This window comes from Zootoca vivipara, chromosome 10, assembly GCF_963506605.1.
Source record: "Zootoca vivipara chromosome 10, rZooViv1.1, whole genome shotgun sequence".
Taxonomy (NCBI): Eukaryota; Metazoa; Chordata; class Lepidosauria; order Squamata; family Lacertidae; genus Zootoca; species Zootoca vivipara.
The window spans coordinates 22368012-22656369 of record NC_083285.1 but is presented as its reverse complement, the minus strand read 5'-3'; the positions used below and the strand labels follow the sequence as shown (position 1 = coordinate 22656369).

At 41.8% G+C, this 288358-nt stretch overlaps 1 protein-coding gene across 1 annotated transcript; it reads right to left on the bottom strand.

Moving 5' to 3' along the window:
- Positions 1–70938: 70938 nt before the first annotated feature.
- Positions 70939–283783, bottom strand: PDZRN4 (PDZ domain containing ring finger 4). Its single transcript, XM_060279601.1, has 10 exons — positions 283103–283783; positions 277167–277253; positions 274473–274565; positions 110018–110271; positions 108793–108895; positions 93124–93222; positions 90447–90509; positions 82748–82849; positions 79764–79880; positions 70939–73185 (listed from the first exon to the last, which is right to left on the bottom strand). The coding sequence occupies exons 1-10, from the start codon at positions 283754–283756 to the stop codon at positions 71659–71661; spliced, it is 3099 nt and encodes a 1032-aa protein (XP_060135584.1). The 5' UTR covers positions 283757–283783; the 3' UTR covers positions 70939–71658.
- Positions 283784–288358: the final 4575 nt, after the last annotated feature.

Genomic DNA, 288358 nt, shown 5'->3' with positions numbered 1-288358 from the left:
GCAACACTTTTATTAAAAACACACAATCTGCGCTGGAAAATATAGCACTATTAAAACAGTTGGACTGATTATTAACATAAACAATAGCAATGTATAACTGTGTGCATGTAGGCCATTTGCTAATCTGGTCATCTATTGTATTATTGCTAGATAATCTTTGAAAAAAATAAATTGTTAACCTAACACAGCTCAAAAGGATGTTGGGTTTTTCCGGCCCTTTGTTTCTATGTCTGTCTGTCTTACTTTGTATTCCAATAGCACAATCTCAGGAATATCCATGACACATTGTTCTGATAATTAAAAGCTATTTCTTGTCCCCAACCGATCCATTTCACTGTGAGTGTGTTAACATGAAACATTACCCAGCTCTGAGGTCTGGATATTGATTACTTCCAACTGTACATCTGCTAATATGGTTTTTTTGTAGAATAGATAAATGTGTTTACCCCAACACAAAGAAACACACACACACATATATATCCTACTTTCATAGCCAAGAGATATATGAGAGGAAGAGGATGAGATCTACAGGAGGTTTAATTGTCCCATTCCACTTATTTCTTTACCGCCTCCTTTGAATCAACAAGTTCCAAGTCAAAACCCTTTGCCATTGTTTTTATGAAGGGCAAATTTTTGTTTGGAAGTAAAACAAACAGCAACACTTTTAATTAAAAAACAAACTTTAAAAACAAAAACGGAACTACTGAAAGATAATAATCCGATGGAGAAGCTGATATTGCTATTTTTCTGGTTGTTAAAAGAGTTTATATTACATTAAACTGACTCCAAGGGGTTTAATTTTCCAGTGCTTTTACAACCACCAACCTTTCTTATTGAGAAGGTCAATAGGCACAATATGAAGTCTTGTAAATCACAGCCTCACTATGCCTGTAATATCTAATGTGACCCTATTCACACATCTTAAAAATTATAAAGCCCAGCAAATGCAGTATATCAAACAAATTGTGAGGGACAGGGGATATCGCGAAGTCCCTCCCCTCCTGAGTTCAAGCCCGTCCCCGAGCAAAGGGGAAAGCAGGGAGAGTTCCGATTCCAGTGGGGAAGCAGGAAGTCGTGTCCGAGGCTCAGGCAAGGTAGAGGAGCCAGGGTCCCAGGTGGGACAGGAAGGGGCAAGCAAGGGGGGAAGACCCATCCCTCCAACTCCAGAATTACGCAGGAAGAGGAGGGGCAAGAGGATGGGTCTGCCAAAGCTTTTGTGTTGGAGAAAGACGCGCCAAAAGCCATTAGGAGGTTCTGAAACCGACTGACAACATCGCTCCGTGTAAATAGCAATGACTTGAGCACTGTAAATACGCAGCACCAATAAAAGAATAAAATGCAGAGCTGCGTAGCGTCGTTACTCTGAAGTAGTCCACTCCGGCCACTGTGACAGCAACCTCCTAATCATTTTTGGGCTACTTCGGAGTTGCCGGGATGAGCGTGTCCGAGGCGGAGAAGTGGCGGCAGATCGCTGAGCAAGCCCAGCTAGAACTGCAACAGCTGTCGCTGCAGGCGCAGGGAGAATTGAAGGCAGCTAAAGAGGAGACTAAGAAGGTCCAGGACGACCGGCTACAACTTGCGGAACAGGTGAGAGAGCTCCAGGAAAAAGAGCAGCATTTAAGGGCGGTGGCGGTAGACCTCCAAAACAAGCTGGATGCAGAGAAAAACAAGGCGGGAGGGGCTCCCCAAGTCCAAGTGCTGCCAGGAAGGAGAGCAGGGACCCTTGTAAGCAAGTTCAATGGAGACCCGAAGGAGTTTCAGGGCTTTGAGACTGAGATCGTGTATGCTCTTGAGCTGCACCAGAATGAGTTCCCCGATGATGAGCACAGAGTAGCGTTTATTGTGGAACATCTCACCGGAGCAGCCAGGGAGTGGCTAAGACCATTAATCGCAACCAAGAATCCTTGCATGAAAAATGTCCAACAATTTCTAGAAGGTTTGAGGACGATGTATTCGTCCGATAGTCATTTGGACCAGACTAAGGAGGAACTGCATAATTTACGCCAAGGAAATATGACAGTTCGCGCATATTGGGCGAAATTCACCATGCTGGTGCACAGACTGGGGTGGGTTTTGGATTCGCCTCCCATGCAAGCTGCGTTTTACTTGGGTTTGAGCGAGGAGGTGAAGGATGACCTCTCGAGAGGTCCAAAGCCCAGTACTATGGATCAGCTGAGCAAAGCAGCTCTGGCGGTGGGGGTGAGGCAGGAATCCCGGTGGAACGACAAGCAAGCGACGCGCGCAAAGCGGGCTTGGTTCCCACGGTCGCAGGAGAAGCCACTCCCTCAACAACCCTTTCAGGCCACGCCTGGAGCCAGCCAGGACCAGGAGCCCATGCAGATTGATAGCGCGCGCGCGCGGGCTTTTCAAACCCCAGCGGCGCCAAGACGCAAGGAGGGAAGGGGCGGGAATTGCTTTCTCTGCAACTCACCCCAGCATCTCGTCAGAGACTGCCCACATCGCAGGGAGTGGCAAGGAAAGGCGGGAACGGTGGTGCCCTCCCCCACTGACGCAGCACCACAGCAGGGAAACGGGAAAGCCTGGCTGCAGGAGACAAGGGGCAGCAGCCAGGCACAGTCAGCAGACAACAGCCCCAGCCCGCCCACCCGCACAGAGAGGTGCAGAGCCAGCCCACCCCTCCCAGAGCAGGAGTGGTTCTAGAAGTGACGCTAACGCTCCCAAATGGCTATCCCCTGACGGTCCTCGCCTTAATTGACAGTGGGGCGTCCGCCAACTTCTTCTCGAGAAGCTTTGCAGAAGAGCACCAAATCCAGCTTTTGCAGTTGGATTTTCCTCTGCACGTAGCAACCATTGACGGCAGGGAGCTGCTGGGAGGGGCCATCACACATCAAACCCCCCCCATGAGAATGACGGTGGGAAGGCACTCAGAGACACTGGCGTTCAACGTCACCACCATCTCAGACCCCCCCATCGTCTTGGGCATGAGCTGGCTGGCGCGCCACGACCCCTCCATAAGTTGGCATCAGAGATGCATCACTTTTGGATCGGACTTTTGCCTGGAACATTGCATGCAGCACCAACCAGGGGAGGGGCCTCCGATAGCCACGGTGGCCACCATGCACGTCAAAGGTGGTGAGGCGATACCCAAGCCGTACTGGGACCTGCAGGAGGTCTTCAGCGAAGCGGAGTCCGACCACCTACCCCCACACAGGTCTTTTGACTGCCAGATCAACCTGGTGCCAGGGGCAACTATACCCCCAGCCAAGCTGTACGCCATGTCAGACCAGGAGCTGGAGGATCTGCGCGCTTTCATCGACAAGAACCTCAAGCGGGGGTTCATAAGGGAAAGCAAGGCAGCAGGGGGCAGCCCGGTCTTCTGGGTGGACAAGAAAGACACGCAACAGCGCCGTCTTGTGGTGGACTTTAGACGGCTGAATTCGGTGACAGAGCCCGTGGCTTTCCCCATGCCCAGAGTGGATGATCTCCTGACAGCGGCACGCAGGGGCAAGATTTTCACCAAGCTGGACCTAAGGGGGGCGTACAACTTGATCAGGATCCGGGAAGGAGATGAATGGAAAACCACGATGTTCACGCCTCTGGGCTCTTTTGAATATCTGGTGATGCCCTTCGGTTTGCAAGGGGGCTCAGCATGCTTCCAGGCCTTCATGCACCACGTCCTGGGGTCCCTCCTCTTCAGGAAATGCTTGGTCTTCCTAGATGACATCCTTATCTACTCGAATGACCCAGTGCAGCATGTGAAAGATGTCAGAGAGGTGTTGCAACGCCTGAAGGAGAACCACCTGTATGTGAAGCTGGAGAAGTGCAAGTTTCACACCAAGGAGGTGGACTTCCTGGGCTACAAGCTGTCAGACAAGGGGCTGGCGATGGACAAGGACAAGGTGCAGGCCATCCTGGACTGGCACAGCCCCAGGACGCGCAAAGATGCCCAACGCCTACTAGGCTTCGCTAACTTCTACAGGAAGTTCATCAAGAACTTCTCTCGCGTTACGGCTCCCATCACGGACTGCCTGAGAGGCAAGCAGAAGTTCAAGTGGACACCAGAGGCGCAAGCAGCGTTCGAAAGCCTCAAGAGAGTGTTCGCCTCAGACCAAAACCTGTTCCATGTGGTGCAGGACGCGCCCCTACGCATTGAGACAGATGCTTCTGAAAAAGCTGTGGGCGCAATTTTGTTGCAACTGGACGCCAACAGGGAGTGGAGACCCTGTGCCTTCTTCTCCAGGAAGCTGACACAGCCTGAACGCAACTACACAGTGTTTGATAGGGAACTTCTTGCGATCTACGCTGCGTTCCAGCACTGGCGACACTTCCTGGTGGGCGCGAAGCACCCCATCCAGGTGTGCACAGACCACAAGAACCTGGAGTTCTGGAGAACTGCCAGGGTGCTCAACCAGCGGCAGATACGGTGGGCAGAGTTCTTCTCGAACTTCAACTTCTCCATCCACTACATCCCGGGGGAGCAGAATGTCAGGGCGGATGCCCTCTCCCGCAAGCCAGAGTACATGGAGGAGGAGGCGCCACCAGCCCCAAGGCACATTTTCCCCCCGTCGGCATGGTCCTGCGGAGCAGCAGTGGTGAGCGAGGCAGAACTCACAGCACTGACGGCAGCGGATGAATTTGCCAACCGCATCTTCAGAGAACTGAGAGGGGGGAGGGAGCAGGCAAAAGACTTTGCAGAACGCAGAGGGCTGCTTTTCTACAAGGGTGCGCTGTACCTACCCACCACCCAGCTTCGACGTACGGTCCTCAAGCAGATGCACGACAACCCTACAGCGGGGCATTTTGGAAGGGACAAAACCGCTCACCTAGTCATGAGACACTTCTGGTGGCCAGGGGTGCGGGAAGATGTTCGAGACTATGTAAGGGGCTGTACCACCTGCCAGCGGGCGAAGGTGGTCAGAGCAGCGCCACCAGGGTTGCTGGAGCCCTTAGCCACACCACACAGGCCGTGGGAAGTGGTGTCCATGGACTTCATCACAGATCTGCCTTCGTCCAGGGGTAAGACTGCAGTGTTGGTGGTGGTGGACCTTATGTCCAAAATGTGTCACTTTATACCGTGTGCCAGGGCAGTCTCGGCAGAAGAGACAGCCAAACTGTTTGTTGATCACATTTTCAGACTGCATGGATTACCTTTAAGGGTTATTTCGGATCGTGGCCGCCAATTTGTTTCCAGGTTCTGGCGGCGGCTCATGAACCTCCTGCAGGTGGAGGTCAGCTTGTCGACGGCTAGACACCCGCAGACCAACGGACAAGCGGAGAGGGTCAACGCCATTCTGCAGCAGTACCTGAGATGCTACGTCAGCCAGCGGCAAACGGACTGGGTGGATCGCTTGCCACTAGCAGAATTTGCCTACAACAATGCAGTGCACGTCTCCACAGGGGTGTCGCCCTTTAAGGCCAATTACGGGCGCGACCTCAGATCTTTCCCAGAGAGGGAGAGGGAGGAGGAGGAGGAGGAGGGCCCACAGGCTGAGGATTGGGCAGAGGAACTGGAGACGGTGCACCAGCAGCTCAGAGAACACTTGGAGAGGGCCAAGGAAGCGTACAAAAAGGGGGCAGATCGCCACAGGCGACAAGGGGAGGTCATCAGGGTGGGGGACAAGGTGTGGTTGTCCTCGGAGGGCCTTCCCACCAGAGGGAGGTGCAAAAAGCTGGCACCCAAAAGGCTGGGCCCCTTCACGGTCACGCAACAGGTAAACCCGGTGGCATACAGGCTGGCACTGCCAGAGGACATGAGGGTGCATCCAGTGTTTCATAGATCGCTGCTGTCGCCGTACAGGGAAAGCAGCAGGCTCCGAGACAGCGAACAAACCCCCGAGGGAGGGGGGGAGAGGGAAGGCAGGGAGCAACTCAATGAGGCCACGGCCATCCTGGATTCAAGGTGGGGGGTGGGGGGACTGGAGTACCTCATGGCATGGGAGGATGCTCCACCGTCCCAGAATGAATGGGTCCCAGCCACTCAGATACAGGAGGAATTCTTGGTGGAAGAATTTCACGCCCTCTTTCCCCACAGACCCAAGCCCTGGCACATGGAAAGGGAGGGGGAGGAGGAGGAGGCACGGGAGAGCAGCTCACCATGGCGCTGGGAAGCGGAGTTTGAGGAACCAGAGGATGAGGTATGGGTGTCACCGAGATCCACCCAGTCAGAGGAAGGAGCAGATTGGCAGAACGTTTTTACCCCCACCAGCTCTGACGCCACGGACTTTTTGGGATTCCCGTCAGCCCAGGCGGAAGGGGGGGGCTCGCAGGACTGGGGGGAGGTATTCACACCAACGGGCTCGGAGAGCACTGAGTTCTTAGGCTTCCAGTCGTCACCGACACATGGGGGGGGCCTGGGGAGGGGTGAAGGAGAGCTTGGGAGGGGGGTGGATGTGAGGGACAGGGGATATCGCGAAGTCCCTCCCCTCCTGAGTTCAAGCCCGTCCCCGAGCAAAGGGGAAAGCAGGGAGAGTTCCGATTCCAGTGGGGAAGCAGGAAGTCGTGTCCGAGGCTCAGGCAAGGTAGAGGAGCCAGGGTCCCAGGTGGGACAGGAAGGGGCAAGCAAGGGGGGAAGACCCATCCCTCCAACTCCAGAATTACGCAGGAAGAGGAGGGGCAAGAGGATGGGTCTGCCAAAGCTTTTGTGTTGGAGAAAGACGCGCCAAAAGCCATTAGGAGGTTCTGAAACCGACTGACAACATCGCTCCGTGTAAATAGCAATGACTTGAGCACTGTAAATACGCAGCACCAATAAAAGAATAAAATGCAGAGCTGCGTAGCGTCGTTACTCTGAAGTAGTCCACTCCGGCCACTGTGACACAAATAAATCAGGTGCCATAAATATAGGCTTCCTTTTAGTTCTAGACAGAATAATTCGCCCACATTTCCCATGTTTGAAATTGTTTTTCAGCTTCTCCAGCAAGTCTCCTCCTTGGTATTCAGAAAGCAGACCTCCTGCATTTAATCTTTTAAAACACTTAATAGGACCAAAGCTGTCTGAAAGCAGTTTCTTTTAAAGAAATGACCTCACTTAAGTCCTTAATGAGTACAAACATGAAAGAAATGAAACAATTATGTTGCAATCATTCTTAATATTTGATTTTAAATGTTATCATTTGAAACTGTGGTATCCATCGAAAGGATTAGAGTAATGGCAATTAAAGTGCAAGGGTGACCTAATTTTCTATTCCACTGTCTCAGGTATAATATTTTATGTGTTACATTTATAAGAGATTCTTTGCATGCAGACACCAAGCGATACAAGAACACCAGCCTTTTTATGTGGATCAGTTCAGGGAATTAACTCCCCCCCCCTCTGCCATTTGTTTGAGCCACAGCTGCTGCCACCTGTGTTGTAAATCTTCTGTTATAGTATTCAGGGTAAACTTCATACTTGGCTGAACAAAATCAGACAATATAAGAGCTTGCTAACATTCTAAAAAATACATTGGTGAGGGACCTAGTACAAGGCCACACATCCCCGTGGTTTTTTTTTTTGGTTTTTTTTGGTGGCGGTACAGAATCTGCTAGAAGGCCTGTGGCCATTTTCTAGCGCTAATGATGTGTTTCATGGAATATATTTCCCCGTCTCTCAGCCAAGCTTTAGTGCCTTACAGTAGAGAACCAGAACAAACAATATTGAAATAAATAAGGTTTGACTTGCTAATTTGGCTTAAGGATGAGTTTGATAGTTCTATGACTATTTTAGGAGAACTTATTCCACTGAGGTATGATATTTGTTTTATATGCCTAAAGTTCCCAGATTAAAACTTTGTTACCCTCTCTTAAGGGCTGGTCCCTTCTATTTTCCCCACTCCTTATCAGATCCACCCACCCGTTTTTCTGCTCCCCTGACCTACTGGTCTTTCTGCAAACAAATATTACCCTTTCTCAAATATTACCCTCTTTCTCCATTTTCCTATCCCAAATAGTTTCTTCCTTCGTTATTCTTTGGCCCACAGGTGGTGATGGAAATGAGCACATTCTTCTGATACCAAAACTACACACCTCTGAATGCAGCTTTGGATAAGCGATGGGATGTAATACAGAGGGTATTTCCCCATCTCTTCCTCCACTATTGATGATGATAATAATAATAATAATAATAATAATAATAATAATAATAATCTATTCATACGCCGCCATACCCGTCAACTCCCGGACTGAAAAATCCGGGATCAGCAGCGGCGCAGCACCGGAAGTCACTTCTACGCATGTCCAGACATGCATAGAAGCGACTTCTGGTGCCGGCGCTGCCCGATTTCTGGTGCCCAGACATGGCCAGAGCGGCACCGGAAGTCACTTCTATGCATGTCTGGTTGCGTAGAAGTGACTTCCGGTGCCACTTTGCCCGATTTTTGAAAATCCAGGGGAATTACAGGATATTTCACCGTTTGGGACAACAGCAGGAAACAGCTTTAAAAACGGGGGTTTCCCGCGAAAAACGGGAGACTTGGCAGGTATGTACCCCTCCCAATCTGGCTGAGTTTCCCCAGCCACTCTGAGCAACTTCCAACAGAACAGAACATTAAAATAAATAATCTATTAAACATTAAAAGCTTCCCTAAACAAAAGCTCTTCAAAAGAGCTCAGGAGTCCAGCCCCTTGTGTGGAAGGGGAAATTTCAGTATGTGTATGACTATTTATTTATTTCATAAATTTATCTACCTTTTGATTGCTTAACCTCCCCGCTCCCTCCCCCCGGCCAAGCAACGCCTCCTAAAATCCACTCTTCTACACAACTTATTAAAGACTCAGGAGCCATGAGCTCTTTTATATCAAGCCATCATATGTACAAAGTCATACTCCAGCCTATTCATAAGGGACAGGGCTGAGAAACTTCCATCAGCCCCAGCTAACCATCGCCATGGGTCAAGAATCATGGGAATAGCAGTCCAGCAACAACTGAAGAACCACAGGTTCCTCAACTCTGTTTTGTGGCATGTGCTCTGCAGTCAAAAACAGATGTGAGTTACGAACTACCAGCAGCACTTCCACTTCAGTTAGATTCAGGCTCTATTCAGAAGGCACTTTATTCTGTCTTCCTGTTTCCCTACCTGTTGATTTCCGCACTATGTGATCTTTCACATGACATAAACACCACTTCTGGAAGTGTAATGGAACAGAGCAGAAGGTTAGTGCTAATTTCCATGTTACTTGTTCCCAGAAAAGAAATCTGTTTGCAACTCCGTGAACTTGGTTTCCATGCAATCTCAGATCTCAGGACTGATCAGACCCAGTGGACCCTTAAGGCCCTTAACTTTATTAGCTGTGGCCAGGCTGTTAGTCTTCAAGTTTTAACATGTAACAAACAAACAAACAAACAAACACCCTCCTGACTGTGCTGTCTGCTGGAGGCACAGCCAGCGTTTATGCCTGGCTGGCAGACCCTATGGCGGGCGATTCTGCCAGTCCCTGCTGCTGTCCGGCACCAATGCTGACTGCGACGATCGGCCTCTGCCTTTCGCCTTTACTTCTTCAAACCTCTCAAATTAAAATAAGTACTAACAGGGGTTTATGAGGTAAAATAAAAACCTCCCACGCTTCCCTTTAGTCTTACAACACCCCCCTATAACTCTTGGGGTTTTAGAATAATTTGAGATTAGTATTTCCAGCATGTACGTGGCCAGGTACCTTAATGAACCCAGGGCTATAAGTGAGACAGTTCCTTGTGTACACAGATAAGGGGTTCACTCCACTAGAAACTCCCCTACTGAAAAGCTTTCCTCCTTCCTGAGGTAACTTTGTCACAACCCAGAACCTGTCTCCTTCCTGTCCCCTCCTCCTGGTGCACTCTCAGACACAAACTAACCCTTCTAGTTCTGAAGGCTGTTTTGTCTTTAAAAAGAGTATTCCCACCAAATGAGTTTCAGGATACCTTTGCTGGAAAAAAATATCACAGACGATGGTTTGTATAACACATTTATTGTATTATTTCTTGATGGTTGCTTTCGGGTTTTATTAGTACAAACTTAGTTTCATTGGCATTGTTCCTAATAAGCAAATATCAGATAACCTAACAAATACCACATCTACTCTAATACACCCTCCTCCCAACCTCCCAACTCCCACATCAAATCCCTCTCAACTGACATAATGGTTGCCCTTTCTATTTAAACCCTTGGCAGGTCACACCTCCCATTGAATGTTGCTGTCAGTTAACCAGGAGTCTGGGTTAACCCTTCGATAGGTCGGTTGCGAAACAAAAATATAACAGAACAGTTTCAAATTCGTCACACTGACATTGGCCAACCACGAGGGCTGATAGCTCTCCTCCTTCATTCCCCAGAAACCACACCGGGAAATCACCACCACTTTCTGAGTTATAGTAAGCAGTCTTGACATGTAAAAAAAAAAAATTGTAACTATAGCATCCTGCTTTGCTTTACTGTACAGTAAAGGATGAATCCATAGCTAAATTTTGGAACAAATTATTATTTTATTACAATAGCAACCTAAGCCTAATGGATCACACAATATTTTTGAATGCTTTCATATGAAAAGCCAAGAATAATAAATAAGCTTATAAAATTCTATTTATCTCATCTGACTATATGAACTATGAAGGTAACTTCCAAAATGCTTCTCTTTTCAAATCCTTAGGAGCATGTTTTCCTTTGCTGCATTTTTGCATAGATATACCTCATAAATATGATTGCAATTTTCTCTCTGATACACTTTCAATTTACTATTTATATTGGCCATATATTGAATATCAGTGTCACATCAACTACAGAGTGACTGGATAAAGAAGGGCATAGAAGTAGCCATTATTTTCATTTTTTAATTTGCTTTCCCCCGCCATGAAATTTTATAAGCTTAATATTCTTTTAAATTATCCTTTCTGCACCCATACATGAGGGATATGTATCTGACTTTGAATGACATTTGCAGTTTAGAAACACACAAGCTGGTATCTAAAATTCCCAGCTCCTGAGGGAACCCAGAGAAAAAGCAATATTCCCACAATGGGAAAGGAACACATTTAGTAAGGTTAATTAGATAATTCCTAAAAATGCTTACCTGCCTGGGCTGACCTACCATCTCTGCCATCCCTAGGCAATGACTAGAAGGATAATGTTAAAATAATTTTGTTGCTTAGAAAATGCTGTATTGGCTGACAGTAATTGTCTTTAGGAACAATCCTCAGAAGTTTAATCAAAGTGTCAGATGCCAAAGTATTATTGGTACACTCACAAATATACTACAACATAAGCTTTCATGGACTACAGTCTGCTTAATTAAAAGCATGAAGTGTTATCTCAAGTTGCGACTGGGAGTGGGAATTGTAAACTTCAAGGAAAATGGAATGCTGAATTTCTGTATTTCATTTCCCTCTGACTTCCCCATTTAAATAAGCAGCTAGTAAATACGGGGAGAATAACCACAATACTGTATTAATGACCACCCAGCATTTAAAAAACAAAGCCATACACCAGAGCCAGATTTAGGGCAGTATGATTGGTTCCGCCGCACTGGGTGCCAAGTGTAGGGGGCACCGCAGGGTGTCGCAACTATGACATAGTGAATTAAGCAGAACGGAGGGCGAGAGATGGGTGTGTGTGTGTGTGTGCGTGTGTCAAATGTTGGTCTCGAACAGGGTGATGCTGAAATTTTGAAAGACCAAAGTCTGCCCCCTGCTTGTAAGTATCTCCAATGAGTTCAATAGGACAGAATTCTAAGTAGAAGTGCAGCCTTATTTTATTGAGCTGAGGTGTAGAACCACATTTTAAAATCACCTCACGAGGAGATGTGAAAATGAGAGGCTGTTCAAACATGAAGTTGGTGCTTCTCTACACAGCCACTATGAGGAGAAGGCAGCCTCAAGCCCAAAAGGGTGAGGGAGGAAAGTTGCCAATGGGGGGCAGGTGAAAGAGAACATTTTCTAAAGTCCCCTAAACCATTTTCACAAGGGACAGATTTGTCATTACACATTCGCCGTATGCAAATTGAATGGAAGGAAATGGCAAGCGGAATATCAGTTTTTAAAATGCATATTTTTTTTGGGGGGGGAGGGGTTAATTCTCTAGTCTAGATTAAAACACTCAGATGTAATACACCCCAGTATGCCCATAGTGTCATTTTGTGAGATTGTCTTCAGCTTTACCCGGAATCTTAACAAAAAAAAAAGAGAGAAAGAACAGTGTCAGGTTATTTGTTATGCTTCAAAATCCCTTGGGATAGAAAGATTGGGAGGGAGATAAAAGTGTGCTGGGGATACCACTGAAGACCTACTTCAGACACTTACTGGCTCATCAATCCTTTTGTGTGGTGGAGGAAACAAGTGCCTCCTTCTACCACATACCTAAATTACATGTCATACAGACCCTTCATAAAGCAACTTATCAGTATGAAGCCCTAATTTGCACAAAAGAAGAAGGGAGGGAGATTGTGACAGGGAGCACATACACACAGAGCTTTTTTTCTAGCTAAAGGGGGGGGGTCGAATTTGTAATTATTTCAAACAAGTAGATTCCAATAAGGCATTGAAATGTGGCTGGCATATATGAAAGAAATAGCCAATTATCTCAAAGGTATGTGGTACGAGGGAACAAAAGCTGTGAAATTTGCATCTTTCAGGCTCCTTGTTTATACAGCTGTAAGCAAAAGACAGATGTGCAAAGGAAAGGTTGTTTTCTCTGAGGATCAGAAAATATAACACGGTAAACCTCACCTGTGTTTTATGGCTGGCTTTCTGGGGAAACAGGCAAAGGGGTCTTTAAAAATGTAGGCCACAGATCTTAAAGGTTCTGAAAGTCATTATATTTTAGTAGGACCAAATATGCTGTGGAATTTAAGGTTCCCAGCCGTCCTTCATTCTACACGGATGTCCCTTTTTGCCAAGTCATGACATCTCCACAGAATATAACAAATGTCCCTTATTACCACACTCCCAAGTTCCAGGGCAGCTTATTAAAATTTTGTCACCCTCTAGAGTGAAATTCAAGCAGGCTCCCTTATGTGAAAAAAGCACTAGCAGCTCAGACGTGAAATGGATTGTTTCATATTTTGCTAGCAAGGTTAGATTTCTGAACGACTTGAACCCAACTGAACAGCATCTTGCACTTTGCAGCTGAAGAGACCTTACTTTTTCCTAAGGAGTTAAGCAGCTCTTATCTTGATATTTCAATATGCAGATATAAAAAAACATAATACACACCCTGCTGAGGACCAAAACTCATCAGTGGGATGAACTCTTAGTCATCAACAACTGGAGCCAATCTGGAAAATCATGAGAGTTGGTGTGAATGCTCAGGCTTGACAACATCAGGGAAATTCCTAACATGTTCTGGTTTTGGGGTGTAAAAATGGGTTTCTTTTTAAAAAAATGGTGGGTTTCTTTAAAAAAGCTCAACAACTTTGCAGGTGTCAGTAATTTTACTTTTTGAAATGTGGCAACCCTATGAATGCTTATCTTTGGCTGCTTTGAATGATGATATGTGCCTGTAGCCACATAAAATAATAATAATAATAATAATAATAATAATAATAATAATAATAATAATTTATTATTTATACCCTGCCCATCTGGCCGGGTTCCCCCAGCCACTCTGGGTGGCTTCCAACAAATTAAAATACAGAAATCAATCAAACATTAAAAGCTTTGCTAAACAGGGCTGCCTTGAGATGCCTTCTAATTGTTGTTCTCTTTGACCTCTGGTGGGAGGGCATTCCACAGGGTGGGTGCCACTACCTTATATCCCTTTGCTTTCTCCTGGCCTTCAGGCCTAGGTAAAACTCTGCAGTACCAGGTCTGAGAGATGCCCTTATGAGAAGAATGTAGAGGCCAACTTAATCAAAGCTCCCAAAATGAAACATCCAACACCAAACCAAAGTAATTTGTGCTAGTATAGTCAGTGTCAACTGACTTTTTATGAATCAAATCCCTTAAATGGCCAAATGCTTCCCTCCCCCCCGTATGGAACTCAAGTAAGCTGAAAAACAAGGGTAGACTGTACATTGATGTCAGTATTGTGGGTAGCAGAGGCAAAATCGCCCATCCCATTGGTATTATGCCATTACTTTGAGAAGTAGACTTTGTGGGTTGGTTTAAGGTAATTCATATCTCCAGAAAGTTGCCCCACTCCCATTTTGACTGCCACTTCTGTTGTTTCTGACATTTGCTTTAACACCTGCTTCACTTTTTAGCCTGAGATAGGACCTTCCACCAGACAGCATCAAGCCTCTGAACTTAAGGAGAAAAACACTGGGGCACAGAAACAGATAGGCCAAACTGGTTCACTGAGCAGTGAGGCGTCAGGAAATATATGTTCTGTCTCTTTTCTAATACTACGCACAAAAACGCCCACTGTGAAGAGGCGGGGAAAGGACTAAAATTATGCCAGATGGGATTTCCTCCCTCGTAAATCATTCTAAAATCACAGAGTACACTTTTCAGAACCCATCAATTAGATCAGGGTCCCCAAACTAAGGCCCGGGGCTGGATGTGGCCCAATCACCTTCTCAATCCGGCCTGTGGATGGTCCGGGAATCACCATGTTTTTACATGAGTAGAATGTGTCCTTTTATTTGAAATGCATCTCTAGGTTATTTGTGGGGCCTGCCTGGTGTTTTTACATGAGTAGAATGTGTCCCCCCCCCTTTTTTTAAAAGACTCTCTTGGTTATTTATGGGGCATAGGAATTCATACATATATTTTTTCAAAATATAGTCTGCCCCCCCACAAGGTCTGAGGGACAGTGGACCAGCCCCCTGCTGAAAAAGTTTGCTGACCCCTGAATTAGATATTAAATTTCAGGGGGAAATTTAGGATGAGGGAAATGCATTTTATTGTAGTGTTATGAGTTTGTGGGTGCTAGACACTTCTAGATTCCTGGAACCAGTAAGTGTTAGAATTTAATCAAGGCTTGGGGTGTTAAAACTGGCTGCCAGACCCGTGTGTATCAAGCTGTGTAACTAAAGCTGTGTACTAGACACTTCTAATCCCCTAGAATCAGCAAGTGTCAATAGCTAATTGAGCCAGGCTACTGGTAGCCTCCTGTATTGAGGTGATAGCCTGGGTGGTGAGCCATTAAGACAACAAAGGATGAAAGGAACTTGGTGTGATACGGCAAATGAATGTGGCCCCTCCCTCAACAGATAAAGCCTGAGCTTAGAGTAGAATAACTGAGACTCAAAGCAGCAGGTAGAGTATAATGTTTGATGTCTATTTGGAACAAAGGCTGTGACTGTGAGAAAAGCAAGACCCTCTTGGAGTGTTAATGCCATGAACTCCTCCCTTGCAGGCTGAGGCTTTATGTATGTGTAAATAAACCATAAATCTTAGATAACACAGTCTTCACTGTACCTCATTTCCAAAAGGAACACTAAAGGGTAAAGGTAAAGGACTCCTGACAGTTAAGCTCAGTTGCAAACGATTCTGGGGTTGCGGTGCTCTTCTCGCTTTACTGGCCGAGGGAGCCGATGTTTATCTGCAAACAGTTTTTCCGGGTCATGTGGTCAGCATGACTAAGCCGCCTCTGGCAAAACCAGAGCAGTGCATGGAAATGCCGTTTACCTTCCCACCAGAGTGGTACCTAGTTATCTACTTGTACTTTGAAGTGCTTTCGAACTGCAGGAGCAAAGGAACACTAACCCTGGGTAAAGTGGACCTGGAACCCCTAAAATCTTGCACCACTCGGAGAATGGAGTGGCGTGCAACAATATGTATTTAAGTCATATACATACTGTATATTTAATCAGATGGCATTTCTGTTTCACGCATTTCCACTGACTTTTACTGTACATCAACAAACATGGGATGCATGTGGGTCATGCTGCAGAAGCAAAAATGGTGCTCTGTATTTGCCAAATGGTGCCAATATTCCTCCTTTCTCTCACTTGCTGCATTTTAATTGAAACTATAAGGTCAAGTCAACAAGACTGAAACTGGTGCATATTTCATGTGCCCAAGATGCTCAGATTCATCTTCTTTTTCTTAACAAAAAACAAAGAATACTTTTTACCCCTTCTGAACTATGCATGCCAATATATGGACATATTTAGCAAAGTGCCCTTGGGAAATAAAACAACATGCGAAACTCATTTTTTATTTTCCAGTAAACTTCACAACACTCTCTGTGATTCCATCCTTTCGATGGATTTCTAGTTTATCTTATGTGTGAGAAATGACCTTCTAACCTATGTGTGACAGTTGTTTGGCTTTTATTAAGTGCCTTGTTCACTAGCAACGTTGGGGCATTACTCATATATATTTGTGTGTGCTACCTCAGTAAGCTATGGAGAATTATTTTTATATTGTTAAATGCAGTGTCTGGCTGCATGCCGCTTAAACAAGGCTGGTGTCAGGGAGAAAGCTTGCCAATTTGGTTTTCAGATGGGTCTGAAAGACAGCTTGGATTTTCCCTTTAGATGCGAATTTGTGAACATCTTCAGTTTCTTTCTTTGGAAGTACAGCACCATACAAAACACACACACAGAGCAATCTAATCCAGGCATCCCCAAACTGCAGCCCTCCAGATGTTTTGGCCTACAACTCCCATGATCCCTAGCTAACAGGACCAGTGATTGGGGAAGATGGGAATTGTAGTCCAAAACATCTGGAGGGCCGAAGTTTGGGGATGCCTGATCTAAACCTTACAGCTGAGGGTGCTTTAGGAGGTGGTGTTAGGGCTGATGTCAGAATGTTCATTACATTGTGGGGATTTCCCCAGTGTGCCAGTAGAAGGTTCCATTGCCTTAGATCAGGCATCCCCAAACTGCAGCCCTCCAGATGTTTTGGCCTACAACTCCCATGATCGCTAGCTAGCAGGACCAGTGGTCGGGGAAGATGGGAATTGTAGTCTAAAACATCTGGAGGGCTGAAGTTTGGGGATGCCTGCCTTAGATATTCTGCCTGCAAAACAGGAGGGAAATAAGGTGGGCATGGAAGCCTCTCTCCATTTCCCAGACATGCGTACAGAAATGGTGCAACTCTAGCAATCAGCAGGAGGAAAAAGCTGCTGGCTGCACCTCCTGTCATGGCTACAGCACAACAGCAGAGTGACAGATCCGGTAGTTGCTCCATAGATCTGGGGTATCCCCTCCCTTTGGCATAAACACAAGTTAGGAATACTCTGGACATTATCTATTAAAAGAATCAGCATTAAACTTCACTGAAAGGGCAACACTCAACAGCCCTTTCACATCCTCCAACATTTATCCGATGAAAATAGGAACATCCCATTCCATGATGATAATTTTAGTATTTATACCCCCACACATCTTATTGGGTTGCCCTAGCACTCTGGGCAGCTTCCAACAGACATAAAAACATAATAAAACATTAAACATTGGGGGGGGGGGAACCTTCCATATACAGGATTGTCTTCAGACGGTTTGGAGGTTGGATAACTCCGTACCCTCCAGCATTTCTCCAATGAAAATAGGGACATCCTAAGAAAAAGTAGGACATTCCAGGATCAAATCATAAACCGGGACAGCTTCTCTAAATCACGGACATCCCTTGAATATAGGGACACTTGGAGGGTCTGCCCTTTGATGCTGTCAACCATTCTTTGGCATTAGAAGAGAAGTGATTACTGTATGGTTTATAATGAAAGCCAATATTAGCCTGTAGTCCTGTACTGTCGCTGGGGTTTACTTCTGGGTAGGCATGCATAAGATGGAACTGTTGAAGTTGTTTTGAAGTCATTGTTATCACCATCTCACTGATTTAACAAAGGAAAACATTTTTAAAAAGCATCCAGTATTAGCAATATTCCAGACAATGCAAGCTGTAAATTTACAATTTTGTTCTTCAAAAATAATAGTTCTAGAAAAGCTGACAGACTACTCTAATTTGCATAGCAATTTATTTTGCAAATGAGGCTTATATAGTATTTTCCAGTTTCGTTTCACAGTTGTGCACAAATCACACTAGGCGTTGTGTGCTTGACTGAGAGCATCCTTCTGGCCATTCAGCTTGTGCATCAGTATTCTGATCCAAGGTTCCATTTATGTTCTCATGTTCAGATGGAGTTCCTGCACAAAAAGAATTCCTAATTCAGTTGAGTGGAAGAACGTACCCTGCATGCAGCTCTTTATGGACACAGAGGCAAAACCTCATCTCTAGAGAATGGAAACAGCCCTACAGAAAGGAGAGGTAGGTGTGCGCATCGGAGCCACCACACATAGAAAGAAAACAGTTCAGCAACGTCATACACCAGCCTCATACCCAGCGCTGCCCTTCCCACGTTGAGCATATTTAGCTAAATGTGCTCTGAAGCCCCCTGATGATTGGGAACCCAATTACAAGGAGGCTGTTCAGTCAAATACACATAGAAACCCCCTTCAGATCTTCTTGCCCAGCGTGGGAAAGCTTGGGTGGTACAGTCAGGTCAAGTGAGTGAAGAGATATTGGGAGCAAAGCTGACACTCGCAGCCAAATGAGAACCTGAACAGGACTCACAGATTTGGGAGACAATGGTTTGTTTATTAGTGAGGTTCTGTTCAGCTCCTTAGCACGGTATTTTCCTAGGCCAAGGTAAGACTGAGGGGTCTGGAGGCTGGGCTGTTAAGGACAGCACAGGGGACCCCCCTACCTATGTGAGGGTTACGCTGTGGGGTCGGTGTGCATAAGTAAAATCATGTAAAGTGGGGAGCATCCTCCAAACACCCTTTCAACATCCTCTCCGCTGCTCTCTCTTCAACCGACACCAAAAATGCCGTATCCAAAAATACCCATAGCTAGAACTGAAACCCTGGAGGCGGCAGGAGGCTGGAGGACATGTGGGAAATTGGCTATTGCTGCTGTGCTACCCTGCACATCAGCTGTTAGGCGGGGAGGCTGAGCAGCGTAAACAAAGCCCCACTACATCTCTTGTCTCTTTGGGGCTTCCTCTGCCCCCATTGACGTACTCTTTGGACTCCATGGAGGGTCTACTCATGAGCCACGAGGACTCTCCAGCTCTCTCCCGCCATTTCTGGGTTTGAGTTGAGTTATTTAATTATTTCCCGGCACTGCGTGCGTACAAGTGAATTGCACGTAAGTGTGGGGACGTCTGTACCTCGATTTGCCTGAAAACAACACACCCACTTAACACGTAGTAAGTTCCATTAAACCTAGTGAGACTTTCCTTCCGAGTAAAATGTGCTCATGATTGAACTGTCTGCCTTTTGCTTCCCATATTTGACTACTGGGAGATGGGAGCCCTAATAGCGCCAGTACTAAATGAATGCAGTGTAATCTCTTCTTCACTTATTATGTTTTAATTTCAAGAAATAAGATAAATGTGTGCTAATTCAAGTTCCTCTACGGGAGGGGAAAAAAGAGCATGTGGAAATCTCCATTAAAAACTCCCAGCTAACTGCTTCCCACACCTGCAAGAGATTTCAAAGACATAAATTAGATTGAGCCCAGCATCAGCTTTGTAATATTCAGCTCTTTGTGCATCTGATAGGAAATCAGATTGCAAGTCCTTCCAGGAGAGTGCATTAAAGGTGACAGAACAAAGCTCTTGTGGAGGCCTCATGAAACAAAGACAATACAGAGTATTAATTCAATGTCCATTTTGATTCCTTGCACTCAGAGGGGAAATGAGGATTGAGTGACAGCTTTATTTAGTAAGTCATAGGCTGCTGAAAATTTCATGAAAAGATGCAACTTGCATGCAAAACAGGAAGGCTTGTTATTAGCAGCCCCTGATAAGGTACAGTAAAAAAAGAGAAGTGAATAATTCTCATTAGATGTCACTTGTTAAACAGCATGAAATATAAATTAGCTGCAAATCTACATAAAACAGGCTTTGTGTTTGTGGTAGGAACCTTATCAGACCATCTTTCATTGACATGAGGACTTTTTTGTTGTATTTTTTTTTGGCCCTCCGTTTGGAATAATAATAGTTGCAGTGTTTGTTGTGCTCCCATTTGGTCACAAAGATTGCACTATAAATTTTGAGAGGTTTTTTTTTTGCCATATTTGCTTCTTATGTGTTCCTTTACATTTTTGTACCTTCCCTTTAAAAATCTGAGAAGTGACTACTAGAGTCTCATGTAAGGTAAAGGTAAAGGGACCCCTGACCATTAGGTCTAGTCGTGACCGACTCTGGGGTTGCGCGCTCATCTCGCATTATTGGCCGAGGGAGCCAGCGTATAGCTTCCAGGTCATGTGGCCAGCATGACAAAGCCGCTTCTGGCAAACCAGAGCAGCACATGGAAACGCCGTTTACCTTCCCACTGTAGCGGTTCCTATTTATCTACTTGCATTTTGACGTGCTTTCGAACTGCTAGGTTGGCAGGAGCTGGGCCCAAGCAACGGGAGCTCACCCCGTCACAGGGATTCGAACCGCCGACCTTCTGATCAGCAAGCCCTAGGCTCAGTGGTTTAACCACAGCGCCACCTGGGTCCCTTAGAGTCTCATGTAGGGTTGTCAAATTGGTATCCAGGAAATTCATTCTTGCCAGGGTTGCCATATGTCTGGATATTCCAATGACGGAATTAGCGTCCAGGGGGAATTTCAGGAAATTGGCACAATTTTTTACTTCTTGAAATATGGCAACCCTGTTATTGACTTTAAGGCTACATGTACCATATATTTAAAGCACATGACTTCCCTCAAAGAGTAATGAGGACTCTGGTTTACCCCTCATGCAGCTACATTTCCCAGCACCCTTAACAAACTACAGTTCCTGAGGGAAGTCGTGTTCTTTCAATGTATGGTGGGTAGGCAGCTGAGGTGTGGGACAACAGCTATCTAAGAGAAACTGATCTGATTTTTTTCATTGCTCTCTGGTTGTAAGATACTGTAATGTGATTGTCACAAAGGATGAGAGTCTCTATATGTGATATCCATAAATGAGAATTTTATGTCATTCTGAAACATTGTGCCAGGTTTGTGCCTTGCACTGGGTATAGAGTAAAAACATATGGACCACTGGGGTCATGAAAATGATCCAGTGTTATTTGCAGAGTGACGATCAGCATCAATGGCCTTCTGTGCCTTTGGATGCCTGTAGTGAGATGGCCTGATAAATTTCTGAGATGGTGATCTTTGTGATCTGCCACAGCTTGACACATTTACAACAAATACTTCTTTTGTCTGCTCAGTGATGATATTGTCGGGGAGAGGCAGGGCTGAAGCCAGGGTTCCCCCATCAGAAGCTTACTTATCATTTTTGCTGGGCAGGCATCCATTTGTTGAGTGTGTACCTCTGCCATCACGTAAGTGCAAGCAGTGTGCAGCAGTTTAGGGAGGAGCAAATTTGAATCCCTAGAAGTTATGTTCCCAGGGCATCCTTGAAATATCTGAGCTTATGTCTCAGATATTTGAATTCACAGGAAGCAGCTAGGCTTCTCAAACGTGCATGAAACGCACCCATGCGTTCCCCCAGCTTCTGCCTGGCCTGGTGGAACTTATAACCTCAAAATCAATATTTTTCTTTGGAGAAAAATGCTTTGTCAGTGCCTCCTTTGCACTGATAATCATAACCATCTCCTGCAGCTGCTAAAGCCATCAAACACTTGTTCTCCAGCATGGTGCAGAAAGACAGGGCACACTTTTTAATACTGTGGTCTATCTCCATAGCACAGAACAAAATTTCCAGTCATTCATTAACCCCCATGGTTGTATGGGAATCATGAGCAACAAATGAGGAGAGGTTGGGAGAGCAGCCATAGTAGGTCTAGTTTTCTCTTTTCAGTTTTAAACAAAGCAGGAAGGTGAAGTAACAACACTCACACACTTAAACTATCAACAGGCATGATATCCTATGCCCTTTTAAAATGTGTGTGTGTGTGTTTGGGGGGAGTGTTGCTTTTATTTTGATTATGAATTTTGTCATTTTATATTCTGATATTATTCTGTGAACTGCCCTGAGACCTGCGGGGTATAGGGCAGTATATAAATTCAATGAATAAATAAATAAATAAAGCAGGAATCTCAGCTAAAGTATCCATGACAGATGGCCATACAACCTCTAAGGAAGGGTTTTTTTATTATTAAAAAAAAGGAAAGGAAACTTGAGCATCATATGTAGAAAAACAACAGTTATCAAAGAAAGTCCACAATGCTTCTGTGGCTGTGCCGTATTAATTTCTAAAACAAAAATATAGGCCCCTTGTCACATCTAGGTTCAAATGTAGTGGCTGAACTAAATAAATCCTCCCTGGCAAGTACAATACTAATGGGCTATATAGAGTATGAGCAAAAGATACTCTAGATAACAGCACAAGGATGACAAAAATACCGCCAACTATAGCTATATCCAGTGCTTTTCGTCAGCTGGAACTCACCGGAACTCAGTTCCGGCACCTCTCAGCTGGGCACCATTGCCGTTCTAAGAGAACAAGGAAGGCATTCATGTTGAGTTCCGACACCTCTTTTTCTAGAAAAATAGCACTGGCTATATCACAGATTTGTATGCATTACAGTACTGGCAGTTTTCTTTTCAATCCCCAGTGTAGAATTTGCTTCCCCCCCTCAGTTTCACATACTGGGTCAAGATTTTCACAGAGCTGTCCATCACAACCCAAAGTGCTCTTCAATTCTGTTAAGATTTTTTCCTAAAATAGTATGGTATGCTGACAGTAACAGGTGGCTCTCATAATTTCAGTTCTGTATTTCACATGGTAGAATTTAGAGATGCCAATAGCCCAGGGTTGATGTTCTGTTCTTTATAAATCTGCAGTCCACTGTCCCTCACAACACAGAGCAGTGTGGCCCTTCTGCACCTTACGGCTCAACTCATTCTGCACCCATGATCTAAAACGTGTGGGTTTCTGTAGTCTGACCTCAGTAACTGCAGGCATTCTACCCACACAGTCTGCTGCCTGCTCAGCCTAGGACACCTATCAATCGTGGAGCTGTACTCAGGCTCAACTCACAAAAAAGTGAACAGAATGAAAACACCTTCAAAAACATGGAATGGGCATGGCTCTTCACAAACCAGGAAGTCTGACTTGGATGCCATCCCTTCAAGGTTGACAAAAAATCCATGCATAGCACATGCCTTTAATACTAGGGTTATTATTATTTTTAACAAAAAAAACGTGGGACTTATATATTCATAGTATCAAAATTAGGGCCATCACACACAGTGTGCCATTGCACGAATTCTTATGAGTGGATGTGCCCATAACCCTGAGGTTGCACATGCAGGTGTATCTGTGATCTGCTTCTGTGGAGTTTGCCTGTTCTTTTGGAAATGTCTGCACAGGGGAGAGAGAAAGGGTTAATAGGTAGACCAATAGAAAAGTCCAGAGGAGACAGTTGGAAATAGAGAGACAGTTATTTCGGTTGGTTTCTTGTGGGTGAGAGGCATAGGAGTCAGAGTGGGTTAGAGACAGAGGGGAGAGAGTGAATCGGATTACAGTGTTTCAAAGTATTTAAAAGTTGTTTGCATTCACGATAAACTGGAAACTTTGTTAATACGTTACAACCTGAGTCTGAATATATTACCGGGGAAACCTGGTTGGTGGAAGTGGAAGAGAATATAACAACAACAACAACAACAACAACAACAACAACTTTTTATTTATACCCCACCTTCCTCAGTCAAAATCGGGCTCAGGGCGGCTAACACCAGTAAAATTACAATAAGACACAAAATAAAATAAAACAATTAAAATACAATATTAAAATTTAAAATTTAAAATGCAGCCTCATTTTAAGTAGTCCATAAATCAAAACCACGAGGGAGGAAAACACAGGGGTCAGACTGAATCCAACCCAAAGGCCAGGCGGAACAGCTCTGTCTTGCAAGCCCTGCGGCTAAACCCTAGACGTGGTGGCACAGGGTCTATAGTCCGTGGAACAACCGGGGGCTCTGTTTGAATGCCACAGCTTCCATCTGTTTTCCTTTTCATCTTCCTTTTCTTGGGGAAGAATAAAAAGCCCTCTTATTTTTGCAGTTGGGTGTTTTTGTTAAGGTGAAAAACCAATGGATCATCATTTACCAAAAGGCTTAAATATCTGCTGAGTTTTCTTTCCTGGACATGTTTATTGTCCGTAAGGTTGGGTTTCAGCTATTGTGCATGTTGGAAGGAGGCGGTTATGTTAAAAAAATATCAATAAACGAGCGACATGAGCAAAAAGATAAATGCTGCATTATTTAATGCTTTTATTTAATATTGATTTTCTTTATAGTGATCATAGCTGGAGCTTATGGTTATAACTGCTTTTTACAACGTGGGCATCTTGTATGAAATAAAAATATTTGATGACACAAGGCTTATCACTGGATAGTGCACACCAGGGGCTTTGTTAACCACCCTGAGTTTGTGCCTCAAGCTGTGTAACTTCTTCAAAGATATTAATTTCATATGTTAATGTCTGTATAATCAAAGGGTCTTATTTACAGACTGGGACTCGCTTAATTTGCACTCTATGCTTACCAGCAAAATTTTTACATGTTTCAGGCATTAAATATACAACTTTGTCCCATGATCACAAAGCTTTTTCTCTACAATAATGGTCAACCGGTAAGCTATGGGAATACGAAGACACTAATAATAAAACAGCTAATGTTGGAAAACTATTCAGGAAAAGGATACAGAAGTTACCGGTAGCCTTCTGCTGCTCAATACATACATGCATACTGTAAATTAATACAATGAATTCTCATTCAAAAGCAATTATATATCAGTGAAGTACATACGTGCTCTTCAGGCATTTTAAGTAAAGGAACCCCTGGCCATTAGGTCCAGTCGTGGATGACTCTGGGGTTGCGGCACTCATCTCGCTTTATTGGCCGAGGGAGCCGGCGTGCAGCTTCTGGGTCATGTGGCCAGCATGACTAAGCTGCTTCTGGCAAACCAGAGCAGCACACGGAAATGCCATTCACCTTCCCGCCAGAGCGGTACCTTTTTAGCTACTTGCACTTTGACATGCTTTTGAACTACTAGGTGGGCAGGAGCAGGGACCGAGCAACGGGAGCTCACCCCGTCGCGGGAATTTGCACTGCCGACCTCCTGATCGGCAGGCCCTAGGCTCTGTGGTTTAGACCACGGTGCCACCCGCGTCATAAAAGCAACATATTGAGGAGGGAGAGGTATGCTAAGCTCTGAAATCAGTCCACACAAATTTGAGTGTGAACTTGCAAGCCAAGACTTCGTCTGACCCCAACCCACCTAGTAGAATAAGGACACCATACAATGACTTTGGATCTTCTGAGGTGGGAAACCTCCTGTGCTTGTGAAGGCTCTCCACTTCAGAAGTTCACACTCCAGCTCATGGAAAGTAATAGGGACAACAGATTAGAGCACTCATGTCCACTCTCCCTCTTTGTGTGTTGCTTTTACAAGTGAATAGAATGCCTGAAGACTTGAATCTTTGACTACAACATTCATCTTGTATCTGTAGCGTTTAGAAGCAGTCAGATCTATTTTGGATCTGCTCAATGTCCAATACAATTTGTTATGTGTGTTTTGATCTGATCTGTTAAATCTGAAGGTCTCTCTCTCTCTCTCTCTCTCTCTCTCTCTCTCTCTCTCTCTCTCTCTCTCTCTCTCTCTCTCTCTCTCTCATACACACCTCAGTGATTACAATGGGGAACCTAAGAATGACTATAGCCTTTCTTTCCTGTGGGTGATTTTTGTAAGCAAAGGAGCTTCTCCAGAGTATACTTTTGATTTTACATTAATAAAAAACTTTAAAAATATATATTCGGCAGATCCAGTCAAAGGCTTTCATGCAGGAAACTTTAAAGTCCCCATTTTCATATTTCTGGACTTTATAAGCAAAACCAGAAGGAGCACAAGCAGTGAGATGAGCTAATCTTGCCATTGGGCAATGACAGTATAAGGCTGCGGGCTTGCAATGCTCACTTCTTTTTCGTGTTCAGGGGCCAAACAATTTGCCTGGAATATTTCTCAGTAGATATGGATCTATCTGTTAAGCTTTGTAATTTCTGCAAAGCCAACCCTTCTGATGGGTTGAAGCTTGCCAAATTTCATAAAGATGGGTACAGTGGTTCTCGACAAGGGCAGACTTTACAGTTGGGGTGGGGGTTAGTAAGCACATTCCCTCCCTTAGTTTTTTTTTGTGGGCAATTGGTTTGAAAAATGGGAACATGAGGAAAGTGCCCCCTGGATATTAAACTTGTCAAAGTTCAGACAAATAAATCCAGAAGCTATTGTGCGAGGTTATTTTACCCTCATTATAAATTGGAATAGTCAGGTTTTCCCCCCCTCACTGACCCTGCTTCTCTAACACATACAACCATGGTTTGCCATTATGACTCAACTGAAGCCAGTTATATGTAAGGCTACACAGGTGTTTTTGTTACCTATGATGTCTTATCAACCTTGAACCTATAATTTCAGATACTAAGTTACAACCAAACCATGGCTATCATTGGTGCAGACGTATAATGATAAACCTGGTTAATGCTATGAAGCAAAAGGGGTATGTATAGGAATTTACAAGTGAGATAATCCAGAGATCCATTTTTTATTCATATTGGCCAATAGATCCCAAGCCAGCTAAATATTCCATTTTTTGAACATGGATTAAGTGTATAAGCAAATCCATAGTTAAAATGAGGACCGAGTATATAAATATTTAGCTCTGTCAGCAGCTGAAATAGGAACTGCTCACATTTTAGCTTTGTGAAATAATATATATTCGACCTAAAAAAAAAAACAAAAAACCCCAAAGGATGCTCTGGCTAGTAATGTAAGAAATACAACTTTGTCCAATCACGGTAACTAAAGAGTTTCTGAAAAATAATGGAATGAAGTGGCTTTATTTGTATTATTTTTTTAAGAGGAAAGAAGTCTTTCCTTGGGCTATTATAATGAAGAAAAAGTGTTCCAAATGTGAACTAATGAAGTACTAAGTAATGAATATTTAATTTGTATAATTTACTGAAGTGTGCCACAGAATCAGAGCTCCATTCTTCACAAACATAACGTTCATTAGGCCCATAGTGTAGCCTGCCTGCAATTATTACTATTTTTTCCTCCTGGACTACTGCAATAAATAAAAGCCGCAAACTGAGAGGGAGGGGTTAGAAATCCTGGAAAGTACAGGAGGCAAATGGCAACGAAGGACTGTGGTGTCCACCAAAAAGAAGTAAACTACCTGTTTTCACTCATAATAGAAAAGGGATAAGCAGCCAAAAGAGCATGAAGAAAAATAGAAAAGGTAATAGAGGCTTAGCTTAGCAGGCTTTTTGCCCGTCAGTGAAAACATTATTAAATTAGCTTCGCTGATGGAAGGAATCTCACAAAAACAGAACAGTATGATGACTTGGTGTGAGATTCTAGCAGTATTGATGGCGGAGAGATAAGTGCTACCAAAACTGTGCAGAATAAACACATCAGACTGAGGCGATCATATTTTTCATGTGATGTGATGTGAATTTTAATATAAGCATGGAAGAAAATGAACATCTAAATAGCACAAGATGCCCATGAACAAAGGGGCAAGCTCCCATAGGCTGCAGCTGGAATGGTAAATATCAAGCATAACTCTTCTTCGTCTATTGAAAAGAATGGTGTTCTGTCATGCAAGAAATGCCTTGCTTCCCAAGCACAGATCCAAGCAGAATGTTGTATATTTGCATGAGGGCAGCTCCATATTTTAAGCAGAATCAAGACAAGAGGGATAAGCTGATGAAAGCCAACTCTTCATAAATTCATTTCGCATGATAGGAGAGACAATAGCAGGGAGTACCGGTAGTTAGGTTGTTAAACCAGGGACACCCAAGTTCAAACGCCCCCCCCCCAACACAGCCATGAAGTTCATTGGGCAAATCCTAGGATAATCACTTCCTCTCAGCTTAACCTACCTCACAGGGTTGTTGTCAGGAGTCAAATGGGCTGGGAGGGAAGGTGGGATTTACACCTAACAAAATAAAAATGAAATGTCTGTTCCTGGTGAGGCAATTTTCTTTTTCTTTATTTAGTTAATTGCAATGTTTTTAAGCCAGAGCTTATATACCATATAAGCCTCCATAGCAGGCATAGGCAACCTTGGCTCTCCAGATGTTTTGGAACTACAACTCCCATGATCCCTAGCTAACAGGGCCAATGGTCATTGATGATGGGAGTTGTAGTTCCAAAACATCTGGAGAGCCAAGGTTGCCTATGCCTGCTCCATAGCCTCCAACATTTCTCCAGTGAAAATAGGGACACCCAACATATATAAAAGCATAATAAAACATTTCAAAACTTCCCTATACTGTACAGGGCTGCCTTCAGATGTCTTCTAAAGGTTGTGTAGTTACTTATATCCTTGGCATAAATACCCTCCAATACTTTTCCGATGAAAAAAGAGACATCCTAAGCAAAAGGACATTCGGGATGAAACTGAAACAGGGATGGCTTCTATAAATTTAGAAATGTCCCCGGAAAATAGAGACACTTGGAGGGTCTGTTCTACATTCAGAGAGTGCCCAAGCAGTGCATACTTCCCTTTCCCTTTCCCTGCCAAAGTGTGCCCAGGTTATCTGAAGTTGCAGCCTCACCGGACTAATAACTTGCATTTCTTAGCAAAATATTCTGTCAGTGACCTCTTCTCTGAATACCTGATGCAATATGACCTGGGAGGAAAAACAGCAGGCAGGCTTGTCCTTGCTTTTCAATCGATTTATCCAGCTTGGGCTTTGCATTTCCCCCTTCCCTCATGCAAATTTCCCTATCTTCTTTATTATTTCCATAACTCACTGTTTGAGTTATTAGAAATGATTAATATGCACAGGTAGAGGGGGGTTGCTCTAGGCAATTATGATCTGTCAAAAGATGATGCCAGGCAGTATTTTAGCATAGTTTCCAAAAGGGAGTGAGAAAATAAAGAACAAATGTCAGGAAATCTGGGTGTTTTATGTGGATTGTGTGTGTCCCCCCCACCCCCGCTGTCTGTAGTTGAAAATGAGGAACCGTAATGTTGGAACTCTGACACTGGGAGGCCTCAATTACCATAAGAACTACTGATGCCTAAGGCTGGCACAGTAATCTAATAAGGTATTAAGAAGAACATGATTTTGACAAATTATATATTCTAGGGGTGTAAATAGGCATCACACTGTGTGCTGCGTTTCGTCTCCCGTGTCCCTGAATGAAAGGGTAAAATTGCCCTTGCTATGGGTCACACTCATCAATTTGCATTCCTTTTCTCAGTGCCGTAAGTTAGCAAAAGTGCTCCGTCTGGAACCATTTTTGGACAGCTGGCAAGCACAGTCTATGGAGAGGCCCCCTGCCTGTCTGCTATAACTCCTGCCCATTTCAAGACAGAATGGGCAGCTAGTTGTACATCATCCAAAAGGATCGGCCTTGGCAGCTTCAGGTATCAACATATAAAGAGCCTGGCAGGGTTCTGAACCGAAAGTCACTCCGTTTAACAAGCCATTTGCTGGAAGCAGCAGGAGGCAGGTTGTTTTCTGAGCAGGAAAGGAGGCCATGAGTTCTTTAGTGCATTATCTCAACTGTTCGGGAGAATCTATTTAGGCTACAGGATGCAAAAACATGAGAGCTGAGAAACCACTGGTGAAAACACAGATCAACTGTAATAGCAAGTCACTGATTCTAAGCCTCTTCACATGGAAGTTAGTTCTGTCAAAGCAAACATATCAGGAAACACTTTTAGGAAATGCCAACTGGTCACACATTTACAGAGTATCTTAGAGTCAAAATAGATATTGTTACAGAAGTTGGGCACCGCCCCTAAACACTGCCGAACTATGGGAAGATTCCAGGGGGTTTCCAGGCACTCACCCGAGGTCTGTGTTCCTTTGAGAATCAAGGTACGGTAGAGGCTGTTGTAGCTTGATGAAATGTGATCAGTTCACATATTTACATGTGACTTTGGATGGAAGGAGTCCAGATCTTACGGCATGGTGATCTCAAGAGGCAGGGCCGTCTTAAGCAGGTCGGGCGCCCTGGCGCTGTGGTGCGCGGATCGCTCCGGCGCCCCCGCCCCGTTTCTTCCTGTGGCTGGTGGGCGGGTGCAGCGTGGTTTCCACGCGGCTTTGCCGTGCAGCTCCCCCCTGCCGATCCGGTGCCCTGGCGCCCCACGCCACCCAGCCTACTCCTAGAGCCGGCCCTGTCAGGGGGGGGGGGTTTCTCACAGCAGTGTAGCCCTGGAGTCCAAGGCATCTCTCCCCTTAGCCTGTATTTTTCCACTGCCCTGGAATCTTCCCATCAATACACCACATATTAACTAGATTCTGACATTCCTTAATTTCTTGGGTTTAGCCTCCATTTCATAACAATATGTTTCATGATTTAACATATCATAGGATGTATGCAAACAACCATGCATGTTCTTTCTGTTCCGAGTAAGATTTCATTTACTCATGTATGTTTTGTTATAAGAGAACTCAGTGCCTCCAGTTTAGCATCTAAGTACAAATGCTATTCAATTAACAACAACAACCACCCTTTGGATTTAACATACTGTGTTAAGGGCTTTCCATATTTATTCAAGCTCCAAAAATGTCAGAACACTTATAGCTATAAAGGGCTTAACATGCACATTATTTAGTTAATGTTTGTATGATATGATATTCTATCCTGTGGTTAGTTCGTTTCACCAGTACTTTGGGTCTGGATGACTGTCAGTAGCTGTAGAAGTGTGCGTGCACACGAAAGATTATACCCAGAACAAACTTAGTTGGTCTCTAAGGTGCTACTGGACAATTTTTGATTTTTATTTATTTATTTTGTCAGTAGCAAAGTGACTGGCCAAAGTCCAGATTTGGTATGTTCACTAGGATTGACATATAGACAGTGGGATCAATTGGAAAATTGGAGCCCTGGGAAGAGGAATAAGGGCCTCTCAGGACCCTTAACAAACTACAGCTCCCAGAATTATTTGGGAATAGCCATGATAGTGCTTTAAATGTGTGGCATGAATGTGGCCTCCACCACTTATTGAAATGACCAATACATCTGCCCTTTGTTTCCTACTTTCTCTTCCATTTCCCTGCCTTTATTTTCTCTTTCTGTTCCCTTTCGGCATGACTGTCCTATGGGCATTTCTTAATTCTTCTTATGGGCTTTGTTCCAAGTCTGATCTCCACTGGATGAGCATGATCAGTTGCTGCAGTTAATGATACATGTAAATTATCATTAGCAGCTTTTAGAGTTGACGCTTGGGTGAGAACCACAGGGACCGCTCGGTTGAGCCACTCAGAATGCTACAAGGCATGTCCCCTGCATGCATTTTGAGTTTGAAACACATTCTTCAACAGGAGAAATCAGAAGCTTTATATGAAAAAAACAATGAATTCTTGTAAACTCCTGCAATGGATCATGAGATACTAACACGAATGAGCAAGTAGTTCCCAGCAAGGGGTAACTGGAACTTTATCCTATGTGCCCTTTATTATTCCTGAAGCTAGTAATACAACAAAACTGACTGGTTTCTGTTAGGCATGCATTCAACCTTTTCAGCATAGTGTAATAAAGAGAATGGTGTCTGCAGTCCATGTCAAAGATGTAGAATCAGCCTGAAATGAACATCAGCCCAGGCATCTCTGCTGGTCCATGGAAACACTGGAAACACTTTCCAAAGGAGGATTTCTGTACTTCTTGCTCAGCTTCCATGTAGACATGCAGAGAGAAAATGTTCTTCTGTATTGCTACAAACCTCCCATCTTAAGATGCAGTGTTCATTTTCAGACATTTAAAAACATGGCTATTACTCTAGCACAGGCACCCCCAAACTTCGGCGCTCCAGATGTTTTGGACTACAATTCCCACCTTCCCCAGCCACTGGTCCTGTTAGCTAGGGATCATGGGAGTTGTAGGCCAAAACATCTGGAGGGCCGCAGTTTGGGGATGCCTGCTCTAGCACACAACCAAAGTTAAGATGTATTGGAAGAGCAAGGAATGAGGTAGAATGTTTCTCGAAAGGATTATTATCCTAGACACAACCATCCTTTGAAATTCACATTTCCCCCAATATTTCATTGCAGTTCTCTAACCGAATAATCTGTACAAAAATCTACGAAGGAAGGTTCATAAAAATGCATATATTCGCATGAAAATATCACACACAAATGCATTGTATTAAGTAAATTTGCTTTGAAAAAATGGGTATATGAGCCAAAATTGCTTACAGTGAATACCGTGTTTCCCCCCTTTTAAGACGTAGTCATAATATAAGCCATGGCAGGATTTGAAAGCTTTTGTAAAATTTAAGCCATACCCCGAAAATAAGCCATGCCGCCGCCTGCCAGCGCTGGGCATGGGAGAGAGCAGGAGACTGATCAGCCACTGCGGCATCGCACTGCCAGAGACTCGCAGCCACTGAGGAGCTCGCGGCACTGGGGCTTGAGGGCGGCTCTCGCCTTGCCGCCCTTTCTCCCGCTCCCGGGGGAGACGCGGCTTCCATCCCCCGTTGCCAAGGAAATGGCCCAGGGGAGAGACGCCAGAGCGGAGGGGCCGCCCGGCTGTTGCCACCGCCGAAAACGGCAATGCTTAGGGCCGCCTCCTCCTCGCGCGAGATGAAGTAAGGCCCCTCGAGCGGTCCAGGGCTCGCTTCCGAATGCGCAGGGATAGGGCTGCGCCATTAAACTGCTTGCAAACTCCTTGGAAAAAAGAAACGTGTCCTGCAGAGCGCCAGATCAAGGAGGTGGCCTGCGGGGTTGTCGCCGCTCAGCACCGCGCAGAGCGCCGGATTGAGGAGCCGGTCTGCAGAGTCGGCGCCCAGCAGCGCGGCGCTGGGTTGGGGAGGCGGTGCTTCGTGCGGAGCTGCTGGGCACCGACCCTGCAGACCGGCTCCTCGATCCGGTGCTCTGGGCGGTGCTTCTGGGCCTCTTTTTTCCAAGGAGTTTGCAAGCAGTTTAATGGCGCAGCCCTATCCCTGCGCATTCGGAAGCGAGCCCTGGACCGCTCGAGGGGCCTTACTTCATCTCGCGTGAGGAGGAGGAGGCCCTAAGCATTGCTGTTTTTGGCGGTGGCAACAGCCGGGCGGCCCCTCCGCTCTGGCGTCTCTCCCCTGGGCCATTTCCTTGGCAACGGGGGATGGAAGCCGCGTCTCCCCCAGGAGCAGGAGAAAGGGCGGCAAGGCGAGAGCCGCCCTCAAGCCCCAGTGCCGCGAGCTCCTCAGTGGCTGCGAGTCTCTGGCAGCGCGATGCCGCAGTGGCTGATCAGTCTCCTGCTCTCTCCCATGCCCAGTGCCAGCGCAGCTGGGCGCCAACCCAGCAGGCCACCTCCAGCAGCAGCAACGTGGCAGAAGGAGAAGGAGGCTTGCTGCACGTCCTGAGCCCTGAGTCCGTGGGACCCAGCAGCAGCAACGTGTACAGTATTTTTTTTTTTTAAAAAAAGACACCCCCCGAAAATAAGCCATAGGCTTGTTTTCTTGGGTAAAATAAATATAATACGGTGTCTTAAAATGTGGGAAACACGGTATTAAGATAAGTTTGTAGAAAAATGCCAATGACTTTTCCAGAGAATACTTTAAAAATAAAATAAAATTGCTAACTCATGTAGAACTGGGGTGAATTGAAAAGAGTGGAAAATTGAGAAACTCAAATTGACAGATTCTCCCATCCCCACCAGTGTGAGAGGAAACAGAGCAAGTAGAAGGAAGCAGTATTGGAAAGGAAGCGGCATGACTAGACTTGAGGCAGAAAAGCTACAGATTCTATCTACTGACACTATCTACTGTTGTTATTCACATGAGAATGAAGTGCAGTCTGTAGATCCTCTTTTTTATATATTTGAGACAATTTCAGTTGCTGCATTGCATACAAGGCCGTCTTAAGCATATCCAGCGCCGTGGTGCAAAGATCCCTCCGGTGCGCGTCCCCCCCCCCAGTTGTCGACCTTTTTTAAGGAAAGGTTCCCCAGAGTTGTTGACCTGAACTTGGGAATTCCACAAGATTTCACTTGTGGGAAGGAGAGTCAAGAGCTGGGGGTGGGGGGTGTTGGCATTTTCACCCCTCCCATTGCAAGAATCGCCTGATCTTTGTTTTACTCTCATGTTATGAGAAAGGAGGGGGAGGAAGCTGCTCTTTGGTTCTTCCCTCTCTTGCCTGAAAGCTTTCGCTCTTATCTATGTAGAGATAAGATGGCTGCATGGGAACTGCTCTTCTCATGTACGTCTGTAGTGTTTTGCAGTGACTGTTCGAAATAAATTAAGTATGCTTCAACACATCCACAGCTTTGCATCCGTTACTCTGCTGAGTTTGAGACAGGGGGACTCTACCCCTTCCTTTACTAGATAAAAAGAGAGAGAGAGAGAAAGTGGGACAGAGGAAAGCAGGAAGCCTCTTCGGGGCTCCCCTCCCGCGCTCCTGCCATGCACAGGAGGCTTGGGAGGCAAGCTACACACCTGGGCATGCCAGCAAAGCCACACAGCTCCCCCACTCGCTGGGGCGCCCCTGAGAGGGCAGTGCTGTGGCGCAACACGCCACTAAGCCCTATGGGAAAGACTCCTCTGACTGCATGTTTGGAACAGTCCATGAACATAGTTGAGCCACAAAGCAATCGAGTGTTGGTGTTTATAGGCACAGAAAGGTTTTCTCTCAAGGGAAGGATAATATCAAATTATATGTTTTTGGCAAGATGACAATCACCAGCATCTGAAATGATAACATAAGAACAATAACATTAAAAAATTACTTGGTACTTGTATGTTCCGTATATTCCATCCAGCATCTCTCTCTCCACCCGCCACACTGCCCCATCTATTAATGCTTCTAGTTTGCTACTGTGTCATGTTTCTCATATGTAGCTTAGAACTACCTATTCCAATGATAAATTATTAACTTTGATACAAGTTAATCCTTTCAATGTCACCTCTTGCTGCATTATTAGAAAATTCTGTCTTGTCAATTTCGAATCCAGGGGGTTGGTGGGGGGGGGGGAATAACCATAGATTTTGAGTAAAACTGCCATCAATGCAGAATATCCCAAGAGTAATTTCCATAGGAATAACAAAGTGTTTTTAATCTTCCTATCAATATTAGACTTCTTCAACTTATTCTTATCATTTTTATGCATATTCCCTCTTCCTAGGAGAATTTTTCTCCCTCCAATCTAGTCTTTTCATTTGATGGAATTATCATTCCTTCTGCACCTCCCCTGCTGTTTCATATCAGCACTGAATATTTGTTAAGTACAGTCAAATTAATGCATTTTTTAACCTGGCTTATGAAAAATGTTTGCTTATTCAGCAAATGGAGCTAAAGATGTAAATTATGAAATGATAAAGCATAAGGTTGCCACAACTTTAGGCCCCAATTCTGTATGGAGATGACTGCTTCAAACTGCTGCCTAAGAATATGGAACAATAAAACATGTTTATTACCTGTAAGAAACACTCAGCATCACACAAGATGGAAGTCCAGCTGGTTGGTAATTTTTAGAGATCTCTGATTTTTGTTTCAGATGTTCCCAAAACAATGCATTAAAAATCGAGACATTTATAATTTGCTGGTGTATTTGCTTGAAATGCTGTCTCTGTGTCCATTTACACTCCACACTGTCTCTCAATTCCCCTATTCACACACATAAATGCACACACATAAATACACTTAATAATCAGAAAAATCATTCACATGCAAATTCTCTCACATAACACTTGCACCTCTTTTTATCAAATACCCTCTTTTACAACATTTGACAAAAAAGGAGATCGTTCCCTTTTCTGTTCAATCTTAATAGCACACGTTCCCATCTGTAACTAGGCTTTATATACTGAGTTTTTAAAGTTCAGAGTGCCAATCATAAGCATATAATAACATCTTAAATAGGAAGTGTGTCAAAGCACAACAAACTAAAATGGTAGGTCTTATCGGCAAATATGTACAGAGGTTCCAAACACCTGTATTTTCCTTGGCCTGTATTTACAGTTCCCCCCCTTTTCCTTTTGCTTAGTTTATCAGGGGGACAAGAGGGTTATAAATGAGCAAAGTTCATATATGTATTCAGTGCTTTAACTTGATATCTCAGCAACTTCTCTATAGCTATAGGAACTGCTGTACAATATTATTCAAAGATGGCTTTGGCATCTCATTTAGATAGATAGATAGGTGATAGATAGATAGATGACAGACAGACAGACAGACAGACAGACACATACATACATACATACATACATACATACATACATACATACAGAGGGGGTTGTAGATAATCTGCCCCTGTAAATCAGCAGAACTTCTCTCGCTTCCAGAGTAAAGCAATCCCATCTGTTTTTACTGTGCCACATGCCATAGCTGGTTAATTTTATATGCCAAGTTTAGGACTTCAAAAACATTAGCTGGATCGAACAAAAAGATAGTTGAAACTATGAGCTCCATAGGGACCTAGCTGGAGGCTTCATGTATATCTCCATGCCAGAAACCGAGCTCCCATGTAGCTGTCCTGTTGCTGCCTCAGACAGTTTGTGTGACATCTCCATCCTCTAAAGTTCCGAGATGAACAGATGGATATAAATCTCATAAACTCTTGCTGGGGCTAAAATTTAAAATATGCAACAAAAATGATAAACAAGCAAGCCATCTCCTTTGTATGCAAGTAAATATGAATTTTATGATGATTTCCACAAATGGGGGACACACACGCTTTCCCTCTCTCTCAGGACTACAACACCCATAAATATCCAACTATTTTCTCTGAATGTGTGAAAGGAATGGTGTTTCTCCTTCACTGTTTTATTGTTTTAAACACAGAAAGCTAAAAAGCTGCTACGGTTGTCATGCCGTGGTGACAATGCTTTATCAAGAGCAAGGCAGAGCTGTTTGCATGTCAGCAAAGGATGCTGGGTGATTACAGCTGGCACGGTTGTAAATACTGCCAATAGACGTTCGCCCTAAGTTCACATATGTAATGGAGCAGCATCATAGTTCATGAGGCAAGAGGAAAGACCTGAGAATGAATGCTCATAATACAGTCCTTGAGGCTAAGCGCTAGTTTAGCTTTGTAATAGGCAGCTAGCTACGTTATACTGAGCCAGATCAGGAATTCATCTAATTTAGTACTGTCTATGCTGAGTGACAGCTGCTCTCCTGGGTCTCAGGTGCCAATCTTTCCCAGCCCTGCTACTTTTAACGTGAAATACCTAGAATTGTACAAAGTGTGTACTCTATTACTGAGCTGCCGCCCTCCTTCTAAAAAGAAGATGCAAACCCCATTGAACTCCTCCAATGCCAACCCCGAACCATGGAAAGAACTCAGGTTTCATGAGCTGTTAATGAGTTACATTACCACAGGTCTTCCTTGTGCTGATCTTAGGCTGGCAATGCTACCTTCAGTATAGGGCCAGGGGGTGATATTTCAGGTAGAGGGGATCAAAGGTGATTTAAGAATTGCAGCAATTTTTTTCAGATGATTGTGCATGGATAAATTCTGGAGTTTAAAAGCAAGCACTGTATTGATTTGTTGCATATTCTATTTATTAATACTTCACAATACCTGCATTTCCCCCCCTTTCACATTTATGAGCAAAAATGATTTGAAACCCATGAAGCTCACTTGGGTTATGTTCACATTAGTGGCTTAAAACAGAGCAAGGCCATTTCCCCCTGCTATGTTCAAGTCCCTTTTACACACCAAAGAGGAGGCAGGGATTACCTAATTTGTTTTCTCTGTGCCTGCAAGCCACTTGCATGGTGAGGCCCCAGGCCCCACGGTTCCCTTAGATAATAAACACATGGACAGGAATGTTTAGGTTAATGGGATAAAATAGGCCATAACTTTATTGATTACAGATGTGAGCGGTTTGGCTTAGGCATTGGGTGAAACTGGACTATATTCTGACTCCTGCCCGTCTGCAGGGAGTCTCATAAGGGTAAACCACTGGTAGGGGGAGTCCTATGATATACATCAAATCAGGGCACCCCCAGGGTCCCCGATGGGTTTGTGGCATGGCCCTAGCCCATGCCCAGGCTTTGGACAGAATCCACACCCCTGGATCCCTTTAATGGGATACCCTTAACATATAAACAGATTTTTTTCCAATTAATCTGGGACCCCCCCTTTTTTTGGAAGCTGAGTAGCAACAGGGAGTCAGTAGTGGGGATGGTGAGGCAAAAGACCCAGTGCCTAACCTTACAAAGTTGTGACGATTGCTACAAAGTAGGCAAAAACCAAATAGCTGATGCCAATTTGCCAAGTGGAAAAATTCCTACCTGGCCCCAACAATATGGTGGCCAACATTAGTCCATAGCAAGGCTGCTATCAAGCAAGGCATAAAAAGAGGGTGGGTGCAAATATCTATTTTGAAGGGAGTTGCCTTTGAGTCTTCACCTCCCAAACTTCATGGATTGAAGATGTAAATGAAGCTCTCCTGAAGGGAGAGTGAGGCAATGAGGGCTGGAATGCAGACTGTGGAGAGAGAGCTTTGCTTATAGGCCTGTTTGGATTATTTCATATTCTCTAAGATGTTGAGCCTGTGCTGGACAGCGCAAGACATGGGATGGATATTTTTGATGCACATTAGCTGTTTTAATTCTGTGAGAAAGAAAGTTCAGCCAGTAAAATTTGAACAATATTTTTATGGGTCTGGACCAGGCACCCCCAAACTGCAGCCCTCCAGATGTTTTGGCCTTGATCCCTAGCTAGCAGGACCAGTGGTCAGGGAGGGTGGGAATTATAGTCCAAAACATCTGGAGGGCCGAAGTTTGGGGATGCCTGGTCTGGACAATACTTCAGTTCCAAAAGGAGTCAGTTTCCATGCATGGTGCAATATTAATAACAGTAAATGCATATGGGAACTTCAAGATAACTTGAACCTGTCCAAAGTACAGTGAGCTCACCTAGCAAGGAGAAATATGCTAATGCGAGAGAAGCTGAAAGCTTCTGTGTGCACTCTAAAAAAAGGAGTGTTTCTTTCTTTCTAATTTCACAAGTCTATGGACAAAAATGGATCAAAGGACTGCCTTAAACAAAATATATTGCACTGTGAACCTTACATTGAAGGCTGGTGTCTCAAGTACATCAAAAAAATATATGCAGTCAGTGGCAAATTGCTAGTCCCAGCTAATTCTTTTGTGATATATGTAAAGGCAGTGTTGAGGGGGTCAGATATGATTTTCTAGATGTTTGATTTTATATGGAGATGACTATCATCATACATCCTCATTTGTATTTCTTTATCTGCCCCGTCCAGTTATGATGTGATGGCTGGATGAGTAAGATATCATTGATTTCTTGCTAATCTCACTTGCTCCTCAAAATTGTATCACTTCCATTTTGACATTTCTTCAGAGTATGCACCCATCCCATTTTGTGCTTCTTCAATTCACCACTACATATTACTATCCTTTTGGTAGCTTTGCTATTACTTTCCTGTCCTGTGATGATCATTTATCATGTTTATTGACCGGCTTTTAAATCCCAAGGGAGTTGGTTTTATGCAGTTTTTAATTTCCACGTGTGGATCTGTATTAGCATGTTTGCCTGTTTTAATTGCCAGACGTTCTTAGCCAATATCGGTGACAAGCGGCATGGTCAGTGGTCAGAATTTATGGGAGTTCAGTAGCATCACACTGGGTATCCATGATCTAGGCTAAGAAAAGTGGTCAACAATTTATACAATTGCAGTGAATAAAATGGCTGCCACAACAGGATTAGGGATTTGGCAAGGTGTCTTAGAAGCCTTGCTGAGTACATTGTGATTTGCTGAAGCCATACACCAACTGTGTTTGTTCAACACATGCCCAAAAGAGTAGGTATATATCATCTTGCTTAGTCACATCTGAATGTTTTCATGTTTTGTGTCTGTGGTGCATATAGGCTTCTCAAGGCTTGACTCAAAATAGATGAGTTCAAATGAATCAATGGCTTATTTAAAGCATTTTATAAAGCCAAAACAACAGGTCATACTTTTCTGGAGTAGCACAGTCCAAATTAGAAATGTTTGTCACAGGTGCCAAAGTTTTCTCCTGTCAGCAAAGGATGGGACAAGTGTTGGAAGCATAACAACAGGGAATTAAGGGATGCAAAACATCTATTTTTGTTTTCCCCCTCATATTATGTTCCTGATCAGTTTTCCCCAGTAAAGTATTATCAGTTTCCCATCTCTTTGGCCTCCATCTGCATTATTCAAATGACTCTGCTAACAGGTTCATTTTAACTTGAAAAGGGGGAATGGTTTTTGTCCCAGGAGCTGATCCCTTAGGGCCAAATACCTGGAAGGCATCTTTTTCCAAACAGGGATGAAGATGCTGTGATGATGCCACAAGTTGGGGAGGGCATTTTTGGCTCCAGACAGAGCAGGCAGTGCTGTCATTGCTACATCAGTTTCAAGAATAATAAGAGTTTGGATTTGATATCCCGCTTTATCACTACCCTAAGGAGTCTCAAAGCGGCTAACATTCTCCTTTCCCTTCCTCCCCCACAACAAACACTCTGTGAGGTGAGTGAGGCTGAGAGACTTCAGAGAAGTGTGACTAGCCCAAGGTCACCCAGCAGCTGCATGTGGAGGAGCAGGGAATTGAACCCAGTTCACCAGATTACGAGTCCACCGCTCTTAACCACTACATATAACAGGATGCCAGCCTGTGTGACATGGGCTATTTTTGAACAGATATTGACGCGACCCCTTTTCAGATTATTGAGCATGTGGCATTTCTAAAAAGGTTCAGCTAGGTTGTATAAATGAAAATAACAGCAGTCAAGGTGTGACCATTTTGGCATTTCCCCCTAACCCAAATAAACATAGCTCAAATAAACTAAGCATGTTAAAAAACAAAGCATACTAATTCTGCTTGTGGTGTTCATCTGTCAAAAATTCTACACTGCCAATATTAAGGAAAAACCCAACAACCTCAGAATATCAAATGATAATTAAAAACTACCACGATGGGAGAAAACACACATATTTGTGTTTTTAATGAACCACTTGCTAAGCATTCAAGACTCTTCAGAACAAAGTGGGGGGGGGGAGCTGGAACCCAGAGAGGATGGCAAGAAGGCAACCAAACTAAGTGACAGATCGCGATCCCAGTGAATCAAACAATATGTAAATGGAGATAATCAAGAAGGATAACAGGAATGTGTGATCAAAGCGAAACACTCCCAACACTCCCACCTATGCTCTTATACGAGTACATTAGTGCCATGCAACTGCAATAAAAGAGCCCAACAAATGTAACTTAGAATAAAAGAATATGACACCAAAGGAAAGCATGCATAATGAAGTCAGAAATGCAAGCCAAAAACAATCAGCTCGAAGTGCAATGACTAAGGCACCAATAATTACCTCATTTCCAAAATCCAAGGACTTATTAAAATATATTGAGATAAACAATAAACAATATTTTATTAAGCACATTTAATAAGATGCATTTGGGTTCATAGTTAGCACAGGACAAGGGTAATTTAGTTAGCTCTGAAATAACATGGAGGGTTACATTTAGCATGAACCATATATGTATGATACAAACAATACACCACTAAAACCACCTGAGGTCTTCCGATTACCAAACAACGACAAAAAGGGCTACCTTTCTAATATACTCATCCTTTTCCCTTCATACGCAATTATAACACCCATCCATTTACCAATGCTTGAGAAGTAGAAGCGTAGAAACGTTCCTAACTCCACCTTAATATTTACAATAAAACACATCCTCACAAAGTTATTCTTTGCATCCTTCATCACAAGGGCACATTCTTCTTTTCAATGAGTCCAGATAGATCAAGCCTCCATTGATGCTCCTGGCAGAGAATTGCAACATGGCAGCCTAAAACCTTGGTTGATCCTCAAATCAATTGCCTAAGAAAACAAAGCACGTAGTGCCATAACGGGCCTTTGAGTTTTTCTACCTCCCCTGCCCCAAAACCAATGAAGTAGAGCTGAACTGGGAAACTTGATGGGCTAAGAAGATGCACAAATGGACACAACAAAAGTATCTCCAGGTACCCTAAAATGTAACAGACATCAAAGAAAGGGAATCAGTGGAGTTGTTGGACTGTAAGGAATATGCAGTCAAAAATTAAAAGACGCCTGCTTCTTCGGAGAAAAGCGATGACAAACCTAGACAGCACCTTAAAAAGCAGATACATCACCTTGCCGACAAAGGTCTGTATAATTAAAGCTATGGTTTTCCCAGTAGTGATGTATGGAAGTGGGAGCTGGACCATAAAGAAGGCTGATCGCCGAAGAATTGATGCTTTTGAATTATGGTGCTGGAGGAGACTCTTGAGAGTCCCATGGACTGCAAGAAGATCAAACCTATCCATTCTTAAGGAAACCAGCCCTGAGTGCTCACTGGAAGGACAGATCCTGAAGCTGAGGCTCCAATACTTTGTCGCCTCATGAGAAGAGAAGACTCCTTGGAAAAGACCCTGATGTTGGGAAAGATTTAGGGCACAAGGAGAAGGGGATGACAGAGGACGAGATGGTTGGACAAAGCTACCAACATGAGTCTGACCAAACTGCAGGAGGCAGTGGAAGACAGGAGTGTCTGGAGTGCTCTGATCTATGGGGTCACGAAGAGTCAGATATGACAAAATGACTAAACAATAACAACAACAAAAGAATATGGAGGGAATATCAGTAGTATATTCCAACAAAGGAATATCAGTAGTATATATTTAAAATACCGTATATGTTGTTGTGATTCCTTTAAAGAGGCTTTCAAGGGAGGCCTTGGAAGAAATGTGCTGTGGGAAGGCTTACTAATGTATAGCACACCAATGTAATTTATTAACTAACAGAGGATGTTTACAGTAAATCAATTAGCAGTGAATGGGAAACTGACACCTTTGCTTAAAACCACAGTGAGAGTGAGAAATGGATGTAATTTGGCACCTGACCTATCTCTCCTTAGAAGAAGTAATGACACAGGCATTAGAGTCAATGAATGCTGAAGTTAATAGAGGTCAGGGGTTTGTAGGCCATGCAGATGATATAGGATGAATGGTCAAGCCTAGTCTACAGCTGTAAGACCTTCACAAGTAAGTGTGAATTATAAATTTGGACTTGGAATAAATATATAAAGCTGACTAAGCAGACTCTGCCTCTGGATACTCCTCAGTAGCTGGCAGAATAGCTCAGTGGGAGAGCATTGCATGCAGAAGACCATCTCCTCAGATAGGGCTGGGAATGCCTCCTGTGCAAAACCCTGGAGACCTGCTGTTGAACAGTGACAAAACTAGCTGGCTTGACCAGTGGTCTGAGTTAGTATAAGTATTCCAAATAGTTAGTATAAGTATTCCAAAACACGGTATTGCATACCCTCCAACATTCCTCTGATGTTTCTATTCTACATCACTATCCTGGTCAAGGAACCAAATGAAACTGCAGTATTTTAAACTTAGAAAACTTTGAATTTATGTATTGCATATAGGGAAGCCTGGAGGGGGGTAGAAAACCCCAAATCAATAAATACAACTATCTCTCTCTCTCTCTCTCTCTCTCTCTCTCTCTCTCTCTCTCTCTCTGTGTGTGTGTGTGTGTGTGTGTGTGTGTGTGTGTGTGTGGAGACTATGTGGAGCCTATATGATTTTCAATAGGAAATAAATATCGCAAAATCACCAAATCCAGGCATTTGGATAGATAACTATTTTTTCGCACCACACTTCCATCCATTCCTATGCTTTTGTGGGGCTGTCCGGGCTCCATGCAATTGGAGAGGGCACTTTGGAGCCAAACAGTCAATAGCCCTGGTTAACTACACATTCCAGCAGGCCACCAAGGAATCGGCTGAAAGGCCATCAACATGGAATAAAGCACCCCCTACCACTCTCTGGAAAGCATTTGGATCCCTTAAGTGGTGGGGGCGGACCATCCGAATTGGTCCCACCTCCCTGCAGAGGAGAAGGACTACCGGTATCATCTTACCTGCACAACAACATGGGGCAATATTCTCCTGACCACTAGGATGAGAGACAGCACCCTGAGATAGTTGGCTGTTGATTGGCTTAGACAATTGGCTTACCGAGGAGTTGTCCTCACATATGGTAAATTTATATCACCACTTAGCAAATGGTAGTCTGCATCCTGCCAGGAAGTCAATAAAGGGTGGCTTACTCCCAGTGATTTGTGATATAAATGAGGTATCTGATATTTGAACCTTTAAAATACTGCATTAAAAGAAATTTCCTGGTTTCTTGAGTTCTCTGGAGTAAAGGTTTTTTTTTTTAATGGCCTTGATAATATCTCCACATATCATTGTATCATAGTTATTTATTTGAACATTGCTTTCACTCACACAGTATGATTTACATGATGCAAAAAAAAATGTAGTTTACAGTGGTTCTCCACTACATGGATTTCAGTGGATCTCCCATCACTCCTGGCCATTGACTGATGAGAGTTGGGGTCCAACATCTGCAGAACCTAGGGTTCCTCACCCTGCTTTACACACAATGCACTCCATTCAAGTTAATGGGGTTACGCAGTGTATAGAATTGTGTTGTTAATTCTCTGAATACTCAGTCCAGGCAAAATTCAACTGTTACCTTAATTCATTTTTTATCATTTAAAATAATAATTCTGGAAACTAGATGTGGTATAGTTTTACAGTTTAATCATTTTATTACTTACAAAAGGGATTTTAAAAGCAATTCAATCCAAAATGGAATACATTTTACTGAAAAGAAAAACAGAGCCAGATGAATAACTGAAACCCTCTGTAAAGGAAATTAGGGGCTGTTACTGATAACTGGTTGAGATTTATAAGCTGGGAGGAAACTATCAGGAGGTGGAGAAAGATAAATAATCCTCAGGTGGAACCATTAAGTAAAGATCAATTGTGACAATTGCAGAACAGCTTCCCAAACCCCTTATGCTATATTGCCTTTCTCCATATTAATTAAAGATAGTCAACAATTACAGCATTCAGTTGTTTGAAAAGAATCTTTATACTTCCATTCCTGCAAATACTGCTGCTCTGAATTATATTACATTTGGGATTTTCTTTCTTTCTGCCGTCCCCCCCCAAACATCAATTACATTGGGAACTTTCTTTGCACAAAATCAAGTGGCTCCCTCTGATTCTGAGTTATCTTCTCCACCTGCCATGAACATTGTTCACAAGGGCTATCTCTGGAGATGCTTTTTTTGGTTCAGACAGTAGCAGAGATGAGAAAGGGATGGGAAACTTTCCACCCTTGAACTTCCTTCCACTCATTTAAGGTAAGATCCAAACCAACGTGATTTGCCTCCTATATTCCCAACCTGTCCTCTTCTCTCTAAAACTGAGAGCCATTCACTTATCTTCAGATCTAAAGCAAAGTTCTTAGGTTAGATTAGAGCACTCGCATGTAAAACGGATTTCATCTCTTTGGTATCCATGGGAATAAGCCATTTAAAATGCCTTCCCACATGGACTCTCAGGAACACATCTATTGCCGCTCTAAAGTGCATTGCCACAGAAGAGCACGACATTAGATGCTGACGAGGTTCTGTTTGCAGCAATTAATCTGTAGCTTCATTTACATCTTGGAAGTCATTCAACAAGCAATGAGCATGCATGTGAAAACTGGCTCTGAGGGGTCACTGGTTTCAAAGCCTTCAGCTGTTTCTGAACATATCATGCCTGCATAGAGAAAGGCTGGTCTGATCTTCATATGCCAAAGAGTCTAAAAGTCTAGAAATGGGTGCCTATGACTTGCAGTTGTACTACACATGTGTGTGACCCTTTTCATACCTTTGGGCTTATGTCAAAAGGTCCAAAGATAGAGCTAGCAGGGCATGCTATGTTGGAGAGGATGTCAGCAGTACATCCCCTCCATAAGAGGGTTAAATTGCCCGCAGGATCAAAGGGGGAGAAGTGGCCATTGAGATGATGTCTGGCTCCAATTCCCAGCAGCCCTAGCTAGCATTGCCAATGGTCAAGGATTATGGGAGTTACAGTTCAACAGCTTCTGGAGGGGAACAGACCCCCCACCCATGGTGCACAGAGTTGCTATAATATTCTAATTAGAAGTGGAAATTTTTATTTTGTGGTATTGACACAGCAACCAATAGTCTCTTCCATTTGCTGACAGATCAAGTCTGAGGTTCAAGGTAGAAGAAATTCAGTCTTAGACTATTGTTGCTGCTAAGATTGTATCTAGAGAAGCCAGAGTGTACACCTTTAAAAGCCTCTATAGCAGGTTTCCAAGTCTTGAAATGCAACCCTTTTCCTTTCCTGCCTGCCTGCCTCATTATTCTTATTTTTTAACAATCAAGTTAAACCTCTTATGAGCTGAAATCCCTTTCATAAAGCATTAGATGTTTGCTCTGACGTTTGGATTAATGTGATTGTTACCATATTGTGTTTTTTTTAAAATCATTTGCATTCTTATTTTTATCCCCAAATGCTTCCTTGCACATTTCACCATCTCACGTGGATGATATATTTACTATGTTTGGCAGATGTTAAAATGTTTGTTATGGTCTGATGCAGATTAGCAGGTTTCATTTTACTGTCATGTTCCTTTTCTACGTTGGAATACAACAGTTTTTATTTTCCATTACAAGAAAAAGTCAATCATACCAGGAAGAAGTTTCCCCACATCATGCATAAATTTCCATATAGCACTTAGAAATGAATTTTAATGCATATGTTATTTCCATTTCATGTTCCATTTAAGAGCATGGAAACTATAATCACAGAGTTGTCTTGATTAATTTTTACTGAAATACGTATAAATTGTCATAAATACCAATTTGTACTTTGTTGTGCATTCTAATTCATTCCCACCAGCTCCATTTGCATCAGTAAATATTTCCTGCCTTTAAAAGCCCGTCTTCTGTATAAGTGGAAAAAAGAAATTTCACCCAGCCAAGTGCTTTCATGTATAGCCTTCTGCTCTGCTCATGGAAGAAAACAAAGGGAGACACTTGCATTCATTATAATAGAGGGCAGTGACTAAACAGCACTGGCTAATAGTTGGATGTTACAGCCTTTCTATGTCCTGCTTTCTGAAGGATGAATAAGTGCTAACCAGGGATGGCTGGTGCTCACTGGAGCTGGTGGGTGGAGGCCTGGGAGACCAGCCTGATCTCCCTCACATGGTTGTTGTGAGGATTAAATGAGGAGGGCGAGAACCATGTATGCCAGCTTGACCTCCTTGGAGGAAAAGGGGGAGATCTAAAGGCAGTAAATAAAGCAGGTAATGGGGAAATAGTAGCTGCCATAGAACATGGTCAGGCAATTGTGCACCTAAATGTTGGCTCTCTGTATGATCACCTTGGCTCAAAAGTCTCCATTTTGCCCAGAAAGAATCTAGAATAGGGGATACAGAGGTGTTAGATGTTGTGTGCTACAATTCCCATCATCCCTGACCAGTGGTCATATTCTCAGGGCTGATGGGAGTCCTAGCAAATATGAACAGAATGCTTTTGCAGTTCCTATGGACACCTGCTGTTGAAATGGAAAATGGATCCCTCCATGCTTGTGTGGGAAGCCTTGAATTCACAAATGCATTGTCCCTTCCATCTCCCAAATCAATATATAGGAGTTTGGTCGAACATATGTGCTGGAAGCAAGTTTGTGCATGTGCTTACAACTGGGGACCAACCACAGAAAGGCTTATCTTCATGTTGTAGAAGAATCTAGTAGGAATTTCACTTCAGACCTTTTTGCGCTCCACACACAAGTGTCGTATGAGGAGCTGGACATGGGGAGCAGGGCTGGTGTACATGCGCAACCCACCTCCCCACTTTAAGTCAAAATGTGTTCATTCACATGCCTGCCTAGGGCTCAAAATGATGCTGTATTCCTATTAATTGGCTATTCAGACCCCTGAGGTCTTGAGTGCCCTCTTGAATACTGCAATATACACAATTAGAATCAAACACATGCCTCCACCTTTGTCAATAAGGGAAGGACAACCACCTTTCTTTTGTTCATCTTTAAAACATCCTCCCCAAACCACTCTCCAGAGATGGTGCATGGTTTCGATGCACATTTTGCACACGTGATTTAGCTCGGTTGTATACGATGACACATTTGAATTTTAAGATCTGATCATAATAATGCGCTCTCTCTCTCACTCTCTCTCTCACACACAATTCATTGAAGGACATACGGTACCTTTTTCCTGGCACATAATCTTAAAAATGCTCATTACTGAAATGCTGGTCACTCATGTCAGTGTAGCCAGGTTTGTAAGTAAAGATGAACTGTTTGCACTATGTCTGTTGGTTGAGTAGACAGCCCACGAGAAGTGTATCAGGAGCCTAATGCCCAACCACCCTGGCCACCGCCACCAAATCCTCATGCCCCAGGGTATCCTGACCCTAAATATTGGATACATATCTGTTCCATTGCAGTTTAAGCCTAGTTCAGAATCATTCACAGCTGTCGTTACTGTTAACCATAATTGGTTAAATTGACACTGAAATTGGAATGTCTGTGTATTGATGAAAATGTTTAATGTCAAGAGATTCCATTGAAGCCAAAGCGCAGCAAGAAGAGCTCTCTGAGCTCTTGCTGAGTCGATAACTAATTGTTGTTTTCTGGTAGCTAACATGTGAGTGTTGTAACTTTATATCAGGTGACAAAGGTATTGAAATGCAAAATTGCCATCTTGAAAGGGTGGTGGCTTTAGTCTTTCTCTGAATGCCTCAGAGAACAAAAGGATGTAAGTGGCTCTCCAAGAGAGACTGGAATGGTGGAAAGACATAGTCTAGATTTTTTGAATTATCATTCATTTATGAGAATATCATGACCCTGTGCTGGACAGCACAAGACATTGTAGAGATGTTTTAGATGCATTGTTTGATGCTTTTGTTACGTTTTCAGGAGTCCTGCAAGTAAAGTTTGAATAATATTTTAATGTGTCTGGACAATGTTTCATTTCCAAAAGGAAGTACAGCGGTACCTCGGTTTACAAACACAATTGGTTCCGGAAGTCTGTACTTAACCTGAAGCGTACTTAACCTGAAGCTAACTTTCCCATTGAAAGTAATGGAAAGTGGATTAATTCATTCCAGACAGGTCTGTGGAGTACTTAAACTGAAAATACTCAAACTGAGGTGTACTTAAACCGAGGTATGACTGTAGTTCTTCTGTATCCAGTTGCTTCAAACTGTGGGATATTAATATCTGCAATAGTTACTGTGTGATGAACTTCTTCATTTGGATTGTGATAGTTCACAGATGGCTCTTGCAGTATATGGTCTTGCCTTAAATGGAAGGGTGAGCAGGATAGCCATTTTGTGCATTCCAGTGCTATAATTCTCTGACTGAATAGTTCCAAGTTGCATTTCACAAATTAGCAGCAATTCCAAATTATTCTTATTTTTTACTAAGGCTGAAAACAGGAAGTGGAAGCCAATTCTACCTCATTGACGGGTGTTCCTGTAAGAAAAGCTATGGTGGTTGTGTTTACATTAAATGTTTAAATGTACATCTGAAAATGTATCCTACAATGTGGAGCAAAATCCACGTCAAGTCTAAGGAGATATTCTAATTCCAATGGGGTGAAGGGGAGAAACACATTACCAATTTAGTTGCTACTATTCTGAGCCCTGGAGGCTTAATGTATTCCACCGTAATGGTGCATTTTCACTATATATAATTAAGATTGGCAGCACTTTCATAATGTTCTCCTTATTTTCTGAAGGTGGCAGATTTTGTGTATCATAACATTGCCATAAAAATATGCTTTTGGCTCCAATCTGAATAAGGATTGCCCTTAGAGCATAATAATTTTATAAAATTACATGTGAAGGTAGTCTACTCGATTCAAGTAATTTCCAAGCAAAAATATGAATGGCTTTGGTGCATTTGGGGATCATTTCCCCCACATATATATGGGAACACATGCGACAGACAAAGAATGAGTAGTTTATGTCTACGTTTATACATAGCAAAGGAAAGGGGTTGTAAGTAGGGTGCCAATGATGATGAGTTTGAAATTAACACCCCCCCCAAAAAAAACCCCAGCAGAGCTGAGATGTTCAATATGAAAGTGACTTAATGACATTCTTCAATCAGATTTGTTTGCATGGATCCCTGTGGCTGATGGATTTTAAAGTATGTCGTGGGCTTGCATTTCCCCTGTTTTCACAGCTTGGGCCACAAATGTAGTGCTGCTTTAACCCAAGGGGAAAACAAGACCCTTCTGATTGGATTAACCGTGTCCAGCATTAACTGGAGATATGTCAGCATTTGGAAAAGATACAGAAAACTCAGAGGGTATGCAGAGGTTAGGATGCAGAGGTTAGGAAATTAGCTCTGGACAGGTCCATGAAAACTGTGCACTCTACATACTGAAAGGAGGTATAGCCTTATTTAGGCATCCTAATTCTTCTGGTGATGAAAGGGCACTACTGAGATAGCTTTCTTTCTTTTTCTAAGAAACATTTTGGCAATCTGTATCCTGCTTAATTGCAGTAGTCTTTGTTGTTGTTGTTGTTTAGTCGTTTAGTCATGTCCGACTCTTCGTGACCCCATGGACCAGAGCACGCCAGGCACTCCTGTCTTCCACTGCCTCCCACTCATGTTGGTCAAACTCATGTTGGTAGCTTCAAGAACACTGTCCAACCATCTCGTCCTCTGTCATCCCCTTCTCCTTGTGCCCTCCATCTTTCCCAACATCAGGGTCTTTTCTAGGGAGTCTTCTCTTCTCATGAGGTGACCAAAGTATTGGAGCCTCAGCTTCAGGATCTGTCCTTCCAGTGAGCACTCAGGGCTGATTTCCTTAAGAATGCATAGGTTTGATCTTCTTGGAGTCCATGGAACTCTCAAGAGTCTCCTCCAGCACCATAATTCAAAAGCATCAATTCTTCGGCGATCAGCCTTCTTTATGGTCCAGCTCTCACTTCCACACATCACTACTGGGAAAACCATAGCTTTAACTATACGGACCTTTGTCGGCAAGGTGATGTCTCTGCTTTTTAAGATGCTGTCTAGGTCTGTCATTGCTTTTCTCCTAGGCGTCTTTTAATTCCGTGACTGCTGTCACCATCTGCAGTGATCATGGAGCCCAAGAAAGTAAAATCTCTCACTGCTTCATTTCTTCCCCTTCTATTTGCCAGGAGATGATGGGACCAGTGGCCATGATCTTAGTTTTTTTGATGTTGAACTTCAGACCATATATTGCGCTCTCCTCTTTCACCCTCATTAAAAGGTTCTTTAATTCCTCCTCACTTTCTGCCATCAAGGTTGTGTCATCTGCATATCTGAGGTTGTTGATATTTCTTCTGGCAATCTTAACTCCAGTTTGGGAGGCAGTAGTCTCTAATCAGTTAATCAAAGCAATGAAGATAAAAATCAGTTGAAATTGTGAAATCAGTTTAAAATGCCTACTGATATAAAAGAGTCTTCAGCAGGTGATGGAAATTCAACAGGGAAGAGGCCTGACTGACCTCAACTGGATGGGAGTTCCATAAAATAGGGCCCATGTGACTGAATATGCAGCTGCTGGTGTCTACGAACCATGCATTTGAGCTGCAGGATACTACTAGCAGTGTCTTCTCTGAGTAAATCAGTGACCAGGCAGGGATACAATGAGTCAGACAGTCCTTAAGGTATCCTGGACCCAAGTTGTTTAGGGCCTTCTAAACTACTACAAGAAACCTGACCCAGTGACATATGAGCAGCCAGTGCAAGCTTTTTAGCCCTGGGGTAATGTGCTGGCAAGAGTCCACCCCCTAGACAGTCTGTTCTGTTGTTGGCATCTGTTTGTATGAACAGACAATGGAGGAGTGCGCATTCGGGGGTCAAGTCAAACCATTGGGAGGTTACAGCGCCTGCTGAGTCTGATTCAGGAGAGACATGTTTTATGGCAGGTAGGGCAGATGAAGGTGTCCAGCTTTGATGCTGCAGGTGCACCATGGCATTTCTTAACTTTTATTTATTCAAATTGAAAAAGTAAAAGAAAAACCATTATTACATTTTGCATATCATACTTTGGAAAAAAGAAAACTAAACCCATATACACAAAAATAAAGAAATACTAAAACTTTCAGCCATGTAGCTTCCCTCCACCACAACTCAACATCCTTTATACTATAAATAGTTTAACATTGTATCTTGTATTATCCAATATATATCCATTATTAATTTTACCTCAGTTTGATCCATCTTTACATACTTATTCTAAACAGAGCGGTATATTATCCTTAGAGCAGTGTTTTTTTCATATAGTCCTCAAAACATTGCCATTCTTTCTTTAGATTTTGGTTGGACTGATTTCTTATGGCTGCTGATAATTTGGCCAATCTTATAAATTCACAAAATTTATTTATCCAATCTTCTTTAGTGTGAATGATGTCTCCTTTCCCATTTCTAGCAAGTAGCAATCTGGCTGCGGCTATGGCATATAAAAATACCCTTTTCCTATCCTGCGGGATGTCATTTCCTAAAATACCCAAGAGGAATGTCTCTGGTTTCTTTTCTATAGATATTTTGACCATTTTTAAAAAATTCTTCATGGCTGCATTGCCAGAAGTTCTTAATTTTCTCACAAACCCCACCATACATGGAACATTGTCCCCTCAATTTTGTTACATTTCCAACACAGATTGGATTTTAGTTTACAGGTGAAACTCGGAAAATTAGAATATCATCGAAAAGTGCATTTATTTCAGTAATGCAACTTATTATTTTTTCTTTTAATTTTTACGAATGCTTTCTTTTGGAAATTCCACAGTAATAAAGCAAATAGTTACAATAATACAAAAATAAACATTGCTATTCCATTTCACTAATTACATTCCATTTATAATTGACTCGCCTAACAACAAATAATTACAGTTACAACAAATAAAGGGTTGACATATCTTGCTTTGCATGTCATGCATCTATCTCATATATTGGTTTCACCTTTTAAGTTGCATTACTGAAATAAATGCACTTTTCGACGATATTCTAATTTTGCGAGTTTCACCTGTATATACCTTAGCTAATTTGAAGGGTGTCATATGCCACCTATATAGCATTTCCATCAGATTTTCCTTAATAGTGTAACAGGCGATAAATCTGATGTCTGACCTCCAAAGTCTTTCCCACTGCTCCATCTGTATTGTGGAGCCGATTTCCTGGGCCCATTTTACCATAGCATCTTTTACTTGCTCATCTTTCAGGTCCCATTCAAGTAATAGATCATAAATTTTAGATAATAATTTCTTATTGTTCTTTAATAATATAATAAATAATATAATAAATTGGATTCTTCTTTTCTGAAAACTATATTTTTATCTGAATTAAATACAGCCACTACGGCATTTGAGGTTCAAGTAATGGTTGGTATCCAGTCCACACCCTATAGAGGGCATTCCTAACTATATGATTAGTAAACCCACTGTGGACTTTGCACCATGGCATTTCTTCTCTCTGCATTCTTCCCAGCAGTCATTCCTCCTTTGTGGATACACAACCTGACTGTCTCCTGGCACTGTGATTGTCTGCAAGGGATTTCCATATGGCAGAGTTAACATTGGCAGCCTTCTTGTCACGTTTGCAGATATCTTTGTAACATAGAATTGATTTGCCAACAGCAGGGGGTGGACTTTGGTAATCTTTCATACTATGCAGCCCTGTGCGAGCGCAACATTTGGCACCCCCTAATCGATCTTCTCAATTATGGATCTTCTTAATTTTGCACCCCCTCAGATTGGTGCCCTCTGCAGGAAAACTGCCAACACCATCCTAAATTCATGCATGCTTCAGATTACAGACGTATTCAATATGCTTATGATTCCCCCTAAAAGGTAAAGGGACCCCTGACCATTAGGTCCAGTCGTGACTGACTCTGGGGTTGTGGCATTCATCTCGCATTATTGGCCGAGGGAGCTGGTGTACAGCTTCCAGGTCATGTGGCCAGCATGACAAAGCCGCTTCTGGCGAACCAGAGCAGCACACGGAAACGCCGTTTACCTTCCTGCCGGAGCGGTACCTATTTATCTACTTGCACTTTTTGGCGTGCTTTTGAACTGCTAGGTTGGCAAGAGATGATTCCCCCTACAGTGGGAATAATAGAGTCTATTAAAAGACTGATGGAAATAAAGTTAGCACACAATCCATTGGGTATTTTACTAATGCTCCACTGAATATAATGATATTAGTGGGGATATTGTAAAAGTATATTAGAATTAGGATGGATATGAAGCAAGAGAGAGATTTGTTCAGTATTTGTGTTTCTGTTTTACCCCTTTCCAATATGGTTTGTAAACCTTATTGTATGTACCAGGCCCTATGACAAACCTTGTACCTTTTTATCAGAAATGGATATAAGTGTTTTAAGCAGTTCAAAACACAGTCAGAGAGAGTTTCCCAGGTTCTGCTTTCTAAACTTTCTTTCATGACTCCTTTGTACTGCAAAGATTTGTCTGTTTCTCAAGAACATTATTATTTGAAGGCTGCAAGCCTGACAGGGTTCAAACTGCAGCTTCTTGAACTGGATACCAACACAGTGCCTGTCTCCTGGTGGGCTTAAGTTTTTATTTTGAGTTGCGCCTCTCGAGCATTTCAATTACAGCCCACAGCACCATGACTATGTGAATTCTTGTGCTAAATTTAATCAAGTGCTCCTCCAAGGTGGAAAAGAACATATCTTTGGAATTAATGGAAGGAGACAAATGAAATCAGTCCCCAGGATCTTAGTTCTGTCCATTCACAGCCAAAGGGTGTCCCAGAGCAAAGACCTTCAGCAGCAAGCGAAGCCTGAAGACTGATAATGTAAAAACTTAAAATCGCAAGGTATGAAATCTATGAAAAATGGTACACTTCATCTGGGCTGTAGAATCAACAAGAATCTAATAAAGTTAATCAGATCATCACCATTCAAGTGCACATCAATTTGAATTGTTTCTCCATTATGAAGTGCTTGTCTGTAAATTATTGCAGAGAAAGCCATTTTCAAATTAATGTTGGAGCCATTAGAAAATACAAAGGGCATTTTCATTAATTAGAGACAGCTTTCTCTCCTCTCTTTTCATCATTACCTTTGCTACCCAGAATCAGTTTAGTGCTCAGATTTATTGACATATGTGATTCAGTGGCAGTATTTGTTTAGAGTTCATCCTATACCTGGTGGGATAAACTCATTAAGTGTAAATGAATAGTTATGTAGTCATCATCTGAAATGAGTCGGCACAGTCTTCTGAAGTCATTATGAAGCACCTGAACACAGCTGGAGCAAAAGTCCCTGTGAAGGTTATAGCTTCACTCCAAGTTTAACCAACATTTATGCCGATAATTGTCACAGAATATAATCTTGGTGAAAAGAAAATAGGATCTGCATTTTATTAGAGGTTGGAGTTCTTCCATTCTGTGGACATGAAGCTTCCCAGTAGCAAGAAATTAATGGGTGTGGACAGTGTTAGAAACTCAGATATATAAGCTAGACGTCATATGGCTCCTTAAACCAAAGTTACGATTGCCAAAACGGGGTGCATGGGTTGCCGTTTGGGGGCCAGATGGCCCTAAAGTAGCATTTTTCAATACAACTTTCTGGTTCCTGAAATTCGTTCTGATTGTGCAGATAAAATATCATGGATAGAATTCCACAGGATGTGCTGTTAGTGTGTGAAAACAGTCAAGATCCAAGGATCCCAGGGACGCACCTCCAGATGATGCCTGGGCATCTTCAGTTGGTTGCAAGTGGCCAATAGCCAGGTGAAAAATGCACCAGGCAAATTTTGATGTGGATGCTTCTTAACAAACTACACATTGTCAAACAGGATTGGCATTGTCAAAGAGTGCAGAAAAATTTGTTTAGTCCAGAAAGCTAAGAATAGGAGATGCATATATAGCTTCACTTTCTAGATAAGTATGGGGAAGCTGAGGCTCTCCATTTGTTTTTGAACTTGAAGTCTCATCAAGAGCGCCGAGAAGGTGAGTGAGCCAGCTGCAGAGCGAGGCTTTTTACCGGGCGGCAGGGCTTGGCGGCTTGGGTGTCACCCCCCTCCATGGTGGGGAGTGTCACCCCCCTCCATGGTGGGGAGTGTCACCCCCTTCCATGGTGGCACCCGGGGCGGACCGCCCCCAACGCATCCCTTGCTATGCCCCTGATCATGGCAAACTTTAAGAGGAATTACAACAAGTTCCATATTTGCATTTGATAGTTTTATGCTATGATCCTAAATAAAAGATGGGAGGAAATGCTGCATAACAGAGACATGAGCAGGATAATCTAGTTTTCCAAAGTGTCAGGCTACTCAAGCAAGCTTTGGAACAGATGATGCCAAAAGGCCCCTGACTCTAATAGAATTAACAGTTTTTATCAGTGTTCCCATAACCTGTTCCACATAATTCAGTTTTCCACAGACTATTATAAGCAATGAAGCTTTGGATCAGGTCATAGACGATGCCACCACCTGTTGTTTTAGAAACCAATGTCGTCATCATTACTCTCTTGTTAATGACACAGTCTTGTGGTAGTCTCTTCTGTTCCCCACTCTTTAAACCGATGTACCAGTGTACAAATGTGGCAAAGGAATATGACCTTAGCTACCATAGCATCAATTTCTAACCTGTGATGATGGTGTGAAGTGTGAAACTTTGTAGCCATTATTAGCAGTTAATAACAAATTGTTTTACTTCAAAAAGCATAGAGAACAAAGTGTACTCCGTCTTTGTTTATTTGTTTACATATTTGAGTGGTATTCAACTATGTTTTCCTCTGGAAATTAATGGGCATGGCTAAGTTAGGAGCATTAATTTCAGTGGAGTAAAAGTTAATTGAATACCACACACAAGTTCAATCCCAAACCCTCAACAGTCATTTTGTCCTATACTGGTGGCTAACAAATTCAGATTTTTATTTTTTTTTAAAAAACCCATAATTACTTTTTAAAATGTTTGCTCTGGTGCGGAAACAATGGTGGTATGGGTCAGGGCAGGCCCCTGCAGAGGCAGGGGGCTGCTGTCTACATGGACTTAGGTTGCCATGCCAAGAATGAGAGTCCCACCCCAGACCTCAGACAAGGTCTGCCCAGGCCTGGTTCAGAGAGCAAAATCTGGAGCCACATTAGGATAAGTACTGCAGCAAAGCCACAACTATATGTATGATTGTGGAAGTTCCAATTTCATTCTTTATGTTTCTGGAAACATGATATACAGTATACCATCAAGTGTGAAAAACTGCCACCTCTTGATTGCATAATCTTGTCATTTTGCACAGCCTTTTTTTGGGGGGGGGGGTTTAAACACTTAAAAATAATAATAATCACAATATCCTTTAGCATTGAAAAACCACAGAGGTTAATAGTCTTCCAGAATCTCTATTAAAGGTGACATAGTGAGCAGTGCAAATATGGTATAATGCCTGTCTTGCATTTATTTGCAAATATGTACAGATATGCTCCATGCAAATTAATCCTCCGCTGCATTATAGGGAAGGAATCATGTTGTGTGGTCAAAAGGGTGGGGTAGAGGTAATCTGATTTAAGCACAGCATGTAAAAATTAATTGAAAGTCAGAACTCCATAGTGTTTATTATAAAGTAATTTCACACCAGCTCAGGATTAATAGGTGATTACTATGTTAATTGAACGGCAGCATGCTTTAGTAAAATACAATGAATTGTGTTTTTTTTAAGCCCTCTATTTTATCTGGGGGATTTGGTTGTGGTTCTGTAAAAAATAATTATTATTTTCTTTTTTTCCTTGAAGAAAACTGTTTGAAATTATTTTGGTGATAACCAGGTATTCTGCAAAGCTATGTAACATGGCTCACGTGCAAGCCAGCCTGCCAATTTCCTCTTCAGGGGTCCATGCTTTGAAAATGGCCTTGTCCCTGAAAGAAAAAACCCTTCCGTAAACCTCTGTTTGGTGTATTTGGGCATGCTGACTGCTGTGGAGAGGGAAATGGAGGTCGTCCAAGAAAAAAAAGTTAGTTTTCCTCACTTTGTTGCTCTCATTGAAGGTTTGATGATGATGATGATGATGATGAAATTAATTATACCCCGCCCATCTGGCTGGGTTTCCCCAGCCATTCTGGGCAGCTCCCAACAGAATATTAAAAACACCAAACATTAAAACTTCCCTTAACAGGTCTACCTTCAGATGTTTTCTAAGTGTCAGTTAGTTGTTTATTTCCTTGACATCTGATGGGAGGGTGTTCCACAGGGTGGGCGCTACTGCTGAGAAGGCCCTCTGCCTGGTGCCCTGTAACTTCACTTCTCGCAGGGAGGAAACTGCCAAAAGGCCCTCAGATCTGGACCTCAGTGTCCGGGCAGAACGATGGGGGTGGAGACGCTCCTTCAGGTGTACTAGACCGAGGCCATTTAGGGCTTTAAAGGTCAGCACCAGCACTTTGAATTGTGCTCGGAAACGTACTGGGAGCCAATGTAGATCTTTCAAGACTGGTGTTATGTTGTCTCGGTAGCCACTCCCAGTCACCAGTCTAGCTGCCATATTCTGGATTAATTGTAGTTTCCGGGTCACCTTCAAAGGTAGCCCCACATAGTGCGTATTGCAGTAGTGCTGTGATGCCAAATAGTTCAAACACATCTGCCCTCGCTTAAGCTCAGAGAGTTGGAGCTGGACGGCCTGGGGGGGGGCTCTAGTAGATGGGGGAGCTAAAAAGGGAACCCCAAGAATTGTCTGAACTGGTGAGCTTAGGAGTAAGGAGCTGGATCGAGAAGAGGGCTCAAGTCAGCTGACAGAGAAGTGTTCTGCTCTTGTGATATAGGATGCCTCTAGCCAGATACCTCCTAGAGTCGAACTGCTACTGCTGGCCCCTCCTGTCAGTGAGGAGCCCTCCCCCTCTGGAGAGGTGACCAGGAGTCAGTGCTGATTCCATCTCTGTCACCAGGGCCATCTTGAGCAGGTCGGGCGCCCTGACGCTGAGGCGTGGAGATCGCTCCGGCGCCCCCGCCCTTGAAGTGCCCTGGCGCCGTGCCACTGGGAGTGCACCTAGAGCCGGGCCTGTCTGTCACCTAGGAAATGGAGATGACAATTCAAATAAATCCCATCGGCTCAGTTCACTAGAAGGCAGGGCTTTTTTCAGCTGGAGCTCACTGGAGCTCAGCTCTGGCACCTCTTGTTCTAGAAAAAATAGCACTGCTTGAAGGAGTGCCCATTTGCTTGCCCACTCCCAAGTCTTCACCCGTTTGCTGTGTTAAGAGCTGTGTTTCAAAGGGAAGAGGCGTGTGTCCCTATCAGATCAATGTCTTAGCTTGCACTTAGTCATGCATTTCACTTGCTGTGCCTTGTAACCCTTACCTTGCTTATGTAGCCATTCAGTTTTTGTTTTTGTTTGGCACAAATAGAGCTGCAATAGAGTTCTTTGTCCAGTGGTGAGGGCCAAGACAATAGCATCCTTCCACATTGGTTGTAACTTGGTTACACTGACTACAAGTTGCTATAGGGAATGTGTCATAAGCAGTTGAGGTTTCCACTTGAAAAGTATGTAGCAAGAGTTCCCACAGATCTAAACATGCCAATCTAAACTGCATGTTTGATGCCTCATGGAGTGAAATAGGATAGTGCCTGCCTCATTTCTAATTTTGCCTAATGTTGAGAAGTGTTACATAGGGAGCAGTTCGCTCCACACATTTTTCCCAGCTGACAAAAGTGCAAATGTAGAATGAGGATGTGCATATGATCTTTTTTATTAGCTAAATAAAAATGGCCTCCGCTAATGGCCCGTTATAATATAAACCAAGTGTGTATGTTAAAAACAAAGTAATGCAACTACGACCTAATGAAGCAGACTGCCTTACAGGAGGGAAACAGAATAGCGAGGCACAGCTGGGATCTGAAAATGAGAAACTGCAAAGTTATTTGTGGAAAGAAAAAATGGAATCTCTTCTGCAGCCTGATGGAAGAGTTGATAGGGAGTGCGACCTTTTGGCTCACCTTTCCTCTGGAAAATGTTGCAGCCCAGACTGGGCTGTTTGAAATACCACTATTGAAATATGTTAATTCCATCACTGCACTGCCACAAATGCTGAGCATGATCCCTCCAACTTTTTCTCTGAGAGACACAGTACTTTCAGACATACATACATACTTGTTTCTAAGTATTTTAGAGGGCAACAAGGAAAGAAAATAAAGAGGCAAAGGAAGTAAAGAAAGCAAATCTAGATTTTATAATTGTGGGCAATTACAGGATGGAATGGAATCACATATGAAAGAAGTATTTATTTTTGAAATATTCCAATTACAAAGTAAAGAGCTAGGATGGATCAAAACGTTGTATCAAATCCCCCTGGTGCTGATGTGCCGTTTTGCACGGCCAAGTTATCAGAGTGAAAGATCAATGTAACAATTTGAATGTGTAGCAGTGGAGTAGAAGCAAGTGACCAGATCTGTGTTTTGAGCTACATGCTACAGACTGGCTTTGCATGTGGACGAGCAGCCACTGTGGACAGCCATTTACATCACCCTTTATGCCACTGTCTGCTCATGTGCATTGGGCCTAAACACAGTTGGATTAAGAGAGGGCAAATGCTGAATTATTCACATAGAGACGATGAGGTATGAGCTGATGCCATCATGAAGACTGCATCGTTTACTGCTTGATTTGCCCTTAGTCTTCTTAAGTTATATAAGTTGCGGTTGAAGTAACTTCATGGTATGGGGTATGAACTCAAGTGAGAGTGCAAGGAAAGAGTTTACCTATATCACATTTCAGTTAGGAGTTGTAGTTATTTATTTTGTTTAAAAACATTCCTAGACAATAGAACACCGATGGTGCTGTGGTCTAAACCACTGAGCCTCTTGGGCTTGCTAATCTAAGGTTGGCAGTTTGAATCTGTTTGGTGGGGTGAGCTCCCGTTGTTTTGTCATAGCCTCTGCCAACCTAGCAGTTCGAAAGCATGCCAGTGCAAGTAGATAAACAGGTACCGCTGCGGTGGGAAGGTAAATGGCATTTCTGTGAGCTCTGGTTTCTGTCATGGTGTTCCATTGTGCCAGAAGCAGTTTAGTCATGCTGGCCACATGACCTGGAAAGCTCGGCCTGAAAGCAGAAATGAGTGCCACACCCCAGTCGATTTCGACTGGACTTAAACATCCAGGGGTCCTTTAGCTTTTACCTAGACAATATCCTGAAGTGGCTTAAAACAGTATGTTAATATAATCACAATAAAACATATTGGTATAATAGAAAATAATCTGCAGTATTTTTTAAAAACTGACATCAATGGCTGGGGTTCACAGTACTTACTCAGGTTGCTAATCTGACATCACTGGCATTGATTTCATTGAATTCACTGAGGACATACATCATCAAAAAGAGAATGGAAGAAGATAAATATAGCACAATTGACCCTTGGCTTGCTAAACCATCCTGGGAACTTGCTGAAAAGCTGGACATAACTCAAATAAACCAACAAACCCCACTTAGTGGTATTCATTGTGCTTTTCAACACAACACCATATAATCTTATATAAATATCAGTCTCCTCTTCAAGAGATTAACTGGAAGAGGAGATCCCTTCAGGCAGGAGATCCCATGGAAACACACAGTACGTCTGTATGACAGAAATCTGGTTGAATGAAGGGGAAGGTATAAATGTCCTCAGGGTTTTCAGTGCAGTGCCATTGGTCCTGGTCCGAGATGGCAGAGCTGGGTTTGGAGGTGATGTTGAAGAAACCGGAGGTTTAGGATTTGGGGATGCCTCATCCGGAGTGACTTGGTATTTCACAGCCACCAGGACACCCATGGGATTTTCTCAAATTATATTAGGCCCAATGCATGTGGCAGAACTGGTCTTCTGTACAGTATGCCTGCATTTCATGCTGGAGTTCGGTTCCAACAGCAGCGTGTCAACATCAAAGTCATGTAGGGTCAAAAGTTGTGTTACCCACCGCTATCCAACCTGCCTTCCACAAAGCAGTGAGAAAGAGCATCCATACTAGTCCCAGAGCTGGTGTGCCAAGGAAGCAAAGCTGAGAGCGCATAAAAGCTCATTTTTTGTGCCTGGCACTGCATGAGCTCCTTTAACACAGCAGAAGCATGTGCTCTCTTGCTTCAGGGGTGTGGAACATCAAGCCTTCCAGACCTCTCTGCCTGACCTTCAGAACACTCACTAGGCCACACACCTTTCCCCCAAGTGTTTCCCAAATGTCACCTGGCAGGAAGGTGTCCGTTAACTCTGATAATGCCTCTTGCTTGCCTGAATAAAGTATGCAGAGGTTGTGTGTGTGTACAAGCTAGACTACTGTAAAAAGGTAAAATTTGCCTTCATTGCTTCTCCCTCTTGCCCCCAACACACCACTGATATGTGGATTTCGGAAAGTTATGCAAAAGGGAAAGCGACACTCAGGCTGGAAATCTTTCCCCCCTCATGCAACTTCCTTGAATGTTTTCAAAGAAAATGTTAACATGAAGGTTGAACATGAGTGGGCTTGAAAACCTTCGATTCTGTTGGCTCAAACCCAGAAGTGTGCATATCTTTTGATGTCGTCATCATCAGGTGATGAACACACATCGGTGAATGGGAACCTAGGGATCCCAGATAAATGAGCAACATTTCCTTAGCTTCAAGACATTCTGATAGGAGGAAACGAAACAAAAAGCAGCCCATGGAGAGGAGAGGTTTGGTATGCAAGGGAATTTCACGTATAGGATGTGGTGCCTTGGTGTTCACCAAAGGTTATCAGCCAGGCATTTATTAGAGATGTTTCCCCAGCTCTTTTCGTCTAGCACTGGGAAGATAGGAATGCTATCAGTTTGACATTTCTGTCAGAACTGGTATTTGAACCACTGGATGATTCTGACAAATGCCATTGCTGTCATCTGCTATTCAGTTTTAATTATGTCTGACTGACGCTTTCAATGGTAGCGGGAAGAAAACTTAATTAGCTGCTGTGAAGGCTGATCTACAGGGCTGGAGGACTTCAAGCAGCTTTGGAGGAGACATCTTAGAGTATCACCATTTCACAATCTGATTAGGCGTAGAAGGAGGATTAATTGTCCTACACGTGGAGGTTTCTTTTTATATTATTATTCTCTGCAAAGACTTTAATAGGAATATACATCAACAGGAAACACAGATTCTGCAGCTGAACATGTCAGAGCAGCTGCAAATTTGAGTTGCAAGGTACTTCGGTTCATAAGGAACTGCTGTGCTAGCATGTTAGACGAGTCCAAGACTAATGTTAAGGGTGCAAAGGAAAAATATTATATGCTCAAGTGAACATCCTGCAAATGAACATCTGTTACCTTAAAGAGAAACATGCACACCTTCAGCAGCAATTCTGCAAGCACCACACAATTCAAAACCCCTGAAAAGCAGGTATTTTCCTAACCTGTCACACGCTGTATGAATAGCCGGTTTGAAAAGGCTGTACTAAGGATTTATACCACCTATCAGCGTCTGCCATCAAGTTGTTAATATGCCTACAGACCTGTATTAGTAAGGGGCAGTGAAAATATGCTTATAGGATGCAATTGAAAATTAATTGTGTTTATACTGCTGGCTGCAGATTCCCTGTGACCATGGCCTAGGAGTCTCACACAGCAGACAGGCTGGTAAACCCGAATGCTAATGCGAGTTCATATTGTTTTTTATATATTTTTAATGCTGTCACTATAGGAAAATAGATGTCAGGAAGGGTTCTAGGTAAGACTTCTCTCTAGAGCCGGGCCAAGGCATGTTGCCCCAGTCCCCTTCACCTGCACCATTGCAAGAGATACAGAACAATTAAATCAAGAACAAATAGATTAAAAAACAGTCTCTATCCAAGAGCTATAACCATCTTAAATGCTGTAACTAAATAATATGATCCTGGGGAGTTGTGATGGGTGTGTGTGTGTGTGTGTGTGTGTGTGTGTGTGTGTGGCTGTAATTGTGTTTTTATTTTGTTTTTATGGGATGGCATTCAATTTTGTTGTACTATGTACAATGACAATAAAGTATTCTATTCTATTCTATTCTATTCTTACATACCTTTCAATGCATAGAAACAACATTGTCTCTTAATTGAACGCTGGGGACAGGGCAACCATGTCCCATTGCTCTTGAGGTTGGCAGTGCAGAGTAGGGATCACTGGGAAGTTCACGTCCTCTCTGCCTGCACAAATGCTGCAGTGCAGCTGCAGTGGTGCTAGCATGCATCATCAATGCACACACATGTGTGATGCTTGCTGGACTGCGTGGCCTGGGCTGGCTGTTGCTCTGCTTCCCCCCAATAGGAAAGAGAGGTTAGAGGCAAGAAAACCAACTAGCCGAGCTGGGACAGTAATGCACACTGTCTCAGGAAGACAGAGACAGCTTTTGGAGGTGGACTAGGAGGAAAAGATTCAGGCACAGCCCTCTCGATATCTCGTGCTTAAGGCAGCCACCTCACTTTGTTAGCAGGCAGGACTGGCTCTGCGACACTCCATTAATAAAAAAAAAATGTAGAAGGATTTGTTGATTTTGTAATGGGCAACAAACAGCTCGACCAGGTAAGCTCCTCAACAATCAGCTCTGTCCACAGACTGGAATGAATTCCAAGAGATATAAATACCACCGTCTCACACAGGCTTTCCCAGTTGGATAAATGGGACTTTAGCATGAGTGTCCACTTGTCAGGGCTTTAGTTTTGCTTTAAATGTTTTCAATAAATCAAAGGTAATAAGAATAATACTTTCCTGGGCAAAATATTTTTGTTAGGAAACTGCACTGTAAGAATTTGCCATGAGATTGTCAGAAAAAACTGTTGCTTGGAAAAGTTTCCTTGGCCTCTCCCACCCCCTCCAAAAAAAAGTCCTCATTTCTGTTTCCTATCCAAGTAAGTTGTAAATTACATACTGGAACAAGCCCTGGGTGGAATACCCTAGCCTGGGGCTGAATAGCTGAGGTTGACTAAATTGCTTGTTGTGGCTTTCTGACTTTAAGCAAATGCCCCTACACAGCTCCACTTCAACATACATATTCAATAGCGTCCGAGAAGAAGGAATTGTGAAACTTTGGTGAGGTGGGCATTCATTCTTGTTGAACATATAAAAGTGAGCCAAAGCTGAACAGGGCCATCCTAAGCATATCTGGCGCCGTGGCGCAAAGATCCCTCTGACGTGCCCTCCCTGTTTCCCAGCGCGGCTGTCTGGCGGGCGCTGCAACGCAGCGCCCCCTGGCGGCCCGGCACCCTGGCGCATTGCGCCACCCAGCCTTGCCTTAGGGCCCTGAAGCTGAATACCTTCCAAATTCTTTAGTACCAGCCTGTGAAATATGCTGGCTTTTAATTTTTGGAGAACTGTTTTAAGCAACATGTTTTGTATTTATTTATTTATTTATTAAAAATGATCCCACCCTCCAGAAAAAGGTTAGTTCCAGCTTTTGAAAGCTCAACAGATAGGTCATTAAATAGCAACCCGCTTTTCACCATTCACTGTGATCATTTTAGGACTATCTCCAATCAACATATGCTTGTCTATTATCAAGGTGCAACAGTGTAAAATAAGACCCTTTGTCTTATCAGTGAGAAAATGGTGTGGCTTTAGAAACCACACTTAAAATTAAATGGTGCAACATGTAAATATAAAACCTTTATAATAAAATGATACAGATGACATAGAAGTATATAAAAATAGTTACCAGGATGAATAATTCACTAACTATTGCAAGGTATAAGTCACTAACTACGGTAATGTGCGTTGCCTGCCATTTAATAGTGGATATATCTGAAGAAATATGGAAATTGGAATAGTTTAATAACTTTCTATATGAAAGATGATGAGACTGCCTAAATGATTAAAAGGGAGATATGTTATAATGAACTAAAGCCACTCGAGTGTAAGGTAATTTTAATTCAAACCTCCATCTGCTTATGTATAATTAAGACTCATTTAACAAGTTAATGCCTAACAGAGAGAACTGATAAGTTTGGTATTAAAGAGCTTAAGAGAAGTAAATTAAACTGTCGAGTTGGAGGAGCTCTCATTTTAATTTCCTACACCTGAACCTCAACCAAATCTTCTAAGGGGGCATTTCTTGACTCTGTCTAGGCAGCCAAGTAGTAAACCTGAAAAGAACGTAAGGGAACTAAAGCCAACTCTCTCTCTTGAATTCTTGATACCAGGGTCGTGTTCGGGAGGCTGAGGGAATTTTTGCCAACATGAATATTTATTTACCCCAAACTGCTCACTGCCATAGCATCTATGTGACATTAAGAAGATACTTTGCATGCTGTCAAAATATTTATGCATTGCAGATCTTGCCAGAGGGGTTAAATAAGCTAAAAATTATGGATTTCTTTGAAGTGCAAAAAGAAAAGAAAAAAAGAAGCAGGAGATTTTGAATTCTATGATATTCCCACTGCCTAACTTTATTTTGTTCTTTCCACATACATCAAAGAAGTCCTGCAGTTAAATCCATGACTCTTTTTTTCCATTTCTGTAATTATACAATTTTAAATATCCCATTTTGTTTCAATTACCCTTTCTTTTGAATCTACTGTAAGGAAGGGTATTTCTTAAAATTCACTCCTCTGCTTAAAATTCTCCCCACCTTTTAAAGTTGTCAGCACAGCCAGCCTTGCTGCTAGCACTGAATGAGTCTTTCAAAAAGTATTTGCAAAGCAGATCTGAGCTCCAGCCTTCACTGCTGGGTGAATTCTACCTGAATTAAGACAAAAGATCCAGTTGCTGACAAGCAGAGGCAGCAAAATGAAAGGACTGCAAAGCCTGGATGGTTAAATAATGCTTGCAGGTTCTTAAGTGTTGGCTCTGCCTAGGGTAGCTAAAGATTCCTAGGGATAAGTAGAGTTTGCACCTGGGTGCCCCTGCAATAAAGACACAAGAAACATGTTGGGGGTTTTAAACGAGCAACAGCCTTATTTAACTACTAGGCGCTGCTGCCTCTGCTCATGTTGCTCACCAGCCCCATCCTGCTTTGTTGCCACTTTCTTACTCCTCAGCCTGCAATGCTGCTGAGACGAAAATGGCAGCCCTGAGAACACAGCAGCAACTGAGCAGTATGGTTTCTGGGGGGCTGTTGTGGCCTGCCCTGGCTATTCCTCTGCTGCATGTCTGGTCCTGCCACCTGTGCCACTTGCTTGCTCGCCCGCTTGCCTGCCTGCTGTTCTGTTATCAGGCTGCAGTTGGTGTGGCCACCTATCACAGACCCTCCAAGTGTCCCTACTTTCCAGGGACAGTCCTGGATTTACAGAAGCTGTCCTAGTTTCTTGATTTGATCCCACAGCGCCTGGCTTTTCCTTAGGGCATCCCTATTTTCACTGGGAAAATGTTGGAGGGTATGGAGTTAGGTGACCCCCCGAGCCAAGGAGATAAGTAACCATACAACCTTTAGAAGACATATGAAGGCAGCCCTGTAGAGGGAAGTTTTTTTAAAAAAATGTTTAATGTTTTATTATGTTTTTATGTATGTTGGTGGGTGGTGGTTTCACAAAGAGTCCCCAAATATAAGTGTCTATAGCACCCTGTGTTAACATGCCTTAGGCAGCAAAATGTGTTGGGCTGGCTTTACAGGTATTAATGGAGTTAGTGCCTCCTATTCTCAGCTGGTGCCCAAGTGCATTCTGAGACTGATGAGAGCACCAGAAGAACCAAAAGAGATGTGTTCTCCCTTGTCTGTTTTCCATGGCAGGTCATCCACCACAAAAGCAGTGCAGTTTCTGAAAGCCAGGCTAGACTGGATCCAGATAATTTATCACATACATGCTAAGTGATGCTTATAGGAAGCCATTCGCAATCTCATGGGCCTATTTTACTAGTCTTCTTTGACTAGACGTTGTTAGATGATGGGCAAGGTCTGAACATGCAGATGGCAATTTGCACTGCTCCAGCCACCCTAGTCATATCTGCGGGGTGCATAAACATCTTTAAAACATGTAGTTTAGCTTTACAATATGGAGATCGAATCCTCATAATACCTTTTTCTCTGCAGCATAAATTTAAGCCTTCAGTCTGAAGTATGGCAAATTTTAAAAATCTGGGTCCAATTAGTTTAGCTTTATTGTTAGCAAAGGTTATTAAACGTGCTATTAATAATAAGAATAGTAAGTAGATACACTTCTTTACGATGCTTTGCAGTCCCAAAGTCTCCCAGAATAGCTTTCAGATCAATTTTTTTTTTAAAGGTCAGGTTTACAATCTAAAAGACATGACAAAAAGCAAACAAAGTGGCAAAAAGAGCTGTGTATGCACCATACATTTAAAGCACATGAATTCCTCCAAAGAATCCTGGGAATTAGTTTGTTGAGGGAATTGTAATTGCTACGTATATGGGGGATAAACTACAGTTCCCAGGATTCTTGTGCTTTCAATGTATGGTATGTATGCAACCAGGCATGGGAAGGGAAAATGCAAGGAAAGATTTTTTTAAAAAAAGCACTTAGGCACCAGCTGTTCTTATAATAATGGAACAGAAACAGTTCGCATAGCCTCTGAGCTGGCCCAAGACATTTTGTGGTGTGAAGCAAAGAACAGGTTTCCTGCTCTCCCCAATTCCATGTACAGAAGCCCACTGGGCTGGCTGTTGAATCTTACTTCTACCTTGGCAACAAGGTATAATTATCCAGTGCAGGGCTATGGTAGTTTGAGAGGTGCACAACAGGCCAGTGGCTTACATATTGCTCTGATCTCCAGTGGAGAGGAATGTCTTGGGGAGGGGGGAGAGCTAAGGGCAAACAGCTGTGCGTTTGTATGCTGCCCACCATCACCTGCTGCCTGAGGCACATGTCTCATTTTGCCTGGTGGAAGAGCTGTTCGTATAGCCTGATGGAATGGCTGCTGCTAGGTGACAGTCGAGGGAGATCCAAAGGCAGCTGGTCTCTCAACAGAGCTAGTCCTACATCTTTAGAAACAGAAACCAGAGAGCAATACCAAGAAGCGGCCTCCATGGCCTAAGTCTGCAACTTCAGACAATTATTAATCAGGCACTTTCATTTCATCCAGATGGAGCCTGAAACATGCTGTGTCTGCATGTTTCTTTGCTCTTTGGCGAGAGTTTGGGGTCTCTGAACAGGGATATATATATATTTTACTAAAAAACACACCCCTTAATTGCTGAAAATATTATATTCCTCAAATGAGAAATAAAAATCTGTTTTTTGTTAACTACACAAAATGAAGAGCTTTTAACTTGGCAATCACTTGTCTTCATCTAAGAGATATTAACGAGACCCCTTCCTAACATGGTGGACTTAAAGCAACTGCCTTATTTTGCTTTAGCCCAAAATTTTATTTTGCATTTTTTTATTTAAAACAACAACAATCAACATTAAATAAATTAGAACTGAAGCAGACCAATAAAACCTACATTGCAGAGAACTACTTAACATATATGTGTTCATGATTAGCCAGCTGGAAGGTTAAACCGCAACAAAAATACAAAGTGTAAGAAAAATATTGGCATGAAGATTCCTGCATGAAAAGTGCCTTTTGTCTGTGCAAGGCAGTTGTTTTCCCCTGATAAATGTTGACAAGTAAAAACACACCAGTAAAAGTATCTCAGATTTCTAGTTCTTAGTAGAAAAATGGGTTCTGGTGAATTTTCCAGTACAATCCTATACATGTCTATGCATATGCAAGTCTCACTGAATAGGGCTTACTCCCATGTACATAGGAGAGCAGCAGCTGTGGGAAAAGGCAACTTTCCTGCGAGGGATCATTAGGACAGGAATTGAAAATAAACGGCTCCTATCATATTGTCATTACACAAAACTATGGTGCAACTGTACTTGAAATACTGTGTGCAGTTCTAATTGAAGCACCTGAAAAAGTATATTGAAAACGCAACCAAAATGACCAAAGGGATAGAGTAAATGTAGAAAGGTTACAGCATTTGGGACAGCATTTCCCAAACTTGGGGTCTCCAGCTGTTTTTGGACTACAGTGCCCATCATCGCTGACCACTGGCCCCGCGAGCTAAGGATGATGGGAGTTGTGGTCCAACAACAGCTGGAGACCCAAGTTTGGGAAACCCAGGTTTAGAGAAAAGGCAAGTAAGAGGTGACAGGATGTTTATAAGCTTATGCACGGCATGTAGAAAGTGGATCCAATGAAGCTGAATGTTGGAAGATTCAGGACAAATAAAAAAAGTACTTATTCACGCAACATATATTTAATACGGAACTCGCTCCCACAGGAGGCAGTGAGGGCCACCAACTTGGATGATGAGACAAGTTGATTGAGGACAAGGCTATCAGTGGCTGGGAGGCACAATGACTAGGTTCTACTTCCACTCACAGAGCCTCTGAATGCCAGTTGTTGGGAGTTGCAAGTAGGCAAGGTGTGGTCGAGGTGCTTGCATCTGGTTGGCCACTGTGAGACCATGATACTATACTAGATGGGCCATTGGCCTGATTCAGCAGGCTTGGCTTACTTTCTTAGTAGGATTGCATCCTAAGTCTAGCAGGTGGTTTTAACGTGGCAGCAGGTGGCTAAGCAGGTAAGCTGCATGCTTAATTTTCATTTTCATTCCCCCCCCCAAATGCATGGACTTAGCTGCCTTGAGTTAAACTCTTGAAATCAGAAAGATGGCTTAGAAATAAAAGAAGTGCTGCCTCAATATTTTATATTCTTTTTGCTTTGCTTTGTTTTGATCTTAAGACATTAGTAATTCTTTAACAGTAGACCAGAAAGCTGACATGTCTTGTGCAGTTTGTTTCAAGGCAATCTTTTCCCAAGCAACTGGTGTCAATTTTTAATGCTGAACACAGCATTTTTAGCATGGAAACCTGTTAAAAGAGAAAAAGACATGACACATTTCATGTTTCCATTGATCTCAGAGGGAAAAATAAAAGTGCTTTTTTGCAACCGAAAACCAATTTTCTTCCAGGAAGGGATAGAAGGGGCAAAAAAAATGTTATTCAACTGGAAAGCATATCACATTATTTTCCAAACATATCGCAATTACATATTTATGACTATTTATTATCCACCAACATTGCAGAATGAAGTTTTGCCTGGTGTGATAAAAGTTTGCTACAGTTATTCCCTTCATTTTCTGATTGCTTTGGGCTCATTACTTGTACAGGCTGAATATTAAGTCTGTGAATAATGATAGCAAAATTGCATTATTTTATTATGCTTTAACACTCGTACCTCACTTCTCATTTTTTTCATTACTAAATTAAGGGTTTTCAGTCCTAGAAAAACTATATGCACTGTTTCATATGCCACACAACAACTGTAGCAACAACTGACCCCTTTTCTGATGCAAAGCTAACTACTGGAGTTCCTGCCTTAAAATAATCTGCCCAACCCAGTAATATTATGGAAAATCAGCTGAAAAACTAGAATAGGGAGTAAATAAGCATTCATAGGAATGCTCACAAACAAGTTCACATATTTGACATTTTAAGCAGAGTTCTCAAATATCATGTATGCAAGCGGAACTTAAATTAAAATCAAAGGAGCCCTTGATCATTTTTCTTAAAGATAAGAAATAATTTATTTCTCTTCAGTCTTCACAAATACCACATATCACCTAGCTACACAACCAATGCCATTAACATATCACTGAAGAGTTTCTTACCAACACTTTACTTGGACAAAGACAATTGCAATTTAAAAATTACTGTACAATGTGCTGTTGGATAAAATGCAGTTCTTGAGCTTCATGAGGAGATGTGGCATGTGGTTTATAAACAGACAGAACATACAATGTTAAAAAATTTAAACTGCCAAAAAGCAAGAGTAAGGTAGAAAGGATTTTGTTTTGGCATTGTAGTTTTAGTAAAGTATTAAAAAAGAAATCTAGAGGAAAAGACCCGGTTTTTAACTTCCAGTACATAAAATTGGATAAGAAAGTAATCAGTTCCTCCTTTTTAAGTTTTGCTTTTTCCTTAAAATAGAAATCAATATTATGAATATATTGCAGAGTAAAGAAAGACTGCAAAATTACCAGTTAACGAAAATACTATTGTATGAAAAACCAAATGTAAATTTACCAAGTAATTTGCTTACAAAAAAGATCAAACTATAAACAGTCACAAAATATATAAAAAATGCCACTTTGAACGAGGCAATTGTACTCTACCGAAACTGGTAGTAGACTTTTTTTTTTCAGAATAGACATATTCATACCGTAGTAACTGATAAAAAAGCATTGTGTACTTTTGTGTCGTCCGGAGATTTAGCACCATGTGTCATAAGTTCCTGGATAGTCATCCAGTTGTCCAAGATCTTCTTGTTCCTCTTTTTCATCATCTTTTTGTGACTGAGTTCAATGATGTTAATTTCCTTTTTGCCCTCACTGCTGCTTTGAGGGCTCTCTTTAAGACACTCTAGTCTGCTACGCATCATGTATTCCCGCCGCCGCCTCTGCTCCTTGGCTCGCACCAGGTGCTGCTTCCGTTCCTCTTTGCTCCAGTAACGACCCATCTTCATTTCGCTCATTGTATCATCATCCGTCGTCATCCCACTGCGCTCCTCTTTAATCTTTAAGGCACGTTCCTTCAGGATTCTGTCTCTTACAGGTCTTTTGGTGATATACCTCGTCCCGTCGCTCCTTATTTTCACTTTCCACTCCATCTTGGGCTCTGTACACTTCTGCGAATCCTTGCACATGTTCACTAGGCTGAGCTGGCTCTGGGCATATTCCACTGCGGATTTCTGTTGTATCAGCTGCATATAGCTTTGATAATGCTTAGCGTGTGCAGGGATATTCCCATACCTGTATGAGGAGCCATGATATGGGGACAAATAAGGAATATGCTCGGGGCTCTGCCTTTCTTGCTCTGTCGATTTGCTACTTTCTGACACTGTTTCCTTCTCCTCGACAGAACTGTTTTGTTCTGCAGCTTTGGTTTTGTTTGGCGTTGTCTCCCTGCCACTCTGCCTCGAAGACAACTGGTTAGCCACAATGGTACTCCTGAGGTTTTTCCTATTGGTGATGCTAATCATCCGCTGGAGAGAACTGTCAGGGGATCGCTCCACATTCAACGGAGTGCTTCTACAGCTCTCTGCAGTATTGTAAGCGCTGGAACTGTCTTTGTCTGATTTCTCTGGGTGCTCTATTATATCGTCCAGTTCCCCCCCTGGAAGGTCTATACTGGTGTTATAATTCCTGAACGTACCACGCTGCAGTGCCCAAATGTCTCCGTACTGGTCTTTCACTTTTTGAAGCCGGTGAGCCTGCATGATGCTCTGACACTCGAGCTCAATGTTCCTCAGTTCCTCATTGAGCAGCTGCAGCTCATGCTCCACCCCGTCCTTTTTCCTTCGGTTGCACTCTATGGTGCTGCTTGAGTAATACAAGTCATACTCGCCATGCTTTCGGATCTTACACTTGAGTTCCAGCAGCTGGCGAAACCTTTCGCAGTCCTCCTCCTGGTTACCAACAAAATCAGACTCAATGTATTCCCCAGACACTACGCTCTTGTTGCACTGGAGCTCGAGGCTTCCCAGAGTGTCCGGGCTCTGTCTCGGTTCCTGCTGGCTCTCTGGGGTCGGCTTGTTCTGCTCGTGTGGTGCGTTTTCTGGCTCTGAGCTCTCGTCATTGCGCTGGCTTTCGTCGGTGGGGCCCACTCCACTGTCTTTCTCATTGTTGATGGATGATGAGGTAGCAGTATCTGTTGTGCCGTCTTCCTCTTCGTGCTTTTTTGACTATAAAATCAAAACGGCCCACAATTAATCTTTATCAGGTATTAAATATCTTAAATCAAGTTCTCTTCTCTGTAGTCACACCCACCCTGTGGAACACCCTCCCATCAGATGTCAAACAGTTAAACAACTACACAACTTTCTGAAGACATCTGATGGCAGCCCTGTATAGTGATTTTTTTTTATTTAAAAAATGTTTTATTGCGTTTTTATAAATGCTAGTGCCCGGGCCAACCCAGTCAGATGGGTGGGGTACAAATGAATATTATTACTATTTATTATTATTTATTATTAGACTGCTGGTAGCATTTGCATACTTGTGGAAATGAACATGCTCCTGTGCCAAAGGGGGAGAGAGAGATAGTTTTGAATTTGGAACAGGAACAACTGCATTCAAACCCTGGCTCAGTGATGTGACCGCAGGCAAATCACATTGTCTTAGCCTTTGTTCTTCTTTCTGAATATCATGTGAATAATAGCGATCTAAGTTAAAGTTGCGTGTTCAGACCCAGAGACCTCCCCCCTTAAATAAATTCATACCTGACTCAAAATTTAGTTTGTTTTGGCAGAATTTAGGCCACCACTTTATTGATTACAAAAAGTGAGTGGTTGCATAGGCTCTGGTTCGACTAGTTCCCTGCATCCTTGCAGGTAGCGCTGACCCAGGGCACCAGCATAGGTCAGCCAAGGGTGAACACCTGGATAGGTGAAAAGCCGGGAACAGACTATGCCTGCCACCCAGATGGGCACAACTCCCTCTCCGAAGTAGACCAAACCATTTGACCTGCCGTGCCCCTGTCCCAATGACAGATGACACACGGCAGCATAGCATGGTCAAGTGCAAAAGCCCTAAAAGTAGGGAGAGGTGGGCGGGTTTTCCGAATGCACACACCAAAAGAGGAAGCTCTGGGTGATGTGCATGGGCATATATAGGTCCCTTGATCCGTTTGGACTGCGCCCCATTGGCCAGATTGAACCCAACATTGAGGGACCTACCAATTGGGTGTTGTGGCTGACCAATCTTACCCACCCACAACACAGGAGATTGGTCTCCAGGTCTCACCGCAACACGTTCCCTCTTTTAGGGAGGACACAATTTGCTATGATGGCAAAAACAAAAACAACAAAACAAAACAAAACCCAATTGATGGACGCGTACATTTCCATCAACATGTCTTGAATGCAGCCCTTCAGACCACTTCTCCAAGCCACTCTTAAAAACACCCGCTTCCCAGCCCAAAGCCTTCACCAGCCCTGCTCTATGGCCTCCTTTAATGCTGCCAACTTGCTACAGGGCCTAGTCCAAAGTGTTGGTACTAACAAATAAGGCCTATACAGCTCAGGATTAGGTTACCTAACAGGCCACCTTTTGCTTTATATACCCCAGTATCTGCAATCTGTTCCAAACATCTCAGAAGCCTGCTCTACAGTAACGGTTAACAAGGCCAGTGGCATATGGGAAAAAACCCCAACATAGAATATTGTAGGTGGATAGTATTTGCTGTGTTAGTTACTATCAGGGCTTTTTTTCACAGCCAGAACTTGCTGGAACTCAGTTCCGGCACCTCTCAGGTGAGTGCCATTGCCATTCTAAGAAAAAGAGGAATGTGTTCATGGTGAGTTCCTGTACCTCTTTTTCTAGAAAAATAGCACTGGTTGCTGTGTTTTATTAGAAAAACATATACCTGAAGGAGCGTCTCCACCCCCATCGTTCTGCTCGGACACTGAGGTCCAGCACCGAGGGCCTTCTGGCGGTTCCCTCCCTGCGAGAAGCCAAGTTACAGGGAACCAGGCAGAGGGCCTTCTCGGTAGTGGCACCCGCCCTGTGGAATGCCCTCCCACCAGATGTCAAAGAGAAAAACAACTACCAGACTTTTAGGAGACATCTGAAGGCAGCCTTGTTTAGGGAAACTTTTAATGTTTAATAGATTATTGCATTTTAATGTTCTGTTCTGTTGGAAGCTGCCCAGAGTAGCTGGGGAAACTCAGCCAGATGGGCGGGGCATGAATAATTAAAAATAATAATAATAATTATTATTATTATTATTATTATTATTAAATAAACAAAGCTTTCTTTTTTTCTACTCTATCAACCACTCTGGGGACATACATGTCACTGAGAAGAAAACTGTGCTAGCAGATATTTGAACTTGGATGTGCATTCAATGCATGTTCATGTTCTGTACAGTGGTACCTCGGTTTATGAACACAATTGGTTCCGGAAGTCTGTTCATAAACTGAAGTATTCATAAACTGAAGCGAACTTTCCCATTGAAAGTAATGGAAAGTGAATTAATCCATTCCAGATGGGTCCACGGCGTTCGTAAACTGAGGTGTTCATAAACTGACGTTCCACTGTATATTCCTCTCTCCACTTAGCTTGTGCAAGACTCTGCATATCCAGCTGCCAAATTTACATTTACAAACATACGTGTGTGTGTCTGTATTGTGCTGCCAGAATAAAAGCCAAGAAAGGTTTGCAATAACCTGTACCAGCCAAACAACGTCCACAACAACCCTTAACAGAAATCGACCCTGGTGGATTACCACCGCTTTATCCCTATTGATGAATTTCAAATTATACTAGGAATGCCATCCACAGTGATGGGAATACTATTTGTACCTTGGGTGCTATTATAACAGACATTTGTGTTCACACTGGCTCTGTACCAGTAGAAACTGGCACTGCGGTGTGCTCTGCTGAGAAGTCCATCTATTTCAAATACTAGCTATAAGTGTGGCATGCAGTTGGCAGTAATTTTGTACAGCTGACTCGGGTGCCATAGGCTTGAGGGCCCAATAAGGTAGTTTGTCTGCCAAATTTGTAGAGGATCTATTTGTCACTGGTGGTTGCCAGTCCAGATGTGTTTTACACACACACGGTAGGTATCTCTTGCTCTCATCTGCTGCACTCCTAATGGTTTTGTAGAAAATTGCTAACAGAGGTTCTCCATTTCAAATATACCAGTGGGGGGATTATATGTGTCACTGTATTTTCCCTCAGAAAACATCTAGTTAAACTCTAGTCTCCCATATAGTTAAAACAAAATGGTCTGCCTCCTTTGGCCATTATGTCAAACATTTTTGTGGATCCCTTTTAACTCACCATCCATTAATGGCACCTATTTATTTCACCTCTAATGCTAACAGCATTATGTGTCAGAGCAGTGGAGAGGGGCATGTTTTCTCCCTGTCCGCCCACCACAACTAAATAGTAAAGTCATTTTGTCCCATTTCCCTTACACAATTTTCATCCAAAGTGTGCGTAGTCTATTTACAATAAATCTAAGTGCACACAGCAGCAGCCAAATGTGCTTTCTCCTTTAAGAGGTGTAATTACACAATTAAGCATAATGGCTAGTAATAATAAAACACGATGTGGGAAAATATAGGGTACCCATAACAGGAAACAAAACTCTATGAGGCTACACTGTTAGTAATTGCTATTTTCCCTCTGCCTAGACAGACAATGATGGACAAGGCAGGGGAATTAGTGACATACACATAAAGCCTCATTATTACCTTCAAGAGCACAAGCCTACCAGCTAGTCTTTTATGCACAGTTGTTAGAATAAATTGATGTCAATAGGTCACAACAGTTAGAATAAAAGCAATTAAAGTGTGTTGGAGTGTAAACTAAACTAAAAATGAAATCAAAAAGTTTACGGAAGGGTCTACCTGGCCAGTTCCGAGCCACTGCGTTGATGCCTTAGTGCAGGCATCCCCAAACTGCGGCCCTCCAGATGTTTTGGCCTACAACTCCCATGATCCCTAGGTAACAGGACCAGTGGTCGGGGAAGATGGGAATTGTAATCCAAAACATCTGGAGGGCCGAAGTTTGGGGATGCCTGCCTTAGTGTGTCTGTCATTAGGATCCTCAAGGAGTGCTTGACAGAAACCCATGTGTTTGCTGATATTCTAACATAGCTGAGCTGTTATTCTAATGTTCTCTCCCATGTTGTCCAATTTTCAGCAAGAAAAAGTGTTAAAGTTTCTAAAATGAGAATGGTAGAATCTAAAGTTTGCCTTAAGACATGCCCTTTGGCCTTTTTTCCACTATAATGAATACTCTATGTGTATGGTAAATGGTTCATATATATCCCTATATCTGTAAATTCTAGGGCCCAGCCTTGACATTAGCCTGTTGGAGACTTGTCCCACACTGACCCACAGTTGTCGATCATACATAAGACTCTCTCCCTCCAGATGCCTCGATTCACAGTTGTTGATTCTATACTGTGACTACATTTTGAAGTCAACAATTAATGAGAAGATCCAGATGAAATCTGCTGTATAGATCCTAGCCCAAGCACAACCATTGCTCAGCTTGAACTTGATACATCAGAGGCAATTTGTTAAATCTTTGGGATTAAAAGTAGGTGTGTTCCACATTGCACTGACCCTCACTGCTCATTCCTTGGCAGAGACAAACCTTGGCAGCCATACCGACATACACAGAAAAAAAGATTCCTCTGTGCTGCTAATTTCATGCCTGGCATCGGATGTATCACAATATAGAGCAGGGGTTGTTCAACCTGGGGCCCCAAAGACCAAATGTGGGCCTTGTCCTAATTTAATGCGGGAGAGGAGACTGGAAACACAGGAGGGCAGGAGAGGAAACAGAAAAAAGGGTCAATGGAAGGTGGTGTGTGTGTGTCATGGGGGTAGCCACTCCATGCAAGTGGCCAGCTTTGACCTCTGAAAAGAGTGGGCTGTCCCTTCCCTGGCAGGCTGCTGGGCATGAAGGAAAGTGACCTGCACAGTTTGGCTCTGCCCTGCTCATCACTGCTATGCAGTCCCCAACAGATTACCTCATAGGGAATGCTGATTCTGTTTCTTGTGCTGGGCAAGCTACAGTTTTCTTGAATTTCCTCACAAACATGCTATGACCAATCTTAGAGAGCAGTTGAGGGAGCCGCCTTTTAAAAAGGCATTGTTAACTTCCACTACACTTTTTAAAAAAACACAACCCTGATGCCGAGGGGTGTAAAAAGAACAACAGAGTAATATGCATTCCAGAGTTAAGGTCTGCCTCTTAATGGTGTGAATGTGACACAGTAAGATTGAATAACAAGAGCTATGTCTTACAGTGTAACCGGTTGATTCCTTTCTTTGTTCAAAATGAGCAATTTCAACACAGAACATGTCGTATTAATTGTTCTTTATGGGTGCAAATCTCAATGCTTCATGTCACTAATTAACCCGCATTATGAATGTTTGTGGGAGAATGCAGAACTGAAAGAGAAAAAGTGCCTTTGATTAACTAATAGGATTTGGGTGAACTGACTCTAATTCAGCGGTGTTTATTACCACCGAGAAAACATGAGCTAGTCCCACCACTGCATTCATTAATCTCTATGCAGGATCTTTCAACAAGATTAGCACTACATTGTCACTAGCCAATCTTCAGCATCATTTTATTTATCTTATTTAACCTGTTCTATAGCCTCAAGAACACGGGATGCGGGTGGCGCTGTGGGTTAAACCACAGAGCCTAAGGCTTGCCGATCAGAAGGTCGGCGGTTCGAATCCCTGTGACGGGGTGAGCTCCCGTTGCTTGGTCCCTGCTCCTGCCAACCTAGCAGTTTGAAAGCACGTCAAAGTGCAAGTAGATAAATAGGTACCACTCTGGCAGGAAGGTAAACGGCGTTTCCGTGCACTGCTCTGGTTTGCCAGAAGCGGCTTAGTCATGCTGGCCACATGACCCGGAAGCTGCACGCCGGCTTCCTCGGCCAGTAAAGTGAGATGAGTGCCGCAACCCCAGAGTCGTCCACGACTGGACCTAATGGTCAGGGCTTCCTTTACCTTTACCTATAGCCTCAAGAAGCTCTAAAATGGCTTGCAAAATATTCTCACAATAAAATCTAATTCAAGTCCAGTATTGGGATCAGCAGCAACCCCGTGTTTATATGGAGCCATGTTTACTTTTTCTTCTTCTGCCCCCAACCTTTGGTCTCCCCTTGTTCTCTACTAGGCAAGAGATCTCACTGAAGATACCAGAGGCAAAGGGATGGTGACAAGAAACCAAACATCACCTGGCAAGTCTTCCCATGTTGGCACCAGCTCTCACTGAAGACTTCTGAGGCAAAGGAATGGGACCAAACAACTGAAACTTGCTCACCCCCATGATAGCCAGGCCCATATGTGTGGAAATCAGTCTTGGTTCTGAGCTTTTTGTGTGTGTGTGTGTGTGTGAGGTGGTAGAATATATCAGGGGAGATGTGTGCTTAATGGCTGAAGAGATGGAATGCGCAAATGCTGAGTAAAACAAAGAGAAGAAAAATGTTTGTGAATTGGCAGGGCATTGCTTAGGAAGGAGGAGATTGGGCAAACCAAATTAATCTGGTGGAAAAGTAAAATAATAGGAATGCAAAAATGTATTAAAATCCTGACCTTCCTCCTCCTCACGTTTCCTCTTATACTGCTGATAGACCCCCCCCCCCTCATTTGTCACTATTTGTGGCATGTTAATGGCAATGCTCTATCGAAGCCTAGGTATAAAATTTCTAAATTTATCATTTGATTCCTTGTTTATTAAAAACATGCACCTAGTAACATTTCAGACTCTGTGTCAAGCCTACCTGCTCCACTTCATTGCCTGCGTGTTGCACTGCTTCATTATGCGGTTCTTCCAACATTTCCAAGTTTAACTCCTCTATGAATTCGTTCCTTTCATCATCCAGCCATCCTTCTTCCAGCTGTAAAGAATATATTAGTACATTACTTTCGGTTAGTGGGGAATGCATGCTAAAATAAGGTAAACCCAAATGGCAATGCCTGACTAGTTCTTTTTTTTTAATCATAATGACTCTCTTTGGAATACTGTGGTCTTGGAGCTCATCTCTCAAAAAGGCAGAGGGGGGAAAAATGATCATTAAAAAAATTGGACTCTTAGGCCTTTTATCCCTTTTTGAAACATATCACCGATTTTCTCTCATAATGAGGAGGATTGCATGCACAGAACATCATTTCCTTTCAAAATGTGCAGAAGTCATACTGCATAATACCGAAGCTGTCATGTTCTTTACTTCTAAGGGTACCAGCTTAAAAGAATCCAGAGATACTAATATATGGCCACGAGACAATTGGCTTCTTTCTCCCTAACAACCTCCACCCCAGTGTTATGCCTCACCGCCTATACCTCAACAACATCCTCATTGTGTATTTCAATCACATTTGTCTTATTGATTTCTCAGGTAAACTTCCAGTAGCAGCCACTGCAGCTACAACCACAACAACTACAACAACAAAAGAGTAATTGATTGACAATGTGCCTTTAAGACATGTTTTGTTTTCCAGCTGTTCCTTAGGGGTGCTTTTTTAAATCAATCAATCAATCAATCAATCAATCAATCAGGAAGTGCTACTTTAAAGCATGTTGGTAAACCAACTTGCCTGAAACAGAATGAAGCCAATACTGGGCAATTTAACCCAGAGCATTTTCTGTGTGCATCTGAGTAAACTTTTCTGTATAGAAAGCGGGGGGGGGGGTACATATAGTAGGAAGGAGGAATACTAGTGTCAATATTCTTCATATCGATTGGATAAGTTGAAGCAGACACTCAGGAGTTAGATTGTCCCTGTTTCAAGTTCAGGGTGTGGATATTAGACAATAATTGTAATGGATATCAGATTAATCATATTTGCTGCTGGTTGATTCCTATTTGTCAGGAACTACTTTGTTAACAACAGTTTTATTCTACTAGATCCTTAATGTGCCTTAACTTGCTTTTTGATTTTACTGAAAGAAAACCTAAAGTATGTAGAAAACCTAGGTATGTTAGCTTTTTAACAGCACTATCCTATGAATGTCTACTCTAAATGTAAGCTCCACCGAGTTTAGTGGGACTTACCGTACTCCCAGGTATGTGTGCATAGGATTGCAGCCTAAGTCAGTGTTTGACTTCAGACAATGCAAGTACTTAGTCACATGCTTAACTTAGGCTGCAGTTCTATACACACTTAAGCTACACTGAGAGTATGGTCTAAGACCACCCAGAGAACTTCATGGCTGACCTGGGATTTAAACATGGGTCTCCCCAGCCCTAGTCCAATACTCTAACCATTACGCCACATCAAAAGTGCTTCTAGATCCCACTCCTGGCAGAATTAGCAGTCCCATTGCCGGAATTTAGAGCTACTTTTGTTATTTTGTATCAACCACAACCATGATGGCCATGCAAATTTTGCTAGCAATAAGCATGGGCTGAAATGGGTGATTTGTACTTGACTGTAAATTGTATCCACAAAACACTATGTCTGGATGTGCCATTGCTGTACTTTCTCGGTCGCTTCTGTGCCTAACAAAGAAGCTTGGAAACCAATGCCTTCCAGATATGCTTTGCAAATTAGGATAACATCTTTTCTTTTCCCTTGACCGTTTTATCTACACAAGAGAGGCAAGAAGAGACTAATGCTAGGCCCCAGGTAGTCATTGTTTGTTGTACAACTGAATCCCGAAAGACAGATGCATCACTGATATAAAACCCCTTAAGAGCCTATAAGCAGAATGTTTCAGCAAGCCATTTATAGTTTCAGAAAGTTATCTAAGCCTACAAGAGCCACGGCCAAGCTACATAAACCTGAGGTGAATTGCTTTCCTCTGCCATACTATACAGCTGCTTTTATCAGCACCATTTAGAATGTATAAGACTATAAAGGAAATATATGCTTCGAACTGTGATCCTCTATAACTACACTAGTCAAAGGAAGGCTTTCAGGTGACATTGAATTACATTTATTCAATGTAATTTATAGAGATTGTGCAGTTACCAGTGCTGAAAAATATCAGATCAATAACACATGAAACAAGTGGCAATATAACCAACTTTGCCTGAACCAATGACAGATGGATACAACAGGGGCAACAGAAGGTCCTTTTTGCTTTGTAGCAGGATATAAAAGGAAGTACAACTAGGTGTTTTTCTTCCACTATTCTCCCTCCTCCTTTTAGGAATCTGCACACTAACTCTGCCTTCCAAAATATGGAAACGTTTTCACAAAGCAGCAGAACCATTTTCAGTCAATGGATGATGGTTATTCATATTTGTTACAGTCCTTCAAAAATATGATTCATTCTAAACTGTGTATGAACATGATACTGTAATTCCATGTACAGTTTAATACGTGGCTCGCTGTGCAGTGAAACTTCCTTGTACTTATAAACATTCTGGAAATATGACATGTGGAAATCAGAAAAGCAGCCCATACTTAGAATTTCAGACCAACTTCTATCAAATGAGAAATCAACATGCATTTTCTGCTACATATGGGCAATTTCAATATGTTTTTGTGTTTGGTTGTGTATTCTACTAGACAATCAGCTGCATTCCTATAGGTATGTATGATTTTAAAGACTCATTCAGCTAGTACAGTGGTATTCAAGCTCCCTTTAACTTTGCATCTGCAGCTACAAAATAGTAAAAACCATCTATTCTCATTTTCTCCATTCTGACAGGAACTTCTGCATTGTCATTTCCCCGCCAGCTGTTCATTATCTGCGGATGGCAGTGAATGTATGTGCCCTGTGAGCCACCTCATTCTCAATGCATCTATTTACTCTAACCTGCATCTCTGGTCTTGCTACCAGCAGCACAATTTTCTTGCATTCGTCGCTGGAGAGCAATGCCACTGCCTCCTCCCGGTTCTGGACATCTTGGCCATTTATCTATAAAACAAATGAAAGTGGCACATTAGTTTCCATTTCCACAGTGCAACACACAATATAGAGCAAATATCAGCTCATTTGTGGCAAATGTATGGACAATGAAGCTCACACAATGGGCTCATCTTCAGCCCCCTCAGTGGTAAGTGCCTTCACTCAATTATGCGCTTACTGTAAGAGCCATATCGATCGTTGAAGGATGGCGGACATCAGAGGAAGCAGTTATGTTCATAAATGTCCAACCTGCGCCCTGGCAACATACATCTAGCAACACAATTAACCAGCCCTTGACAGGTGACGTTCATCTTTCTCTGTTCAGAGTAATGGAAGTGTCAGTCTGAGATAATAGTGCTGGTGGAAGCAAGACTGGTAATACTACAGCTGATATCAGTCATACTGGAAGCTTAGAGAGAGCCAATTAGAGGTCTACAGCATTATCTCTCACCAGGCAATACTTACAGGCCACTGCTGATTGCTGTTTCATTTAATCATTTGATATTTGTGTGTGCGCACAAACACACATGGACGGACACACACACACACACACACACGGTGCCAAAATTCATACTAGAGGCTGCAAATCCCATACACCCTTACTAGGAAGAAAACCCCGTTGAACACATTGGGACTTCTGAGCAATCATGTATGCTGTGCACACTTAAAAGTGAATCTTCAGTTGTTGTATTTTTTAATTTTCCAAGCACAACTTTGTGATAATGCCAAATGTAGCCAGTGTTAACTATGTCTTAATGAGTCTGGCAGCAAATCCAGAGGCCAGATGAACAACATACAAAATTGCTCATCTTTGAAATTCAAACCATTCGTCTTATGTGAGCATCAGCAGAGAAGATTGCAGTATCTTTATGCAGTGCAGCCAACCTTTCCCCATATCTTATCTTTCCATTTGCTTTTTTCATGAGCCTTTTTCAAGGTGTCTTCTCTCACATGATTACCATCATGTGATGGGGGGGTGGACATAGTCCCCCTCCATTGCACCACTACTCCCGTTCCCAGTCATCCAATGCGCAGAGGCAACAGCGACAAGCGCATAAAAGAGTAGAGCTGGGGAACATACCACTTTGCTTCCAGATGTGCAGTGGTGATTATAGAGGGGGGAAGAATGTCTGAACGGAGCTACAGTCATGGCGGTGAGAAAAAAATATGCATGAAACATTTACGACATCTGAAACTGAAATTTGTAAAATAAAAAAATTCCTTCAGTAGCACCTTAAAGACCAACTAAGTTTATATTTTGGTATGAGCATGCACACGAAAGCTCATACCAAAATATAAACTTAGTTGGTCTTTAAGGTGCTACTGAAGGAATTTTTTTATTTTGCTTCGACTCAGACCAACACGGCTACCTACCTGTAACTGAAATTTGTAAGTTTAATTTTTGATTAATCGGGAGCTGCCAATGAAGGGCTCTTCAGTTGTTCTTCCCTGACCACTAGACAAATTGACTGGGGCTGACAGGAGTTGGAATCCAACAACATATGGAAGGCAATGTGTAAACTACCCCGACCTGCATTGGCGCATCAAACATAAAGTGGCTGATAGTTAGAATAATTTTGGCCAAAATATATCTCTCATCTCAAATCTCCAGGTGTCTGCATATGAAGTCACCTGTCTACATGAACTCTCAAGTCAGCATTACAATCCTCTGTTCAGAGAAACTGAAGAACAAATCAGCAGCGTATGAAATTAAGAAGCTAATTGCCTTTTAATAACTCATAAATTTCTTGTATGAATGTGATTATATATATATATATATATATATATATATATATATATATATATATATATATATATAATATTTACTTACTGAAACTTCCCTAAATGTGTATGAATTCAAAAGAGTTAACATATCTCAAAAGGGACCTCAACATTTTCACTTTATGTTTGCAACCAAAATCTATGAAAAATGTTTTAGAAACAGTTTCAAATTTTGTTTTATATCTATTGCATATTGGCTAGAGAATATTTTAATAAGGTGATTAATAAATGGAATGCATAAATGAGTGAGTGAGTGAGTGAATGAATGAATAAATAAATAAATAAATAGGGATCTTCCCCGCACCTGCTGACTAGCTACGGAGGATAGGGGTTCTTCTATGCTTTCATTTTCTCTCTCCCACGGATGAACTATGACTTGCTTGCCATACTTCCTGATTCCAGTATAACCATGAAAATGTTTAAAATCATTTACAGGACTGTAAAATGTGATGTTTGCTGCAGCTTTCAGTTATCTCAGATCATTTTTCTCTTTTCTCTCTCCCTTGTTACCAATGCCTGCATTCAGAAAATACTGCAAAAGTGGAATCAGAAAATACTGCAAAAGTGGAATCTTGATGCAATTGTGCATAAGACTGCATTAGTAAGACTGTCTTGGTGTGGCATTTCATCAACAAACAGAAATGCACATGGTGCATTTTGGAGGAACGCTGCACAAGAAGCCCCCAGGCACATAACACACTCTAACAATGACATTAAGTTTGCTTTCTTGCAGTGTTTTACTACTGTGAACATATCAGCAACACAGATGAGCAAGAAGGCACAAATGAAATAGAGGAGGAAGGCCTGGCTCCAGATTCTTTTTTTGGGGGGGGAGGGAAAGACATCGTGGGCAGTTTGCCACCAGTGGGCCATTGTAAGTGCCCACCATTCTCCGCTACAGTTCCTTGGTCCCTCTTCTGTTGTATCTGCCAGCCTTGCCCATCCCTCAAAGCAGTGATGGCATTGTAATGGACCGTGAACTGAGCAGCTTCACTTGGTTCTTGGCCAGAGCTAGGAAATTCTGCAAGTGAGCATGCAGGAGAGTAGCAGGGCAGCAGTTTCAGACATCATCAAAGGACTCCAATGGAAGTGGGCCCTGGCAAAAGACCCAGTATGTTGGGTGCCCACATTGTGCCTGGGAGGAACTGAAACCCACACATGCACTGCACTGCGAAAAGGTTGGAAAACAAAAATGGATCAATGGAAAATCCCAAGTATGTAAGTCCTACTTTGACACAAGGCCACATAATTTCGAACTCCGGTATCCAAAGAGAAATTCAGATAGCAGATGTAGGAGGCTGCCTTCTGTTGCGGCAGACTTTGTGTCAGTATTGTCAGCTCAATATTGTCTGCACTGACTGTCAGTAGCTCTCCAGGGGGTCAGGCAGGGCTATCTCCAAGCCGTCCATGAAGATGCCAGGGATGGAACATGGGACATTCTGCATGCAAAGCAGATGCTCTACTAGTGAACAGCCATTCCTCGAGGACGTTTTGGAAGTGACCATGACTCCAGTGGGTTGTGTACAACAGCCATAATCCTGTGAAACAACTACGTAAAAATCCAACAACTGTATATTTCATCATACAGTGGACGCTCGGGTTGTGAACGTGATCCGTGTGGGAGGCACATTCGCAACCCGCAGCGCCGCGTCAACACACGTGCGGGGTTGCGATTTGGTGCATCTGCACATGCGCGAATGCTGAAACCCGGAAGTAACTTGTTCCGGTACTTCCGGGTTCGGCGCGGTGCGCAACCCGAAGCATCTGTAACCTGAGGTATGACTGTATTGGAATGGCTGCCTAGTGAGTAGTAATGGCAGTTTATTTGGAAAATTAGACGAACACAAGGAAGCAGTTCAGCATCCTGAGAATTTGGCCTGCAGAATCCTGTCTTTTAAAAGAATTCTTTTCACATAAACCTTGTATAATAAAATTGTCAGATCCCCTTGCTCTGAGTTATCTCACCCATAAGAATGGGTACTGAGCCAGCACATTGTCCAATATGAAAGGTACCTCCTAACCACAACTCATTTTCCGTTAAACTTAATGATCAGATTCCAACTCATATATCACATTGCCACACACATAGAAGCATAGAACCAGAGAACTGTAGAGTTGGAAAAGATCCCCAAGGGTCATCTAGTCCACCACCTGCAATGCAGGAATCTCAACTAAAGCATCCATGACAGATGACCATCCAACCTCTGCTTAAAAGCCTCCAAAGAAGGGGAGCCCAGTACCTTCCCAGGGAATCTGTTCCACTGTCAAACAACCCTTACTATCAGAACGTTCTTTCTGATGTTTAGTCAGAATCTCATTTCCTGTAACTTGAATCCACTGGTTCAGGTCCTACTCTCCAGAGGAGAAAACAAGCTTGTTCCATATTCCATGTGACAGCCCTTGGGACACTATATTTCTGTTGATGCAGCCAAGAACATCATAAGCTTTTTTTTCTTTTTGCTTCTTTTTTGCTGCTACATGAAACTGTTTCTTCATGTTAAGCTTGTGGTCTACTAAGACCCCTAGATCCCTTCCACTTGTACTTATGGCTAGCCAGGTGTCCTCTACTGTATCTTGAATCCCAATTCTGTCTTCTGCAGCATTAGCTATTCATCCTAGTTTGGTGTCTTCTGCACATTTGATAAGGATCCCTTTGCTTCCTTCTTCCAAGTTATTTATAAAGATGTTGAACAACAATGGGCTCAGGACAGAACCCATTTGTCACTTTTTTGGGAAAGCAGAATCAGCAGGATGTGTTCTGCTCCTCTTTTATCTTCTCCCCCAAGAAGAGAAAATTGAGGGACAACTCAAGCATTTGGTACCTGTGGGTACTAAATGCCTGAAGAGGGCATTTATTGTTTACCATGTTAATAATGGCTGCTAAATTTGTTATAGCTAGATTCTGGAGAATTCTTAATACGGATCATTTTATATCACGGGTATCACAAATATTGGACATAATTCTTATGGATTAGTTAACCACATTGCAAAGAGAACACTGAACCGGAATAAGAAATGATGTTTCATACAACATGGTGCAATTTTATTGAGTTTGTGGAATCTATTGAACATGGCTTCTGTCTATCAGCTTCTCATGGGGCATAGTGGAGAATTCTTAGAACTGCTAGCATAAATTTGCACATATTTTTGTATACCACTTAGCAAGTTTTTCAAATATTAAGCGGTTCAGAAATGGTTTCAATTATAAATAAATAAATATTTTCTTGAAACAGAACAACCTGCTTTTGACTGGAGCAGAACTGGCCTACCTAAGCATTAGCTTTTTGCTTTTATATCACAGTGTACACAGAACTAAAAATGCCCATAACATCAAATTGTGTTTTTAAAAAAATCATTTTCAAAAAAGGGTTCAATGTTCAGATCTGTTATGTGGCCCATTACTTTTTAGTCCCTCTCTGCAAATTCATATCAGTCCAACATCTAGTCAAAGTAAGGTACTGCAATATGAGAATTCCCCCCCTCCCCCATCATATGATGTGTGCACTGCAAAATAAAATAAAAAATCACATCCCCCACTATACAAAGAAATAAAATACTATATCCTTGCAGAAGCCCTCACACTGAAACACGACTTATTATATGCCTGCAAAGGAGGGCCATTTTCGCCAGGCAGCTTGTAGTTCCTATTGTGTTCCAGAGATTTGTTTGATTCTCAGAACTGATAGCAGAGTAAGAAATAAAGCTATGTTGCCCAGCAAAGATGTTTCCTGAGGAAATGAAAGACCTGGTGGAATAGAATCAGATTGATCTTGTAACATCCAGCAGGCTCTCAGAAAGGCTGAATTAATGCCTAGCAGTTGCAGGGTTGTTTGTACACAAGCAACTTGCTACTATCAACAAGTATCACCAGACAACAAAAGGAAAACTGCACAAATTGCATAAAAAGGATAATTGGTTCGTGCACGCGTGCACTTGCTTCAGTCCCTGTGCTGGGGAAGCAGCGGCCATGGACAGGAATGGAAAGTGTTAGGTTACTAGGGCAGGGATGTTTGATTTCATATTTTTTGACAACAGATTCTGCCACTAACATGCATTATGGGCCCCACCCCTGTCTACTTGCCATCATCTAATGTTGTTATAACACAGCTATGTCATGCTGGGCATTTTCTTCAGAATTTCCACTGGACTTGAAAAAGGCTCGATGGGAAGAAATGTGGTCTTAAGTTTCTGTTCTGTGGAGTAGGGTACGAGCTCTTCCAGGCTTTTCCTGGGCCTCCATAGTTTCTATTTAAAATGTTTTTGTTTTGTTTTTACTCAGAAAACCCTGGCAACATGAGTCCACAGTGCCCGGCTCTTCCTTCCTTCTCCTCCCTCCTCTGAAGCACTTCTCTCCCTTGTATGCTTCCTTCTCTGAGCATCCATTAGCCCCAGACCTAGTGCTGTGGCTTCCTCAATCAGCCATCATGTGCCGATGATGTAACCTCCAGGAGATGGCTTCCACTGCCATTCTATTTATATTGTTATACTTTTTGGGAGGGGGGGGAGGAAACCCTTCCTAAACTGAAGAAATTAATGAATGCCAGAATCTAGCTAATATTAGAGATATGAAATTATGAATGGAAAATACAAGTTGCAGAAGTGCGCCAGCCAGACAAGGAATCCCTGGGCTGACTTCTGCAAACCTGCCTGACCAGGGTAGTTAAGAGCAAAGTCATTAAGAGACAAAGGTGCTGATTGCTGGTCATTATCACATCTTAGGAAGGGTCTCAGGTCTGTGAAAAACAGGGGTTGCCAAGGTGACAGGGAGGGGTGTGAGGTGACAGGGGAAAGTGTCATTTTATAGAAGGCCTGGATTTTTGGTGAGAGGTGTGCTGGGAAGAAGGAGGAAGACAAAGTCTAGTCTTCTAGGAGCTGCTGGGCAAGCCAGAACTCCATGTGGGGACTGGAGGTTAGAACTATGTTGGAAGTGGCTGGAGGAGACTGCACCACAAGACCCGGAACCATGACTGACTGCTGCTTTGGACCCAAGCAAGCCCCCAACGAGAGGGGCAACGAGAGACACTCTTGGAGTATAATGTTCTGTACCCCCTCCATTGCAGACTTCCAGATGTAAATATGTGTTAATGAACCATATTTCTTAAAGACACTAGCCTCTACAGTGCCCCAATCTTAGCAACAGAAAAACAGCCCTGGGGTGAGTGCCTGGAACATCTTGGAATTTTGCAGCACTCATGAAGATTGGGGTGGCGTGATACAATATTTATATACTGGAGGAGCATCTCCACCCACATCGTTCAGCCTGGAAACTGAGGTGCTCCTCCAAAGGCCTTCTGGCGGTTCCCTCACAGTGAGAAGTGAGGTTGCAGGGAACCAGTCAGAGGGCCTTCTCGGTAGTGGCGCCTGCCCTGTGGAATTTCCTCCCATCAGATGTCAAGGGCCATCTGACTTTTAGAAGATATCTGAAGGCAGCCCTGTTTAGGGAAGTTTTTAATGTTTGATGTTTTATTGTGTTTTTAATATTCTGTTGGGAGCTGCCCAGAATAGCTGGGGAAACCAGCTATGGGTTGTTGTTGTTGTTGCTGCTGCTGCATTAATCAACAACAAAACCTATAAGCAGTTAACATAAAGCAATGTAAAATATGCATAGGAAAATAACAATAAAATTAATATTTGAAAACAAGAAGACATAACATTTTCAAAAAAACAGAAGAAGATAAAACCAGCCGTCGTAAAACAAATACTAAAATCACGTATTTGGGTGTACTTACCTCAACAAAAATTTGCCTGCCTAATATTCTACAGAAACAATGGACTGTACATTTTTGAAGAACCGTAGTGAGAAAGCATGCTCATAGTAACTTACTTGCAAAATTCTATCTCCTTCCCGGATCCGTCCATCTCGGGCAGCGATACTGTTTGGATCAACCTACATGGGGTGGAAATGCCATAGTTAGTTCTAAAATAAGTTTGCATTTAACAAGCATTTAAGGCATGGTGTGTAGCTTTTTCAGATTAGTACTTCTTTGGGAAAGGGGCAACCAATAATTTCTTTTCAGCTCTTGTGCAGCCAAGGTATAAATTTCAGAATTCATGGATATGGGAAAGCACCAGAAAATCCTTGCCAGTTTGCCAGGGATGATCGTACCCAGCACAGGATGCCAGGCACCTGAAGTCTCCTTTCCACTGCAGTGTTCAAGCAGGTAAGAAACAGGAGAGACTCCCAGGGCCTCTTACCTACTCCATATGCCACACAAAAGAAAGATGACCCCGCGTCTCTCCCAAGCCCTCACAGTATGCTAGATAACTCAGGGGAAGAAAGGGGATTGACAAGTAAACCAAATCACCATTAGCGGAACCCTAGATGTGGGGAAATGAGAGGAGTTGGAGCTTGATAATGCTCAGGGGAGACTGGATGTGTTAAAAAGTTCATACCCTTTATAAAATGTTTTGTATGGCCACTTTACCTATCAAGCTAGACTTCTGAGTCCTTATATCACAAAGGAAAATGAAAATGAAAAAAGGCATTAAAATATATGATTTACCTTTCTTCAACACTGATACAATATACTAAATGGTTGGTTTACGTAGTTAAATTTTGCTTTAACCTAAATATATCTGGAAGGCTCCATTAAAGGTTTATCAGAGTCGCAAAGCTGTTCCTTGACTAATGACCACCTTTTCCTTGATGGATATCTGAAGCCATTTATTTTTCCTTGCCATGCGAAGAGTCATTTTTTGCAGCAAAGCCTCTCTAAGCACTTGGCTTGCAAGTTACATCTTATAAAGATGACAACACCTTCCCCTCCCAAGCAGGTGTTATTTTCATATTGTGTGTTGTTGGAGAGAAAATGATGCGGAAATATTTAATCTGGTATGAAAAGAGAGCAATTGCAGCCACTCAAATGAAGGGAAAGGCAGAGTGGTTCAAAACAGAGCTAAGGAGAGCGCTTTTTAAAATTCAAAGACAGATAAAACCAGCAGAACTCTTTTTAATCTTTGCAAATCTATATTATAGGCTTCTCTGTTACCTAACTGACCTCAGCTGCTGAAGTATGATGGGATCTTTATGGGCTTCAAAAACAACCAGAAGTTTTTAATACTATCAGTACTAGGGATGGATAGGTCTGTACACCAATTTTAGACAACAAGCTAAAAATGGGAGTAAATAATGCTATAAAAGCACCGTCCAGCAGTTAGGCTGCATTTGTAAATATTGTAAATATTTTATATTTTTATTTGTTATATTTATACATCCCTCTTCCTCTGGGGATCTCCAAGCAGTCTACATACATTCTGGAGGTAGCAATCCTGACCCATATCAGGACCAAACCCTCATGGTTTCAATATATGAACTGAATGTGCCTTCGGACCAAATATTTTCACCAGATATATATTCCAGATGTAACTTCAAAACAGTACTTTCTACTCCTTGGGGAAGGGGAAGGGGCAGTGCCTGGCAGGGGAGATCTGGTCATTGGAAAAAGGTTCTAGATTTCACTGAAGCACATTTCTTGGAGCTCTCTGATATTCTGCAGCTCTGATCTACTTGGTGAGGTGCCTAATCATGGTCCACAGGCTTCTGGGTGGCTAAAAGGACGTACCCCCCCATCCTCCAATGTAAAGAACTCTAATGAGATAAGAGACAGAGAGTCCTTGTTAACTAAGGTATGCACTTGAGTAAGTACTTCAGGAAGGATTCTGAAAGGAAGCAAATAAACAGGAAATGCTCCAAGACCGCATGAATGTAGAAGTTAGAGACACAGAGGAAGCATAAAAAGAATGCATACGGCAAGGCAATTTTATTGCAGTGCAATAAAAAAAAATATTGATTGGAATGGCACCAGTGGACAGAGTCAACAATTTTGTATAGGGGTAGTTCAAGCAAATGGTATGGACCAGAAAAACAAGCAAGCAAGCAAGCAGGCAAGCAAGCAAGCAAGCAAGCAGGCAAGCAAGCAAGCAAGCAAGCAAGCAAGCAAGCAAGCAAGCAAGCAGAAGTTTGGCGAATCTAGTAAACTCTGTAAGTATGGCAGGTAGCAGAATTATTGTTTTAATTTGTGGAATGGATCCAGTTACTTCCCAGTAATCACAGCTACTCTGGTTCTGGAGTGAGATTAAAGAGAATAAATCCTATAAACTTCAAGGAGTAAGAAAAGGATCACCAGAGAAGTCAGAAAGCCGAAGGAATAAACTCTGGAATGAAGGGGCAAGTGGGAGGCATGGAGAAAAAGTTGTCAAGGAGCTGCAGGTTATCTCAAAGAGTCCAGTTAATAGTACTGTACTAAGACAATGTTTCACCTAAACAATTTGCAATTTTAAGCAACATTCTGACTTTTCAGGCAATTTGTTTCATGGTGATGTTGCATTTGACACATTTACATTAAACAAACTTGCCTGCAATGACAACTGTATCACTTGGGTGGCATAATTTAGGGAATTTGCTAACAGTTTGCATTGGCAAATTGCCAGAATTCTGGTAGTCAGGCTAGAGAAATGCTTATTTCTATTTCCCCTTTACCATCCCCCTCACAGAACTTTACCTCACTGATATAAATTCCTGTGTCTTCCTCGTCATCCGTGCGGTAGCAGACAGTCAAGCCCAGCTTCTCCTGGCTGCTAACACGACAAAGTTCAACTTCCTGCACAAAAAATAAAAAAATGCAGCACAGTCAGGTGCTTATTTTGAGACTAAAGTCTGTTACGGATACAATACTTTATATTGCGCTATAAGGGCATACGGAGCCTACCAATCACTTTACCCCAATTACCTGATTCAAGAGCGAATACTTCTGGTAGTAGTGAAAGCTATTTTCATTTAGTATTGCCCTGATCCAATTTTCATGGTAAAAGCATTCTTTCCCCAAATAAACTAAAGTGGGAAGCCATTAAGCAAAATTTGGCATGCCTTCAGGGGTGCCAAAATCAAGAACGAGAGGCTGACAATATATCACACAGTCATTTTACTTCTGTCAAGCCAACTATTGATTTATGGGTCAGGGGAAAGACAAAGTATTCATCCATCAATCAGTCAATCTCATATGATTGTCAGGCTTCCATCAGCCACATAAACCGTAAACCACAATCAGAGTTACCTGCCAAATCACATAAAGAACACAGTCTATTGTTAGGTCCAATATAAATAATAAATAATAATTGGCAAGTTAATTCATTTCACGTGGTAAGATTGTCCCCAAAGTTCCAAGATATTAGAGCTCCTTGGCTATTAAATTATTCACAAAAACATTTAACACACTTAACGAACATGAAGTTAGAAGATACCTATAACCAAATGTAAATTATATAATTTGAACTAGGAATATAGGAAGTTGTCTTATACTGAGCCAGACCATTGGTCCACGCTGCACTGACTTGTAACAGTTCTCCAGGGTTTCAGGCAAGGGACATTCCCAGACCCACCTGAAGATGCCATAGAGATTGAACCTTCTGCATGCAAATCATATGCTCTGCCACTAAACAACCAGCCTTCCCCTAAATTTGATGCCTGACTGCACCAGTGTCTTGAAGTTAAGGTAGACAAGATGACCCCTCACATCATCCTACACCAACTTTGTGCCTCCCTGAGGTTCTCCTACAGCGTCCATCAACACCAACCAGCACAACCGGATGGAAGTTGTAGTCTACAACTTCCATCAGGTTGTGCTGGTTGGTGTTGATGGGCGTTGTAGGCCAACCTCAAGAAGGCACAAAGTGGATGAAGGCTGCCCTACAGAAAGCATATGTGTATGAGTGTCTCAACAGAGATGCTGTCAGACAATTCATTACAAGACATCCCTTTCCGCACAATTTTATTTGTATGCTGCCTTTCCACTGTAGAAATATTTTTTTTTATTTGATTATATTACTAATGTAATTTACCTGGATGTAGTTGGGGCTGGGTTTTTTTTGGGGGGGGGGGAGTTAGGGGAAAAACTGTATTTGATTGCTTGTATTTGGTTACATGTTGTTCTTATATAAAAAAAACAATGCTCAGGGCAACCTACAACATGAAAGAAATACATAATAACAAAAGTAGTCGTAAACAATAAATAAAACATCACAACCAAACTGAACAAGTTCCAGATATATCACAAGATCTAAAATAATGATACAACCCCCCCCCACAAAAGCAACAACCCTCCCTGCGGCAAAACACCCCAGCCCAAGAGCCTGTTCAGCAGCATTGGCTTTTGCAGCTGGCGTCAGTCAGGGCCCCGCCCTCGCAGGCCAGATGGGAAAAGGCCTGCAAGGCAGGAAGCAGGTCTTCCAGGACTCACAGCCAAGTTGCTCTTACAAACTTAGCAGTACCAGATGCCACTAAGCTTTTTGCAGGGGGGGGGAGGGGGGAGCCAATTCAGTGCATACAATGATCTTGAAAGATCTACATTGGCTCCCAGTACATTTCTGAGCACAATTCAAAATGTTGGTACTGACCTTTAAAGCCCTAAACCGCCTTGGTCCAGTATACCTAAAGGAGCGTCTCCCCCCCCCATCATTCTGCCCGGACACTGAGGTCCAGCCCCGAGGGCCTTCTGGCAGTTCCCTCACTGCGAGAAGCCAAGTTACAGGGAACCAGGCAGAGAGCCTTCTTGGTAGTGGCACCCACCCTGTGGAACGCCCTCCCACCAGATGTCAAAGAGAAAAAACATCTACCAGACTTTTAGAAGGCATCTGAAGGCAGCCCTGTTTCTCACTTTACTGGCCGAGGGAGCCAAAGTTTGTCCGCAGACACTTTTTCCGGGTAATGTGGCCAGCATGACTAAGCTGCAGTACCTATTCCCGCCGGAGCAGTACCTATTTATCTACTTGCACTTTGATGTGCTTTCAAACTGCTAGGTGGGCAGGAGCTGGGACCGAGCAATGGGAGCTCGCCCCGTCATGGGGTTTTGAACCTGCCAACTTTCCGATTGGCAAGCCCAAGGCTCAGTGGTTTAACCCACAGTGCCACCTGCATCCCATTGTTGTTCCTTTACCAGCACACTATTCAAAAACACCACATTGGTCCTCATCTTTTCTGGGGCTGGGTTCATTAATATGACTTTCTGCATTTATAAAGGTAGTTCCATGAATATAATGTTCTCAGTATTTTGCCACAGAAATGACCTTTTAGAACAATTAATTAAATGACAATGACTCATACTGTGAAGGATGAGAAACTAGGTAAAGGTCATCTTTTCCTTCTGAGTTGGAAAAGTACGTTCAGCAGAAGAGGTTATACTCTCAAAGGATAGGAGAAGAGGTTAAATTGCTCATCCTCCAGGGTGATGGAATAGTGGGCTGGGGACTATAACCTTCCATTACCAGGTTAAAAGTCGTTATTCCCTCCAGCAACTAGGTTAATACTGCAATTTCTTCAGGTGATAGAAGAGTAGGTTGTAAATGTCACCCACTGTGTTAAAACTTTTCTTTGACTTACTCCCTAGAAGGAAAAAGAAAGATTTACTCCTTGATAGAAAAAAAAAGACTTAAGTCCAATTGTTTGGGATGCTGCAAAAGTTTGCTAGAGAGCAACTATGGGGATCTTTAACCTGTATGTGAACGTATGTATGTTAAAAGTAATAATTTTCACACAGAGAGCAAATCACTAGTTATAAAATTATTGCAGTTTTCCTTGGTTGGAAAAAACAAACCAACACACACAGTTCCCTATTTTAAAACTGAACCACTCTCAATTGACTCATTACCTTAATTTTCTGATTGGGACTTGGCTTAGGAACAGGATTCGTACACACTAATTTAGTCCTTTTGCTCTGTGTTTCAAACAAAGTAAGGATAGACATATGGGGAACTATTTATGTGGCTTGATATAGACTCTGCTTAGATTGATAATACCCGGAAATATGTAGGTAATAAATAAATACCGGAAACCACCCATTAGTGTATTGGAAGGATGTTAACTGAAAACCAATAATGAGCATTGCTTGTGCTTCTAAGAAATGGAGACAAAAGAACATCTGCATTATTTTTGTCTTGCCCTTATCAGACCTAAAACTTTAGAATATATTTTGTGGGAAATATCTTTATGACCTCTGCTTCTCAGAGTTGTTCATTTGCTAACTTATGAGATGTCCATAGACACGACTCACACATTTTTACACCTATTTTCCCACAGTCACAGCTAGAATCTTGCTTGTAAGAAAAGAACATTGCATTGATGCTGAATTCCGCACGCGGTGCAAATGTTTGTGCCTCATCTTCTTCACTTGTGCAGATCAAGGAATATACATGCAGCAATGCTGAATCCTATCTCTTCAGTTCCACCATGGCTGCCCATCTCTATTTTGTGCATGTGAAATGCATTAAATTCAGCCCCACTGTATTTGCAGTAAACTAAAATATTCATTTCAGTCAATTAGCAGACACGGGATGTCTCTTGTTTTCATAAATATTCTTCCCTATGGCAAATGGAAGGCCCATACATGTCAATGCCATTATGTATAATACATGGAGTTTGAGACTGCAAGACGCCCAAGAAGGTATTGTCACAACAAACTACCCTATCCTTTCAGAACTACTGTCTCTACTAAAGCACCAAGTCAATTTCCTTTATGTATTAATAGTTAGGAAACATAAACATAACAGATGGCTACAACAGAAGATTCGGTGGGGAGGGGGGAACCTGTTGGGGGAACAAACACCTCTCTGCCTTCAAACTACCGTAACTAGAGAATTGTAGCACCATTATTACTGTTACTACTATCACAATTTGCAAGAGTTTGAAGTGGTACAAATGGATTTCCTACCACAGTTATATGCAGCATTAGCTAATACAAGCAATGGCTATCTAATCAGACAACCTGCAAAAGTTACTCATGTCACTCTTCATGGGAAGAGGTGGGAATTGGTGGCAACCACATCTGAAGGGCATCGGGTTGGAGAAGATCTAGACACTGAAAACAGTAACACGAAGTGGCTCTTATTTTGTAATAGACATGTAATAGACATGTGCTGTAAGTCCCACTGCGTTCAATGGGGCTTATTCCCAGGCAAGACAATTTTACTGGGGGGCAGAAGGGATAAAGCATTTTATAGGAAATGTTTCAAAAGCTACATATTGTGATTCTGCCACAGTATATGTATGAAGCATTACTATACTGATGCAAATGCAAGAAACCAATGCCAGACTTTATACAGAGTTATGCCAAGGTTCCATTTCTTTCCTTAACCAAGAGTCATGTTTATATTTCTACATTTCTTATATGTTTAGTTAAGTTTATGAACACTGACCTCCACTCCTTTTTAAAAGAAAGCACTGAACTCCTATTCCTTAGACATTTTCATTGTGGGAGGTAATGAACATCTTAGGATTTTATCAGCATCTATTCCAGTTACCCCTTGAGCTTTTCTAGTTTGCAGAATTTACAGCCTATCCTGCCAAAATGTCTACAGAGAATTGGCAAAGTTCAAGATTTCTCTTTTAAAGCCACTGAAATTCTTCACTTGTGAAAACAACTTAACGTAATAGTCCTCCTTTTCCTTCTCCAACGTTCCCAGAGTGTTATGATATTCAGATTTCACATCAGCAATGCATGTGCGGCTATTTGGATGGAAATAGAAAAGCTATGGAGCAAGACAACCTCAATGTAAACAAGCTGGAGCTGCTGGCGGTTGTGCATTTAACAAAATAAAATTGCATTCCCCACTGTATTTCCACTTATCAATTTTGACAGAAGACCGTTTTGGCTTCTCATATACAGAATTGAAAAGGACAAATCACACTGGATGCCAGTTTTACCCAGAATTGATTTGGTTGTTATCTCACCATAAAGAAGTGGAGAGTTATCTCTATTTCACATGGTATAGGTAAGACAATGATCCAGGGATTTCTCCCTTCATAGTATATGTACCTTTTAATTCCCAACTCCCAATGCTTGTCTCATTGAATTTTCAGAGTCTCAATGATTCCATCAAGGAACTTCTCAGACATCTTTATCCTGTTTTCAAACTCAGGTTCCCAAGGTGGGGATATAGCAAAAGTAGAAGGAGCATGAAACCCAAACCCCCCATTCATCCCTGGTCACTGAAATAATGAACCAGACCGAGTCAGTCTTCAGTCAGTTTTGCCAAGGGATGAATAATGCTGTTCTGCAAGATGGAAGGGCCTTAAGAGAAGTGAGTAATATTGATATGGGATTGTTGAACTGTGTATTAATAAGACCCTGGAAATATAATGCAAGTCTGGCTTTTTTGTGTCAACTATGAAATCTCCAAGGTCGCTTGAGATGCTTAAAAGAGCGCTAAAGTAAGTTGAGTAACAGAGAAGGGAATGAGCCAAATGGAACTGGTCTCTCAACAGAGCAGATGGAGCAGCTCTGCAATCCCATCTCTTCCTTCTGCATCTATATACTTTTCCAGCATACTTAAGTCTCGAGCTTACACTGTCTCTGCAGATTCTTTGGGGAGTATGCCTCACCAGTAAGCCAAAGAGGAAGAAACAATTTATTAAGGATTAAAGACTTCCTGGCTGCAGAAATCTCAGCAGCTGGCAGCACACCCTTCAGTAAGTTACAGCTACTGTAACTACCGGTAATTTAGCATCTTCTCTGTTTACCGGTTGCGTATTTCTAAACCCTTGCTGGAAAATGACATTTTGATTAAAGCACTGTTTTCTTCACAAAATAAGATGCTTCAGTTTATTAGGAGGATGTTTAAGCTCCCTCAAAAATGATGGGTCCTCTAATTTTTGACTAATGTAAAACCAGCTTTTCTTTTCACCCTAAGCACAGGTTTGTCTTGTTCTAGGCTTTCATCCAATCTCAGAACCTACTTTCATACTTCATAGTTTCTACAAGCAAGAGGGGAGCCCCAGCTCAAGAACAGCTCTGCTGGATCAGGCAAATATCCATCTCACCCAGCACTAGTTCTCACACTGGCTAACCTGATGCCTCTAGGAAGCCCACAAGTGTGAGTTCAACATCAGAGCAAGAAGGCAACCCCAGAAGTAGAGAAACTCAATAAACAATAGCAAGTGTGATGGTAGAAAACCAGCAGCAGTCTGGAGCTATCCACTGTATTGTTCAGAATGGCACATGCATACTACTGTCTCCTGGATGGAAGTTGTGGGTGTGTGCTTGGTGCACACATCCAGGGGGACATGATAGCCACCTGATAGCTTGGTGCCATTCTAGAGGCCAGAACACCATTAGGGAAAACACATGTTTCAGAAACATTTGGGGAAAGTTGCCATGCACAGGTGTTTATATGCTAGTGCAAGAAGCCTCTGAACCAAGATGAGTGAGTTGGAGTGCTTGGTGCTCTTAAAAGATAACATAGATACAGTGGGCATGAAGAAAATTTGGTTGAGCATGGTTATATCTGGACAAAATCTCTATAGAAAGGGCATGAAAAAGCATACTGCATGTTGAAAAGGATGTTGATTTGAAATAACTAGAAATATGAAAAGGAGAAGCCCACCCCCAGATTCACTGTGGTTTATGTTTAGTAAATTGATATTTAATAAATCACTTCAAGAAGTCCGGAAATGATTTACAATCATAGACTAAGGAAATGTATGTTCTGATCACAACAAAGAGGTAAATTTTCTAGATACTCTAAGGGGCAATGCTCTATAACAGTTGGTCATGCTATCAACCAGAGGACAGACAACCCTGGACCTAAAATTAAATGGTTTCCAGAAACTGGTGCAATAGTGTTGCTGAACCAAATGACCATAGTGTTATGAAACATAAATCATAAGTGAACAATTGCCAAGGTAATTCAACAGAGTGACAATTGACATAAAAAAAGAAGCTTCTGCAAAATGAGGGGATTGGTAAGCAGGAAGTTGAAAGGCAAAGTCAAGAGGGTCAAATCTCTTCAAAAACCACAATAATGGTTCAGCTTGAATGTTCAGGAAAGGTACCACCACCAAGACCAAGACAATGCCAGCATGATAAATGAGCAGAGTCAAGTAAGCTATTAGAGACAATAAGGCTTCTTTCAGAAAATGGAAGTATTGTCCAAATGAGGGGAACAAAAATGAACACAACGGTGGAAAAAGAAATACAAGGAAACAATAAGGAATGGGGGGGGAAAGAAATGGAAAAAAAGGAAACATGTTTCTTGAAAGCAACAACACTTATTAAAAGAGTAGGAGCGGGAAATCAGCTAAGGTTGTATCCAACAAAGCTGTCCCCATTAGTGCAAGGACTTAGAACAACAGGGCTCCCCTCACCTGTGCTCCCCAAATCTGTTTTGGAGTAGATTTGGGAAATGCATGGGGAATGAGGCGAGAGAAGAGGGAGAGGAAGTCCTGCTGCACAGGCAGAGGTCCTTCCTGGAAAGTGGCCAATATAACAATTTTGAAAAGGCACCTAGGGTTAGGGCCATAGCTCAGTGGCAGAGCATCTGGTTTGCATGCAGAAGGTCTCAGTTTTAATCCCTGGCAGAGCTGGGAGAGACTTCTGCTTGAAACCCTGGAAGGCTATGGGCAGTCAGTGTAGAGTCAGACAATGCTAAGCCAAATGGATCAATGGCCTATCCCAGCATAAGGGACCCAAATGTAAGGGTCACATTAAAATGAAGACTTTCACTCCAAGAGCTGCCCTTTTGTATATAATGATAATATTTGGTTTCACAGATGGTTGGTGTGGTTGCTGCCCCATCGTTTCAGATTAACTGAATGTCAGCGTGTCATAATTAGACTTCACCAGTTTTCCCCTGCATAATAGTGGAAGTCATAATTTAGTTTTGTTATGGGTTCATCCGCCTCCTCATATTACTATTGTATACTTTGCTGAGCAAACATCACTGTTGCTTTTTTTTTTTTGCTCAGGAAGTAAGGGGAGAGATTTATTTATCGCATCATCATATTTTCAGCAGATAGCTACCCAATCAAGATGCAGGCAATACAACAGATGTGCCGGCATATGTTCCGAGGAACATTCATCTAGCCATCAGAATACACAACTGCATTTTGAAAATTGCCACAGTTGCTGCAGTTCCACGCATCTGAGCATTTGTTAGCTAAAACTCTGTGAAAACTATTTTGGCATGTTAATTAAAGTCAAGTTGCAGAGCAGAGCGCTTGCATGCTAGACATCTGTTGGAAATCTGCTTATTTGCCTGAATTGCAGTTTAGGGCACTTGCATATGCCAAATGCTGATAGAACACCAGGCTAATGACCATTTCAATCTTTACTGCCTCTATGCAGAGGTCACTGAAAAATGTTTTCTATGTGGTAGAGGTCGGTGTGGCAGTTCATATGATTTTTATAGCACTTGTCAGGCTACGTAACTGTTCAGGGCTAGCAGGAACCACTGTGGCACTGAATGGCCATGAATGAAGGAGAAGGAGTTGGAGGTGGAGAAAATAGCAGACAGTAACTGATGTGGCGGTGCAGACACCAAGGAATGGTATCTCCAGGACATGCAGTTTATCTAGTGATACCTGTGATGCAAGAATCTCCCCTTATTTTTATGCCCAAACACCTGGAGTAAACCTCCCACTCACAATTCAATTGCTATGTGATCCCATGTTTACTGGAATTCACATGTCATAAAATTGGCTCCCTCTTGAACCAATTCAAAAGCCTCTTTTACGGCAGACTGAAAATATGTCTTTGAAATATGATGTGCATTTCTGAAACATTTCTTGAACAGTTGCGTGTTATGTAGAGAATACATGATGATGTGATGCATTAGCATCCATATAAACCCACAAAAGTGGATGATTTATATCAGTTCATTCACAAAAGGAGAGAAAATTGCAGGAACCTTCTGCATGGGAAAAAAACAAATGAATAAAAGGTAGCATAGCCATGCCAAACAACAAGCTCACTTTTCTTCATTTCCTTAGGGGTGGGGTGGGAGCCATAATGTGTGACATTAATGCATAAATTTTATTTATCTTTCAAGTGAAATGAGGAGTAGGCCTGTACTTGTTTTATGAAACAAAATGAAAATCACCAGCTTGATGTATTCCCTACTCTATTGTTAACACCAACAGGATGATTAGCGATAACATTGATAGATTTACCTATGTCAGTTTTGTGTCCTTTTTGCCTCCTCCCTAGTGATACTCCTGAGTTAGGGACACAATTGAAGTCCATAAATTGGGATATTCATTACCAGTGACAGCTACAGATGATGGCAATCTCATCTGCTCTGAATGCCAGCCTTTCCCCCCTAAATGATGAGCACTTCTAAATAGACGTAAAGATTAAGAATAAACAAGCATGACAGAAACTGACTTGATATCCTGATTCACCTCAGTGATCCACTTATGTCTAGATTAGATAACAGCAACAACAAAATATAAGGAAGTGTGATTTAGAGGTTAGAATAACTGAGATGATATTGGCTTGCCATCCCATTTGCTAACTTCCTCTATGACCTTAGACAGATAGTTTAACCAAGTTTGTCCATTTCTGGCCCACTTAAGGCATGACTAATAATTCACAAGTGCATTACAGCATGGCATTGCCCTCTCTTAGTGTTTGTTAAATGCATTTGCCTTAAAAAATGGGGGACAGATAAAGCTTTATTACAGTACAGTACCAAGAATAATGAATACGTGTATTTATAGTCCCAATCAAGGTAATCCAATGAGCTGCTTCGCTGGCAAAGCAGTCCATACCAACAGGCGCAAGGCCCTGAGAGCTGTTGTGAGCTGATGTTTTCCCCTATGAGAAACATTGGTAGCCAGAGTACTGATGCATTGACATCAGTGATCCCTATAATTCTACCCTGCCACAATGGGAATATTTCCTCTTCCATTACAAACCAACAGGACATGCCCTTCCATGCACAAGATGACCTCTTCTATTTGTGAAATAAGACACACCAAAGCAGTTTTTGGGTGAAGCAGAGGGGAATGCAGGGGGAAGGAGGAATTTACTAAAATTGCATCACCCCATTTCACACATGGGAACATCCCACTGATGTGGCTTTGCTTATCCATTGGATTCAACCCACTGTGTTTTCACCAGACAGCCCAATTCCCACACTCTCCCTGTACTCTCTATATAGATCCATTTGTCCTCTATACAGTGGTATCTCGGATTACAGACGCTTCAGGTTACAGACGCTTTAGGTTACAGACTCCGCTAAAACCCAGAAGTAGTACCTCGGGTTAAGAACTTTGCTTCAGGATGAGAACAAAAATTGGGTGGCGGCGGCGCGGCGGCAGCGGGAGGCTCCATTAGCTAAAGTAACAGTTTCAGGTTAAGAATAGACCTCCAGAACGAATTAAGTTCTTAACCTGAGGTACCACTGTACTAGTCTTCTGTCCCTTCAAATGTTCCAGATATAATTGCAATGGAAAATTACAACCCTCTTCATGATTTTGACTGTTCTAGGCTATAACAAATATATCTTTTATTAGGACTGTGGTTAGAGAGCACAATATTTCTTCAAGGCCTTTATTTTAAATTATTTCTCGTGGCTGCTGAATTTGGAATCTGACTTTTACTTGCTCAGGGCTCCTTCTGATTTATATCAAGTTTTGGGCAGGGGAGGGGGGAATGACCTCAGCTGGATATAAAGGAAGGGACTGAAATTTTAACGACTACAAGCACAAAAGTTTTCTGCAGTGATCTACTGTACAGTTGTGATATTCAGGACTGCAGCCAAACAGAGCAATCCTATAGTTAGGATCAAAGGCAGAGCTGGAGAGTTTGTTTATCACTGGAAACTTCATTGAAAATATAATTCAAAGTCTTAAAGGTGAGCAACAGACGTTCTTTCCCAAGGTGCAACCACACAGGCAATCAATGGATTCAAGGTACAGGAAAGGAGAGTCCAGCTAAATATCAGGAAGAACTTTCTGACAGGTTCTGACAGGAGCGTAGCGAGACGCCACGGCAGCCAGGGCGGCAAATTGCCATGCACCTGGGGGGTGTGACGACGCTACGTAACGATGCATACGTTGCTATGTAACGATGCATGCGTCATTACGTGGCGGGGTATTGCTGCCCCCCCGCGCCTCCAAAGCCACCCACCACGCCTCCAGGCCAGCTGCAAAACTCCAGGTAGAAAGCCCGCTCAGTGCGGATGCTGCACATGCATGTTACATGGCGGGGTATCGCCGCCCTCCCGTGCCTCCAAAGCCGCCCGCTGCTCCTCCAGGCCAGCTACAAAACTCCAGATAGAAAGAGTTTTGTAGCTGGAGGTGTGCGGCAGAGGCGAGGGGTGGGGGTGTGGCCCCGGATGACACCCTCTCCAGGGTGGTGCCCGGGGCGTACCGCCCCCTGCTTGCTCCGCCCTTGGGTTCTGAACTTTCTGCATAGCCCCATGCTATATCATGCTACAGAGTAGTTACAACTCAGCACTGCACATTTTAAAATAACAGATGAGGAATAGACACCATGGCACACAGCAACTGGCATTGCCAAGAGTCTGTTCCTACGATGGCTATCAGCTTCCTTGTCCTTAAAATAGTTGAGTTGTGTAAAGCATGATCCCAAAGTGTGTGACAGGGGCTCTGAGCCTTATGCGTGACACCCTGATGCACAAAAAAAATCCAGAGACAAAATTGTCAATGGCAAAAATTGCCAAAGTTAAATTCTGAGCAGTATTCAGGGGAAAGGTCATGTTAGGTGCAAAAGGTCAAACACATGAGGATAAATTTACCAAAAGAAGTTCATCTTTGCAGCAAGAAAGTTCAATGGGGTGGGGAGTCCCAATAGTTCATTAAAACTTAGTTTCAGATTTAAGAACTAAGATTCAAATGTGGCCCAATAATAAATATGGTAAAAAAAATGGAGTAAGTTCTTTCAGCAAGAAATTAGTGTGTGTGGTGTAGAAATGCATAGCTTTTAAGCATGCACGAAACATAGCCACACTAACAAAACTAATAGTAATATTTGCAAAGGGTTGGCTAGAGGCTATCAGAGCTCTGAAGGGAGCTGTTACAGGCTATCAGTTTAGTAATCCTTGTGTTTAAAAAGTCCCTAAATATGGCTTTACAAGATAGACAAATCTGTTTTGGTCTAGTGGGCAAATAAGCCATGTGTTGAAAAGACTCTAAATATGCATTCACAAGATAGACAGATCTGTTACAGTCTATTGGGTCCATCATTGGCTTTTTGAAAGGCCCTAAATAGTTACATAGAACATATTCTTGCTAGACCACCAACAAAAAATGAAGGGGAATTCGGGAGGGGTTGAATCTGGAAATATCTAATTTTGCAGTTAACTCCGCTGTCACGAATACCTTATTTGAATGAGACGATTTGCCTGTTTCATGTGATACATTTGCGAGTAGGTCTGGGTTGTTCTGGAAGTCTCCCTTGCACCCCATTATTCTGTTCTAACCTGCATTAAATCTCTAATCAGAAAGTGAAACCTGAGACCACAGGGAGGGCATGTCTGCATGAGATGTTCCCTGCGCCCCGACAAAAGTATATAGTCTTCAGAACATTCATTGGCCATGAGCCACGTAGCATCTAATTTCACTATGCCCCAAACCTCTGACTTTTTTGCATCGCTGCTAAGATAGTTGCATGCCGAGGTACCAAGACATCCCCCCAATAACTCACACCTCACACAATATTTTAAGTTTAAGGTTTTTGGCATTAATTTGGCCGCAACTTTATTTAAATACAACTGAGTGTGAGTGGTTGCTTAGGCATTGGTTCTTGCCATCTGTCCCCTGCCCTGGGCAGATCTGACTCACACTAGCCTAGTAGGGGAGTCAGTAGGTAAGCACCCTTACGGGGAGAGATCAGGGCAGGGGCTACGCCCTTGACCTCATCCCTCAGATGCTCCCCGAGGCTCATGCGTGGCCCTGGCCCCTACCAGGGATACCCAGACTACATGTATAGCCCCAGGATTCCTTTAAAGGAATACCCCTAAAGGCAGCAGCAACCATGAGGGGCAGGCCCAACCAAAATCCGTACCCCTCAACCATCCAATTTGAACCAATGCCTAACCGACAACCTTACAAGTTGTGACTTATTGCAGCATAGTAGGCAAAAACCACCTGGCACCAGCCAATCAGCCAAGTGGCAAAATTCCTACCAGACCCCTGATCCAAAAACAGGCAACCCCATGACAGGCGCAGCAAGGTCAATGCAAGAACACCTAAAATTAGAGGAGGGTGGGCGGGAGATTTGTTGCGAGCAGCAAAAGTGGAACTGAAAGCTGCTCTCTAAGCATATATAGGGTAAGGCTGTCAATCAATCACTTGCTACAAGCAAATTTCCCCAGCAACAGCACACCCACCAACCACACATGTGGCCATCCAAACTGACCCGCCTCTCCCACCCTGGGATGTCTTGTTAACCCTTCCGCAACCCATGCTCTCCTTTATGGGAGAACCTGCTCTCTGATCACTGGAAGGCCTTAGAATGCAGGCAAGAATTCAGGTGCAGGACTCTCCACTATGTCATATCACTCAGACTCTTTCCCGTATTTCCATCTGGAACAGTCGTAGACGTGAGTTTGATCTGGTTTTACCACTGATCTCAACAGACTTTTGATCAGGCTCATAGTGGATAACACCGTGGTGACTCATACTGCAGTATGTGTGCAAAGCTGTGCGAATAAAATGTTGCCTCCTTATTATCATAACCGATATTATTTTTTAACACATTGTGATCCGAAAACCCAAGTAGAGTGGCTTTGTTCCGTCCTATGCCACAGGAATTGCCTTTCCTATCTGAATCTGACAGAATGGAGACGGTCCTCTTCTTCGGGAACATATCTTTTTCCTCATTGCAAACCAGACAGCTCCTTTCCTATTTAAATTTCATGTGAAACATGCTCTATTTTAGTCACTCTGTGGGTTTGCCTTGAGCTACTGAATCATAGCTGACAGAAAATTAATGACTAGGAGAGTGCGATTAGTAGATATTACGACTACTGAACACCTACCTGCTCATTTACCACTGTCATAATACTTATACTGGCTATTATTACCAATTAATAATAGTCAGGAAGAGGACATGATTCTATGGTGCTAATCTCCTTATATATACACATACAACCAGACTGCATTTTTAGTATTTGTAACATTCCCATCACACAAGTAACTCTATTACACATACGCTTTCACCCAACCACTTACTCAGTAAACAAACTACAGTAGTATGTTATTAACCAGGAATTTAGTAGCTTTTTCTTGATCTTCGCAAGGCTAGGTTGGGGTGGTGGTGGAATCATTTTCTTACCAATCCCTCAATGATTTATTCAAACAGTGCAAATGAATTTTATCCTGGGTAAGCTTGGTGAGCCAACATTATTTCATTTTCCTTTGTCCTGTGGGAAGAATTGCAAACTTCCCTAGCCTTGTCTTAATAACAGGGTAAGAGGGTGCCATTAAAGATCCCCATTTGCCTTTTTGTCAAAGCTTCAGCTACTCTGTCCAAATATCAAGCAAGGTTTCATTACATGTCCTGAAGGCAGACCAAATATAATAAAGACAAACAGGGTTTTTTGTGTGGCCATTTTTTAACCCCAAGTGCTATTGAATGGAAGCTATCTAATGAAAAAAAAATTCTGTTTGCAACTTAAAACCCATACAGAGCCTGAACATAATATATTCCTAAAAGGGTACACTTGGTCTTTTGACACTATGCTAAACTAAAGGTAAACATCTAATGGCTGTCAAATAAAGAGAACCTTTAGATTCTGAAATGAAAATCTAACAAAGGACCAACATTTCTAAAGGTGTTCTATTATTTGGGGAAATGATACATCACAGTTTTTCAATAGCCTCTCAACAGATGTAATAAATACACAATAGATAAGATACTCATGGCACCACATACAATTTGTTCTTATTGTACTCCATTCGGCAATCATAATGTAAAAGAAATAGACAAAGAACCTCTCATTTTACAGCACGGGCCTTGATCTGCAAAGTCCAGGTTCCACAATCCTACAAGATCAAGCTAGGGAATGCTAGGGAAACAGCAGAATGTTTCTGCCTTTCCTCCCTTTGAAAATGAGCAATTAGACCTCTCTAATGCACTCATAGGAAAGGACGCAGCATAAAACTAGCACAGCTTAACAATTTGACATGAGAACCATGTGGCGCGTTTAATCAGCCTTGTGAACCCACAATCTGATGCCCATCAATGTTCTGCTTTCATTCATACTGTTCCAGACCCAGGGGCATATCTGACTGAGACATTGTACAGGTGTGACGGAGGCCAGAGTGAGCTTTGCTATTTTATTTTAAATTATGTCTTTCGAAGGCATTCAACTGCAGCTGTGCAAATGCTATACTGTAAAGGGGATGGGGTGGGGAGCTGTGCCAATGGTCTTACCTCGTACTCAAAGTCCTCGGTTCTATCTACATCCGCAGGCAGACTGGAAAGGTATTCATTACCTTCGTAAAATTCATGTTCAACTGGATGAAGAGAATGGCAGCTATGTGGAACAACATAGAACAAAAAGAGCAGGTTAGGCACTTAAAACCAGATTTTTAAAATTTTTGAAGTCCTCAAAAAAAAAACCCAGCTCTGTAGCTTAAAAAATAATAATTGTAGAGCATGTTATTTAGAAGGGCCTGAGATTTGAAATAGACCCATGAAGATCTTCAGGCTGTCCAAACCCCTTAAAATAGGCTGGACAGAAATAATACAGAGATATTCAAACAGTTTGGACAAATCTTGGATCGAATGCATTCGAAACAGAATTATTGGAACATCAGAGACACCCATAAAATTCTGGGCATTCAGGGAGGCAGATCTGGCTTGAGATCAGCATTTCTGCCTTGAAAACAAAGATGCAACATAACAGAACAGAAATCCCAGAAGTCACTGATACAGCACGGTACCTGAGAACGGAGATTTGCCTGAATGCACAAGGGGTTAAAAGCAGTAGAAGCACATGGCCACACAGATAAGATTCACCCTGGTGCCCCCATGCATGAGGCTCCCTCTCAGACCTTTGCACATTGATGAGACAGGGTTCTTGATCAAGCAGAATCTTCCAACCACCTCTAGTGCCTTTCGAAGCTTTGCAAGAAACCCTACACACATTCGGATGCTCAAGCTTAGGCCAAAAACTTGAACAGGACTAAAGCCTGCATTGTAGGGAATGTTTTGCTTTTCTCAGTAGAATAGTTCCAAACTCATGTGCAGAACCTAGAAACACACAGGTCTGCATAAGAGCAGCCCTGCTAGATCAATTCAAAGGCTCACCAGTTCTAACAACCTGTTCTCCACGCTGGCTAAGAAGATGCTTTGGTGCATGAGGCAAGAGCCTCTTCTGTGTCCTAATGCAACTATATTCAGCCCCGCCACACACTACATTTGAAAAACCTATCCTCCATAAATTAAAGCATCACATAAAGCATTACAAAATGTCAAAATAAAACATTGCAGTTGAAGATGGGGGCTGCAGCTCCCTGTCCATGGATCCCCTAGTTTACTGAAATCAATGAACTTCAGAACAGCCAGCTTCTGCCTAGGAGTTCCAGTATTGTTTGGGTAGTGATCATTTGTTGCATTGGTTCCCGGTGCTGCAGAAACAAATCCTACGTCATACCTGTCAGAAAGCAGGAAGGGGCAGATATCCGGTACTGGAGGTGTGGTTGGTCTTAGCTTGGCCAGGGCCATAATGTGCTCGAACGTAATATCTGTCTGCGTGCAAGCATCCATGAGCCGAACATCCTGTGAGCTCCCAGGTGTTTTTATGAGAGGTGCTCTCCGCAGGACCTGCACTACAATGGGCTCTTTTGCATTCCGAAAAGCCTCCACTGCCTCTTCATGAGTGGCTTTAGACAGATCCTTTCCATTGACCTAAGACAAAACAAACATCACCCAGCTTGGCATTAAAGAAAAGATTATGGGAAGCAGAACATTGTGATTTATCTAATCTTTTATCAGCATTTATATAATCTTTAACCATAACTCTTCTGTGACGCCAAAGCAAGACGGAAGAGAAGTGTTAGATAGCAAACAAAATCCTGTTATAGCTTTTCCATAATATATAGAGCGACTCCCAAATATTATTCTTCTGGATATAGAAAGAAGCAGAGATAATAAAAGGTACATGTTTGTTGCATCCTTAAAAAAAACCCATCTAGGATAAAAGAATGTAAGAGAAATAGATGATCCCCCTTGCCTTGTATTAGTGATTTACAGTTAAAGGGTGGAAATGAGCATTGCATGAGTTGACATCAGCTCAGGCAACAGGATTTCATCTTCTTCTCTAACTCCTTGCAGCCCCCATGCCCCATGCTCTAGAGCAGGCACCTCAAACTTCGGCCCTCCAGATGTTTTGGACTACAATTCCCATCATTCCTGACCACTGGTCCTGTTAGCTAGGGATCATGGGAGTTGTAGGCCAAAACATCTGGAGGGCCGAAGTTTGGGGATGCCTGCTCTAGAGGGTCCCCTCCAGGGGCTCCAGGGAGAATATAGGAAATGTACATACAGTGTTACAATACAATCCAGGATAACAGATATACATACTTGGGTATATAAGAAGCAAGCTAAGAAATACACTCTTAGTGGACAATGTAATGTAGCATTGTTACATTAATGTTTAACCGGAAGCAAAATAAATAAAATAAATATAGTAATCAATCCCTTTTATGAAAGTAAACCAAAACCAAAAGAGCACAGCAGCAGAATGTAGAACCAACTACCATACTAGGTTGAAAAAGCTGGTGCAAGGAAGAAATCTAACCTGCTAATGACTACACAAGAAGTATTTCACTTCACAATTAAATTTATTCTCCCTCAACGTTTCTTTTTTACCTCAAAGTGTGTGTGTGTGTGTGTGTGTGTGTGTGTGTGTGGAGATCCCATGACCTTTAGAATGCTTCCATCCTCATATGATTTCCTTGGAGGATGTAAAGCACTGAGGACACAACCCTCTTCTTTTAATCATCCTTTGAAGTTCATCAACACTGTTAGTTATTCTGGCTAAAGGTCATCCATTTTAGAAATCCTGTCAATTTTGGTAAAAAAAGATATACACAGTATATAATGGCAGTTAACATCTCCTCAGTGAATATTAAAAATAAAAAATATATTATTATTATTATTATTATTATTATTATTATGCATGTGGATTATTATTATTATTATTATTATTATTATTATTATTATTATTATTATTATGCATGTGGATTATTATTATTATTATGCATACACTTTTTTGCTCCTAGTATGAAAAGTGTCTTTTTTACCTGGTAGCAAATCACATCACAATGTGTTCCCATTAAGAGTTACCTTTGGGAAAAGGGAAAGCATCTGCACATGCCTCAGATCCCCTGTGTCTCTTACACTGACTTTCTCAAGCTTTTGGTGTGTGCTCTACTGAACACAAAAACATTCACTGGAAAAGAAAAGTGCCAATCTGCCCGGTTTCTGTGCTCAAAGCAGGTGGGGCAGGCTGCACAGCCCAGTATGGCGCCAGTAGAAATATCGGATTGCCTGGACCATGTGCTTTGGACATCAGATGTGCTGATGTAACACTGGTCTTAGGCATCTAGCATTTTGAAGGGATTCCTATATCAGGGCCCCTGAGGCACCAGTTGCCCATATTAGTATAGGACAGGTAGAAAGGGGCACAGCAAAAGGAGAAAGGACTTTTAAAGTAAGCAGCCTGGCAAATGGATAAAACCTCTTAGTGGTAGTTGCAAAATGCAGAATCCTGCAGTTAGTTACTTGCTGCAGATGATTGCCCTCATCCAGTGAAACCATGCTGATCTCTAGTCATATACGCGTCTAGGTTGTCCAGCTTAAAAATCAATATGTTGGCTCTCCAACTTATGAATTCATAGCACCGGCAACACAATTGGTGTATCCAGTGCTCTCTTTTTTCAGCCATGGCACGTCAGAATGCTGTTCCGGCACCTCTCAGGTGCGCAACATTGCAGGCTGGTGCTCCACCCCATTTGCTTCTTGCTTTTATGTACTTCCGAGAAGCCCAAAGTGAACATTTCAAGTCAAAATGGAAGCTGGCCAGTGTGTGAAAGTCTATACTTCTTCTTTTTAGATCTGTGACTCCACCGAGCTCCTAGCTGCTCCTAGCTGTGATTGGTCAAGCTATGGTGTGGGGCCAATTCATATTTCCTTTTCTTCAATTTGTCTCCCGTGTAGCGGTAGCGGGCTTTAAGCTTTCCAGCCAGGCCCCTACTACTACATTTGCACACATCTGCACAAGGTCCATTCCAAGCTGCCCTAGCCATCCACCTGAATCTAAAAGAACAAGGGAGGTGGGGACACATTTATTTGACCTGCACCAGAACCAAAGACGACTGCCAAACCAGCTAGAGAGACAGCTTGTTGTAGTTTTTAGAACCTCCACCTGTTGTCAAACCAGCATCTGTTCAGGGCTGCCCCGAGTTGCCCAGCAACTTACCGTAACAACTTCATGATGGGTTCTGGCAACTATTTTTCTTGGGAAAAAAGCACTGGGTGTATCACTCAAAAAATGTACAGAGAGGCCTTTAATGCTGCCTGGAGGCCTGCCCTTTGTCCCAAGACTGGGCTGCTCTTTCTCCCATTTAGGGCTTCACTGAAAACATTGCCTATGATTACCTTTCTGAGCTAGGGATTCATCATCTCTCCAAGACTGCTTCTCAGAGCATAAGAAACTGCCCTTGAAGAATTCACACATTTAGAAATGGAGTTTGAAGATTTTAAGTAAAAATAATTTAAGATACTAAAAAGTAAGACAGTCCCTGCCCACAGGCTTACAATCAAATAGACATGATATGAAATGAAAAAAAAGGAATGGAGAAGGAAGAGGAAAGCAAGCACCTATTCATTCTCTGGCCAATGGATGGGGCTAGGTTGGTCTCTCCCTTGCTAAGATTTACTGCAGACTATTTACAGTTTTCAGGTGTGTTTTGGTTAAAAAAAACACCCTTGTTTCTAGAATGCTTTCACATCCCCCCCCATAGAATCCAGGAGGCAGATGATATATATGATGTTAAAGCTTTAAGCCAGGTCAATGCCTGGACAGGTGGCTGCTTAGAAAGCGCAAGTACGTCACCTTGAATTCCATAGGTAGAATGCAGGATATAACTGTAATCAATTAATAAACAGCATAAAAATATTGGCTTCTGCAGTTGTTCTCTTTGGTCTCAACAAAAGAGGTTGGGATACATTTGTTGGAGCAGATGGGCTAATTAATCCATAAGCAACTTGTGAATGTTAAGTAAAGAGCATATCTCCCCACATAGATACCATATTACTGCCTTGTTTAATAAAGCTTCTGTTTAATGAACACTCTTCGCCTTTTGGATAAACTGTGAAATCTGGGCCACTTGTCAAAAACTTCCCCAGAGTGGCTGGTGGCCGCTGCTTGGAAAGGAGCCATCCCCCTTTGATTATCTCTCTAAACCCAGCCACGTGCATAAATTTATCAATATCAGAAAACAAGAAAACAGGGGGTTCTTTTTGTCTTTGATGCACACACATGCACATACTAGCTCTAGCAACCAACTGGCACTGGCCCACTGCCATTCCCAAAGGCAGTCAAACCATATCTTTGGCAAGCACACAAGCAAATTTGTGAAATGAAGCACAGGGAAGGAAGAGGAGTTATAAATAGATGATATAAAGGGCAGGAAGTAAAATGACTATCCAGTGCTGTCCTAATGATAAATTGCGGTTCCAATGTCAAACCCATAACAACCTCAACAAATTTGTGTTGGTTTCTGTCTTGTTTTTAGACTGCAAGAGGCCCACTCTTCTTGGTGTTTTGCTGTGTTGAGTTTTGCTCAGTGTTGCCAAAAGCAAACTGTCTCTTTAAGAAAAGTGCTTCCTCATTTGCTATTGTATATTACAGGTACTTGCATACTGTTTTATTAGTGCAAGGCCATGGTAGTTGTAAAAATAAAACATAAACTACAATAAATATGAAAGCAGCCGCAACAGAAGCAAGTAAAAGAACAAATACAGCTTCAGGATTTGTTTGTTTGTTTGTTTAAAAACACCCTAAAAGATGACATTAAGAAACCTGGGCAAACAAATAAACCTTGCTGCCCCAAAGCTAACAAATCACAGTTAGCCAAACCTCACTGGAAAAATTCCACGACAGGGACACATGTTAGTGTACACTCCACTGTGAGAATCTATCTAGCCAGTACTACACATGCTGACACACAACAAGCAACTATCTTATACTTGGAATAAATCAGTTTGACTTGAAGATTGTCTTCAACCTGAAGAGTTGTGGCCATAGCTCAGTGATGTAGCCATAAGGTCCTTGTTTCAATGGCTTGCTGGTCAGCAGAGACAATAGTTATCTAGAAGAACCAATGGTAATCCTCACATTTCCTAGGCCTCCAGTTCAATCCATAAGAGTTAAGCAGAAGAGAGCAATTATAATAAAAAAGGGAATCTGCTGACAACACTTACAAGAATATGTATATGACCAAGCATCATGGTGCTTCCAAGCAACTAAAGTGTTGCCTGAGAGAAAGTTTTCATTACCTGTGAAATTTACCACAAAGGGAACAGTAGACCCTCCAAGTGTATCTATTTTCCAGGGACAGTCCTGGATTTTCAGAAGCCATCCCAGTTTCTGATTGGATCCCAGAAGGTCCTGCTTTTCCTTAGGAGATGTTGGAGGGTATGGAGTTATGCAACACACGAACCAAGGAGATAAGTAACTTTTATATATGTTGGAAGCAACCCAGTCAGATCAGCGGGGTATTATTATTATTATTATTATTATTATTATTATTATTATTATTATTATTATTATTTTATTGAATAGGAGGTCCCTATTTTCATTGGATAAATGCTGGAGGGTATGGAACAGCATGATATTCAGGAGTGCCTATCCAGACTGGAGAAAACATGTAAAGTATGCAAATCACCTGGCTCCATCACTCTTCCTATTTATATACATGCATACATCTTTCTGTAGGGTTTCCCCATTTTTTCAAACACATGTTTCCAAGTTCGCTAGCTTATCAAACCAGATGTCCTGTCAAAACAGCCACAGTTCAAGAATTCTGGTTGTATCAGACTGTGTTGGGCGCACTGCCATGCTGCCACCAAACAAAATGGGGTGTTGGGAAACTGGAATAAATGTAGAATCTGCATATATCACATCCGGATGATAATCCACATTTCTAGGCTTTCCCAGATGGTGGTTTAATGAGCCCAGAGTGTATTTAATATGCAAATTGCAAGTTATATTGACCAACTGATTTTTAATTACTGTAATTCTGCCTTATGGTGATATGAATTCAGCTAGCTCTAATACACATAAAATATACGGATTTATCATTTAGCATAATTAGAATTTCTCAGTCAATTATTACAAACTTAAAAATGCTTTATTTTGCTTGGCAATTTACTGGCCCACATATTACGTAGCCATTGTGAAATATGTTGTATATGGTGGTGTTTTCATAGGTAAGGGAGAAGATGGTTGAATTTGGACGACTATTTCCATGTAAGCTTCCACTTTCCTTGCTTTACATTAAACATCCTATTTCAGTTTCATTCATAAGAAAAACAATGATTTCCTTGGTGAATGACCAAACTGCTGGCTGCTTTAAATGCTACATTAGATCAAATTAGACATGTTCAACTTACCTATAATAAATGTCATCTTATGTGTTATTTATAGGACCCAACACTTCCTCAGAAACATCTTTCTTTAAAAAAATGGAGGAGGGAAAGAGAAGGGGGGAACCCACAAGCTGAACAGCAAGGACTATATAAGCCAAAAATGAATGGGCAACTTATCACTGTCATCACAATTCATCTTGTACCAGTGCTTGAAACTCCAGGTCTTCTCTGAGCTGAGCAGTTTAAAAAGATAGATGGTTGCCTTCTGGCTAATTGTGGGAGTTCTTTCATTACTATAAAAAGTCTTTTTATATCTCAAGTGACTTTATAAGCAGTGAATAATGAGACTTAAAAGTCTTTTAAAAAAAAGAGTCCGCTGATCAAATGCTAGAGTAACTTATGGGCATGGTGACCTTTTTACTCATTGAGTTACTTCAAACTGCTGCTGTTGGCACATTATTAAAATTATCCATTTATGGAGTGCAGTAAGGTATGAGGCAGCTCCCCCCCCCCATTCTTTCTTGAGAGTTATATCCACTTCAGGAAACAGCTCAAAAGAAAACCTGATGTAGCTACCTACAGCCACGCACCACCCATTTTGCTGACATGAAACAACACAGAAAAAACTCAGACATCTCCTAACAGCTGGGCAAGATCACTTGGCACCAAGACTAGCTTAGTCTGCCAGCTCTGGCAGTCTAATCCTAAGAGGTAGCACTTTACTAGCCGTGGGCATATCCACGCCTAGTGATACTCTGTCATGTTCAGCAAGGCTCCTGGAGCAGTAGATACATCTGTCACGGCTGTCACTGTTCCCCCTGGCCGTGTCAGGATCAGGAAAGCGCCAGGAAAATCTATTCCAACATACAAAGCAACACAAAAAATATCTACAAGGGAATCTAATGCAACTCTGCTATAGCCTCATAGCGAAGCGCCCAAGTGTTATCGAGTCTACATGTGTCCCTGATCACATTGACATGTGTGTAAACATGTTATCGCCAGAAAGACATGATATTTTGAAATATTGAGCATGCCACAGAGGAGTTCCACTGTGCTTTAATTGGTAGATGAGATTAGCGAAAGACCGTTGAATTCCCATCTGGGTACAGAAGAAATTCATTTATTATTACACACACTGCCAAGAAGGGACAGGAGAATAAAAATAGTTGTGAAGCTTGAATCACTAGAATGTCTGAAGGAAATAAAATTGTTAGAGGAAACAACACACAGGGACAGATTTCCTCAATCCCATGCTGAATGAATTGACAGTTTATACTTTGCTGGGTTCTAAGATAGAGGTTCACAGAGGTGGCACATATTCCTGTTGTCAAATAAGAAATGGGGAGGGGTAATAGGGGTCTAATAGGCTGCCATGGAGGTCTCAATGCGACAGGATAATGCAAATGGCAGGGGTTTGGGCTATGTGGGCGGGGGGGGGGGATGCAAGATCTTGGAAACGGAACAGACAATGAGAAACAGAAGAGCTGAAATGCTTCTAATTTCCTATTCCCAGGAGAGGAGAGAATTTTTGAAGTTTCACAATGACCTGAGATTCTGGGGTCACAAGCTGCATAACGAGGCTCTATAAGTAGCTATGCATGAGTCTCTGAATGCAAGCTGCAGTCTACCTTTCAATATTTGTATTCGCCTCTTCATCCAGGGAATCCCGTCTAGAGAGGAACTGGATTCAATTCCCTTGAAATATAGTTCAACTCTGCAAACTTTGTTCAAAGGTAGACAAATTCCCTTAAGGGGGAACATGTGGCTTCATGCCTCTGAAAGGTGTCTGACTGGCCGAAAGAAAACAACAGACATGGAGGAGAGGCAAGGCAATGAGGTAGACAAAGTGAGGAAGGGCGATAGCTATATAGTTGGAGCAATCTATCCTAGGAATTATTATTAAAAAAATAACTTCATTTATCAATCACTTCCCATGAGGCAACCGAAAGCAATTTACAATACAGCAATATGTAAATTCCAAGTACTAAATTCTACCTATTATTACTGATGTATAAAAATTGGTTTAGATTCCATGATAATAGAGCAAAGTGGTCCCTTGGGACATCCAATAAGTTCTACTCTGAGGAGACCTATTGAAATTATGCCCATTCATTTCAAGGGATCTACACTGCATTTGTCTAACTTTGGATACAATGAAGTTGAGACAGAGGCTAAAGGTGGGAGAAGATTTCATAACAAATTATTGGTATGCTAAACAACCAGAGTTTGGGTGCGTTAAGTTTCCCACCAGGTGGACAGGTGGCCTTTGGGAGTAACCATGAGGGTTGTGAGCCAATCTAGATAGGTATCCTAAGTGTGCTTGGTCTTGACTGCAGACCTGTTCCCACCAGAGCAAATTACTTTTCAAAACTGAAGAACCGTACTCCTGTTGGCAGGGGGCACTTGGAAAAATCTAGAGTTCTTGCTCTTTTCCATCTATAAAGACAATAATCATTATAATAATTTATAATTTTCCCAGCCGCTCTGGGCAGCTCCCAACCGAATATTAAAAACACAATACAGCATTGGTTTGTCTCCTGTTAATGAGAATAGCTGATGTATCCCGATGTTTGCTTCTTCTGTCATGCTTAAATAAAGAGCTCGTGTTCTACACTATCACCTGCAGAATGAAGTTAAAGAAAACAAGGAATTAAGGGGTATGATAAGAATTCCAGTCAGATTGAGCCTTGGGGTGACATGAGATGTGAGATAGAAATTACCTAGTTGAAATTCCAGCTGGGATATGACTACCTTTTATTTCAAGAGGAATAGCTGAACTAAGAGCAAAAATTACAGATGATCTTGTAGCAAGTTAAGAATTAATATATTATATGATAAGTTTCATAGTATCTTTAATATGGGCATACAAATAATGGCTAGACTAACAGGATTGTCATAAATTATACTGAGATAAAATGCATGTGAAGTGCTTTGGGCACTTAGAAAAAGTATGATATAGATATGTCATATTCTAATGGTCCATGGCTGATTTTTTTTTAATGCAGACCCAATTCACATACTGTACTGACATGTGAAACATATGAGCTGATGCTGAAACCAACCCAACATCAATCAATAGTTCGTCAGAATGCTGCCTAATGTGGACAGACCAGTAGCATAGTAAATGTAGCTTGAATTACCTTGAAGAAATCATACAACCATTTTACCAAATGCTGAACTCTGAAAGTATCTGTATAACCCATGCTTCCTATACGCTGATCTGATCATGTGTCCTGGTCCTTAAAAACTTAGTGGGGATAGGCATTTGGCTAAATACCAAGTAATCATCACCTAGGTCATATCACTTCCTAGTTATTATTATGACTAATTGTATCAGAATCACTGTTTACAGAGTTTTAAAAGGCTGCAATCTTATACAGTACACACTTTGCTGGGGAGGAAGCCTCGCCACAATTCAATTTGTGTAGGTGCATGTACTGTGTATGATTGTGCCGTTAAGCCTCATTTCCAAATGTTGACTAGCAGGATGTATAACCTCATTACTGTGCCCTCACTAGTTATGTTTCTCTTTTTCCTCAATTGTTTTCTTGCTGTGCCCAAGTTTGTTCCTTCCTTGTCTCACCTCTCCATTAGTAAAGACCTCTTTTATTCGTCTTTCTGTGTCCTTTGCATGCCCTTTTCTCTGATTGATTCCATCTAGCTTCTGGACTCCAAAGAAGCTGCCATTAAAGTAGTGTCTTGTGAGCTTTTTTAACAGTTGAAAGAGCTGGGGGGGTTGGGAAATAAATATTCTGTGGGTGACTGTTCCAGATAGAAAATGCCTTCATAATGTTGTCAGCACAGCCAGCAGTATATTGTAAAGGGGAAATGAGCTGGTGGGGTGGCCTACCGATAGCCATGTATTTCCTATGATTTCTGTTCCAATGCAGCACTTACTGAAGTGATGATTCAATACAGGTTAGGTCTCTGGAGATACTTTATGGTAGCTAAAACTCTACTGCAGTTCAAGTCCAATAATCTCTCATGAAATATTATTAACTCTCACTCCAATCAGATTATTACAGTGTGGTAACTGTACATACACCATATGTGCCTGCAGAGAGGCCTTCCCTGATGCCTAAGGGTTCTCCTCTCGTCATCAAAATTAGGCTTGAAATAAGTACTTCATTATAGCTAATCATTGCAGAGTGCCCGGGGGAGGGGGGGGAGTATGCACTTGACTTCTCCAATTTGCGAATTTGCCCATGACCCCAAAAATCCAGCGACCCATGCATAATTTCAATAATCTCCATTATAATCATGTAGAACAAAATTCTGATTCCCAATAACTTCGTATGAAGAGATCAAAAGGCACAAGATTCAGAATAAGCCACTAAAGAGTTAGTTAGGAGAGGATTAGGCCCATTCTACTGCTGAAACTAAACTGAAAACTATGGAGAGACCTGGTCTGAATAGAGAGATTGGATTCTTGTCTCATTACATATGCTAAAGATATTTTTGGTCATCTGCATACAATCCCTTGCTTTCTCCTGACTAATGACTAATCACAGTCATTAACAGTTGTCAACAGGTTTACCATACCCATCACCCATCTACCACTACCCTTCTGAGAAAAACCACACCCCACCCTCCTAGTATATATAAGGGTCTGGTGACTTCTGTTTCAGTGTATCTGAAGAAGTGTGCATGCACACGAAAGCTTATACGGTACCCAGAACCAACTTAGTTGGTCTCTAAGCTGCTACTGGACAATTTTTATTTATTTACCGGTATTTATTTATTTATTTATTTATTATTATTTACTGTGTCAGACCAGCATAGCTACCTACCTGAATCTTTTTTAAATCAATTCAGCAAAACATATACCGAAGTACTACGGTGATTTGCTCACAGTAGACTTTATACGATTTGGCCATGTTTTACCAATAAGTATAAATTATTCGGGAGCAATAATCATTTGCCCACATCAATGCTAGACTATGGCTACCAAGTTTGGGGCCTGCTGGCAAGTCATACCAGGTAAAATGCCAAAGTAAGAGATGCCAGAGACTGGCTGGCTGGAGGATAAGAAGAGGGACTGTAAGGAGGAGACTGTAGAAAGAAGAATCCAAGGTCAATATAAGGCTTTGAGGATGAATCTGAATGCTGCATGGCTCTCTCCTATTGTGTATGCTGGAATACTGCCCATAAGTTTTATTATACATACATATTGGACACTTAAAAAAAAATAAAAAAAAATTGCCATTTTTTAAATTTCATCCAAGTTGCTTTGAGGGTAAAACACACACAAACTCACAACCCACTAGCTCCACTTCCCTTGTGTATCATGTTCTGATTGTGAAGAATAGTTGTGGGAAACATGCTTCCACCAATCAGATGCACCTTCCCTGAACAATCAGCTGCTCAGTGGACAATGTAATTTTGAATTCGCAGCACAGAGAAGGGCAATCGAAAAACAGAGGCTCCTATAAGAAGAGAAATGTCTCGTGGTTTGAAATGGCACTGCAAAATCTAAGCAAATACTCTGCACCTGAGGAGAAGGAGAAGTCTATAAATCATTCTCGACAATCAATTCTGCTATTTGATTTTGCCCTGACACTTGTTGGGCTTAGTCACTGACATGGAACTGCTGTAAAAAGGCCAGGCCACCAGGGAAATCTGGCATCCTCAACATCTGAAAGTGTACTAGATGACCTCCTGCCTTCATCCCTCTTAGTACTATTTTTCATCCTTAGCATAATAATATGCTGTCTTCCTTCCCGGCAGGATCTTCTCTTTTCATCATTGTTGCAAAAGCGGAAAATGCAAGGTGGAAACAATAGCTAGAAACCTGGTTCGTACATCTGGGTTGTATTATAATAAAATGTTGGAGAGGGGTCATTGCTCCTTGGGTGAAGCACCATACTTTATATAAGAAGGTCCCAGGCTCATTTTCCAGCATCTTCAGGTAGCAGGGCACTTCCTGGAGTGCCACTGCTGGTTATATTAGACACTCTTAGGCTAGATGGATCAATAAACAGTCTACAGAAAGCAGCTTTATTTGTACACAGTACACACTATCCCAAGTGTGTCTTTTGTTATTGCAAAAAGCCCTAGAATTGAGAGCGTAGTTAGGCAGAGATAGTGAGCTAATAACAAAACTTTCCCCCCCAGATCAAACACACACAATGCAAATACATTAACCAGCAGGGGCTCCTGTCTCATTACAATAGCCTGTAACTTCCTGCTGGTTAATGTATTGTATTGCAAGTGTTTGAAGTGAAATTGAGGTGTTGGTCCTCTAAGTGCCTAGAAAAAGTCTGAAAAACCATAAGAATATGAATATTTACTTCTAAAGACTCCCATGGATGTTTCTATGAGAAATGTATCAAGTCTATTTTCGTGCAGAACATGAATCAATGCCTTTTATTCTGCTTTAAAAGAATTTACTTCAAACACATAGTTAATTTTCATTGTAGCTGATATAGCTTTACAAGTTAGTTTCCTTATTACATGGTTACTGAAGAAGATTCCTAAATAATTTTCAGACATACAGCACTCATCAAAAATGACAACATGCTATGTGAAAGTACCACTTGACTATGCGTGTGTGAGCTTCAAGGAAAAAAAAAGCCTTTAGTATGTTTATTAATGATTCAAAAGTGAAGCGTCTTTGTCGACTCTGCAGAGCTACTGCCTTTCAAAATGTCTTACAAAAAAATAAACGGTAATTTAAATTTCATCAGTTCATGCTTCCTGGCAGGTCCCTGCTTATAGACTTTCTCAAGGCCCAATGACATGGGGTTTGGTGTCTATGTTCCAAAATATATTTAGTACTGTAGAACAGCAGCGGCCAATTGATGGTCAAAGGGGCTGCAATCAGACTCACTTTGATTTTTCCTAAGTGCTGTCCTATAACTGCAAGATACTCTCATTTCCCAGCAAAGTACTTGCAAAGTAAGAAGCAATGCCACACAACACAATCACAAAAAAATATCGAAATGGGAGACACATGCTGAGAAAGTTCATGTGCTTCTTTTTCTTATCAACATAATTCTTCTTTGTCTCACAGAGAGCCTCTCATATCATAAGCCAATGGACACCTGCAAGGTGGAAAGCTGCATTATGTCCCCCTTCTGCACAGCTATTAACCAAGCCAGTGTTGTGGCTGGAAGAATAATACAGGCATACCTTGGTTCTCGAACGGAATCCATTCCAGAGGTCTGCTTGACTTCCAAAAATGTTCAAAAACCAAGGTGTGGCTTCTGTTTGGCTGCAGGAGCTTCATGCACTCAATCGGAAGCTGTGGAAACCCCATCAGATGTTCAGCTTCCCAAAAAAGTTCGCAAACTGGAAAAATCATTTCCATGTATGCGGCATTCGGGAGCCAAAATGTTCGAGTCGCAAGGCATTGGAAACCAAGGTACGACTGTACATGAGCCAAGTATGCACTGTTTTTGATCGACTGTTGCCTGTCTTTTTGACAAATGGCAGGTTGCTCCAGAGACACAGAAGTCTCTGGGGTGATCTCCCACTTCCCAATAGGAAGGGCGCCTAGCCTGTGAGATAAGAAACGATGCAACTCTCATCTAAACAGCTTCACTTTTGCAAATTATGAACTTTGGGGAGATGGATAGGCCAGGGAGAATCTGTTCCTCCATTTTGTTATCCCTGCTCTAGAAGTAAGGCAGCACCTGTTCTATGCATCAAATGGATGGTCAAGACCAGAGCTGTAAAAACAAGGTTCAGTCCTGTTCTTTACACATGCAACTTATGTCACCTTTAAATAAAACCTTACAGTATTTTAATTTCATTTCATTTATTGCTTACGTTCATCTTCTTCCCAAGGGAAGTGCCATCAACTAAACCAATTAATTAATTCAATAAAGTCCCTCCAGACTTAATGTGCCCACACCATGTCTCCATACTTGGCCTTCTTTGCGCCACCCAGCCTTCCCTTAGAGCCGGCCCTGCTGGGCAACCACTGCCATCATTCCTGACCCTTGGCAATGGTAGCCGGTGTACTGATGGGACTTGTGGTACAAAACATCTGGAAAGCACCAGGGGATGAGGAAGGGTGGTCTAAAGGTTTGCTTATGGGTACACTTAATATACACAGGTGTATGTTAACAACAATTTATACTGAAGAGCACATATAACCTTTTAAAAAATATCTTGTAAGAACCATAGCAATGCTATAAACTTAGGACAAAGGGCCACTTCATTTTTGAAATAAAGATGTTTGTGGCTCTAGCATGTACTTTTAAAAGTATTTACATTTTGTTTATAAGAATAGATATTTGGTGTGTTGAACGAAAGGTTGTTTTTCAGAGACAAAAAAAAATATGGGCCTTAATCCAGGTGGAGGACTGGGCCAAATGGAACAAAACATTTTTAATGCAAGTTTCCCATGGTTTTTGGCACACAGCGTTACTGTAGATTTAAAGAAAATGCAGGCCAAGTTGCAATTATTGCTTTAGGAGCTTCAAAGAGGATATGTGATCAAGCTCTTCCCACAGTCAAACATTTTAGATGGTAGGTAGCCTGTTTCTGATTAAATCTATACACACACAAGTTTACAAACACTGATCGAATGTTTTCTTGGGAAATCAACCCTGTTCTAAGGTCTGCACCGGAATGAAAAACAACACTACAGGCAATCTCCTATCATGCACTTATTGCAGCAGAAATAGTGTTCAGGGCATAATCATAAATCAGTACCGATTCCTGGCTGACTCTACATCAAAGCTATATCTACTATCTGCACAAATACTTGCAAGGAAGTGTAGGAGATAGAGAAGTAAAGCAAAGGAGGTGACAAACAATGTTGTCTCATAATGTAAATAGCAATATGAGACAAAGTCAGGGGCCCAAGGATTCAGGTTAACATCTCTTCTGCACCAGACCCTGACAAATCAGCATTGATCTTACCAGATGTTGCTGCAGCCCATTCTTCAGAGCTACCAGATGATTATTCTGGAATATAGAATAAGAGGAGAAGCATATGGAGTTTCTTCTCACATCCACAGAAGTATTAAGGAGTTGTGATGGGCACTTTCCAGCTACCCTGGGCCCTATGTTATTGGTTCCCGGGCGGGAGTTGATCGCAGTGTGGATTTGCCAAGTGTGCCTTCCTCTTAGCACGTTTCTCCCTTGTGTTCTGAGTTCGAGTGTCTTCAAAGTCCACCACACCTTTGGTAAAGGCTGTTCTCCAACTGGAGCGCTCGCAGGCCACTGTTTCCCAGTTGTCAGTGTTTATGCTACATTTTTTAATAGATTTGCCTTGAAACAGTCTTTAAACCTCTTTTGTTGACCACCAATATTACGCTCTCCATTTTTAAGTTCAAAATAGAGTAGTTGCTTTGGAAGACGATAATCAGGCATCCGCACAATATGACCAGTCCAACAAAGTTGATGTTGAACAATCATTGCTTTAACACTGGTGATGCTGAGGACAGAACCACAAGTTTTATATGGAAATATGTGGGTGTGACAAAAGTCTAATGGCTGCTTTTGCTATGTACCATCCCTAGACAGACTGCTTTTCCTAGGCAGCTTCAGTTGGGATGGAACAATTTGTAGCACAAAGTCACTACTCATTTCTCCACTCGAAATCACTCCCTCAGCTTCTTTTCTGTCCTGCAACAGATTTTCAAACACACGTGAAGGACAATGTCCACTTGAACCCTGCAGGGGAAATCATCTGGAGAATCTGTGGTCCTCCATATGATCTTCACACTCCTGTCTCACTGACGCCTATGCTGGATTCCAGAATGGAAGATGGCAGGATCCCCAAGGATGTGCTCTACAGGGAGCTGGCTTCAGGCACCAGGCCCATTGTCAGACCAACTCTGCTTTCAAAGATGTCTACAAGTGTTTCATTAAGGCTGGCAACATCAACCCTGCCCTGTGGCAATCCCTTGCAGACGACTGCAGGGCCTGGAGACAAGACAGTCAGGTCGTGTATCCATAGCTGTAACCAGATGAGGAATGGCCACTGGGAGGAGCACAGACAGAAGAAACGCTATGGTACACCTGCAGCAATACAACCGGACGCCTTCACCTGCCCCAGCTACAACAAAATATGTACTGTACCTCTGATATTGGTCTCTGCAGCCACAGAAGGGAATGCAACCTCCCAACAGTCTGACTTCACCCACAAAGGTGCACTCCTCCATTGTCCCCTGAGACAGATGGATGCCAACAAAAACTCCCATCACTCTGAATATCAGCTATGCTGGCTGGGGCTAATGAGAGCCACACAATATCTCCCTGATGTCCCCCTGATTTAGTGGCATCAATTTAGAGCTCAGAAGTGACAAGAAGGTGAAAGGGATAAGAATAGCTCTCCCTGCTCTGCCTTGTGCCTTGCTTGTACACATTTTTGACTAGGAGCTAGTGAATACATATACATTTTTTATCTTGAGAACAAATCTCAGCATTAGTTCTTATTTATTGGGACACGGTGTAGGCAAATGTTTCCCGGTGCCTTAATATGTTCATAGAAGTTAGCTCAAAATTGTTTAATTCTTTCAAAGTAATATTTTTCAGGCTATTAATCTGGCAAGTGGATTATTGCCCTTGGGTATTTCATGGAAAACATAAAATTGAAAAGAGATAAGGTGTTTCATTAAAATAGCTGTTGTTCTGCATGGGCAATTGCTGATATTTCTTCCATAATGTATTAGATTTCTGAACATTAAGACTTTCTAAAGCATCTCTGTGGATATGCTCAGCTGTAACTGTTCCTTCTGAGCTGTTATGGGCAGCCATATCAATCGTCTGCGAATTTAGAAGGACATAGACAAAAGACAGCAATGAGTCAGTGTCTTAAAATTGTTCATAGACTTGTGGAACAGTTACAGATATTCAACTAAAATTGCTCAAAATGAACATATTTATTGTAGTCAGTCAACTCTGTACAGGATAGATTAGTTTTCCCTTTTAAGACACTGAAATGAAAGTTGGATGTTTAGTGCACAAAGACAGCACAGGGGCTAAGAAACAAAAAATCAGGTCACATTTATATTATCATCTTGGTGTACCTGCTTGCCACAGTCAGCCCACATGCTTGTGTCACAGTTCACCTCTACTACAGTGGACTATGGACAAATCTATACTGATGAGTTTTAACATTAAAAATGTGTTTCAAATGTGACACCAGTGTGTGCTGGAGAGCAGTGATCTTTTGCCAATGGGAAATTGCATAGGGAGCTTTTTTTATAGCGTTTTTTAAAATTAAAAAATAGCGTTTTCCAGACCAGCGTAGATTCAGCCTATAATAAATATCTATACAGATAGGCTTCTTCTTCTTCTTCTTCTTCTTCTTCTTCTTCTTCTTCTTCTTCTTCTTCTTCTTCTTCTTCTTCTTCTTCTTCTTCTTCTTCTTCTTCTTCTTCTTGTTTAGTCGTTTAGTCATGTCCGACTCTTTGTGACCCCATGGACCAGAGCACATCAGGCACTCCTGTCTTCCACTGCCTCCTGCAGTTTGGTCAAACTTATGTTGGTAGATTCGATAACATTACTCAGTTCTAAAACTGGACTGATAGGTTCTATTTAAATTCACTCTCATTACCAATCAGTTGTATGACTGTATTCCTTCTGGACTAGTTTGTTCACCTTTGGTCCCCACCCTGCACTCAGCTCTTAGCTGTGGCTCCTAGAGGCGGTTAGCATGCCACAGTGGCCACAATGACTGTCCAGCTAAACCAGGTGAGGGCAGCCTGTGGGTCCCAAACCCTCCATGAGTTAGGGACTTCCCCTGCATGTGAAGACAGGCTCTGGTGGGTTGAGCGGATGAGACCAATAGTGGGTCTAACCATCAGGAAGGTGGTTTCTGCATGTGCTGTAGAGGGAATTGAGGGGAATATGGGGTTCATCAACCTGGGAAGGTAGCCCAACTAGGAGAAGGAAAACTCTGAGTCTAAACTTCTTCTGCCTTGTGGGATATCTTTGGGAGAAGAAAGGGCTAAGCCACACAAAGCCGCAGTGGAGACCCTAAGATTGTTGGATGGCACCTTATAAGCTTCTTTCTAGCAACTCCTACAGCTAAACTGGTGTCAAACATATTGTTCTGTTTTCCTTTAGGAAAGGGTGGAAGTAGACAGATATAATTAACATTTGTTTCCTTTAGATCATGAATGTGGCTTAATCCCATACTTCAGTTTCACTGATATAATGGAGAAAGCTTAGGGATGGTTTTGCATTTTGCCAATTTCCTTTTTTGGGTCCTATACAAAGTCCATCAGCTGAAGACTTGACTCCCTTCCAGAGAGTCTTCTTGCAGCTGTCGGGCAAACATAAGCACCATTTTGGTCAGAAATATACTTGCAACATTCTCTGGTGAATTCTTATCATATCACAATGCACCCCAGATATTAGATTTCATTAATAAGTCATGCTATGATAAGACTTCCTAAAACCTTGTTTTAAAAATATGCATATAACAGAACAACGCTAAATACACACCAAGAATGGAAATTGTCTTCTAAGTTAATGTTGGCAGGTTTGTTTTTTTATCCACCATTTAACTCACAATTAGAGGGGGGGGGGAAGCATCGTGGTGCTTGGTCACCAGTTGGCACACACAGTTGGCACCGCAGATGGACCTGGCTCCCAGATGCAGCTTCTGGAGAAAATAAAATCTGCAAAGACTAATTCCCAGATGATACAAGCTTAGCACAGCTCCTATGGGCTTAGCTAGAAAGATGCTTCCTTTTTGGCACAGGTTGGGGAGTCTGGAAACCACCTGAGTCCCCATTCTGAAGTTCATCTTCTGTAATGTAAGTATTGCACCATCAAGTCTGTCTAAGGTTTGGTTATGTGAACCTATTTGTTGTGTCATTGACATATAACTTATGTTGGCATTCTTAACCTCTATAGAGTCATATACATTTTTTTAATTAAGCCAGGATATACACAGGATATACACACAGGCAATCCCTTTTGTTGGTGGTGTGGAATTTCACATGCCCTGCTTCATTCATCTGTATCAGAACGGAAGACTAATATGGCTTATAGAGAGCTGAAAGAACCATCAATAGGATTTCAGTTGCTATGCCTTACACTCATTCACAGCAAGAGCATATAATTCATAATTAATTATGTCCAGTGATGTAGTATGCTATGAACCTTGTAGAGAGAGGCAGAAGTGATCACTTGTGCATCTAAATCTCCGAAGGAGAGACAATATTCTCCTGGAGGTCCATTTATGAATGACTAATGCAAAATCAAAATATAAGATGCAGTTCAAGAAGGCAGAGGCAACCTTCTCTAAGGAGGGAAATTATATTACAGTCCTATTTGACTGAACATTCCCAGAAGGTGGTTCAGAAGGACTGGTGCTCATCCCCTGGTTGTTGGTCTGTGGGGTTTCTGGAGCCTCTGTTTTGTCCCCCATGCTTTTTATCATCTACATGAAACCAAGGAGATGTCATCCCTAGGTTGCAAGTTTGGAGTTATCAATATGTTTTTGAAACCTAGCTCTCTCATTTCCTGCTAATGCCAAGGAGGTTGCAGAACCTCTAAATTATCTCTAGGGAGCATGACTACAATAATGGATTGGATGTGACTAACAAGCTGAAGCTCATTCCAGACAAGGCAGCATCGTAGTACTGGTGGCTGGAGGGCTGGTGATGGAGGGCTGGAGTACATTCTGCTATAAATAGGGATCTTACCTATAAAGCCCTAAACAGGGTATCTGAAAGACAACTTCCACCCATATGAACTTGTCCATAAGTTGCAATAATTGTTGAAGCCCCTGCTTTTTGTCCTGCTACCTGAAGAGGTTTGGGTGTGAACTCTAGACATGGCCTCCTCTCTGGTAACAATCTCATTATAGAGTCTGGCTTTCAAAGGTGTTGAATTAGAATACTGAAGGTGTTGGGTTTTTTTTACGTGGAGTGTGTGGGTGTGTCTTTGCTTTTAACAATCCTGTGAATCCCCCACCAATAAAATATAGTTAGTATGGAGGAGTGTATAAAAAGGTTATATTCATTTTTGTGACATCAGGTGTCGACTTGCACAGATTTACCCAATGAGTTTATGCGGCCTTTGTATGAACTTCTCATCACTCAGATTTCTTTTTTGCATTCAGTGAAAAGAAATACTGTACCATAATATATCACATTTAATATTTCCTGTTTCCATTTTTGTGAATTTATTTATTCTACTTGCAAAGATGGAGGGAATAATTACAGCATATGGAGGTTAATGGGAGAGAGTATACCTTCATGTACTAGAGAAAGTAATCCCTATGGATCTCAAACAAATGATATTCTGAGGAGTCTCTAAAACTGCTATATGAATGCTGGTAACAGTAACAATAATAATATTAACAATAACAATGGGATTCATAACTCTATTTTAACCACCCAAAAGTGCAAGAGCTGCTGGAATACACCTCTGTTGTGGAGTGCAGAATTTGACTGAGCTTCTGGGTCTAAGTATGGACAAAGAAAAAGTTAATTTATTAGTATATCTACAGAAAGACCCATCCATTTCTCCTTTCTGGTTTCCACTACCACTTCTGATTTCCACTGTAGTTAGAACAGTGTAGTTAGATTGCCTGGACATGCCTCAAAATTTGCTTTATATGAATTTTGGTCAACTCAAGGTATTATATACTGGAAACCATTTAATATGCTTATTTGTAATTAATACTGGTGTAGTGAAGACCTGTTTGCATTCTTGTTAAAGAGACCAGCCTTTTATGCAGGCATCCCCAAACTGCGGCCCTCCAGATGTTTTGGCCTACAACTCCCATGATCCCTAGCTAACAGGACCAGTGGTCGGGGAAGATGGGAATTGTAGTCCAAAACATTTGGAGGGCCAAAGTTTGAGGATGCCTGATCTAAGGCGAACAATACTACTAAGCTTGCAATCGTATGTATCAACAAGTAAGCTCCAATGAACACAGGAAGACTTACTTCTGAGTAATAGAATTGGAGATTGAACATTGGATTGGATTTTTGGCTATTTACAGATATTGTAATTTATTTATATTTTTGCATTTTTTACTGAGTTTTTTTTAAAAAAATTCACACCATTTAAAGTAAGAGTACAAAGGAACAGAAGAACACTTATGCGAAGGAAACTACTCCATTCATCACAAATATATTCAACCAAGTCCTTCTCAGACTAGACCCTTTGAAATCTACAAACCTAAGTTAGTCATGTTGCTCATGAATGTTTTGTTAAGTGAACTGGTAATGTCGGTGGAGATATCAATCCTCAGTTGTTGTTTTTGGTAGATCTGAAACAGATACTTGAAGGGGCTTAAGAGACTGGTGGGTCCACCACTGCATCTGTAGCCTCATGCCAGCCGGGGCAGAAGGCAGGGACAGGTAAATCAGTCTGGAGCTGTGTGACAGGGCCCAAATTGGCTCCCAAGCCGTCCAATGATGCCAGTAGGGCCATCTCAGAATCCAGCAGATCCCAGGCAGACTCAGCCTTCCCCACCCCCACCCCCACCATGTCTCTTGGAAGTTACACCTTTTTCAGTTCTTCCTATGAGTAACAAGTATTTTTTTATAAAAAATATATATGTTGACACCACCTTTTCTTGTTTATCGCCCCCCCCCCAACAGAACAGTCCCAATTGTTTACAACTGAAGACTATTTCCTCACACCTCATAACTGTTTCCATTACCTTGCCCAAACATCTTTTGAATATTGGAATATTCTAGACAATACGATTTTTGTTGATGAGGACAAGCCATGAAACGTGCACCCAAGCAACTGTAGTAAAGCAAGTCAAAAGGCATACCAACTCTTGGCAATAGTCTGTCCTCTTTCTACAGATGTCTCTTTGGAATGAATAATATAGCTTCTTGATGATGCTGTTTTTGCCGTGTTTGGCAGGTATGCTTGCACGTCTGCCTCATCAAAACAATTGACATCTGAGGCCTTTGGAAATAATTTTCAACAGATAAAACAATCATGCCAAGTCCGGGTAAAAGCTCTCCACTGTTCCATATCTACACAAATTGCCTACCATTCAGATGGCTTTTATGTACATTTAATCACTAAAGATTAATTAGGAGGCATGCAGAAGGCAGCAAAATACTGAAGAGCTAACTTCAGTTTAAGTGTGCATGCAGCTAACTTGTGGTTTTTTAAGAACAATTTTAATTAAAACTACTGGAAAAATCACCCAGCTGAAAATATTAGGAGCTTTGGGATGGGCTTAGCATAGCTAATTAATTGTATATTTAATCAAAGCAGCCTTTGGCTGTAATTAATAATCTGTTTTCCTCTGGTAATAAATATAGTGGTTCTGAGAAACAGAATATGTAATTTGCAAAATGACAGATGTACAGAATATTGGTACTGAAAAGGATTAGCCCACCTCAAGCTTTGGAGTCAAGATTGTTTCACTGTTAAATAATTAACACTGTTTTGATAAATAAGTTTTAAACATCCTGTTGGAGCAGCAGCTTACAAAACAGATTCTCTGGAATCCTTTGACTGCTGTCAAGAGACATCACCAGAGAAGCAACAAGCTGTTTGTGGCTAATCCTAAAGAGAACCTATGAAATTAATGGCCTATTTATTATTATTTTGTTGGTAAATAACCACTCACAATCTTGCTATAATGAATTACAGTAATATGCCCAGCATGTAAGCTCATATTGGCAACAGTTGCTTCTAGAATACTTTCATGATGATATATTTTAATGCAGGGGTTATTCTGATGCAGCCTTTTTTTTTGTTCCCAACTCTAAACACACTGTGGTAGCTTTTTATTATATCCATATCTAACCCAATGCATCTTTATCATTCTCGGTATTACTTTTTGTACTCAAAAAACTATTCTGAAGTATAAAACACATCAGACTGTGTTATTTATGATTAGTGCATACTGCTTAAAAATATTTCCTATAACAGCAAAATATGTCTTAATCCATACTTAGTAGAGTGACATTTCCCTTTTTGCTGTTCCCTTCATAATATCTGGGTTCACAGATGCCCTTTCTACAGTAGACTGAAGCAGCAACAGATGTCAGTTGTATCAGAGAATTGCGGGGGGGGGGGGGAAACAAGAGTATTTATAAAGCTCACATGTGCATCATAGTATTTTAGGTGAGCCACAAAAGTTTGGCTGGTTATATTTTCATAAAAAGCTGGTATGGAGTAACAATGACATTAAATTTTTTAACATGGGCATCTAAGAGGTAGCACAGTAACCTTGTGTTTCCAGAATAATTTTGTCTCTCAGTCAGCTGTTTGAAATCAGCAAATTGGTGGTAGTAGTGGTAAAGAGATCAATAGCACATGGCCATAATAACAAGGCTATACAAGAGAGATAAAAGGAATGCATGGCCCAGTGCAAGTCTATTTGCAACACACAGCTTTTGAATTAAACCACAAGGAACTCGGTATATTTGATTAGTTCCTTTCAGGAGACACATCAGAATCAGGGACTGATGCTTTAATAAGGGCCCTCTCTTTTTTTGCTAGATAAAAAGAACTAGCAATTGTGATGTTGTAATTCACAAATTCTCACAGTGCTGGCCTTTGACAAGCACCATTAATAGCCATTATGTAACTACTTTCTGAATTCACATATATCCAAATTAGTCCTCCTTGTTGCAAGACCTAGGGAGCTTGAGATCCAGCAATGACAACAGAAGGATTCTAATATTGGTTGATGGGTTGTTGTTGTTTTGCATACAAATAGCATGCTATCCAACAATTCTACATATTTTGCACCCTAGCTCTCAGAGAAATATGCATGGATGCTGCAGACTTCTGTACTTTCTAAAATATGTCATATTTTAGAGTATTAGATCTTCTGACGTTGTCTGGCATGGCAAGAATCCAAAGACATCTTACATGTTTCCTTCCTTTCAGGCATGTATAACATATTAGACAGTGCCTGCACCCTTCTTTCTTTTCTGTTTTCCCTTCTTCCTCTTTTATCTACTGAGATGCTTTGTTGTTCTTTGGCAACTACAAAAGATAAATGATAAATCATAGTGGAAGCCTCCTCAGCTATTCCTTATTTTAAAGGATACCTTAAATTTTCCTGAGGGGGAAAATCATGGCAGCTTAAAATATTTGGAGTGACTAAGTAAATGGTAACAGAAGTAATGGTGAAAACAGAGACACATATAGAAAAGTGGCTTTCATATGTGCTTCCCTAGCATTTATTTTCAGGACAAGGAATGTGTGTTCAAATGTATTACTTCCTTCATCCTGGCACCTTCATTACATGTCTACTTGGCCTCTGTCTTCGCCCAAAAGGAAAGTGATGCCCAACCTAGTGATAACAGAATAAATGATGTAAGGATGGAGCTGCAGCCCAAGATAGGAAAAGAGGTGGTAAAGGAACAGATAATTCAACAGTTAGGTCTGTGAGCACTTAGAAAAGGATGCTTTGATTATTAAGACTCAGCATGGGTTGCTCAAAAACAAGTCATGACAGATCTCATTTCTTTTCTTTTTTTTTTGGAGTTACAAGCTTGGTGGATTGGGGGAATGCTCTGGACATAGTGTATCATGATTGCATATTCTGCATGCGATACCCTTGCAAGGAAGCTGGTAAAATGTGGATTGAACGAGATAGCTGTTAGGTGGATTTATAGCTGGTTGACTGACCAAACCCAAAGAGTACTTATTAATGGTTCCTCTTCATCCCTGAAAAGGCCTGCCCCTAGTTGAGGCCAATGTAGCCACCTTATGGCCCAGGATCTCCAAAATATTGTTATTTGTAGACCTTAAGGTCCTCCGCGGGGCATACCTATGGGACCGCCTCTCCTGGTATGCCCCGCAGAGGACCTTAAGGTCCACAAATAACAATATTTTGGAGATCCTGGGCCATAAGGTGGCTACATTGGCCTCAACTAGGGCCAGGGCCTTTTCAGTATTGGCCCCGACTTGGTGGAACACTCTCTCACAGGAGACCAGGGCCCTGCGGGATTTGACATCTTTCCGCAGGGCCTGCAAGATAGAACTGTTCCATCTGGCCTTTGGGCTGGACTCAGTCTCACCACTATGTTTTTCCTCCCTTATGGTTTTGATTTGGGCCATTTTAAAATGAGGCTGCATTTTTAAAAAGTTTTTTTTTTAAAAAAAAAAATCTGGATTGTATTTTAATCCGCATTTTAATCAATTGTTTTTCTTTCTTTTACGTTTTGTTGTGATCTTGTTGATGTCAGCCGCCCTGAGCCCGGCTCTCACTGGGGAGGGTGGGGTATAAATAAATAAATAATGATGATGATGATTATTATTATTATTATCATGGAAAAAGTGACAAGTGGGGTGATGCAGGGCTCTGTTCTGGGCCCATTATTGTTCAACCTCTTTATAAATGACATGGATGAAAGAATTGAGGGGATACTCAGAAAATTTGCAGATGACACCAAACTGGGAGGAGTAGCTAATGCCACAGAAGACAGAATTCGGATTCAAAATTACCTTAACAGATTGGAAACTGGGCTCAAACTAACAAAATGAATTTTAATAGGGACAAATGGAAGGTTCTACACTTAGGCAGGAAAAACCAGCTGCACAAATATAAGACGGGGGACACCTGGCTTACTAGTAAGACATGTGAAAATGATCCAGGGGTCTTAGTGGACCACAAGCTTAACATGAGTCAACAGTGTGATGCAGCAGCAAAAAAAGCTAATGCTATTCTAGGCTGCATCAACAGAAGTATAGTGTCAAAATCAAGAAAAGTAATAGTACCACTCTATTCTGCCTTGGTCAAACCATATGTGGAATACTGTGTCCAGTTTAAGAAGGATGTTGACAAGCTAGAATGTGTGCAGAGGAGGGAGACCAAGATGATCAAGGGTCTGGAAACCAAGCCTTATGAGGAATGTTTGAAGGAGCTGGATATGTTTAGCCTAGAAAAGAGAAGGCTGAAAGGAGATAGGCATCTTCAAATATCTGAAGCACTGTCATATGGAAGATGGGGCTTCTACTCGGGGACTAGGACTCAAACCAATTTACAAGAAAGGAGATTCAAACTAAACATCAGGAAGAACTTTCTGACAGTTAAAGCTGTTCGACAGTGGAACCGACTCCCATGAGAGGTGGGAGATGTAGGTTTTTATGTGATCCTTGGATGAAGGGTGATATACAAATTTTATAAATCAAAATAAATATATACAGGCCCATGCATATGCAGGCAACCCAAATCAATACTGACTTAAGCCAAATAAATATATTATAAAGGTCAATTGGAATTTCATTAATGGAAGTGAATGGGCTGGTCCATTCCGCAAGAGATTCCAGTCCTGCCCTTCCAGGTGTTTAGATATGGCCTTACAGACTTTGCCTTTTTTAGCCTGTAGCTGTGGTGTGACCTCTTTAACCCAGACCAAAAAAGGGATCTTGCTCCAGAAAAGATGCAACTTCTTCAATAGAAATAACATGTCCTGTTGATCATAAGAACCTATTGACCTCTTTTGAATATCAAATGTTCCCAGTGCTCCTGAAACACCATGGAGGAGTGTTGAACATGTTCTTTCAAAATAACTTGGTTAATCTCTTACAACTCTTATAGTGGGTCACAATGGCCCTCTCTTATGTAATACTCACATATATGTCACATGCTACTGTATTATTGAAAAGTGAAAAAACCCCAAACTTTGTATTGTTGTCCATTCATTAAATCTATGGCAATCATCATGCTACCTTTCTTTATATTTTTTGACAAGAAGAAGAGATGAACTGGAAAAAGTTCACTGTATTCTGTGTCTATCACTATAAATGTGTAGGACAATAACTTTCCAAAACTGCATGCAATTCATTCCAAAGGTCAGAGACTGCTTTAGGCCTTGGCGGACAGGATTCTATTGATTTTTGTGGAACTGAAAAATCAAGAAATGATAGTAGGTACGACGTAATGCAAACAACAGGATAGGAACTGCTATAAAGGCAATATCCTAAAATCAGAGAGTGACTTTTGGGAGTATATGCTAGTATTTTTACAGCAGAATATTTACAGCAGAATCATTAAAGTGGTGTTTGAGACCATTAGTAGGAAGAAATAGAAAATAAAAATAAAATAATATAGAGATAGAGCAGTGGTTCCCACCCCCACCCCCCACCCACTTGAAAATTGCTGATTGACTTGGTGGACCACCTAACAACCTTTCTGCCTGTTTTTGAAATAGCAATGTGCTGAGCCAGATACTGTATGGTTTTTAATTGCATCTTTACAGCCATGCCATGGAACTGCTGAATGCAGCTCACAAACTGGTAGTCTGCAGACCAGTGTTTCAGAACCCCTGAGCTAGAGCGTTTCTTCCTGTCCTGAGCACAGCACTCATTTTTATATAGCTCCCTTTCCTGATTTGAAGAGTATGCAGTGCCAGCTCTCCTGGGCTCAGGAAAGGAGCCAGAGTCACAGCTGGATCCTGCAGTAGGAGCTGTCCAGCACAAATAGGCTGGATTACAGCCACAGCCACATCCTTTCCAACTCTAGAAGCCAACAAGCTGAGCAAAAAGCTTGTGCTTGGTAGGTCTGGGTGATATGTGTGTCTCTGTTCCAAGCTTTTTGTTGGTTGCCATCTGTGATTCTACTTTTTCCTCTCTGAATCATCCATTCTCACAGAGTATTTCCTTCTCAACAGTGTAAGGGTTAATTACTGCTATCTACTTGTGCTACCCACAAGCACACAAGTGTCTGCCCACCCTTCCTTTACTACCATGTGGAATGATTGGATTAGGCAAACTAGTCACTCCAAGTACTGCTTGGGATGGAATGATAATGCTAGTTTGTTTCAGTATGGCTAATATTTCTTTTGGGAGAGTTTAACTTATGCAAGAACATATTTTCAAACAATGCTATGTCTAGGAACCCTAAGAATCTAGGATGGGTGGGAATTAAATAAATTAAATCTAATGTGGTTTCATTTTAGGTCTAAAATTCTTACATTGTATACTTACAGAGACTGAGAGCTGATTTATACACCATCACTACAGGAGCATGTCAGGGAGGTCCCTCACAGCTCACTTGTCTACATCACAATACCTACCTCTGTCTTTCTTTAATCTTTTTGCTGCCAACAATTCCTTTGGAATGCTTCAGAGCTTCCTAGAAACATGGTCAAGCTTGGACATGAGATGGACTTTGCCATGAGAGAATGGATAAATTTAACCTGGGTTTATTACTGGGGTTTTAAATACATACGGGAAAACCGACAGACATATAGGGGACATACCTAACTCTTCAAGAGATATCATACAGAAAAAAAGATAGCCTTTGGTGGAAGCCATGTTTTCTTTCCCCCATACAATTTTCTTGGGAGGGATGGCATGGCATATCACTTCTAGGGTCATTTGAAGACCCACTGAGCTGTGGCAGTTTAGACCCACAAGTGAGGTGCGGACCAGATGAGTTCACTTGGAATTTGGATCAAGCAAATTCCCTGAACATCTCTACTTGTGACCTGGCAGCAATCACATGGGACCACTTGACGGACAAACTCGCAGCTCTGGTATCATGTTAGGCCAATTGGGCTTGAGACCCAGAAGTGAAATCACTTGTGCAGGGTTGGCAATCAGCATCTCCATGTGATCACAGCTGAGCCAGAAACTTGGTTGGTCACACATATTTCCAGAGGTGGTTCAAGCACCTGTGTAAATTGGCACTCCAAATGTAACCCTTTGGGAATTAAAAATATGCAACTGGCAATCAGTTTTGGGCTTCACACTTCCAATGCTTAATGCCTTAGAACATCCAAAATGCATACAAAGCACACTGGCCCTTATTTGTTGCTGTTGTTGTTTAGTCATTTAGTTGTGTCCGACTCTTCGTGACCCCATGGACCAGAGCACGCAAGGCACTCCTGTCTTCCGCTGCCTCCCGCAGTTTGGTCAAACTCATGTTAGAAGCTTCGAGAACACTGTCCAACCATTCTCCTTGTGCCCTCCATCTTTCCCAACATCAGGGTCCTTTCCAGGGAGTCTTCTCTTCTCACGAGGTGGCCAAAGTATTGGAGCCTCAGCTTCACGATCTGTCCTTCCAGTGAGCACTCAGGGCTGATTTCCTTCAGAATGGATAGGTTTGATCTTCTTGCAGTCCATGGGACTCTCAGGAGTCTCCCCCAGCACCATAATTCAAAAGCATCAATTCTTCGGCGATCAGCCTTCTTTATGGTCCAGCTCTCACTTTCATACATCACTACTGGGAAAACCATAGCTTTAACTATACGGGTATGAGCTATGCTGTGCAGGGCCACCCAAGACGGACCAGTCATAGTGGAAAGTTTTGACTAAAGGTGATCTACCTGGAGCAGGAACCGGCAAGCCACTCCAGTATCCCTGCCAAGAAAACTCCATGGACAAAAACTGGCCCTTATAACAACATTAAAAATCTCATACAAAAATAGATCGCACCTATAGACCAAACTTGTATTTTAAACTCTGTTATAGCCAGCTATTTACAGCATTCCCAAATGCATCAGTGCTCATCACACTCAATCTCTGCAAGGGGAGAGCATTTGCTCAGGTTAACTGGTACTTAACTGGTACTGGTACTTTTTTCAAGCACAATGCTTATCACAGAAACGACTGAAAGCCTTACAAAAGTATGGACCATTAATGGCTTATATTACTTGAAACGATGAAAAATTGCAAAAGATCTGTACCATTTATGAATACCTATGTACATATAACCCAGAAGGAAGCAAAATATAGCAAATTTCTCATTTGCCTCCCCGCCCCCTGCCCCACGACCAAACAAAAGAACAGGAGCATATCGCATATCTGTTTAGGAATGAAACATTTCAGACTAGCCATTTTAAGCACACCAATTAGATATAATTTTCAGTTTGCCAACACCAGTTTTGACTAAAATCTGTGGAGTTCACAGCTTTCTGTTTCTACAAAAACATGATGCTGGTTGCTTAGATACTATGTGCCTTAGAGGTGTTTGCATATTATTTATTTAACTCTTTTCCAGAGCATTTCACAGAGTTTGTATTCTTCACACTAATTTAAACATAATCAAATACATTCAGCATTCAATACAAATTCTCAAAAAAAGACACACTTGCTGTCATCTCATATCCTAGACCTAAGAACTTAGGAACGCACTCCTAACTAGGAGAATGCTTCTGCTCAGTTCAAGCTACGTCAAATTGATCTTTGTTGCAGTGGATCGTATTCTGCAGAGGAGACATTTACACTTTGCATTTGCAGTATTTTTAAAGGGCCAAAACCTATATTTAAAGGGTCATCCATAGGGCAATATAAATTAAATATTAATTATCTGGAGAAGATTCTAATATGATGCATCCCAGGTAGATCTGGCTTAGCCTTGATAAGGTGATTACTGTGCAGATATCTGATCATCTCACATCACATGGGCATTTTACAGACATGGAAGATCAGAAGTCCCTGGATATTAGACAATGGCTGAATCACAAAGACCTGGGTTTTCGGGTTTGGGGAACCAGCTCTTGACAGGTGGTTCTGCCCACCCCGTCCTTACATTCAGGACAGAGAAACACAATACTTCCTCATAATATGCATAAGTATTGAGATGGCTGATGGTTCAGAAAGGAGATTAATCATTATTTTGACTATGTATCACCAGCTTCCAGCCACAGCAATTAAATGGAACCTCGCATTTCAAACCTATATACTCAGAATAGTTGTTAGGGAACGAACAGAAAGGGAGTGGTCTTGCCTTCATGGTCTACTTGTGGGTTTATCAGAATCATCTAGCTGACTCCTATTGGAAATGGGATACTGTACTGTGCAAGATGGACTCAAGATGGAAATTCCAGCAGGGAATTTCTTATGTTCTCTATCTATCTGTATGAAGGACCTACAACCATGTGAATAAGCCACCAAACTTTTACTGGGGCAGACATAGTTATCAGAGATAGAGGAGTGATGAAAATAATATTTCATTGTTGCTTTGGGGAGTTGAATCAAGATGTACATGAGGACATCAGATTCAACTTGGACCCGGCAGTTATTGCAGAATTCATGTCTGAAAAGTCATTAGTAACATCTAGCTGTGCTTGCTCACATGAATTCTAGCTGTTTTGTATTAGGATGGATGCAAATGGACTTTAGAGAGATACGGGCAGCAAGCTATATTCTTGAACCTTTCCCATATTAACTGATGAAACCTTTCCAAGACCATGGTCCCTTGTTGGAGGGCAAGTCTTAATCCTTTCAGAGAAAGGAAGTTTCCATCAGTGTCGAAGGATATAATGATCAACAATATCTTAAGAATGATGGAATATTACGGTATTCATTCTTCTACTCTTGAATAAGATTATTAAGTGGGCGTCTCTGCTCCAGACATTCTTCCATACATTCTCTCCATACATACAGTCTGATAATTTTCTGGTTATGTTTCAAACTCTGCTTTCGTTCATGTTAGAAGGCCATGTCGGTAGTGTTGGTAGTACCTTAGAGTGACATAGGTAGCATGGCTCCTTTGATTCTCGTTTTCCATATACTGCCAGGCCCAGATACAAATATGCCACTAATTTTAATGTAACAAATTCTGCCTCTCTGCCATATGACCCACCAGATGGCTTACAATAGCCTCCTACAACCTGGTGGCCTCCAGATGTTTTGGGCTACAATCCCCAGCTAGCATGTGACTTGCAGGATGAAACATCTGGAGGACACCAGATTGGAGGAGGCTGGCTTACAGAATAATCCAAAACACCATAACATTGCAAGCAAAGCCACATTAAAAAGACAAGCAGCAGCAAACAAAACAAAACAAAACCAGCCCATAACAGGGCTGTGAGGGCAGTGGTGGCCCCACCACTTTGTAAAGCCCCCCCCCCCCCCGAGGGGGGTTAGGATTCCTCCTTAAGACAATTACCTCAAAATATTATCTAAGCAACAGCTTGAACCATCCTGCTTTCAAAGTGGTTGTTGACCTTTTTCTAATTAAACCAATGAAGACAGAGATTTCAAACATTATTCATTATCTGCAAACCAAAGCATTCGATTCAATCGTCTTCAGCAGATGGAAATTCGCATTAGTCTACCTCTACCGATAGTGATCTTGGACAGTGTATCAAATCACATTACACATTTTACATACTGTGTCAGTTTTCTGTTTCCACAACTCCCTGTCCATTTGAAATTACAATTATTTCTTGCTCTAGTTCTGTGTATGCAGAATTTCAGTATTTGCTGCCAGTTAATATTTACCAACCCACAGAAATCACTATGTGAATTTGAATATGTTGGTGACTTGTTGGTAGTTCACCACACCTCAACCAGTGTGATGCTATCAGCAGAGCATGAGGAGCCCCAGCAGAGTCTACAGAGATTTCCTGCTCCCAGCAGAACAGTTTCCTCTAGAGTCCTCAGTAAAGGGGGAAACTGCTTTCCCTCACAGTTCAAAGCAACAAAGTGTTTATGGTCTCCAGGCACAAGCCAAAGCCAAACACTATTCTCTACCATATACAGTACAGTTCTTCTTGTCTTTAAAGTAAAGATACATATGTACAGAGTGAACCACTAACACTATCACCATGCTAGCTAAGGCTGCTGTGTAAAACCCACGGCCTCTTCCGCTGACTCTTATAGATGCAGAGTCTGATGCTGACAGCAAAGAGGACAAAACACAAGACAGGACATTATGAAAGCCACGTCCTAGAGACTGTTATGCCTGTCTCTACATTCCTGAGCCAATGGGAGAGCGAATGACTCAGCAAGTTATACAGTCGACCTTGCTGGTGTTGCTGTGGTAGGCCAGTGCAACTGGCACTCTGATCTCTGAACATCCAGACACAGTGAGGATGTGCTCCTTAAACCCTGAAGCAAAGCACTGTTCACATGACACCAACCTGTATTTGGAAACCATACCAGAGCATCACTCTCAAAATTCATTATGAAGCATACTCCACCTATGACCGAATGATATCACATGAAGTCACTAATTTGTTTAGTTCCACTGGAAGCATAAGGAGCACCATTTAGTCTTTGCCACTCACACTGAACAGTTATGAACCGCAGGCAGTTAAAAGTACATGTTTGTGGTAGTATAACAGATGAGTCTCATTGCTTAAAAGAGCTTCCCATGTCTTCAGCTCCATATTGCTTTCTCACAGGTTCCAAAAAGCATGGAAAAGTATGTTCATGTGTAGTTCTGTTCCATTCTGAGTGAATTCAAACCCTGGGTCCAATCACCACATCAAGAGGTCATGAATGCAATATAATTGGTTACCTGCCAGGTAAGGTCATGACTAAAGGCAGGTGTGTGCAGCCAAGAAATAAAACTTTTTCATAAGAAACTTACCAGAAGAAGTTTATAAAAAGGGTTCTTACCTGAAAAACATAACAGAAAACAAAATGTTAGTATTTTCATATATATTTCTTTTAGACTTTGAATAACTATTGCAGAATTTGAAATATTCACTGCACTGTATGAGCTACTGAACACAAGAGGCCATTTTTTATTGTAAGTCTGTGGAAAGGAGCCCTTAATTTATTAAAAGCCTGCACATGTTAACCCCTATAGAAATTGTAACTGAAAATGAAATTATAGTTTTCTTTTCTTTTTTCATTTAAGGACAAGTGCATTACTCTGTGTCATCACTCCGTGTCCAAACCAAAAATAAAGGAAATAAGTTTGCCACCCAGCACCCTGGTCATTTCTTTCCATTCTCCCCCTCCCCCACAAACATGTGCCAACATTTCTTGTAGATATTTTCACCTTGAAATCTTGGTGAGGACCTGCCCACTAATAACCATAATGAAACATGCTTTATGTGAGAGCCTGTTCATTTATTTTCATTCCCGCGAGTGCCTTCAGAAGCCAGTGTTGCAATCATGGCTATTTACTATTTAATTCCCGCCAAATTTATGGCCAAATTGAAAAATGGATGCAGGTTGCCTGATGCAGGATGCTATTGTACGAAGTGTCCTCATGGAATCATTACACTTGCATTAATCTTTAATCTACAATTAAACAATCAGTTCTATGTAAAAGTTAACAGAAAATTGCTCTATGAATGTATACTAGACGATATATCTTAATTTGTGAGTATGGTGGCAAAAGGATGGATGGATGCAGGGATGAAGAAGTTGATAATTTAGAGAAGAATTCATCATTAGTCTTAGGGTCAGCAAAAGGTTACGCAGGGAACAAAATGTTTATTACCAGGCTACATCCATTCTGCACATTTCCAGTACTTAGCAGGTTTATGTTTTTTCCTTCCATGGGATTGGGAAGCACATGGGGGAAGAGAATACAATGGACGAAGGCACAGCTTAACTGATAAATCTGGTTTGGCAGGAAATGCAACCTGCTTTGAATCTGCTTTTGTTCAATTAAGAGCCCAGCTTCCAGCTTCAGCAGATGCTTAATTGGTGGCTGAGGCTGCCAGGCAGGCACCAGCACTACAATTATTAACAGGTAGTTGGAAGCCATTAAGGTGCTTTTGCTTGTCAATTTTCTTCCCATACACCATTGTCAAAAACCACCTTCCTCCTGGAGGCAGCCTGTCTCGGTCAGAGGAGCTACATGCAGCTGAAAGCTCCGCCTCAATTCCAAGGCTTTGCGAGTTATTAAATTTGGACCTAAGTTTTCAAATGTGGAGGTCATGTAATGGGCCATTATTGCCGTTCAACATGGCACCAAAAGGCAACAACAACAGACAACCACAAGAGCCTCTGCCAGGGAGATCTGACACAAATTCCATAATTAAATCTTAGTAACAAAGAAGGCACAAACATCTGATTCTCACCCAACTCTTCAGATGGCTGAGGAACTAGAATCATAGAATTGTACAGATGGAAAGGACCGCGAGGGCCATCTAACCCAGCCCCCTGCAATGCAGGAATCTTTCATGCAATGTGGGGCTTGAACCCACAACCCTGAAACTGAGTGTCTCATGCTCTAACAACTGAGTGTCTCATGCTCTAACAACTGAACTAGTTAGGTATTCTATAAGGAGTCAGCACAAGGAAACAGTCTCGTGATCCTTGAATGAAGGGCGGCATATAAATGTAATAAATAAAAGCATCATTTCACACAATTATAATGAATAAAATGCACCGTGATCATTAAAGAAAAGAGAGAGAAATAAGCAGCAAACCATGAAAACTTTCAGTTCACAAATCTGGATAGTACGGTATTCTGACCTCAACATCCTATGCCACTTTCAAAATGAAATCAGTAACTTATATCTTACAATGGATTAGCAGAAGTCGTTTTTGTGCTGCTAAACATGTAATGGCGTTTGCTTTTCAGTGTACTTTCCTTTTTCGGCAGCTCCTTATATGACAGTTATTCACAAAGAGCAGTTCTGAGTTAGCAGACTCATGGTCACACACAGCTGTCCTGGATTGATCTTTGTCTCTAGAGGCAGCTTTCTACAGCAGGCACCCCCAAACTGCGGCCCTCCAGATGTTTTGGCCTACAACTCCCATGATCCCTAGCTAACAGGACCAGTGGTCAGGGATGATGGGAATTGTAGTCCAAAACATCTGGAGGGCCGAAGTTTGGGGATGCCTGTTCTACAGCTTTGGCTGGTAAGTCCGCTACAGCTGTTTCTGGACTGGTATAGCCTGACTATGGTCATCTATGTGCTGGTAACCTCCAGGCTGGATTACAGCAATGTGCTCCACATGGGGCTGCCCTTGAGGTTGGTCCAGAAGTTGCAGCTGGTGCAAAATGCAGTGTGGCTTGATTGCTCACTGAGGCATGATATCACCATGTTACGCCACTGGTGGAAGAATTGCACTGGCTGCCAATTAATCACTTGGCTAGGTTCAAGGTGCTGGCTTTGTTGTATTAAAAACATCTGAAATTTAAAAGATAAGGAAACAAGGAGGCCTTACAGTATAGGGCAGCCATATGTCCTGCATTAACAAAAGTCAGTCCTTTACTTGAAGGACTGCCTTGTAAAGTTTTAAAGATCAAGAACCATAATAAGGGGAAAGGCAACTTTGAATCACCCATCATCAGTCAGCACTTGGGCAGCATAGAATCATAGAATTGAAGAGTCCAACCCTATAGAATCTAGTCCAGGCACCCCCAAACTGCGGCCCTCCAGATGTTTTGGCCTACAACTCCCATGATCCCTAGCTAACAGGACCAATGGTTAGGGATTATGGGAATTGTAGTCCAAAACATCTGGAGGACCGAAGTTTGGGGATGCCTGATCTAGTCCAACCCCAGGAATCTCAACACAGACTAATCAGACACACAGGTCATAGTCTTCCTCACTATGGTGTAATTACTACTTCAATTATAGTACTTATTTTGATATTTGCACATATATGCATATAAATGAACATACACAACTTTTATATGGCCCATTTCCTTTCTTGACAATATAGACGGCCATCTAGATGCCTTTTTATTTCACATTTTCCCCATGATCTTCCTAATGTTGTCATTTTTAAAAGCCTTTGCTCCATACACGGTGTGTAAAGCTACATTTCGCTACCCTATCATTTAACCGTGCAAAGAACGCACTGCCATTTACCAATTACTCCCTACAAATCAGGCAATCTAGACAAACATGCACTAATTAAGCACACAGAAGTAAAAGGCATGTGCTCATTAGAAATACAGAATATTTGGAAAATTGATTATATATATATATATTTAAGAAGTTAACCAATGATAAGAGCCATTACTGTACCATGCTTTGCTTGCACAGCTGATTCTTGGCTGAAGTTCATGGTTAGTGAGGAGACAGCTTAACTGTGAACCTGGGTTCAGATGACATGTTAAGCCAACTCTTGGGCTTAGCTTAGTGTGCCACGGGAATTAAAAAGAAGAGCAGAAAAGCAGAGGTGAGCTTCCCTCCAAGAGACTGAACATTTGTGCAGTCCCAGTAAGCCACAGATATCCGATCAGCAGTGAATCAACTGCTGGTTGTATGTATTTGATGTTGCACCTGTTGAAACTGCACTATTCACACATCTAATGAAAGACTAGGAACATGTCCTCCTTTAAAACTGGCCATCTTAGTGGTCCTTCCATTTTTTAAAAAATATGATGGCTAAAAATGCTGCTTCAATCTGTTTTCTTTTGGTGGTCAGAAATATTACCTCAGTCTTTCTACCAATACAGCTAGCATTGCATGACAGAAAGAAAATGTACAATGACCGTATGGTTATCAGTTCTCTCAAAAAATCCAGATGGGCTTAATAACATGTTAGGGTGTGAACAAGGCATGCTATAAAAACACACACCACCACCATTCTGTGTTGCAGACAATGGGTTATTTATGCTGTTATTAAGAATAAAGATTGTGTAATAAGGATAATGTGGACACTTCAGCAAATATTGTACTTCCTGTAAAATAAATAAAGGAATGGGAGAAATTGAGCAATTACTTTTAAACGCACATTAAACGCACATTTTTATAACGTAACTAGAATTGTACCAATTGTACCAAAACAGCTGTATTAAAGTTATAATATTGTTGCAGAACCGGGGGGGGGGGGAGACAAGCTGAAGGAAGTTGAGGTTGAAACTACCAGCTTAAAGTAATAGATTGCTCCAGAAACTCAAGTTGTTCTTGTTACTGGAGTGATACGTGTTTAGACATGACACTCAATACTAATTTAAGTTATTTAAACCTGCTTTAGGCAAAGCAATTAATGCTTTAATGTGAAGCTGCCTAAATGCCTCAATACTCAAATGAAAAGGAAGATAAAACCTTCCAGACAAGGCCTGAGAATTCGTAATGAGCAAATCTTATCACAGAGTTCACACTGGATGGAATTGTTTCCAGCAGTCCCTGTGGCTTTCAATTTATAAAGAAAAAAAATTAGTCTTACGGGTCCTTGGGAAAACAAGTGATCAATACGGCATACCACCTTGCTAAATGATATTTGGTAGATATAGGACTCTACCAAACAGCTAATACAATGTTTGCTATATCAGAGTGGTGAAACAAACACATATTTCTAATGGACTTATCTTTACCCTGAAACTAAACCTAGTATTTTCTCAGTTTCTTCAACATCTGAAACAGCATCTATAAAGCCCTATAGTTGGCAGGCAACACTTCACCTCCTTTCCCTATCTGCCTTCATGGATGCAAAAGTCGGAAAGGGCTTTCCTGTGTGAAACAGCCTCCCGCATAAGGAAAAAACAAACAAACAGATGCTGGATGGATCTTCTGTATGCACAGTTTATAAGCTGGGGGGTGGGGGTGGGGGGAGAGGCTACATGGCATGTGGAACAGCAACTCTGGATGCCAGCCATAGTCTACTCTTGTCTCCTTTGGTATTGGCGCAGAACACCTAGCCATGTGGCCATCAGCCTGGACATCTTATCTCCCCCCCCCCCCGGGAACACCTGTGCCAGGTGGAAAACATATGACGCTTCAGTATTTCAGAACTAGCTGGCTTAACAAGGGTTAGTATTTCATAGCTTCTCACTCTCTTAGCCATCCTGAAACAACATATGCTCAGGTGGATTCTGAAAGGTGGCATCCTGTGACACAGCCATCGCCACTGAGCTTGTTACTGTACTTTTCTTCACTAGCACATTTTCTCTCTCTTCCTGATGGTATACCTTCCTTTTATTTCCTCTATGACTGCGGTTGATTAAGATTATTTTAATGATGTAATCTACCATAGCTCAGTGGTGCGAGTATCTGCCTTGCATGCACAAGGTCCCCAGTTCAATTCCTGGTGTTTTCAGGTAGGGCTGGGAATAAAACCCGGGAGAGGGGTTACCAGTCAGTGTAGACAATACACTGTGCCAAATGTACCAATGGTCTGAGTCGGTTATAAGGCAGCCTGCTATGTTTCTGTGTAATGCAACGGTAAAGATAAAAGCAAGGAAGAGAATTGATGCAAGCATCCTAATTCTTGCCACCTCTGATTAATGACAACTTTCCTAGGTTGGTGAAAGAAAGAAAGAAAGAAAGAAAGAAAGAAAGAAAGAAAGAAAGAAAGAAAGAAAGAAAGAAAGAAAGAAAGCAAGCTTTGGCTTTCCATTCTTTCCTTATTGTACATGTTGCTAAAATACTACTAAAAACAATCTTGTTTAGGCAAGTCTACCTAGATCAGGCATCCCCAAACTGCGGCCCTCTAGATGTTTTGGCCTACAACTCCCATGATCCCTAGCTAACAGGACCAGTGGTCGGGGAAGATGGGAATTGTAGTCCAAAACATCTGGAGGGCCAAAGTTTGGAGATGCCTGACCTAGATGCTTAGAAAGTTAGGTTGTTTTAATCTGTTTTAGTATTCTAACATTTGTAATATTTTGAGGTGTGGCTGTAATTTTTTCTTGGCTTTTTAATCATTTTGTAAATTGCTTTGAGGGCATTGCTTTACAAACAAGCAGTGTATAAAAGTATGTTGCCTTAGTATGTTGATATACCTCTTTAGCTGATTTGCAAGCTGTGGCCACTTCCTAGAAATCAGAGACCCTGCTTCCATTCTACATGCCAAAATGACTTCTGAACTTCATTACTGTACTGCAATGCACTATCTATATTTTTCAACACACTGAATTAGCATCAGTGTGCTCACTCCATTAGACATCTTGCTAATTTCTTCCTGGCAAATATAGAATATCACGAGCTGTTTCTACTCTTTTATCCAGAACACTTTTTGAAACACCACATCTAATTCACTGGGGAATGTATAGGTTCACATGTCTATTTGTTTTATATATATATACTAGCTGTTCCCGGCCATGCGTTGCTGTGCGCAATCATCCCCCCCAAAAATGCATGTTCTGTTAACCACCCGGCCCTCCCCCACTCAGCACCCCCGTTCCTCAAACCAGCCCTGTTCCTCACCCCAGGCGTCACGACACCTCTCTCTTTAGTCCCCCCCACTGCGTGACATCATCTTCCCCGTGTGATGGCACCCTTCACCCCGACCCCTCTCTCTTCCATCCGCATACCCCATGTGCATCTTAGAAAGAGCCTGGTCTGTTCCCTTGGCTGGGCAATGCTGGGCAATGCCATGTTATTGTGCTGTCATGGATGGTCTGTAGCCAATGGCAGTAGCTGAGGCTGACCGCTGTGTGACATCATCTTCCTCCCATGTGATGGCACCCATCACCCCGACCCCTCTCTCTCTTCCATCCGCACACCCCATGTGCATCTTGGGAAGGGCCTCGTCTGTTCCCCTGGCTGGGCAATGTCGGGCAATGCCATGTTATTGTGATGTCACAGATAGTCTATAGCCAATGGCAGTAGCTGAGGCATCCTCAGCTGTGCTGCTTTGACATCCAGCAGAGGGTAATACAACTAATGCTGGAAGAAGGTTTTTCTAAAACAGAAGGTCACAGGTGAGACTTCTAGATAATCTAAGTATATAAAAACACTCGTGTACGGTGTGGCAACGTTGTGTCAATTTTTCAAAGCAATCAGTCAAGCACTTTTGGAGATTATTGATTTTGGACAAGGTCATCTTTACATTTTTATTTATATAGATGTTTTAAATTTGTTTTCTGCCTTTCTGTGGTTGGACTTTCAAATTACATTGCACAGGTTTTGATTTAGGAAAGAAACAAGTCCAAGCCTTCAATTTCAGATGGAGTAATCTCATGTGAGAAGTGAAGCATGCAGACAACAGCTTCTACCAAGTAATACAGTTACATTGCCACATTGGGGTCCTTACTCCTTTGTAAGTCTTTACATCAATAGATGGTATCAGAAAATGCATATGTGATTATGACCACATACTCATATATTAGTGTGTGTGTGTGTGTGCGCGCATACACATGCACACACACACGCACACACAGAGAATATATGGATGGTGGTTGCAGTAAATACCCTGAAGCCATGAGTGAAATTTACTTCAAAATATATGCGGCATCACATCTGTAAATTGCAGCTCACTCTATTCCTAAGCTTGTCTATGGGAGTGGAACAGCAGGTGGCCATTTGTGCTATAGCTACGTTTCCACATGCTGTACAAAATCCCGAGAGATATTTCAGCAAGAGCACCACTGGAAAAAAAGGGTTTTGCAATCAAACTAAACTGGTTAAGAGAAACAACTCCCATTTATCACATACTACTGAGAGATAAAAAGTGCTCTCTGCAATTTTCTAACCCTGTGCTCCTAGATAAAGAAGGCTGTAACCTATTTCCCTTTGTCAGGGTTATACCAAACTCTAGAGGGAAATTCACACAGAAAATGTGAGTGAGAGGAGTACCCACTGGTACTGGCATTAATGTGTGGAGATATAACCTCAGATGCAAGCTTAAGTGTTATCATACCACCACACCTGAATGCAGCATTTGAACACAGCGTTCAGTTGTTATACATAGATGTTTGAATCCATATGAGCTGGAACAGGATTCTACATGCACACTAGCTAGATGCTGCTACTGCCAAAAGCTGTCCTGAAAATCCTCTCCTTTGTGAAATGGTTCAGGGATATGTAGCCAGAAAGCAAAAGTTGCAGAAAGTTGCTACTCTACCCCAGGCTTCGTCCATGAGTGGAAGACTAAAGACTGGGTTTTAAAAGGTTTTAAAAGGTTTTAATTTTGTTCACTTCTTCATTCTCTTTCCAGGGACTCAGTGCAGGTTCCTTCTTCTTGCTAAGTATGCAACTCCCTGAGGACCCATCCTGATAGAATAGTGGTGGTTGGAATCAGCTGGGACCATAAAGAGCTCACTACTATTCTCCTTCTAAGAGAAGTATGGCCCTCCCTAGCTCTCCTTCCCCATGCTCACTTCCGGTCTCTCCATTTGAATCTCTGTCTCCCCTCTGTTCCTCCAGCACTGGAGATACCATTAATGTTGAGGCTAGTTGTGGTTTCAAAGATTATGCTAGGGATGCTGCTGGTGGCTGTGTAGCAAACTGACAGAACAACATATAAATAACCGTGGTATAAAGCAGGAATGGGGAACCTGTGGCTTCCCAAATGTGGTCAGACTCCAGCTCCCATCAGCCACATTCAGCATGACAAACTGTAAAGACTTATGGGAGTTGTAGTCCCAACTGTATTAGGAGTGCCACATCCCTAGTATAAAGGAACAACCTCAGACAACTTTTACTATGTCTATAAGTGGCATAACTCAAACTTAAGGGAGCAACGGAGATATTCAGGGGGGAAACTAGCCTTTTTAGGGGAAAGTAAGGATGATAGGCAGTGCAGGAATGGGGAGCCTGTGTGCCCCCCCCAGATGCTGGACTGCAATTCCCACCATTGGGCATACTGACTAGGGTTTTATGGGAGAGCTGTTCTACTTCCGGAAGGTGTTGTGGTCAGACCACATGGCCTCCACTCAAAGAGGGGCTGTGAAAGCTCCACATCACGGCCCCTGGCCAGCCAATCCAGTTGGCCGGGGACGTGCCTTTATCCCTTTAAAACAGTCGTGTGGCTAAGGGGATCCACGGATCCCTCACCCTCTTTTCATGCATTCATCATATTGACCTTGCTATGGACCTCGGTTGGTCACTGTTGAGGGGCCTGGTATGAATTTTTCCACTTGGAAAATTGGCACTGGCCATTTGGCTTTCCCCTACCTCATAGCAACTGTCACAACTTTTGTAAGATTTGGCTGTTAGGCATTGGTAAAACCTTGTTTGCGGGAGGGGAGGTGTGGCCATCACCTGCCCCTCCATACTAAAGGGTATTCTGTTAAAGGAATCTGGGGGTCGTGGTTCCTGTCTGAAGCCCAGGTGGAGGCTAGGGCAATGACACGACCTTCCAGTGGCGGGGGGGGGGGGAGTGGGAGCTCCAAGTTGTTGTGCATCAACAGGGCTCCCCCTACTGGTGGTTAACCGTTGTGAGACTTCCTGCAGGCGAGCAGGAGTCAGATATAGTCGGTTCAATTCCAATGCCCAAGCCAATACCGCTCACAATCTGTAACCAATAAAGTTGTGGCCTAAATTTTGCCCATTAACCTAAAATATGGTATCCACGTGTTATTATTCAAGATAAGGAGGAGGCCTCGGGGTCTTGACCCAATTGGAGATCAACAATATCTGCAGGGCTACTGTTTCCTCATCCTTGATACAGTGGATGCAAGATTGGTTTCCTGTAGCAGTGAGTTGCTAGCTTTGTTTGGGGCTGCTTATTCCTTGAAAATACCTTGTCTACCTTCAACACATGACCTGAAAGCGGAGTGGGGGGGGGGTTTGTAGGAAGCTTATAAATTAAATACGTTTGTTTCTTCTCTATTTGTCTCCTTAGTTTTCAGGATAATATATTGTGAATTCATGCAACTATTAGATGCATAGACAATCAGCAACCAGTTTTTTGTGTGCTTTTTTGAATTCTAAGAGTACATGAAACAATCACAGATCTGGTAGTAGATCATAACTTTGTTGAAACTGAAGCCTGCAGGTGTCTCTGGATAAGGAGTTTTTATATTCTTGGTGTGTGGAGCACACCAGAGCTGGATTAGAGCTAGACCAAAGTATGCTCTAGCTGTGTAATCCATCTGTTTCATTAAAAGTGAGGAAATTAACTTCATGGTTTAAGGTTTCATAGGTTTCTGCAGTTAAGAACACAGCACAGCCCAGTCACTTACTTGCAAGAATCACAACAGAACTAAAAGAATAAAAATGCTAATAAAATGTCCAGGAATTATGTTCAGTGTAATACCCCTGTATAATGGTAGACTTCCATGTTTCTTAGTTTGAAAGTGGCTTATGATTGGCTGAGAACTGACAAAAATATTATATAGCATGTGTGTCAGCCAGCTTGGTTGCAGGTTACAGGGTCTGTGGGTTTTGCAAAATGAAGAACATTTGTTCACAAAAACAAGTGATATCTCACTGAGTTCAGGGGAAAAATATCTAACAAAGAAAATGATTTCTTTAAATATCACCCTTCTGTTTTGTTTTATTCCCCCCCCCCCCCGGTGTACATTTCAAACATGACAACAAATAAAATCCTATGTATACTGTTAGGTGTCACTGCAATTATATCTCTAATATTTGTAGTTAATACTACATTTTGCCACTGGGAGCAAAGCTACTTTGCACTGCAATGCAAATGACTACATTCATCATAAGAGCTTTGTTAGTTGTTCTTTGTGTTCCTTATCATTCCTTTCCAAAAGCCCACTTCTTCTGCACCAAGCACAGAGGTGTGTCAACAGCAGTCTCAGCCACTGTAAAAAGCATCCTTATCAGAAAGAACAGGGTGCAGTGGGAATGACCTGCCAAGTCACAGAATCCGCTCTCGTCTTCCTAACCCTTTTGTGCAAAGCGTGGCTTTTTGTCCTCATGATGTGATCTGCCTTTCGAAATAGCATAGGGCACACAGACCCTCTTAAACATCTAAAAGGACAATGCAAAATATGGTCCATTTTGAAAACTTTGCAGTTGCTATCCATATATCTTCACACACACACACACACACACACAGCGAGAGAGAGGGGGGAGATAACACAATATAAATAGGTTTCCATGCTTTAAAAGAAATAAAAAAGATATTAAAGAAATCTCAGTGATAACCATCTGACTAGCAAATTCCATGATTATACCAATGATTTTAGGTAGGGCTTGGCAGGCCAATACATGATGAGGATGAGGAGATAAGTTATTATAACTGTAGCAAGCTGTGGAACGTGCCAAGTGATCCACTACTGTTGTTCTCAGAAAAATCAATAATGTGGTGTGTGTGTGTGCATGTGTGCAGAGATAGTGAGGAAAAATGAATTGCTGGATGTGCATAGGGGAGGTGTGAAGGACTTTTCACACCTCCAATTGCCTAACTGTGTCAGAGGACATTTAGGATAGCATTGGGCACCTTGTATGGTGGCACCCTGCCAATAGGTAGAGTACCATAAAGGTATGCTTCAAACTATTTTGCACTTGGCTCTCTGGCAGTATGGTGCCCTAAATCAGGGGTCAGCAACCTTTCTCAGCCTTCCCCCCCCCATCTAGCTGGTTTTTTGTTTGTTTGTTTTGTAAAACAAGGTCTGGCATCTTCTAACAGATGACTGCCATAAAATCCCAAATACATTCCTGTGTAAGATTCAGACAGTAGGTAAATAAGCACTTTATGCAAACCACTGTAGAACACTGGGGAAACATATTTGAATACGTCCCCCCACTTCCTCAGACCTACATGGACACTGATATTCTGCAGCAGAATTATCACCATACAGCCCATAATTTTTTGTGTGAAAGGGTATCCCCTGCTGCCATCACACACAATACTAGAATCTGTGATCACCCAGTAAAATTGACTGGGAAAAGGAGAGACAGAAACATAAACCAAAATCAACATGATAGCCACAAAATGGCTTAGAGGGTTATTCAAGTTCATGGAAGATAGGTAAAGGTAAAGGACCCCTGGACGGTTAAGTACAGTCAAAGATGACTATGGGGTTGCAGAGCTAATGTCGCTTTCAGGCCAAGAGAGCTGGCGTTTGTCCACAGACAGCTTTCCAGGTCATGTGGTCAGCATGACTAAATCGCTTATGGTGCAACAGAACACCGTGACAGAAACCAGAGTGCATGGAAATGCTGTTTACCTCCCCACCTCAGCGGTACCTATTTATCTACTTGCACTGGCATGCTTTCGAACTGTTAGGTTGGCAGGAGCTGGGACAGAACAACAGGAGCTCACCCCGTAGTGGGGATTTGAACAGTCACCTTCTGATCGGCAAGCCCAAGAGGCTCAGTGTAGCTACATAAAGAATGAATTGATTAATGATTATTACAAGTGTAGGCATCCCTCTTTAGAGACCTTCAGAATGGGATTTGCTGCATTAAGGTAGAATGTGAGAATGCCACCGATCATCTCCCTCCAAGACCTCCAAGTCAAAATGTTTTGTATCATTAAATAAAACCATTCTCATGATATATTTCAAGGAATCCAGATGACAGGATTGTTGTTGTTTTTTTGGACTCTTGATAGAAATGAAGATATGCAATATGTTTTAGTGGAATAATGTTAAAAACTGATAGCTGATGGAACAATTATACTGAAAAAAGGAAAACAGCATGAACGAAGATGTTAACAATTGCAGCTGCTTGGTCAACATAGAAAACTCTGGGGAAGAGGAAAAAGAATAACCACTAGCCAGCAGTTTGGCAATACTGAAGACTATATTTCACTATGGAGTGGTCAAAGACACAGAAATCCATATTGATTGTGCCCTTGCCCAATGAAAAAGTAATATTTTACCAAGATGACACAACACAGAATCACAGCATAAAGACATATAGTCCCATTACAAGATGTACTGAGTGCATAATTAACCATTGCTAATACTTAGTGAAGCATTTGAAAAGGAGAGAAATTTATTCAAGTGGGGTGTAAACTATTCACCAAGCTGCCAGAATTATATAAATGAAAATGTCAGAATGAAAGCATGCACTAGGCGAGCTATGTTTATGACCCCCTGCCAAAAGATGTATAAATAGGAGGGGAAATTACCACTCATTCACTTGGGGCTAATGAAGCGGAACTAAGATCACATGCACACCATCACTCAAGAGCAAGGCATTTGCAACTTCTCAATTTCATATGGAGCTGCCTTGTTCAAGTCACATACCCTGTAACAATGGTCATTATTCTCTTCTCTTGGTTCTGTTTCACCAGTAAGTTGTAATTGCTCTGGAAGTTTCATTTTTCTCAAGCTAATGTTCATTTAATGAGCATTCATTCCACGTCTGTGAATGCCGTTTGAAAGAGATTTATGATTTCTCCTATCCTACACACGTTACTCACATGATGGAAGCCCCACAGAATCAAACGGCAGCGCTGCTGGGCTGCTGGCTCAGTCACAGATGCCACATGGTTTTTCCTGGTTCCACTCCAACATCTATGTCTTAAGTGCGGACCTCAGCATAGGTGAAGCCTATGCATGCAGGCTTACTGGGAACTGGGGAGATCTCTTACTGCAGGCTTCACAAATGAAAATGTCCATTGTCTAACACAGGGATTGTCAACCTGGTCCCTACCACCCACTAGTGGGTGTTTCAGGATTCTAGGTGGGTGGTCGGGGGTTCTACGGCACAAGCTGAATCCTCCTTCCATCGAGCACTGGTGGGCAGTAAGGAAATTTTAACATCAAGAAAAATGCATTAGTGGGCGGTAGGTATAAAAAGGTTGACTACCCCTGGTCTAACACATGAATGCCATGGGCGGAGCCAGGTAAATTCATACAATCTGAGATGTGGGGTCAGTGTTGTAGTCCTGCTGCCTTCTTGCATTGAGATCCTCCCTCAGTCCCATCAATCCCATTTGATATGCCACACCAAGCAGATTAGGAGAGTTACATCTGCACCAGAGCAGTTTAGGTCTGTGGAGCTCAGAGTAATATAGATCCAGTCCTTTGGAACTCAGGCACTATGGCTCATTTGTAGAGCACATACCTGTCCCTGTCAGGGAAAAAGGTGGGATATTATTATTATTATTATTATTACTCAGTTTCCATCTAAGGCAGCCTGAATTGCTTGCCTGCTGACTATTCCGCTCGATTCCATTGTCAGAAATGTGAGCCAAAGGGCAAGAAGTTAAGGGTTTAGTTATTGATTAGCCTTCGACAGGGACTTGCCTAAGCTCAGTACCTGTAATGGTGCCTTTATGACTTTTCACAACTGTGGTGCTTTTATTAGGGTTTAGTATAATTTTACTAGATTTAGATTCTTTTGTAACACATTAACCTGTGCTCTGCCTGACATTACTTACATTGTGGCTCTGCTCCAGTGATAGTATGCCCTTGTGGAATAGGAGGAGGGCTATTTAAATACCTTTCATTCATTCCTACAGTATATGTTAACTACTGGTAAGATTTCACGGAATGTTCTGTAGTTGGTCTTGTTCCAGAAATAGAATTGTTTTGGATTCTGGATACAGAATTGTTTTGGATTCGTGAGACTTGATATTGTAGCAACTTGGAAATGTGTTTAGGATGCTTGGGGAGGAAGATCTAACATTAGCAATGTGAGACTATTAGCATTATAAGGACTGGGGGTATTATGGTGGTCAAGAAACAGGGGATATTTCAGTTGTAGATGAGCCACATAAGGGGCAGGTGCAATAGACATCTGCACACTGCTGCCCCTTCTGGTCTATCCTCTGAATTCAGCAACACTGGTGGCCACTCTATAATTGCAACAAGCCTGGAGCTGGGGCTTTTAAATGTCAGATCAGATACTGTGAAAAAGAAACAGCTATGTATGGCTTCATCCAAGAAAATGCTGACCTGGTACAGTAACCAAGCTCTGGCTCAATTAAGAGGCGAAACTAAATCTCCCTCAGATGTCTCTGCGAGGTTTCTAAGTCAAACACCAATGAATGAAATACTACTTTTCCACCATCAGTTCACCCGATCAATGTCAGCCAGCAGAACTGTTGTGCATAACTGGTTGATCCAAGTAGCCCCGGAATACCAACTTTTTGAAGATTTAGGAACATACTGTTAATAGTTTGCATTACATCTTGCATATGAAATTGTTTGTGTCCACTCCTACTTAGACGGAAGACTCTGAATCACAGGCAATTACGCCAATTTTGCATTGATTATACTGGTTACTGATTGGTTTCTAGGCACTATTTAAACTGCTAATAGTAGCCTTTAATATCCCGAGTGGTTTCGAACCAGGTTAGTTGAAGAACAACCTATCCATATATGAACCTTCCCATGCTTTAAGATTGGCCTCAGAGACCCTGGTCTCAGGGCTGCTACTAAGGCTCCTCCAGTTGGCAAGTACCAAGGACAGGGAATATTTAGTGTTGACCTCATACATGAATTTCTTCTAAGAACTCCACCTAGCCCCCGCTCTGGTGGTCTTTGAGCAGACCCAAAATACTTCCACCAGCATTGTATTTTTTTATTTTTGCTGGCTCCTTGTTTTGATTTTTGTCTTATGCTGTTTCATTTATGTTATTTGTCAATTATTTCATTTTTTATCATTTTAATTTTAAGTCACTTTGATAAGTCTTGCTCTCAAATGTGGGGAAGAAATATATTGAATAAATAAAACATATTTTCATACAAATTATGACAGCTTCAATTGTTGCCATCCTCCACTGCTAAAGGATGTCAGATAGAAGGTTGAGAAGGATTTTGCCTGAGATCTAGGAGAGTCATCGTCAGTTTAAGTAAACAGTAGATAGGCCAATGGCATGACTTCAGCACAAGAAATATTTACATGTTCATATATACTAAAAATTGTGCATTGGACTGCCTCACATGTGTTCAATCCCCAAATCATCATATTTTAAAGCATTCTCATTTCTTTAATGTGTACTTAAAGAAAGCCATCATGTTCATATTGGTTTTCTGATGGTGATGTTAGTACAATTAAATATCAAAACATAAGAGAATGTCTCTATTGGCTAAAGGACTTTGTAATGGGCAATCAGTAGGCTAATTTCAGAAAGCAAGTGTAATTAAGGACTGCATTCTTAAACAAAGGGGCACTTTCACTGTCTGCAGGTTCATTTGTATTTCAATTTGGAACAATTCTCTGTTAGCCAAGACAAAATTATATGGAGTTTATAACAATTCATTCATGTTTTTATAGTTAACCATATTGAAATGACAAAAACATTGATTATTTCCAGCATATTCTCTAGTAAAATGACATCATTTCCTTGCATCAAGGGGGAGTCTCTATATTCATGAAGCATGCTGTAAAAAGTACCATTGCTGCTGAAAGAGACCCAAGGAAATTGTCCATTGTGTATGTTTTTAGGGAACTATATAATTTTTAATACTCAAATCCATTTCTAAGTGTTTTAGGATTACCTATTTCTTCACATGGTAAGAGATGCCAGAAAAGCCACTACAAGGTCACCCTTGGAAGAGAGGACACCAAAACATTCAACTTCTGTAATATACATTTAGTTACAAATATATAAGGAGCATGGGAGAATAGGGCATGCCATTTTAAGGAGTGAAACTTAATTCTTGAAAATTTCTTCAGTAATCGGTCTTAAGGATATGTTTTTGGGTGTACGGAATTCAAATCCCCTATTATTTTTTTGTCATTGGACAACATGCAGCTTGGTAAATCTATGTTTGATTGAAAGGCACATGAACTGCCCCCAGAAAACAAAAGAATTTGAATTTTACCTTCTGAAAATTTCAAGCAAACTTATAAAATTTTAGTTTCAATTGCATAAAACACCTCATACTAAGCATACATTACCTTGTAATCATAAAACATCAAGTCTTGCTTTAATTTGTTCTTGAACATCAGCTGCCAATTTGCTTCTTGGCCTCTGATGTAGCCCTCATATTTCTCACATGCCTACACCCTGCCTTCTGCCTTTGGGACTTGTTTCACACACCTCTCTATAGTATAGATGGAGAATGACAGGGCCACTGTGGAACTTGCACGGCCTTGTCAATGAACTTCTTTACTTCCTCTGTAGTAAGTTTACATGTCAAAGGAGGTCCATGTACCCCATCAGACCAGTCTATTAGCTCCAATAGGGATGAAGCCCCTCAACAACCTTTTGGACACCAGCTTTCCTCTCCTCACTGTCACCTGAGCACAAGAGTGTCCGGATTATCATTGTGCTGAATGCATACAATGCTGAGGGCTGGGTGGTTAGCAAAACAGCATCCACTGTAGCCTCTTGCAGCCTAAACTTGCTGCAGTTGCAATACACAGAAGTACACACTTGTCTGAGCATATTAATCATAATCTGAGGCCTGGCTACATGGTCTGCTACCCTATGAAGTGCAACAGCTGACAACACGTATCAGGGCTTTTCAGTGTTTGTCTCCAGGATCTTAAATTCTGCTCCCTGGGACTTTGTGTCAAGGACAGCAAGATCTGCCTGCAGCTCTCATCTATGGCGAACTGTAGGTGGCAGCTGCTCAATGAAGATTGATTGATTTATTTAGAAATGGGATGGGGAACCTGTGGCTAATCAGATGTTGTTGGACTTAGACTGCCACCAGCCTTAGCCACCATGTTCCAATGGTCAGGGAGTTAAGGGACTTGGAGTCCAATAACACCAAATTAAACAATCACAATTAAATCACAATTAAAAATATCTTAATAACAACAGCAGGGTAAGATGAATATGATCAAAACCAAAATTCTTAAAATATAGATGGCCAAAGCACCAAATAGACGATGGCTTCTAGAAATAACTACTCAAAACTAATTATGCTTGTAAATGGTTCGGTACCCAGTGTAGATAATTTTTCCTGCTCCCAGACCTAATCACTAGTTAGCTGCTTAGATACTTTATGTAATGAGGAATGACAGAAACACTTTAATGATTTACACCTTTTAGAAAGTCTTTTAGAAAGACTTATCACTAAGCAGCTTCACACTAAAAACTGCAACAGTATGCATATAATTAGAATGAAATAAAACACACGTAGCTTGAGAGAGAATCAAACAGGGCTGGTTATGGCTACAGGGCTTTCAGGTGGAAAAGAAGCATTATTTGTTGTGACAAAGTGGCAATAACATGCCTATCTTCCCTATTCCTTCCCCTGGGCTCCCAGGTCGAAATGTGGAGGCATGTTACACATGTTGGACCAGAACTGTAAGAACCAGAGACATACTCTTAATTTTTAAAAAAGACTCCCAATGGAAGGCTATCGCCCACTTCACTTTAAAAATAGTTCAACACTACCATTTTTTTTGACATCACTTGAAACTGCAGTGCAAGTTTTGTACCCTTGGAGTAGAATATAATAGACAACTGTGGTTGTAAGGACATCTTCATATGAGCAAAGGCTGCCTAACCAGCAGCAAAGCTGAACTAAACTATTGTCTGGAAACTTTGGCAGAAAGAGAATAAAAAACAACTTCAGGATTGAGAATCAAGTTAAACAACGTATTGTAAAAAAAGAAAAGAAAAAAGGCTCAAGTTCACATGATCTCAAGTTCAACCCTATAGAAAACACACAAACGAAACACACACACACACATAACCCCCCCCCCCCGGAGTTTTGAAAACTATGAATGGAATTCAGAGATTAAAGAACATGGATCACTTCAGTTTCTATACACATGCCAAGGCTTACCTTAGTCTTGGTTTTATCAGAATTCCACATACTACAATGGGGATCACTTTCTAGCATTGTCCCTGAAACTATTAGTCAGGTGGCATGGAGGACTATGATCAGAAAGGAGACCCTCATCGTCCTACCACAAGTGCAAATACAAAAGCTCCCTACACTGTGGTTGAGCTCAGATATACAGTGGTACCTCAACTTATGAAGACGATCCGTTCCGCGGTCATGTTCATAAGTCGAAGTCTTCGTATGTCGAAGCGCCGCTATGGCGCAGGCGCAGAACATACAGGGAAGAGAGAGCCCTGTTAGAACTTCCAGCATGGCAGCAATTGCTCACCTTGTGAAAGTCCAAAGGTGACCAGGTAAGGAGGCTGAGGGTTGACTGGAACCCCAGCAATTACATCTAAAATGTACAATTTTCAGAGGGATGGTGGACTTTCCCCTTATTGTCCATTCTCGTTCTCAATTTCTGGGCACCACCTGAATGTAATGGAGGTAAAAGGTAAAAGGACCCCTGACCATTAGGTCCAGTCGTGACCAACTCTGGGGCTGCGGCACTCATCTCGTGTTATTGGCCGAGGGAGCTGGCGTACAGCTTCCAGGCTATGTGGCCAGCATGACAAAGCCGCTTCTGGTGAACCAGAGCAGCACACAGAAATGCTGTTTACCTTCCCGCTGTAGCAGTACCTATTTATCTACTTGCACTTTGACGTGCTTTCGAACTGCTAGGTTGGCAGGAGCTGGGACCGAGCAACGGGAGCTCACCCCGTCGTGGGGATTCAAACCACCAACCTTCTGATCGGCAAGCCCTAGGCTCTGTGGTTTAACTCACAGCGCCACCTAAAGGCAACAGCATAGGCAAATAGGCACATCTCTACCCAACTCATCCAAGTTATTGGTACCCGATTCTCATTTTACTTTTCATACCAAGGATTTGAATGTGTGATCCTTTATAATACACATGACCAGGGACAAAATCCTTTTCTAATCACCACTCGAATATATTTTAAAACAAGAACTGTTGAAAAATAGTGTATGTACACTTTACATCTGATGTTTGTGAATGGATGCAAACACCTAAGTGAGAATTGGCCCTGACGGGTTTGTGAGTATTGGACTTTAAAGTCCTGTCATTTTCCCCCAAGAAAAATATTAATGTTACACTTTACAGGTGCCATATACACCACCAGCAAAACAGATACAGTATTGTGTCTATTGTTAATTGTGATGAATCAGTTATTGATTAAGTAACTAGTAATAACCGCTTGCCTACTGTATATATCACCAGAAAGTCTGATTTGCTTCTTTAAAATCTAGGATCAATTGAAGGGCACATTTTTCTTCTCTTTGTTCTTTCCCATCAATTTTAATGGGTACAGAACATCAGTCACATCTAATATAATGAGACAAGAAGATGGATGGGTACATTTGAAGATACCAGTCACTGGACAGAAAACATCCTGAAGAAGTGAGTGTTGTAGCATAGGTTCAACATCACAGCCTGTACAATAGGTGAAACTACATTGTATAACTTGGTATTCACATACAGCAAAATCCATTTTCTGCCACTATTCATCATGTACCATGTTAAGTCTTTCAAAGGCATTTTTTCCTCTATTGAACATCGTCAAGTAACAATTTTTAATCCAAGAAAGTGAATAAAACCAGGAACAACGAGGTCATAGGGAGATAAATGGTAAAGATATACAAGGTATGAAGAAAAAAACCAACAGCTTTGGCTAAGAAAGTTTCCAACATTTATATAGCATGCTCCTGGAATTCAAAAAACACTATACTTAAAGAGCAAATAATCAAAAGGTCATGCACAATATTTTCCTTCACCAAAACAAAAATCTTCCTAAGCAAGATCTGCATCTATAGACCATGGCAGGTGCTAGAAGAAAAACCTTCATCTGAATTTTCAGTCTAATCTGTGGGAAATAGGTCTCCAGGCTCAAATCTAGCCACTAAAATCTGCACATCAAGCCAATTCATTCATTCATTCATTCATTCATTCGTACCCCACCCATCTGGCTGCGTTTCCCCAGCCACTCTGGGAGACTCCCAACAGAATATTTAAAAAAATCAAACATTAAAAACTTCCCTAAACAGGGCTGCCTGTTGTCTTCTAAAAGTCAGATAGTTGCTTATTTCCTTGACATCTGATGTGAGAGAGTTCCACAGGGCAGGAGCCACCACCGAGAAGGCCCTCTGCCTGGTTCCCTGTAACCTCACTTCTCACAATGAGGGAACCACCAGAAGGGCCTCGGAATGTGGAATACTACCATTTTAGCACTATCATACAATGTAACAAGAAAACATAACAAACCAAACTCTAAGCCTTCTGACTGGGATGCATTATTTGTATCCAGTAATTTCTTATTTTGTTTGTTGCATCCCCCCCCAATATTACTAATAAAATGCAAGAAAATTCATAGAAATTAAACATACAGGGCTGTATCCAATGCTATCCATGCACGAGCAGACTTCCATTCATGCAACAAAACTTTATCTTCCTCTCATTCTGCCTGCACCCCCACCATTCAGCACCCTCAAATTATGGTCCAAAAAGTTTGGGAGACGACTCTCCAGAATCTCCAGGATAGAAGGTGGAGTGGGGGGCTGCAGGAGGAAGCAGTGACAACTGTATATCCTCCTCTTCTGTGGATACGTTTGCTGGATGAAAACCTCTTCTGTGATATCAAGAGTGCCAATTTTGTATTTCATGCATTGTTGCTACACAGCCTGAGCCCTTGGGAAACAGGTGGGCAGAATCTATATTTTAAGACAGTTTCTAATGTTAATGTGAGCTATAAGCAGAATCCATAACAGAACAACTGAATAGGAAGGTGCTTGGTTCTCAGTGGCTGGATTCACTGTGAGGCATGATCAGATTTATTTCATACTCACTTCACTTTTTCCAATCTAAGTGAATGGTTGCACTCTGCAACTTCATTGGTAAAACTCTTCCCTCAACGTCTGACAGTAGGAGGCCACACTCTAAGTAAAGTGAGGTGGTGGTGGGATCCTTTACAGAATCCAACATGTTGCTATATTCAGAATGCATAGGAATGCCCAGCACACCTCAAATGTAGAATAAGGCAGTACTAGCTCTGGTCATGCTCTGACATGTGTCATTTTGCTGATATTATTATAATTTATTACAGTATTTGCTTTATCTTGCTCAGGACAATGCAAAGCAATTTACAACCAAATGAACAGACAACACCCCCCCAACATCACATAGATGCACTAAAAACAAGAGGAAAAAAGAAATACAGTAAAAAAAAAATCCCGCCCACTTCTAAAAGGCCACATATAATTAAATGTCAATGGCCTGGTTATAGAGAAAAGCTTTTGCCTGGTGCACTTGTTACCTAAGTGTGTGTGTTGCATATACTCTCTTCTCAATAGGTTATCAACCAAGGCACTACCACCAAATAGTGGGACCAAATGAAGGACAGACAAGTATTGTCAAATACATTCTCTTTCAGCACACTTGCTGTAGTTGACAAGACCAATCTGGTTGCATATGTAATTTAAAGGTTCATCACCAATCATTCATGAAGGTACTTCAGTCCAGTTGCAATATCTGGGATCACTGACTGTAAATAGCATTTGTCTGTTGTCTGTCTCCTAATCCTGTAAATTCCCATGGCTCAATGCTAATCATGATGTCTCCCTTGGGACAGCAATTAATCTTTAAGAATGAAATAGTTTTCCAGATTCCCCAAGTAATCTCCTCATGACTCCAGTATTTCTTCTGCTAGTTTTTCATATGGGGCCTGAAGAGCTCTTATTGATCCAAGTTCCTGCTCTACTTAAATATGTAAAGCTAATCACTCTTGGATCTGACCACTAGGGCATCAGAACATGGTCTAAAGAATGAAGATAGGAATCCAGTCAACTGTCAGGAAAGGAAGCAGCAGTTGTTTCCCCAAGACATTCTGTAGCCTCTTTCCACCACCCTGTACCCTTCCCTAGACAGTGGACTGCAATCTGTGATACAAAAGAGAGCACACTGGCTGTCTCCAACTTCCATTTGTTGCAATGACAAATCCATGGAAGGCCTTGTTTGCTGCAGCAGTGCCTATCTTGAATTAACAGAGAAGAAAGAAGAACTAGCAGAGGCACACTGTTGTCCTATCATGGTGCTGCAGAGAGCATCCAGGATAATGTTCTTAGTATTTAATCACCAAAATGAGAAGCGTGCCATGGCTGGGAGGCTTGCTATCAATTCCACCATCAATTCGTAGATGGGTGGAATAAGTTGACTGATATGAACATCCTCCAAGTAATTTCTAATTGGCCACAGAGACCACTGGTTTGCTGGTTTAGGAACAATAGGAATCTATAGTTCAGAAGTAGGAATTGCAGCATGCCAGGTGAGGAGGAGACAGGAAGAGGATGAGATGACATGTGTTCCTAAGATCCTTCTCTGTTCATGAAGATGATGTCAAACCAAGTCTGAACCACCTGAGAGAGATACCCAAATCCATTCATTTCATAAATGCCTCCCTTTGCCTCTAAACAGATAAAGAATATTAGCAGTAGTGTAAACACCTATCTGGGACGCAGGTAGTGCTGTGGTCTAAACCACAGAGCCTAGGGATTGCTGATCAGAAGGTTGGTGGTTTGAATCCCCGCGACGGGGTGAGCTCCCATTGTTCGGTCCCTGCTCCTGCCAACCTAGCAGTTCGAAAGCACATCAAGTGCAAGTAGATAAATAGGTACCGCTCCGGCGGGAAGGTAAATGGCATTTCCGTGCACTGCTCTGGTTTGCCAGAAGCGGCTTAGTCATGCTGGCCACATGACGCAGAAGCTCTCTGTGGACATCTCCCTCGGCCAGTAAAGCGAGATGAGCGCCGCAACCCCAGAGTCATCCGCAACTGGACCTAACGGTCAGGGGTCCCTTTTACCTTTTAAAAACACCTACCTAGGCTGCATGAGGAAAAGTTTGTGAAGACTTTCTTGTTCCAACCAGCTTTTGAGAACTGACATTTTAAGAAAAGGGCTGGTGCTGTGATGTTTTAATTGGAATTATCCATATCCTTAAAAAGGTTTTAAAATATTTTGATTTTATTAGTACTTAACTGGTTTTTCTTAATGATTGTCTTTTGGTCCGCTGGAATGCGGAGTTAACCAGCGCTATTGACTGTCTGGCTCCGAAGCGCCCTCTCAGATTGCATGGAGCCCGGACAGCCCCGTGGTTTTCCCCGGCGCTGAGGGCAATGAAACAGTCGTTGAGACGGCTAGAGCGCCGGTGGCGGAAAACTCATTTTGAATCAGACCGGACACGGGCTAGAGCTCAACTTCGAGCCTACCAAGTGGCAATGGCGACGGCGAAGAGGACCTTCTTCACTGTCTCCATCGCATCTGCAGAAAACAGCAGCAGGAGACTCTTCCAGGTGGTTCGCAATTTAGCGGAACCACCTGCTCCATCCGGGCCCAGTACGGGCCACATGATCTCCTGCAATGATTTTGCAAAGTTTTTTGCAGATAAAGTCGCTCAGATTCGGGAAGAGGTAGACTCCACCGTGGGAGCAGGGCCGGGGCGGGGGAGTGCTAGAGTCCTGTCTAGTCAAGTTTTGTGGGATCAATTTCAATCTGTTACCTCCGAGGATGTGGACAGGCTGCTTAGACGAATGAAACCAACCACCTGTCTCCTTGATCCTTGCCCATCCTGGCTTATAAAAGCTAGCCAGGAAGGGCTGGGCGATGGGCTTCGCGGGTTGGTAAATGCTTCTCTCCATGAGGGAGCCTTCTCAGACCCGCTGAAAGAGGCGGTTATTAAACCGCTTCTTAAAAAACCATCTTTAGATCCGGCCAATATGGCCAACTATCGCCCAGTCTCAAATCTTCCATTCTTGGGCAAGGTGATTGAGCGAGTGGTTGCTGAACAACTTCAGGCACGCCTGGAAGAAGCGGACCATTTGGATCCCTTCCAGTCAGGATTCAGGCCTCATCATGGGACTGAAACTGCCTTGGTCGCACTGGTCGATGATCTCCGGCGGGCTAGGGACAAAGGTAAGAGCTGTTTCCTTGTTCTGCTGGATCTCTCAGCGGCTTTTGACACCATCGACCATAACATCATTCTGGACCGTCTAGAGGGCTTGGGAGCTGGGGGCACTGTCATGCAGTGGTTCCGCTCCTTCCTCCTGGGCCGTGTTCAGAAAGTGGTGGTGGGGGATGAGTGTTCAGACCCCTGGGCGCTCACTTGTGGGGTGCCTCAGGGTTCTGTCCTCTCCCCCATGCTTTTTAACATCTATATGCAGCCACTGGGAGAGATCATCAGGGGGTTTGGGCTGGGTGTCCATCAGTATGCTGATGATACCCAGCTCTACCTCTCTTTTAAATCAGAACCAGTGAAGGCGGTGAAGGTCCTGTGTGAGTGCTTGGAGGCGGTTGGAGGATGGATGGCGGCTAACAGATTGAGATTGAATCCTGACAAGACAGAAGTACTGTTTGTGGGGGACAGGAGGCGGGCGGGTGTGGAGGACTCCCTGGTCCTGAATGGGGTAACTGTGCCCCTGAAAGACCAGGTGCGCAGCCTGGGAGTCATTTTAGACTCACAGCTGTCCATGGAGGCACAGGTCAACTCCGTGTCCAGGGCAGCTGTTTATCAGCTCCATCTGGTACGCAGGCTGAGTCCCTACCTGCCCACTGACTGTCTCTCCAGAGTGGTGCATGCTCTAGTTATCTCTCGCTTGGACTACTGCAATGCGCTCTACGTGGGGCTACCTTTGAAGGTGACCCGGAAACTACAACTAATCCAGAATGCGGCAGCTAGACTGGTGACTGGGAGCGGCCGCCGAGATCACATAACACCGGTCCTAAAAGACCTACATTGGCTCCCAGTACGTTTCCGAGCACAATTCAAAGTGTTGGTGTTGACCTTTAAAGCCCTAAACGGCCTCGGTCCGGTATACCTGAAGGAGCGTCTCCACCCCCATCGTTCTGCCCGGACACTGAGGTCCAGCTCCGAGGGCCTTCTGGCGGTTCCCTCATTACGAGAAGCCAAGTTACAGGGAACCAGGCAGAGGGCCTTCTCGGTAGTGGCACCCACCCTGTGGAATGCCCTCCCACTAGAGGTCAAAGAGAACAATTACCAGACCTTTAGAAGGCATCTCAAGGCAGCCCTGTTTAGGGAAGCTTTTAATGTTTGATGGATTTCTGTATTTTAGAATTTCTGTTTTTTTTTGGAAGCCGCCCAGAGTGGCTGGGGGAACCCGGCCAGATGGGCGGGGTATAAATAATAAATTATTATTATTATTATTATTATTCTATGTTTTTAGCTGTTTTATTTTACTTGTAAACCCCCATGAGTCCTGGCCTGAAAAAAAGGTGAGATGTAAATAAATAAAATAATTATGATGATAATAACAAGTTTCTATGTGATCTAAAGGTTCTTTTTAGTTGTAAATTAACCAAGTGCTCTATTCAATTGAAAGATAACATTTTAAAGTTTAGCACGTAATTAAAAAGAACTTTTGTTTAGGAAGTATCTGAAACATAAACAAGAAACTTGATTTAGGCACTGACTTAAGTTGGCTAGAAATAAATCACTGAGACAGACGGACAGACAGACAGACAGACAGACAGACAGACAGACAGACAGACAGACAGAAAACTATGGATGAAAGGTTTTTAGAAAGCTATGAAAAACATTATATTGATAAAGATAAAGCACATGACACTAGGAAACTCCATCCTGCTACAATGTCTAGGTCAGGCATCCACAAACTTCAGCCCTCCAGATGTTTTGGACTACAATTCTCATCTTCCCCGACCACTGGTCCCATTAGCTAGGGATCATGGGAGTTGTAGGCCAAAACATCTGAAGGGCCGCAGTTTGGGGATGCCTGGTCTAGATAGATAATTTATTACTGTCAGAGACCAGCATATAAAACACACTTGGGGGTACAATCCCAAAAGGAACACAAACATTTAAAACATTGAACAACAGTAAATTTATAAATGCAATAAGCGTATAGACAGTAAAAACTTTGAGATACGCTACCGCAGAGACATAACCCAGAATCACCTGAGGGACCGAGTTTGGGGATTTTTTTGATGAACTAGTTTGGATCGGGGGATGGTCTGTGCTTACAGATCTGTACACAGAATCTGGCGACCATCTGGGTCGTCTTTTGATCTTTGCCTAACAGGAGAAGATCGAATTTTTGCTTTTCCAGGAGGTTGAGCCTCACCAGCAGGCTGCTTCAATGTCATAGAATAATCACCATTAGCAAACTATTTAGGGTCTACTGCATAAGTTGTAGAAATTCAGTATTTTTCTTTACATGGTGATAATCACTCATGTACCAAAGCTTCTGACTGTAATTCCCAAGTATATAGTTCATTAGCCAAGTAATGTTTGTTCAGCGTACAGGAAATGTATGAAGATGAATGAAGGTACTGCAATTAAGCTAGACTAAAAAATAGAGGAATTTATCTTACCATTCAGTTTGCTATATTTTGAACATTAGATTTCTAGGATCAAGAACAACCAAGAGTATTGTGGCATCTTAAAGACTAACAATGTTAACGGCATATATATTCATGGGTTAGACACCAAGAGTCAGCTAAAAGTGAGAACATGCAAGACTATCAGTGCAATATGTTTACACCGAAGTAAGGGACCCAGGTGGCGCTGTGGTTAAACCACTGAGCCTAGAGCTTGCTGATCAGAAGGTCGGCGGTTCAAATCCCTGTGACGGGGTGAGCTCCCGTTGCTTGGTCCCAGCTCCTGCCAACCTAGCAGTTCGAAAGCACGTCAAAGTGCAAGTAGATAAATAGGTACCGCTACAGCGGGAAGGTAAACAGCATTTCCGGGCGCTGCTCTGGTTCGCCAGAAGCGGCTTTGTCATGCTGGCCACATGACCTGGAAGCTGTACCTCGGCCAATAATGTGAGATGAGCGCGCAACCCCAGAGTCGGTCATGACTGGACCTAATGGTCAGGGGTCCCTTTAACTTTACCTTTACCTAAGCACAATTAAGTTCAACAGGAGTTACTCCCGGGTGATTATGTGCTCTTTTGGCACAAAGAAAAGACTGTAACATGGAGAACCTTCCAAGGGCCATATTCCAAGGATGGACAGGGCCAAAGGCTGAACTGGGTGAGGAGGAAGTGGGCAAGGCCACAGACCAAACAAAAAAATGAATAAATAACAGCAGCCAGGCATGCAGTCAGGTAGGCACACACACACACAGGTAGGCAGAGATCCTTCTGCCTGAACTTTAAGAATAAAAAATAGCATTTCACCCTCACACACCCAAGAGCTGGAGTGTGTGGAAATGCCGTTTTAACTCTTAGCAATCAGCATTTCACTTATCTTAGTGCTGTGGGAGTACAGCACTATGAGCATAGATAAATCTCTGCCTGCTACCTTTTACTATCGAAGAGGTTTGTCTCTGATTTCAGTACTAAGCTCCACAGCATCAAGATAAGACATTATCCGATCTCTGCTCATAGCACTGTGATGCTTAGGACTAAGATCAGATGTCCCTTGTCTCAGCACTTAAACTGGACATAACAGATCTATGCCCCAGATGTCAAGTGACTAACAGGAGGTAGGGTATGATTTTCTCCAAACAGCCTCATGAGGCATGCCAGGTCTGTGTGCCACAGGGTTTGCCACAGCTGACACATAGGATTTCAGGCTACCGGCTCCCAGGTTTGGTGACAAAAAATTCAGAGGCACAAAAGTGTTTCCCTACCACCCCTCAAACAAATATCAAGGCAGATCTACATATTACAAGCGGAATTAAAGCAGCATCAGAAAAGGGTAATATTGAGAAGCAAAATGGTGGGTGGCAGAAGGTCTCAACCGTCGTCTTGCAACCCTGTTACTTCAGTACAAATTGTTCCCAAGTTTCCCTCCTCCAACAGGCGTTACGGATGCATGTTTACTCCTAGTTAAAGGACTCCGTGGTACAAGAAGCAATCAGGGTGATTTAAAGTGGAGGAGCACTTTATTTCCATGCTGCTACTGTACTCAAAACCACCACCTCCCAGAGCAACTTTTGTTATGTGTGTATGTGTAGAATGTGACACTCTAGTCTCATACCGTCTTGGAATAATTATGCTTAACTGTCTTCCCACCTGAAAACAGAAGGCATTGTAGTTGCAAAAAATTTTGCAGGACCCTCTGCTGCTACACAATAATATTGTGCAACCTACTGCCGCTGTTGTCCATCCCATATGTTGTACCCCAATACTTCTTACTGTTCTCTTTCCTTTATTGCTGTGTTCTGTCAGAGAAACACAGTGTAGCTCTACTTTAGCTACATGTATACATTTGGCCAAATTCATTTGGATGAATCTGAATCGAATAGTGAACAGATCACAGTGACAAACATGAAGTGGAATTAGTTCCTTTTTTGAACATGCTAAACTATAACTAGTTCCTTTTTCAAATAAACTTTCTAAGCTCTGTATCCAAGCCCTACTCACATCTTGCTTCAGCTCAGTTCTGCCCCACAACCCAGTGACTTTCTCTGTGGCTCAATGGCCCTTCGTGGAAGAAGTTTATCCACTAATGCCTTGGCATGAGAACAAACAGAGTTAAGTTGTAGCTGCTATAGAGCCATGCGGTACTTCTCTAGATAGACAAAACAGCAGCTATAGTAACAGGGGAAAGGCAGAATAATAGGAAAAGGGACCCAGCGCCATGAATGCTGCCTGTACATTCCTGATGAAAAAAATGTGTGATTAAAAAAGAAGGGTTGCACTTTATGGAAAATGGGACTGATGAACCAGCACAGGCAAGGATGATAGCCATAGCCAAGGTAGCTAAGAGCCCATACAACATGGGGATGCGGGTGGAGCTATGGTCTAAACCACCAAGCCTCTTGGGCTTGCCGATTGGAAGGTCAGCAGTTCGAATCCGTGTGACAGGGTGAGCTCCCATTGCTCTGTCCCAGCTCCTGCCAACCTAGCAGTTCGAAAGCACATCAGTGCAAGTAGATAAATAGGTACCGCTGCAGCAGGAAGGTAAATGGCATTTGCGTGCGCTCTGGTTTCCGTCATGGTTTAGTCATGCTGGCCACATGACCCGGGAAGCTGTCTGCGAACAAATGCTGACTCCCTCGGCTTGAAAGTGAGATGATAGCCAAGGTAGCTAAGAGCCCATACAACAGGGTCTATCCACATAAGGATAAGGATAAGGCAGCCAGGAACTAGTTGAGAAATCTGTGGGACCTCAGATTTGAATCTTTTGACATATCACTAATGTTTAGGGTGCTTTGGACATCCTATCCAAGGTCCCTTGGACAGCACTGTTTGTGAAATGGTACAAAATTCTTTGCAGAATGGAAGACATATACTGGGGTAAGAAATATATTGGGGTAAGAAAACACAACCCTGCTAGTGAGGCAGCCAAATTACATTCTCCCTCCTGATCAACCACACTTATTGGAAGGTGTGTTTGGGACAAAATGTAGAGAGGAATGTACATTCTGAATGAACTTCTAATTGAGACTATGCAGTTTGGCTAAAGAATATCTGCAACTGGATTTACTTCCAACCATCTGCCTGGCTTTACTTTCAATGGGATGCATATTTTGAGGCATATTCAAATACACAGCCTCCTCATTGACATTCTCACTCAACTAGGCATGCATAAACGGTATGTGACTAGAGTTAGCTAGATCAGAGTGAAAGGCTGGACACACAGCTTTGGTAGACAATGAAACTTCCAATACAGTGTGGCAACATAGAAGTATTTCCACGTTTCCTAGGCAACGGGTGGGGTGGGGGGGACATTTGCTCTCTACCACCATACAGACTGAAAATAATAGGAGTGTTTTCATTTACCTTCAGTGATGTCATAAAAGCAACCAAATCTTACTGGCTATGTGACACCACGATATCCTTATGTTCATTACGTGATCCCTGAATGGCTGAAATTGTGCTATGAATTAGACAGAATCCCAGAATTGGCAACATATTAGGGCTGTGGTGCAAAACAAACAAACACAAAACAACACTAAGATGCAAGTTTTCTCAAAAGGGTTTGAAAAGCACACTTTTAACCAAATCATAAATTGACCTTTGTGAAAATTTGGCATAAAGCTCATTTTGACAACTATGTTCACCACATTTAACCTAATATCATATTAATGAACTATTTCCAGTGGCAAATGCTTTAGCAAATGCTTATTGTGTATTTCTCACATCAACTTTGAATCCTTATTCCTTTTTTTATAGACGTAAAACTAAAGGGGGCATCAGTTATCCAAGACCATACTCTATGGCAGAGTTTGGAATTGAATCCAAGTCTTCCAGATACAAGTCTATATCCACAAAAGTACAAGTCAATTATAATACAGTACAGTGAAAATTTCAGTAGATGATATATACACCTTCACTGATAAGCTAAATGTTTAAGGGAATACCACCAAACAACTTCAAAGTAATGTACAGATGTCTTTAATTTCCACAGGGCTACAGCACTACCCACTTCAATAAGGAAATTCTGATATAAAATAGCAGCAGATCAACAAAACTAATATGGATTTCATATGTTTATATCTTTGTGTTTCCATATGCATGTTATATGGACATACAGTTGTAAGAAAGAGAAGGTAGAGAAACAGAATTGCTTTCTTGCAAATATTACAGCTCACATTTGTCTCATATCAATATTATCATTTTTGTTTTGGTACAGTAGAATGGAACATTCTTTTGTGACAGTAGTTGCTAGCTAGGAACATCTCTCTAAAATATGCTCAAGATGACATGTGATCATAGAGATGCATAAATACTGGAGCAAAAACAGAAACTAACTCAAAGATCCACATAGTAACAGCTAGAAAAAGGTATAACACTACTGCTTTCTTTAAAAGCCTTTATCAGTGACATTTCCTCCACAATCCAGAATGCAAAAAGCTGGAGGTTTGCCTGTATACTGCTCTCCTGGAAGACTCACACAGATTCTTCCAGGGATTATACCTTATCAGGTAAATACCAGGGTTAAAGTGAAAGTGGTAATTCATTTCTCTCCTCTGTCATTTCTTTATCATGAAAGCTGCAACCTCTGGCAGAGGAAAAAACAAACAAATAAAAGGATGAATACCTCTGGAATCCCCCAACAAAGGCAGGCAGTTTTGCATGCTTAAAAAGCTTTAGTATTCAGTGTCAACTTCAAGCAAATTTCACAAAAATGTACTTAATATATCCCCTAGCTCCAATGTAGTTAAGATATTCCTTATGAAATTCAGAGGGAGGCTTGATCTGTTTTCTTATAGCATGGTCTGGCTTCTTTGATCTGCAGTACTGTAATCTACTGAGCTATTTACATTTTGTATTTTTAAAGGTCTCTTTGGCTATTTGCAGTCGGAAGGGGAGGGTGGGAGGAGAGAAGAAGTGCTACTTTTCTATTCCCTATCTTGCAACTGTCAGGAAAAAAGCAATGATGGAATTACTTCTAAACTGAAGGAAAGTGTTCCACCTAGAGTCCATTTTCTGAGCTGAAAGCAACTGACAGGTTATCTGCCTTCGGATGCTATTTTTAGTATTTGGGAAGTACTCGATTCTTTGTGGGGTGGGGGTGGTGGCAAAAAAGAAGCAGAGATATTGTCCCTGGTTATAATTGACAATGTTAATCTTCTTTCCCCCCTCCATGGTGATAAAAAAGTCATTTTTATATTTAATTAATGCAGGGGATCGTTTTGGAAACTGGCTAATGAGGCTCTGATCACATTACCATGAAAATGTGCATTAACTCTGCAACTGAGGAGGATGTTTCATGTGTAGAGAATCCACTTTGTAATTAGTCCACTGCGAAATGAATCACGTCAGGAAGAATTTGAAGGGGGGGGGGAGAGATAGAAGAAAAACAGTAGTCAACGGGTACTTAGTCACTGCTGTGCCAACAGACCACCAACATTCTACACTGTTTTGTCCTCAATCCTTAGCTCATCATCTACAGTGCAGTCAAAAACTGGAAGTGTTCAGCCTCTGTCAACATTGACATGCCAAAGCATGGGAAAATTACAAAGAGGAAGAGAACAGATGCTGAGAGGCACTAAACTTTCATCTGCCAGATTTCCACAGCAAAAGCCAAATCAGAACAAAATCCACACAATTCAAACATGGGTGCAATAGGACTAGTGCAAAATTACAGGCTATTAGGGTAACATTTATTTTCTTCATCTCTCCCTTCTTATTCTAATTGCACCACAAGCCCGTGTTATCAGATTACAGAAATATTCCTGCTGTTGGGACACAGACTTAAGTAAGGACATGATAAATCAAGCTCTCTGACTAATATTGAGCCACAGTACAAAGGACAGAGTAACGACCGATAAAAGCATCCTCTAAGATCAGGCAGCTCAACCCCTATTCAAAACGAGAGAAAGAAAAATAGCTCTGATAATTTACTGTTAAAGAAAACAGTCGTTTCTAATTAAAAATAGCTATCTCTATAGCCCTGGTAGCACATGCTAAGCCATAAAACTTCCTCCAGTAAACTTCTTGAAAACACTTGAGACCCAAGTGCTGGCAAATCCTACCTGTTAAATCCTAACAGCTGCAAAAGTGTGATCTGTGTAACTGATAGAGAATCCACTTACCAAATCTAAAGATTCTCTATGCACATTACGATACGGTTCAATGATAATGCACGTCTCTGGCTGAGAATTTGGCAAACAAAGATGTACAGCAATTTTAAAAGAAACACACAGGGAGTCAAATATGCAATTACACACATGCACACCAAAACACAAAATAAACACCCCTCGTTTTCAGCAAGTGCTTTGCAAACAGCACAAGATTACAGAGCTTCTTACAAAAAACCTTCTGCACTCACCTGGGAAACTTCATAAAGCAGTTTGTAGTGTTCCTCCCTCTTTTGAAAACTGCACAGATTGCAACCCATTCTAGTAAGAAATAATGAAAGAGCAAGGCTTCTAATTTCCCAAGGACTGAGAGGCAAACGCACTGACAGGGAAGCACCCTCCAGACTTGACTACTGTTTTTCATCAGTCTCTCCGGTGCAGGAACACAGACACGCCGCTGTTAGCTGGAAGCACAAGCCAGGGTAGTGTGTGTAAGCAGCAGCGTGCTCTTCTTCTTCACCAAGTATCTTACACTCACGTATACACAACAGACATACACAGAGTTTCATCTCAGTTCGCAGCAACACTCCCCCTGTCTCTGCATCAGTGCACATGACTACACAGATTCCAGCTCATGAATATTAATAGAGCCTCATTGATTATTTATGACAGAACGTGTTAGCAGGGAGGGGTGTCATAGCTGCCGCTGATAACAGATGAATATTTACTAATTAAGAAGCAAATGTACTGTGGTTAAACAAAATACACGTGCCGCCAACACTTTCATTTATTAAAGGTGGAACACGTAAGGGATACCTTTTTTAAACAACAGCAACAACATTTGCCCTTTACCTTTAGGATTCAAAGGGATAATAGGCATGAGTAGTAATTTTGGGGAAAACATTCTTGGGTTAGGACAGTTCTCCAGGGTGGGCAATACAATGATGGCACTTGTTCTCAAGTACATGTTTATTATCCCCTCCCAACTTAATGGGGAAAAAATGGGTTATTTTTCTTAACAGCTGAACCAAGCAAGACAGAAAAAAGAAAATAAATCCAGATGGTTGTACTACATTCTTTATTTGCGTAGTACTATCAAATCTGCCAAAATACTAAAATTAGAAGGAAGTGTGTTCTAACATTCTGCAATACATAGATGTACCACTTCTAGCATTTATAACTCACTTGCTAGTGAAGATCTCAGTATCCTTTTCTATTTATTTTAGTTCACCCTGCATATATGTGTATCAGACATGCACATATACAATAGTACGTATATGCAAATCTTGTACCATTATCTCCAGTATATTCATTTGGAAGCAGCACCCATTGATTTTAGTGGAATGTACTTCTAATCAATCTGAAAGATTGCACACTCACCTGTAAAAGCGCCTATGGAAACTTGTCTTCCATGCATGGGTTGTTCGCCTGGATGCAGAGTTGCATCTGAGTTATGAGGGGGAGGAATCCCATCAATACTTTTGCAATTCAGTGGTATAAATGCTATTGTGTCACATGTGCATCACTGCTAAGATAGTTGATACTGCCACCTTTGATCAGCTGTATGGATTTGAGAGCTGGCTTTATGAGCACCTTCTTTCCTTCTGTCTTCAACAGGTGATCAATGTAGTTAAAAGCTGGTTTTGGGATTGGTGAGGGGTTTTTTTGGTTTTTTTTTTTAAAATCTGTTCGCTAGTAGTGAAGATCTTTGGACTGGGCTCAACAGAGCCGTAATGGCGGTGCAGAAATGGGGTGGGGTGGGGAAATAACCCGAAAGTTAATTTCTGCTGAAATCAATGTGGTTTCCTTACATGCAACTTTTTTTTTAAAAAAAAGAATTGGGGTGCTAGATAAATAACTCTCCCAATTAATTTGCACAACGGGGCATAAATTTTTGAATAACCAGGGATGGGAATATAACTTTAATGCGAACATGAATTAAAGTAATTATGTATATGATCTTTATTTTTAAATATTAAAAAGCTTCTGTAAGAGCTTGCCACAAAGCCTAATTTTGCCATTTGTCAATTAGCTTTTTATAGCTCTACGGTTCTCTCTATTCGCATAAAAACAAGGACACATTTAAATGAAATTTAGATCTTTAAAAAGTGCAAATTCCTCATATTTAAATCCATTCCCAATGTCATATGTTATACAGAATGCAGCTCATAAGTGTACTTCTTAAAAAACAAACTCACATCATGGTAAAAAACCTGGTCCTTTTCCATGACTTCTTTTGTTTCAAACCAGTGCTATCTGACACATTCACTAATTAAATATAGCTGGCTCTTGTTCTGAAAAGTCTTAAACTTAATGGGATGCCAGGTGGACTCTGGTGCAAAAAATAATTACTTTATAGCCAATGAAATCAGTCAAGTTAATCTTGACATTGGCTCCTAATATGTTTAATTGATAAAGTACTGCAGGGTTTTTTGTTTTGTTTTCAAAAAGTGCTTTGTAAAATATGTGGGTTTGAAAAAAAATCAATACTAGGAAATGATCCTAATGAGTACTAATTGTTAACAAATTGGCTTTGCATCTAGAAGCACCTCAAACACCACCAATGCAGCATGGAAGGCAGACTCACAGCCATACACTGCTTATCATTCCTTTCCCTTGAGATGTAATAATCCGATTTTCTGGGCCTTGATTTTAACCTAACTGGTTGGATCAAAGCCAGGAGGGCAAGCTTTTTAGAAACAGCTTCACGGGTGTCAATATGGCACATGTAAGTACCGCTATGCAAATATTAAATGAACCTGAGCCCAGCTAAAAATGAAATTCCACCTGCCCAATAAATAAACTTAAAAGTAAACAGAAGTAACTGCATATTTTAGGTATGTATGGGTCAAACCATGCAAGACGGAAACTGTGCCAGCTCTACACGTCAAGAATAAAACATGAAATATCCCTGTGGGCCACATGTTCCCAAAGAAGGGTTGCCCCATAATCTTTATTTTAAGGAAAGTGTAGGTAGAACATCATAGTCCAATAGAGCATGACTGGTAGGAAGGAAGGAACTTTTTGAATGCCACAGGCACAACTGACACCGAGTGCAGGGCCAAAGCTCACACAGAGAAATTCCACTCACCTGGACAGTGGGCAGCAATTGCGGTGCAGCTCAACTCCATTGCCAGGGCTCCTTTCCCTGCTTCCAACAGCTGGTGGGAGAAGATGTGGTCTCTCCCACCAGCTGGCAGGGTGGGGGCGGTTTTTAATTTAGCCCGCCAATGAAATTGACAAATCACGGGTGGGCTCAGGTGGCTGGCACAGTTGGGGTGGAGCTGAATGAAGAATCCTGCAGGGTCTTCGTTCTGGTCTGCTTCCCAGGCATAAATTAGGCCCACCACCAAGGTGTTTCTGTCCACACACCCAACACGGTGAGTATAATGGGCTGCTCCTATTTGATGTATGTCACAGGGCAGTCCTATCCCAGGATCAACTCCCAGGTTAGCAGCCAGCAGGCAAGCTGACTGATTCTGGAAACACCCAATGCCTGAGCCAAAACTCACATCTGTAATCCATTAAGTTGTGGCCTATTGCAATCCAAGAAGTTGTCCTGAGATTCCTTTCCTTCTGCTATCATGGCAATCCCAGCGGCAGGCTCACTGTGCCTGGGCACGCAATTGTGCTTAACTTACAGCAGCTCTTATTTTATTCATTTATTTATTTTGTATAGCACTCCTCAATTAAAAATGTGCAAGATAGTCCACAATTATTTATAACCCCCACAAAAAAATACTAATGTAACAGTTAGCAACAATATAAGGTAGTTCTAAAAACTATCATGGCAGGATTTAAAACAAAAAACATAAAAACCCAACAAATATTAAGAGCTTCAGGAAAGAAACAGACATGACACTTAACAGGTATTAGGATAGGTACCAAGTGAAGCTGCATTTTGGACTAGATGCAGGTTTTGACTAGGCATCAGAAACATAATGTGCAGTGCAGCAAAGGGACCCCTGACCATTAGGTCCAGTCGTGACCGACTCTGGGGTTGCGGCGCTCATCTCACTCACGTTATTGGCCAAGGGAGCCGGCATACAGCTTCCAGGTCATGTGGCCAGCATGACAAAGCCACTTCTGGTGAACCAGAGCAGCGCACGGAAACGCTATTTATCTACTTGCACTTTGACATGCTTTCAAACTGCTAGGTTGGCAGGAGTAGGAACCGAGCAATGGGAGCTCACCCCATCGCGGGGATTCGAACCGCCGACCTTCTGATCGGCAAGCCCTAGGCTCTGTGGTTTAACCCACAGCGCCACCCGCTTCCCTTATGTGGTTATTGTGGTTATCAGAGCTGAAATGGGACCAAGTTAGTCATGTCCACTAATTTCAATGGGTCATTCTGATTATGACTAGCATTGGATGTAACCCAATTATTTCGCTCGGTTTTCATTATGTCTGTACCCATTTCATTTGAGCTGCTTCCAACTTGACGAATCTCTTACCAATAAAACACATGTGTGGGAAAGATACTTTCCAGAGTTCCATATGTACACAATATGGTTGGGGCTACCTAATTTGTGCACTTCATGAATATGGAATATGGAAAACACAACCAATACGTGTTGGCCCTAACTTGGGTTGTCCTCCATGTAAATGCTTTTCATGCAGGAATTTCATCATGTAGGGATGAAATTTGTTATGTAGGAATACTTCCTGTAGGCATCTGATGAGCCACTGTGAGAATAGAATGCTAGACGGAGCTTTGGCCTGATGCAGCATGACTTTTCTTATGTTTTGTCTTATGTTCTTAAGTGGCCTTTCAATTCTGTCATAGGTGCTCGATTCATTTATCTACACTTGGCATATACAAAGCAGAGGTTTTGTTTTCTATTTATGCAGATGTATAATCGGCTGAAGATCCAAGTCTGAGAAAAATCATTTCTTAAAGAAAAATATTGTATGATATTCTGAGGTTCATCAAAGATGCTGTTTTCATTACATGTATGCTCAAAGCTACTAACCCACTTATGTAAGGATGCAAACACTGAGGCATATCATAATTGGATTAAGGATTACATTGGAAATACTGCATTTTAACAAGTCCTTTCCTTTCCTTTTACAAAAGATATTAAAACACAATCAACCACTTTGTATTCAATATGCAATTCAAAGAGGAATGAATTATTCAACGAGCTTCCTGATTGAGCAATTTCTTCTCTACGTCACCTCTAATGTGATGTCACCTCAAAGGTCCATCAAAGCATAGAGGCAAACTAAGAACCAGCTGAAGAAAGCACTAAAACTCCTGAAGGATAAAATTTAATTGCTTTTTTAATGCAGAAAGTGGTTTTAACCCCAACAAAAAAGTGAATATCTTATGTACTAAGCAGCAGTGGCTTATTCTGTCATGTTTGCAGTCAAAATGATGAGGGGTCTTGTACTTCTTGAATAATTCTGACTATGTTTTATTACACTGTATATCTTGAACACATTTACTCCTGTAGAAACACTGTCATTGTTCAGCCCAATCTTTTGGAGGCTTACTCGGAAGTCCTGTTTGTTTTATATAACCAATTGTTTATGAGACCAAGTTTTAACCTCCTGATTTATGTGTGGCCATTATTTAATTGTCTTTAAAATCTGATATATTTCATATTTCAACTCTTAAAATTTTTTTTTTAAAAAAAAGATCGCTACTTCCAGAAACGTTAAAACTGAAGATTCTTGAATGTTGATGGCACTCTTTTGAAATATAATGCTCTAAATTAAGCAATTAACCCTATATATGCCTAGAAAAGATTGGGCTACAATCCAGCACATGGTTTTGTGTGTGCAAATCTCACTTGGGTTGTGCCAACTGAACTGAAGTCTTAACTGAGTTATGTACACTTTTGTTCAAATGGGCAGTTAATTATTACATGTGATCTCAAATGAAGAAACATGAATGAACACATCTGTTTGTTTATAGAAAGGATACTACTGCATGCCCCACTCTTATACATTCACCTAGTATGCATGTTACAGTCATCCAAACCATGGGTTAGCATGAATGTGCAGGCTTCTGAGGAGGAGACTATGACCAAAGTGATCTTCCCTGTGGTTTTTGGGCAGCAGCTAAGCCATGGTTTGGCTTAGTGTATCGTCTGACCTGGGATCACTGCCTCTCTAACCATGTTCTTTAGCTAAGGTACATCCTAGGGTTCACTTAGGGTTAAGGAAGAAAGGCCTTAACAACACACTAAAGCAAATCTTGTCTTAGCTGGCACCCAACACTGACCAAAATAGAAATGGCTGCAAATCCATGGTGCTTAAATACAAGAGTATATCATTAAATTATAAATGGAATTACGATCATTTCTCACTGCAGACTGGAACATTATTATATACAGACTTCTATGTATTAAGATAGAGAATAGGCATGTGGACAGGAAAAAATGGTTTTAAACACAGTGCTTTTGATAGCATGTTGCCTCAGCTTGGGGAACTGGACAACACTGTGCTTCATTTCATATCTGAGGTAGATCCTTGCTTTACTTCATATTCTGAAGCTTCATATGACCTCACAATGAACTATAATGGGGAAATCAACAAATGTCCACAGCTTTTTCCTTTTCTGGCAGAAGCTGATGGCATTTGCCAGCTTCATACTTGGTTCTGAAGGGATGACACCTGTGATGTTTCAGATATATTAAGGTTACCAGATTTTTTTCAATGAATCCGGGGACACTACAAACAAACAGTTTTTTTAAAAAAAGAGAGAAGGGGGGGGGGTTATTAAAAAAATAAGTCTCAGCAGTCTCAGCAGCCCGGGGCCAGTCTTGTAGCACAGTTGGCTCTGGCTGGCTTCAGGAGCTGTCTGCTGCCCTAGCGCCCGCCATTTTGCCTCAATGGAAGTCCCAATATGTGTTGCGCACAAGACACACCATATGGGGACTTGGTGTAGGGGCTGGAGACGTGGTGCTGGGCGCTGCCGGCGGGCAAGAGCTGCACAGGGTTGTTGAGCTTGGTGCACCCCTGTGACTTGGCGCTCAGCTTGCCGTCGGCGCTGCTGTCCAAGACCGGCAGCTCGGACTTTGTCTCGGCCTCCGGGTGGTGCTTGGGCAGCTGCGGCTGCTGCTCGGCTTCGCCATTGTGCTCCTCGACTTGCAAGCGGCGGCTCAGCTTGTTGGCCAGCTCGTCGTTGGCCATCATGTACGAGAGGTGAGCAGGAGATGAGCTGATCTGGCCCAAGTGCACCTCCTCCCACTGATTTGTCACCAGCTCTGCCCTGGACCTGCTGACTGGGCATGCTGTGGTGCAGATGGGTGGCCGCCTGACAATTCCTGAGCAGGAGGAGGGGGGTTCTGCTAACGCTTACTCCTGAGTAAGCCTGTAGAGGATTGCAGAGCAAGGAGGGAGGAGGAGGGAGGGGAAGCATGGCTAGTGCTCCAAGAAAGGCCAGGACCCAGAGGAAGGCGGAGCAACAGAGGAGACCACAGAAGAGAAGACATTACTTCTTTATTTTTTTTAATAACTTTTTTCCTCTCTCTCTCTCTCTCTTTTTAAAAAAAATATTTATTTATAGATAGTGTTCCCGGATTCATTGAAAAAAATCTGGTAACCTTAGTTTACCTTCCCACCAGAGCGGTACCTATTTATCTACCGTACTTGCACTTTGTGCTTTCAAACTGCTAGGTTGGAAGGAGCACGGACTGAGCAACAGGAACCCCCCCCCCCCATCATGGGGATTCAAACTGTCGACCTTCTGATCGGCAAGCCCTAGGCTCTGTGGTTTAACCCACAGCGCTACCCGTGTCCCATGGGAGGTTGTGGGAGATTTAAAAATGCATCAAACCTGGCTTGCAAAAGGAAATAAAGCAACCACAGGAGGCGGGTCTGAAGCTTCGGAACCAGCCTGCTTCAGTCTGGACAGCGTTGCCTTGATTTCGAGGGAATCCAAATTATGTCCAAAGCAGGCTGCTTTACCTCAGAACTGGTGCTTCATCCAAAGTTAGTTCAAAGTCCTAACAGAGATTTCAATAAGCAACTTATCTTTCATATTTACCTTTTACAAACATCTTCATATTATGCAGATATTATGCAGCTCTGCCTAGATGAGCACTTTTAGAAGTCGGGGAGTATCTCAGATATAATATTGAAGTGACCCGATCTTCTCTTTAAGGGGCACCTCTGTATGGATGATTGTGAGCCGTGAACTCTGACTGAATACCTGAGAAACTAGATGACTGTTCTCTGCATTTTGGCCACTGAAGACAATGTGAGAACATCTGAAGCAATGATGTACTTATTCCCGCCCTCCTTAATACTAGCTAAAGTGCCAACCAATGGCTATAGCCTCTTAGCAACCAATGTACAATATCATATTGTATGGTACCATTATCTATCTATCTATCTATCTATCTATCTATCTATCTATCTATCTATGTATCTATCTATCTAAAGCTTCCCAGCTAGCTACTATTTCCTTCAGGAGCAGGACAACTGAAAAGGGACCCATCCAGTTATATAAGATGAAAAACAATAAACTTCCAAACTGCTTAAATACTGAAGACTCAGAAACAAGCCCAAACTTTAAGCAGGTTACACAGTGCAGACCCTGGAAGCTTAGGATTACGAGGCAAAGGTTTCTTTGTGCATGCAGAGACATGTATGTGCTTTCAAACAGATAATCCCACAGTATGAATAATCCAAAGTGTTTTTTGCCAGATGCCTTCTTTATGGCCTTTGGCTTCATAATGTTGGCACAGCCCTGAGGATTTTTATTTTTATTTTACATTGTCTGGGTGTGTGCTTTATATAGGTAACTGTGAAATTATTATTTTTAAAAATCAGCGTTCGCAATAATAACAATTGTAACAGAAATCTACAAAAGAAATTGGCACTGGAAGAATGATAAATCATTTTGATCACATCATAAAAGCCTTATAGCTAATTTTTTAAAATAATATTTATTTATTTCATTTCTATCCTGTCTTTCTCCCACTGCAGGGCCAAAGGTGGCCCACAAAGTGAATTAAAAACAGATGCAGCTAAATAAAACCCACCAATAAATTATAAATATATGTGTGTATTTTAAAAAAATTAAGTAAGTTATATTAAAACCAGCACTGAATCAAAACAACTTGAAACACTGCAATGGACTTCCTTGGCTTGAAAGTTCCAAAATGTCTCTGAGTGACAAGCGGGAGAGTGGAGGAAGGTTAACAAAATGTAATTTGCTTGCCGAAATATAGAAACACCAAGGACACTGACAACTCTTTGAGAGCCTTCAATAGACACCAAGTGTAAGAGCACTTTAAGACATGTCCTTCCTCTTAGGAAGGAACACTACTGCCAACTCTTTGAGAGGCTTCAGCAGACTCTCATATTTCAACGCATACAGTCTAGATCTTGGGTTAAAGGGAAATGAAAACATTCTGTTCTTTCATGCCTGGTTATGACTTTTTGTCACTTTAAAACTAATATGACACGGTATATAGGGCTGCAAGACAAAATTCGGTTTCCAGCTAATAACTGAATAGGATGATGGATGGATGAGAGGCACAGTGCAATACAGCGGAGAGGAACAGTGCAAACAGTTTAAGTGTCTTGACAGCTGGCTAGTTTGATTTAAAATTACAATTTGAACGGAAATCAACTCTTATTTCTTGATGACCATTAAAAAAGAATTATGTGTGCCATTCATTTTGTTGTCATCAACAAAAACATCCTGCAATGATCAAAGACTAATCTATCTCTTTCTACAAAACCCTCACAGCAGTAAAGGTTTGCTTCGTACACTATGTGGTTCCCCCCCCCTCTCAAAACCCTCATCACTGCCAGTGCACCTGCTTTCCAGAAGATCATTAGGTATAAATCCCAATGTACTCCAATCAACCTTGCTTTAGTTACCCTGCCGTCTGCTCCAGAAGAAAATTAATGTTATTAGACTCTCTCTTTTTCCTCTCTCAAGATTGGCTGGTGTTTGGTTACTGTGCCAGCTGTCTAAGAGGTGCTGAGGTCTGTTCTACACTGACCCATCTTATTGTCTGGGCATCGCCCAAGTCCCAACATGCGAGCACTAAAGCCGCAACTAAAGCCTGCACCAGCTGTTTAACTATTGTACAGGTACTTAGAGGGATTACAGCATTCTAAACCACAAGCTTGGCAGCGGATACTCAAGTCATCAAAGAAGAGCTATGCTGGCTCTTCTCACTAAGGAGCATCAGGCTGGGATTCAGCTTGCCGTTTTAAAATAGTGAAGCTGGGGCAAACATACACAGAAAGCAGAAAAAGTCATAAGAAAGAAGAATTCACGTGGAGCCTCATAGGCTACAAATGGTGAAATCCCAATTGAAAAATACTTTTTGCTTTAATTAGAATTTCCCGTGAAAAGCAGAAATTAGCATAGCAAACTTTGCTTCATCTCTGAACCAAACAGTAGATCATTAATCTCTCTTCTCTCCTCCTGAAACAAAGCCTTGTTGAGTTCAGAAGGGGGAATTTGTTACAGTCCAGTACTTCTAAGGCCAGTCATTTGCCAATGGTTTATTTCAGAGAGCAAAAGTTTGATTCATATCTATACCATATCTTGGGCATCCTGCCACCAATCTAACTTTTTCTCTTCAGCACTTCTGCCTCCAGCTCAAGGTTGCTGAAATAATACTTCTTCTGTTTGCCATCTCTGTATTCTGCAATGAAATTGCTTCCTTTCATACACTGTTACGGACAAAATATAGCCACCAGGAAATACAGTAATCAAACTCAGACACCGAATACAAAGGATGATAACAGAAGGCTTATTAATACTCTTCATCAATTCTTTTTGGATTTTTTGGATTTTTTTTAACTTTTAAAACACAAACTCAAAAGTAATGTAAAGAAGCCTGAAGGAAGAATTGTTGTCAGTCATTGAATTTACAAAGGCTACAAAACATGCTACAATAAACATATTGAGATTATTTCAGTATTGCATTTCCATTAACAACAAAAGTAGGACGAATACCAAAGCAATTTATGTGGGATGCTAGTCATTTCAAATTTAGACATCTCACAACCGATACTGTCTGCCCAAAGATTTTCCCTGTTGATTTCAAGAAATACTTCAGTTAAAAAGAGTTTTTACACTTATTCTCCAGTGTCTCTCTGTTGTCAATACCATTCATAAATAAATATGAGTCATAGCTGAGGAAAGAAGCAAGCAAAGAAAAGAGGAAATTCTCTCAGAGAGCCCTCTTTGAAATTCCATGTTGACTGTTCTTATTGAATTATGTTAGGGGGAAACTCATATAGAGATAGGCAGGCAGGTGAAATTCTTTTTGTTGTTGTTGTTGTTGTTGTTGTTGTTGCTGTTCCTTTCTAGGCAACAAAATGCTATAGCGCCAATGAAAATGCAAGTTTGAGATGGTATTCTCATAACAAGGAAACCACTACCACAATTGTTATAGGCACCTGCTGACTCTGCTATTGTATTTTTAAAACTGATTTTATCATGGATTAATATATTGGGGGCTTTGGGGCCAAAAAGCAGTACGTGAACATAAAAAACACAACATAACATAGGAACAGTAATATGAAAGAACCCCTCATTTGACCATCCTTCTTTCCCCCACAAAAAAACTTACCATGTCAGAAAGAAGGCAAATTTATCCCTGTCTAAAATGTGTGTGTGTGCACGTGTGTGTAGTGGATTCACAATAGAGCTGCACATATATAGCTTATTGAAATGGGGGAGGGGAAGTTCACCAAATTGGGGAAGGGCTGTAAGTTCAGTTTGGGTCAAGTCAGACAAAAAGATTTTGGGATTAATTTACTTATTAAAGGTAAAGGGATAAAGGGACCCCTGACCATTAGGTCCAGTCGTGACCGACTCTGGGGTTGCGTGCTCATCTCGCATTATTGGCCGAGGGAGCCGGCGTATAGCTTCCAGGCCATGTGGCCAGCATGACAAAGCTGCTTCTGGCAAACCAGAGCAGCACACGGAAACGCCGTTTACCTTCCCACTGTAGCGGTTCCTATTTATCTACTTGCATTTTGACGTGCTTTCGAACTGCTAGGTTGGCAGGAGCTGGGACCAAGCAACGGGAGCTCACCCCGTCACAGGGATTCGAACCGCCGAATTTACTTATTAGAGAATAACAACTCAGAACTGTGTATGCCACAGTTTTATGTCTTATATGTAAAAGTAGAACTAAAATTGCAGAAGAGGAGAAGTAGTAGTAGTAGTTTGGATTTGAGCGGTTTATAAATTATATTTAAAAGGTTCTGTAGTTTCCAGAGTCTTTCCTTTCTTTGTACAGATTTGGAGGAGGAAGAAGGACCAGAAAATTAAAACAGAACATTCCTCCACATTCACCCCACTTGCCAAAAGGTCATTCTTTACATGTTAACCAACTAAAGTAAATCGATTTGATTTCCAGTGTGTTCTTTCTTTCTTTCTTTCTTTCTTTCTTTCTTTCTTTCTTTCTTTCTTTCTTTCTTTCTTTCTTTCTTGACACTGGAGTTATATAGGTAAAGGTAAAGGACTCTGGGACGGTTAAGTCCAGTCAAAGGCAACTATGGGGTATGGCAATCATCTTGCTTCAGGCTGAGGAAGCTGGCTTTTGTCCACAGACAGCTTTCCATGTCATGTGGCCAGCATGACTAAACCTCTACTGGTGCATGGAGGACCGTGATGAGTGCCATAGTGCATGGAAACACCATATACCTTCTTGCCACAGCGGTACCCATTTATCTACTTGCACTTGGCATGTTTTCGAACAGCTAGGTTGGCAGGAGCTGGGGCAGAGCAACGGGAGCTCACCCCATTGTGTGGATTCAAACTGCTGACCTTCCGATCAGCAAGCCCAAGAGCCCCAGTGGTTTAGACCACTGCACCACCTGCATCCCCTTGGAGTTATATATATATCAACCATATAAAATCTGCACTATAAATCCTGCCATGTAGGACAAATCTCCCAAGATCTTGATCATCAAAACAAATTAACAGACAGTCAAACATGACATATGTAGCATATACTATATACAAGCTATATTAGCACTAACAAAACAGGTTGTAGCACTGTTAGGGCTGCTGTGTCAAACAATGCATTTTCAAACAATATTTGGGGGTGGGTGAAATGATCCTCTGAAAATAAAGATCGAAAGAAGTCTAGCATTCTGAAGAACAGCTTCTCATGATTCCCCCCCCCTTTTGCTGGCCATTGCTCCATGCATTTTTTGCAGCTTACCCTTGGCCCAATAATTGCACCCAGACCAAAGCTGGACACCAATTAAAGCACAGCTAGCAAATCCGCATCTTCCATAGTACTTGAACTGGTTCATTTTAAAACCATTTTCAGTCTATTGTGTTGCCATAATAGAGAACACTCTATACACTGAATCATTTGCTTTACGGAAGAATAAAACACTACAGATTGGTCTTTCCTTCCAACAATGAGTACTAACTAAATCACTAACTACATTGATATCAGTGTACTGGAAGAAGCAAGGATTACCAGTGTTGAAGCAATGATTCTTCAACATCAACTTCGTTGGACTGGTCATGTTGTGTGGATGCCTGATGATCGTCTTCCAAAGCAATTACTCTATTCCGAACTTAAAAATGGAAAGCATAATGCTGGTGGTCAACAAAAGAGGTTTAAAGACTGTCTCAAGGCAAATCTTAAAAAAATGTAGTATAAACACTGACAACTGGGAAACACTGGTCTGTGAGCGCTCCAGTTGGAGAACAGCCTTTACCAAAGGTGTCGTGGGCTTTGAAGAAACTCGATCTCAGGACGCAAGGGAGAAACATGCTAAGAGGAAGGCACGCATGGCAAATCCACACCGTGATCAACTCCCGCCTGGAAACCAATGTCCCCTCTGTGGAAGGACATGTGGATCCAGAATTGGCCTCCACAGTCACTTACAGACTCATTGTTAAAATCGTGTTTATGGAAGACAATCTTACTCGGCTACGAGTGATTGCCAAAGAAGAAAGAAGAATACTAACTAAATCACTAACTCCTAATTAAGAGGAGGTTGGCCACCTCATGAGAAGAGAAGAATCCTTGGAAAAGACCCTGATGTTGGGAAAGATTGAGGGCACTAGGAGAAGGGGACGACAGAGGACGAAGATGGTTGGACAGTGTTCTCGAAGCTACGAACATGAGTTTGACCAAACTGCAGGAGGCAGTGCAAGACAGGAGTGCCTGGCGTGCTCTGGTCCATGGGGTCACGAAGAGTCGGACACGACTAAATGACTAAACAACAACAATTAAGAGGAAGTGTAACTTTCCAAAATCCTGAAAAATACACCTCTCCTGATATTTGAGTAAGATGCAAATTTGCTTAAAAGCATGTGATTAACTGATTGAAAGGCAGATGATTAATCAACTAAAACATCTTTAATCGGTTGGTGGCCCTGGTTAATAGAGGAGTAAGAAAGGGAACCAGATGGGATGGTAGAAGGGAAGAGAAATGGGTCTGAGGCATGAAGAAAGGAAGGTGGGAAATGGTGCAATGACTGAATGGCAAAGGAGGCAGAGGTGCTGGAGAGAAGACTAATGAAGTAGTTGTGATGAGGACAAGAATGAGAAGGCTCAGGGAGGGAAATGGGACGAGAGAGCCCAGACAAAGTGTGGGAGGGGAGAAAATATGTGAGAAAATGAAGTAAATCACCAAGGTGAAATATAGCAAAATAAATGACACAGCATACACTGCCCAGAGTGAAGCCTGCCACATACTTGACACCTCTCCCACTTCCACCCCAGGAAAGTAGTAGAACCAGGAAATGTGCCCAGTCTTGGTGGGCTACCATACATGGCTAGGGGGCTTGGTGGGTTACAAGATGCACAGGCCTTGAACAACTGGAGAGAAAGAACAAGCTCAAGGGTACAAGGCAAGCCAACAGTCTAATCCTAGTGAAGACTTTGTGACTGGTCCTCAGGAGGACATCTGGTCATTGAATGCTCAGCAGTTAATCTTTCCAGGATACTCATGGTTTTAAAAACAAGCCTGGAACATCTGTCTATTGTACCGTAGAGCACAAATAAGCCAGAATAACTCTGTCACAGGTTTAATTGATTTTTTTTTGTCTTTCATGCCACTTCAGAAGTCATCCTGATCAATGCTACTTCACACTCTCCCGTCCAAGTTTTACTGCTCTAGGCTCTGACTAAAAATAGATTCATCAGACAAACACCAAGGGAGGCAATAATATATCTTGTGCAGAACACTGGGGCTGTCACATTACAACTCCCTTCTTTTCCCTCTTCTGTTGCATTGAGCGAGGGGAAGAGGGAAGCTGGATTCATGGTTTTGAAAGAAGCACTAGTGGTGGAAATGGATGTTGTGTATTTATCCACTCATATTAAGTATGGAACAGGCAGGCTCTGTGCGTGCTCCCTGTAGTGCTTTTGCAAATTTGTTTCCCTTCCATCTTCCAGCAGGTGACAGAAAGTAGCAGTTACTAACAAAAGCTGTTTGGGGGTGGGGAGCACAAGATCTAAACAATAAATAATATACTGTATGTCTCTGTATTTCTCAGTATTTATATACCTCCCTGCACACCTTGACAAAGGTAAATATCATTATCCCCGGAAGACAACAGAGGAAGTAATGAATGTGCTGAAACCTAAAGGCCAGATCAACATGCTTTTATGAAATGCCTGAAATGCAGTCAATTGCAGCAAAATGTATTCCACCCTATTACACCAAACAAACATTTTTCAGAGCCATTTCTTCAAGTTTGAGAAAGGGGAAAGGGGTAATTAGACTGCACACAGATAATACTTTTGATATGCAACACATCTTCACTTCTACTTGTGTGGCAACAAACACATGGCTATTAACTTGCAAATCCTTATGATCATTCTACTTGTCGACGTTAAGACTGCCACACTGATTTAAGCACACAGGCAGCATCAGGCGAATTTTTTAAAAAAGTATCATCAACAACACAGTTTCAAAATGAAACACATACAATCTGAGCATCAGAGCAGGGAAAAGAAATCCTGTTTAATTAATAGTCCTGGACATATAAAAAGATCTTCTTCTGGTGCCAGAAGGACATATTCTGGGCAAGGCACTCTATAACCTGAGCACCACTATGGAAAAGGCCTTTCCCCATTACCCTCACAAAAACCCTGTGGAATAAACATTACACCACACTGGCTCAGTTTAAGCATCACATATATGCCACCAGGAGAAACTCATCTTATTACGAAAAATACTCAGCTGAAATCAGATATAAGGCTCAGCCTAGATATGACATGAGAGATCTGTGTTTGGAGCTCATGATATGGTTTTCTACCTCACAAACCAAACATGTGGAAGTGTAAATTTGGATACAATTTGCATACTTAAATCTCTTTGCTCACCAACACTGCGATTAGCCAAGGAAAAGAACACAAGCTTGGTGTAAGAGCTTAATTCTGTATATTTTTCTGTCTTTGGCTAATGGCAGGAGTGCAAGCTAAATCATGGAATCAGCACAGTGACAAAAGACTAGGGTGCATTCCCCACATGCTATGGTCCCAATGCAAAATGGACTCATCGTGACTGTCTTTTGAGGAAGTAAAACCAAAGCTTGCATACTACATCTTGTTTGTGTACAGTTTTTGTCTGAGCTTGAGGCTTATGATAGAAGCAGAGAGCAGACAGCAGGAACAGGACCTTGGACAGCTCCAAGAAACCCTGCTAAATCACCTTCAGCCACAGAAGATTAGGTCTATGCATGGAGCAGCTCTTGAAGCCTTATGTCAATTGGCCAGACATGCAATGTGGTAGGCTCTGTCTCCCTGGAGGCAACCAGCTGGATGATTATAGGGCCCTCACATTGCATTTAGTTTGACTTTTGCAAGGCTGCAAAGATAGAGGGCCGACAGACAGCTGATTCTTTGAGACAGAGAACAGTGGTAGAGCTTTGTCCACCATCTGAGAGGGCCCTGAACAAGGCACAGGTGGTCTTCTCTCCCCTCCCCCAATGATGTAGTTTGAATCTGGTTCTCTTCAGGGTCCTCTGCCACACACTGCAAGCTCCTTGGGCCATGACACCTTGATGCTAAGATGCACATAAAATCTAAGGCCAATAATGAAATGGTCCAACCAGAAGGTTGTTGTTCAGGACCTTAATGATCGCCATCCACAGGCCTACATTGATGGCTTCCAAGAAAAAAATACGTTAGCATGGGAAGTTCTGTGACCGAACTTAATTTTACAAAAAAGTGATTTCTGAAGTGCCCTTCTATTTATAATTCCTCTCCTCAGGGGAAAACGAGGCACAGAAATGAGGGAAGGAAGGAATTCCTTTAAAAACTCTTGGGAGACACAAATGATGTGATCCTACTGAATAACTTCTGTAAGATGAAAATTTCCCCTTGCACCTAAAAAATAAAATAAAAATTATAGCATCCCTATAATTTCTCACTTGGAAAATCTTTCATTCTGGCCTGCTGTCAATTCCAGTTCTTTTCTGTCTGAGTAAATCTCCCAAACCTTGCTTCATATATTCAGTTCCTATTGAGCTCAAAATGCTGTGAAATGAATTCTCAACCTTCGCAAGTCTTCAAACTGCAAACCCAACTGGGACAGCTATTAAATGAAGCATGCAAATGAGTATTACTTCAACAACAAAAAATATGGTTTCTGGCAGCACTTCTTATGCTTCCATCAACAGGCAGCTCTACACCGACTCAGGTTCTGGCCTTTTTTGTAGTGGCACCCCATTTATGGAATTTCCTTCTTTTTCAGGTTATGGTTGTGTGTCTCACTGATCTTTCAGCATCACCTTGAAACCTATATTTTTGCACAGACATTTGTGGAAGGACTGTAAACCTAGGCAGGACTATTTTTATGCTTGCTGCCAAATTGTTTTAATGTTTATTTATTTAACAGGATTTATATATCATTGTAAAATCTTCTAAGCAGTTTACATATGCTTTAATCTTCTTTAATTTAATGTTAGCATTGTTTAACTTTTGCCATTTGTACACCACCCTGAGATCACACAGCATGAAGGATGGTCAAAAAGTACTATTATTATTATTATTATTATTATTATTATTATTATTATTATTATTTTGATGCTGAATTCAGTGTAAGGTGAAAGCAGTGCTATAACTTGCAAATCAATATTTGCCCACTCAGAAAAGGAATAAGAAAAAGCTTGACCTTAGAGCAGAGTTCAAGAGGAGTCAATTAATTGTTTTGTTTGTTTATGTTAATTGCCTAAGTATAACATTACAAAACTACTAATTTTCAAAATCATTTAATGTTCTGAAGTACTAGTTTAGTTTTATAAGGTTTCTACATTCTCTTATGCAGAATTGTGAATAATGATTGAACCACTCAACATTTTGCTTAACTCAGATTTAAAAACCTGCCCCCCCAAAAAACAAAAGACTAGTTCACATTGTTATCATAGGATACTGGGAATTAAGATATACCTGATGAGTGCCAATTTGAACACTATCTCTTTGCTTTTGCACTTGAAAGTCCTTTTATAATAAAAATCCTACCACGTTTGATTTCAAATGCATAATTCCAGTAAAAATACTTAGCTTATCTTTGTGAAATAAGTACTCCACACAGTCTAACTTAAAGAATTCCCATTTTAGTTTACAGTGCTTTGAAAAAATATCTTCCTTTCTGAAAATATTACCAGCTCATGTTTTCCTCTAAACATCTAAGGACTGCCAAGACAATTACAAAATTATATTTGCCTGGGTAGTTAACCAAGAGCTCCATCACGAAAAACCATATGAATAAACTCCTGACTCCTGTGAAATAACTGTTTGTAAAGTCACTGGGTGCATGTTTTAGGAATTTTAATTACAGTTCTGATTGCTTTACATTCAAAACACAACATTCAGGTAATACAGCCTTTATGATGATAAGCAGTTTAATTAGCAAGGTAAGATAAGACAAAAATGCCTTTTAAAGTTATTGAATTTGTTCATGCTGGTCATGTGATAACTTTAGCACACAGTTTCCCTTGGTAGTCTAAAAATGTGAAATGCTAATTCTTTCTCAACCTTTGTTTCCATACACTGCTTTTTATGCCAATGGGTTCGCTCCCTGTTGTGTGTGTCAACACCACACTTATAATTAGATTGCAAATCTCAGCCTGCCTTTAATCTTTTTGCCAGTCCAAACAAATAAGTTCTGCTTCATACTCCTCCACTGGCAGAACAGTGCAAGACAAGAAGCAAATGTTGCATTCTGCCAATGGTGTGCTTACCCCTTTCAAACAAACTGTCTCAGAGGATAGCCATTGATTTCCTCGTTATTATGAACATGAAATTATTGAATGACAGATGATAGAGTGTTAGGTCCTACAAGTATATTCCCAAATGAGTTATCTAGCCAACGTTGTCATAGCAACAGTGCTGTTTGACAGAGCTTATATGACAAAGAACTCTCTTCTCAGGACTGCTACAAAACAACGAAGTGCTTTTTTTTTGTTTTTGTTTACTTTGTACCCAAATCTGCAAATGGTGGAGCAGGGGCGCTAAATCTGCAAATGGTGGAGAAGAGCGCAACCACCAGAGGCAATGGGTGGTTGCAGGTCAGTAAGCTTTCCAACAGAGGGCCATGCTCAAAAGTGGACAACTGCACTATTAACCAAGCTTGTTAATTCCCCAAAGTTAAATTAAAATATCAGACAGCACTGAGTCTACAGGGAATACATGTTGTGCACTGCAATACACAACTGACAGAAAAATTGGCAGGCAATGATCACATGTCATCTGTCACTTGCACCATGATGCATTAGTTAATTCCTTGCACACATTGCAAATGTGCCACAGGGACAACTTCTCATTCAACCTGCACTCTGCATTAACCGACAAGAAAGTGCTTGTATATATGTATTGTTATACGCCATCCCAATCTCTGAGCGGTGCAAGATTCCAGGGGTTCCAGGCACTTACCCAGGGTTTGCTTTCCTTGGAATGAGGGGCAACGGAGACTGTGGTGTATTTAGGATATACTGTTTCTTTACACATCTATACAACCTGAGCCTACGATGGAGGGGCTCACAGCATTAACACCTCAAGAGGGTCTTGTTTTCCCGGAGCCACAGCCTTGGATTCAAACAGGAATCAGGCATAGCTCTGTCTCTCACAACTGTCCAGCCTGCAGCTTCTAGCTCTGTCTTACACACAACTCTCAGCTCTGCCCTTTGTCTTTCTAGCTACCAGTGAACTGAGAGGGGGAGGCCCACTCATTTGTCTTCTGGCACAGAGCCACTTCGTTTGTTCCCTTTGTTACTTAGAGGGCCATCAGCAAAAACTTATCTGGCTTTTCCAACAATCTGAATGCTTATGTTTTAACCCTTGCTGGATCTAAGAATTAGAAGGGACTCGGACATATACCCTGTTTCTCCGAAAATAAGACGTAGTCATAAAATAAGATGTAGCAGGATTTTTAAGCATTCAAGGAATATAAGCCATACCCTGAAAATAAGACATAGTGATAGGCGCAGCAGCAATGCCAGCCACAGCAGAAGGAGGAAAAAAATAAGACATCCCCTGAAAATAAGCCATAGTGTGTGTGTTTTTAAGGAAAAATAAATATAAGACAGTGTCTTATTTTCGGAGAAACACGGTAGCTTACCCCCACCCTAAACTCACAACAGTATTTGTGACTCTGCAATTCTTGTTTTCATGCAATGTATGCAAGGAACTTGGGAACTCATTGGATGAAGGGCCCAATAAATATGGCATCAGAATAATGTTCTATTATTCCTTCAAGACATACAACTAAATCTGCCCCAAAGTCCCACCCTATCTACCTCCACAGATATAGCTAGGGGCCTCCACAACGGACATGGCTCCTCACTGGTGGCGTTCTTCCCTGATACAGGCACCTCCATCATTTTCTAATCTTCCCAGGCAACAGATTTTTTGGGGGGGGGTCAGGATTGCTCTGTAAATTTTTAAAGATAACCTTCATTGTCAGAAGGATGGATTATTGCTAATATTTTCTTTCCTAGCAGCTTGGTAATATGGAATATTAGCACATTCTCCTGCCATAGCTGTCTTCGCCCAGCAGGCAACCATCAGTGCAATCAATTATCAAACATTGCAACATTTCTTTATATTGAACCCTTCTATACCTTTCCTTTGGTGTTGGTTTGCAAATTACAACTGGAGTTAAGGGGACACAGCCTTGTCGTTTTTTACAACTCTGTGGTTTTTTATGGAGTGATACAGGTTTTGATGCAGCAGTACAGCTATCTAATTTTGTTTCACTTCAGTGTTTATGGTCACACACAAAGCCAGTTTGCTGACTATGAGGAAGGCTCAATGAAAAAGAAAGAACTAATTGTCAATTAAGAACACAAATATGTAAGAAGGACTCTTCTGAAGCAGACCAAAGTAATATCTAGTCAAGAATTTTGTAACCCTCTGTGGCCAACCAGGCATCTACAAGAAGTCCCAACCCTGCCATGAGCAGAACTGCTCTGCTGTTGTTCCCCGGTGGCAGGCATTGAGAGGCATGCTGCCTTTGATCCTGGAGGCAACAGACAGGTTTTGGCCTTTTTAGTGGTGGCACCCACAATGGAATGAAAGTAATACCCCAATATGGTCCCAGTGGGTTTTTTAGGCAGGGGGTTGCTCTACTGTAAAATAAATTCAAGGGATGGAATTCTCTTATACTTCAGTAACAAATTTGGGGGCTGGAGGAAATATCAGCCAGATTACACTGGCTTTTGACCCACAAACATGCTGAATGTCTTTTGTCAGTTGCTTAAACCATTTGTTTTGAACATCTCCATTTATACTGCTTATGATATATTTGATCTAATTTGTCGGTACTTATCAGTCCTGGGTTAGTGACTGAATTGTCCACCATCACTGTGTGAGATGTGAAGATGGGGTATGTGGGCCTATGAACACCCTGATTCCCCCCCCCCATACACACCCTTTGAATAGTTTGGGCATTTCCCCCAATTATATACCGATAACTCTGCTCCAGAAACCACTGTTGCAATGCTCTGAAAAGCAAGGAATGTTAATGGAGCGGCATGTCCTTTAGTAATTCATCAAAGGGCAAACTTTTGCCAGAGATGAAAGCAAAGCAATCTTAAACACATTCACTCAGAAGTAAGTCCCAATGTGATTTATAGTGCAATCTAATACAAGTCTGCTCAGAGGTAAGCCCCACAGGAACATAGGAAAATGCCTTAACCAGAGTCAGTCCATCAGAAAGTGTTGTCTATACATTGACTGGTGGCATCTCTCCAGGATTCTAGGCAAGGGAGAGTCCCACACCCACCTAGCGGGGACAAAACCAGATGTTTTGTGCATGCAAAACAGATGTTCTACCACTGAACTACTACTCCCTGGTGCAGAATTTGGCAGCCAAGTTGCTCACTAGGGCTGTTTCAGCATATAACACTGATCCTAGCCTGACTGTAAGGTAAAGGTAAAGGGGCCCCTGACCATCAGGTCCAGTTGTGTCCAACTCTGGGGATGCGGCACTCATCTCGCTCTATAGGCCGAGGGAGCCAGCGTTTTTCTGCAGACAGCTTCCGGGTCATGTGGCCAGCATGACAAAGCTGCTTCTGGTGAACCAGAGCAGCACACGGAAACACCGTTTACCTTCCTGCCGGAGTGGTCCCTATTTATCTACTTGCACTTTGATGTGCTTTCGAACTGCTAGGTGGGCAGGAGCTGGGACCGAGCAACAGGAGCTCACCCCATTGCAGGGATTCGAACCGCTGACCTTCTGATCAGCAAGCCCTGTGGTTTAACCCACAGCACCACCTGGGTCCCTGGCTACCAATTAGTTTCCATGCCCAATTCAAACGGCTCAGGACCACAATACCTCAAGGAACACCTCTCCCCATATGAGCCAACCAGGACCCTGTGATCATAATCTGAGGTCCTTCTTTGTGTGTCTCCTCCCACAAGAGGTCTGAAAGGTGGCAACACAAGAATGGGCGTATTCTTTAGTGGTTCTCTAATTGTGGAATACTGTCCCCAAGGAGGCTCACCTGGCACCTTCATTAAACACCTTTAGGTGCCAGGCATTTTTTATTTTAACAAGGCCTTTGGCTGATTAACATTCTATGTGTTTGTGCGAGCGGGTTTATTGGCTTGTCTTTTGTCTTTGTTACTGTTTTTACTATGTATTTTGTGTTCTCATTTTTTTTATTTTTACGTTGTGATCTAACCTGTGATCTTCAGATGACGGGTGGTATACAACTTTAATAAATAATAATACCCTTCCATTACATTTGGTAGGGCTTTACTCCAAAGTAAGTGGGTAGAGTATAGCAGTCTTATTGTCTGTTTAGTACAGTACGTGAAAGACTTCCTTAGTCATTAACATAACAATTAAAGCCTGCAGGCCTAGTTCTATGTTAAAACCTAGTCTTGGCAAAAAAAATAAAATGTGGCAACTGGCAACTGGTCTCTCTTGGAAAAAGAGATGGCTCAGAGGAACAGAGGAAGATAAGGTTGCAATGAACTAACTAGGCAGGTTGGGTAGATATTTCAGATATATAACATTTAACCTATATAATACTTGCTATGGTTCTTTTTTTTGGGGGGTGAGGGGGTTCCTCATAAAGCAACATCTGCTTTAGTAGCACTTTTACACAGCACTACCAATTAGAATAGGCATTCAGTGCCGGCTTGGGTAAGTTGTTTTGTAAGATACAATAAAGAAAGCACTGAGAGCACACTGAGAAACCAGGGTTTATACAGTGCCATTACACCCATTGTCATATTTCCACCTCCATTTCTCTTACTATGAATAGAGCTACAAATGTTTTAGGACTATGTGACAGTCCCAGAGAAATGGGAGAACATATGTAGAATATTTTCAAATGGAAAAGATTTTTTTTAAAAAAACAAAAACAAAAAACAAACCCTGAATTTCTAAAGTGTGTCTCCTGTTCAAAGTGTCCCCTTGATGCTTACACAGCTGTGGTGCTAACCATTTAGCACAGATTACTCACCCATAGACAATAATAAGGCACTGCTGCATGTATATTAGTCAACAATTTCATATAAAACCCAATTACATGTTTTCTGTATCATTCCCTGACTACCCACTAAAATTCTGCTGATATTAACCCATCCAAAGGCATTTCACAGGCTGGGAACAAATATAATATCCATTATAGCCTAATCTACGCCTCCTGTCCTGTCTAAGTTAAATGCACAAGTGGGACTGGAAATCTGCAGCAAAACTGCAGATTCAGTAGCTACAAGAAACAAAAGAGTGTGCATCTGTGCACAGCTGTTTTGCTCTGTGGAGAAATCCTTTTGTTTCTGGGGTCAAGCTCTATTTTAAAAAATGTATAAAGGGATTTAAACATAGTTAAATGTAAAGGGTTAACCGTCAGTAAACAGTTGCGAATTTCTGCTGGGAGCTGTGGAGATACAGTGCATCAGCAGGGGGCTGGCAGCTAAATTGCTGTTGTTTATAATGTGTCAAACCAGGGACAGTTCTTTGAGCGGGGCTTCTGTCTGTATATATACAGGAACCATGGCATCAGAAATTATAACTGGTCAGTTGATGGCAGGAATGGATGGTGCTAAGGTAAATGCATCGTCACCATTATTATTTCTAATCAGTAAAAGGACCATTAGGTCCAGTCGCGGATGACTCTGGGGTTGCGGCGCTCATCTCGCTTTACTGGCCGAGGGAGCCAGCGTACAGCTTCCGGGTAATGTGGCCAGCATGACTAAGCTGCTTCTGGCAAACCGGACACACAGAAACGCCGTTTACTTTCCTGCCAGAGTGGTACCTATTTATCTACTTGCACTTTGATGTGCTTTCAAACTGCTAGGTTGGCAGGAGCTGGGACCGAGCAACGGGAGCTCACCAGGTCGCTGAGATTCAAACCGCTGACCTTCTGATCGGCAAGCCCTAGGCTCAGTGGTTTAGACTAATCAGCAGGCTGCTGTAATCATGAAAACCAGCATGGTCCCTTCCAATATTATTTTTAAACAAATATTTCCATTTTCCAGGGTGGTTAACATCATATGCTAAAACATACCAATTAAAATTGACTCAGTAAAGAAGTACAACCACTAAAGTACTATCTAAATCAGGGGTCAGCAAACTTTTTCAGCAGGGGGCCGGTCCACTGTCCCTCAGACCTTGTGGGTGGCCGGAATATTTTTTTTTTTTGGGGGGGGGGGAAATGAACGAATTCCTATGCCCCACAAATAACCCAGAGATGCATTTTAAATAAAAGGACACATTCTACTCATGTAAAAACACTGGGCAGGCCCCACAAATAACCCAGAGATGCATTTTAAATAAAAGGACACATTCTACTCATGTAAAAACACCAGGCAGGCCCCACAAATAACCCAGAGATGCATTTTAAATAAAAGGACACATTCTGCTCATGTTAAAACAAGCTGATTCCCGGACCGTCCGCGGGCCGGATTCAGATGGTGATTGGGCCACATCCAGCCCCCGGGCCTTAGTTTGGGGACCCCTGATCTAAATGGCTTTTGAGGGGCCATGGGGAACTGTAATGCAAATTGCCTGGTGGATCCCAACAATCAGATGCTGGGTGGGACTTGTGACTCACTTTTAAAGATGGTGGGATCTGAAGTAGCCCTTTCCTTTCAGATCTCCTTCTTACACAAACCATGGTCTCAGCTGGTCCCAGCCTCTGCTCATCTGCTTGTTCTAACCATTCCAATTTAATATCTTGGTGCACAGGAATGAACTGGAGAGCTTCCAACAGTTGACTTTAAAGACCTTTCTACAGTGGAACCTCAGTTTATGAACACCTCGGTTTACGAACGCCGCGGACCCATCTGGAACGGATTAATTCACTTTCCATTACTTTCAATGGGAAAGTTCGCTTCAGTTTATGAATACTTCAGTTTATGAACAGACTTCCAGAACCAATTACACCCATGCGTCGGGTTAAGTACGCTTCAGGTTGAGTACTCTGTGGAGCCGTCTGGAACGGATTAATCTACTTTCCATTACTTTCAATGGGAAAGTTCACTTCAGCTTATGAACGCTTCAGTTTAAGTACTCTGCGGACCCGTCTGGAACGGATTAATCTACTTTCCATTACTTTCAATGGGAAAGTTCACTTCAGCTTATGAACGCTTCAGTTTAAGTACTCCGCGGACCGTCTGGAACAGATTAATCCACTTTCCATTACTTTCAATGGGAAAGTTCGCTTCAGTTTATGAACGCTTCAGTTCATGAACAGACTTCTGGAACCAATTGTGTTCATAAACCGAGGTACCACTGTATATCTAAATCTCAGAAATTCCACTGAAGCTGCTGACATCAGATGTCAATGGGGAGGGGGGATGGAGTCTCCTGTTAGAATTTTAGCTCTACCATGGTCTACAGATTATTTACATTAAAATACTTTGCATAAATAAGGTTCAGTCCAGTCTGTTCTGACCCAGTACTGCTCCACCCCTCTACACATCTACCTAGTGTGCTATTTCATTGAATACCTGAACCAAATCTGTGTGGCTCGAGTGCATCCCTTACCATCCTATTCACACAACTTGGAAGGATGTAGTCAGACATTTATACAGATGAATTTAAAAATCTATCCTGAATTAAATAGCTATGAAATTCAGTAGTATGGCTTTATACTTAGCTTGTGGCCAATGAAATTCATTACTATTACATATCTGTTCAATGTGCTATTATGAAATAAACTGGTAAGATTCAGGCCAACTCATACAAAACTAGTGTCCCAGTCATTTGAAACAACTCCATTTCATCTCTAGCTTCCTTGTTGGCAGCATAAGGAAGACCCATTTTTCAACAAAAGCTTGGAAACGGCTTTGGATAGGTTTGTATAAGGAGAATAAAATAACATACTGTTTTATCAGGAACAGGAGTGTATATCTTTAACTCACTTCAACACACTATGGAAGATTCTATGAATTTTCCAGGTGACAGGTTTCTTAACAGGGCAGCTTTTAAAATATATTCACAATGGACTGCAGTGTCATACTGCACCGGGTGGCTCCTTTTAGAACCACTGCCCAATGCATTTTCTTTTATTTAACAACATTTATAAACAGGTTAACATTTAAAATCTTTAGGCAGGGTACAAAACTGCAAACAGTAATGCAGTAAAACAGGGAGATAAGAACAGAGCTCAAGCCATAACAGTCTAATCTTACAGGTCAAGAGGGACCTGGGCGGGGGAAAGAGACATCTTTACAAGATTTCCAAAGCAACTGATGTAAGCAGTGTCGTAGCATTGGGGGGGGGCGAGCAAAAGAGCAATGGCCCAGGGCACAAAACATGGTTTGGATGACTTGCTAAGTCAAAACTTGGCTTAGCTCAGTGTAGCAGTAGAAAGGACTGGGGAAGAGCAAAGCTACTTCAAGCTCCTCTCCAAAGCCCAAACATTTACACAATCACAGTATGCCAAAGTTTGACTTCCCATGTCATGCAAACCACACCACAGAGCGTCTATGCTCATTCAAGTATGAATGTGTAGGAACCTTGAACACAAAGATTCCAATGCTCCATGCCTTCGGTTCTACACTGGATGACAGTTTGCTCATGGCTTTCAAGGACACTGCTTAAGCTCCCCCCCCCCCAGTGGATGAACCAACCCCAGCAATAAATTAGGCTTGCTTTCTCAGCTGTTCCACAACCATTTTTCTTACTTCAATCCTGCTTTTAAAAATTACTCCATTCTGTGAGCAATTAAGCTGGGCATTGCCTCCCTCCCCCCTCCCTGTAAGACTTGTCAATCCTATTAGACCAAAGTCTAATTAAGGGTGGGAAAGTGGTTGTTTTATCTGCCAAATGAAAATAATTTAGTGCAAGTTAATGAGGATGGGCACAGAACTGATTAGTCATTTTGATTCCTGCTTGTTACAGTGGCAGAAATTGCTTATTCAAAGGTATAGCAATATCAGCAGTCTTTTTCACACATCATGTAAACAAAGAGTGCTTTTTCCTTCATGATAAATTTAAACATGAACATATTTATAACCCCACAATAATGTAGCATACAAAACAGCCAATGGTCAGCCATGAATCAAAAATTTTCATTCAGAAATAGTACTAATGCAAGCGTGCAATTTTCTTCATATAAAAATCACATTCCATTGTTTTCTCCTTTACCCACTCAACTTTCCAACAATAGCTAGCTTTTCTTAATTACCCATGTGTGACTTCAGTTTTCTATAGTCACTACTTTGGTTCCCTCCATTAATACTCCAATTAATATTGTTGCCACAAGAAAGATGCCTGCTGCTCTGTCACCAGTGAATGCCTCTAATTGCAGGGATATTATAGAGCACTTTTTTCTCCATATTGCTTTCAGCAGAGCATTTCTCAGTGGATCCATGGTTCTTGGCCTCTACCTACCTACCTACTGACTGAATTTCATACCCACCTTTCACCATAAAGTCCCTGAGTGCGTTAAAACAATATAAAAATACAGTCATACCTTGGTTCTTGAACAGAATGAGTTCCAGGAGTCTATTCAACTCCTGGAACCATTCAAAAACCAAGGTGCGGTTTCCAATTGGCTGCAGGGGCATCCTGCAGCCAATCAGAAGCCACGGAAGCTGCGCTGGACACTCGGCTTCCAAAAATCGTTCGAAAACCAGAACACTCACTTCCGGGTTTCAATTGTTTGGGAGCCGGTTTGTTTGGGAGCCAAGGCATTTGAGATCCAAGGTACGACTGTACAGTACTTAATGATCAGTTAAAACAATATACAATCAGAAGGATAGGGTGAGTCTGAAAAAAATATTTATGTTGGGTGTCAAAGGAGATGGAACTACCAAGAGGGCTGCCTATATTGATCTTAACCCCCGAGAGGCAACCTGTCATAGAATCATAGAATTCTATGTCTTCAGGGGGAGCCCTACATTTTGATAATGTGCATTATTGTGATCCAAGCAGGACGTGAGCAGACCATCTATCACTGTTATAATAATAATAATAATTTATTATTTATACCCCGCCCATCTGGCCGGGTCTCCCCAGCCACTCTGGGCGGCTTCCAACAGAAGAATAAAACACAATAATCTATTAAACATTAAAAGCCTCCCTGAACAGGGCTGCCTTCAGATGTCTTCTAAAAGTCTGGTAGTTGTTTTCCTTTTTGACATCTGTTGGGAGGGCGTTCCACAGGGCAGGCGCCACCACTGAGAAGGCCCTCTGCCTAGTTCCCTGCAACTTGGCTTCTCGCAACGAGGGAACCGCCAGAAGGCTCTCGGTGCTGGACCTCAGTGTCCGGGGAGAACGATGGAGGTGGAGACGCTCCTTCAGGTATACTGGACCGAGGCCAAGCTCTTCCTCTCCAGAACAGTTGGGTAAAAGAACTCTGAACCATTGAAGATACCCGTGTTTCCATGGACAAGGGGGTATCAAGGAACATGCCCAGACCACATAACTCATCTGTCAGAGGGAGTTCAATCCTGTCAAGAACAAGGCATTCATCTAATTCCCAGACCTGGGAACCACCAAGCCACAGCATCTTCTTTTTTCAGCTTCTTCTTTTTCCTTCACTTTCACCCAGCCCATCGCAGTGACCAGACAACCAGTCCATAGCCTGCCCAGCCTCACCTGACTCTGATAACAAGGGGGAATAGAGATACTGCAAGGAAGAATAATGATCTCAAGTCACAACTCCAGTCCACCTTCTACACTGCTCCAAAGGATAGCATCTGAACCTATGGGTTCAACACAAGAAACCTGTCCCTACTGAACATTAGATCAAACATTAGGAAAGACACCAGACAGGCTCCCTTGAAAACTCTTTGTTAGAGATTTTAAAGCAGAGGCTGCTTAGGGACGCTACCGCAGTGGAGTTCCTGTACTGGCAGGACTGGATGTGGAGTAGATGGCCTTTGAGTTCCTTCCATCTCTATGATATTAATGATGCATTTTATTCCTAATGGAAGTAATGTTATGCTGAGTCTCTCAACACATATTAGGGTTAGGAGACAAAACCTTAAAAAGAAGATCTGTGCACATGAAGTGCTAACAGAGAAAGCAGTATTCATTACTTGTGCATGTATGTGAAATTCAACCATCAGGAATGACAAACCTCATGTTTGTTTGTTTTTTCTTATTTATATGACTTTTTATGAAAAGAAAAAAAGAATACTGTGGGCTCAAGCTCCATGTTAACCTCTTCTCTTTCATTTTCTTGCTTCCCCATTGCTACTTATATGGGGCCTTTTTTTATTTAACAAAAATGTAATAACATTTAAATTTTTTAAAAAACTAAGCAGCTTAAATAAAATAGTATAACTTTTTCAAATGAAAATAAAAACAGCAGGCATGACAAAATTATCAAAATATTAGATAAAATCAGAAGTATGGGTAGGCTTGTTGAAACAGTAAAGTTTTTAGCAGGTGTTCAAAACTGTACAATGGAACTATTGTGATATTCATAGGGAGGGAGACCCAGAGAATGGTGATACCACACTAAAACATTGGTTCCTTTCAAGTGCAGAATGGGCACTTGTAAAAATGCAAGTTCTGTTCAAAAGTGACAATGTTATCCTCACCCAAGAGAGCAATCCTTAAGAGTTTGGGTGGGCTCCTACTGAGAAACATTCTTATGACTTTTGCTGTGTTTTATGTTTCTGCCATTTCAGAGGCTAGAACACGCATCTCTACTGTAGTAACGTATACAGTAATGTCATAGATCTTTAATTCTAAGTAGTACACCTAAAGCATTTTGCAACTGAATTGTCTGTAATATGATTTGAAGCAGACACTTCTCCAGGGCCTTCTCATCTTCCTCACTTGTTTGTTTTGACCTTGACATTGATTTAATTAGAACCGATTTGCCAGTCATGCACAGCCCAAAGTCAGTCTCTTTACATTGGTGAACAGGCCCCATCCAATTAGTAACGATTTAGCAAAACTATAGAAAGTGAGGCACATTTCAAGTTGCTAGGGCCCTTGACTTGAGGAATCTTGTATTTTCTATTATGGCTTTCAATAAACGGTAAATGAAGCAGATCCATAATATATATACTGGCAAATAAGGAACCTGAATGTGGTTCAGCAGTGTGAGTTTATTTAATCGGTCCCTCGGTGGAGGACAAATCTCAAGTTTGCTCAAGCAGGCTTTGCTGCCAGGGTTAGCATGTCAGCTCCTTTACACCTAGAGAGAACAGAGGAGAGCATGCAACTGGCAACACGTGTTTGTCACACATTGCGCTCTGGGAGAGAAGGACTTGTTAAGATTGTCAAGTACCATTCACAAATTTATGCCTAGGAAGTCTCTCCTGGAAGAGAACCAAATAACTCACACTTTTTGAAAATTGCTTATGACAGCTTTTCAGTCTGCTTCAGGCTGGCTCTCAATAGTGATTTGTATTTTCATATACTCCTCATACATTAAGAAATTTACACCTGTCAGGCCCTGACAGAGCGTCTCCATCCCTAACCTTTTCAGGGAGGTGGAGTGGGAGAGAAATGTTCACTTGCAGACATTATCCAAATAAGTTTCTATCAGAAGTACCAGTGACATAACAGGTGGAAGAATAAGAAATATGGAGCAGACCTGTTTAGAATTTTAATAAGGCAGTGAGGTCTGTACTATTATAAAAGGGATGGAAATTACTACAGTGATCCCTGACACCTCAAATTGAATGTCACGCCCATAGGCTAATAATAATGGAAAGCCATGAATACTCTGCTATGAAACTTGCATTCTCCTTTCTTTTTGAAAACCATGCTAAAGTTCAAAGGAAGAGTTGCAGTTAAAAAGAGATCCTTTATAAATTAATAGTTACATGGCTCTTATTATTATGTTTGCTTCCAAATGCACATGAAGAGCATGTGCAACATAGAAATGAATAGACAAGGATGCTGAATCCCAAGAGAGATTACTCAAGTAGTAAGAGCTGTATGGAGTTTTGGTTTGTTCGTTGTTGTTGTTTTTATAAAAAGCTAACACTAATGCTAATAGGGCAAAGCCTTCTTGAGACAAATCATGCACCTGATTAATGCCATGGTTAATTGAAATTGCAAGAGGATCTGCTCAGAAACAAAGCAAAGGTGGAGCTGGCTGTGCCTTCTTCTTTTCAGGAGGACATAACCGAGTCTGGCCTGGTACCCATCCCTGTCCTTGTGTAATGAGTAGGATAAAATCCAGGTACCTCAACCCATCATGGAAGAAGTGAGCTTTAGCCAGGGTTGGCAACTGACCCAAGTTTAAAAGGGCAGTTGTGGTGGAGACGATAATAGGAAACGAATTCCCTGAAAGAGAAACACATTAAACACAACAACGTACAACTTTGGATAAGAGGTTATTAAAAATAATATAGAAGGCTTTGTGCACCTGACTGTTAAGAATAAAAGCAGTACAAAGTCACAAAGTGGACACATGAAAACCCCTTTACTTGACCAAAAAAATGCACCCATGTATTTCCATAACGAGCAAGTTCAGCACTGGCAGATAGGCAGTCACTGAACCCATTTCTCCAAAATCTTCATTAGGAGCTAAGTGATTTCCCTCAGCATTAAGATATTACATTATACTTAAGCATATACAGGCCCATTTCAGATATGTCTGTTGAAGTTATAAGTTTAATTGTACATAAAATGCTGTATTTGATTGCATTGCATTTAAATTGTTGTAAAAGAAGCTTTAGGCATATAGCCAGTATTTTTCCATCACTGGGTGTGTTAACCTGCCTTGTGACTAATGCCGCCACATGCAAAGGGGTTGAGCAGGCTTGTGACTGCATCACGAATTTTAGGTCTCATCATTCAACAGGAAACCTGAGCACCTGCCTGTGTGTATATGTAATGAGGCTACTTGCAAAGCAGAGACACACATGTAAGCAGATGCCAGCATGCAGAGGAAAGAGAGAGGTGCAGTATGTACAGGGCCAGCCCTATGGCAAGGCTGCGTGGTGCAGGGCACCAGGGTGCCGGGCCGCCAGGGAGGCGCTGTGCTGCTGTGCTGCGCCGCTAAATGGGGCAGGGGGGCGCCGGAGGGATCTTCGCACCACAGCACCAGGGCACCAGATATGCTTAAGACGGCCCTGAGTATGTAATTATAGCAGAGAAGTTACATTTTAGTAAATATGTTTAAAACTTCACGCTGGAATCAGTGTGAGCAAAGTCTGTAAGACTGAAATGCATTGTTAATATGCCATGTAGCATTTTGTTGTTAGGTACCAGTTATTTGTTTGTAACTAAATGTTTAAAAACCAAGCTGTGCAAGCAAACTTATTTAAAATATATTTCTTGTAGCAAGGAGGATTCATTTCTACAAAAGAGTCAGATCAGAGACTTTCTGTTGGCACTATTTTTAACAAGGTCCTCAGCCCAACAAAGTTTGTCCAATACTGTAGTTTATTGGAGGGAGAACAGCAACAAGCCTGATTGCTTCCTCTGTGTTTTAGGTATGTTTGATATGTGTGCTACTCACACACGGGCATCGCGCTGAACCCAGAAGTGACCCAAAAGTGTCACAGAAACATCACAAAAGAGGTCAGAACGAGGCAGGGGCAGAACAAAGAGTTTGCGGGCTTTTTTATGGTGTTTCAAATATACATCATTTCACTTAAACGCATGGTACCTTGGAATGTAAACCCTGCAAAAATTGGGAGTTGCCTGCATGTTGTTCAACATGTTTTATCTCAGTATGTTGACAATGGTTTGAAAATGAAATTTAAAGATGATAAAATAGGCCTATAGGAGATTAGGCTACTGTAAATATATTCAGCAGCATAAAAATATTGAGAATGCTTGGATGTTTAACATTTATTTTGAAACTTAGTTGCCCATTTACCAATGTGCCCGGTATACGAGCTCCATTCACAGTAAATCCTGATAACCAATACTGTCTCACATTGGATCATGACTGATGACAGTGTCACAATAACTATTAGTAATCTATTGGTCACTTCCTGCAGCCTTCAATTGTCTGTGCATTTCCTTCAGAAAATCTGAAGAACTCAGTAATGAATTATCCACCCTCAGCAACCAGTGTTATAATGTCGTTTTGTAAACTTATTAATCTCTACTTAAAAAAAACAAAAACATGCCAGTGTTGTGTGTGCTTCTGCTCCAGAGCAATCACAATAATTACATTATTGCTAGAAGGAATAAAGCAGATATGATTTTGAAAATGCAATAAGAATTAAAAATATAAAGGACCAAAACAAACTCATCGATTTGAAAGTTCTAGCCAATTTAAACAAATTGATCCTAGAATAAAAATACTGCAACTTGGAGTAGGGCAAAACCTGAAAGTCTTACTTCACACCTTGTCAGGTGGCAAAGATTCAGCTTCTTTATTTGTTATTTCAAGAAAAAAGTAAAATAAGATCCAAATAATAAAACGGAAACTCATTTTAACTTGAAATCATTATCACCCTGAACGTTTCTACTAACACCTTAATTCCCACATCCCTAGGGATCTGCTTAGAGTTTTCACTTGAAAACTCTAAGTGCTCCTAAGGTAGCTGAACTGATATCAAAGTAGGAGAAACTGTCAGCTGGTTAATAAAGGGCAGTTATAGAGACAGACTTTCATCACTGGAACGGAGTCACTTGAGCACATTTTCAAAAGTCCAAGCTAGAGGCAACTTACTTCAGTAGTGTGTGCTGGCTTGGAAATAATAACTGTTTCCCTTGGGTTCAAACTCAGTGAATGTAGTGCATACAAAATATAGCCACAAATTAGAAACACATTGACAGTGATCCCCTGTGCACATTTACTCAGACTGAAAACGTATTTTGTTCAATGGGGAGCGCTGTGGTCTAAACCACAGAGCCTAGGGCTTGTCAATCAGAAGGTCAGTGGTTTGAATCCCCGCGACGGGGTGAGCTCCCCTTGTTCGGTCCCAGCTTCTACCCACCTAGAAGTTCAAAAGCAAGTCAAACTGCAAGTAGATAAATAGGTACCGCTTTTGGCAGGAAAGTAAACGGCCACATGACCCGGAAGCTGTACGCCGGCTCCCTTGGCCAATAAACCCCAGAGTCATCTGCAACTGGACCCAACGATCAGGGGTCCCTTTACCTTTACCTAAGTATACAGGCATATGTTTTACATTGTTTCCTATGTACATAAAAATGGAAAATGTTGTCACACTATGACATTCTTGCCAATTGGTGACCATGGCATCTGCAGGGTGAGGAACAGCAGACTGGCCTGGACAACTTTAATGGAAGGAGGGAAGCCCTTCACACAGCAGGTGAACAAGCCACTAGGGGGTGGGGTTAGGACAAGAGGGGGATGATGTGGGGGTCAAGCGAGGGGTGGGTGAGGTGCAAAAGAAGAAGTCTAGTCAGATGTAGGCAGAGTTGGCAAGAGAAGAAAGCAGGGACAGCAGCCCTAGTATGAAATACTAGGAAAGTTATATAAAATGGCAATGCATTTTACAAAATCTATATACCACTTGATTGTAAATGAACCCTCTAAGCAATTTTCCAAAAACAACAACAACCCCCAAACCATTAAAATCATTAATTGAAATAGGTCAACATGGGAATTTAAGGTGGGTCCATATAAAAAACAAATAAACAGAAACCCTCTCTAGCATTCCAGTCACTATTTTGCAGGTGGATTGTGTATAAAATCTCAAAAGGCTAAATGTTCAATCTCTTCAGTACAGAGTAGCCAGTAGGTAGCCTAAGCAAATATTTGCATTCATTTAGACGTGCTCAGATTTGTAAGCAATTTTACAGCACTGCTGCCCAGGAATAATACTTAACTATCATTCTCTTAGAGTTCAATAAATGGTTTGATGACTGGTTTTTCATTTTTCTTTTTTAAGCAACACAATTTGTCAAGCACAAATGATTGCAATTCAAGTTAATACTTGATTTTGCTATAAACCAAGATTTTTACTGCAATTCATCCACTCAAAGATTTACCACCCTGTTTTTATAACAATTGTGAAGCATAAAACAACTAAATTATTAGACCTCTTTAATCTTTTTAATATTCTAGTTTATTACACAGTGCCTCCTGTTGCACATTACAATGATCTGTCATGCTCAGCACTTCCAAACATAGGCTCAGTTTAAAAGAGAATGAAGAGGATAACAGAATGTGTGATCAACCATTCATTTTAGAAAATTCATTTTCCTTTCAGGGCAATAGTTTTTGTACAGTTCTGCCGTGAATTCCACTGGGGACTGAAGGAGATCTATGATATGCATCAAGGCAGCTCTCTCTCTCTTTATTTGGGAAAAAGGATTCAAGACCATGTAAGCTCCCAAGGTAAAGGCAATGGAAGTATACAAGAGCACAGTTTGATTTAACAGAGGGGCTGAAATTCTTGGTGGTAAAAGGTCACTCCAGTCCTAAAGACAGTGGAATCAATCCCATTAACAAAAGCCTCTTCTGCCACTGCCAGCAACATATTGTGATGGAGATAAACCTGTCTCCTTTGAATCTGAGCAACTGAAGACATCCACCTCAAGTCAGAAAGAAGTAACTAACACAAAAACGTCAAATAGTATTTTAGTCACCACTTATATTAACAGCATGCTAAGGAAATCAATAACATGTTAATAGAATCTAAACATACAATAGAGTTTATAAAAGAGTGCACACTCTAAAGGAGTGAGAACAAAAGGAAAGGAAGTCGCATAGACAGGAAATATAATTCATAGGAAATATAATGCAAGGTTGCCTGGACGAGGACAAGCTAAAACATTTGATGTAACTGGCTGAGAATGTATGTGTTTAAGGGTCCCTAAAATCATAGTAAGAGAAATTGAAGGAAGATAGGCAATGTAATGGATAAGAGTTTGATAGCTGGGGCATTCAGATTTATTTATTTATTTATTTGGGTTCTTTGGGGGGGGGGTTACACTGCTTGTTTAAAATTGGCTCCAAAAATTGTCTTGTCTCACACAGAACTGCTTTCCTTAAGACAGAGACAGACGAGCACAACTAGCAAAAGAAGGGCTATTGCCGGAACTAAGCCACATGAAGCTGAATTAATATGGTAAGCTATGCAGTGGAACAGAAGAAGCCATAAGGAAATGGGGGAAAGGTGGCTGGGATGATGAGAATTGTGGTCCAACAACAGCTGGGAGACCACAAGTTCCCCACCTCCACTTTACTCCTATTAATGTATGATTGTTGTTGTTTAGTCGTTTAGTCGTGTCCGACTCTTCGTGACCCCATGGACCAGAGCACGCCAGGCACTCCTGTCTTGCACTGCCTCCCGCAGTTTGGTCAAACTCATGTTCGTAGCTTCGAGAACACTGCCCAACCATCTTGTCCTCTGTCGTCCCCTTCTCCTAGTGCCCTCAATCTTTCCCAACATCAGGGTCTTTTCCAAGGATTCTTCTCTTCTCATGAGGTGGCCAAAGTATTGGAGCCTCAGCTTCACGATCTGTCCTTCCAGGGAGCACTCAGGGCTGATTTCCTTAAGAATGGATAGGTTTGATCTTCTAGCAGTCCATGGGACTCTCAAGAGTCTCCTCCAGTGATGTCACACTGTTTAAGAGGAACACGTGGGGCTTCTGTTATGTTCATTTTTGTTCATATTTGTGAGATTTTAGAGCAACCTCCAGTTATTCTAGGCTGCATAGTGTCCAGAGTAGAGTAGAGCAGGCAAAAAAAACCGAGCACTCCAAAATTAGGGCACGCTCAAAAAAATTCTATCTCAACCACATTTTGCAACTGCTCATGAGTGGAACAGTGGGATACCATTGCAAAGCAGAAAAGGAAGCCTCAGGGGAGGTGCAAGTTCACGTCCACAAGGCTGCTGGCCTGAAACAGGCGATGCATGGAGAAGGTCATGCCTCTCCGTTAAGTGCGCCACCTTGATTCTGCAACTGAGGGGGCTGGGGCTACGCGACACAAGGGGCATGTCAGTCCATACGCCCTGTGGCTTGCGCACTTCTCCATTGTCTCCCGAAACAGAAGGAATGCATGCAACAACAGGTCAGCAGGTCAACGCTCCATTCATATTGTTTACATTTTCCCTTTTGAGTAAAATTGTTGTACTAGTGGACAAAATTTTGGAAACCTTTCGGGGAAAGTGTATTTCTGAGGTTTGATGGCTCATAACACCACTTTATTTTTTAGCAATACCACAAAATTGTATATCAATTGAAAGATAGTTGAATGAAGAATGTAATGCAACAAAGTTTGTTCAGTTACTGTATTCTATCAAAAGTTATAGCCAAATAACCAGAAAAAGGAAGCACAAGGCTGCTCGACATCCCTGTGGGGCAGTGTTGCAGGCAGGCAAAGCACTCTCCCCATGCACAAAGCCTAACCCTACCCCCCCCCCCACTTTGATGGATTGGCAGAGTAAATTACAGGAACTGGCAGAAATGGCCCTATTAACTAATAACCTGAAAGGCAAATCGCAAAAAATCTTCTCAGAAAATTGGATAAAATATAAACTATACGTTCAAAAATATACTAAAGTGCACTGAATTTGGTAATAATTGATTAAACAAAAAGAAGGGGGGAAAGAAAAAAAATTATATATACGGTTTTTGATGCATGAAGAAAAATGAACGTATTAGATATGTGTAATAGAGAAATATACTGGGTTTAGTACGTTCACATAAGTTTAAAAATACATTAGAAAATGGCAGGAAGGAGTCAACATTTTTAGTTTTAAGGATTTCTATTGGACTCTCTCTCGCTCTTCTTGTTTTCAAGTTGTTACATATAAATGCTATATATACTGTACAATATGGAAAGAGGGTAACAGGAGGGAGGGAGGGAAGAGGGTAAGGAAATGGTTGGAAAGAAAGACGGGAGGGGGTGGGAGGGGGGAAGGGAGAAGGGTTTTTTATTATTCGCATAGATTCGCATAGATATAGGCAATGGTCATGATTTATAAGATCTGATGTATTTGTGTTATACTGTTGCCATATATACTTTTGCTCTATGTCATATTTTAAATTGAGTAATAAACTTGTTTTTTAAAATTAAAAAAAACAAAGGGGGCGTGGCAGTGCCCCCGTGTCATAGGGGAGTCCCGGTCGCATCACGCCCCCGGCCGATAGTCGGTTCAATTCCAATGCCTAAGCCAATACACTCACATTCTGCAACCAATAAAGTTGTGGCCTTAATTTGCCCATTAACCTAAAATACTGGTGTCCATGTGTTTCATTATTCAACAAATGGGGAAGGGCTCGGGGCCTTGACACACAACTTGCTTAGGATGATATGTTGTGGCTTTCCTTCAATTGAATGTAGCCAATGAGCATGAGTGTTTAAAGAGCCAATCAGGTGTTATGAGTCATCAAACCTCGGAAATACACTTTCCCCAAAAGGTTTCCACAATTTTGGCCACTAGTGTATATTGTCCGTGTGTTAGTACTGCACTGCTCTCATACAAGGTCACTTTTGCAAAAAATTATCATATTTACACCACCAATTTGACAGCTTTCCACATTCTTTGTGTAACACATGCTGCAAAAGTATAGCTTGGCACTGACAAACATTTCAACAAATAAAGTCATGTGGACCTTTATTACTATTTTCTTACTACCGGTAGTGAGAAAATGATTGTGCATACAGCTCTTTCGTCCAATTGTAATAGCAGCTCCTACCTTTCTCTCTCTGCTGTATTCATGCTCTGTCAATTCTGGTAATGCCCATTTTATTGCTAAAAATCTTACAAAAAGAAACAGGCTACCAAAAAGGGAAATATTATGGTCTATTCCATTAAACACGGTAAAACTTAAATCTAACATAAAAATAGGTCGTCCAATTACATGGTAAAAGCATCACTTTTTCATTGTCCAGTACACAATATATTTACAGGAAAATTACCAGAAACCCCTCAGCTGTATCAGAACTCAACCTTATATTTAGATGCAGTCATATATTACTGCTGATAATGTGATGTCAGTGAATAGATTGGAATTTTTCACTGTCCTTTATCAAGATAAATTGTTCTGTCAATAGCAAATGGCTGCCAAGTATTAACACTCTGCACACTATATGACTTTTCATTCCAAGCAAAAATTGTATTTAATGCTTTTGCACAAAATCTATGGCCGTGACTATCCCTATTACCTATTTAACTACCTTTTAAAAGGAGGATTTATTTCTGCAAATTAGGACCTGGGTAACACGATGGTAACATGCATCATAAACTTTAAGTCAATACAAAGCAGGACACTTGCAGTTTGAATGGGGATATACCTTACTCTCATCAGTTGGCCATCCAATAATATTATCAAGCTGTGGTGGGAGCAGCTGCTGAGAGCAGAACTTTATCTTGGCCTCCTTCCATCTACACTTCCATAGTGTCCCACAGTAGCAATTTCCTCATTGGTCTATTACTTTCAATAGGTATTCTAGTAATTGGCTATTTCACACTTGTAAGGCTTGAACTGGCAGAGTGCAAAGGCCAGGCAACCAGCCTGTCAGGGTCCAGCAAGCTGGCCATTCATCAATTATTATCATCTTTTTACCAGAACAAGAGTATGTTCTGAAACCTTGTTGGCTTAGATAAGCTTTGATGCCCATTGTAACTCAACCCCAGAATCCACTAACTCCTCATTTAAGGAACAAGGATGTTGCCAGGGAGTGACGAAATATGTTTGTTACCTGGCACATGTTTGGAATTGGAAGGGGGAGAAGTGTCAGAGAGAAGGGCTTTCAATCAATCTTAAGAGGGTAACAGTTCCTGCTGGCTTCTGCAGCCGCCTGCTGCCATGCTCACCTAGCACTCTTCCCATACTCAAGAACTGTGGAGGTAAGATAAAAATAGTTTCCTAGAATATCCAAATGCAAAAATCAATATTCATGTAATTAATCTGTGATCAGCTTGAACGGTGCATGGCCTATTTTTAGTGGGAAATGCTTGATGTTATTTGAAAGCTGAATGTAACCATGCAGATATTCCACTAAACATCCCCGGAATGATTCCCTGTGTCCTTAACCTTGGTTATGTGTTTACACAATCAGCATTTGCAGTGAATTAATGATAATGAGGATTTCTCTTAATGAGGAACTGAAACCAGCTGATTAAGAAGAAGGAAAACTAGTAAGGTTGACCATGGCTCACTCTGAAGTTATTGTAATAATCACAGAGGTTAAGGCTGGTGGGGGGGGAGGGGGAGAACTCACAATGGAGAGGGAGGTTCAAGGGTATGGAATATGTGAGTTTAAGAAGCTGCCGTAAACTGAATTACACCAGTATCAGTACTGCTCACCAGCGTTTCAGACAGAAGTCTTCCCATCCATACCAGGAACTGAACTTGGGGCCTTTGGAGGGCACATGCCTTCTCAAGGCAATCCACATTCTCCCATACCATCTGCCCATGGCAATGCTTACATCTATGGCAATGCAGTCCTCGCACAGACTGTACTACTTGCAGCACAGTACTTGCACTCATGCCATGAGTTAAACATGTAGCTAGACATAGGCACCCTTGACAAACCATCAGCATTTTGTTTTCTTTACCAAGCCACCATCTCTAGCCTCTTTGGCCCAAGAGGTCAAGTTAATGTTGAGTCACTCTGTTTCATTATCGGACTGTAACTGGAATTTCAGATGTGTAGATAGTTCGCTTATCAACAGGCATCCTGTTTGTTCTTTTTAATGCCACAATACCAGGTTTAGCAGTCAATACCGCTTTATTTGTGCATATGTCATGAATGTAAAAAAAAATCAAAAAAGCATCTCACTGCACTGCAAATGACCATATGTAGGACCGAAGCTACATTTCAATGAAGAGTTTGTGAGAGCAGAAGAATTTGAAAAGTTGTTCAGAGTTAATTTATCAGCATAAGCACATTGGCATTCTTTACACACCAAAGGAATCCCGCTTGTTTTAAGAATTCATTTCTCCACTGTCTTGGATAACAGTTTGGACAGACTGTGCTGACTATGGCCTTTATCTACCTAGCTCTAGCCAAAGTATCTGCCGGTAATGAATCCATGGTCCAGATGAGTGTTTATACTAAGAGAAAGCACAAGTGAGGAACAGATTCCTCTTGACTGGCACACATTTAACCAGATGTCCCATGGTATTCAATTGGACTACTTTACTAGTTGGGTAGGTTCAGGATTCCAACCTCAGGTGCATATACGCATACAGCAAGTGGCACATTAGCTATTTGCAAACATTGTGTTAAGGCTGTTCTGCACTGCAAGTATCTGCATGACTAACCACACGGCAAACTAAGAGTAATAACAGAGGAGTTGCTATGACTTGGTGAAATTTGCTGGGGCTGCCTGGGGAGCTGCCTACTACTAACACTTACTGATATGTGAATTGAGACCTAGTCCTTCTTTTCTTTTCTTCTTTTTTACAAGTGATTGTACAATTGAGATCTAGTCTCTGCATTTTAAACTGGTTTTTCTAGAAGCCCATTCAGATAGTTTGTTCACCTCAGTTGGCAGGAGATCTGGTCATCTACAAATAAACCGAGCATAAATGCAGATCCCATAACCAACAAATTTGCCTACAGCCTGCATGAATAAAATTCCCAATTCTTAGGGTGGGGAGAATATATGTGTACAGATATTGTAGTGATTTAGAAAGCTGTTAAGGGTTTTCAAAAATCAATTCCAAATTTTGAGGGAGCAGTGCTATGGCTCTCAATAAATTTACCTGCAAATGGATCTAAGAGTTATGCACCCTTACTAGCTGAATAAATGACGTGACACTGAAGCATATCTAATTGTAATACATCACAAGATAATCTGTCAACCCCCAGTGCTCAAGCCCTGTCACCCTTCTTCATCCATTATTTATATGTATCCTTCATTGCCAATGAAATCCCTATGAAGTATAGTGCAAAATCTACAGCCTGTGGATGTGCCATTCTACCAATGTATTCCGGCAGTGTTTTTAATTTTTCTTCTTAACAGTGCGAGCCTATACAGTAATGGTTAATCTCACAGAGAATTGGTTGTGATAGAAACAAATAAGCCAGGGTCACAGAATCAGCAATCATTGTGCACTGGCCCAAAGCATTACCTTGTGCTTTTGGCCAGGTACAAAAGCACAGCCTTGCGAATTCTGCTGCCCAAGCTTTCTTTAATCATACAACCATGTCTTCCCCTTCCTGTACACAATGCTACCAACAGAAATGTGCAAGTGAATAGTTTTAGAAGCATCTGCTACAGTAATAGGAAAGCTAACTAATGGACCATCGGAATTTTCTTTCATTCTGAAGTTGCCAAAGATGTGTGAAGGGCAAACGACTGGCCAGATTTACATACAACCATGATCCAAAAAGTCTCAGTTCAGTAGTTGTTGCTGAAAAGGCTATATCTGTTGTTGTTGTTGTTGTTGTTGTTGCTGCTGCTGGACCATCTTTGCTTCTTAACATGCCACAAACTGTGGTGCTTTACTTTTTAGAGCTTAAGCCATGCTGCTTTTTAAAACTAAAATAAAACCACACATTGCCCTTTCAAAACAATCAAAAGAACTCTCAGTTGCTCAGAAGAGCCTGAAGAATAGCTCTATAAACAAAGCAGGAGCAGAATACACTTTTTAAAAGGCATTTTGAGAGCTCAGCCAGAAACTCTTCCTTTCTCACGAGGGGACAGTAGCAACAAAAAAAATCTGCTTCAGGCGTGCACTACTAAAGCATTAAAGGTCCTATAAAATTAGGGGGTCATATTCTTCTTGCAGTCCAATTACAACATTTACTATTTGTCAATAAAGTTCCACATAAAAGACTAACCTTCAGAAAGGCAGCTGCCCTTTGGTGGTGTGGCTTTATTTATGTTCCATAACTTTCTGGTCTCCAGGTTGCTGGTAAGGCATGTAATATATTAGTAAAGCCTCTCCCACCTTTGTATAGCATTTGTACCCATAAGACAAGGTATTTGAAATGAACCATAATAGCTTTTTACCAGATGAAACCAAATTTATAAACAATATAATGCACATGGTAAGTTTGTGTCAAGCTGCTGTGATACCAGTTTGAACAAACAGCGAAGCACTTCCCAGTTAATATGGTTTGCCATTTCAAAAGCAAGAGACTGCAGGCCTTTGTTTCTAATGCCCATGGTTCTTCTTAAATCTCCCTCAATGGCACTAAACACACATTTCTTCCTGCCTTCACATTATACTAGCTCACACATTTCAAGAGAAATTTCCCCAGTTACATGCAAAGCAAGGGATATTCCTCTCCTAATTTCTGTCAACTGCATCTTATTCTCTTTGCGCATCCATTCTTACTACTTGATATGAGCTTTATTCTTCTCTTCCCATTCCCCTTTTGTGCATAGTTACGAAGCCACTAACTTCACACACCCATTTTTTTAAATAGAAATTAACAAACGTGCTGTGGGGTTTTTGTTAGGTTTTTAAAGTAAAACAACACACTATCTTCTAACTGGGGGGGGGGGCAAATCCTTTGTGAAACAATAAGGAATTCCATTTCCCCCCAAAGACTAAAACAGAACTAAAAATTAAAGTTAATATGATAATGCTATAAGAAAATTGAGGAAAGCACTCTTCTGATTGCATTTCAAGGACTCTCTTGCTTAACTAGTTCCAAGAGTCCTTTTTCTGATCATAATAAAATTATTTGCCATATGGTTCAGATGCTTGTGCTACTCTTTCAATGAGGGGATTATGCATGAGATGGAATGCCTACTGTAGCTGCCGCCAAGCACACAGCTGGCTCAGATAATGCCAACAAATGGCTTCATCTATCTCAATGTCACATAGGAGCTGGTGCGATGCGAATCAGCCCGGAGTACAATTAAAATCTACATCATCTGTGAGAAAGGTGATGGAGGTTCTGACATCAGAGCTGTACCAGATTCATCCTCTTTCCATTGCAACAGAAGAAACATGTTGCCCCTTTCACCCTGTCACACTAATGATGTGCTCAGCACATCCTTCCATGTGCTCATTAAAGACAGTAAATCAGGAAGATTCCTCTTTTAAAAACTTCACCTTTATCTGACATTCAGTAACAAGAACAATTTCTAAATTTAAGTGCCTTCCTTGTTCCTTCTCTCTGATAATGCCACTGAATTGTCCAAGTGGCATACAAATAGACTGCAGTTTATAATCCATAGGCCCCTAAGACTATGACAGTGTGCAGGAATTTACTTGTATTTAGTCACAATAATAAAAATAGGTTTGCACATCCATTTGCTCCAACAAGTCATATTTTTACTGCAAACATACCCATGATTCACAGCAAACAAGTTCAACTCCGATCTCCTCTTTCCACCCTTTAATGTAAGGAGAGGGTCGTGTAATGATGTTCACTTACTGTCATATTTATCAAAAGGGAAAAACCTACAAATATATTTTATAGGCATCTCAATGATTTTGCATAAATATAAAATATAATAAAAATTGAAAGCAAGAGAGGAATAACTTCAAATGATAGGTTTAACATGTTTATAAGCTTTGAAAACTAAAAAAACAACACCAAACCAAAACATTTAAAGCCTTTATTTGTTTATTTTTAATGGTAAGCATTTCTGTTGTGGCTGCCACTAGCCTTTGCATTTTTCATGCTAGAGATGGTGACTAGTCAGTCCAATGCTTCAACAGCATCAGGGCCATGAGAAGCAAAAGGCAATGATACCACCCAGAGGCAGAATGAAAAGCAGTTCCAGAAGCAGCTTCAGGATAGTAGCAATGGATACGGGGCAAGGAAGCAGGGAGGAAAGTAGGTAAATATGATAGTAGCCTACCCTAGCCTGGTGCATGCCATAGAGATGCGATGCTCAGAGTGAACTGTAAAGGTGAGGTGTCATCAGCTCCATGGGTCACCTGACAGGCTGCTGATGCAGCAGACTTCAAATATATGAATTCAAGATAAGCAGGCTTCTGTTAAAAGCACAGAGAATTACAGAAAACAGCATGGAGGAGGTGGAGAGCACATTTTTTCAATGACAGCATAGTGGTGAGACCAACATCTTGACTATTTAAAAACAGAGATTAAAAGGGGGGCATGCTAATGTCAGAAACACAGAAAGCATAGAAATTATGAAAAATGAAAGCCATTTTTTCTAACCTTCAGCATATAAAATACAATAGGAAGCAGAGCCTGGAGTAAGTCAGAAACAGGCCCTGCTTGTCCCCCTTTTTATCTTCCTGCTCCTGTGCCTCCAGTGGAAAGCAATTCCACACTTCTTCTTCAGTCCAGCAATCACCTGCAAACTAACTCTGGCCTTGATCGAGAGCCTGCAATCTTAATATTACAATGCCTTTTAGGACTGCTACAAATCCAGACAGACGATCTGCCCAGATACATGTAAAGCCTAACCAAAAGTGTCAACGGGGACAGATTGATAAATGTTGTTTCTTGATACACTTCCTGACCAAACAAAACAGAAATACATTTGTTTGGAATGGAGCAATTGTAACAAGGCAATACATTACCCTCCTGCAGCTCACAAGGGAAAATATGGTGAACAATATACGAAAGCTTGCAAATACTGTATGAAAGAGACCACAACTCAGATTACACGCACACCCTTTCCTCTCCAAAGCTTTTTAACAAGCAGAGGCTATGGTGGGGCTGTGGTTAAACTAATAGCCACAAAATAGAGAAGTATAGTTTGACCTTGACCTCAGACCATGCTACATGAAAAGAGGGGAGGGTTGCTAAAGTGTAGCTTCTCACTGATGAGCACTGAATTATTTTACTTAACTTACACTTTCAATATTAAATTGCTCTATTAATATGTGTTGAGATTCCTGCATTGAAGGGGGTTGGGACATATGATTCTCTCTCTCTCTCTCTCTCTCTCTCTCTCTCTCTCTCTCTCTCTCTCTCTCTCTCTCTCACACACACACACACACACACACACACACACACACAGAGAGAGAGAGAGAGAGAGAGAGAGAGAGAGAGAGAGAGATCCCTTCCAACTCTTTGATTCTATGATTTTGTAACATTCAAAGTCAACAGATCAAAAAATGCAATGTGAATGTTTAATATGGTACCATACAATGAGACAAACCATTAGATCATATTTTGTGCCTATTATCTACTGAATGCACAATCAGAAGCTAAATTTCATGCAGGCCACACACATCCCTCATGGAGAAACAATGGGGAAATGTGTTCATTAAAGCAAAGAAATAACAGAAAGACATCCTTGAAAGAAAGAAAAAAGCCATTCGTTCTTCAATAATCCCAGTGAAAGTAATAAGCAAAATAATATTTCTTAGAAACAGGGGATAGTAGTATGATAGTGTTATTCATCTGAATAGTGTTATTCAGATGTTATTGTCCACAAATCTCTAAAGGTTAAACCATGATTTGGAGGACTGGAACTGAGACCTATGCATTTGCGCGCTCTCTCTTTCCTTCGGCATACTTCCTGATTGGTCAAACCATTGTTTTCTGTGTAGTCTGAACACAGAACTAATCTCTAATCTTCTAAACCATGGTTTGAAGGATTAGAAAACTTGACAGTCAGAATCCAACAGCTTGAATATAGATCTAAATCAAGCATACAAATTAAAATAGTCTGGATGAAAATATATGCCATTGTTTCTTCCTCTGATTCTGAATATCATCTGTTTGAAAATAAAAAAACTTGATCATAAAGATAGCTAGCATGTACAAAAATTGTGCCAATATTTGAAGTGGTACTGTCTTTGCTTGGGAAAGGCATCACACTATTTTGCCAATGTGTTCTAAATCTTTAATGTGTGCATGTTGTGAGAATATATTGCCTTTTCAGTCATTACAATTGTGTATGCTGCCACACAATAAGTTCTCTTTGTTGTAGCGCAATGTACTTCTTCAAGCTAAACTTTCAAAAACATGGCAATGAGGACCAACATATTTAAATGTAAGTGCCTCTCTCATCAGACACTTTCAATACCATGCATGCCCACTCTACAACCTTGGAAGTTATATTATTTATTTCTCAGAGGATTAAACATATTTCAATATTGTTCCTTAAATTAACCCTGATTTAAGCCTTGATGGAGTCTCTAGTCAGTCTCACAATTTTTGCTGAACTTTTGTAACAGTGGTTAATTCTGCTTATGCTCAGAGGTGGAGCAAGGTGGGTGCGGTGGGTGCAGAACTGCCCCGGGTGTAATCCCTGAGTGGGGGTGACATTGCCGCCCTGCCCCCGGGACACTTGGGCTTCCTGCAGCCAATCAGAAGCCACGCTTTTGTTTCTGAATGTTTTGGAAGTTGAACAGACTTCCGGAACAGATTCTGTTTGACTTCCAAGGGACAACTGCAATTGCTTCTCTAGCAGAGCTGGCTCAAGAAAGATGCAAAAGGCAAGAGCACCAGCTACAAAGCAAATATCTGAAGTTATATGTGGTAATTTAAAGCCTATTCAGGGGTTGACAACCTTTTTCGGACCATCAGCACATTTCACATTTTGAGAAAGTGCTATGCACATCAGTCACAAAATTGCTGTAATGAAGCTCTTGGCATAAGACAAAATTAGAGCGAGTACAGAAATTTCTGCTCCTCATACAAACAACCTCATGCTTGTGGTGGGAAGTCACCTTTGTCCTGCTGGCTGTCATTGTCTAGATCAAACAAAATTGATTGCTCTCACTCTCTCTCTAACACACATTGATGTTCTTGCTGTGTAAGAATAACAGGGAGCATTCCCCAGGATCAGGAAGAAATACAAGGGGGCCACACTCCACTTACTCTCACACATGCACATACATCACATATACAGACAAGAGACGTATATACATATACCCTCTCTCTGAGTCCAAGTGCATGTCTCCCTCTCTTTCATACATTGATGGTTCAATGTGTGCTTTGTGATATTTCATGAGTCACCTTTCTTCAATTTGTTGATATTAGGTTTATTTATACCATTCCTTGTTTGGGTGAGTGGGGTTTGCCTTGAACTGAATAGAGACAGTGTTTTTGGACAGTATATGTTTTACATCAGCTTGTATACGTTCTATTGATCCCATTTCTTTCCCAACAAGTCTTTGGTTTGCTGGCATGTATTTCCTCTGCATCTTTCACAGATCACACATACATATTCCCTCCATCTCTCTCTCTCTCTCTCTCCCTCCCTCTCTCTCTCTCTCTCTCTCACACACACACACAGAGAGAGCCCACATATCTACAGTGGTGCCTCACTTAACGAATGCCCTGCTTAACGAAATTTCCTCTTAACGAAAGGTTTTTTCTAGTGGAGGTTGCCTCGCTAGACGAATTCGTTTTACGAAAAATTCATCTAGCGAATCGCGGTTTCCCATAGGAATGCATTGAAATTCAATTAATGTGTTCCTATGGGCAAAAAAAAAATTCAAAAAAAAATTCAATGCATTCCTATGGGATTCACTAGATTTATTTTTCGTTATAAGAAAAGACCCATGGAACGAATTAAATTCGTCTAGCGAGGCACCACTGTATCTTCTTCCCTCTCTGCACCCAAGTGAATCTCTCTTAGCCTGTCTCTCACGCACTCTTCCACACAGCCCACATTCAGAAAAGCCCCTCCATGTCTGAAATGCTCAACATTCCAGTTCTGAAAAATCCAAAGAAAACCATATGAAAGAATACTCTCATATCCTTCTTTTATTTTTATTTCAAATATGTTGTGTTAGTATCAAAAAAAATTTTTTTTGTTAAGAGCATGGTCAATTTATCATGTTTAAGGTATTCTGTGAGTGTGTGTGTGTACATATGTGCACACATGTGCGCTCTGATGAAAAGTGGGGTGAAAAAATTAATACAGAGAGTAGTGAAAATATAATTTGTCAATAATATGTTAAGAAGCACTAGAAATAGAATGGAGTTCCATGATGCATTAGTACATTCTTTAAATACACTGTTTCTTTCCCCTTTCCTTAAGCAAGTCCTTCTATTATTTGCTTCTGCTCATACTGAACAGCAGCTATTAGCAACGCTAACCAGTCCAAATGCACAGGTTAAATACAGTTGAGGTTGAACATCAAATGGTTAAGAAATAATTTCTCTAATGTTCTCTAACAGAGGGGATGCTTCTGTGCTGCACATCAATACAGCATCAATCACTGACTAACTGCTTCAGCAAGTCTAATCACAATATTCTCAAGCCAACTCCATGTGCTGTGCAGATAGCTAGAAGGATAATTCACACATTTTTACATTAGAACAATGTAAAACAAAGATACAGATTAATTAAAACTTAATTAAAGCTACAGAATTTTGGGTATATTAAGTCTTTAATCTGAGGACAATGCAAAGATAGTATTAATATTAAAAATGTAAAAAGCACTTAAATGCATAGTTGTTGTTTTTCCAGGAAACTGTTGGATGTTATAGCTAGAGCAAATGTAAATGACCCAACCCTCTTCAACATGCAGATGGGTAATATGTTCACGTATGTAGTACATTCCCAAATATTGACTAAATTGTAAGACCAGGACACGTTGTCCACAAGAAAATGGGGAAAGGTTATGAGGAATCTTGCCTTAAATGCATAGTATTAGTTTGCCTCATTTTGCACCAAGGGGAACTAAGCATTGTGTTTGTTTTAAATTTATTTTACCATTTGTTTACTTTATCTCCACAGATAAATTAAACCCCAAATTATTATTTATTTCTCTACTTTTATATACATATGATCTGGGACCAACCTTTCTCTCAACTCATAAACACACACCCTCCTTTATCACACTCAGACCATGAAGAGTACCGTTTACCGAGAGCTACTTTTAAATATATAAAAATGAATACACAGTTTCCATCCTCAACACAAATCCTTCAGCTAGAAACTCATCTCTTGTGCTGAATTCCCTAAGCAATATAATATGTACATATAAAATCTTCATTAAAATAGTGGCTAGTTGGTCACACAATCTCAACCAATCCAAAGCAATGCTATAATTTCAGTGACAAATGACTGAAAAAGAGAAAAATCACATCCTAGCATCGGTTCATTCCCATCACCCCATGGAATTAAATCCAATCCCAGTTTGGCAAGTTATCTGTGGTGTGCAAGCCAGACACCATCCATTATATATCCACTATGAGTGACAGCATGAATGGCAGCCTTTGCCAGTTAAAACCTTGATAAGGGATGGTGTCTGTGAAAAGTTTCTGCTCCAGAGAAACCTCCATTGTTGCAGCCATCAGTTCTGGCAGGACAATTGATAGTTGAGATAAGAAGCTGATGATGCTAAGGTTTTTGCATTAAAAAAAAATCATGGCAAACTAATCAGTTCATCTGCATTTAGAGAGACATCTACTGCTTTTTTTTTTTAAAAAAAGCGTTTACCATTCAAATGTGTTAGAACCAAGAATTGTTGGTTCCAAAGAATGAGACACAAAGGTTACCGTGCCTACTTTGTATCTTAACATGTTAGAAAAAAGGGGTCATTTTATAATTAGGGTGCTGCTGCCATGCTGGTAACATAATGTAGTTTTATTTGCCTTTGAAGATTTTAGTGCTGTTTGCATGAAGCTATAAATGTAAGAATGCCATAGCAATTTTTCGAAGTAATGTCTCTTCTTAACAGTTCAAACCAGGATCATTATTCCTATATGAGTCAGTACTGCACCATCTCTGTTGGATTAGCCTTGCCTAACTGTAGTTCAATTAATTCCACCTTGTTCAATAACTGCTCCTATTCTAGAGCTGCTTTACACTTTATACAAGGAGAAATCACCCCTAAGTTATGAGAACCTGTACTTATTATACATTTCTTATTATAATTGTATTTATATAACTGTTTTAATTTTTGCATTGTATAGATATTGTATTGGGCATCAACTGTCTATGTTCTGTGTTGGGAACTGCCCTGTGGTCTTTTGACGAAGGGCAGTACATAAATTTAATGAATAATAATATAAATCTGTAAAGTATTGAAAGGCAATGTGAATATGTTACCCATTCCAAAAGTCCTCAATTGCACCAATGGATAGCTCATTTGGTTAGAGCATGGTTCTATCCCCATATGGGAAAGCTGCATATTCCTGCATTCCAGGGTTTTGGACTAGATGATCCTCAGGGTCCCTTCCAACTCTATAATTCTGTGATTCTAAGTTCAATAATACTTCCAAGGGACAGTGCAATTTATTAAATTTGCTGTTATCAACAACAAAAATAAACTAGAATCATGACTAAATTAGGGGGAAAAACAATATCTAAGCCAGGCATCCCCAAAATTTGGCCCTCCAGATGTTCCCATCATCCCTGGCCACTGGTTCTGTTATGGGAGTTGTAGGCCAAAACATCTGGAGGGCCGCAGTTTGGGGATGCCTGACCTAAGCATTTTGTAAGGTAGATAGAGCATTCAAGGAGAGCTAGTGTCATCAGACATCTGCTGAAGCACATGAATTAGCAGGGAGCCCACAGTTGACCACCAAAGCTCTCTGGCCCTGCTGCTTCATCTCTCGCCATTACTGCCTTCTCCTTGTCTAAAGTGAAAGCATCTGTGATTGAGTGAGTGAGTAAGGAGAAGGAGCAGCAGTGGGAATTGGCTCTAGAAACAAAGAGTGGGCAATGACTGGGAGTAGGAAGAAGCATATCAAAGGAATATTGACTGAAAAACACGAAAATCTGGAATGGGCACTGGATCTAAGTATTTCCAAGTATGTTGTGCTAGTCTCTTGAAATTTTATATGCTTCAGAAGTTAGGATTGCATTGTGTGTGCACAAACATGCATGCAAACACCCCTTTGCTTTTTTCCTACATAGAGAAACAGAGCCAGAAAGATTCTACATGTTGAAATATTCATGTATAATACGGTTTGTACCAATTCCGGCACTAGTTTCACACTGTGAGTTTGTTCTGGATGCCAGTGAATAGTGTCACATAAAGACTGGTGAGTTTAAACCACAATTAATACACATCCCAACTGGCTGCTGGGATACTGTAGCTCAGTTGGCAGAGCATAGGATCACATGATTGTAGAGTTGGAATGGAAATATTCTGCCCAACATGGGGCTCAAACACATGACCCTGAGATTAACAGCCTCAAGCTCTCTCAACTGAGCCATCCCAGCATGAGACTCAAGGTTTGTGGGTTTGAGCCCCATGTTGGTCAAAAGATTCCTGCATTGCAGGGGGTTGGACTAGATGACCCTCGGGGGACTCTTCCAACTCTACCATTCTATGAATCATTCTATGAATCATTATATGGTGGGGGGGGGAACAATTCTGGGAAAAGATGCTATTTACCACCTTCCATATCAGATGACATACCATACAACCCAAAAGCACAAGCATAACAGAGAGAGTCAGGTACTATTTCATTGAATGCACATAAAGTGATAGGGAGCAATTTGTGAAAACTGGTTGGGGGAGTGGTCTGCCACAGAGTGAAATGAAGTGTCCAATGTGGGCGTTTGTACAGTCTAAAAATGCTGGGAAACCTGGAAAGTGAATCAGCTGGATCTGCAGCTAAAGATATGATAACATTTTAGTGACATTTTAGTGACATTCTCAACAACTACCAGAAGCAGATAGGAACCAGTGACCAAATAGCAAACATGCGCTGGATTATGGAGAAAGCTAGAGAGTTCCAGAAAAACGTCTACTTCTGCTTCATTGACTATGCAAAAGCCTTTGACTGTGTCGACCACAGCAAACTTTGGCAAGTTCTTAAAGAAATGGGAGTGCCTGATCACCTCATCTGTCTCCTGAGAAATCTCTATGTGGGACAAGAAGCTACAGTTAGAACTGGATATGGAACAACTGATTGGTTCAAAATTGGGAAAGGAGTACGACAAGGTTGTATATTGTCTCCCTGCTTATTTAACTTATATGCAGAATTCATCATGCGAAAGGCTGGACTAGATGAATCCCAAGCCGGAATTAAGATTGCCGGAAGAAATATCAACAACCTCAGATATGCAGATGACACAACCTTGATGGCAGAAAGCGAGGAGGAATTAAAGAACCTTTTAATGAGGGTGAAAGAGGAGAGCGCAAAATATGGTCTGAAGCTCAACATCAAAAAAACCAAGATCATGGCCACTGGTCCCATCACCTCCTGGCAAATAGAAGGGGAAGAAATGGAGGCAGTGAGAGATTTTACTTTCTTGGGCTCCTTGATCACTGCAGATGGTGACAGCAGTCACGAAATTAAAAGACGCCTGCTTCTTGGGAGAAAAGCAATGACAAACCTAGACAGCATCTTAAAAAGCAGAGACATCACCTTGCCGACAAAGGTCCGTATAGTTAAAGTTATGGTTTTCCCAGTAGTGATGTATGGAAGTGAGAGCTGGACCATAAAGAAGGCTGATCGCCGAAGAATTGATGCTTTTGAATTATGGTGCTGGAGGAGACTCTTGAGAGTCCCATGGACTGCAAGAAGATCAAACCTATCCATTCTTAAGGAAATCAGCCCTGAGTGCTCCCTGGAAGGACAGATCGTGAAGCTGAGGCTCCAATACTTTGGCCACCTCATGAGAAGAGAAGAATCCTTGGAAAAGACCCTGATGTTGGGAAAGATTGAGGGCACTAGGAGAAGGGGACGACAGAGGACGAGATGGTTGGACAGTGTTCTCGAAGCTACGAACATGAGTTTGACCAAACTGCGGGAGGCAGTGCAAGACAGGAGTGCCTGGCGTGCTATGGTCCATGGGGTCACGAAGAGTCGGACACGACTAAACGACTAAACAACAACAACATTCAGGACCATGGACAGAATCACAAAATGAGCACAGTCTGGTAGTGATTCAGGACTGAGCTTATTCAATTTATTGCTTCAGCAGCCAGAATAAGGACTGTCTACTAATTGGGGTCCATGCTGCAGGGCAACTCTCCTGACACAAGTGTTGCTACTTAGTTCTGGGGTGAGGTGGGCACCCATACAGCCCAAACTTTGACACTGACCTGCCCCACCCCATCTCAGTAAGCAACAATGGTGTGAATGCCAGGAGCGGACCAGCACCCTACTGAAGGAAATGAACAACTATGTGTTTAGCTAGGATTATAAAAGCAATCAACCAGCATGGTTTGAGGTACAAATGAATAAAGGAAGAGCATTTTACAGGAATGATTATGAATACATAGTCACTGCCCAGAAAATACTTCACACAAGACAGATCAGGTATTGTGACAAATGCTACAAGTTTGGTTTTGAGAGGTAATACATTCTCCTCTGCTTCATGAAGCTGAGTTCAAATTAAAACCACATTGTCTATGGAAGAATAGCTTTAAGGAAAGAACTGAGGGACAGAACTGTTAGCCAGTAATTACAGAGTCCTATGCTGTGAATTCTGGCAGTAATTATTCTAACATAATTCTTAACAGAGTCTATTAAAGAAGAGATGCCAAATTAGCAGTATGTTATTGCACAACAGAATAATGACTGCGGATATAATTTACTATCCTAAACTATGTAGCAGAATTGATTGCTGAAAACAGAGGATGTTTAATTAGAAATGGGAAACATCTGTATAGAGCCTTGTAAAACAGAGGTTTGATTTCAACTTCCAGATACTACCAAAAAATTAAGAGAGCTAGGCAGGAAACATTACATACAACGTAAGAACATATTTTGAACACTTTCCTCCCCTGAAATTCAGAATATGTGTGTGTTATTTTTCTTGCATTAAATGGTCACCCTGCCAGGCATATCTAAGCTTTCCTAGGTCCATTAAATGTCTTTACCAATTGTCCCATTGCCCTAGAAAAATCAGTAAGGTCAATTGGCACAATGAGCAATATACAATAAGACATTTGATGTGATAAATTAAAGCTCTCAAAAAGAAAAGCATTAGCTGCCAATCAAACCCACAGTATGTGGGTAAAGGCCAAGATGGGCAAAGGAGAACAGGGACCAAATTCAATTTCACTCTTGGACTAGATATTACAGTAGCAGCCTGCTACATTTCACAACCATTTTTTTTTCACTCAAGAAGAACTATACATTATAATATAATCTCCCATAAACCAAATTATGGAAAACAAATGCTAACTAACTCACATCCATAGACAAAGGTATGAGGATTTCCTGGCAAAACCTTATCTATACCTAATGATACTATCACAAATTCTTTCATAGTGACTTCTCATTCGTTTTAAGCCATGTAAAATAAGAAAGGCATTAAAATATTGTTATTTTTTCTTAAATTTCTGGCAAAGTAATGCTAAAACATTTGAAAAAATAACAGTTTAACTTTTGATTCATTTTATTATTTGATTATCTTTTAGCAGTAGTTTGTCTTCATAATTCTTAGTAAACTGTATATATAAACATGATTACTAGATAGCTGATTTATCTAGTAATCTCCACCCCCATCATTCCGCCTGGACACCGAGGTCCAGCTCCAAGGACCTTCTGGCGGTTCCCTCACTGTGAGAAGTGAGGTATATTTTAATGTTTGTGTAACTGGTTTTTATACTTGAAAACAGCTTAGCATATTTTGGCATTAGTTTGTGAACTAAAAATAAATAAATGATGGGGACCATAACCTTTCAGAAGCTATTCCATGTGGCTGCAGTTAAAGATATGTTGGACCCACTTCATCACCACTGAAGAACCAGTTCCATTTGGCTCCTCTCCTCCCTCAACTGTTTTCATTCAAGTTGATCATTATAACTTTGAGATCTGGAACCTAGCTTTGGTTCCTCTTCCTTCCTCATTCATTTTTCCTTTTGTGTTCTATTTTTTAGTCTGAGGGCATGGAACATCTTTTTAATTTATGTAAAGCACTTCCTAAAGTTCAGGTGGCTTATTAATGATAAATAATAACAATTAACCTGATGTCAGTATTTCAGTTGAGCCTAACCTCTTGTGGGAAATACAAAATATATAGGCCATAAAAGTGTTACCACTCTTTGCAAACAAGTATAACACAGAATCAAGCCCTACCCAGGTTAAAGATACAGGAATTCTGCTCTGCCAATCTTTTATGACAGAGAATAATATGACATCATAATGGCTATATCAGCTGTAATAAAAAATGTATCCCCCTGACAGATATTACCCGTAAGTGCAGCATGTAAATAAATGATTCATGCAAGTACAATTACAAGGGTATGATGTGTATAAATGTGGAAAAAAAACCAATCCCATGATATGGAGACGTAAAGGAAATCAAGCCAAAGCAGAATTAAAATGCCTTCTAGCTATATTTCGGACCAATTTTAACTTCTTTTATAATACATAACCTTTAAGCCATGTTAACAAACTGTTAATGGAAATTGACAAAAAAATTCCAAGCAGTTCAGAATACCACTGTGACACCACCCAACAGCTCTTTTCATCAGATTATGGCCCTGATTCAGAGAATTATATTGCACAGCAAAGTGTTGCAGCTGACTAGTGACATGTGGGTAATAAACCTTCAACTTTCAGAGACAGTATGTCTCTCTCAGTACAAATGGTAACAAAAGTGGTTTGTTGTCTGCATGCCCTGCTTGCTGGCTGGCTGCAAGATGCTGGCTGGCTGCTGTGGAAACAGAATGGACTAGATGGGCCCATAGCTGCCAAGTCTCCCGTATTCCCCGGGAAATCCCCGTTTTTCCAGCTGTTCCTAGCTGAAAAAACGAATTTTTCCCCCGGTTTATTCTGGCGCGGCAGCCATTTTGGAACTGGGCAAAGCAGCATCAAAAGTCACTTCGAGCATGCTCCGCCCAGTTCCAAAATGGCTGCAGTGCTACTTCCGGTCTGCTACTTCCGCCCGGTCCCTTATTTCTCCGACAGCAACTTGGCAGGTATGGATGGGCCTTTGGTCTGATGTAATTGGGGTCTTATTATGTCCCTGTATCTAGACCAGGTATGAGGAATCTTTGGCTCTCTAGATCAGTGTTTCTCAACCAGTGTGCCTCCAGATGTTTTGGGACTACAACTCCCATCATTCCTGACCACTGGTCTTGCTAGCTAGGGATGATGGGAGTTGTAGTCCCAAAACATCTGGAGGCACACTGGTTGAGAAACACTGCTCTAGATGTAGCTGAACAACTCCCATCCGCCCCAGCCAGCATGGCCAATGGCAGGGGATGCTGGGAGCTATAGTTCAGCAACATCTGGAAGTCCAAAGGTTCCCCACACCTGATCTTGATATAATGCTACCTAGTATAACAGCAGCTGACATTATTCTGTTGCATAAACAACACAAGCATAAACAGTTGCTTGTGCTAGCCCATATAAGACAACGTTCTATCTTTGTCAAGGGAATCAGTAGGACCTTGCATAAATGCTACTCTGACAAAGGTACAATGTGAATGACCATATGGGGCAAGACAACAGCCTTTATTGATTGGTCAGAATCAAGTGTTTTTTGTACCAACATCCTTTCACTGAGGCTATCTGCTGCAGCCAGAACTCAAGATTGGTCCCAGGGAAGGGCAACAATATTCAACAACCAATGTGCTATTACTTATTGTAGCATCAGGGCTTTTTGTTCAATATACTGTACAGTAACAGCACTCACCAAAATATTCAGATTTAGTTGGTGGCTAATTTTCATTTTGTATAGCAGAGGACATTAGAAATCATTTGTTCATGATTTCAGATAGCAATCCACCATGGCATGAAACTTCCACTCCGCCCTCTGTGCACAGAGAGGATGAATCTTAGCCAAACCTTTTAATTTAGAATAGTTTGCTCATCTGCAGTAATTTGAACTCTATGGGATGTATCCGTGTGTATCTGCGCATAACCCTGCAGCCTAACATTTTATCTGCAGTCACAAGTGAATAAAAAAAGCAAACTGTACATTCCGCCAGCATCTCATTTCTATGGCAAATTCCTTCACACACTGAAGACCAGAAAGTAACATGCACTCCTCTGTCCTCTTTTGAAAGACTTTAAGTATATTAGAAAGCTACAGAGATCAGAATTTTGCTTTGTACATCGGTAAAAAGACAAAAAATAAACAGAGAAACCAAAGACATTTTAATGCATTTTGCACCTACCAAATTAGGCTAGCTAATGACTGCAAAAAGCAGACACTTAGATTGCACACTTAAATGCACACTTAGCTAGAAGTAAGTGTGGGTGGGCTGGCCCTGCTTAAGGTCCCACAACATGCACCATTCTGTCTGAAGGATAAGATCGAAAACTATAGAATCTTAATATCCAAAATAGGCTCCTTTAATCTAGTCCACTATATCTCCTCCTGCCCCATCTAAAATATACTCATTCAACTTTCATTTGAAATCATCTAGAGCAGGGGTAGTCAACCTTTTTATACCTACCGCCCACTGATGCATCTTTCTTGATGGTAAAATTTCCTTACCGCCCACCAGTGCTTGATGGAAGGAGGATTCAGCTTGTGCCGTAGAACCCCCGACCACCCACCTAGAATCTTGAAACGCCCACTAGTGGGCGGTAGGGACCAGGTTGACAACCCCTGGTCTAGAGGAGGGAGAGATTAAACAACTTTACTAGGCACAGGGTTCATTCCTCAGCAGCTCTGACCCTTATTTATTAATCTTTTTCTAGATTAAGGCATGTCTGAGCTGTAACACTACCATTCAGTGGAAGCTGCTGCCCACTAAGCAAAGACAAAGGAGGCCAACAGTGGGTGGAGCCAGGACCAATGTCAGTAGAGCAAGAGCTAATGGCAGACAGAGCTAACTACTTTGGGTCTTGTCCCCATCGTCCTCCCTACTGAATTCTACAAATGTGACACTGAGACTAAGGAGCAGGAGGCTAACAGTCAGTGACACTCCCTGGACTGGTTTTAAGTAAAACCGATGGGATTTACTTAGGGCTGACATACGTCTGGGTTTTCCTGGACACGTCCTGGATTCGAGAGCAAAATGGTGTCCAGGCGTGGTTTTTTTTTCCCTGAATAAGCAAAATGTTCAGGGAAACCCAGACGTATGGCAAGTAGGGCAACGGAAGCCTTCACTGTAAAAAAGAAAAATATGGTAAGTAATTGGGCGACATATAAAGATACAGTGGTACCTCGGTTTACAAACAGTCCCGTTTACAAACGCCTCCGTTTATGAACGCTGTGAACCCGGAAGTGTTTACATCTGGGTTCCGCGGCATCGGATGTGCGGACACAATCTGCGCAGCGTGTGCGCGCGCAGAAGCGCTCTATCGGCGCTTCGCGCACACGCACAAGCGTGCCTTCGGGGAGCGAATGCCTCCGTTTACGAACGCCTCCGTGGAACGGATCATGTTCGTAAACCGAAGTTCCACTGTATACTGGAAGATGAAAATAATCAATTAAAAATGAAAAGCTTTGAAGAATTGAAAAAATTGGGTCCAGACTTGTTACAGTCAAGTAAATGAGATCTTTAGATTAGACAAAAAATGGATTTGAAACACAGATATCAAAATTATAGAAAGAATTATTATCAAATGATAGGAAATTATTATTGGGAACATATAGATTATTATTAGATTGGGAACTTCAGGAAGAATAAGTGAAAAAGGTTATGGTGAAATGGGTGCAAGATTTTGGATATCCAATTTTAATGAAAGATTCGGAAAAATTATAGAAAACAGACCTAAAATTCATGGCACGTTAGCTGATAAAAGAAAATTTTATGAAAATGATTTACAGGTGGTACCTGAGCCCAATCAAATTGGCTAAAATATATAAAAATAATAAGAATACATGTTGGAGGTGTAATCATGGGGAAGAAACCCTATTTCACATGTGGTATACATGCCCCCAAAATTAAAAAAAAATTATGGGACATGATGTATGAAGAATTAAAGAAAATGCTTAGAGAAACATTCAATAAAAGACCAGAGACATTCTTACTGGTCATTTTAACAATAAACATCCCCAGAACAACAACAAAAAGTGTATTTCTTTATGCAACAACTGCAGCTAGAGTATTAATTGCCAAGTACTGGAAAGGAGAGCAGATTCCAACTAAAATAGAGTGGCAAAAGAAACTACCGTGTTTCTCATATTATAAGACATGTCTTATATTTATTTTTTCCTCAAAAAAACGCACTAAGGCTTATTTTCAAGGGATGTCTTATTTTTTTCCTCCTCCTCCTGCCGCGGCCGGCATTGCTGCTGCGCCTATCACTATGTCTTATTTTCGGGGTATGGCTTATATTCCTTGAATGCTTAAAAATCCTGCTATGGCTTATTTTATGGGTATGTCTTAAGATATGAGAAACAGGGTATGTGAATACGCTGAATTAGCCAAAATGGCTGAAGCAATAAGGAATCACTCAAGTTCAAGAGTGAAAAATACCGGTAAATGGGATTGTTTTTAAAAAAATTATGTTTAAACATGGTTCCCAAATCCAAACTTGGGTGTGCTTAGAGTAAATTTCACAGAATGAAAATTAATTGGAGGAGTTATTCTAGATAAAGAAATGGTTTAATGTACAGTGGTACCTTGGGTTATAGACACTTCAGGTTACAGACGCTTCAGGTTACAGACTCCGCTAACCCAGAAATAGTGCCTCGGGTTAAGAACTTTGCTTCAGGATGAGAACAGAAATTGTGCTCCGGCAGTGCGGTGGAAGCAGCGGGAGACCATTAGCTAAAGTGGTAAGAACAGTTTCAGGTTTAGAACGGACCTCCAGAACGAATTAAGTTCTTAACCTAAGGTACCACTGTATAGTGGAACAAAGAAAAGGAAATAAAGAGAGAAGAAGTAGTTGTTACGAGGTAGAGGGAAGTTCAGCATTATAGAGAAATAGATGACTATGAAAATGTAAGGAAAGAAAAATGGATTACGAATGTAATTCTAAAGAGAAAAGATGTTGTAAGATCTGTAAAGTTTTTAAATTGCCTGCCAAAAAAAATTAAAACAAACAAAAACAAACAAAAACACCTCAGGAACTTTGTCTGGATTTTCACTTTGGGTAATATGGCAACCCTAGTTTACTTAAAGTAGGTGGGGGTGGATTAAGGGCAGACTGACCACAGTAGCTGCCACTCCAAACTGGCTTGGAACCAACAATACACTCCTCTCCTTGCCCTTTATTTCACAAACCTATCTTGAAAGGAGGCTTCCTCAGGAAACAACACAAGGGAGACATATACAGATAGGGGCTGTGTGATTTTCAGTGGCTGTGTAAACTATGTCATCTGGGACGAAGGCAGCAGAATCTGGTATGCAGTTAAAATGTGCTTGCTTCTCCTTCCAGTAACTGGGAGCAGGTTTAGGCACATAAAATATTGTTCCTCAGTGCACGTCTATGATTTCTCTTATATAAAACAGTACAGCTGAAATGTAGGGCGCTTCCAGCTGGGTGTTTATCATGGGATTGGGGTTCCTCATGCATGCACATTTTTTGCAGCAGTTTACATTGTCATTGACATCAAAAGGCCAGCCCATACCCCCACCTCCCATTAATCCAGATTTTCTCTTCTTGGTCGAAATCCTATTCTTTAAAAAAACAAACCTGTTGCCAATGACTAATTTGCAATACCATGCCCTCCTCTAGACGTACCCTTACGTTTATGGAAAACTAAAGTGCAGTACTTCTGACAATTTCTGTGTGTGTGGACAAGGCCTACCACTTGACACTGAGTGATTTTAAGCAGGCACCCAAGGCTTATCAGAGCAACTATTAATTGGAATTCTATTAAATAATGTTCTAACAGAAGTCTAGAGCAGACTATCATGCACATTTGCATTTTTGGAAATAATACATAATTTCAAAAATGCAAATGTGCTTGATCTGAGGCACCCATAACCCCCACCCCAATCTTCAGAGAATGTGGAAATTAGGTCTTAATAACTCTGATGCCGTTAAAGTTCCCAGAATATTGAAGCATTTATCTTTAAGAATTCCAGCAGTGTTTGCTAATTTCTTTTTAAAAGAATGTGTTGTTATAGCACAATATTTAAAAATATATATGCAAGCAGTCAAGCAACTGCATGTGTTAACAAATACAGTTCCATTAAAATTAGACATAGCCTATTAACTTAAAATCATGAAGGAGCATGGATAATACCTTCCCAGCTATTTTTCTTAATTGTTTACTTAAGGAGATGAATTACTGGATCTTGGGCAGTGAATCATTCGCAAACAGAGTTATGTAGGATTGTTCACCCAAATGCCAAAAAAGGCACAAACATTCTGGTTGAGTGGCGCTGCTGAATCAATAGGCCCATTCAGAAAAATCATATTGACCAAATGTATCTGATTTGGAATCCTAATTGATGTGCAATGGGTACCAGCACCATGGTTTTTGGGGGGAGCTGGGGGGTCTTTCAGGCATGCTGAGCCAAATGGGGGGGAACCGAAGAGATATAAAATAAATTATTATTATTATTATTATTATTATTATTATTATTATTATTATTATTCCCCTCCCACTCTGGGCGGCTCCCAACAGAATACTAAAAACAGAATAAAATTTCAAACACTATAAACTTCCCTAAATATGGCTGCCTTCAGGTGTCTTCTAAAGGTCAGATAGTTGTTTATTTCCTTGACATTTGATGGGAGGGGGTTTCCACAGGGCGGGCGCCACTACTGAGAAGGCCCTCTGCCTTCACTCAGAAAAAAGCATGCTCCCAGATTTCTTGTGGTGTGGAATAAGCTTTGGCACTTTCCCCTTCTTAAACCAACATCTGGCATCCCTATGCTATACCTCCTAAACCTGGACACATAGAATCCAGTTCTACTGTATTTACAAATGGAAAAGGAGACAGACTTTTGCGCAAGCTCTCTTTAATTATCCGTAAAAGCCTGTAGCATGGATGAAGAGGCAATGCAAGTAATTGGGTGCAATATTTTAATTGGTCTTATAAATTGATGATGTTGTGTAATAGTTTATTCTGTTTTATGATATCTGTAACCTGCCCTGGGACTGCTGGTGAAATGCAGGCTTAAAAATGTAATAAATTAAATTATCTTGTGGTTAGACAGAATACTTAATCAATTTCAGGCTTCTGATTTAAAGCATGTTTATTAAAGCCTTCAGATAAGAGAATAGAGAAATAGTAGTAGGCTGCAACTGCAAATAAAGTAAACAGTATTTTCTAAGTGATTCAACACTGATATGTATAAGAAGATTCGATAACTTACAAGCAGAATATCTTCCACTGATATACAACTATCATAACACTCACAGGGAAGATTCCCCAAGTGACCCTATTTTCCAGGGACAGTCCTGGATTTACAAAAGCCGGCCTGGTTTCTGTTTTGATCCCGGAATGTCCTGTTTTATCTCAGAATGTCCCTATTTTCATTGGATAAATGTTGGAGAGTATGGAGTTATGTGACACCTGAGCTGATAAGTAACTGTACAACCTTTAGAAGACAACTGAAAGCAGCCATGTATAGGGAAGTTGTTTAACATTTAACGATTTATCATGTTTTAATATATACTGGAAGCTGCCCAGAGTGGCTTGGGCAACCCAGAGTATAAATAATAGGCAGGGCATAAATAATAAAATTGTTGTTGTTGTGGCGGTGGTGGTGTTGCTGTTGTTGAATAGGACATCCTTATTTTCATCAGAGAAATGCTGGAGGGTATGTACTCAGAATCATCCCATTGTATGTTTTGTGTTGGGAGGAGTGATAACCGAAATGGGGGCGATTCAATCAAAAGACGAAAAGTGTGTGTGGGGGGGGGGGGCTCTGTTGATTCCAGAAGGATGGAAGAAAACATATTCCATATCTGACAGGATGCTTAGGATTCCATTAAAAGAATGAGTGAGAATTACATCTGGATTCTTATTCCCTTCCTAGTCAGAATGATTCCTAACAAGTTCCCTTGATTGGATGTTATATATTGTTATATTGTAAATTGCCCTGTGATCTTCAGATTAAGGGAGGTATAGAGATTTAATAAATGATAATAATAAAAAAGTCTCATGCAAATGAGATGGATACTGGTGGTACTGCAGCCCAAAGTGCCTACATGTTTTTCAGTTTAATCTCAATTTCACACTGAATAATACAGAGCCCCAAGAGACTCTCCAACAGAGGGCTCTTTTGAGTGGATGAGCAATTGCTAAAACAAACAAAGCACCTAGGTGTATACACTCCAAAGATTATTTTTACCTATTAATCTCACCTTATTGTCAATTATATCAAAGACCACTGATACATATAGATACAGGGTCCTCTTTCATAATTCCCCCCCTCAAAATTTCATCTATCAACATGACAATATCAGACTGTTTTGCATCAATCATAATCACAAATAAATAAAAAGATTGCAGACAAGAAGACCCAAAGTGTCGCTTATAAAAGTGGCCTTAGCCTTTTTCCTTTGCTATACAGCCTTTAGTAGCAGTACCACACGATTGTTCTGTGGCAACTAAAATGAATACCATAAGCAAAAACTGAGCAGCTCTGCTCACATGCCTTTAATAAATTCTACAATTTACCTTTGCACATATCTCAAGGAAACTGAGTCACTCTAGTAGCCCCTTGGAATATCTGAACATTGGAGGAGCAATTCTACCTGTTGCTCCATCTCTACTGAGTCCTTTAAAGCTTCTATGAAGGTAGCCTATGGAGGCTATACTTAGGAGTCAAGCCCAGTGTTAGGACAGACAGTGCCTTTTGATATTTTTTACATTTGTGTGCAACAGGATCGAATTGTATGAGCATCAGTCTGACTTCTGGATGTCCATCCATCATTTAATTAAGAGAAGACTGTCTGTAAACCTAAAACTTGTGCAGTCCCTTGCCTAAAGTGAGCTTGAACATCAGACCAAAAGCCATTCACACAGATTCCGCACATTAAGGTTTCCTGATTCCAATGAACCAATTAATACACATCATATTGAACACAGGTGTAATAGCTCAAGCTACTAGAGTTCTGACTGCTTTTGAATTTTTGTTACTTAATATTTCTTTAAAACATAGTATCCATATTTTATAACCTTCTTGTTGAATCTAGCCGAAACAAAATAAAAAAATTCCTTCCAGCAGCACCTTAGAGACCAACTAAATTTGTCATTGGTATGAGCTTTCGTGTGCATGCACACTTCTTCAGATACCTAGTGAATCTAGTGAGGTTCTCTGATTCCTACTAAAGTATTCCGGAACCACAAATTTGATCATCCAATATTGGAAGATAAATGAATTGCTATGTGGCTGCGGGTGAAACCCATTCAAGTCCTTTTCAGCTCAAATAAAGCAAAACTCTCTTAAATTGATTCACAAAAGGTGTATCACTCTGGAGAAATTGTAAACACTCATGGGTAATGTTAAGTCTGACTTTTGGGGAAATTGCAGAGGGCTAGGGATATTTATCCATTTACTGTATCATGTTTTTGTCCAATAGAACAAACCTTTGGTTCAGCAGGGTTTTCAGGAATATCCTCCATCATTGTTCAAGTGTTAAATTTGTTGGCTCACATGGGCTGATGGGCGTTGTAGTCCAAAACATCAGAGAGGCACCAAGTCGGGCCATTCTTCCAACCAAAGTTACCTCCAAAAGTGCAAATTGAAAATAAAAGTTTCATCATAGCTTGATTGCAGATTTTTAGCCCTATTCAACTCAATGCAGTTGGAGGACCATCTTTGTTCCTTGTCGAGTTCTTTCAAATCAATGAAGGGAAAAGTTTGGCCAGGGAAAGCAAAGCTTTTGTTCTCAATAAAAATAGGAGATAAGAAAGATTGTAGCCCAGCAGCAGGAAGCTGAACTAGCAGCTTTCCTCCGCCCAGAGAGCTTCAGAGCAGCTCACCAATCTACAAAGCAATGTTTGAAAACTGTCATTCTTAGTGTTATACCTTCAGCTACATAAAGGGTCTAATGCTGGCCTCTATGGAAGGCAATCAGAGGTTAAGGTACACAAAAGTATGAGATTATGACACAAGTTTATAACAAACTGGCATTGCCAATTTAAACCTTGTTTCTGCCTACACTGCTTTATCACCACCTGGACCATATGCAACAGTGATTAACTGATATAAATATATGTGCACATACGTATTATGTAGTTTAAGGCAATGCAGTTTGGGCTAAGGCAGCAGTTTTTTAAAAAACAAAACCAAGCAAAATGTAACCGTTTGCCCTGTTTTCCAACTATAACTGCATTCAGGAACTGTGTTCAGGTTGTCACTCAAAAACATTTTCATGGTGCCGCAGTACAACATATTTTGAAAAAGACTGACAGGGAGCCATATTGCAAATAGAGACACAAAACATCACAGAAGAGCTACAGTTCCAATTAGGGCAAAATAAGACACTCTAGGCAATAAAACATCAGGAGGCATCACAACATCAATACCTGAGAAACACTGCCACTTGTTATCTAACCATATCGCTCAGTAAAAACATTGCCCAAGAGACCCTGAGCCAGTCTAAACACTTCAAAAACCACCCAGTGCCGTATGGCACGAGATTCTTTCATACCTCAAGAGAAAAAGTTAGCCAGACCCCCTGACAAACTAAAATGATTTATTATCACAAGGCAGAACTAATGCATTCTGCTTTACAACTCTCCTGGTAGTCTAGGAGAGACACTGCATTTATTACCTACAGTGCATAATGCCCATTGCAAAGCTCTGTATTATTCATAAGGCTAGCTTTTTTTGTGCCATCATAATGCTGATAAATTATGAAAAAATGCATATTTTATTTCAATTTCTAGAATATTTTGATACACATATCAATACATCATGTTGCTGCAGAAGAAATAAGCACCATTGCTGACTGTTCTTAACATGCTGACCTCAATAAAAAACCAAAGGGCTGCTGAGATCCTTCTGACTAATTTTAGCATTTCACATAAAAGCTCAAGTCTTCCTCCTTTAATATTTGGAAAGGCATATGTACAAACATCAGGATTAAAGCATACAAGGGAAGTGAGGAGTTGGAATGGGGCAAGTCATTTTGAAATGCATCAAATTATATTTCCAAGTAATAGGCCTGAAGCCAAAGTTTTGGTTAATGAATTCAAATCAATATGTAAAATTCAGAAGCTCCCTCTCTTTAGGTTTGCTATCTACACTTTTCAAATTTGAATGTGTCCATCCCACTACATTGATGACAACACCTCGTAACTTTTCCTCTTCCTGGGCTGTTTAAGATGTTTTCCTTCTCTTATCTCACTGATTGACTTGTTGATCCCCTTAAGTCACATATAAGGATCTCTAATATACACAAACATTTCTTACATACAAAATAATCCATTCCAAATAGAAGCCTTCCCTAGGGTTTCAAATTTGTTCAAAGGTTTACCCACAGATAAATTATGGCATGTGTTTCCACTACCTAGTGTAAGTAGTGGAATATGCAATAAAGAGTACCTCTGAGCATGTAATGAGTACATTTCCCTCAATAATTGCAGTTTATTTCCATTGCCTACTCCCTCCCAATTTAGGCCTATTAATGGCTATTAGCTATTACCAATGAAAGCAAAATGTGTCCATAGACAATGACTATAGTCACACATAACACTAAGCTATTTTTTTTGTTTTAACCATAGTTCGTTTAAACAAATCACAAGCTGGAATTTTGGGCTTTATGGACTTTGGTCTAAATCCCATAAATGCAATGTTTACGTCTTTAAAAGCCAAGAGCAGCAACAGTAAAATATCACCTTTGCAGTCCAAGGAGCACATTGTGACTATTCCATTTTGTCCTCTCAACCACCTTGCAAAGAGAGTTTAGTGTCAAAGTGTGTGTGAATGACCCAAAGTAATACAGTCATGTTTACAGCTGAATGTGTATTTTTACCCAGGTGTTCTCATTCTGGCCAACATGCTATGATCTCTACCACATTGTGTCTCCATATGTGTGTAGAGATAAGGTAGTAGCTATGAGGGTATTTGAGGGGGGTATTGTGTGAATGTAGAAACCAAGAGTAGTTAGTTATTACAAAATTAATGAAAAGCTGGATGGAGTAGCTGCTTTGAGCATAACCAATTGAGTCATTGCTCTTTCCACAACAGCCATAGAAAGAACCACCCTTTATATGGAAGAAAACCCCACTGAATTCAAGTATGCTGTAGTTTGTATCCTCAGGTTTGAGTCCCAACAGTGGTGGGTCTCAAATTTCAGCAGTGGCCATCTGTCATGGAATGTTTAGTGGTGATTCCTGCATTGCAATTGGGACCCAGGTGGCGCAGTGGGTTAAACCACTGAGCCTAGGGCTTGCTGATCAGAAGGTCAGCGGTTCGAATCCCTGTGACGGGGTGAGCTCCCGTTGCTCGGTCCCAGCTCCTGCCAACCTAGCAGTTCGAAAGCACGTCAAAATGCAAGTAGATAAATAGGAACCGCTACAGCGGGAAGGTAAACGGCGTTTCCGTGTGCTGCTCTGGTTTGCCAGAAGTGGCTTTGTCATGCTGGCCACATGACCTGGAAGCTATACGCCGGCTCCCTCGGCCAATAATGCAAGATGAGCGGGCAACCCCAGAGTCGGTCACGACTGGACCTAATGGTCAGGGGTCCCTTTACCTTTACCTTACCTGCATTGCAATGGGTTGGACAAGATGACCCTTTGAGTCCCTCTACAATTCTATGCAGGGGGGGAGGGGAGAGAATAGGGCATTCATTTCTGTTCAATGGTCAGCTGAGCTAAAGGAATTTCTGAAGCGGCAACCAGAACAAGAATTGATGCTTTTGAATTAAGATCAAACCTATCCATTCTTAAGGAAATCAGCCCTGAGTGCTCCCTGGAAGGACAGATCGTGAAGCTGAGGCTCCAATACTTTGGCCACCTCATGAGAAGAGAAGAATCCTTGGAAAAGACCCTGATGTTGGGAAAGACTGAGGGCACTAGGAGAAGGGGACGTCAGAGGACAAGATGGTTGGACAGTGTTCTTGAAGCTACGAACATGAGTTTGACCAAACTGCGGGAGGCAGTGCAAGACAGGAGTGCCTGGCGTGCTATGGTCCATGGGGTCACGAAGAGTCGGACATGACTAAACGACTAAACAACAACAACAACCAGAACAAGAGACCTAAGCCCTCTTTCTTTTTCTTCACCTTCCTCCTGCCTGACCCCACTGCTGCTTCCCTAACTTGACATCTCTGTTTTGGTATTGTGCCCTCTTGAGGAAGGTAAAAGCTACAGCGGTTGCCCCATTGCAGCCCTAGGGCTCAAATACTGAATTGCCTGATACTGTGTGTGAGAAAAGCTTGTCTCAAGTAACAGGAAAGTAGCAGTGATGGATACAAAGAGGAGTCATTTCTGGACCTCATAGCTAGCCCAACTCCAGCTGCTTGAGGCTTCCAGTGAGAGGTGTCGAGATGCTGCCCAGCTGTCATGATCCTGACTTGCTACTGAGTACCTTGTTCTCCCCCCCCCCCCGCATTAAACTTGCACCAGGCTTCTCAGCTATAAGTACAATACAATTTAATATTGTGCCTCCCAGTGCTTTAGGTGCTCTCTTGCTAAAACTGAGACTGTCTGCAATGAATTGCATTCCCTTTGAGCACAGTGCCTCCAGATCTGATCTTTGAAAAAGAACTACAAAACTGCTCTGATATTCCCATTTATATTCTGAATCACAACAGAGGTGCTGTGAAACAAAACCATAAATATGCTGCAGCTGAAGCAGAAAGGAGATGAATTTTTAGTCAAGATTTTATCTCCTCTAGCAAATGCCTTGTCAAAGCCTCCATCAGCTCTTTAATATTAGTGGGGCTTCAGAATCAAGGAATTAACACAAACTTACACAGCTGGGCCTTTCCCCCCAGACCTAACTAGTTTCCCCATAACAGTGAACATAAGACATGTCACAGTCTTAAATATTACTACAAACATAGTTCCTAACACCTTATTCGACACACACACCCCAACCCCAGGTGGTTAGTCCTGCTTTTGCAGATATAGAAATTAAGGTTGGGAAAGAGACTCACAAAGCCAAGGTCATCCACATAAGTGGTAAGATTTCCTTAAGTTGCACTGAGTAATTATTGAGAAAGATAACGTAGGAAATTTAGATAATAGCAGCAATGTCTCTCTCCACAAACCAAACCAAAATAATGTATTGATGTCACAATGTTCACATGTATAGTATAAGTGAAATGTAAGTTTTAGGGTAATCTGTTTGGTGAAATACTACACAAACTCTAATACCATGATCTCACTACAAGCTACCATGCCAGCATATATCTATGCCTTTCCATAACTCAATGACCAGTGAAATTCACCTCAAAGGTGTGGTAGGGGAATCATTCTCCAATCCAACCCTTGTTCTATACTGCTTAAAAAACACACAGCTATTTGTCTGTCCAGTAGAGCTGGCCCAGAATTAGAATCTGAATTAGAATCAGAATCAGGAAAGCAGAGTGCCCATGGAAGGTACTCAAGGGAACAACAAAGATGAAATTTGGACTTTTCAAGTAAGACAGTTGTTATTTAGAAAACACATCAAAACAGAAATCACACTGCTCACTATTAAAGGCTGCCCCAGAAATGGAATAGGAGGAATAGGGTGGGGGAAATTTTTCCAGGCAACTGGGCATTAAACTGCTTCAGCATCTGGAAAGGGTCTAGAGCAGGCATCCCCACACTCGACCCTCCAGATGTTTTGGGACTACAATTCCCACCATCCCTGACCACTGGTCCTATTAGCTAGGGATGATGGGAGTTGTAGTCCCAAAACATCTGGAGGGACGAGTTTGGGGATGCCTGGTCTAAAGGAAGAGGGGGGAGATTCAATGAGAAAGGCGAAGCTATTGGGGAAAAAAGTTAAGGGGAGAAATACCGGTAGGTGATACCTGCCATTTCATGGAGGTATCCATGAAGGGCAATGCAAAATGCAAAAATGGGCAGAATGGGATCAGAAGAGGGATTCACAAACTTTAGGGATAAGGAAGCACAGGAAAAGGAAGGAAGATTTCAAGGTATTCAAACAGAGAATTGTGAAGCTTGTGGAGGAATCTGGAAAGACTTGAGGAACTTCTGATGTTCCAAACTAGTTGTAGGATTGTGTGCTGAAAGTCATATAAAATAATTGGGTGGTCCTGGACGAGTGCTTTCCGGGAGAACAAGCATAGAATTATTGTTGCTTACCATAGGCGTCAACTCCCCAAGGCCCTGGGTGCCTGAGCACCCACAATATTCCACAAGAAGGTACCAGGCACCCACAAATTTTGGTGTCAGGGTGATGCATGCTTCATGGCACCCACGGCCTCAGGCACCCACGGTCACGGGGCCAAGCAATGACAATTAGTACCTCTGATATAACACCCATTCCTTCAGTGTTCAGTTCAATAGGATGACACAGTGAGATTTTGATCAGATTAGAACCAGAGGAAGGTTTCAGGAAATCCCATGGTAGCTGAATGGGAGGGGGCATATTCCCTTGCCCATGCCAATAGAGGACTTCATAGGGAAGCTTTCAGGGTTGATTAGCTACGCTTCTACTATCTCACCGAAATTGGAACTTATTGAGCCAAAGCAGCCATGAAGGAACACACAAATGGTGACAGAATCCTGCTCTCCTGTAGAAACACAGAGAAGATTACTTCCTTTGTACATCCAGGAAGTGTGTATTCAACCCTTCAACCTTGATACTACAACTAGGGTTGCACTCATAAAATTCAAGTAAAGCACGTTGATCCCACAAGAGTGCTGGATTCTGTTCCGCACTTCCCCACCAACAGCAAGATGAACGTTTTTAAATATGCTACAATGCAGACATCCAATAAGATCAGGGCAGTTATTCTTTCCAAAATGTGGGTGCTTACACAAAATAGGGAACTCACAACCAGTACGGTGCGTAATGTCACTATTGAACAGGATAGTCAAGTCACATTATTATTATTTCCCCCAAAACATCTATAGGGAGGATCAGATTAAAAACACTTACCAGGCCCAATGTACTACAGTAGGACATTTTCCAGGACCACATACTTCAGCCAGGATCATCAGAGCTGACTCCTTGCCTGCCCACTCAGTGCCTGCCAAAATGTTGGCCCACCTGGTGGCTATGCTGCTTGGGCCTCCAACCTCCCCCATTATGCTCATTTACAGCTCCCCCCCCCTTCCCCACTAATGTGGCTACTTGGCTTCCCAACCCATTACAGCACTGCCACTATTGGCACTCAGATGTGAAACGCATAAACTTGCTAAGGCTGGGTGATATATGTGTTTTTCACCATCGTGATATATCACTAGCTTGACCAGAGGATTGAAGATCAGTGTACATCCCAATCCCAAAGAAGGGCAGCGCCAAAGAATGCTCCAACTACTGCACAATTGCACTAATTCCACACGCTAGCAAAGTTATGCTTAAAATTCTACAAAGCAGGCTTAAGCAGTATGTGGACCGAGAACTCCCTTAAGTGCAAGCTAGATTTCAAAGGGGCAGAGGAACCAGAGACTAAATTGCAAACATGTGCTGGATTATGGAGAAAGCTAGAGAGTTCCAGAAAAACATCTACTTCTGCTTCATTGACTACGCAAAAGCCTTTGACTGTGTCGACCACAGCAAACTATGGCAAGCTCTTAAAGAAATGGGAGCGCCTGATCACCTCATCTGTCTCCTGAGAAATCTCTATGTGGGACAAGAAGCTACACAGTTAGAACTGGATATGGAACAACCGGTTGGTTCAAAATTGGGAAGGGAGTATGGCAAGGCTGTATATTGTCTCCCTGCTTATTTAACTTACGTGCAGAATTCATCATGCGAAAGGCTAGACTGGATGAATCCCAAATTGGAATTAAGATTGCCAGAAGAAATATCAGCAACCTCCAATATGCAGATGACACAACTTTGATAGCAGAAAGTGAAGAGGAATTAAAGAATCTCTTAATGAGGGTGAAAGAGAGCACAAAATATGGTCTGAAGCTCAACATCAAAAAAACTAAGATCATGGCCACTGGTCCCATCACCTCGTGGCAAAGGACTCACGAGAGAAGCGATGACCAGCTTCACAGTTTCCCCCATCCTGTCATCCCCCCGCCCATAGCACACACATACTGTGATTTGCAATATATCAAATACTATGAAACTATTATCACAATGTGGACTTCAAACCGATTTTGGATGATGTGTCGGCACACTGGCCAGCCCTACCCCCCCTTTTTCTCCATCCTCTCAAATGCCAGCAAACATTCCTGCTGCAACAGATCTAGTGAGCCAGGTAGCTATTCAGGTCCTGTCCCATTATGGCATAGTCACCAGATAAGCACAATAAGAAAATAATAATATGCCTAGTTACTTTTTTAAACACACACACACAAAATACAATATACAGTTGCCCATGATAACAACATGTGAGATGCCTGAATATCAGTCTAAGAACACAACCAGCAGCTTTCTCCCTTTTTAAACTCCCCAAAGCAGGTATTCAATCTACAGCCCTATCTGCGTGGTCAAGATGATGTTAATGGTGACCCAACAGATGGAAGAGAAGTGTGGGCAAAGAGACTCATGGAAGAATAGGGTGAGGAGTGCAGGGGCCAGTCGCACACACTGCATTAAAAATGAAGAAAGATAAAAGCCATTGTTGGTCCAGGGCTTTTTCTCCATGTTGAAATCCAAAGTTGAAGAAATGAAAGGCTTATCTAAAAATCAGACTTTCCAAGTGCACATTATTTAGCTTTTCAAATTAGTTACACAACCCATCTGTGCAATGTAGCTAAATGAAAAGGTCAAGGCAACAGTGGCAATGCAGATATTAATAGAATTTTAACATCCAACACCGTGAGAGTTTACTTGAACACCTGAAATAAAGTTCTATAGACCAACAGGTTATTAAGTACACAATTGTTAGTGCATTCTCAGTGTGTATACGTGTGTGTGTGTGTTCATTGATTTTTGCCTTAGAAAATTACATTTCCAACAACACAAAAAATCCACAAAACAATCCGAATTGTTGTTGTTGTTTTAAAAAAAATCCACTTAGCCTGGGATATTCTGCCACCTGCTGGTAGAATTCTGAGTTGTAGCAAACATAACTATCATGTCTATCCAATCATTGCCATGAATGTTTGGTGCCCTTGTCTTATGGCTGGTGGGTAACATGTGTGCCTACACTGTCCAAAACAAGAGACAAAGAAAAACACTGGAAAAATATATATAACATAGATCAGAGGAAATATAAGAACAATATCAACTTTCTTCCTGAACCAGAACATGTGTGTTTTAAGACAGATCTAGGAAAGTCAGGCCCTATGTTGCTGGGGTTTGTTTGTTTTTGTTTTTAAAAAGGATGTGAGGAGGGATCTGCCATTAATTCTTCATCTCAGAATCTTAGGTGCACCAGATACCAGTACTTAGCTGTAGAGACTAATACTGTATGCAAGTTCCATATTTAAATACACACCTCAAGATTTCAATACCGAGCCCAACTTTTAAAATTGGGGCTTCCCATCCCACCAATTCCTGCTTTGTGCAACATCTTCCCTGATGCAGAATTCTGGTGAACTCAAAAGTTGTGTACCATTTTGAACCTGATAAATAAATCCCCTAAAGTACAGGCACCAATTTTCCAGTTTTCCATGTAAAAATATATTATGATGGTTCTTTGCAGAGATTGGTATGGAACTAAGTGCCACCAATAAGTGCCGACCAAGGGTCGGCAAACTAAGGCCCCGGGGCTGGATCCAGCCCAATTGCCTTCTGGAGCCGGCCTGTGGACGGTCCGGGAATCGGCATAGGGCAGGCATCCCCAAACTTCGGCCCTCCAGATGTTTTGGACTACAATTCCCATCTTCCCCAACCACTGGTACTGTTAGCTAGGGATCATGGGCGTTGCAGGCCAAAACATCTGGAGGGCCGCAGTTTGGGGATGCCTGGCATAGGGATTCTGATTGTTAGGGCTGTGCCATCCCCCCCCCTCACACACACTGCGGCAGGGCTTTGTTGAGCTGTGTTAAGCAGCCCCTCTCCGGAGCCAGCCCTTTCGTGCCGCTCATCGTCCCTCCACCACCGCCAGCCCCTGCGGCTCACAAGCCACAGGAGCCGCAGTTGGCTGAGCGCCATTTAACGCAGACCAGCCCCTCTCCGGAGCCAGCCCTTTCGCGTCACTCATCATCGCCCCCCCCCCCCGGCCACTGCCACCGCCAGGCCCTGATGCTCGCAAGGCACAGGTAATCAGCCACCGGGGCTCATCCGGTGCTGTGGAGAAGGGAGAGGAGAGTCGGTGGGGGGATTCCCCCCCAAAAAAATATATAGTCCGGCCCCCCACAAGGTCTGAGGGACAGTGGACCGGCCTCCAGCAGAAAAAGTTTGCTGACCCCTGATCTAGACATCTGATAAGATGCTGAGGAATTATATGGATCACATGTGCTGTCTTAGGAATTAACTCTTGAGAAAAGTATCATTGAAATCTCAATGTACTGGAAAGCTACACCCCAATAACAAATGGGAGATAAAAGGTATTTCACAAAGTATTTCCCCAAAACTGAGTGACAAGCATTGCAACTGGTAAAGGAAAACATTATTGTGCATATAGCCAGGTAGCATCCAATAAAGTTTTACACGTTTCTGTTTTTAAAGAACTAAAGACTGAAAAGTGCAGTCAATAACATTAAATGTAAGAATTATGTACAAACTACAGTTTCCCCAAAATATGTCTAAATACAAAAACTGTCAGGCTAAATATCATTTCCAGACAATAGGGAAGATGGATCCAATCACTTTATAACATTAGCCTTGCAGCACAGAGTTCATTTCATAACCATCCATCCCCATTTCCTATTATTCAGACCCTGGAAAGGTAGTCCATTCTCAGTGAAATGTCACAGCTGTTTCACAGCAAACACAGCAACAGATTAGGTCAAAAAGCAAATAAAATAACTTTTAGCACTTGAGGAATGTAACTAGGCAAAGTATAATTACCCACATTGGAATTTGGCCAGGACACTGGGAATAAAACCTTCTCATCCCATGAAAATGGCTATGGGCTTTTAATTAGCACATAGGGTCAGGATCTTCATTTTATATTTAAGCTGAAAAATGACGCCACCAGCAATGCAGCACTCTCTGCAACTGACTGGTTAAGAATCCCCCTTAGGAGGGGGGAAATGTCATTTTCCACAAACAAACAAAATTTACAGCACAGAACTTAAGTGCACAACATCAAATTAAGTTAATTTTTCTCCACATAATGACTTGCTAAACAACATCTTCGCATGAATCTTTTATAAATATATTTTCTAAGCCACCATCTCATTTGTATATGCCAGTATTAATTCAAACTCTACTTCAAAGCACTGTCAGCTTAATTAGACAACAACACAAGCCTTATTCCTCTTCCACACACACACACACACAAATGCTGTGTTAAAAATACTCACTGCATAAAAAACACAGTAATAGTGAAGCATACTGTCATAGATAACAGCTGTACAACCATTTATATACACCACAGTCGTTTTCAACTTAAGTTCTGGGAAGAAATGGAGTCCTTCAGAAGCTCAGCAGGACCTCACCAATGAGTTGGTCAGTAACGGCAGGCAACCTTTACTGAAGACATTCTTCCATGTAACACAGAGCTGCAGGAGTGTGTTGCCTTTTTTTTTTCTAGAACAGAGTTTACACATGAAAATTGAGGAAGCCAACAAACCTAGGCAGCATCACATGTAAACTAGATTTTATCAAGAATACTCTGCATGTTTAAGAGCTCTATGACAGATAAATGTTTAAAGTGTCCTTTAAAATAGAGAAAGATGAAAGTGTCGTTGTTCTCTTGCTTCTGTATATAGTGCCCTTCCTTCGAAATAATGCACGGAGCCCCCATTCTATCCTCACAACACACTGAGATGTTAGACTAGAGATCTCAGATAACACCTTCCTTCTTCTAATACTTATCAAGCATAGGATCACTACCCAGGAAACCATGGCTTATATCCAATGTTAGCTCTGCTCAGTGTTGACCCCTTGAAATTAATGGGCATGGCTAACTTAAGTCCATTTATTTCAATGGGTGTACTTTGAGTAGAACTTAGTTGACAATAACTCAAAAAATATGCTTTCTGCACAACCAGTTTTTCAAAATATTCAGTGTTTCCTTAGAGAGGGAGTCAGCCTATGGCGCTATGGTGTATTCACCACTGTACAAAATAATTGTAGACCTGGTGAGTGCCTGGGTAGAAGACCACTGGGTGTCATGTGTTATGTATTCAGTGGTCTGTGTTTGCCTGAGTTTGAGTCCGGACTAAGGATTCTGAGCCCGTGTTCCGATGCGATACATGATATCCAATCACAGAACACTTCAGGATTTGGGCCTCTGCCATTGGCCCTTAAACTCTGAGTCATGATTCGCAGCTTGGAAGTTTAGACAGCCAATCATGTTGGGAGTGGGAGTGACCCAGGCCTTCAGAAATGTATATAAGCAGTTGCTTTGCTCCTGTTGTCCAGTTCTGTTAGTTCAATAAAGGTTCTTGCTGTTATCACTGTGTCTTGCCTCGTGGGAACCCACCTACACTTCATCATGGATAGGCGATTCTATGGTTTCTAAAAAAAGAAGCCCATTATTGGCAAGGAACAATGTAGATAAAATATACAACAAGTGTTCAAAGTGTGTGAGCTCTTTTTTATTACATGTCCTTGAAGCCCATCAGTCTTGCCCATCTCCTGCCATCTTCCTCTTCCCAACCCTTCTACTTCCTCTTCTGTTTCTCCTGATCCTTCTGGCAAAGTTAACAAAGTACACAGCTGCAAATTACGTTGGGAACTTCCTGCACCTGGAGCAGGAAATGGCAAAGGAAGTCTAGGTGGCAAGGACGGAATGAAGCAAAAACGACAAGCATTGTGTTTGCTAAAATAATTGTATGTCCTTTCAGCGGAAAAGATGACTTTATTGCATGTCTGAAAAACGCTTTCTGACCGCTCTTTATTTCTGTCTTCTCCCTATGCAAACAAATTCATAGCATACCCAAACTGGCCTCAGACAGAAAAGAGAGAGAGAAGAAAAATTCACCAGAACTACAAATGGAAGTTGCAGAAGGGGAGAGAAAAAAAGGACAGAATTTCAATGTATATGAGAGGGGCTAGATATTAGTAGTGAAATGGTTGATTTACCAGATTGTCAAAGATTCTACACATTTAGTTAACAAGTTGTAGAGGAGATAGATTTGCTCAAGAAGCATTGACATATATCATTTTATTTTTAGCAGGGGAAACTTAGTTCGTAAAATTCCATATAGTTCAGACCTCTAGTAGCATATACATTTGCATCCAATAGTAATGCCCTTAAAATTATCTGGGTTCAGTTCCCTGATTTTAATATTGAAGGACAAATCAATTCAGGCATGCGACAATTTCTGATGTTGTACTCCCATTTTTGTTAACACCTTTGGGTCTATTTGCATGACTAAACATCACAGAGGTTATTAAAAATGTTCATGATTATGTTGTAGCTAGGACTAATCCATAGGTGGTACAGAAAAGTAAAATTATTATAAGAGCTCAAAACATTATTAATTGCTGGGCTGTGTGTATAAGAGTTTACTATGTTTGCATATTATTGTATATATTCAAGTAAAATGTCTGAAAAGGTCATTAAACTTGCAATCTCTTAAATAGTTTCCAGATTTAATGCTCTTTTTGCCAGATGAATGACCCTTTTTGGCAAGCTTGTTATTGCTCAAGCAGGTTGATTAGATGTGTCCTAAAATCAATCTATACCACTTGTGAAGCACATTTCATGTAATAGGAATATGTTAATTAAGAAAGCACAAGTCTCCTAATAGCACACACTCTGAACTATGCCAAATCTGACTGAAGAGAAATCTCTTCACGGGTTTGTGACTTTTAATTAATAATTTAAACAACTACGCAGAAGACCATCAAGAAAGGGGGAAAATCTAATAATTTCCTTCCTGCAAATTTCATTATGTTACAGACAATGATACTGAACATAATCACTTACAAAGGGAAAGCTGTGTAAGTCGTATACAAAGAGACTAGTAACAGTTTAATGTCTAAGGGAGGGAGGTGTCTAACTAAACAGTTTTGCTAGCGCAAACCCTTGGGGGCTGCAGAACTTCTCACCCCCTAAATCTAGTAGCTTTCATCAGCCTCAACAACCATGGTCAGTGGCAACATCTAAAGGGCCAAAGGCTCTAGATAACCTGAATCATCCAAGAATGCCTACATGATCTGCCACAACCCTCTCTACCACTTCTCTGGAAACACAACTGATAATTATTCCAAGCCAATGGGGCCAGGAAAGGCTGTTTCACCACCTGTTTCAAGATGATGCATTCATGCAATGAACCAAACCAATCAGACCTCTTATGCTACATGTAATAAACCAAGAGGGATAAGGAGGCAAGGGAGCATGTGCTCAGGCACTTTGGCCACACCAAGTTGCCCATAAACAAAAAGTACATCACAGGGTGTGGCACTGAACACTTTCAACTGGAACTGTAATGGTGGAGTCAAGGTCTCTCTCCAAAGCAGAGCAACTTCATTCTCAAAATGAAGTTAGTGGGTACTTGATGGCTACAGGGGTTCTTCCCCCATGATGGGAGTTAGCACTGTGGATTATACAAAATAGGTCCACTGGTCAAGCTACCTGAGGATGGAATGCAAGCTGCAAAATGTGCTTTCTTTGCCACCTGCACTGCTATAGGGTTAGGCACAATTAGGTGCACTAACCAGTGTTTGATGGACCTCAGGCAGCCTTGCACTCTAGTCCCAATGTGTAATTGTAGACTGTTGTGTAGTTCCATATGTAGGTATGCCAGAGGGAAGGGCAGATATGGAGCTCTTATAGTTGGGAACGAAGGGATCCATGGAGGTTTCAAACCAGCAACATTCTAAGTCCATTGTGGATGCATCACAGGGGTAGAATATAGAGTTGCCTGGTTGCTGGCTCCACCTCAGGTCATTGATGTGTTCCATGGGTAAGCACCTGTCTATATGTGGTGCCTTTGAAGCAATACAGCTCATTTTGGGAAAGGGCTCATTGACTATCGCTGTTTCTGGGCAGGCTGTGTGGTGGGTGGGTGCTCCTGAATTCCATGGGCATGGCTGCTATTTTTTCCTCCAAGCGTTGCCTATCTCTATAGTGCAAACTACTCACAAACTGATTAAATGACGCTGTGGGTTAAACCACAGAGCCTAGGGCTTGCCGATCAGAAGGTCGGTGGTTCGAATCCCCGCGACGGGGTGAGCTCCCATTGCTCGGTCCCAGCTCCTGCCAACCTAGCAGTTTGAAAGCATGTCAAAGTGCAAGTAGATAAATAGGTACCGCTACACCGGGAAGGTAAACGGCGTTTCCGTCCGCTGCTCTGGTTCACCAGAAGAGGCTTTGTCATGCTGGCCACATGACCTGGAAGCTCCCTCAGCCAATAACATGAGATGAGCGCCGCAACTCCAGAGTCGGTCACGACTGGACCTAATGGTCAGGGGTCCCTTTACCTTTATCTTTTGAACATGTCCTGCCATTTTGATACAAAGGTATAAGCTGTATCAAAGATTCAGTTGTAAAAAGACATTCTACTACCAATAGATTGAAATTGTTTCAGGGCATACCAATAGAAGTTTTTAATACTCGTGCATCAACTGCATAATCAGGAATATAGTACTAAATGTGGCTAGATTAGACCTATTTTTATTCATTTCATACAATGAGGCACTGTTTTAACTATTTCAAGCTCAAATACCGTATTTTCCCATGTATAAGACTATATTTTTTCCTAATTTTTTAAAGTTTAAAATAAGGGGTCATCTTATACACGGATAGTGCATTTTCTAAATTTTGGGTTAAAGAAAATAGGGTCATCTTATACATGGGGGTGTCTTATAAATGGAAAAATATGGTAATTGCAATCTTCTGATTACACTATAGTCAGATCCTACTGAAATAAATCCTATTGAACTAAAAGTCTGCTTCCTGCTGCATATATTTCTAAAACTTAAGTGAAAGTTCTGCTGTATTTACTTGCAAGTTTAGGATGGTATAATTTCATGGGACAGGTATTCCTGCCTTCCTGAACAAGTCTGAAATTTCTCTCCAACAAGCTGTCTTATACTGCCCTCTACTGGATCAATTACATAACTGCAATATGTGCACCTGTATTTTAAGTAAAATCATAGAATCGTAGTTGTAGTTTTGAAAGAGACCACAAAGGTCATCCAGTCCAACCCCCTGCAATGCAGAAATTTTTTTGCCCAACGCACGACCCTGAAATTAAGAGTGTCATGTTCTACCATCAGAGCTATGCTCACATGAACTGGTAAAGCAATTTGTACAAATACACTTTAAAACCTGTTCCTTCTAGCTTCTCTTTATATCAGACTAACGGTACAGTCCTATGTAACATCTACTCTGTGTTCAACAGGGTTTGGTTGCAGGGGGAAATGTTTATTTAATAGGGATATATATTTAAAAGTGTGTTTACCCAGATTGCTCCAAGTACACAAATCAACCACACATTTATTAGAGAACATTGGCTTCCGCTATTGTTATGAAACACAGTTAGGTGGAATTTAATTGATGTTCCTAAGAACAGCCACTCACACATCTTTGCATTAAGAAAAAACATGCAAGTGATCAGAAGGACTGTGCCTCAGTGGGGGAGCATTGGCCTTGTACAAGTTTAAGGCTATGTATATACACCAAACATTTGAAGCACATTTATCCCTCAAAGGGGCACTGTTGTTTTTGAAGGGTAAACGAACAGAGCCCGGAATATGCTTAGAATGTGCTTTAAAGGTATAGCATGTCAGCAGATCTAAATCCCTGGCACCTCTGGCCATTTTTCAGGAAGCAGTTGGTGTGGGGGGGGGATTGCCCACGAGGCCCTAGAAATCTGTGCCAATCAGGGTGGATAATACTGGACTAGATGAGGAAACAACTGAACTGATATAAGGTAGCTCCCTATGTCCTTATGTGTGAATGGAAAAACACTGCCAATATTAAGGGGAACTGTTTTCTGTTATGTCCCAAACAAGCCCCCAAAGACCCACATGGCTTCTTTCTTTCTTTCTTATTTATTTTTAAAAAACCTGTTCACACTACCTGCTATCTAGTACTTTTTTTAAAAAAAGATGACAGCCGAGCCTGGAGGTGCCAGAGACACAAGAACAACAAAAAAAGTGCCACACAAAAGAGTTTTTGTAACTATTCTCAATTGTCACAAAAGCTTGCATTCACACTATGCAAAGGATGATAAAATCAACAGTCATTAACCATGATCGTTAAATCAAAAGTGTAATGTATCAGGCAGGTGCCATTTCAATTGCTTTTTTCAGAGACTACTGAATATCTTTTTTTCAACAAGTCTTTTAATTGATCCCTTCATGGATCAATGCCTTGTCGTGGCGAAGGGGCTTGAATAACTCAGAGAAGCTATGAGCTATGCCATGCAGGGCCACCTAAGATGGACAGGTCATAGTGGAGAGTTTTGACCAAACGTGATCCACCTGGAGAAGGAACTGGCAAGCCACTCCAGTATCCCTGCCAAGAAAATGGGGACGACAGAGGACAAGATGGTTGGACAGTGTTCTCGAAGCTACGAACATGAGTTTGACCAAACTGTGGGAGGCAGTGCAAGACAGGAGTGCCTGGCGTGCTATGGTCCATGGGGTCACGAAGAGTCGGACACGACTAAACGACTAAACAACAACAACAACAACTTTTAAGGAAAGGATTTTATCCCATTCTGAATAGGTATTGGCTTTGAAATGGTTTTTACATATGCAATCTTGTGAGAATGAATTCTGCAATTTTGGCTATGTGCTGTGTGAAGAAGCCCTTTCCTCTGTCTGCCCACAATTTAGCTTCATTGTAACAACCGGTTCCTGTAATTCCTCCCTGAAAGGGAGAAAAACTTATTTCTATCTTCTTTCTCTGCACAACAAATAACTTTATACACCTCTCTCTTGCTCCCTCCTCACTCGCCTTCCCCCCCCCCTACAACTAAAAAGTTCCAAATGTTGCGACCTCTACTGATAGAGTTGTTCCTGTCCCATGATAATTGTGGTTTCCCTTTTCTGAATGTTTCCCAGTTCTATAATATCCTTTTTGAGATGAGGAGGCCAGAACAGTACTCTGTATTCCATGTGTGATCTCACCGCAGAAACGCATAATGGCATTAAAGTATTGGCAGTTTTGTTCTCAATCTCTTCCCCAAGTTTCCTAGCATACAGCAGCAGCTGCACACTGGCTCAACATCTTCAGTGAGCTATCCACTGCAACTCCCAAGGTCGGTCACCATCAGTTCAGACTCCATATATATGAAATTAGGATTTTCTGCTCCGATGTGCATTAGCAGGAATCATAGGTTCATATCAGAATGTGCATGTACAATAAGGTTACCAGATTTTTGTACAATGAATCCGGGGACACTTTTCAACTTCCTCCTAAATAGATGGATTTTGTCAGGGGACTGATTTGTAAATCCAGGGACTGTCCCCGGGAAACCGGGATGTCTGGTAACCTTAATGTACAAACAAATTATGCAAGAATTGCAGCTGCTTCAGTAGGTCAGCTTACCTTAAATGGTCAGGCGGCATTGCGGCCTGGCCATGGGTCTGGTCAGCGATCCAGCAGCCGGGTAGGAAGGACTACAGGCCTGACTACTATGTTCTGAACAGAAAATACCCTTAAACTTTGAGAAAGAGAGCAGATTGTCCATTTGCAGCTGCAATCCTACACCCACTCACCTGGAAGCAGGTCCCATTGAACTCAATTAGACTCACTTCTGAGTAGGCATGTATAGAACTGTGTTGTTAATTTACCGGTACATGTTGGTGGACAGGTGGAAGAAATCTCTGATCTACTGGTGGGTCCCTGACATATATGCACAGCATACCTCTCTCTTTCCTCTTCTCTCCACACATGTTATGATTTTAGTATATGCATTACATATAACTGCATTGCCTAACAAAACAATACCATCTGAAGAATTTTATCTAAGAAGGTTCATGACAACAGGACTGATGAAATGCAGCGAACTAACTTTTCAGAGCTCTGTGAAAGTCAAAGTAAAGTTATGTATACATTGGCAGAAAGCCTACATTCAAAATTGTGTCTTTCTTCACTTAATTCATCACCACCTGAGCATTCTTTTGTTTCGGCTTCCCTCATTATTTGAGGCAGCATACCCATCAACTCTTCTTCCATGTGTGCGAACTTCATGGTTGTTTTCCTTATTTTAAAGCTTCTTTTTCCTTCAATAACCTTGTGACGTCCAAACTTATCTTTTTCAATCTTGCATGTATCCTAACACTAAGAAAGCAAGTGTGTGTGTTTTCCCCCGTGTGATATTTGCCATAATGAAAAACAGTTGAGAGGTATGACTGGCAACACTCCAGATTTATTATAATTGCATCTACAAATGTAAGGATCTGCTAAAACGAAGCAGCTAGCTTCATAATAATTGGCCTCTCTTCAGCTATCATAGAAAATAACATCTAACCAGCATCTTCTTCGTGATAAACCAGTTAATATAGGTCATTTCCTGTTTCACACTTGCTGCTTAAAAACAACAGATCTCTACTGTTCAAATCTGCAAGGTCTTTCAACATACGGACTAGAGCCAAATTCCTGTGCAGTGTAAACTACAGATGACTATATGAATGTCCCGAGACAGTATTTATTTATTTTTTAAAAAAGAATTACTTCCTCCTCTAGCAAGCATACGCTTTCCCCCTTCACTCTTTTGCGTTTGGTTTGAATACAAATTTTAAAAATAGGATAAAGATTAATGTATGCTACAACTGAACAATAATCTTTATTTAGGAAGATACCCAATGCTATAACTGTTGCTAAGACAGAATGGGGAAAAGCAAAAATAAAATAGTAAAGCACGGAGCATTTAATTCCAGCATAAATCTGCAATCCAAAAAAAACAAACCCCAAAAAACCCCACTTGCACTGAACAAAAAAAATGAGTTGTGCATACTTTCTATCCAAGACCTAGCCTCAGATCCTAAACCCACTCACTGGAGTGTGTGTCCTATCAAGTAAGACACTGCACTATTGAATTGGGTCATTCTGAAACTTCTTGCCCCAAATTAGGTCAATATGGAAAGGTTTTATTCAACCTTTTCACATGTTGAATTTTAGAGGTGTGGGACACACTCACTCTTAATCCTACTTCCTTATATAATTCCAGGCTTAAGATAAATAAACAATATCTACAATTATTTCTAAAGCAGGACTCCATTGCCTGCATGACTCTTATGAAAACAATGTGCCGCTTACAGAATCATAACTCTTGGAACACTGAAAGTTTCAGGCATAGACTGGCTATGTAGCCCCCAGATTAGCGTAATCTTGAAAGATTTGTGGTGCATGGCATAGCTACTAGAGCCCTAAAACCTTATAAATATCTAGCTGTAGCAAATACCCAGAAAGGCAGAGTCACTGTGATATATTTGCTACTAGGTGGTGGTGCTGTGGTCTAAACCACTGAGCCTCTTGGGCTTGCCAATCAGAAGGTCGGTGGTTCCAATGCCCACAAGGGGGTGAGCTCCTGCTGCTCTGTCCCAGCTCCTGCCAAACTAGCAGTTCAAAAGCATGCCAGTGCAAGTAGATAAATAGGTACTGCTATGGTGGGAAGCTAAACAGTGTTTCTATGCGCTCTGGTTTCTGTCACAGTGTTCCGTTGCACCAGAAGCAGTTTAGTCATGCTGGCCACATGACCCAGAAAGCTGTTTGTGGACAAACACCAGCTCCCCTGGCCTGAAAGCGAGATGAGTGCCACAACCCCATAGTCACCTTTGAGTGGACATAACCGTCAAAGGGGTCCTTTACCTTTTTACCTATTTGCTACTGATACAATGCTTCTTTCCACTCATGACTTTGAACTGAAATATTCTCAGTGGCTTAAAAGCTGATCCACTTGCCCCTTCAAGTCAGTGTCTGCTAGCATTAAGAGAAATTCCTTGAAGGTGGCACACGCTGGTTTTTAACCATGGTCCAACTAGCTCATACAGTAAGATTTGGCTCTGCCTTATGCTGGCGGGGCTGTAAGGTACAAGGAACATATTAGTGTTTGTGATCAGGGAGTAACTTATGTACACAAGTTCTCGAAGCGGGTTGTAACGGAGACTGGTATTATGGTTGGCAAACAAGTCACCTAGGATGCTAAGCTATGTCTCTTATCCATCTCGATGAAGGAAATTCTGACCTTATTGTCAGGGCTGGAGTCAGATGCAGGTCAGCAAGAGAGGAAAGCAAATCTCTGATGTCACTGAAGTTAACTCTTTTTTCAAGGAAACGAACTACAACTCAGCCTAGTGGTCTCAGCAACCCTTCCCAGTATGACTTGCCCCTATGGAGCAGTTTGTCCGCACCAGAACCAAACTCCCATCAGAAGCATGTCTCAGAGCTTGGTTAAAGTCCCCTCTCTGCTGCTGTTTCTCTGATGCCCATTATACCCTCCCCCCCAAACTTCCAGTTTTACTCCAGTTAGAAAAATTCGTTTCAATGGGGGGTGCAAGGGGGACTCCCTACAGGGAGCCAGCCCCCATCATCCTAAAGTCCACCTCATCAAGTACAGAGAGAGGACCAGTGGTTCTGAAGCAGCCAGAGGGGGAGGAAGAGACTCTAAGGGGGAGAGAAATCAGAGTGAGGAACAATGGGAAGGCTCGGAGGCAGAGGGATGCAGACAGATGCTTGGGGATACTGCAGAGCCAGGGAACCGACTGCTGAGGGAAGAAACTGAAAGGGCATCGCTCCTTCCGGCGCCAGAAATGAGGAGAGCACTGCAACGCAGGTCAAGGGGGAGGCGTTTTGGGGTGCCCAGACTACTTTGCTGGCGTAGGAACAGACGTACGCCATTGCCGGATTCTGATTTGGGATGAGAGGTCATGTTTTAAGCTGTCTCTACACTGTAAATAGATAGCACAATAAACTTCTTTGGAGACAAACTGGACTCAGGCGGAGTTATTCTAGAGTAGCCACGACGACCCTCTGATGGGGGGGGGGGATGCATTCAAGATAGTTCTGATGCTTTAAACATTGAACCTGGACCCGGGAGCTATGTACAACACTGAGCACACACACAAAAAAACAAGCAAGCAAACCCAACAGATACCAACACCATCTAAAAAACCCTACAAGTATCAGCTCTGTGAGACTCGTGAGATCAAGTGTACATCTTTTCTTTTCTTTTTTAAGTATAACTTTACTTTCCTTGTCTAAGAAATAAAGCAGTGCCAAGTCCTCTTTGCAAATATATTACAAAGATGTGCATCTTAGCATAAGTTGAAGAGGTCAGGTTTACTGAAGCCTTTTGTTAATATGTTGGCAGCAAACTACTGCACCTGAGACATCTGAATAGAGTTTCAGTCACGTAAAAAAAAAGAAAAAAGATGTAAATGGTACTGTATTACTACCATTTCTTTTAAGCTACAGCATACTCTTCTTTAAATTATATTCGTTTTAACAGAACTTACTTAAAACATCATCCTACATTCCATAATGTGACAACTATGTAGAACCTAATAAGATTACTTCAGACACCTAATCTTGGTTACTTTTATTTTTGAAACTGGCCTAAAAAGCCCATGTCTCAATATGCAGCATCAAAGACCTTTACTAATTTGTAAAAACCAGCCAGCTGGTGTGTCCTATGGTCCTCAAGTGACGCAATTCAATCTCCCATACCAGAAGCTACATTAACAAATGGAAATGCCTTCTGCTCTTGCAGCATGATCTTTGGATTCAAGCCCACATAGCTGTATCAGAATGCATTTCTGGGAAAATAAAATAAAAAATTAGAAGGAATTTCACTATGCCCAGCATTGAGAAAGCGGATAAGATGTTTTTATTCCCCTCTACTAGAACTCAAGGTCTTACAATGACATTGATTGGCATTAGATTCAAGTCCCATGCCACAGGACTTCCCTTCATCTCCTGTCCCTACCCAACCCCGTCTGCCCCAAATAATAATAATAATAATAATAATAATAATAATAATAATAATAATTTATTATTTATACCCCGCCCATCTGGCCGGGTTCCCCCAGCCACTCTGGGCGGCTTCCAACAAAATATGAAAATACAGAAATCCATCAAACATTAAAAGCTTCCCTAAACAGGGCTGCCTTAAGATGCCTTCTAAAGGTCTGGTAATTGTTGTTCTCTTTGACCTCTGGTGGGAAGGCATTCCACAGGGTGGGTGCCACTACCGAGAAGGCCCTCTGCCTGGTTCCCTGTAACTTGGCTTCTCGTAGCAAGGGAACCGCCAGAAGGCCCTTGGCACTGGACCTCAGTGTCCGGGCAGAATGATGGGGGTGGAGACGCTCTGTTCGAGGGTCCACTAACCCCTGGAGCAGATTCTGAGGGTGTGTGGAGGGCTGCAGGGGGGAGTTCCCTTGTGCAAGTAGAAAGAAGTCTGGTGAGCAAGCAGAACAGCAGCATTAGATACAACCCTTATTCTTCACTTGGTGAACAAATACATAAAATTCCTTGCTACAGTACACACACACACACACACACAAATGAAATGTTAGTAAAAATTATGTTTGTATGCAGTCTGCAACCAAGTAAGCAAAACGGAAAACAGTGCTGTGTTTATCAGGAAACCACAAAGCACTTTGTATTAAAAATAATTATGAGGCTTTTCTTTGCAGAATGATCAACTTTATCTGTTGTGTATTAACAAGTGTCTACAACCTGCAAGAATGTACCATGAAAGAGATACATGTCAGATTCATAGCTGCCAAGTTTTCCCTTTTCTCGCGAGGAAGCCTATTCAGCATAATGGAATTTCCCTTTAAAAAAGGGAGAACTTGGCAGCTATGGTCAGATTATGAATTGTTCAGAGTTCTCTATGTATCTTTAATTGAAGTTTAAATTGTAAACAAGCATCTAACCACAGGCAAGGTGGCAGAAAATACATTTAAATCGGCAAAGGAATAGTGGAGACTATTAGTACTAAGGATGCAAAACAAAGCATACACTGTAATTATTTTCTGCACTGGTGCAATACATTTTTCCTGCTCTCTAATCCGACTTAATGCAAAAGATTGATATGAACTTGGAATGCAATTGGTCCTTCAACAGGGTACTAAAAAAATATGGAAGCTAAAGTAGCAAATTTAGCAGGTCATGTTGAGCTTATTTTTACCTTGAAGATATTCAAAGTCGCAGATACCACCAATCTTACTATAGCCAATTCTGACATTGCACTGAAGTTGTTGCATGTGCTGGAGCCGTGTGTGCATCGACGCACACAATTTCCTGCACTGAGTAGACCGTATTAACATAATTTACAGCATTTATATAGATTGCCTGTAACAAAAAGTTCTCAGGGCAGTACATAAAACAAGTTAAAAATGCAGCAACAAGAGGAATGAAATAAAACAATGCAACATCCTAAGACCCTAAAAACTGGTAATAAGCCAATAAAGGTAAAAATAAATGTAAAGATGCCTAGGAAAATAAGGTCTTTTATGCCCTGTGAAAATGTCTTTTAAACAGGAGCCACCTGGCACACCTCACCTGATGGGTATACAGACAGCAACTGATTTGACGTTCTGAGGCACCACGTGCTTATGTGAAATTGTGTACAATTGGAACACCCATTGCAAAAGCCTGCAAACACCCCGTGTTCTGCCCCCACCTCATCTGCCCCTTTTTGTGATGTTTTTGAGTCACTTCCAGGTTTGGTGTGATGTGCGCATGTGTGGTTGCACAAATATCGGAGGTGCCTAAAATGGTCTCTGCCTGTATCTGTATGTAAGCCATACAAAGGGCATTTATACTTTTCACTTTATCGAAGTGCTTTTCACAAAAACTTTAGCATTCTTAGGGAAGAACACATTTCCACACATGCTCTCTCAGTAGCCTTTAACAAAGGCCAATTCATATACTCATGGCACATATTCAATTATAGTTGTTAATGTATGCAAACTCACAATAACATGCACCAGAGTATAGTCTACTATGTAGAACTCAATTTACTAAACACACACATCTCCATGAGACAAAAGAGAAAAACAATTTTATGCTATCCTATTTTTCTCACAAGTATTTAGTTTTCAGCTGCAAATGCCTCGTTTTCTTTTAAAAAAAAAAACACTATGAAATACTTCAGTGAAAACTAAATGTGAAAACACGTTAAGGATAGCGGTGATCATCATCAATAAGCCGTGAAATGAGAAACTTAATGTACATATTGCTTAAGTGGGATGAAGGGACAGGGAGAGAATGAGAAATTCTTTGTCCTAATTAACATTCTAACTCAAAATCCATTCTTGTTTTTAAGCCACACACACACACAAAAACCTTTTTTTAAAAATCCTATTTGAATTCATTGTCTCTCCTTTGCTAACCTTTCAAGAAATTAACTAGAGCATACAGATGATGGCTTTCTGGTCCAAACTGAGTTGTATCAGATATTGAAAATATGAAGGAAGGGAATGATTTTAAAAAATGTTCTGCAGTCAGTTAGTCTAACTATTGACCCAGAAATCTGGGATAGCTAATTAAAATTAACCTGGAGCATACAGGCACTGAGCTATGACTTTTCCTGTTGTATTGCCAGAACATTACTGTGACATGTGAATCATAAGATGAATGCCTGCCACTGTTCAGCTGATGGAAAGAGGCCTCAAAATGCTCTAGCTTTGCTCTCTGTTACAGGCAGATGAAGGGAAGGATGGTTAATCGCTTTTAATATTGCCATTAGATGCAGAATTCAGCCTGTCTGGCACCATTCTTTGTAATTGCTGGGTCTATGCTAGTGTCTGATCTCAGAACTTTCTTTTCTCTTAAGAAAAGTCAGAGCACAAATAATTTAACTAAAAGTAAAAAATAAACCAGCACTCATTACATTTTAAGTCTGCTCAGACATTTAACCAAAGATAGATAGATAGATAGATAGATAGATAGATAGATAGATAGATAATGTAAAGCATATGTTGTTGGCATTATAAACTTCAACTGCAGAACAAAAACAGAATGTTCCTAAAACAGTATTGCATGCTTTTCTTCTGCTTTTACAGCTTGCACAACTCTGTAGACACCAACAAAGCACAATCATTTTTATTTATTTCCTCTTTTGCTTAAAATTTTCAAATATAAATGGCAAAGGTGAATTAATTGGTCTATTATTCAAAACAGAAAAACATGATGCCTGGGGTTGATTGGAATTCTAATCCAAAATACCTGCAGGATACCAGGTTGGAAAGACTGATCTATCCCTTTAAGCCAATGATGGGGAAACTGTGGCTCTCTGGATGTGGTTGGACTACAAGCCCCCTTGGCCAGAGTTAGCATGGGCAACGATCAGGAATGATAGGAGAGCAGTTCAGAAACATCTTGAGGACCACAAGTTCTCTATCTCTGCCTTAAGCAAACACATACAAATTACAAGACACTTACGGAACAAAATGGAATAAGATGTGAAAGGCAACAATAACAGAGCTTTTCATAAAATTCATTCATGTTTTGTTTTAAAGTCTGATGACCAACCTACCGACCTGTAGTTCTTGACATGCAATCATTCTTTGGACTGTAAATACAGTTAAATGTACATATTTAACATCCTTAACTGGCTGTCTCACATGACCCTGTTTGTGAGAGTGGTGGGTCTAATTAGTACAGTGAGGAAATTTTTGGAAATTAGTGCATCTGTGTCTATTACGCTATAGGATAACCAGCGTAGAATCAAACTAAGCAACATAATAATGAACCACGATCTCTTACTAGTATTCTTAAAAGCAAACATATATGAGGAGAGAGAACCATAAAAGACAAGAAGAAAACTATTTCTCATTCTCCACCCTCTTCCAGTATCTCAAAATTATGATGAAGTATAATTTGCTATAGCAGACTATATTTTCCCAGTTAGAAACTAACAGCATTCATTCATTCATTCATTCAGTCAGTCAGTCAGTCAGTCAGTCAGTCATTTATTTTAAAGCACAATGTGTGGCTAATTCAGACACATGATGGGCAACAAGCAATAAAGGAAGGGCACAGCATCTTACAACCTAGCGTAGACTAGGGATACATCATGTCTCCTGAGCAGCATTTGTTTCTTCATATTTGCCATATCAGCTATAGCCTAAAGCCAAGGGGATTAAGCTACAGACTTTCAGAATGAAGGAATAGCAGTCATTATATACACCTCATAGCTCCTGTACAGCATGGAAAATATTTAAATATTTTGGGGTGGCTTAACCACCAGCCAGGATTTCTTTTTTAGCTTGCAACTAGGTAAAAGGTACCCATTTTAACAGCCTTCACTTACTTGCTTGCTTTTCCCACTTTCAGAGCTGCACCCAAGGAAATGCATTATTATGAAAGTTATCATATACAGTGGTGCCTCGCAAGAAGAATTTAATTCGTTCCGCGAGTCAATTCGTTTTGCGAAAAATTCGTCTTGCGAATCGCGGTTTTCCGTAGGAATGCATTGAAATTTCTTTTTTTGCCCATAGGATAGGAACGCATTAAATTTCAATGCATTCCTATGGGAAACTGTGATTCACAAGATGAATTTTTCGCAAAACGAATTCGTCTTGCGAGTCACCATCAGATCGCAAGATGCATTCGTCTTGCATTTGTCTTGCGAGGTACCACTGTATACTTCACACTTATAAGAAGTTACGGAGAAACCAGTTGAAAGAAGAAATCTGTAAAAAGACTACGATCAAGCCAACTAACCAGAAGATTTTAGAACTGACATTGTTGTATATATAGCTCTTTCCATTTCATATTCAGTTTTTGCCAAATAAATTAACACTGAAATAGGTACATCTCCAAACATCACAGTTGTAATACTGTACAGTCTACTGACAACATCCTATGGGGGGCAAAACCAAGTGCCAGGCAATTAAAAGTACAAAAGACAAGCAGATGACAAGAATTAAACTCATTAATTTCACACATAAAGCTCCAGTGAATGAAGTGTGAAAAAGCTTTTGACTTCTTGCCAATATGAACATCAATTCCTCGCCCCTCCCCCTACAGAATTGCAGTTTCCACTCTCAGCAGGACTGGCATGGTATTTATTAGGGTGTATTTTACCAGGGAGAAAAACTTGTGCTTCGAGCCCTGGGGGAAGCAAATTATTTCTAGTTTAAGGCACAGTTATATTTCACAACCATCTACTGTGTGATGAAACAACTGTCTCCTTACAGAGAAAACTGCATCAGATTACAAGCAGTTGGACTTTATTTTTCACATTTTAATTATCTATCCAGAAAATTCAAAAATAGTTGTCACTGTCAAACAAGGCACATTCTAGACATTATTCAGTATTTAATATTGAACGCCCAGACATATGTTTAGTTTAAAAACAACAACAGCAAAATGTATTTATTTGCAAGCAGTTTTAAAAGAAAACTAAAAGGAATAAAAAGATAGTAGAAAATTAAACGCCAAGAGAAATATCAGAAGTCCTGGGGTGAATTAACTGGCAGCAATGTTCAACAGGGCTTACTCCCATGAATATAGGCTTGATAGGATTATAGTCAACAAGTCCTGGAAATAATAGTATAAAAAGGAAGACGGCTAAATCTAAACCCAACTGCTATGCAGCAAGCAGGTCTAAAAAAAGTCAGGGAATTGGTTGGCTGGATGGGAAGGCTATTCATGGCAAAAACGATCTAAGTTCTTTCTATCACTTCCTCGAGTCTAGAAAGAGTACAGTGAACCAAAGTGATGATGGATGAGTTGTATGAGTTGAAATCATATCATCATCATCATCCACCCAAGGACATGCAAAATGACAAAACAGGGATGGATAGACAGCGATGCTCTTGCTAGTTTCAGTGCTTCTCTGCTGCGTTAAAAATATATGCACTGACCATTCTTCCTAAGCTACTTGTCAAAAAGCTATAGAACAGCGCAGTCACTTTAGAAGGTTTTCTCAATCTGCACTGTTGTATCTACTGCACTGTTGTATCTACACTGTTGTATCTACTGCATCTACAGCAATTAGGCCTGGGGAGGGGCTGGAAAAGGTGCCCTAAACATAGTCTGCCTCCCTTTTTCCTTGACTGGAGTACCACACCCAGTGGGGTCACCACCCAGCGGTCGTAGACGACAACTGAACTTTGGAACATGGAATATACAGACTTTGTCAGACAACACAGATAATAAGCGTCCTGAACGCAGAACTGCCATCATTGCAAGAGACCTGTGACGTTTTAACATCGATACTGCAGCACTTCAAGAAACTCAAAGAGCAGGTGAGGGACAACTGAAGGAAGAAAAAGGAGGCTACACATTCTTCTGCAGTCAAATACATGGAGTAGGCTTCAATCTGCTGGGAGTATTAAACTTCCAATAATTTTGATCACAAGGGTCATAGGAACATGCAAGCCCACTCACTACTGTGTCAGAAGTCACTACTGGCATAATGAGCGACTTTCAACCCTTTGAATAAACTCACCCCAAACCAACAGGCTACTATTCTAAGTGCTTAGAATACTGGGTGTCAATGAAGACATTAAGGAAAATTTTTATTACCAACACACTCTTTTGACAAAACAATACATTTGAAACATCTTGGAGGCACCCTTGGTCAAACCACTGGCACCTTCTAGGCTGAAGATCACCATGATGTGCTCTCTACCAGAGCTATGACAAGTGCCAATGACTGCTGGACAGATCACCGATTCATATGCTCCACGGTGGCGATCAAGATTATACCTTAATGCAGACTTCAAGGAAGGAAACCAAGGCGCAAAATGAACAGTCAAGCCCTTCAAGATCCTATGAAGTGGGAATGCTTCCAAACAACTCTTACAGACTATCTGCTTTCGGAATTCCCTGATAACATTGTGGGACACTGGACCAAGCTAAAAACATCCATTATTGCAGCTTGTGTAACAAACTATTGGATACCAAGCCAAGAACACCAGGACTGGTTTGATGAGAATGACAGTGAGATTGAACACATTATTGACAAGAAAAGGAAGGCCATTCAGATCTGGCAAAGAGATAGAAACTGCACCACTAAGAAAAAAAACCCTATGCCAACGCTAAGGGTGAGGTTCAAAGAAGAATCAGAGAACTAAAGAACACCTGGTGAATTAAAAAAAAAAAAAAGGTCAAGAGATCCAGCACTTAGCCAACACTCATGATGCACAGAGTTTCTTTAAAGCCACAGAGACCATCTATGGGCCAATAAAGCATGGCATATGCCCCCTATGCTCAACAGACGGTACCACACTTCTAAAATATAAAGAAGCTATTGTACTGTGCTGGGGGAAAAACATAACCAGCATCTCCTTAACCACAACTCCCCCGTAGCTGCTGAGGTCCTCTCACAAATTTTGCGAAAACAAATTAGAGATGAGCTTGCAGTATCTCCAAATCTGGGAGAGTTGTGTACAGCTATTAACCAAATGAACAACAACAAAGCCAGGGGACCTGGTGGGATACCTGCCAAAGTCTTCGAAGTGGGTAGAATTGAATTTATACAACAACTTCACAAGCTCATCGAAAAAATCTGGGGGAAAGAGGAGATCCAAGGAGACTTTAGGGATGCCAAAAATATCATATATATTTTTTAAAAAAGGTGATAGAACGCTGTAATGGTGCTGATTGCTTCCTCACGAGTAAGCAGCTCCAAACTCTGTGGCTGGTTTTTACAGAGTTTATTTATATACATATGTACAAGACACAGCATCAAAAGGCATGACTGTACTATTCCGAATCAGAATCCGGAAGCACCTCCTGTCGTAACTTCCACCAACAAAGCCCCCTGGGCACCCTAAACCTCCTCCGCTGTTCCCTCCTCTTTCCCCCCCTTCTCTGTTGGGGTGAGGGTGCTGGTGGAGCGCCCTCTCCACTAGGGCTGCTCACCTGAGGGACCGGTGCTGTCTCCTCTGGAGCCTCCCCTTCTAGAGTGCCTTGGTCCACCTCCTGCAGCCCTCCCTCTGGAAACCTGGCCCTCTCAGCATCCCCAAGGGTCTGCACCGCTTCCTGAGCCCCAGTACCACCTTCTGGAGGAAGCTGCAAGACGCTAGCCTCTGGGGCTCTGGCTTCATCAAAGAGCCCCTTTCCCGATCTCCTGGGCTCTCCGCTGACCCCTGGAGGTCCTCTGACAAACAGACTGTGGAAATTCTTTATTAGCTGTGGCTGGCAACATTCTTGGAAGGATCTTAGCCAGGCATAGGCAAACTCTGGCCCTCCAGATGTTTTGGAACTACAATTCCCATCATTCCTCGCTAACAGGAACAGTGGTCAGGGATTATGGGAATTGTAGTCTCAAAACATCTGGAGGGCCGGAGTTTGTCTATGCCTGATTTTAGCTAATCTATGCCTGATTTTAGCTAATCATCTCTTAATATCTGAGGCGACCCTTCCTCAATCCCAAAATGGTTTTAGACCTTCTAGGGGACAGTAGATATGATTTTCACAGTCCAACAGCTTCAAGAAAAATGCAGAGAGCAAAACCAGCCCCTGTATATGGCATTTGCTGACCTGACTAAGGCCTTGAACACTGTAAATTGTAATGCCCTATGCACTGTCCTGAAAATTGGCTGCCCACATAAATTTGTGAACATCCTTTGGCTCCTCCATGATAATATGACAGCAATAATCACAGATAACAATGGCTCTCAAAGTGAACCATTCACAGTGGGATCAGGTGTTAAAAAGGGTTGCCTTACTGCCCCAACTCTATTCATTATTTTCATTGCCATGATCCTACACTTTGTAAAAGGGAAACTCCCCTCTGGAGTAGAAATCATATATTGAACAGATGAAAAGCTCTTTATTCTGAGCAGGCCAAAAGCTTGGCCTATCGCTCAACATCCCAGAAACCAAAGTGCTGCACCAACAAGCACAAAATAACCCCTCTGCAGTGCCACACATCCAACTCAATGGTGTAACGTTGGAAAATGTCGGTCACTTCTCCTACCTGGGCAGTTATCTTTCCACAAGGGCAGACATTGATGCCAAAATCCAGCGTCGCCTGAGCTCTGCGAGTGCAGCTTTCTCCCAAAGTGCAGAGTGTTTGAGGACCAGGACATTCGCAGGGAAACCAAAATGCTTGTTTACAAAGCTACTGTACTACCAACCTTACTGTATGCTTGTGAAATGTGGACTACTTATAAACGCCATCTCCAACTCCTCGAGAGATTCCATCAACGATGTCTCCAAAAAGTTTTACACATCACAAACTAATGCCAGTGTACTGGATGAAGCAAAGATCACCAGTATCGAAGCTATGATTCTTCAACATCAACTTCATTGGACTGGTCATGTTGTGTAGATGCCTGATTATCATCTTCCAAAGCAGCTACTCTATTCTGAACTTTAAAATGGTAAGCGTAATGCTGGTGGTCAACAAAAGAGGTTTAAAGACTATCTCAAGGCAAATCTTTAAAAATGTAGTATAAACACCGACAACTGAGAAACACTGGCCTGCGAGTGCTCCAATTGGAGAACAGCCTTTTCCAAAGGTGTCATGGGTTTTGAAGACACTTGAACTCAGGATGAAGGATGAAAGGGAGAAACATGTTAAGAGGAAGGCACACTTGGCAAACCCTCACTATGATCAACTCCCACCCGGAAGCCTATGTCCCAGAAACTGTGAAAGGACATATGGATCCAGAAGTGGCCTCAACAGTCACTTACAGACTCACTTTTAATACCGTGTTCATGGAAGACAATATTACTTGGCTATGAGTGATCACCAAAGAAGAAGAAGAAGAATTACTCTTACCTCTAGGATCCTGTCATTCATTTGCATACCACCTGCTTGGTCAGCAGGCCCATTTTCCACAATTCTGGACACATAAATTCCTTCCTGATTGCCCTAGAGATGAACATACACATTAAAAGGCATATTTTTATAAAACATTTTTTTAAAAAACCTAAGGAGACAATTTTATGGCAAGTTCTGACATCTTTGGTTCTCCTGACATTAAGACCCCAATCCTGGCTCAGCCACCTCAGCCCCAAAATACGGTGTTCTGGAACAAGAGCAGGAAGCAGGGACTTAAGTCGGATTCTAAATCTGTTCAGCTCAGTCATTTGACATGGTAAAAAGGGTGTGTGTGAATAAAACTCTTTTTTGTAGGCTTGTTTTCCCTCTGACCTGCTTGGGCCAGCTCAGCTGGCAGCCTAGATACTGAATGGGGGTTGCGTCTGGTGCAACACTACATCAGTTAATTCTAGATTCTTGACTACAGGATTGCTCCCTAAATCCTGCAAATATCCAGATGAGATATACCAGTTTTTTCAAACATATCCACACAGAAAAGCTGTGAATCAAACTGACAGCGTTTGCCAACTTTTTTACATGGTTGCGCAAGGGAATCAATTTCAGAGTCAATGTTCAGGTCTTAGTTAAGCTATTTGAAGCAGGCCACACTTTACAACAGACATTGACCAGCAAGAATCTTTAAGAGGAAACATCTTTAAAATAAAAGGCATTGTTTTTCTTGAGGGGTGTCACTTGTCAAAACATCTCTGCTTGTATTGCCCTTGAAAATAAACATTAGTTGAACATTTAGGGTCATACAGTTGTTTTTAATCAAAGGGGACTTGAATCACTAAACCTCTGAGGATGAGGCCACATACAAATCAATATCCTTATTGGTATACGTTTCCGAATGCCGCTTTTGTATTGCTTTAATTTGTCACCAGACAGCAGCAAGGTCACATAAATGTTTCACACATACGGTAGGCCTGGCCATGCATTATTCTGCAGTCAAGAGAATAATGGCAGAAGGGCACTTGCTTAAGTATATAAAAAGCAATGCTCAAGAATGGTTTTGATCATCACTGAGAGATCTAACACCTACACACACCCAAATGGAAAAATGCAAAAGTAGGATATGGAAGCACAGTGCACTTTGAGAGGGGGGTGGACAGACAAACCATGGACCTGTGGCTTCCTAATCTCTGGGAGAGTAATAGACTTGTGGCAATTATACTTTACAGAGTTGTGCAGAGGTTGCCCCGGGTCGTTTGACCCTTTTTAATGGTTCTCTTTTCTCCTAGAACAGGGACACCCAACTCCCTATAGACTGTGATCTAGTCACAGTGTAAAAAACCCAGCAGTGATCTACCCATTGTCGTTGGACGGATCAAAGTTGTTGAGCTTTTTTTGGGAAGCCAAGGTGGTTGAGCTTTTTTTAGGGAGCAAATGAATGAATGGAACTGAATGAGCATTGCAATATACACAGAACATAATCAAAAGTTGATTATATAAAACAGTTGAGGGTCCTAAATCCCCAGTCCAATAGTGGAGCTTAATCTGATGGCCCGCTTTTTTGCTAGGAAGCAAAAGTTGCTGAGCTTTTTTAGGAAAGCCAAAGTTGTAGAGGGGGGGGAGTAGATCACTGAGTGGCCAGAGATCTACCAGGAACACCTCATGATCTACCAGTAGATCACGATCTACCTGTTGGACGTGCCTGTCCTAGAAAAACCACAGAATGCTTGCTTTTAAAGTTTAAAAATAACATACGACTTTTACTTACTGTTACTTGCTCTTGTCAGATTGAATATACAAGAGATGCAGGTGATACTTATGTTACTGAAACATATTTCCATGAATTTGTATCTGAGACTGACTGATAGAGTCTTTACAGACTGGCTCTGAGGCAGGTAGCAGTATAACACAACACACTTGCTGCTCTCACAGTTAAAACTCACACACAGTTAATAACTGAACTAACTGAAAAAAACTTGCCTCAGTATGCTTATGACATCACAAGATTCTATACTACAGCACAATTGAAAAATCCTACCTCACTACATAGATGACATCACAAGATTATATGCTACAGCATTAACCCTTTGCACAGTAGTTTGGATGCAACATTCCTACAAGACTGAACATCCAAATATGGGTCCAGCAGTTCGACCTACTGTCATTCCAGCCCATAAGGTAAAGGTAAAGGACCCCTGGACGGTTATGTCTTAACTTTTCACTTTCAGGCCAAGGGAGCCGTCATTTGTCCACAGACAGCTTTCCAGGTCATGTGGCCAGCATAACTAAACCGCTTCTGGCACAACAGAACACCGTGACGGAAACCAAAGCACATGGAAATGCTATTTACATTTCCACCGCAGCAGTACCTATTTATCTACTTGCACTGGCGTGCTTTCAAATTGCTAGGTTGGCAGGAGCTGGGACAGACCAACAGGAGCTCACCCCATCGCAGGGATTTGAACCACCAACCTTTTGATCAGCAAGCCCAAGAGGCTCAGTGGTTTAGACCACAGTGCCACCCGCATTCCTTCTAGTCCATTACACCCTTCCCAACATTCTTTTAACTTGCCACCATGCATAATAAAATTTAAATGCATTATTAAATGCATAATAAAATTTAAATTTACAATTTACAATGTGCCTAGCAATTTATTTTCACACACACACACACGGCACTGCATCAACCTTTCTGGTTACCTGGTTAGCTTGTCCTCCAACAATATTAAATCCCAGGGTATTGTTTTCTCTGTGTAGCATGATGGTTAAGATCTTAGGCTCTCTTTCCTACAAAGAAAGACAAAAAAAAGACTACTTATAAAACCTACTTAACAATATCCTACTGCAGCTTTATAAATCAAACCATTTAAAAGCTCGCTTGAGATCTCCAGGAGATCCTATTTTGAGAAGTGAGTCTTTCAAATTTATTCCACGTGATGGATATTCTGTAGGTCAAACGGTTTATGTATACCAGCTCAATCTCTCCCGCGTGGTTTTCCTACGTGCCAATATCTGGAACTTTGGCAACAGCCTGGAGACAAAACACCAGTGTCCAATCTCCATGGTGAAACTACATTTTATTACACAAAACAACTCATTGCAGGGAGCAGTTGAGAAAACAGACCTCATACAGGACATTTTGAAGTCAGTTCTGTTCAGTACAGTACTAGGATAGTCAGAGAAAAAGTACTCCTAAACAAAATACACGTACTGTACTAATGAGATAAGTGATTAGTACGTAATTCAGTGCAGTTGTTTTGTCATTATCACTTAAGATATCGGCTCCATATTCATAAAGCAGTTAAATAAGTATGAATGGTTTTAAGTGCTGAGAACTATTACAATGTTCAGAATTTTTATGGTTATTACATGATGCTGTTTTAAACATGGTGAGAGATGGGGAAAATCTCTTTTAAATACTGTCATACCTTGGTTTAAGTACGCTTCAATTTGAGTACTTTCAGTTTAAGTACTCCGTGGACCCGTCTGGAAAAGATTAATCAACTTTCCATTACTTTCAGTGGGAAAGTTCGCTTCAGGTTAAGTACGCTTCAGGTTAAGTACTCTGTGGACCGTCTGGAATGGATTAGTCCACTTTCCATTACTTTCAATGGGAAAGTTCGCTTCAGGTTAAGTACGCTTCAGGTTAAGTACAGACTTCCGGAACCAATTATGTACTTAAACTGAGGTACCACTGTACATGATTATGCCAGTTTAGTAGTTCAGTACCAGCATAACTTCCGTTCACTCAGTTTCAACAATCTTTGGGCTGTTGTATGCTACACAGCATACAACATATATATATCTATATACAGGTAAAACTCGGAAAATTAGAATATTGTCGAAAAGTGCATTTATTTCAGTAATGCAACTTAAAAGGTGAAACCAATATATGAGATAGATGCATGACATGCAAAGCAAGATATGTTACGCCTTTATTTGTTGTAATTATTTGTCGTTAGGCGGGTCAATTATAAATGGAATGTAATTAATGAAATGTAATAGTGATGTTTATTTTTGTATTATTTAACTATTTGTTTTACTACTGTGGACTTTCCAAAAGAAAGCATTTGTAAAAATTAAAAGAGAAAAACAATAATAAGTTGCATTGCTGAAATAAATGCACTTTTCGACGATATTCTAATTTTCCGAGTTTCACCTGTATATGTGCGGCACTTATAAACAAATCGTTTAAACTGATGTTCGATACAGATGATACTGTACACATTTGTACAGTGGTCTTTTCATTGCATACTTTCTCTACTTGGTTTATCTGTTTTAATTTATGTTACACTTCAGGAGCCCCTTTATGGCAAAGAATGCACATAAGAAGTGCTAAAATAAAAACAGATTTATTTTAGAAGCAACAACACAGAGCCCTGTATTATTGATTGAATGAGTAGTTTCTCTGAGGATCATAGTTTCCAGGAACACAAGAACAGGCCTTTTCTGTGGTGGCTCCCCATTTGTGGAATGCTCTCTGCATTCCTCTTCTTCTAGGCCTTTGCCTAATTCAGGGGTCCCCAGACTTACCGCGCAGCAGGCCGGAGGGCAGGGGAGTGCGCGCACAGCGGGCCGGAGGGCGGGGGAGTGTGCGCCCGTGCGCACGAAAAAATCGTCGAAAATCGCTCGTGCGCATGCGTATGGGCCTCCCCCGACCCGGAAGTGCATTGGAAATTACCTCTTCTGGGTCGGGAGAGGCCCATACGCATGCGCACAAAGGATTTTCGGCGATTTTTTGCTGATTTTTAAGATCGTCGCCGCGCCGCGCGCTGTAAGAGCGGGCGGCGGCAGCGGGCGGCGGGGGTCGTCGCGGGCCGGATTGGGAGGCCGATTGGGCCGCATCCGGCCCGGGGGCCGTAGTTTGGGAACCCCTGGTCTAATTAAATCATCGATGGCTTTTTAAACTTGGGAAATATTGTTTTTGTTTGTTACTATGGCTGTGTGTGTGTGTGTGTGTGTGTGTGTGTGTGTACATGCACACATGCCCTGTGATCCTCAGATGAAGGGCGGTATAGAAATCTAATTAATAAATACATATTTTAGCAATTATATATTGTAAAGGAGCTGCAGTGACGGTTGTGTTATTAAGTCAAAGAATTACAACATCTAGCAACCCTATGGTATTCTAAAGGTCAATGAATAGTGCTAGTTCTGAAAAGAGCATACCGGTTCAAATCATTCCTGCTGGTTGTTGCGTCCCAAAAGTAAGCAGCATTGCACAAAACTCTGAGTGGAACTTAAGTTTCACTAAAATCACCACTCAGCAGCAAATAACATTTTCAGGAGTCCCTAAGGACCTTCCGAACTTGAAGATAAATAAAGAATGAAGACACGAGAAATTAAATCAAGGGCTGTCATTCACAAAAAGCCTGTGTAAAGTCATCTTAATCTGCTTGTTTATTTAATCAAAAGCAAATTATTCAAAGCAGAAATCATGCTCTCAGGCTTAACAAAAAGGGTGATGATATCCACTCTGTGCCTCCGGAGAAGATTTTGAGAGGAGGGGCAGCATGGAGGCCTGTAGAGGCAAAGGAGAATCATTTTTAAATGACACCTTCCTCTTTCCACTGATATATGCCTTCCATCATAGGAGATCACCTTTTGATTGTACGACCGAGGTAACAGGGAACCTGGAAGCAAGGCACATTGAACTGTGCAATATGCAAAGTATCAGACTATTAGAAGTGCAACAATAAACTGCTGTTTGTTGAACCAAAAGCCACCTGTCATTCTCCAGCTTTATACTGGAGAAAAAATATTTATAATTTTAAATAATGGTCTGAAGTCCAAGTAGTAAGGATAAATATCTAAAACTGGTATGCCTTTAAATAACATACACAACAACAGTTAGCAGAGTGGCTGGGACAACCCATCAACTCTGGGTGGTATTCAACTAAGTTTTACTCAAGGCAGACACACTGAAATTAATAAATATGACCAAGTTACTAAATAACATCCAAAGAAACCAAACTAAGTAGTATCTCAATGAATGATTTATACACAGGTCTGCCTTCAGCTTAGCCATGTCTCGCTCTCCTACTTTTGCATTTTTTTCACTGGTCTGGACAAAATTCAACACTATGTTCACTGCAAATGCACTGTTTATTCACCACACACATTCAAGTACAGTGGTACCTCAAGTTACAAACACCTCAGGTTACAAACGCTTCAGGTTACAAACTCCGCTAACCTGGAAGAGTTACCTCGAGTTGAGAACTTTGCACCAGGATGAGAATGGAAATTGTGTGCTGGCAGTGCAGTGGCAGCAAGAGGCCCCATTAGTGAAAGTACGTCTCTAGTTAAGAACAGTTTCAGGTTAAGAACGGACCTCCAGAACAAATTAAGTTTGTAACTAGAGGTACCACTGTACTCTTAAATCTGCAGGCTACATAAAGAGATGGCACATGCAATTCCCAACTTTTAGCGCGGGGGGTGGTGGTGGTGGTTAAAGATGCAGTCCAAGTTTCTGCCTTTTCCCTATATTACTACCTGCATCTTTCTACAAGATTTCTCTCTCCTCCCAATTTTATTCTTTTTTTTAAAAAAAAAAAAGCTGATGAAGAATTTAGGAGTCATTTCCATCATTTTAAGTCATTTAAAAGTCTAGCTTTTCAAGAATACCCAAAGCATGAAAGGGCCACTGATGGTTAAAATTACAGACTTGCCCTAGTAAAAAAACCAAAAAACTTAAGTGTACATGTTGCCTTTTGATAAACAGCAAGTGACAGCAGAGCTCCATTAATCTGATTTTATTCCCTGTGCCTTTGCTTGTGCAAAGAATCAAGAACTCAGCGGAAATAAAAAAGAAATGTCCTTCATTTCACAATTAACGAGGCCTTCTAGCCCGCTCACAGGTCCTTTATAAGACCAGTGGTAACAGTTGGCCCTGGAGAATATTAACCACTCTCAATTTTACTTGTGGACTGCCATCCGTCCAAATTTTAATTTGCTCTGAACTAATTTTAAGATGCCTTTTAATTAATTGATTGTCTGTTTTTATGTTCTTTGTATACTGTGTTAGTTTTATGATGTTAGCCGCCCTGAGCCCGGCTCCGGCCAGGGAAGGCGGGGTACAAATAAATTATTACTAGTATTACTACTACTACTACTACTACTACTACCACAAGTCCCACAACAACAACTCAGCTTAAGAGGTACCACTGTCTCTGGTTGTACCTCCTGGAAACAAGGCTCACAGCATACAATCAGGCTAAGAAGACCCTCTGGGGGGAAAGGGGGAGGGCCGGCACAGGCATTCCCTTTGTTCAGAGTCTCTGATCTGTATATAAGATGTGTTGCAAGCCAGAAGTACTCCTCTTTTCCAAAACTGCATCCCTAGTTTCAAAATGCTAACAGTCCCTGTTTTTTGTGATGATACTGACATCTCTATTTTTTCTGCCCATGCCTATTATAGACTAGCACCCATGTCACTTTTATCAAGATATGGGATCAAGCACCTCATTATTATTATTTATTCCTTTTTACCAAGAAAGCACTGCTGAGACCCAAACTGAACCACCAATGTATGGGACAACAAAGATTAGCAATGCTGTGAAAAAGCAACACAAGAAAAGCAACTCACACAGCAGTAGTTTCAAAGAGAAGGGTTTGATTTCAACAAACAAGACTACAGCACCCAGCATCTGTTTGCAATACCGGCTCCAAACGAATAAGAAAGAGTGCATCTCTGATTATTTCTAGGCTGGGTTCCTCTAACACTCAGCAAAGTAACCAAAGTCAATTTTCTCCACAATTCTTATACTGTCCTGAGTTGGGGGCATTTTCAAGAAAACACCCACCTTCCAAAACTATATCAAGACTCCAGCCTTCCAACATGTGACATTTAATGAACCAGGTACCTTCTTGACACTGAGAGTAGAGAGAGGACATCATCATAAACTCAGATGCACCACTTTGTAAACCTCAGGCACTGATAGCAAGTTCTGGAGCTAAGTCCTTGCAAGCCCCAGTTCAGGATTAAACCCTACACAGCAACAAGGCTTAGGGCCTGTTGGGTTGCAAGCTTTCCTCTTTATGAATGCTGCACCTGCTGGACTTCAGGTGATGGGGAGAGAGTAGAAACTCAAAGATCACAGTCAGGCTCTACCAACTGAGCCATCTTCTTCCTCAAGAGTGGAGAGCCATCCATTTCCCCGTAAGCGCCACCTTGGCAGCCCAGCCAGCTATTTCCAAGAAGCCCAAACACAAGCTGAGCAGGAAGGCAACAGTCATACCCTGCCATTGCCCCCTATTCTGGTTCCTGGCGACGAGTTTTCAGAGATACACTACCTCTGAATACGGAGGCTTCCTTTCGCCACCACAGCCAAGACGACCAATCCTCCGTCTCACCTCCTTTCGCAGCACCTGCAAACCTTCCCGCGTCAGCAAAACTGATTCAGCCGCTGAGCGTCGATCCCACCTGGTGCCCATGACCGTCCGCTACAGACTCCCCCAACCTGGCGCCCTCGGGGGGCTGCAACCTCCACCATCCCAGCACGCCATTCATTGTCAGAGATGGTGGGACCTGCCTGAGAGGAAAGAAGGAAGGAAAGTCTACTCCTAAAGGGCCCTTTGCTCCGCCAGGAGCGCACAACCTAAACCCCCCTCCTCTAACTAACAGCGCCCATGCTCACCTCGGGGCCGTCGTGGCTGCTGGCGGCGCTGCCACTAAGGTGACGGAGGTACTGGCTGAACTTCTGCCTGTACCGGAGCGCCGCCAGCTGCACGTCGCTCTGCAGCGCCGCCAACTGGCCGAGCAGCGCCGACTCCCTCTGGCGCCACTGCTGCAGCCCGGCGCCGCCAGACCTCGCGCGCAAAACACTGCTACTGCTGCGGCTCACGCTGCCCTCGTCGCCGGCACCGAAACCTTCCACGTCCTCGTCGTCGTCCTTTTGCTGCTGCTGCTCTTGAGGTCCTCCGCCGCCGTCGCGCATGTGCAGCGCCTCGCGACGGCGGCACCTGCCCGGCGCGTAGGCGCAGCCCTCGACGTGCGCCGCCAGCTGGTGGAGCGGCACGCGCCGTCGGCAGCCGCGCGCCTGGTACTCGCACTTGGCGGCCAGGCGCAGCACGAGGCTCCTCAGCGGCGCCACCTGGTGCAGCTCCTGGCGGGAGATGGGCCGGCAGCGCAAGGGACACAGCCGACGCCGCGCCGCCCAGGGCAGCAGGCAGCCGGCGCAGAAGACGTGCCCGCACGGCGTCGACAGGGGCTCCTCCAGCACCAGGCCGCACAGCCGGCACTTCAGCGCCGGGTCCACCGGCTCCGCGAAGCGCGCCGCGTCCAGACCCATGGCGGGAAACGCGGCGGCGGCAGAGCCTCCTTCCCTCAGCGGCCGGTCTCTCGCTGCTGCTGCTGCTGCTGCTGCTGGCGGCGACTGCGAGCCTGGGGTGAAGGCGGAGGAGCCGAGCGGAGAGGGGCTTGTGGGCGAAGCCAAGGGAGAGAGGTCGCCGGTCGGAGTTTTGGTTTGAAGTTTGCAGCTGCTCGCCAGAGCTTCGGAGGTGACCGTATTCTGCCGAATAGGCGCTCCCTCCCAATGGCTCTGCTCTTTCTCCTCTGTCATCACCTCCACCCTTCCGTTGCTGCTGCTGCTGCCGCTGGGGAGGAGGAGGAGGAGGCTGGCTCGCCCCGCTTTCGAGAGATGACAGACCAGCCCTCTTGTTTACATCCCACAAGCTCCAGAAAGGAAGGCAAGACGCCTCCCCGCCGGCAGAGCATGTCCCAGACATCGCAGGTGGTAAGGATAGAGATGGAAGAGGATGCACCTTGAAGGACTGGTTCCATCGGTTCTCCGGCCAGTTAATTTCTATGGCAAGGTTTACTTTGCCATCAGAATCGCCAGCCATGCCCTGCCTGGTTCCAAAGAGTTTGCAGGCGCTTCGGAGCGTCTCTTCTCTCAACTTCCAACAGAAGCTCCCTGTGCTGCATTGGCAAAGGCTTTCGAAACTGCTTTGAAGGAAGAGCTTCAATGTTTACTTTCAGCCAGGACACTCGTTTCTTATGTATGCTATGTATAGTGAGTGATAGAAGGGCACACTTAAGCCAGTTCTAAACCCCTACCCCCACCCCCGCTTGGAGTGGGCTCTGTCCCATCATTAATAAAATCATGTTTTGCTCTGGGCTTCCATTTTGGGGTTGGGCACAGTACCACTGAGCACGTGCAGAATGCTTTACCTGCACTGCTAGATAAGCACCGGGGATTGACAGAGGGCTTCCAGATCAGAAGCCAGATTGAGCAAAACAAAGAACAATAAAAAAAAACAATCTATCGCTATAATAACAGATGAAGGCTGGTCAGGCTACCCCACCTTTTTGTGGTTTTGGTTTGGATGATTTATTTGTTTTTAGCATGTATTTGTCTCCCCTGCTTTGAGATAATCTGGCTGGGCTTTTTTCCCTGTCTGATCTGTTTGTACAGTTTTCCAGCCACACTTGGGACAGGAAACCAATTTGCTGAAAGGCTGAGGTTGGGAGCTTGTGTAGGCAGCACATCCTGATTGGAAAAGAGAGTGAGAGAGGAAGGGAAGGGCTGGTCTCTCGGCAACAGGAACCTGTGCCGCCTTCCATGCTGCTTTCTTCTGCTGGCCTGCCCCAGCAAAGCACACACCCTTCATTAGCAAGGTAGGACTTCTCTTTAAAGCCCACAGGTGCACACTTATGTAAAGGCAATAGCCTGAAAACACACTGGGTTATTTAAGGCTGCATTGTGAAACTGGAACTAAAAACACAAAACTTCTGCCATCTTGTCATCTGCCTCTGTGTTTCTCCTTTGGATTGCCAAATATAATACAATTAAACAAGGTGTGATTTCAGCAAGAACCTGTGGCTCACCTAAGCATCATCCTAGAAGTTTACTGCCAGCATCAGCACTGAGGCTGTATGTTGAGCAATAGAGGACAGCTTGTCTATGATGATGCACAGACCACATTCATCTCTCTCTCTCTCTCTCTCTCTCTCTCTCTCTCTCTCTCTCTCTCTCTCTCACACACACACACACACACACACACACACACACACAAATACCAAGAAAAGCTTGCTTGGCAGAGGGCAGGATGCTCAGACTGGGCTGAGCCTTGGTGCCTCTCCCTTTAGAACATTTATTTATCGAGGGTAGTCAACACTGTGCCCTCCAGATGTTATTTAACTATAATGCCAATGACACCATGTTGGCAATCCCTGCTTCAGATATTAAGAACAGGGATTACTGGTCCTTGTTTTTAAATGACTGCTCCTCAGTCCCAAATAATTGTATAATGATTTCAGGCACATGTTTCTCTCTCTCTCTCTCTCTCTCTCTCTCTCCTCTCCCCCCCTCTCTGTGTTTTAATTTATGATCCAACAGAACCTAAAGGGTATGGAAAAATGCAGATATCCCACTAATACAATACACTGATTTGCAGCTCTGCATGAAAGGAAGGGGGAGCAAAAAAGCAGAACGCCAAGTTTCAAAAACATTATTTCGCAGAATCCAAATCATAACAATTACAAGCATAACAGAAGGAGTCATAAGCAATAAAGACAATGTCAAAATGTGCACAAACGGAACAATTTCCACATAAATAATAAAATCTAAAATCAATATACAAAGAATTAATATTGATAATGTCAGCAATCCCCACCACCAACACAACCCGCTAAACATTACTCCAACCCAAGAGTCTGTTCAGCAACCTCAGCTTTTGTAGCTGAAGTCAAGTCAGGACACTCAAAGGACAACTGCTCCTTGGGAGCAGTTACATGCCAAGGCACAACAGCAACATGTTTGCTGCCTACATTCTGTATTACATATGCAAATAGTGCCCTTCCTATTCCCACAGCAAGCATGTCTAGTGAGATGCATCACTTCAGGACTTCAGCTAAGTGTCAACGCTCCCAAGTACATATTATGAGTTTTGTTTTGTTTTATATTTTTGCTGGTGGGAACATGAGAAGAGCCTGATGGATCAGGCCAATGGCTTATCTAGTCCAACATCCTGTTCTCAGGGTGGCCAACCAGATGCCAGTGGGAAGCCTGCAAGCGGAACCAAAGCACAAGCGCAGTTTCCAGCAATTGGTATTTGGAAGCATTGCTGCCTCTGACTGGATGCAGAGCACAGCCATCATGGCTACCGGTAGTAGCCATTGCAATGCTTTTGCATAAGCCACCACCTGGTGAATTTTCAAGCCTAAAAAAAGTTCTATGGTGGTTTGAAAATTATTTTAAGTCTTGGGTAATCGCTAACTTCAGCTAATGGGAAGAACAGTGAAACAATTTGTTGCTGTTTGGATACAGTGGGGGGAGGAGGAGGAGGAGGAGGGGAAAGAGAGAGAGAGAGAGCCAAAGGTTTAGTTAAAATGGGTAACTTCCTTTGTGGGGGAAATCTGACACAGGATTAGTGGTTGTGTTGCTGCTTTAAGCATTTGCTTGCACACTTGTAAATAAGAAAATAATTGCAATTTAGGCACCATGGCCAAAATTCAACACAGAGTAAGGCATGCTTAAGCCCTTTTTGTTGGATGTTAGCCCACAAGTATCCAGTGTTTTTTCACTGCTAGGAAACAGATTCTGTAAGGAGATTGGCACTGGATTCAAGGAAGTTGGGTGAGTCACACACACTTTTTTTTTTTACTATCAAAATGCTTTGTGATGAGATTTGCAAAACTAACTAATATACAGAACCTCTTGATGCACTGTAAAAAGACATTTGCTCACAGCTTCATTCATAAGGAAAAGCAAAAGTGCTACACATCTCTCTTTAGATTCTGTACATCAAGGTAACCAGTGTGTTGCCTTCTGTTGTTGGACAACAGTTCCTACCAGCTACAACCAGCATTGACAATGGTCAAGGATGATTAGAGTTGCAGTCCAACAACTTGTGGGCAACACATCGACTGATTCATTGTATGTAAATGGCCTAGATATGCTCAAGTGCCTGAGGTCCATGACTGTGAAGGTCAGTTCTCTCCCTCACTCCACAACGTAACATCTCTGGAGAGTATGATGGCCCCCACAAGAATACAGAAGTTGGGCATTCCTGTCCTAAGTGTGTGTGGGGGATAGGAAATATGGTTAATAAATGTCAGTCTGCATTGCTTAGCCTCAGCCAAGGTCCTGCCACCCAGTTCCCGGAGCTATGAATCATTCAGTAATTAATGCCCTTCATACTTGGCTTCTTTGTACATCTGCACTTCATATTTCACAGCCTCCACTAGGCTGTCTTCCACACATAATCTGTAGGACAAATCCCTTTTATTTCTCTCACACAGACCATTTAGAACAGCATTCTTCAACAACTGCAACAGTAACTTCCCTTGATTAAACTCTCCCTGTAGAACTTGAGTGGGTGCTTTTTTGGCCTGGGTGCATATCTTGATACTTAAAAGAACAGAGGTCAAAACAGTGGCCAGAATGCTCACTGGAGAACTGCAGTGGGGTGGGGTGGATATAATGTTTCAAGAGAGTGGGAGACGATATTTTCACCTAAAATACCATTAAATAACCCGGTAGTTTGTTGCTCTTACAGAACCAGACAGGATAAGAAAAGCCACTATATATGTCCTGCCTATTAGCACACTCTTCATTTTTCACACTTTGAAGGTCAACAACCTCCAGAAGGTCGTACTGTGGGGTTACTAGTCATCCCTGTGGCACTGGAGCATCACTGCCATCCAAGTGTGTGGGTATGAAAGGGTGGTGTTGGAATTAACAGACTTCTGGAATGGAGGAAGCAGCTGATAGCTTACAGAAGAGTAAGGCCAAGCCACAGGTGGATCATTCACTTCCAATTTTTATAAAATCATAGAATGGAATTTTTGATACACGTCCAGTAGTTGTGTAGTCTAGCTTGACATAAAGATCACAATGCCAAACAAACCACACCCTGAAAGTTGTGTCCGGAGCAGGTGCCAGGAGCAG

Coding starts and splice junctions, on each gene's coding strand:
- PDZRN4 (XM_060279601.1), bottom strand. CDS start 283,756: ATGGGTCTGGACGCGGCGCGCTTCGCGGAGCCGGTGGACCCGGCGCTG. Junction 274,566..277,166: donor TTGGAGGACAAGCTAACCAG/GTAACCAGAAAG, acceptor GTTCATCTCTAG/GGCAATCAGGAAGGAATTTA. Junction 93,223..108,792: donor CCGAGGACTTTGAGTACGAG/GTAAGACCATTG, acceptor TTTTTTGTGCAG/GAAGTTGAACTTTGTCGTGT.